Source organism: Mytilus trossulus, chromosome 3 (genome assembly GCF_036588685.1).
Source record: "Mytilus trossulus isolate FHL-02 chromosome 3, PNRI_Mtr1.1.1.hap1, whole genome shotgun sequence".
In the NCBI taxonomy this organism is placed as follows: domain Eukaryota; kingdom Metazoa; phylum Mollusca; class Bivalvia; order Mytilida; family Mytilidae; genus Mytilus; species Mytilus trossulus.
The window spans coordinates 49,208,756-49,452,548 of record NC_086375.1 but is presented as its reverse complement, the minus strand read 5'-3'; the positions used below and the strand labels follow the sequence as shown (position 1 = coordinate 49,452,548).

At 31.4% G+C, this 243,793-nt stretch overlaps 11 protein-coding genes across 29 annotated transcripts; 5 read left to right on the top strand and 6 right to left on the bottom strand.

Annotated features, from left to right (window-relative positions):
- Positions 1-269: 269 nt before the first annotated feature.
- LOC134711734 (cell division control protein 42 homolog) lies at positions 270-3,848 on the bottom strand. The gene is made up of 4 exons (XM_063572571.1): positions 3,613-3,848; positions 2,617-2,675; positions 1,285-1,482; positions 270-963 (listed from the first exon to the last, which is right to left on the bottom strand). Exons 1-4 carry the CDS (start codon positions 3,761-3,763, stop codon positions 763-765), a joined length of 609 nt encoding a protein of 202 aa, XP_063428641.1. The 5' UTR covers positions 3,764-3,848; the 3' UTR covers positions 270-762.
- Positions 3,849-10,705: 6,857 nt separating this feature from the next.
- On the bottom strand, positions 10,706-11,798 carry LOC134710850 (uncharacterized). The gene has a single exon (XM_063571255.1). The coding sequence runs from the start codon at positions 11,796-11,798 to the stop codon at positions 11,028-11,030; it is 771 nt and encodes a 256-aa protein (XP_063427325.1). The 3' UTR covers positions 10,706-11,027.
- A 12,997-nt stretch (positions 11,799-24,795) lies between these two features.
- Positions 24,796-37,670, top strand: LOC134711733 (uncharacterized). The gene is made up of 6 exons (XM_063572570.1): positions 24,796-24,974; positions 25,420-25,523; positions 27,636-27,716; positions 29,195-29,278; positions 30,377-30,460; positions 31,182-37,670. The coding sequence occupies exons 1-6, from the start codon at positions 24,832-24,834 to the stop codon at positions 35,501-35,503; spliced, it is 4,818 nt and encodes a 1,605-aa protein (XP_063428640.1). The 5' UTR covers positions 24,796-24,831; the 3' UTR covers positions 35,504-37,670.
- A 2,591-nt stretch (positions 37,671-40,261) lies between these two features.
- On the bottom strand, positions 40,262-96,195 carry LOC134711731 (protein PALS1-like). 6 transcript variants are annotated; one of them, XM_063572562.1, is made up of 17 exons: positions 96,081-96,195; positions 93,338-93,541; positions 72,493-72,602; positions 63,684-63,747; positions 56,463-57,386; positions 54,936-55,222; positions 53,937-54,083; positions 53,478-53,553; positions 52,478-52,563; positions 51,991-52,068; positions 50,556-50,570; positions 49,529-49,728; positions 45,903-46,033; positions 45,381-45,542; positions 44,882-45,084; positions 43,977-44,093; positions 40,262-43,443 (listed from the first exon to the last, which is right to left on the bottom strand). In XM_063572562.1, exons 2-17 carry the CDS (start codon positions 93,516-93,518, stop codon positions 43,249-43,251), a joined length of 2,976 nt encoding a protein of 991 aa, XP_063428632.1. In that variant the 5' UTR covers positions 93,519-93,541; positions 96,081-96,195; the 3' UTR covers positions 40,262-43,248. The 6 variants fall into 6 exon arrangements, with proteins under 6 accessions (XP_063428632.1, XP_063428633.1, XP_063428634.1 ...); XM_063572563.1 differs by having other exon boundaries at positions 96,074-96,094; XM_063572564.1 differs by lacking the exon at positions 50,556-50,570.
- Positions 96,132-102,290, top strand: LOC134711732 (leucine-rich repeat-containing protein 73-like). The gene is made up of 4 exons (XM_063572569.1): positions 96,132-96,657; positions 97,998-98,158; positions 98,715-98,938; positions 99,916-102,290. The coding sequence occupies exons 1-4, from the start codon at positions 96,389-96,391 to the stop codon at positions 100,456-100,458; spliced, it is 1,197 nt and encodes a 398-aa protein (XP_063428639.1). The 5' UTR covers positions 96,132-96,388; the 3' UTR covers positions 100,459-102,290.
- A 1,517-nt stretch (positions 102,291-103,807) lies between these two features.
- LOC134711730 (tryptophan--tRNA ligase, cytoplasmic-like) lies at positions 103,808-113,263 on the bottom strand. Its single transcript, XM_063572561.1, has 8 exons — positions 113,055-113,263; positions 111,201-111,309; positions 110,351-110,470; positions 109,547-109,729; positions 108,725-108,938; positions 107,703-107,876; positions 107,041-107,181; positions 103,808-104,485 (listed from the first exon to the last, which is right to left on the bottom strand). Exons 1-8 carry the CDS (start codon positions 113,185-113,187, stop codon positions 104,327-104,329), a joined length of 1,233 nt encoding a protein of 410 aa, XP_063428631.1. The 5' UTR covers positions 113,188-113,263; the 3' UTR covers positions 103,808-104,326.
- Positions 113,264-113,352: 89 nt separating this feature from the next.
- LOC134711728 (WD repeat-containing protein 25-like) lies at positions 113,353-121,875 on the top strand. 2 transcript variants are annotated; one of them, XM_063572560.1, is made up of 6 exons: positions 113,353-113,443; positions 114,869-115,817; positions 116,080-116,249; positions 118,117-118,254; positions 118,888-119,028; positions 121,640-121,875. In XM_063572560.1, the coding sequence occupies exons 2-6, from the start codon at positions 114,869-114,871 to the stop codon at positions 121,859-121,861; spliced, it is 1,620 nt and encodes a 539-aa protein (XP_063428630.1). In that variant the 5' UTR covers positions 113,353-113,443; the 3' UTR covers positions 121,862-121,875. The 2 variants fall into 2 exon arrangements, with proteins under 2 accessions (XP_063428630.1, XP_063428629.1); XM_063572559.1 differs by having other exon boundaries at positions 114,845-115,817.
- Positions 121,876-125,812: 3,937 nt separating this feature from the next.
- On the bottom strand, positions 125,813-145,004 carry LOC134711727 (atlastin-2-like). Its single transcript, XM_063572558.1, has 13 exons — positions 144,813-145,004; positions 142,758-142,969; positions 140,331-140,465; positions 139,390-139,494; positions 138,914-138,964; positions 136,912-136,974; positions 135,676-135,768; positions 132,708-132,846; positions 132,171-132,298; positions 131,421-131,477; positions 130,683-130,754; positions 129,517-129,948; positions 125,813-128,541 (listed from the first exon to the last, which is right to left on the bottom strand). Exons 1-13 carry the CDS (start codon positions 144,835-144,837, stop codon positions 128,446-128,448), a joined length of 1,608 nt encoding a protein of 535 aa, XP_063428628.1. The 5' UTR covers positions 144,838-145,004; the 3' UTR covers positions 125,813-128,445.
- Positions 145,005-145,226: 222 nt separating this feature from the next.
- LOC134711726 (uncharacterized) lies at positions 145,227-174,203 on the top strand. 3 transcript variants are annotated; one of them, XM_063572557.1, is made up of 23 exons: positions 145,227-145,331; positions 148,221-148,894; positions 149,362-149,587; positions 149,955-150,375; positions 150,814-151,071; positions 151,899-152,101; positions 153,155-153,257; positions 154,047-154,191; positions 154,610-154,716; positions 156,091-156,270; positions 156,699-157,157; positions 159,054-159,290; positions 159,821-161,207; positions 161,862-161,946; positions 162,320-162,369; positions 162,705-162,791; positions 163,590-163,693; positions 165,487-165,562; positions 166,282-166,370; positions 166,954-167,205; positions 167,749-167,892; positions 168,510-168,688; positions 170,212-174,203. In XM_063572557.1, the coding sequence occupies exons 2-23, from the start codon at positions 148,270-148,272 to the stop codon at positions 170,351-170,353; spliced, it is 5,559 nt and encodes a 1,852-aa protein (XP_063428627.1). In that variant the 5' UTR covers positions 145,227-145,331; positions 148,221-148,269; the 3' UTR covers positions 170,354-174,203. The 3 variants fall into 3 exon arrangements, with proteins under 3 accessions (XP_063428627.1, XP_063428625.1, XP_063428624.1); XM_063572555.1 differs by having other exon boundaries at positions 154,610-154,734; positions 156,091-156,255; XM_063572554.1 differs by having other exon boundaries at positions 154,610-154,734.
- A 4,286-nt stretch (positions 174,204-178,489) lies between these two features.
- LOC134711724 (uncharacterized) lies at positions 178,490-218,020 on the bottom strand. 11 transcript variants are annotated; one of them, XM_063572552.1, is made up of 17 exons: positions 215,720-215,826; positions 211,601-211,749; positions 205,488-205,528; positions 198,552-198,716; positions 196,714-196,859; positions 196,085-196,191; positions 195,322-195,461; positions 194,718-194,754; positions 193,775-193,840; positions 191,797-192,065; positions 191,225-191,332; positions 188,920-189,003; positions 187,614-187,762; positions 186,898-187,044; positions 184,706-186,559; positions 183,731-183,767; positions 178,490-181,767 (listed from the first exon to the last, which is right to left on the bottom strand). In XM_063572552.1, exons 2-17 carry the CDS (start codon positions 211,653-211,655, stop codon positions 181,744-181,746), a joined length of 3,429 nt encoding a protein of 1,142 aa, XP_063428622.1. In that variant the 5' UTR covers positions 211,656-211,749; positions 215,720-215,826; the 3' UTR covers positions 178,490-181,743. The 11 variants fall into 11 exon arrangements, with proteins under 11 accessions (XP_063428622.1, XP_063428615.1, XP_063428613.1 ...); XM_063572553.1 differs by lacking the exon at positions 183,731-183,767 and adding an exon at positions 183,926-183,959 and having other exon boundaries at positions 181,540-181,767; XM_063572545.1 differs by lacking the exons at positions 183,731-183,767; positions 215,720-215,826 and adding an exon at positions 217,852-218,020.
- A 10,721-nt stretch (positions 218,021-228,741) lies between these two features.
- LOC134709502 (uncharacterized) lies at positions 228,742-231,252 on the top strand. The gene is made up of 2 exons (XM_063569663.1): positions 228,742-229,150; positions 230,658-231,252. The coding sequence occupies exons 1-2, from the start codon at positions 229,061-229,063 to the stop codon at positions 230,991-230,993; spliced, it is 426 nt and encodes a 141-aa protein (XP_063425733.1). The 5' UTR covers positions 228,742-229,060; the 3' UTR covers positions 230,994-231,252.
- The last annotated feature ends 12,541 nt before the right edge of the window (positions 231,253-243,793 follow it).

The following is a 243,793-nucleotide window of genomic DNA, read 5'->3' as shown; positions in this document are numbered from 1 at the left end:
TTATGTTTTTGTGTATACTGGATATAATATTTAGAACTCAATTTATGACTAAAAAACCGTCCTCAATATAGATAAAATAATTGAAATTGGATTGCAAATACCCATCAACCAAATAATCATGAAAAATTTACGTTTTGCTCATTGATATACCTGACTAGGAGGGACAAGGGTTAATACATGTATTAGTTAACAGGTGTAGGTAACGTATGACAGGTAAATATACCTTTCAAATTTAGGCATTTTAACGACAAACAAAAAAAGTTTAGTCATGAAATTGAATTTTATATAAAAATAAATAACAAATTTTTAATATCAACATTCTATCACAGTCATAATATAAATGAGTAAGAAAACAGTGAGACATTTTTAGAGTGACCTCTGTGTCACACAATGAATATTCATTAACCACAAAATCGTCCTAATAATCTTATGACATTTACTGACTAAGTCCACTCATGCATTTGATGCACCCAAGATTATTATTCTACATAATGTAGTTATAGCACCAACGCCAATTTAATAGCAAATATAATAACAGTAGCAAATAGAGAACTGCTGGCTGTTCACATACATGTATAATAATTGCTGTAGTTTTATACAGCACTGTTCTTATATGATAAGCCACGGTAGCTTATCGCCTGAACACAACCAGTTCACCCAGAGGCAGTAACGTTGTAATGTCAAATTACGCTGCCATTCTACCAAATGGATTGGAAAGATAAATTTTGAAAGCTTGGGTAGCTTTCATGGCATAAAGTTCGTTCATATAATTTTACATGAACAACATTGAGGCTGTTTAGAACACTTTGACTCCATTCCCATTTGAGATGCCATTATAATATCACTCTTTAGTGCTTCTAACCCGTCGTCTGATAAAGATGAACACTCTACATAACTAGCAGCACCTATCCTATTGGCAAGGTCCATTCCTTGTTTTGATGAAATAAATGATGTCCTTACAACCTAAAACAGAGAAAAGCAATACCATTTTATAAATAGCCAATGGTCGAAAATGTTTCCTTTTCTGTAAAAAAAAGAAGATAAAAAGATATTAATAGAGAGCGCAACAACAAAAAATCCTTGACCCGAATTGTTGTTCTTTTGTTTTAATGTCCTTCAAAATATTTGTAAAGTGCTTTCGATTTCCAGATAACAGTTTTAATTCTTCCACTTTTCTTTGTATTTGTAAATATCTGTATCTACTATATTTCAAAGTTAATTCACTTGAGAGTTTCTGATGAGAAACTTAACCTAACTTTCCATTTTAATGGAAGAGTAACTTACCCCTCGTTCCATTTTGTCGTGTCTAACATCTACTTGTGTTCCTACAAGTATAAATGGCGTGTCTGGTATATAATGGCGTAGTTCTGGTACCCAGCAGTCCTGGACGTTCGTGAAGGAATCAGGATTAGCAACAGAGAAACAGACCAAGAACACATCGCTGTTGATATACGATAATACTCTTAACTTATCAAAGTCTTCCTGAAATGGAGAGATTATAATTTATTATGAATGCAAAAACATGAAAGACATAAAAATGTTTGAGAACTTGACATTTTTAGCTGTTAATATTTTGTTTCTGTCAACTTTATAAATTAAAGAGACACAATCCTGTTACATTTTTCACAGGTTATTAACTTCTCCTTAATAAATGCATATGTAGGCGTGAATGATGAATTACCACTTAGTATACAAGATTTTAATAACAAAACAGTAAATCCGGAAGGAATTATCGTAATCTCAAGGCAATTGTTATAAAATACAGGAGCACTGACTTTCCCTCATCCTTAATTATAATTAATAATTTTTTATTGTTTAGTTACCAAGAATTCTAATTCTTTCTGATTTACTAATATTGATGATGATCTATATTTGCGGGGAAAAAACTTTCTTCATTCTCGTTGGTGCAAGTACTAGTGCTAGTTGATTATTGTTTATCAAAGCATTTTCATAATCTTATATTGAACAACAGAATGAATAAGTATCTTTATGACTACATGATCCATAAGTTAACGGAGAAGTCATTTTGTTTCCGAATTCGGTGTTTATCTTTTACCTATATGGTAATAAAGAGTACAACAGAAAAAATGTCTCCTTCTCATCACTCCAGTCATGTGCGTGTTCTCTTTTATGATTTGAAATTTATAAAAGCATAAACCTACATAAAAATTCGTTAGTATAATTGATCTTCTATATGTAGGCTAGAAATAAATTCATATTAATAAAGTAAATCTACAGTACTCATCATAGTCACGTATGCTTTCCCGATGATTTGAATGTATAATGTTCCCAATAACAGAATTCTACTTGTTCAATTTTGTTTCAAAGACAAAGAGACATTTAAACTCATAATTCTAAGACAAATTTTATTGACAAAACCATGGCAAAAGAATAAACCTCGGGTGCTTAGGACGGGTATAAACTACGCGGCAGACCCCTCTTCGTATGTATCAACCATCAATCAGTACACATCCAAAGGATTTAGTGTAAAGACGTCTCAAACAGTAAAAAAAATATGACCTTGAGCAATACGGATCACTATTTCTATATCGAAATGTTGCATATTCAACAAGGGTAAAGAATTCAATTCTTACAAAATAACAAAATACAACTTACTTTTCCAGCCGTGTCAAACATACTAAGGTGGTAAGGCATACCATCAACTGATATTGTTGCTGAAAAGGAAACAAATTAATAGTTTATTTTGTGTCATTTAAAAACTTTGAAAACTTAAAACATTATTTAAATTCTGCTCTTTTCAAAAAGAGTAAATAATACATATGAACTCTCAACTAACGCAACAAGTAGTAGCCACACAGAGAGTAACAAATAATTTCACATCATGAAATCTTGATGAATTAATGCATTACTTAAGATTATTGTTTAAATAAATCCTATTATTGATAACATTCGTATCCCCCTACCCGATAAAAAAATAAATATAAAGTGTAAATAATGTCTGTATCCGTTGAAGCACCCTTTTCAGTTGACGCACTACAGAAGTCTGGATAAATATGTATGTGACAAATATATGTGTCTATGGGTCTGTTATAACATATGACCTCGGGTCCTTGTTAGTTATTTCTGTGTGGTGTTGTCTAATCTTTTTTTTTTACTAATTCATGCAAGTTGTCATTTTTTTTATATTCTAATTGCTGTGTTTTGTTTCCATTTCAATCACGCTGGTCAGAAGAGAAAAAAATATGAAAATTATCATAACATGCCTCAGAGTGCAATGTACTGTTCGCATGCCAAAAAAACTGAGAAGAAAAGTATGAACACGTGTAAAACGAAAACTGAATACAAAGACTTAGGGCAAATATGTTCTACATTTCATAGAACTATAATTGTTTGTTCAGATATCCAAACTTGTTTTTATAGCTTATTTTAAAATTGTAAACTAAAAAAGTACATACAATGAAGGAATTGTATATTTAAATATACAATTCCTTGATAAGAATAAAGATAAAATTTCATATTTTAAATACACCTTTATCCATAAATAATCTTACCCGCAATACATACTAAAACAATATTACATAAAATGGAGATAAAAAAAGAAGATAAAATTTTATTTTTTTACGTTAACCATTAATTTAATAATAATCTTACCAGCAAAATTATCGAATATTGTGGGTTTATATTCCTTTTGAAATGGTCTAGATGATAAACGAGATGCTAAACTACTCTTTCCAACTCCAGTATCACCAACAAGCACTAGTTTCAAACTTTGTTTATCTATAAATTCGTACTTTTTCTTCATCGTGTATTCCTTTAATGTTAACAATTTAGAGGATTAAGACTCACAACACAAACGTCTTCCCTTTCTAGTAAATTATGATTATATGTGTACGGAAATGATACACTCCTTTTATATACGAATGATTGACAGACAAGGTCGGTGTACTGAAGCGTGGCCAATAGGTGTAGGAACTCTTGTTTATTTGTCAATATCCTTTTATGATCGTTATGTCATTTAGTGTAAAATCGATCTTTAACACAAGATTATGAAACGTTTATGATTTGCAGGGTATTTACTATTGTGTAAAGACGCCTTTAAATTATTAAACTGACAAGATGTTAAATAAAATATCGAATATGTCACTGGAACGCACCTGTATACAGGTACATATTATTACCTTGTGAGTGGTGTTCCGCTAGGAACAAATAATAAATAATTAACTGTTTTATGTTTTTGAAGAATTCCTTTGATCAATAATTAAGTTAGCTGTCCTAGAATGAACTCTGACAAAAATTCACTAATTATAACTAAAAAAAAAAAGACAAATTTAATTAAATGAAAAAAATCTTTTAATTCTTCCCGTTCAAATTTACCTATGTTTGAATGTGACAAAGAGATAGGGCTTACACAAATGTGTAATATATCTTGTAACAGAGAAAAGGAGATACCATAATTACTCATCTCCCCCATTCTGTTTTCTTCAAATAAAGTGAGTCTCTGAGACCTAAGATATCAAACAACATCTTTCATTTAGGTACTTGTGTGTTTATGAGAGATTACAATAGAAAATTATCGCACTTTATTCTTTTAAATATCTGTTTTAAAGAAATTTTCGATAAATTAAGTTAAAGGCTAAGACAGAGGCCTATGATGTGCAAACATAGATTTATTTCGAATATCTCAAAAGATAGACTAAAAATTGGAGATAATATAAAGAAGTAAAATAGACGGTTCAAATGAAACAATAGGAGTGTCTTCGCAAAACTTTCCCGTGCATATACGGAAGGGAAAAAAAATATATGGTGCAAGTTTTGTTTATTTGACTACGACGACAGTCCCCAACTAGCACATACTCATCCGTAAATGCGAAAATAATGTACTGATTGTTTTAAGGTTTGAATCTTTCTTCCGTGTCATTGTCCTGGATTATTATCTAATCGATTATCGATTACTACAGTACAATGCCATGGCAGTGTCCACCAATATAACACTAAGAGAAAATGAATGATCTTTGACATAATTATATTTACCGTTTATAAGAACATCGCCTTAAAGGTGAATATACACACATTTCATAGCAGTTAATCACAATATTTATGGTATGGAACTAACCACATTTTTGAGATATGAATATTTCTGTCAAATATGTTTTTCTCGAGTATGCTTATTTCAAATAGATATTTAACAGAATTAAGTCAACTTGATTTCGGGGCCTTTTATAGCTGAATATGCGGTATGGGTTTTGCTCACTGTCGAAATCCTTACGGTGACCTGTAGCTATTTATTTATTTTTCATTTTGGTCTTTTGTGGAGAGTTGTCTCATTGGCAATCATACAACACCTTTTTTTGATTTTTAAATTGATTGGCATATGAAACTTAAACAAAATATAAATAAATTATATTTGACATTTAATTTTAATTTGCTCATTTCGTTTATGTGTCCTTTTTTCTTTTTTCCCCCAATTTTACATTTATTTCTTCGGTATATATATTATTAAAAATATACGCCAACGAGGCAACAACACGACACAGAACACCATAAAATACACCCAGTAAATATCAGTAAAAAAAACCGCGGCAGTTTTGTATCTATATGGTAATGTAGACAGAAACACAAATACTAACAAAACAATAATAAACGATTGCCGTTTTGTGATCTTTGGCCATAAAACATCAACGATCAATCCGTTATATAACGAACAAAATTAAATTAACGATGCATGGTAAAGCTATGGAAATCTAGTACATGCTTGTAAACCCAATACCACATGTTTTCGAAATGCTAAATTTCATATTTGTTGAAACATTTAAAAGACAGTCGTGATATTTTGCTATTTCACGATCCCAAATGCTACTCCCGCTAAGACCTTGCAGAATGCACTGTAATAAACACTGACAAGTTTCATATGAATTAGATTGTCCACTGATGTCAGTGTTCATGCAATACTAATCGGATAAAATTAGTCAATAAGTCATTTACTTACACACTCTAAGGGACCCAGCTAGTCAGGAAAAACCGTGAAATTTAAAAGAGCTATAGACTAGATTGCATGTTTAAGAGAGCATTTTAAACAAGTTGTCACAGAAAAAGATTTCGTTCAATGCAGTCACATGAGCATAGCACAAGACATCAGTCTGACATTTTCCTGAGACAAAACCAATAAGGTACAAAACGCAAACAGTTTGATCGTGCATCATATAGGTTATGTTCTTATCAATATATATTTTATAAGTCATTGAAGTATTCAGTTCGAACACCAACGATTTTAATTATTTAACTAAATAACCTTTATAGTTTAAAAAAATGTACTATTATTAAAACACTATCATACACTAGATACTCGTATGTAATGTCGTTTCCTTTTATAATTGAACTTAATTGTAATTTTAGGAGCATACAGTGCAAAGCAATAATGTTGATTAGATTTATATCATCATCTTCTTCCATAGTTGTTACATCACATTGTCATTTGTTTACAAACAACACCCATTGTTTACAAACAATACAAACTTAAATTATTTGTTCAACTTAATATAGAACTGAAGACAAAGTAAATGAAAGAGTTTACAAACAACACCCAGTATTACAAACAATACAAAAATAAATAACTTGTTAAACTTTATATAGAACTAATTTAAAGACAAAGAAAATTGACACTGAGGCTTGACAGACAATGTAATGGTTTTGTCCTTTTTTCATTTCAAAAACAAAAAAAGAGTGGATGTCTTTTGTGTTTGGTTGCTTTTTCACATTCTCTAATATAAAAAGGAAGATGCGGTATGACTGCCAATGAGGCAACTCTCCACAAGAGACCAAAATGACACAGAAATCAACAACTATAGGTCACCGTACGGCCTTCAACAATGAACAAAGCCCATACTGCATAGTCAGCTCTAAAAGGCTTCGAATTGACAAATTATAAAACAATTTAAACGAGAAAATTAACGGCCTGTAGTCTATAATGATATATAATTCATATAGAAAAACTACTTGCACCCCTCTTTTTATCTATTCCCTAACCAGATTCAGATTTAATAGTTTATATTCTAATTCGCCAACTCAAACGAATATAAATTATTTAATAAATAAAACAACACATAAATAGGATAAGTGTGCCTACAGCTGTAGCAGCCTTTAATATTACATTACATTCAATTTCATTCTCAAAACTAAAGTCCTTCACTTTAAATTCAGGCACACTACCATCAGTCCAATCATATAATAGCACAGTTATATACAGTAACAGTAACACAATCAAAAACTATCTACAAAAGAGGAAAAATTCATATTAATATAATGTACTAATGCATATACTCCTATTAACGATAACCATCTCATAAAAGGGGTGGGTGGGTGGGTAAACATAATAACGAATGCTGCTACGTCGTACTATAGGCAAACTTCGAATAACTTAATTTTCTCAAGCTACCCCCTTAAGTAATACTTAATCATGCTTTTCACGAAAATCATGAGGGCATATACCCGTAAAACCGGCAGTACGGGTATATGCCATCCAATCAAATAGAACGTAAACACACACCATGTGCTTGATATAAACACACACACGTGTTTATAGTAAACAATCACTTGACCGTTACAACGTCATGTGACTTAATACCTTTAATAAATATATTTATATTCTAATTCGCCAACTCAAACGAATATAAATTATTTAATAAATAAAACAACACATAAATAGGATAAGTGTGCCTACAGCTGTAGCAGCCTTTCGAAAGACAAAGAAAGCAAAAAATGCAAGTAGATGTGAGATGTGAACATAGAGTGATACATATACAATGTATAAAGTATATTTATGAAAATTATATTCCCAAACTTTTAGACACTGTCAGTTTTTCTTTTATATTTTCTCTTACATAGCCATCTTTGGCTTTATCTGAAGCCCATCTACCATGCTTCTTGAATAATCTATCCTGAATGCCAGCTGATGCAGCTGCAGTAGCTCCACCTGATCTCAAGCTATGTAATCCAAATTTGGACTTATCTAAACCGATAGATTCAAGAGCTGATAATATAATTTCTCTTACTCTAGTATATGATAAAGGTTTAAGACCTCTCAGTTTATAAGACTTAGATTTTTTACATAAATACATTGATCTAAATATATAATCTGAAGATGAAGCGTCAATATTAGATAATAATAAATATTTCTCCAACATACTAACAGGACATGTTTGTGTATCTGTTCTAGCAATTAAAACCTGTGTGCCTTCTCTATAATGATCAGTTTTGCTTTTCGTTATGAGCAAAGAGACATGTGAATCACTAAATTTTAAATCAGATCTTTTTAAATTTACCATTTCAGAAAACCTTAAGAACCCTGCATAGCTTATAAGACACATACAACAAATTCTAATTTCTATAAGATTGTTACATTCTTGACCATATTTAATAACAATTTTCTTTAAAATATCTGGTGTAATTGGTTCTTTTTTATTTACAATAGCATGTCCGATCTTTCTATGAGCTCCTTCTTTAACCGATATAAACAACTGTGAATAACACGGGTTTGGATAGCCTGCTAGTTTATGAGCCCAGCTTATGGAATAATATGCTTCTTCAACCTTAGCATACGAATTAAATGTCTTTGACAGGTGTATTAAGTACAATGAAACATAAAAATCTGAAGCTGGTAAAGGTATAACATTTAAATAGTTATTACACCACTTACAGAAATTGTTAAATGCATATGAATATTTTCTTTTGGTATTCTCGGCCTTCGAACGCAGACAGAACTCAGGTAGGCAATTAGATAAAGATGTCAAATCTTGGTCGACTGGCTTAGGCAAGGATTTCCATATTCCACACGAAAAAATATCTGAAAAACGTGCATATGAAATAGAAATATAATCTACTATACAACAAGCTTACAATATAATTAAATGACCTTGCCATATTTATTTTTCATACTGGCCATGTCAGTGAGACCTTGCCTATTAAATTTGGCCTTGTCATCAACAAACGACCTTGCCAATAAATTTGGCCTTGTCTTTACTATGCGACCTTGCTCAACAGCCTTGTCGTCAATTCTTACGTGAACTCAGCGTTCAATCTAATAGCTAAAACACTAGAAACGAATTCAGAAGATCCCAACAAGGACTTATTATTCATACCATAAATAAAAATGTTCTGATTTGGTTGAAATTCTAAAACATCAATTACATATGGTTGCAAATGCGAACCTCTTTTAAAAATCATTGTCCAAAATGACGAGGAAGGCCACTTTGGAACGATCAAAGTGCCTCTAGCTTTACATAAAATCAAATGTTTAATTGCTCTACAGACAACAGAAATTGGAGGAACAATCCAATTAACTTCATTGTTCCAATTTTGCGTGAACGCATCAACTGCTTCAACACCTGGATTCCAGAACTTAGAATTAAACCTGGGTAATTTTTTATTTAAATTACTCGCAAATCTGTCCACAGTATGCGGACCCCACATATCATCTATGAATTTAAAAAATTCTATGCTTGTTCCCCAGTCTTCTATATCAATCATTTTTGAAATATAAGTCAGCTTTAGTATTTTCAGATCTCGGGATCCAAACAACATCTAACGTAATATTCAATTCAGAACACAACTTAAAAATATTCATAGCTATCTCTTGTAAATGTACTTTTGAACTTCCTTTCTGAACAATGAAAACACAGTTATTGTTATCTGTATGCCATTTAACACATTTATTTCTTAAACGGTTTTTAAAAGACATCAATGCTAACAAAATAGCTTGAAGTTCTCTCCAAGTAGAACTCTGTATAGACTCTTGTAAAGTCCACATCTGATGAAAAATATTAGAGTCAATATCTATCGAGTAAGCACCAGCAGCTACATTACTTGCATCAGAGTATACAACCACGTGGGGAAAAGAATAACCTGCTAAATGTTTTCTGTTCAATCTTAGAATGTTATTCAGCCAAAATGTGAGCTCATTGAATACACAATCGGGACATTCCAATTTTAAATTTAAATCCCACTTTACTCTGCTTTCAATAGCCCAGTGTAAATAACGGGTCATTAAACTAGTTATGTTACCCATGACTGGACACATAGAAATTACCTTTCCAGTTACCTGAGCCAATTTACGTGCTGTGAAATAAGGAAAGTTATTCAAAACATCAACCAATGATGCGAGTGTATTTTCAATCCGTCTATCTGATATACTAATTGAAAAATCAGACGAATTCCAAACTAAACCTAACCACTCTAAACATTGGACTGGTTCAAAAATAGATTTTTCCCTGTAAATAAGAAACCCTGCTTCTAACAAGGACGTTTTTACAAAAGATGAACATTCGGAAGCTTCCTGTTTATTTTTACCCATTCCAAGTCCATCATCTAAGTAAAGCACAATATCTACGCCGTTTTCTCGCCAGTATTTTACGATTGGACGTAAACATTTAGTGAATAGATATGGAGCAGACGAAAGACCAAAGGCTAAAACTGTAAAACAGTAAAATTTATTGTTCCAGCAAAATCCTAAATATGTTTGTTGTTTAGTACATACGTCATAATGAAAATAACCAGACTTAAGATCAAACTTAAATAGATAGCAATCTTTTGTGAAATAGTTTAAAGCCACTTTCCAGTCTTCAAATTTAATTCTTTCTTTTTTAATAAAAACATTCAGTTCACTCAAATCCAAAATCAGACGTTTTTTGCCCGAACTTTGAACTGCAACACTAAGCGGAATTACAACAAAAGGTTGAAATGGAGTTTCAATAACACATCCGATATCAAGTAATTCTGAAATTGCTTCATTTACAAATTTAGAATGGACATTAGCAGATTTGTTATTCTTAAATGACATAGATGTAGGAGTCTGCAAACAAGGAATAACATACCCATTTTTGATAGTATTTATAACAAACTCATTAGCACCTATATGTTTCCAAAATTGTATATGCTTGCGTAAGCTATATTTCACCCCTTTTGCAACAGATGAAATATCAATATTATCAAAATATTTTGCATGTGACATAAACAGTTCAAACTGTCCGTAAAGATTACGTTCATCTAAAAAAGTAGTATAAAAATACTTATCATTAATTCTGTTGCCTTGTTGTCCCTGAGACACCTGGTTTTGTACTGAATAAGAGGGGGCACTGAGTTCGCCAGTGACCAAGCTGGTTGCAGTTGTAACAGATGTCCTGAGATGACGGTTCCCTCCGTCTGCCGGTCCGAAAGGGCGGCTGTTGGTAGTTGTTTTGTCTAGCGTTATGTTGATTAGGCATAGGTGCAGAAGGAGCAGAAGCAGTAGCTGTAGCGGTTCTATAAGGATGAGGTCTTTTCTTTTCCTTGATACTCCTGATGGCACGGGTTTCTGCAGAACGAATGCGCTTCTCGTCTTCTGAGTCGGAGGCAAGGTCGTCGCTTTCATATTCACGGACGGTTTTCCATCCTGCAGGAGATTTGTCTGCAATACGGATGAGTTTATTTCGCTTCTTAACCTTAAGGATAGCTCCAGATACCAACTTAAGACAAGCTGCATCTTCATCAGGAATACGCTTCTGGAGCTTAACGAGGTCGGCCATGATTTCACAATTAAAGTTGAATTGTATCTGGTTGCCCTCACCTTTGAGTTTAACTGAAACTTCCTGCTTGAGTTTGGTAGCAAAATTCTCGTTGCCAACTGCCAAATCTTTGTGTAGAGTAGCGATCTTCCCATCAAGATAGGTTTTAAACAGAGAGAAAGTATCCACCAAGTCGTTATTCCCAGTATTATGTGCAGAAATACCATCACGCAACGAATGTACACTAGTACCAGCTGGCAAAGATTCATGGTCGGAATCTAGAAGTTTCTCGGAGTCAGACATACCACAATATCGAATGCTGCTACGTCGTACTATAGGCAAACTTCGAATAACTTAATTTTCTCAAGCTACCCCCTTAAGTAATACTTAATCATGCTTTTCACGAAAATCATGAGGGCATATACCCGTAAAACCGGCAGTACGGGTATATGCCATCCAATCAAATAGAACGTAAACACACACCATGTGCTTGATATAAACACACACACGTGTTTATAGTAAACAATCACTTGACCGTTACAACGTCATGTGACTTAATACCTTTAATAAATATATTTATTAAAGTCTCACCACTTGTATAACATTATACATTCCAATATACATATAAAACATTGCGTATAACATGAAATATTGGATAACATATATAAAACAACCAGGATATAACCCCTCCATGCTTCCACACTTGCAGAACAGTGCTCTCCGAGAAGGAACATTCACCAAACAAGCTTGCAAAGATATAGATATCAGGATATTTGAATTAGATTTATGACTCTTTAAAAAAAACATCAGCCACCTCTGAAGTTAAATGGTTACTCAAAGCCTCCCTCACGTTTTGTTCTTACAGGCACTTGTCAAAGAAAAAAATATATTCCTATATGACCTATTCCTTTTTACCTATTTATGCAGGTATATAGGAACTTGCGTTCTGAGACAAGTGACTGTGTTAGGTCTGTGACATATTCTGTGAACATAAATGTTCGTTTTTTTTTTATCATAGGCCCTTGCTTCTAAAAGGTTGTCCTTCATACCTTAATATATAACACGCTTATAGGAAAAAAAAGTTCAGAAACATGTGCCTGTGGGTTTTATGGTAAAAAGGTACCCCCGATGCCAGTTTGTCATCAACATATGATCGAATGTTACACATATAACACGCGAGCATGATTGCGGTGTGCTTACGTATTTAGTTTGACGAGTATGATGGACAATATGAACTAATCAGGTTGAGTCTCCCATTGTTATATATGTAGCTATGGAAGAGACATAATACTTGAAGTATGGATCACTTAACTTCAACGGGAAGCACGCGCATACATGTGTATCCGGATGATAAAACAAATGAAAAAGTACGCACGTCTAGTCATGTTGAATCGACAGGAGCCCAGTACAAAACAGACTTTTACCGGAATCACATGTCCCCTTACTAATGTAAAACTTATATACACGAAGAAACAATAAAAAAATAAATTAATACACAATATTAAAAAGTATATAAAAAGCTAAAATTTATGACGTTTCCAAACATAAAAAAAAATTGAGGATATGTAACAGTTCCTGTGTGTCATACGATTTTATTTTTCATATAGTGGTTTTTAGTTATATCTAATGAGTTATTGATTTCATTTGGGAATATGTTGTTTTTTTTGTGTTTTTTTGTGTTTTTTTTTTTTTTTTTTTTATCTATGGTCGAATATTTGATAGTTTTACCATCTCAGCGACTTCTATATCTAAATCTATTGTATTACACTTTTGTTGTTGGATTGCTGTTGAGCTGGCGAATGGCCTACGTCTCCTTTAATTCAATAATTTATAAATGTATTATCTACAAATGATAATGAAGATAGATTCTGAGATTCTGAGACTCTTTGATATCTAGTAATAACCGCTCATAACGTTTAGATAATATTATTTTCTGCAGATTGATTTCAGCAATAAAAGAGTGAAGAAAGATAACAGAGGGACAGTCAAACTCATAGATAGAAAATAAAGCGACAACGTCATGGCTAAAAAATATAATATGAAAAACAGACAAATAATATAGTTCACAAGACACAACAAAAACGTAAAGACTATAAGCATCAATAAACAATAAAAAATGCCTCATAATGATAAAGAAACAAGTCGGCAAGAAGAGGAGCACAATTGATTCCCATTGGAATGCCGACAGTCTGTTGAAAAAAACGTCATCCAAACAACAACTAAGTTGTCAATCAAGAAATCAAGCATCTTGATAATGTCAGTTTCAGAGATATTTTTTTTAGAATCTGAGTGATTCTTTACAAAAGAGGATTTATCCCTCCCCAAGAAAAAATACTTGTATCTTCGTGCGCCATTCTTTTTACGAAACAAAGCAGTACCAACTCTTTCAATTTGTCTTTTAGTTTGGAATGGGGAATATTTGTGTGGGTATTGATAGACCCATTTAGTTTCTTAATTCTGATTTATATCAACGACCTCATAGCCTCAATTCATTCTGAAAGAATATCTACGTCTTCTTTCTCGCGTTTAGCACATTGCCTAGCATAATCCTCGACCGACTCCATCAGTATTCTGAAGTTGTATTCCCAATTGATGGATTTAGGCTCACGATATTTCGGACCTTTGGATAACACATTTCCCAGGGAAGTATTATTGAGAATGTTGAGGTTTCTGGTATTAACGTGGCCAGTCGAATTATATGCAGTGAATTGGGAACTATAGCCCAGTACGTGCAATCAGGAGGTTGACTTGAAGTCGTCAATATTGAGATCCTGCAAAACTAGTTTGATATTGAAAATTTTGGTTGCAATTGGTTTGGTATAGATATAAGAAATAACTTAGTATTGGTACAGACTGATCTTTAGAATAAGAAGTTATTTTCGAAGGAACCAATTCATGATGAAGGATATTGCCAAGTTGTCGCCATCGAGATCTTTGTTGGCAAAGGAAAGTTTAAGAAAAGATCTTTTCTCTTTTTCATCTTTTCGAATGCGAACTGGTTAGAAAAGTCTGTGACTCGCAATATCCGAAATTATACTGGCTGTAAGTTTATATTGGTTTAATGAGGGTTTGTAACAGTAGTTTCCAAACATAAATTAAACAGAGGTCCGCTCATAACGTATAGATTATCTAATTTTCTGGATCACACATTGATATTAAACGTTTGAAGAACCCGCGTCTCAGCTGAATCTATGTGCATCTTAACAATGACCACTTTTTGCTGTTTACAATTTTTTCTCTGCTATACATTTTGCCAAAATGCCTTAAATATGTAGTTTAGCTAAAACAGTATTTTATTCAAATAAATTGAACTGTGTCCGTCTCTCTTCAGGTAAAAGTTTTTGTTGAAGTTGAAGTCCAATCAACTAAAAACTTAGTAAAAATGTTTACATGTTCCCTATGATATGATCTTTATAATTTTTAATGCCAAATTAGAGTTTTTACCACCAATTTCACTGTTCACTGGACGTAGAAAATGATAGTTCGAGTGGGGCATCCATGTACTAGGGACACATTCTTATCTTATGAAACTAGGGTGGACCAATTATCTGTCTGTGATTATGTCACGCATTTATGATATATCCAAATATCATTTTACTGATAAAGATAAGTGTTTTATTCTTTAGTATCATGTCAACAAATATAGAAAGCGCAGAATCTGCACTAATCATTTTTTTAATGGCAATATCCGTAGTTTGTATAAAACATCGGAAATGTAAGAAAAAATCAGCTTAATCTCCGGAAACATCTGTTTATCTGAAACCACAAGAATGGGCTGAATATTTCCTCATTACGTCAAGTTTGACAGAGTATATACTAACAGAATTTAATAGCTTATAATGCCTTAACGAATGAAGAAGTTGTATTTTCAAAAAGGGAATTACTAAAACTTGGTCGATATAGTGGTAGTAACATACTTACATAATTTTGTTTTCTGTTACATGACCCTCACGGTACTTCATCCTCTTCACAAGACTCATTTATAGTATTTTGATCTCTGTTATTTCTTTTCAACGGCTTTTCAACATGATAACATTTCAGTCGGTATTACTATGGGAAGCAACTATACTCCCCCTCTAGTCGACTTGTTCTTTCAACACACGATACCTTCATACCATCGAAACGAAAATACGCTAGCATGCATCATACAGAGAAAAAGACATCATAATGGGAAAAGAAGGTGAACTGACTTACAGATTTTAAAAATACTCAGTATATGAGAAGGTTGCTGTTATAAAATGCTTTCAAAATATCAAAAGGAAAAATTATTGGGTCGCTGTTCGTTTTTCTCCATAACATCATTATAGAAAAAAAATCATTAATGGCTTTTTCAATTCAATTCAATATTTCAATTGAGCCTTATCTTTCAATTATTTACAATACAACATTACATTAATAGTGTAAAATTATATAGATATAAAAAGAGAGCTATCCTGTACAGAATGATGAGACTATAACATTAAAAATATTATAGAGAATTCTTCCATTATAAAACTTTAAGAACATCATTTACATTATATATCACATTTCTACGTCTATTTACAATAAAATAACAGGCTTTGGGACAGATACGAATCCGATATCAATATCTGTTAATAAAAACACTCAAGTCAATTAATGTTTATATTAAAAAGACATAGAGTCACAATTAAAATGTGTTGCTTCTTAAAAACAGATGTTCTTCTAAAATCGTAATACAAAGGACACGATAAAACAACACGGGCTACATCTTCTATAATATTCTTAAAACGACCACAGACTCATTCCTCTAAAATTAATTTTTCGAATCTCCTCGTTTCGATTCTTAATGGTGTTCCACAATATCTAAATTTGCCAATATAAGAACTCCTTTGTGAAAATGACATTGCAATTGTAATTTTTGTTTTTGTTTGACTGAAACTGTTCTTTAATGACCTTGACTGGCTATACAGCCATCGCAATTCAGTAAGGTAATATGGGTGTTTTTCGCCATCTTGGATTGTAATTAACAGAAAACCTAAGGTTCAGATTTTCAATCAATTTTGCAAAATTTGATGCAGGTATGCAGATAACTATTGTCAATTTTAATTTAAAAGAACACATTTATAAGATTTTAACTTATAAATATTAATAGTTTAACAAGCGTAGATAATTTTTTCTTGATTTTTTCTTGTTTTTAAATTGGCATTCAAAGGGGAGTTAACTCTGAAATTTCTGAAGGAATCTACATCTCATTTTGCTATTTTATATTATAGCCGGGAAAAAAACCTCGTACGGTGACCTTATTTTTTCTTTTGATAATCTCAAAGCAATTTCTTAATGCTATCTTCTTGCCTTCAATTTTACAGTTATATCGTTTAGTTTAGCTTCTAATCACATAGCAATGTTTATCCTGTATAATACAACTGGGTCATTCTCAAAAAATGTCCAAATTCAAAACCAGAAGATTTATAAAAATGATAAGCAAGTCTAAGATAAAAAATGACTTTAATTAGAACTCTAACTTCTGCAAAACATGAAAATACAACTTAACATCAACATGAACAATAACTTTTTTGTAAAAATATCATAAAACATACCCTTGCTGCTTGCAAGTGTCCATGGAGTTACCGATTAAGAAAGCACTGATATTTAAAATTGGTCAATTTCAGATTATGTGTAAAGTCAAAATAATAGCCTGAGTATCCAATATATGTGTTATCAAATTACGTCCACCTTATCCTAAGTTCCAAAGAAGTGAATTTTTCACTTTCATACACTAGGTAGAGGCATAGTAAAAAACAACTTTGTTATTTTTCTCTTAAATCTACTTTGCAGGATCAATTTCATTTGTTTAATATCCCATTGTGTAAATATTATTACTAATATCATTTGAGAATCTTCTTGAATAAGTTTATTTGCAATGAATTAAATATTTAAAAGTAAAAGAGGATGGTAACACAAAGGACAAAATATAACAACAATGACATAAATAGTATCATCAATGACATTTTCAGCTAAAAAAACGTTATTTATCAAAAGGAAAGAAAAAGTGTTATAAAGAAGGTATCTGTCAAAGAGGATTTTAACATAAACTTGGTTATTCTATGATTGTCAGAAATTTCTTAAGATTATTCACTTTAAAACATCATATCAGTAGGACCGGTAACTCCAAGGACGTACCAAAAATAGATGAAATACTTTTCTTGTAAAACGAAATTTGAAAAAAATGAAATATTAAGAATTTATAAATTTGCAATAAAGAAAATCAGTATGTCTTTTTGGTCCCTCATTTTATGCTTAATTTGACTAAATTAAGAATGCACAATACCAAGTCAAATGTTTAGTTTTCTGAGAGCACTTTCCCACAATTGATTGTCTACAAAATACTTTTGTCCTACAAGTCTTGGTTCAGGAATGACTCCTATGATCTTATCCATACCGTACCAACATTTATCTCGAACTGCGAGTGGCCAATAAAACGTACTCGTTCTTAAAGTCTTTCCTAATCTATGCATACACGTGACATATACTTCAGCTTCATCACAATCTATTACTTTGCCAGGATATGGCTTATTGTCATATTCAACGAGAACATAACGATCGACTAGGTATTGGGGTGTTACATCATTTGGATCAAAATTCTCAATAGTATCCTTTTCCTCCATTTCAATATCTTTCAAAGCTGCTACAAAATGATTTGGAACCCAGTTTTTCTCATTCATATCTGTTCTTGTTGATGTCCACATTACATAAGCTGTTTCAAGGCCTATGTTTTGTCTAGGTAGGATTAACCTATGAAGATCATTGCGAACATTTGGATTGCCTAGCATAGGATACACAGAAAATAATGGTCTGCACAAAATACTTGAAAGTGAAAACAGTTGCCAGATTCCCATATAAGACCTGTTCTTTGTAATTTTTATTACTTCCTTTTGGTATACCATTTCCACTTTTCGCAAAGATAGTCTTTCATTTGGAATATACTCATCTGAGTACATGGCATAAGTCTTTGACAAAGCGTTGTTTGTATATGAATTATCTGTACCCTGTTTAAGGTAATCTTGGTCTAGGTAGCAATCCTTGAAAATAGTCTGTTCAATAATCATTCTGACCCGAATCTCTTCTGCTCTTTTCTGGTCACCAAAGGCAAATACACTGCCTGTATAAGGTAGACAATTACCATCCGCTCCAATCCTAACAGGAGTCAATTCAAGTAATTCTTTCTGAGAAATATCCCTTGGAAATATTTGAAGAGAATCCTCATCAACACTGATGCCTGTATTCAAAATAGATGGAAAATAGTTGTAATCTATGTTGAACTGTTGTCTTTCTATCTCGTTCTGTATCTTGGTGCACATTTTGTGTACATCAGTAAAAGTTGTACAACTTGCCAAATTATTTAAAGTCTTTAAGAAGAATGCTTCTCTGGTACTAGAATCTGTATCTTTAGGGACATATCCATCAGGTTCTTGATGATCACAGGATTTTTTATATTTTGTTTTAGCTTCTTTATCTTCTTCACTCTTTTTCAAACCACTTTCTTCTGGAATTAGCCCTCTCAAATTGATGTCTTCTCTATCTTTTTCTTGGACATGTTTGTTATTTACTATTAATACTGCTTTTTTCCAATTATGTCCATATTCCGAACAACTCTCAACACATGTGCAGCTGACATCTCTGTACCAAATTTCCCCACATATTGACGTTCTTATCTGATGCAATTTGAATGTTCCAGGTACAGCTTTTAGATTCTGAGATGCTAGTAGATGTGTTTTTTCTGCAATATGTTCTTTTACAACTTCATACAGCATCACCAAGGATTCTTGCTCTTGAATACTCTCCACAAAAGACTTTGCACTTGTGATGTCCTTTCCACGTAAAACTAAATTGTTTGCTGTTCTCTTTAGTGTGCCACCAACACCATCAGGGACCCCTTTCCCATGTCCACTCTCATGAAAATTCCAAGTAGCCTGTAATCCTCGTTTTGACATTTCCTTTGATAACAGAAAAAAGTTACCTTTCTGACGGTACTGGCTGCATGGGCCATCACTGAAGAAATGTAGTGTGTCTACATTTTTGTTCTCATTTATAATTCTATCTAAAATCGGATCAAGAAATGCCCAGATAGCACTTGGATTGTGGTCTAGGCAATCCGAAACTCCGCAAAACGTTTGGGTTCTTCCTTTAGTGTAATACACACCTGTGTGCAAAGTGATTTGTTGCTTGGATGCACCGAAATGCATACTTTGAATTTCTGTTGAAAGCTTGCAAAGGAAGTTCTCAGCAAAATCAATGTGTATTAAAACTTCATTTTCTTTTAAGTTTTCTTTCATTTTCCTGTAGTGATTGAATTGGTTGGTGATATTGAAGGTGTGGACTTTGAATCTTTGCATTTCACTCGAAAATGTGTCTATCAAACAATCTATACTGTCAGTTACCTTTTCCTTAACTGTTAGTGTGACTTCTTTCTCTTGATTATTTATAAGTCTGGTTTCCTTCTTTGTTTTCCACTGAAACCATTCAGTATTTATAGTACTATCAGTTTCTGATTGAAGAATGACATCTTTGCATTCCATACATCTTCCGTACATGCAATCCATTTTGTTAATGTCACAGGCAAACATCTTAACGATCTCTTGTAGTCTTTTCGATGGGAGAGAGTTTAAACCGTGAAGAGAATTGACAAGAAATTGCATGTTTTCGTGGTATTTGCATGCGCATGTTTCTCTATCTGAATCCTTCGGTGGTTGAACCCAAAATGGGCGCATTCTGCAGAACGTTGGATAACTGATCTTTATATCTGTATTTTCAAGGATAAATCTTTCGTGAATAATCTCAATACTTTCGGTCATAACTCGTCTTTGCTTCTTTATTCCATTCTTTGTTACCGTATCCTTGATTCCTGGTGTGATTCTACTTATGTCATCTCTTTCATAGAATGAGCAGACTCTGTCTGTCAACCTTTTACTTAGCGAGCCTTTCTTTTGACGTTGTCTGCCTGCTGTAAATCTAAATTCATTAACTGCTTCTGTAATGATTTTGTATTTTCTCATTAGCTTGCCCCTTATAATCTGTGATAGTGCCTGCTTTCCTTTGTTCTTTGATCTGTACTTATTCATTAGTTCTGCATTTAATGTGTATTGGAACTGCAGTGCTTTCTTTGCTTGATTTTTCATTAATCTCCTTTTAGCTCTGGATCCTTCACCTTTTTCAGTAGACCAATGTCTTAGAAGTTTTCTGGCTTTTGACCTTGGAGTGTCTTGACCTGTTGGTGTATTCAAAGAGGATTTCCGTTTCAATCTTAACAGGCGCATCTGAATCCTATGTGCAAGTCGTTTTTGCTTTGCAATTTCCAACCTTAGCTGGTCATTGTCCCTGTAGCACTTTGCCATCAATCTTTTCTTCCTGCGTGTACTGTGATGTTCTGGAGGGATTTGTTCTAGAGCTGGTTGTGGTGAAGAAGGCGGTGTAAGAATGGTGTGATTACTTTTCTTTCTTTTTCTTTGTTTTGATTTTATTTTCCTCCATTCTTTTCTCTGCTTCCTTTGTTCTCGTGGTGTCATTTCAATGATGCGTTTGCGCTTTCCAACACCTATGTCACTTTGATATTTTGATTTACATCTTGCAAGGAATTCTGCTCTTCTGTTGGGGTCACTGTCTCTCTTTTCTCTATAACGACGTTGTTTTTCTGCGTTCGTCAACGGCATGATGCTCTGTAAAATAATTTAGATAGATAAGATGCAAAATAAATGATAATTTACAAAATGCATTATGAGAAAAACGTAAAATCATATCAAATTTCGAATTCAATAAACATACAAAAAGATTATTTTTTTAATCTGTTTTTTTCCCTGGTGTTACTATTCTTTTTGATGTTTGTGGTTGTATTATTCTCTACCGAACATGTATAGAAATGTGTTATTAATTATGAGTTTAGGTTACCTATTTACTCAATATACATTTCTTATTTATAAATGTACTTTTTTTCATTGTTGACGCTTTATTGTTGTTTATGTGTCCAGTGTGTTACCATTATTTTCCCTGGTGTTACTTTCTCACTGATTTTATAATAGTGCATACGTTTTGTATTGTTAACATATATCATGACTTACACTCGTCTGTTTTGGTTTTATATAAAATCGAAAAATGTTATAAAATTCTTTTATATCATCTTTTTCATAGGTTTAATTAAACATTTGTTCCTTCACATAACCGATTCTGTCCATTATGTTACTTATTTTTAGGTAACATAATGGACAGTAACACCAAGGATATATTTACGGGAAAACATTACCAATTGAAAAATTACTGCTCCCCAGTCACAAAATAAAATCTCATGTGCAACGTATTTTCATAAGCATTTCGCTTGTCTATCATTTTTAGTTTATGCTTATTTATAAGACAACCTTTTTTTAATAACATCATGGACCTAAAAAATACTTATGGTGAAGTCAATACAAACCTAAACACTGAATTTCTTTGTATTATACCAAATTGTCGTCTGCTTTTGTCACAAGATGTCTGCAAAGGAAGTTGTCTTCAGGGATCCATCATTAAAGAAGAGTTGTTGTAAGGTACATAACTCTTACACATTCTAAATTGTATTTGGTAACAACAAGGACATGGCAAATGGCACCTTTGATTTTTAATATTTTTTTCATTTTTTTGTAATTCTTATTGATATATATGTTCACATTTGTAATTAACAAAAACATTTGTGATGTAAAACTAGTAAAAACTATGCATTTTACTTCACAAGAAAGTTGAATTCATTACAGTAAGTGCTTTCAATGGCGAAATCACATGCAAAATAAGAGCAATCTGGAGGTATTGAAGAATATTTTTTTCCTTATAATCATACCCACAAACATTTCACTGCCGTTTCTGAATCTAATTTGCGTCACCATTCACAGTACAGTACATGAAACTTGTATATATTGTATATTTTTATTGGAGTCTTTCGTTCACAAGTATTTGGACAAAATTTGAGAATGACCCAACTACAAAATGTGTCATTTTGTCACAAGCTATAGCTTCAGAAAATGCATAGTGACCCATACTTTTTATTATATGATTGAATATATTACAATATAAATTACGTTTTGGCAAGGTATGAACACATTCTACCATTTCTAATTTATAAATACTCCCATACCACAGATTATATGTTGTTACCACCATAACCTGATACAGCTTTGTCTGACTGTAAATTGCATTGCCACTGTTCAACATATTTACTTAACATTTTAGACATGATAGTTTTGACAACTGAGGTACTATCAACATCTTTTGTAATGTTACAAAAATGTTCTGCATTGCACTTAGAAAATGTTTTCATTGCATAAACATTTCATATTTTTATACAGTCACTTGTGTTTTCTACTCATAATGTCTGCCCATACGAAATCTTTCTGTTTAACTGATAAGAATTCATATTGTTCAGACGGCAGCATAGTCGAATTAAACATTGCCATGGTTTTAGAAAGATATGTTTGCACTCCATATCCCCTGCCACTGCAGCATTTGGAGTATATTTACCAAGTCCAAGAAAAAAATCTGCATGCTCTTTAAATCTATGTATGGCATGAATCAAAGAAAAGTTTTTGCAACCCCAAATACCAGCACCATCTTCGACAATTGGAAGCACCAAGCTCTCATATAATTTAAAAAAAGACATTATGAGTAACACCACCTAAGATTTTGCACTTGGCTATAACACTGTGAAGACCAAATGTTCTATTTGCAGAAGCTACAACAGCTTTATCAGTTACATTATATAATAATTTACGTAAAACTAAACCTAAATAAGTATAAGTATAAGTAGTAAAATATTCAACCACATTTAAAATCAATATGCAACTTATTAATAGAAGGTGTTCTAAATTGCAAAATATTACACTTTTTGAAATTAATAGTCATACAACTATCGCCACACCATCTAATGCATTTAACAGGGTAATTATTTGTCAGCGTTTGATACGGGGTTTGCTAGGAGCCTATAACTGCATCATTTATAGCATGAAGTAAAATAAGAACTTTTTCATCTTTAATATCAAAGCGATATTCATATGATTTCAAGAACGAAACTAGGTAATTTATATAGAGTTTAAATAGAATAGGTGATAATGGACATCCTTGTTTAATACCACCGTTGGCGGCTGTTTAATCCTACTAAACACAAAACATTTGAGTAAATAGACTATAAAAGCACAAAAAAATCTGCAACACCGATCACATCTAACTATGTGACCATTTTTTTTAATTTCTAGTTATGGTATCATCGACCACCTTAAAATCAACTTGATATTGGGAAGGATTTGTAAAGAGGCACACTGAAAAAAAGGATTTATAAAGCTGTTTTCTGATATCCAATTTGTTTGTATCAGAAGATAATTGATTTATAGTGCTTATATTTTGACAAATCCATTCTGCTCGTCGACGAATATGTTATTCTCATCTACCCATTTCGTTTCAATTATTACAATATGAATAAACGGCTTTAAAACACTAGCTAAATAAAATGCCTCTGTAAGACAATTATATATATATAAGGGGTCGCTCGGATCTTTCATGTATTACAAGGTTTGATGGGAGACATATCAGAACGGGAGCAATTAAAGGAATTAAATTTTTGATATTTGTTATCCTTGATGTGCGACATATCAAATATATCAGAACGGCAGCCGATTGTTATATTAAATTGATACCTTTTTTCTGAATTAGAATACGCAAAGTTTAAAACAACTAGTACTTTTGTAAAAAATATAACCTAAGATCACATTTAAAGTATTAGTTCATATGAATAAACAAATCTTATATTGTAGATATAAAAAAAAGTAAAATCACAAAAATACTGAACTTAGAGGAAAATCAAATCGGAAAGTCCATAATCACATGGCAAAATCAAATAACAAATCGCATCAAAAACGAAATGTCATTTTCCTGACTTGGTACAGGCATTTTCAAGTGTAGAAAATAGTGGATTAAACCTGGTTTTATAGCGCTAACCCTCTCACTTTGATGCCGATAGTCTCGTCAAATTCCGTTGTATTTACATTGATGCGTTTACTAAACAGACACAATAAATAAAATAGTCAAGATATGGGTACATCAGTCATCATCTTATAACAATTTTAAAAGGAACAATTTTATATATATATGTGTATAAAAGTTGTGTAATATTGCGATCGGAACCAGTCTATATTATGCATGATCAAAAATTAACACTTTAACGTACCTGTAGGTTTCTCTAGACTTTTCGTTCCTACTGAATGAACCTAGTCTGGTTTCCGGTCAGTATTTATGTATTTCGTTAGAATATATACAGAAGGAACCAACAAGAAAATATCCGAATGTGCAAAGCAGACGATTGGCAATGGAATTTATTTCCATGCAAGAACTGATAGAAAAACTCTCTCCTCACGATAAAGCAGCCCTCATTCATGTCGTTGAAATCCACGATAAATATTGTGAACAATGCATAAAACACAAAGAGCTAAAACATGAGTGTTCTGATCAGTATGTATCACAAAATTCACATTATATAGTTCGTCCACTGAATAATTATGTTTTTTAATACCCTTCCTGCTCGCAAGATGCGTCAACGCAAAAAAAATAAAATAAGATAGACTTTCAAGACCTCATAATTATTTGGACTAGACATGATTTAATCATGCAGTGACTTATTTTATTTTTTTGCAATTTTCTGCTGTACAGTTTTATATATAGTGTGTGTGGCTTATAAATAGTCTTGGTATTGTCAGGCAGTCTTTAGCTAAGCTAAAAAGTTAAGCAATCTTACAGTAGTCATAATAATTGTGACTTTATTTGGAATAATCCTACAAAAGACAAATAATCTAAGTGCATGTTAAAACTATTAAATTTTGTTTTTCATAGTACTTTTTTGAACTTGCTCACAAGAAAAGGTCAGGGATATTTACTAAACAGATATTGTTTATTTCAGACATGAAGCTCAGTTAATTGATACTACCACAGAACATATAGAAACTGCATCTATCATATTAAACTGTCCAGACTATGCTTCTGACAAAACCACAGAAAATTATGGTTAGTATATAAAACTAAAAGAAATATTTTAATAATGTATAAGGGTATACATTAATGTATATGTTGAATTTATAATCTGACAAAAAAAAGTGTTGGAAACTGATAATATTAAATAAGTGAATTTTGTAAGTCCAAGGACCATATCTTTGCACAACATCAGACCAGAAAAAGCTTCGAACTTGGTCAGTAACTTGTCACGATAAAACTATATACCAATTTTCAAATCAATTATGTCATCAACTTCAAACAAGCATGACAAAAAAAAAGGAGAAAACTGATTATTTGAGTACTACTTTTGCTGTTAATTGCAGGATCAACAAAAATGAGGAAAAGAAATCAATAAAAATATTCCTCTTGATACTATCTTTTTGATTCTGTCCAAGTTTGGTAAAAGTCCAGAATAATTTATGAATCTAATAAATGTTTAAAAAACTTTAACTGCAGATTGCATACATGTATAATGTTAACTGGAAGAAAAACTATTTAAGTCCATTTATAATTAAAATACATATACACAGGTACTAAATTTTAACAAAGTTTCCTATTAGATACTAGCTTTTGATCATAAACAAACTTCTATCCAAGTTTGGTACAAATCCAAAATAGTATAAACAAGTTATATAAATTTTAAAAACTTTAACCACAGATTGAATGTGTTGTTTCCTGGCAGAAAATCTAAGTCCATTTAAAAATAAAATACGAAAAAATGGATTAATTTTTTACAAAATTTACATCTGGATTCTATCTTATGATCATATTAAAACAAGCTTCTGTACAAGTTTGGTAGAAATCCAGGGTACTTTAAGAAAGTTGATAAAATTTAAAAAAGACTTTTTTGTCTCATTGGCACTCACACCACATCTTCCTATATCTATTTAATGACAAAGTGAATGTTTTGTTTCCTGGCAGAAAATCTAAGTCCATTTAAAAGTAAAATACAGAAAAAAATGGATTTGTTTTCTTACAAAATTAACTTCTGGATACTATCTAATGATGATAAACAAGCTTCTGTCCAAGTTTGGTAGAAATCCAGGGTAGTTTAAGAAAGCTATTAAAGTTTCAAAAACTTTAACCACAGAGTGAATGTTTTGTTTCCTGGCAGAAAATCTAAGTCCATTTAAAAGTAAAATATGGAAAAACGGATTATTTTTTTTACAAAATTATAACTTCTGGATACTATCTTGTGATGATAAACAAGCTACTGTCTAAGTTTGGTAGAAATCTAGGTTAGTTTAAGAAAGTTATTAAATTTCAAAAACTTTAACCACAGAGTGAATGTGTTGTTTCCTGGCAGAAAAACTAAGTCTGTTTATAAGTAAAATATGGAATAAAAATGATTTTTTTTAACCAAATTTACTTTTGGATACTATCTTATGATCATGAACAAGCTTCTGTCAAAGTTTGGTAGAAATCAAGGGTAGTTTAAAAAAGTTAATAAAATTTCAAAAACTTTAACCATGGAGTGAATATTTGTGGAAGCCGCCACTGGGACTATGCAGGCTCGACAAAAATCATCAGACTGGAACAAAATTTTGAACTTATTACTTAATCTGTAACATGTCATTATAAACATATATACCAATTTTCAAATCAATTATGTCTTCAAACATGACAAAAAAAAAGTGGAAAACTGATTAATTGAGTAAATTTTGTTAGTCCAAGGGCCATCACTGTACACAAAATCATTAGAAAACAATACACTAAATTTTAAATCAATATCTTAAAGCATGACGAAAAAAAGTGTGGAAAACTGATTTGCCAGGCTAACAGATGGACAGACAGACGGACAGAGTTTAAACCTAAAGTACCCTTCAAAATTCGTCAGTAGGGGACCAATTAAACGGTTCAGCTAAAAATCAAGCTGACAAAAGATATTGCCTTTACCTGCACACTCAAGTCATTGTGATGTTAATCTATTTGACAAAATTTGTTTGAATTAAAAGTTGAATTTGAGGCTTAAGTTCACTTGAAATATCATACTTTGACAGCTAATTTGTTTAAAACATTTCCTATTACAGGTTATACAACACAGGGGGAAATTTGGTCTAAAAAAACTCTTTGCAATCACTTATACTACACAAAAGTATATGCATTACTAATGATTCTTTGCAGTTGAATGTAAAGACCAAGTTTCTTATAATGATAAATCACCAGAAAGCCAGGGATGGAGTGACACACCTCTTTGTATGGATGGTGAGTGAGACATATTGTTATATGCATTAATAAGTATGATAAATTCTGAAAAAAAACCCTACTGTTTTGATAGAAAATCAAATAAAGGGAGAAGGAACAAATTACTGTACTGTTTTCTGATTCAATATATTTTTGATTTTGTCTTTAACAGGAACAACAGTATTTACCGGTAGTTTACCACTTCCTTGTCCCATTGTTGAATAAAAATTCTTTTTCAAACGCAAATATCTCACAATATAATACACATGTTTACTATGGATTTATTATTATTAGTTGGACTTGGATACCATATTTCTGACATGGATTTCAAGGGTACAAAGAAACCACAATTTAAAGTGTTCAACTATGTACATGTACAAATGTTCCATATAAATATGTTGACCAAAGGAAAACCATGAAAACTGACATCCATGAAAATGGAAGTTTTCCGTAATCCACGAAAACAAATGAATACATATCCCACCTCCCACCCCTTTTGTTAAAAAAAATGTTGATTATATACAAGGAATTGCTTAAGCATGACTGGAGCAGGGCCCCTCTGAGGCAGTCAGTGGCCTGGCCTTTCCCCTTTTGAAAAAGTCTGGATCCTCTACTGATTTAGAAAATAAAGATCAAGATAACAAGCCAAATAAAAACCACACAGCAGCTAAATAACCAGTTTACAACTCTGGCAACCCTGTCAAATTTTGGTTAAGGTAACAATTCTTTTGCTAATCAAAACGATGATATTAAAGTTAAATACTGTGGATTCATTATTATTTGTTGGATACCAATTTTTGTGGATTTTCGTTAGTACAGGTAAACCACAAAAAAATGTTCAACGAATGACAAATTTTCTATAGACTTGTATGCTGACTTCAGCAAAACCACAAAATTAAATGTTTTCCTTTATCCACAAATATTGGTACCCACAAAATAAAATGAATCCACAGCAACTAGAAAACCTGAAAGGATGACAATATTTGAAAACCCTATAATCAATAATAATTAATACATGTACTGATTAATTATTATTGATTATAGGGTTTTCACTTTTCATGACACTTCCCTCAAGTTTGATTTTTAGAGTCCCATTCATCTGAACCTTGCATGAGCTAAGTTAAATAATTGTTTTCAGAAAAACAAACTCTGCGGCAGGGCACTTTAAGCTCTTCCTCTTTATCAATAAGTAATATTAAAATTGTTTAAGGATAACTCCTACATCAGAATCTGTACAGTTAAATGTTTATATACATGTTTGTAAATTATGCCAAACAAAACTGATTTAGCGTTTTTCATGCATTATTGTATTATTCAATTTTGAGGACTACTATATATATCTGCAGTACCTGGTAAGCAAAGCAATCAGAACCTACTTATTTAAAATCACAAATCCTCTAAAGTGGTACAGTTCATGTACTTAAGACCTGGGAAATTGTTTCTTGGTTGATTCTTTACTTTTCTTGTGAGTCATTTAACATTTAATTTACTATTTTCAGTTGATAATGAAGAACAAAGTGATGATTCATGTCTGCATGACAAAGTTACAGATTGTCCAGAGGTCACTCCAATTGTGCAAAATGGCAAGTTTATTTTAATATAATAGAGCTTGTACCGTTTTTTTTTAAATAAAGAAAAATACTACCCACAGTAGATAATTAAGTAAGTTGCAAGCAGTATGAATACATCATTAAAAGATTAAAGATCAAATGGAATAATATTGCAGTTGATGCAACTAATTCTTATCTACTGGACTTATAGAGCCTATAATTACATGCGGTAGGGGACATTGAAATAACTTGTGCCCCTTGAAAATAGTAATTTTAAGGAAAATTGCATTTTAGTGCTCTCAAGCCTACATTTTTTGTAGGATTGTAATTTGAAATTTCATTAAAGATTTAAAACAGCAATTTCAGGATAAATTTCAAAACCATCACTGATCAATTATTTTTACAAGTGTTTTTTTTTTCTCTTTTAAAATGTATATTGTATAGGAAATTGTATAACAAATCTCTCTTTATTACATTTCATATCAATATTTTATGAAAATTTATATATCAATAATGTAGTTAGAATATCTAACGACTAATGTTAATCCAGAAATTATGTCCCCTTTGCAATGAAATTTGTATTGATGATTGCATTGTGAGCACTCAATCTTACACTTCTCATTTGATTTTTATGAAAAATATATCAAAGGTTTATACTAGTATATTAGCAAGGTTTCCAAAGAGTCAAACAGTTAGTGCAATCAAATATTTTTACATCAGTATGCCCCTTGTAAATATAAATTATATGGAAACTTAACATTGTAAGCAATCATACCTACATTTCTTGTATTAAGAATCTTATTAAAAAGTTAAACAATCCAATACTATTTCTTCCCCATAATTGGCTTTGACAAATATAATATGTGCACTGTTGGGGGACATTCAATGCCATTGCAACACTGTTCTTCCATTTATTAACATTTTTAAAGGGCCCCATAATATCAAGAAGGGCTCCTTAAAAACACACACACTAAGTATAACACTGCCTCAGATTTTTTTCCTTTTCTTATTTTTACCTTAAGCATGGAGAGTTAAGTTTTAGTAGACATATTAATTAATGAACAAAAAACTTTTTCTTTATGTTTGTAATGTAAGAGTTTAATGATTTTTAATTTAGTTTTTAATTTTTAGAGGTCAGTGAGAAAGGACCTGTGGACAAAAAAATTGAAGCCGGAGGGTCGAAGACAACAAAATGTGCAATTCATCTCTTTAAAAGTGAGTAATATATTATCTTAAAGATATTGGATGCATAGCCAGGTTGAAACTATCTAAGGGACATGTAGACATTGTAGTAATTATATATATACCTAATAAAGTAATCCTATTACTCATAGTCTGTGCAAAAAAATGTGAAAATAAAATCACATTATTTTTTTATTTTTTTTTAAAGAAATTTATACTGAAGCAACAAGATCAGGCAAAAACCAACTGACATTTGCCAAACAGAAACTTCAGAACATGAAGCTTATGTATACAAGATATGAAGTATTCTGTCTACTAACTTCTGATATATAACACTATAAAAATTGCTGTCTCTGTTCCTGTTGCCACTGCCAAATTAGCATCTTTATTTCTGACGTGATGCATTATTCATTGCAGGCAACACAAAAATCTTCCTTTCCAAAAGTTAGCTTCTTGGAAGACTCAGAATAAATATTAAATTTAGGTACCTTCAACATAAAATGATTTTGAATATGTAAATGTATTAAAGCAACTTGAAATGATGACACAATGACTGAATGTCTTGTAAAATTTGAGAGAAATCACTTTTACTCATATTTTATTTGGGGAAAAAAATATCTATAAAATGGCAATAATTTGTCAAACTTGACAAATGAAATATTTTACTATAAAAAAGATTTGAAGATTAGTATTTGCAATTTCAGGAACTGTTATTAAACATCACCATGAATGGGTTTTCATGTTTTATTTTTAGAGTGGTTAAAACAGAATGGAATAAACCAGGATTTTGAGTACTTGGCTGTTGACAAAATTGCAGAACATGTAAGGCTTATGGGAACGACCAAAACATTAAACAGAAATCTATTGTATCCCCCTCGAACAATGCATTTTATAAGGTCCTCTGTAATGCAATATCTTAATTCTCAACCTTACAATAGAAGAATTTCTCAAGCATTCTTTAAAATGAGCACAGAAAACAGGAAAACAACAGAAAACACGAACATGTATGATCTGTCATTAAGGAATCCTATAACACAACCAGATTTAAGGAAGATATATACCAGTGGAATCTTTGGAAATGGTGAAAACTATACTCCAAAGTTGTTATTGTACAAAGTATGGTTTGAACTAACCCTACATTTCAGTAACTTTTTGAGGAAAAATGGAAGTAGGTTAAGAAGAGAAGAATTGAAGATAGCTACTGATGAAAAAGGAAGATTGTTTTGTACCTTTTGTTTAAATGAAATGGTTGATACTAGATGGATGGATGCTCCAAGGATTTATAGCATGCCTGGAAACCCTTTTTGTCCAATGAAAAGTATACTGCTATATATTAGCCATCTAAATCCTTATAATGACCTGCTGTTTCAGAAACCAGCAAAATTTTTCAAACACGATGCAGAATGGTATACTAGTTCACCCCTGAGTCAGCATACAATCAAGAAAATAATGAAAGTCATCTCCAAAAGTGCTGGTTTAAGCATCGACTATCCAAACATATGTGTCCGTGAGACAGCTTTTGTTATTTTGTATGAAGCAGGACTTTGGGATGATGATGAATATAAGAAATGTTGGGTAAGAGGAAAGGGTATTAATGTTGGCTCAAGGAAAGAGGAAATTTTCTTAAAATTACAACATTATATACATGGTGACAAGGGTGAAATAACACAACCAAGATCTACTGCTATAAACAAACAGGCAGAGGATGAAGCAGATAAAACAAAACCAGCAACTACAATAAATATGATTGACAATTCAAATATTCAAGTTGCTCATGATACACAGAAGAAACAGCAAAATGATATATCACTTGTTGTTCAACAAACTAAAAACCAAGAAAATACAGAGGAGCAAAAAACAGGTACCAGTCAGCAGACCGTTGATACAGCCACCAGACAGACTGACACAGAAATAAGTAAGATTCCTCAAGATGAGCAGAGTAAACAACAAAACAACAGAAACAGTAGTAACAGCAGTGATGGCATTATGGTGTTTGATTACATGAAGTCTATATCCAACTGTCAGACAAATATAAATCAAACAAGTACTCTGACTCAATCAAGCAAAGGCAGTCAACCAGCAAAAGTGACAAGCAACCTAAAACTTCCTAAACATGTTATAATCAGAGCACCCTATAATTCTGTTAAGATAGAAAATATCCAATCAGACAACAGTAATTTGCTTAACCCTGCTTATAAAAGGGAGCAAAATGATAGTGGGAATACAACAATGGCAAATAAAAAACCATTTATGCCAGTACTGAAAGTTCCCCCGACTAGCAACCAAGATAAAGTATTGCAACACCAACAAGTTTCAGCAGCTAGTAAACTTAGTCCAGGCTGTTCATACATGATTCCCCATACATCATGGTCAGATAACCAAGGACATGTAAATTATTTGTTTATGAATACAAATCAGTGTATGCCTAAAACAAATGTGGACCAGAAAGATAAATTACCACTCATCCAAGTAATAGACAAAAAAAATAAACAAGAGAGTAAATATGTCAACTGTAAAGAGAGTAAGGCAAATACAACAATGGAGAAAACTCACAGCATTCAAGCTACTAGGGAAGCAATTACTATACTGGCAAAGCCACAGGATTGTCTAAAAACACAAGAAATGATACAAAGAAAATCCCCAAGTAATGACAGTAGAACCTGTAAAGTTACACCTATTGTGAGACATAAACCAACAGAAAAACATACTATGAAAAGATCTGAACAAACTAGACAACAACATGCTAACATAGAACAGAAAAATACTTCTCAGCTTTTAGATGTAGCAGACATAGAAAGTCCAAACTCCTCCATTGAAAACCCTACCATGACAAGATCTGAACAAGCTAGACAACAATATGGTAATATAAAGCAGAAAAATATGAATCAATGTTTAGATGTTCCCGACATAGAAAGTCCAAACTCCACAACTGAAATAAATTCACAAAACCTAACAAAAACCAAACAGTTTGTCTTTGTAAACAAGAAGGGAGTAAAATGTGTGAAAACAATAGATACTTCTATGTTTAGAACAAGTACAGAAACAACCGCCACAAAAATAGTCCAGACACAAAATTTAGAAACCCCTGTAGTATCATTAAATCAGAAACCAGAACAAAAAAGAATAGGTGGAACTCCTGTTTATTTTGCAAATGAGAAAGATCCAAGGTCATTGTCTGATATTCTTCATAAAAACTTAACATCAGCAAAAATGGAATCTTGTAAAAATGGAAAAAGTGTCAACAAATCAATGACTATGCAGATGAAACCTAGTTCTGTTCAAATGATTCACATTGAGACTGTCCTTGAAAATCATAAAATTGAACATGGCAACATTTCTGAAGAAGACAAAACATCTCAAGAGAGAGCAGAACTAAACATGAATACCAATTCAGAAGAAAATATTGCTCCAATAATATCTTTTGATGAGAAAAGTAAATTATGGGTTGTTCAAAATATGAATGATTTCGTAAACCACAAAATGCCTTCTAAATCAGATACAGATAACATTGGAAGGAAAGAAATGCCAACTAAACATGAAAATCGAGAAAAAAGTAAAATTAGTAGCGAAAACTGCATAGAGACCGACATTCATTATGCCAAGGAGAGTCCAAAGCCTGATTATAAAATAAAAGCAAGTAATCTTGAACATATACAGACTTTAATCAAGGAAAAGGTACAAAATCTCAACAAAAGGAGACATCTAGAGACCTTAATCCAGGAAAAGGTACACAAGCTCAAGAAAAGGAAACATCTAGAGACCTTAATCCAGGAAAAGGTACACAATCTTAAGAAAAGGAAACAGAGCACTCAAGTACATGTTAAGGAAAAGTTGAACAGTTCCCTGAATGTCATTTCTGGTGCACAGAAAGTGGAAGTAAAAGAAAAATTAGAAAAATGTGCATTTGATAAAGTTACAAAAGGAAAGAACTTATTAGATAGGCGAAAAGTTATAATGGAAAACAGTTGTAACTTTTTAATTACTGATGTAAAATCTATAGATACTTTTAATACTGATGACACTAACTGGAGAGCAGAGGAAAACAATACTGATGAAAACAATAACTCTGAAATAATATCAGAAAACATAATACATGAAGAAGTAGAAAAAATACCAGAGAAAGTGGTTAATAACACAGATCTGAAGGTAAAATCAGAGTCTAATTTTGATGAGTTTTTGCCAAAGTTTCAACAGCAATTTTCACAAAGGAAGGATAAAATAGCAAAGATACTAAAAAAGATTCAAGCGGATTCAAAAAGATTAGAAATTCTGAAGACATTGACAAAGAGATCAAATACCATGGATGTGAATTTAGAATCTGAATCGAACATGGAACATTATGGTCAAAATATTCAATCTACTGAGATCAGTACTGAAAGATTAACAGAGGAGGATAAAAACAAATTGCCACATGAATTTGTTGAAAAACCTAGCCATACAGGTCATTTAATGAAACCTAAAAAATTTGTGTTCAAAAAGAGGAAACAATGTAATGAGAAAGGATCAAATAAAACTATTGTACAACAAAATACTGAAACAGAAGAAACTCAAAATGATTTATCAGAAACAGAAAAAGAACATTTTTCACCATTGAAATTAGCTTTCAGAAAAAAAGAGGGAAACGAATATGAGATTATTAAGTATCAAAATTCCAATAACGTTTTTTATTCACCCTCATTTAGCAAGGATTCTCCTGATAATAGAAATATACTCCAAAAGAAAGAAAGGAATAAAAGTTATGGAGAGAAGCTAGCTGAATACAAGAAAAGAAAATCCTTACATGATGAAAAAGATGAAAGGGACATTGAAAACATGGAATTTTACATTGAGCAGAACAATGAAAAAGAGATTGACTGCACTTCTGTCCCGTTACCATTCAAGAAAAGAATCAGGATGAATCAATCTTATCAGACTCAACAGCATAACAGTGAGGAAGAAGACCAGCACTTGAACTACAGTTTGACAGAAAAGGAGACTTTTTCTGATTCTGACTGGAGTCTTAGTGATGAACCAAGTCTGCTGAAATGTGTAAATACAGCTACATTTAACTTTGCAGATATAGAAAATGATGTTTAATCACTTTCTATTTATCTATATACCTACAAGTATATCTGGCAATACAATTCATATATTTTGCTAAGAAAAGATGATAAATTATTATTAATGATTTCAAAACATCCATAGAAATCATGACTATTACTAGATATCCTACAGTTTGTTTTTTCTTGAGTGTTTGATGTAGTAAAACAGATGAATAGGGAACTTGTATTGTTAGAAACTTAGCTATGATATACACTAAGGTAAATTATTGACTTTTTTGAAAGCTTTAAACATAAAAAAAGTTGGAAACCCCTTGATAATTCACAAATACCTAGCCTTATCCTTAAAGCTTGCCTTAAACATATTGCTTAAACATTCAAATAAATCAATTACATTCTGACTTATGTAATGTAATGTCATTAAAGAGTTATAATTAATTAAAGACATTACTAGTTACATAGTGTGTTAGTGACCTAATACATGTATACGGGGTCAGTAAATTCCATTTGGGTCGAGGGCGAACACCATATGGAATTTACTGACCCTATATATAATATATTAGGTCACTATCACACTATGTAACAAATTTATCTCACTGACTAACTTTATATGTTGAATTTAGACTTAGAGTTGTCTCTTTGCAATCATACCACCTCTTCTTATTTTATATTATTAAAGTGTTCAAATGTTCAATTTTAAGAACCTACTTACATTGGTCTGCACAAAAAAGCTAATGTCAACAATTACAATATGATATCAACAACTTTGATATAACAATATTAAACAAAACTTTCAAAACATTTAAATGAATAGTGCCAAGGTAGTAATTCCACTACTAACCGTGTATTAAAATAACCCCTGCCTCCCTACTAACCTAATATAGAATATACAGGATCTCCACACAGATGCTCTTAACCAATCATATTCCTAGAAATATATAGGAAGTGAGATAAATATGTTTCATTTTCTCTTAAAAACTCATCAACCAGTATAGAATTACCATAAATTATCTCCCTTTAGTGACATTATTTTTAAGCATTCTTGTTTATATTGAGTGACTAGTTTTCTTTTATTGTTGTTAACTAATGTTATGCTTTAAGTTATTCCTAATGTTATTGAGGTGAATGTAATTGAAGCTTTTTTGTTATTATGATTAAATTGTTTTCTATTTTTACATTTCTTTCGTATCCAATGTTGTGTTGAACTGTGGTGAACTTGCCTTTTTTGTAGTGCATATTGCAATCTTATTCTCATAAAAACTTTTTTTTATCTTTGAACTGTGAAATTGTAAACAAATGTGAATTAACATGTGTAAGACAATGGGTCACATATCATGACATTTATCTGTTTCAACCTTTTACCTCAAGGTCAAAATTATTGCTTTTTGGGGACATTTTTTTCTGTCAATGCAGTTTAAAATTTATCACTGGGTGTTGTGCCCCTCCACCTCATGTTAAATGGGGTTAATCATCTTTCAAAATTGGTTCAGATTCCCATTTCTATACCATATGAAGTCCTCATTTATTGTCTTATGTAGATCCTTATATTTTACTAATACTGGACATTTTGTCCACTAGAAAAGTGCCCCATCCTTCCATATCATTCACTATTAAATATCTTGAAAACTGTTCATATCATATAATGACGTATTCCTGAATCATATATACTGGTATATTTTATTGCTAGGAACAAAACCTTTTTAGTTCAACTTATATTTTGTCCCTTTGAGGTATGCAATGTCCCAAAACAATGATAGGCAACAGACACCAAGTCATGAAAAAAACTATCATGACCATTTTGGCTAGGTGGGCTTTATAGTTAGATGAAAATTCACAACTTCAGTAAGATGAAAATTCACAACTTCAGTAATAACTCTTTTTCAAAATAAATTTAAAATTTATCAGACATTCTTCTAAACTGAATGATTGACAAATTTTCCTTACAGTATTAGTCATTGTATGGCATAGAAAATATCCTCAAAATAAATTAGTGTGTGGTTATTAGAGGCGTTGTAAAACATAAAATGTTACAGTTGTTTTAAAAGCAAGGATTGGATTTATATAAACAGAGTTGTTGTATAGATCTTGCATTCAGGGAATCAATGGTTACAGTTTTATACATGTATAAACAGACAGTTTTACTTGTTACATTGTTGTAGACAGTTATATATTGTTTGCTCTTGTTTATTAAAACTTAAAATGTTTGTCATTTTCTTGTTATGTCATATGTACTGCCATACTGGTACTTGATTTAATTCAATAATTAAAAATTTGTAAGGGTTCCGCGGAACCCAGTGTCTCGCCTACTTTTGCTGTAAATCGCAGGCTCAACAAAACTGAGGAAAAAAGTCAATAAAAATATTCCTCTTGATACTATCTTATGATTGTGAGAAGCTAATCTGTCCAATTTTGGTAAAAATCTATGATAGTTTAATGAATATAATAAATGTTTTGAAAACTTTAACTGCAGACTGTATGTAAGGTAAACTGGAAGAAAATTAAAGTCCATTTAAAAGAAAAATACAGAAAAAATGGAGTTCTGTTTTTACAAAATTTACTTCTGGATACTATCTAATGATCATAAATAAGCTTCTGTCAAAGATTGGTACAAACCCAGGATAGTTTAAGAAAGTTATTAAAATTCTAAAAACTTTAACCACAGAGTGAATGTAATGTTACCCAGCAGAAAAACTAAGTCCATTTATAAGTAAAATACGGAAAAATGAATTCATTTTTTTACAAAATTTACTTCTGGATACTATCTTATGATCATAAACAAGCTTCTGTCAAAGTTTGATACAAACCCAGGATAGTTTAAGGAAGTTATTAAAATTCTAAAAACTTTAACCACAGAGTAAATGTTATGTTTCCCCGTAGAAAAAACTAAGTCCATTTATAAGTGAAAAACGGAAAAATGCATTTATTTTTTTACAAAATTTACTTCTGGATACTATCTTATGATCATAAACAAACTTCTGTCAAAGTTTGGTACAAACCCAGGATAGTTTGAGAAAGTTATTAAAATTTCAAAAACTTTAACCACAGAGTGAATGTTATGTTTCCCCGCAGAAAAACTAAGTCCATTTATAAGTAAAATACGGAAAAAATGGAATTTTATTTTTACAAAATTTACTTCTGGATACTATCTAATGATCATAAAGAAGCTTCTGTCCAAGTTTGGTAGAAATACAGTATAGTTTAAGAAAGTTATTAAAATTTAAAAAACTTTAACCACAGAGTGAATATTTGTGGACGCCGCCGACGCCGACGGAATGTAGGATCGCTTAGTCTCGCTTTTTCGACTAAAGTCGAAGGCTCGACAAAAATGAAATTTGGAGACTTACCAAACGAGTTCATGAGACACAAAGAAGCAATTTACTGCTGGAGAACACAATACACCAAGAACAAATGCAGAGTAATCCGTCTGTGTCAGTCAATTCACAGTCATATCATGTTTTGTGGAGTTTCTTTTTTACCAGCATATTCCATAGACAAAGGTCTAGTAAAAGCTTAACTCCATACATCTGAAAGAACTTGGTTAGACAATATTTTCTTCTTACTTTTCTTGGTTTCTTTGATAGGGAAATTTTAACATTTGGTCTGCAACTTCATAATGTTGAGTTTGAAATAGGTGGCAATTTTTATTAAAGGTTGAATTTGTTAACAAGTGTTGAAATGTCTTGCTTGTTTTACTTATCATTGGTTTTCCTACAAGTATCACATACACTTAACATTATGAATGTTCTATGATAATGAGGTCATGGTCCGATGAACCAGGCAAGACGGACACCTTACAACCAAATAATATTGACATATTGCTGATATATGTAGTATCTGAAAACTGACAGAATTTTAAATTGTATCATTGACCAATTAACCATGAAAATGAAGTCATGGTCAGATAATAAAAGAGAGATGAAAGATACCAGAGGGACATCCAAACTCAAAAGTTGAATATAACAGGACAACATCATGAATAAAAAAAAGAAAAAGACCAGGAGACAAACAATAGTACACAAAACACAGCATAGAAAACTAAACCTAAGCAACATGAAACCGCATCAAAACTGGGGTTGATCTGAGGTGCTATGGAAGGGTTAGCAGATCCTGCACCTTGTGTAGCAACTGTGGTGGTAATAAGTCTTACATTCATTGAAAGGGTATGGGTTTGTTGTTACGACATTAAGAACAAATCCATGAAACAGAGGTTCCAAAACTGTCAACCAACTTAGGATGGTGTCAGTAAACAATAATACCTGCCAGACATTGAAAAATAAACATTTACCAATTAACCATGAAAATGAGATCAAGGTCAGATGAACCATGCCAGGCAGACATGTATAGCTAACAATTCTTCCATACAACAAATATAGTTTACCTATTGCTAAAAGTTTAAGAAAAATTTGTAAGGGTTCTGCAGAACCCAGTGTCTTGATTACTTTTGCTGTTAATCACAGGCTCAACAATAATGATACTATCTTTTGATTATAAGAAGCTTCTGTCAAAGTTTGGTAAATACCATGAATAGTTTATGAATCTAATGAATGCGGACTATTTAATATTAACTGGAAGAAAAACTAAGTCCATTTATATGAATATGAAGCCATTCTGTTCAATAGTTTCTAAAGACATCATTTCTTGGTGGAATGGTATAAAAAAAAAACAGGTGTATGCACACAAGGTGACTGCAATATAACACCACCTTGGGAGGGGATTAAAAAAGGTTCTCCAAATTCAGCAAGCCAGACCAAATGGCCGGACACTGAATTCCTCAATGCAAGAATAAAACAATAAATATATTTCTGGATTTATTTTACTTGTAATTAGATAATGTGATATATACAGAATAATGTATAATGTATATAAAGATATAGCATGTAGCACCTTTTTATATCGCACATGATTTTCCTTTTAATTATCCAATCTTATAACGGTAAAGAATGTTTCGAAATGTACTGTCTTCACAAGTTGTATATATATAGTAAAATTTTGTTAACAATTCTGCCTTAGCATATAAATAATCTGTCAATCTTATTTTTGCCATACAACCTTTCTACAGAATAATTTACAACCATATTTATGTAAACAAAGTAAGCAGCATTTTATGAGCTTTGTAATAGTTCTACGAAACACATTTATATGTTAATCATTGCTACTTGGATAAGAAGAAATTATTTATAGAGAGCAACTGTTATGTACAAAAAATTTAAAATTTGTATTGCACATAAAATATTTATAACCTGATTCTACAAATTTCTAAAATGCTAAAAATATATTCACAGCAATATAAAAATTAATATGTTTGTATAATATCAGAAATGAGCCAAGTCCTATCACAGGTTTCTAAATTACTGTAATAAAATAGACCTTCTCACACATTAGTGTGACAAAAACTAAACCTCAAAAACTTTCTATGATACTAAATACACATAAAATGTATGATGAAGACATTACCATGATACAAATATAACTAACATAGAAAATAACAAACTGAAATATCAGGCTCACAACCTCTTAATGGAATGTCACCAAAGGTGAAGTCTTCATATACAATACAATATTTTTAACAATTTATTTTACATTTTTATCACATGATTCAGTGCTAAAAAAATGAAAATTCAAGATTTTTATTAACATCATTAATTTTAAGGTGTCCTTTTTTGTATTTTGATAACATATTGTCCAAATTACTGTTTTCTTTGTTTTATTGTCCTGGTCACAATGATTCAATACTATATATTTTCCCTCACAGAATAACTCATAACTGAGCCTTTATTCCACATATAAAATATTCTAATTGTGGTAAGTCATCATTAATCTAAGAGTTAAACTATTTTGTTAGTGACAAAAGTCTATAAAAACAACACCGTTCAAAAAATACAAATTTATTTTTCCTCCAACATGTGTTAAAATTGTTCATCATTCTTTTTTGGAAGATCTCAATTACTATGTAAAGGCAACAACACCTTGTCAGTCAATCAATCATTACTAAATATTTTTATAATTATCAGATAAATTGTCGGAAATAAATTCATTTTGGCAAAAGAAACAACATTATGGAGCATTTTTTTTAAGCCCATTAATAAAATCAAGAGTATTTTGACCAAGGGTTTTTATAGGTATCTATCTGGTACTGTTTAAGGGACACTAGCTGTCAAATTCATGGTCACCAATTTGACTCAAATTCTCATATTTGATTTATAACAATGTAAAACATTTATTCAAACTACCAAAAGTCTAAAATAAACTGTTTATAGAGCATGGGGTAGATAATATGTAGGTTAGTTTTGTGTGTATTTTAGTCTAGATGCCATCTAATTAACTATCGATTTGACCTCAGATGACCATTTAAACGATGTAAACATAAATAAAGATATGAATAGACTAAACCAACATGTGCAATTGGATTTTTAACTGTCTGTTTGAGTTTATTTTATAGATTAAAAATATATATTTCTCATTGTTTTTAACCATATATAAGAATAATTTTAAATGGATCGAACTAGTAATCAAATGATTTACCATAGTTTCACTTTCATTATTGACATTCTTTTTCTTCAAATAACCAGTACACGTACAATGCATGCATTGTCAATCTCTAGCTAGGGGTTAAATTGAAGTTCACATGAATACGGCTTTAATGAGGTCGACTGATTCACTTGCAAGTGAATTAGTAATTATCAATGTTTCTTCGCTTAATTTGACAAAATTGAACCATTTTGGCTGCTTATATTGAATTTTTATTTCACTATATCACTTCATTATTGATTGAACAAAAAAAATCTTACTTTAGTTTTTTTATATAACTCGTAGCTAGTGCCCCTTTAAAACAACATTTTTTTTTTTATCTCTTCAATTTATTAACATATCAAGTCGTTAACAGTTTATCTAACTATTTGTTCGATAGCATTTGTGAAATGAATCAATTTTTAAATAATTTGCTATGTACAATTTTTTCCAAATATGAATGTTCACTGTCTATAGTTATATATAATGCTGATGATTTTTATATACAATGTTATAATTTTTCTGACTAGATGACATAACCAGAGCTATATCTTTATATTCTTTAATACAAATAAATAATTTCTATTCAAAGTGATTTTAAAAATTACTAATCAAAAATATTTTTCAGATCTTAATAATGATTAGGTACAGTTTTTGTTGACAAAAAAAAAATAGTTCCTAGTCTGACGATTAAAAACTATAAGGTGTGAATTTCAATATGATATAATATTGATTTTGGTAGTAGCTGTCTTATTCAAATCACTAACCCAGTGTATTTTCTCCCCATAAAATTGAAATCAAAAATGTTGTAAAGACTCGCTTATTTCGTATAATATAGTTGTAAGCTGAAAGCATGAATATTATAACTGCATAATATTTCTGGTTATCTTTTGACTTTTTGTCTTTATTTTGGCAAGGTCTTTTCAGAACAAATGATTCACTTGTGTATAAATCTCAGTTTTCTCATGATTACAATTGGCAGTTTTTTCTTTAATGTTATAAATAAACAATTAAAGAAAAAAATCTCATTTTGTACATATGTTATCCAGATTGTGCTTTCGACTTTTGTAATGTGTTCAATGGTGGTATAACTTTCTTATTAAATCACTCCAAATTGTTAAAATATACTGGCTAAAAAAAATATAATGGCACATCTAAATACTACAAATATGATATTGTTATGTGTCAATGGAATCTAACAGAAAAACATGAAATAATGCAGGACAAATACATGTTTGACCTATGAATAAAATGATGATAATATATGCATATGATTCATTGTAATACAAGGCGACTCCCAACCCAAGATGATGGAACCCATTGGGGCTCAACTTCCAATCTATTTATCTCGTTAACAAGTTCTGTGTATGCAAGTTCCATATCAGAGTTCACTAATATATAATCAAAATAATGGCCATATTTGTCTTCCATTTCCCTGGCACGTTCTATGCTGTCCTGTAACTCCTCATCCTACAATTCAAACAAAGTATTTGATTTTTTTGTTATCCTAATATACATATATTTTTATAATCAATGAGTTTAAGTGATTTTTTAAATGAATTTGTATTCACTGGGAATTTTACATATAGGATTTGCTTTTATATTCTATAACGTCCTACATGAAAAATGTTTAAAAGAATTTTAATACATTTTGTATTTATTGGGTTTCTAGCCTGTACAGTAAGGTTTTTAACAGTCTATATTTATTCCTTATCAAGATGGAGATAATATTGATACAAAATTTTAAATGCAGTTATAAATGTCTTCATATGAGTACATCATAAAACAAGCCTCTAAGATAGTTTATATTAAAATAAGATTCTCCCTCAAAAGTTGTGTATTTATTGGTTGTAGCTGAAAACTTTACTATACATATTCGATCAAAATATGAATGATTAGAGTTTAAAGTTTGTTGTTGTTGTAGCCTTTTCACACAGTAAACCAGTAAACACAGACAACTCAGTATCAATATCATAAAACTAAACTTAAAATTTGTTTCTTACCTTAACTTTTATACCATTTGTTAAATGTTGTTGAATTTGTCTTAACTTTTCCATGTTTGGAGGATACACAAAAACAATATATGGCTTCAAATCAGACTCCTTCAGCAATCTCAAAGACTGAAAAAAAATCAAAAACATTGTGTTACAGTATTTGTTTTGTCTAAATCAATTTATCATGAAGAAGAAAATTTAAATTCATTTTTAACGAATTAATCTACTTTTAAAGTGTAAGGAAAAAGAATGAATTGTAACCAAAAACACAATAAGAAGCTGTAACCCTCGTTCCTTCAGTTTTGCAAACTCAAATGTGACTGAAATTGTGTCAATTGTGTGATATTACATTATTTTCTTGGATAAAAGCCAATCTCATTCAATAATTTTATTCTAAAAATTCCTTTTTACTCAGTATATGATAGCATGGAAAAGTATTAACAATTTTAAACATATTAAATAATCCTTGATAACTGATTGTTTGAAAACTCCATAACAACTAGGAAATCTCTATGAAGTAAAAAACAGCTAAAGGGAGGTAATCCTTAACAAGATTCCAATATGAACATAAATAAAAAATAATAATGTCCCTCAAAAACTATGTAAAAGTATTAAACAAAACAACTACTGAACTCAGCAAGATTTTGAAAATATTCTCCATTTTTACCTTCACAACTATATACAGATTTTCCTCAGAGCTTAGCTACAATGCATATTAAGTAAAATTGATTAAAACATCATTAATTAATAATTCTTTTTATTATACTATATTCACATTGTGAAATCAACATAAAATAATGAGAAAAAGATATTATTTCAAGTGATAGTAAATACATGAACAGCTAAACGCTGAAATCATTCATAACAATATTCCAATAAAAAAATGTTTTTAACAAACAATAAAATTAGCATACCTCTGGATGTAAATTCAACACACATATTTTGCCTTGATTGATCACTTGTCTGACAGAATTTAGACTTGTTCCATATAAGTTTTTCTCAAATTCTCCATGTTCAATGAATTTGTTATTTTCAATGTCTGATTTAAATTCCACTGCTGTAACAAAATGGTAATCTCGGTCTGGCACTTCATTTTCTTTTCTTTGTCGACTTGTATCTGTTAAACAAATGTAAATTACATGTTGTAGTTAGTTATGCATTTCATTGAACACAAATAAAGATTCTTGCACAAATATTTTATTCATTTAAACATGGTGAGGTATGATTAAATTTATTACAGTATTTAAGAAAACATATTTAACTGCTATATTTGATAACAATTTAAACTTATTTTTCCACTTAAAACATTCATCATATATCATACTGTACTAAATGTGCGTAGATTTCTCACAATGTAATACATTAAATGTCTTTACAAAAACTTTATAGGAGTTTTTAAAATCAATCACTTACGTGGAATAGCTGCTGCAAACCTATCAAAATCAGATTCCATTAAACGCTGCCGTAATTCATGACGACCAACATGAGCTGGACCAATCAAAACTACTGGCCTTTTACGATTTGGCTGAGGATAATATAATGATACTTCTTCATATGTTAGCACTTCCTCTGTTTCTGTAATATATAAAATATCTGTGCATTCTATTTTACAAGACATATATAAGATTTTTATATGACCAGTAGTTCCAGAATTTAAAATTGTAAAAGTACTTTCTTTCAAAAAATAACATGAAATTAAATATTAAGTTGTTTTTATTATAAAGATTGAATGCTAAATCTTCATTATTTTTAAACAGAAATGATTTCTGTGTCTTTAATCCTATGGACACATTGTAAATCTTCTTTTGTAACGATAATAAAAATAACTTTTTATTTACAAATAATACAAATTAATATAAAAAAACAAAAAACAAGACAAGTAAGTGTATCAACATTAACATCTACTACAAACGTAAAAAATATTAATATAACTACCTTCCATTCCATCTTTATACATTTGTTTCTTCTTTTTATTCCGTCTTTCTCTTTTGCCACAAGAACATGATTTTCCCTTCTTCGTATTATCCTTACCATCATTATTCAATGTTCTTTTGTATGCTTCTCGTCTGCAGGGAAAAAAATAAATAATATATATCATGGGTGATACTTGTATATATAGATTAGACCATTAGTTTTCTTGTTTAAATGGTTTTATACTAGTCATTTTTGGGGTCCTTTTTAGCTTGTTGTTCGGTGTGAGCCAAGGCTCCATGTTGAAGACCGTACTTTGACCTATAATCAAAATGATTTGTTTATAAATTGTGACTTGGATGAAGAGTTGTCTCATTTGCACTCATACCACATCTTCTTATATCTCTTACAATATGATTGTGATAAGCAAAATATGACATAAGGTTTATATATCAATCATTTATTACAAGTATATAATAACTTTCAAGCTGAAAGTGGAGTCTTCAATTGAGAATGGTTAAGATATAAAATACCCACATGACATTCTAAAATGTATAATATTTCACGTGATATAGCACTACAAATTAATTCAATTAATCAGCTACTATCTATTTCTTACAAAGTTTTTTTTTATAATTGTATATTATTATGACATTATTTCTATTTGGGTGTATTCCTCTTCGATGTCCAACTTTAACAGAAATAAACCAAAAAAGGCAAACTGTACTTTTCATTTCTGTTGAAGGAGACTTGGTGTGTTTTGAAATAAAATCAAATCACATTTGAGTGTATCTGTTTCTCAACATAACTTTATAAAATTTCAAAAATATTTCTAAAATTGTTGATTTCATTATAACTGCTGCTTGAAATCTAAAGTATAGCCAAACTCATCAAATATATGAATCCTAATGTGGGAAAAAACTTCTGATTTGTTTAAATAGCACCAATATAAATACATTTAAAATATGCATTCTCCAATGTTCCAGATCATAATGATTTCTGTCCTTCAATACCTAGTCTTTAATAAAAGATGTATTTGAGTGTTTAAATGAATAATTATTATCAAAATTCTCACTGGGGAAAAGTATTTAACATAGTTATAATATTTTTTTTTATAATAGTAGTTTCATGCAATTTAAAAAAAACAAAACTATTATCATGATAATTGTCATTTATTTTTTAATTTCAAATCAATTCTTTAAGTGTCAATCAAAATTTCTAATTTAATAAAAATTAGACATAGCAAATTAAAAAAGTTTCAAATTTTATAGATAATTAGACCAATCATCTAAAATTTACTAGAGAGATTTTCTAATTAAAGGCATAAAAGCCTAATTAAATGATTAATTGCTCTGTACACACAAAAAGATGTTTACAAACCCAAGCCTCATTAAAGCATAGGTACACAAAAAATTATTGAGAAAAATGAAGCCAGTTTTCTCAAAATGTAAATGAAAGAAAAGTGTTTTCATTAAAAGTAAAATTATCCTTTGAAAATTTGTGTTGTTTATTTAAAATCTTATGTCTTCAAAAAGAACATCATTGTCCAACCACAAATGTTGTTTTTCCAATATAGACCAATAGAATAAAAGATAAACCATCTAATCTGTGCAAATATTTTTTTATCAACCAATAGAAATTATTGCAATATTTTATCTTCAAAATATCAGCATATAAATACAAATCTTATCTTCAGTCTGTACTTCAAAGTTAATGATGGGTTACTACACCAATTTACCAGCAACATTCAAAGCTTATCTTGACTCATTGCCTGAAGGACTTAAGATGACCTTGTACATCAAAGAGGTACCCAAGGGTTATTCAGTCATGTTGCTGTACTCACCTGATACATCAGATGTTAAAAGCAACCAACTCTGCAGCATTAAGACAGAACCTAACACTGCTGAGAACCTGTTTATGACTGACTCCAAACCTGTTACACCTGCTAAGAGGGTACCAGATTCTACATCTACTCTACCTTCCAGTACCAAAGGCAAACTTAGATCCATCAAAACAGTGCCAAACCTTCATTTGAAGTCACAAACTCTGCCAACCAAAAGGCCAGCAAGTACGCCAGTAAAGACAGTCACCAAATCTAAGAGAACAACAGTTCAGCAACGTTCTGTTTCAACTTACAATCTACCAAAGCCAGTCACCAATTCCTAAGCAGTACTTCAACATGAACAACACTTATAAACAACTAGTGCATTCTGAGAACTGGTCTTGTCGTGCCTTCAAAACACCTCTAGGTTGGTACCGTTTCCTTCAAAATCAACTAACTGGTCATAGAACAGCTGTCCACACTGCATCTAACACTGCATCAACAGACAAAACAGTCTATCTGAGTCAAGACAGAGCCATGCCTTCCATCATCAGTTATGTCACAAGATACCCAGAAATCAATGATCCAATGACGCATCAACAGAAAGAGTGCTTAGTGTCGGCCATTACTGAGAGGATCTACCATGACATGTCTTTATCAGAACTATAAACTTTTAAATATTGGTTTTGAACTGTTGACAATCTCTTAAGAACATTATAGATTGATTTGAATTGTATTTATTATCATTATGTATTTAGTGCTTCTATGTAATGTTACTTTGGGAAAGTAGATTATAGTGTCAATAGTCAAATGTTTTGTAAAATGTATGAAAATAATAGTGCTTCTATATAAAGAATTTAAAACAATTACTTGTGTCCATATTATTTCCTGTGTTTCATATTGTCCTGACACTGTTGACAACTATTTTAGTATTGAAGTATTATAATTTCACTTTTAAGTAAATTTGTCTACAATCAGATAAACTACTACTGTAATTAAAACGGTTTTCCTGTACATCATTTAGGTAGAGTGAAATTTTTCAAAGAAACAACATCACATGGACAATACTAGCAATGAAACCAATCTAATTTAGCAACTGTAAAAAAGTGCAAACACTGAAATGTCTTATCACAAAAACTTACGATCTAATTTAGCTTTAGCGACCGTAAATAAGTGCAAACACTGAAATGACTTACCAAAAAACTTAACATTGAAAAATGAACTATGAAAATAAGGTCAAATTCAGATGAAACCTGCCAAACTGAGAAGTGCACATAACAATTTTTCCATATATTTGACTTACTGCTATACAATCTGAAAAGGGACCTACTTATGAAACATCAGGTTCTTTTCGCTTTGAAATAAGTAGATGAATAATATCCTTGAAAGAACTCGAATAGCAGAGTGCAAATCCAGAAAAGTATAGTTTGCTTTTATATCAGGATTGAGACACAAATGTTTTGTTGAACATCTTAAAGATAAAAGTTTTCTTTCACACCAATACCTTTCATCATCTTGATAACTTAATACATTGTACATCAAATACTTTTAATATAAAAACTGATAAAACATGGTTCCCTCTAAAACCACAACACACACATTTTGAATATAAAAAAAAAGATGTGGTATGATTGCCAATGAGATATCTCTCCACAAGAAACCAAAATGACACAGAAATGAACAACTATATGTCGCTGTAAGGCCTTCAACAATGAGCAAAGCCAATACTGCATAGCCAGCTATAAAAGGCCCCAAATGAAAACATAAAACAATGCAAATGAGAAAACTAATGACATAATTTATGTAATGTATAACATTGAATACTAACTGTTCTAAAAAATTGCCACTAGGAATGAGACCAGCTAATTCATGTTCATCTTCTCCCTCTCTGTAAGCTTGCCACCAGTTCAAATCTTCACGGTTGATCACACGTAGTATATCACCCTTCATGAAAGATATTCCTAATTCTCTACACGGAATATAAATATCTTCTTCTGGATCATAGTTAAAGAGGGCCTTTACATTTACCTAAAATCATAGAAAAATATAATTTACAGATGATGATTAGGAAGTCATATTCATTATTCAAAGGGTGTATATATTCCTGTAGATGTTTATTTTGGATTACTGATTTTGTAAGTGTTTTCTCATAATGTTAAGCTTAAATTTCATTGAATTCAGTCACAGCTCATGTCAACATGCATACTCAAACAGAATTCAGACTGTCTTACAGGACTGTTACACTTAAAAATTGACTTGACAGTGATCTTGAATATTTTTCTTTTTTTCTTTGAATTTTTTAATCAAGAAATAATATTGTAATTATATGACTAAATTAAAAGTTAGTGTTAACATCTACGATGTAATTGAATGCCTATGTTCTAAATCATTTTATTCCCTTTTCTTCTTCAGAATACGGGAGTAGACTCCTAGGTAGGAGTGTAAAACTTCCTTAAATATTATTTTCAAATATTCTGATCTAGGCTAGACTATGCATACAGTTTTGTATTAATCTAGTTCTTACTTCAATTTCTTTCAAAAGTTAAATGATTCATAATTTTAAACTTTTAGCGAAGAATGAGTTTGTTGCATGCATGCAATTATTGTTAAAGTATCATTAGGGACATAAATATTCTGAAGTAAACACTCATTCAAAATTAAAGTAAAACTAGTAAACTTATTTGTATTAATACATAAATGCTGGTGAAATTGAAAACTGCAAAATCAAGATTTATTATCTATTTAATAATGGAAAAAAAGGTCATAAATAGTTAGTGACAACATTCAGAAAATTAGCAACACCTAAATTAAGTAGCTAACAGATTAAAAGAATAGACAAATCAATCCATACTTACAAGGCCAAAATATGACTGAAATATTATAGGTATTCTATTTGTTTATATAATTTAAATAATGTAATGCCTCGTTCACATGGACATTCAATTCGAATTGTATTTGAATCGAATGCAAGTCGAATTTGCTAATTGCGTTCACACACTCTTCTTTTTTAATTTGAATTGAATTCAAATTGGCTAATTTGTATTATCCAATTCGCATTAGAAATACGCTTTTGTCAATACGAATCAAAAGTTAACGTAGTTTGGACAGTAAAGCGAATTTGTCGCGCATTGTCATTCGTATTAGAATTGACCTTAGGACGTCAAACGTTTTGAATGCGAATTAAACTAATTCGAATTAGTAAATGTGAATCAAATTCGAATTACGTGTGAACTCAGCATAAATAACCAACTGCTCAGCAGTATTACATACATAACATACAGTTTGTGAAGCTTATTAACAAAAGAGTAGGTCCGGTAAGGAACGATTTTGGCCTCAAATTTCAGTTTCATCTGACGAAAGATTTTGACCACTTTTTAAACACTTAAGAGTCTATTTCATTTGATTCAATTATTTTTTGTGAAAGATTTTAACTCATTTAATCATAAAAAACGATCCGATTCAAGCTAAAATATGAAAAATCTACCAAATATGCGAAAAAATGTCACTTTTCAGATGGTTTTTGTCAAAAATGAAAGTGGCCGCATCCGTGTTCATTTTCAATCTTTATATATGTTATGTATTATCATCAAATACAACTTCCATTTTAATATTTTGGATGAACACGAATGCGGCCACTTTCGTTTTACACGGAAACCGTCTAAAATTTAACTAAAATGCTTGAAGTTGGATGATTTCAGTAATTTAGCATGACTTAATGGTGCTAGTACTCAATATATGTGCATTGTATTGCCAAAAACAGCCAATATTTATGTAGCAGAACCATTCTACTATCCAATAAATAATTAAAAGTTTACATTTTAACAATTTTGTAAAACTGCTATATTTTGGGACCAAAAAGGGCTATTACCGGACCTACTCCTTTCATACAAAAATTTATAATGCAAACTTTTTGATCATGCATATGGTACAAACTTCATATTCTTGCAAAAATATTCTCTCATATATTAAAGACGATATGCTTCAAGGAACACTAACAAAACTTAGTTTTTGATAGCTGATAGTTTCATAAGCCTGTATTTATCATAAAAACTTTTCGATTAAACATAAGCAGTGTATCAAAAGTTCTTCATTATAAGTTAAAGTCAATAAATAATAAAACGTTTGTAGTCTTATTTTTGAGGTCTTGTAATTATTTATTGTTAAAGGAAAACTTATCACACCTTATGCTTTATGAACTAAATACAATCATTCATTAATTATTTAACCGGATCATTCATATTGTTGTCCTTTGATAGATAACATTAAATACAGTGGGTATATAATACTTACGACTTCATCACTGCTTAGTTTAGGTTTGAAGTCTCCACTGGGTATAATCATAAAGGTAACTGTTCCTGACATATTTGCCTGAAAATTAAAATACTCATAAGCAATTTTAAAGTTAAATAGTGAAAAACCTCCAACCAGAAATTTTATAACCCTATACAAGGCAAAAATTTACTTAATGGAGTACAACAGAAATTTCCTTAATTGTTGAACATAATATTTTGATTAACAATTGATAAATTCTGCAATTATTTATATTTGAAGATACTGAATTCTAATTTGTATGGACCTTCATAACCAGGAACACTTCTCCCTATTTCTCAACTGTTTACTTACCGTTTATTGGAAGTTAGATATTTTTAAGCCTGGTAAAAGTTGAAATTATACAGTATTTAACTGTATCAAGTTTCTTTGTATCAAAACATGACCAAGTTTACCTCTCCTTCATTCTGGATCACATATCTACAAAGTCACATGTTCATAACCTTACCAGCATTTCTGATACATCATTGATATTCTTGCCCTTCATGTCTATACCATTCACTTCTAAAATCTCATCCCCTTCATGTAATAAGCCTACAAAGTAAATATAGTATATTAGGTATATATCTAAATTTTCTTTATCATAAATAACTGAACATTTTTATATTTGATTGTTGCTTGCTAAATATTGTAATATATAGTCTGTTGATATTCATGTATTATTTTCATTTTGTTTAGTTTCTTTTGTTACATCTTCTGACATCACACTCAAACTTCTCTTGAACTGAATTTTAATGTGTGTATTGTTATGCGTTTACTTTTTTACATTGGTTAGAGGTATAGGGGGAGGGTTGTGATCTCATAAAAAAGTTTAACCCCGCCACATTTTTGCACAAGTCCCAAGTCAGGAGCCTCTGGCCTTTGTTAGTCTTGTATCATTTTTAACTTTAGTTTCTTGTGTATAATTTGGAGTTTAGTGTGGCGTTCATTAAAACTGAACTAATATATATATTTATTTAGGGGTCAGCTGAAGCACACCTCTGTGTGCAGGAATTTCTCGATACTGGTGAGCTTCTGATGTTGTCAGTTGCATGGTCGGGTTGTTGTCTCTTTGACACATCCCCTATTTCCATTCTCAATTTTAGATCAAGTTGAATTAGGTTTGTAACAATGATCTTGCATGTAGACATTTAGATTTTATTCATACCCTCTGGGTACAGATTAGTGGACAACAATAACAACAATTATCATTACCAGTAATATCCATCAAGACATTCAAAAGTTCTGATCATGATATCACTTCTTCCTACATACACCCTTTTCGCAGGGTTCAAATAAATGGTTTTCAAGATTTCATGAATTTTATTGTAAAGCAACACTCAGACACATATTTGTGTAATGTGAAGAGCATGAATGATTTGTTTCACACTCATATCCAGGATGACAATGAGTAAAAAAAAAAGCTTATTTCTAACCCATGTATTGAAATATATTCTACTTATACCTACCACTTTTTTCAGCAGTTCCACCTTTAACAATTCTACCAATAACCACAGCATCACCTTCATTTCTAACTGTAGCTCCCTAAAATAAATCAAATTATATTATATTTCAGTACTTTTTAAGATGGAATCAAAACTCCAATAGTTAGTTAACTTTTCCATTTTATTGTCATTGCTATTACAACATCAAAAGTCAATCAAGGAAAGTCAATATCTTTATCAAATTCAAAATTTGAGTATTTGTTTTTTTCATTTGAAACTTCAAACATCTTACAGTTAAGCTCAATTTAATTGATAAAGAGAGCATGGTACAACAGAAATTCAAGTATGTGCCAGCAGAGATAAAATATAGCAAGTAAATGACACTCCAGTATGTTAAATGAGTACTGTAGTTAAAATGTACTAGTCATGGTAAGAAAAATAATTGAATAACTTTTTGTCAATATTCCATATATATATAATTACCAGAGGTTCGTTTGTCTTTTCAAGGTGTATAATTCTAATTGTATCTTCTCCATAATTTGAAATGGGATCTTCACTGTAATCTTCATCTCCAAGATTTGAAGGTTTTGACTGGTGGTCTGCAACTCCATCATGTGCTCGTAACAAGTTCTGAAAAATTAAAAATAAGATCTTTAATGCCACAATATGATACTAAATTTCACATAAAGCTGTTCTTCATACTTTTTATTCTATCCTTTTTAATTGGTATTAAACTAGTTACAATAGGTGTGATTTAATTTGCAAAGCAGAGGAAAATTTGTTGAAGGAGAGTCATATATGGTTTTTGTGAACATCCATTAGATATTTACAGTTGGATGGTATAGGTAATATATGAATCATCAGCCAATAATTGAGAATATCAATGATAAAAAGTGTGACTGATGGAACCATGCACTAGTGGTCCCAGTAATGGATATAGTGACAGATGGGTAGATGGACATTTAAGGTAAAGAGATGTTTCCCATCCATTACCTGTAGAGGTATATTGCTCTTAAACTGGTCATGGTTGGTCTTCAATTTAAACTACAATTGAGAGTTGTTTTTTCTTCCCCTTATTTTTTTTTTTAGATTGCCTTTACTTTTAAATAAGCTAGTACTTAGTACTGCTCATACAAATAATTTTATGAAATTAACTATATATGGTTCCATGAGTATTAGATAGCTTTGATGCTTCTGAAACAACCTTGCAAAATGTATCTTGGCATGTATTCCGAGTACAACATACATTAAGTATCAAATGTATCAGTTATGTAGATATGTAGACTCATTATGGAAGGCCTTACAATGACCTATAGTTGTTAATTTATGTGCAATTTGGTCTCTTGTACAGAATTGTCTCATTGGCATTCATACCACATCTTCTTATTCTTACATATAAAAATGTTTACAAGTGACTTTGTATTATCAAAATATACAAATTGCCTAAAGATGTTGACATATGATGTTTGGTTGACAACTTACTTTAAAACCTGGCATGGAGAGCAGATCTGTTAGATCACTTGCATAAGGTGAAGGTGTATGTTGTAGCACGGTCATTACTTCATTGGACGTCTGTAATGCATTGCTGCCATCTGGTGAGTACACAGCTGAGCGTGAAGTCACTTGAATTATCTTGTTGTGTACTTGGACAGCTTTTCTGAATTGGTTATTATTAAACAATTGTTGGATAATTGATATCTGGCTTTTATCATCAGTTGAGTTGAGCTGAGTCTTGATGTGCTGTAGAGAGGAGAATAAGTCGTCGAGTCCTAGAAAGAAAAATCACATACATTCAATTTTTAAATGTACAGATGCTGTCTAATTAATCATAAAAAAAAAGAAGTGTTTCCATTTTGTGTTCTTCCTTATATTATCTTAAAAATGTTTATTCTCATTCGCTTTTCATCCCAATGTTTGTAAGAACTGACTTTTTATACATTATGTAATTACAATATGATTAATCAGTCACATTTTCCATTAACATGATAATAAGTAAATAACATAAGCCAAAACTAACAAAAACTTCTCCATGTAGTATCATATTTCATTTCATGTAGGCCAAAGGTTCATTGTATTTTACTGAAACTGGCACAGGGAAGTAATATTTATGAGTCCATTATCTTTAAGTGGATAGTTCTTGCCAATAATAGAGGTGACAAGTTTTGTTAAATTCTGTCAAAAAAGTGTTTTAGAATTCTCCCATATATGACATGATTTTCTTATAGACTTTATTATGAATGTGCTTTTAGAATTTCTCAAAACAAGATGATATTTCAAAATTTCTACTTAACCAGGATGTCATATAAAACTAATTTGGAGAGAAGTGCAAACTGGTTTCTAATTAAGCTATCACATATTGAAGAAACTTGAAATCAATAATTTACTTCAGAACAAATTTCTTATGTGTGCATGTGGAACCTTGAAACAAGATCTAGAAAACACACAAGAAAGAAGGGAAAACCGTCAACTTCATTCTTAACGGACAGCTATAGTATATGTAATTGTGTGGTCTAATAAAAACTTCTTACTTCATTTAAAATGTCATGTATGTGATTTTTTCAAATCTTGTGAATGGAATGAATGATAACCTGTACATGTGATTTTTTCAAATCTTGTGAATGGAATGAATGATAACCTGTACATGTACAACATGATGTCGGTAAACCACATTTACATGAAGTCAAGCATGAATCAATATTCAGGATACATTTTGTACATCCTATCAAATTCTATTCATAATGATAGTGGTCTAAAAGAGAATGCATATATGTTTGTCCACTGTTTCAATCTAAATATGCAGTCCACTCCAGCAGCAACCAACATGGCTAATTATCATGATTATGCCACTATAATATAGAATCTCATTTGTTAGATAAAAATTCTGAACTTAAGAAATTGTATCAGTTGCCCCACTGAAATGTTTAGATGGTGAAAGACCTTTTTTACATTTCATGAAGATGTACTGGTGTGATCTCTAACCATACATGCCATATGATATATTTTACATACCAACATTTTTCTTCATATATCTCTCTTTTTCGAAAGGTCCATGAACACTACTAAAACCATCATCTAAATTATCCAAATCATCCACACTATTGTCATAAGCAGTGTTGATAAACCCTTGTGGTTCTATTTGTTTCCTTTCTTTTAAGGCTTGTAATTTTTTAGATCCTCTCAATGAAGTGCGTAGAAATTCATCTTCTCTTGCCAGTCTATTTTCTTCTTCTCTGCGTTTACGTAAATCGTCTTGATGTTTATGTAATCTTTCTAACTGATCTTTATTTATAGAATGATTTTGACGTCCATTTGACATGATGACAGATGCTGATTTCAATGTTGAATCTGTCATATTTTTGTCCTCATTTTGATGAAAGCTTTTTGATGGAGTAGTTGGTGGTGTTTTTAAGGATTCTGTGGAGTTTTGATAAGATGGAGGGTATTTGGGCGGAATTTTCACAGAAGCAATGAAATTGTCTGGACAGTCAATTGCCATTTCCCGATGCGTGCTATCCTCCTGTTCAAACGAGTCTTGCATTGAATCACTAAAACTTTCATTTGCATTAAATACACTGTTTTGAATCGCCTCTAAAATCGGCGAATCCTGATCAGAATTTTGATTACTTGCATTTTTCTTTCGTTTTTCTGTTTTGGGTTTTTTAGTTGCTTCCATTTCCATGCTTCCTAATTCTGTCATTTCAATATATCCATTAGTAACATTAGGCGTATGGGTTTGTACAGATACAGTTGTTTGATTCACAGGATTTAATTCTACACAATTTTCTGAATTGATTGATGAATTTTCACTTATATCAGAAGCTAATTTTGTCATATCAACCGGTTGCACTTTATGAAGTAGTGACAGCTTTTCCAATCTTTGTTGTGCTTCATCTTCTACTGCTATCACATAAGCTTCTTTTACTTTGGAACGATCTAAAAATAGAAATATATATATTGTTTATATTCTCACATTGATTTTTTTAGGAATATAATTTCATCATAGTCCTGATAAAAGTAAAACAAATTTGTCAGTTTGACAGTTACAATTCTAGCTACTGTACATGTGGCTTACTCCTTTTTGTAAGTACATGTACATATATTCATGGATAGAACCTAGAAGGAACATCTATTTTTGTAGATGTATGATTTTATGGTATAGCAGTCTTTGCATACAAGTCTATAGATATTTTTTACTTCGTTGACCTTACACTTAAGCTAATATACCCATGCACAAGATCAACAGATATTGTTATCCAAAAAATAATAATGTATTCACAGTATTTAGCTTTTACACGATTTTCCTCTTCCAGTTGATTTTTTTTTATTAAGTTAAGGTCATTGTCAATTATGATATAACATGTGACAAGAAATTAAATTTTCATGTAACACTATTCATAATAAATAAGAACATAAGATGGATGACTATAAAACAATTATTGTATGGAGAAATCCAACACTGTAATAAAATTCCCATAATTGACACAGTTTAAAACCACCATAAAGAGATACTTATTTCGTAGGTAATGTCATTATGAACATTTGCTGGGGGCATTTTCTCATCGAAACAATCACTGCCACAAGTTTACTGTTATATGTTTAATACATACAATCATATCTAGTCATTTGTATCTGTTTTTATTTTCTTCATTGTACCTACTAAAACAGGTCTACGGTTAGTCACTTCTCCGTAAATAATTGTATCCACTGACCTGTTAATAACCCTATTTAAACGCACCTTTTTTACTCACATATATTTCAATAGTATATATAATATAATTGACTTAATGGTATTTAGTTTAATATTTAGTTTCACATGACATTATTCCATGTTTGTAAGCACTATTCTAGATTATTTATATACCCTTGTGATCCTTTATAAAATATAAATATCATGCATGTAACTTTTTCCTCGATGTGTTCCTGTCATATAACACCTGTATATGTGTAACAATATAAACATATTTACCTAACCTTGTCATACAAAAACAGGTAATATCATATATGTTTAGGTACATTTAATTACCATTTCTAACATATTGAATATCTATGTCCAATAATAATCAAAATATCCAATTGTTATATCAGTTGTACAGAAACAGGGGGAAAAGACAAAATGCAGAATGGAAATAAAATTGAGAATGGAAATGGTGAATGTGTCAAAGAGACAACAACCTGACCATAGAACACACAACAAGAGAAGGTCACCAACTATGGTCTTCAATGCAGCGAGAAACAAGGAATTTCTGATTCTAAATACAAAGATCTTGTATCACTAATATGCTGTACTATTTGTTTACCTTTAAAGTAGTTATTACAAGAATTAGATGACTGTACCTCTGTTTTATCAACAATCAACAACAACTTCTTTCCCATATTTATATTTCAATTTCATGATCCCTACCATAATTGAACTGACCTCATACTCAAATCCTACCAGTGAAATTATAAATTTCAAAATGTAACTTTTTTAATCTCGGATCTTACAACAATATGAGGAAACATTAAATGACAATGTCACATTTTAGTATTTATGACCTTAAATGTGAATGTCTGAATCATACCACTATGGAAAAAAGGTCAAGTAAAAGAATGTAAAGTTTGTTGGTTGCCTTGGAGATAAAATTATTGAAGAAACAATTTGATTAAATGTGACATGATAAATCTGACATTGACAAAACACACATTACATAATGACTCAGTTCAACACTCACCCCTCTTTCCTGTTAATGCCACATACATGATAAAAAATCTACTAAATTTCCCAACACAATATATTCCGACAAGTTAACCTCCTACTTTCTAATGCAATTACGATTATCAGGTAACAATTAAGATAGGTTATCATGTTATTTTCACATGTATTATGATATTATAAGTTGTTGTATACCATGTATACATTCATCTATGTAAAAAATTGTTTATTTTCATAAGTGACATACCACATTTGACTTTAACAAGTTTGATAAGATTTTTATAGGTATTTTTTTTACAAAATAACAATGGATAAACAAAGAAGATAAATTACTTGTAACTCTTAAAACTACAAATTTCACTTTCATATAATAACCTGCTAATGAAACTTACATAAATGATAGCAAAGATGGAGATTTTTTTTTACGATTATAAATAATTGATAAGCTGATCATTTCATTTCTTCAATTAGTTAATTATGTCATACCTTTTCGAAGAAAATTTAATACTGGATTCGAAACCAACCCCAACAGTTACACTTCAATATACTCTAAATTCTTTAAACATGTGCTGTCCAATGTTATTATGATTTTTTTCCTTGTTTACAAAAAGATAATATATTTTGCATCAGCCTATTGAGTATTGTTTCAAAGGTCAGGATTGTTCTGATAGTGATCCTACGTATGGCATACACACAATGCTTCACCTTATCTGACTGTTACATCTTAAAAACATTTAAATACCACTACAGTTTGGTGATTTACAGTTTTATAGTAATAATCTAAGCTAAAGTATAAAAATATCTAGACATTTAAACACAAAAATTATCTAGTTGAATATGACTCACTCAGAATCATTATCATCAAAATTTCAAAATGATAAAGATTTTGGAAAATGACTCAAAGTAAAACATGTGATTTAGGAAAGATTTTTTTGTATTCTTAGCTGATTCCATTTAACAACCAGATGAGAGAGACTATACTTTATAATCAATGGGTGATTTGTTTGATCTCTGTTCTTCTTTGGTCAATAGAAGTTCAAATGTCTTGATTTCCTGTGATTTTATCATAATGTAATGTTTAAATAAAAAAGTGATCATGCCTAATGATGTCATATGTATTAAAAAAACAAAACAAGGAAAAAGAATGGTAGTTTGCATTCATATTGTCAAGTTCTCAATTAAAGAAACAAAATCCAATACCTTTGAATATTCAAAATGCTTGGCTAGTCACAAGTTTTAAATTAGAAAATCTTGACAGGAAAACATCCTACCAGACTGGATTCAGTGGTAGAATCTAGATATAATATATTCTTACTAATAACTTATCCTGAAATAATTCATTTTTTGTGTACCAACACAAAGTATCAGAATTACACAATATTTCATCTGTGACAAGGGCATAAAAGGTTCATTATTTGATGTATAAAAGAAATTTTAAATGCAGCAACTCACAGATGATTTGAGGTTGAAAGAACTGAAAAAAAAATATTCATCAATGCTAGTATAACTTGTAAAAATCAATAAGATTTGTAATTTATCATATTAAGTAATACTCCTTGGACTGACAACTTACAGAGAACACAACTCAATAAAAAACACTTTCTTTCAAAGATGAACAAGTCTTATAAACTCTATTTACATGTTCATTGAAATTCTATCAATTATAAAGGGCTTGCCGCCTGCTGATTTCTCAAGTATGGTAATCAGCTGGTCAATGGCAACAACAATTGTTTTCAGTTCTCAAACTTTAAAATCCCTTGAACATGTTGGAGTTCAATGATGATACTTGTATTATTCACTATTAAATACCAGGTGTGTCTTGTACAAGGAAGAAATTGGTACTCTATAATTTACTGTAAAAAACATAGTTCAACTTAGCTATCTCGGTGCACTTGTACAAAACATGGATTCCACCCTGCAACTATAACACCCCTTGGAGTTAAAGGACAAAATTTGGCAAGGCTATTCTACTACTGGATTGACCAATACACAGTATGAAGCATCCAAAGTTGCAACAAAGCAAACCCTGAAAATATGTTTAACAGTGTTTAAGGCTCTCAAACTTTAAACCCTTTGGAGTTCAGGCCTTCAGGAATGATTGTTTTTTTTAGAATAGTTATGTTAGTCATCACAGATTCCCCTATCAGAACAAATATGTAAATTTTGATGACCATCATGCTATTTCACAATTAGGGTTATTCCATTTTAACTTAGCATATACCCACAAGGGCTGGAACTTGAACCTATCAACAGACTAGATTATTCCCAAGCTCTAAGGAGTTTTAAAGTTTGAGAATACATACCCTCACATGGGTGACAAGCTTTGATTTTTACCTTAACATAATTACACTGCACTGTTTTCTTCATCAAATATGATATACTAGTTTTAGTTTTAGTAAGGGTGAATAATTTTGTCAAGTTTAATTCATCAATGTGAAGGACAGACAAACCACTTTCAATAGCCTTTAATTCCATTGATCAATTAGTGTGACCCTAATAAATTGGCTTTAAAAGAAATTAACTTTCTATCCTACATGTATATCACCTATTTATCAAAATGTTCAGCTTAAAATAGTACTTAGAATTTGTGATGAAAATAAAGGTTTAAAGTATTGATATATCAGTCTGTCAGTGGTAAATACCAGAAATACTGGCATTAACATACATTGTACAAATCAAAATATACTTTTGAGTGGACATTACTATAATTACTTATAACTCCCTAATGGTCAATTATTGTTAGTAATGAATTTATGAAAGTGTTAAAGTCAATATACATGTAAGTCAATTTAAATGTTCTCTTTTCCATCCTTTATTCTAAATTCTACATACTCAGTGATTTATGATTACTAAATATTTAAGTTAAAGATAAAACTGTTTAATCCCAGTAAAGTGTACTTATCATTGTACTTTTATTTTGCACTGCCTTACTGGTTTGGTTTTTGCCTTCATATCTATATTGTATATAGAATTTTTATTTAAATATTTAGTTTTCATTTTTGGTGCTTGAATGTCAAAGTGATATGTCCTGTATGTAGATCAAAAAGTAAATTATACATGTACATGTATTATTTAAAAAATAATTCCTTCGTGTCATGCTCTATGCTCATTTTAACATGGGTAGGCATTATATTTGTCGATATTTTACACTGAGCGTTAGTGAGGTGTAAAATGTGGTCAAATATAATGCCTACCCATGTTAAAATGAGCATAGAGCATGACACGAAGGAATTATTTCGATTCTAATAGGACAAATACAGTATTTTTATAGGTCGAAGCGTACGAAAAAACCATAAAAATGTTTGGCTTTTCCTGTTTTCCTCCCCGAGGAGTCTGTGCATTACATTTCATATTTGATAAGTTTAAAAACTACGAGCAGGGTAAATATATGTTGTTTTATAAAAATATATAATAAAAGTTTATGTTTGCTGCTTAAATGTATAGATTTACAAGGATAACGATGGAAATAACGTTAATATACACAGAAAGTTTGTGCGCATGTGTCAAACATATTTTTTATGCTCATTAGAACACGGCTTTGTTTACAAAGCGTAATAAGGACGTCATATTAGAATGAGTATTAACCATACAATGTATTTCACAAAAGCCAAAAGAGAAGAGGTCTTTCAAACTTTCAATTTCCTTCATTTCGAACATTTCTTGCAATAGACATTAGACAATAGACAGGAAATATTTTATTGTAACAATGTATATGGGGTTTTCAAATATACCTTTTATTACCTTTTCACCTGTTATGTCAACATTAATTGGAAGCTGTTGTTTGAGTAATCTACTTTTCACACCATGCATACATGTTAGTTTTTTCATTGAAATTGTTTCACATTTGTCATTTCATTAGTTTTATAGCTGACTAATAACCATCATTATGCGTATGGACTTTACTTAATGTTTAAGGCTGAACGGTGACCTAGAGTTGTTAATTTCTGTGTCATTTGTTTTCTTGAAGAGGTGTCTCGTTGGCAGTCATACCACATCTTCTTTTCTATATGTGTTTTACTTGATGTGGGCATGTAATAGATTGTAAGCTTTTAAGGCACCTGCAGATCTATAGAAATTAAGATTTTAACAAGTTGTTGTGCTAAGCATTACCCAACTAGTGTATTACTGTCATACTCATGTAAATAGTCAGGAGCCTGCAGTTTAGTGGTGTCATTGAGGGCGGTCTGTCATATTTGGTTTTTGTAAAAAAAAATCTTATGCCATTATTTTTTTTGCATTGTTATACATTTTTTCCTGGCTGGGTCTTAAAAGCCCAATACATGTATATGATATGGGTTTTTTTCATTGTTTGAAACCCCATAGTAGCTTTCATTGTTTACATCCTTCTCATTTGAACTCTGGTGGATAGTTAAGATAGTTTTCTAAATTGAAACTATACCACATCTCCTTTTTTTTTTTAAATTGGAAATAAATTTTTCAATAAAATAGGCTTGTGTTTATTATGGGGAACTTATAAATAAATGTCATCATTTATGCATAAAATTATGGTGAAAATCAACAGAAATATGTTACCATACCATTCAAATTGTTGAGATCTTTCTTTCTTTTTACTCGCAGTGAAATAGACCTTGACTTGATACACTGAAAAAATAATTTAGAATATAAAACATATTGAATATATATAGAACACAACCTACATGTACAATTAAAATGTATCAATGCTGCTTGCACATTGTATCTGATAAAATGATGAGAGAATTAATACAAGTTATGATTTTATTAAATGAAACCTTTACAATAATAGAGCTTGGAAGTATTTTATATTTATCAGGAGAATTTCCAAAAGATGAATAGTGCTAAGCTGATTTACCAAAATTACAATTCATTTACTTAACAAAAGAATAAGAAGAAATAAAAGATGTTTTTTCATGTTCTTCAGCAGAAATTTCTCCATTTTCTATTTATATATATATATATATATGTGCCATTCTAAATAAAATTAAAGTTTAATTTTTAAGCACTATGATAATACATGTACATGTAGATTACTCAATTGAGGGATTGTTATTAATTTGTTGAACTATATCCATCAAGTTGTCCCTAACTTGTTGAACATTATTATGACTTATATGAGGTTAAGAATAATTAAAACCTCTAATGTGAGACTTTTTGTGTGTGGAAAACATAATTTTTCCCATTGATACATTTTCAAGAACATTGTCATTGTCATAAATTTGAGAATGCACAATGCTTCCATGTTGCTTCTGTATGTCACAGAATAATAATACATACAAGGAAGGGGGGGGGGGGGGGGGGTTCTGATTCTTGATCTGCTTACTGTTTTGTCAGATTCCTGTATCCCACTTCCACTATGTAAGTAAGCAATTCTCATTTTTTTGTAATTTCCCTTGTCCCCCTAGACTTCATTTCCCGTTTTCAAGGCACGATTACAAAAAAATCAGTAATCCCGTGTCAGGCGTAGACCCCAATGAGACCTAAATCTGAATTTGAACTACAATGTATTCAAATTTACATCATACAAAATTTACTTTTCCTTTGCAGTGCGAGACATTCTCTATTGTGACATCAAAATTTAACAGAACCTTATATAACAAGGTACTATTGTACAATAAGGGCCATTTTGGTCCCCCGATAAATTTCATAATTAGGTATATAGAAACTTTAAAATTAAAAAAGAAAAAAAAAAGTGATGTCCAGAAATTGTTGCCAAATATCAATATAACGCCAGGTAGTTTCATATTCGAGAAACCTTTTTTCCGATGTGTGTTTGACATTTAACATGAACTCTCTTTGGGTCTCTTCCAATAAATATACAATATCTCAAGTCTTACATTTGTGTAGTGATTTTCCTCATTGGCGTTAATTGTATTGAAAGCTACAGCTATCTAATATGTTCTTATTTTTTGCAGCATCATTTATAGGCTGGTAAATTATTTCTGTGTATGACAGCACTGTTCTCAACCTCTATTAACTAATATATAATATATACATTAATACAATGTACATGTCACCTTTATTTCAAGGCAAAATTAACGTATGTCTACAGTTGCAGGCTTACCACTTTAATTTTACACAGCAATGATTTATAAAAAGCAGTCAATGTGCAGATGTATCAACATACGTTCAACCTGAATATCAAAGCATACTGCTCAAAACAACTAGACAATAGGATGATTAACTTTGTGTGCGGAAGTCAACTTCACAGGTGCGACAATAACAGAAGTACGATACCAATTTCAAAGAGAAGTCAGTTCGTTAGTTACTATCATAAACGGTCGGATTTTAAGGAAGATATCTTACCAGAATGTTAAACAAGATTATTATCCGATAGCATTTAACGAAAATTACCTTTTTTAATCACCCAAAGTTATGTGAATTATTTAAGATGGCCGCTCGTAATCTGGGTCACAATTTAGATCGCTTACGGCAATGAAAATGTAAACAAACATCATTGTTTCAAATATAAAGAGTCACAAAAAATGTTAACCAAAATAAATAAATAAAGTAAATATGTATTATAAGTCGCTGACCGCTATCTTGTCTGAATATTCCATTTGTTATTTTTGGGGAATTTTATCTTTTTTTTTATTTGGATTATCTCCCTTATGTCAAGTTTTTCTCAAGCTAAAGATTTGTATTTCTATAACAAATGATCACAAATGATATCTCAAATTGATTAAAAGAACAGAGTTTTTTGTCCAACTTTTGTCCTGTTTTTGCACCTATTAATGTGACTTTCATGTGTCAGTTTGCCAAAAATAGCCAATTCTGCATCACACTTAGACCCCAATAAAAAAAAATGGCAGGACAAGAGTTGTGAGTAAAATAAAGGCAGGATGACACTTTGCACAAAAAAAGGCAGGACTGAATAGAGTGAAAAATAACTAGAGGCTCTAAAGAGCCTGTGTCGCTCACCTTGGTATATGTGAATTAAACAAAGGAAGCAGACAGTTCATGACAAAATTGTGTTTAGGTGATTGTGATTGTGATGTGTACATCTTACTTTACTGAACATTCTTGCTGCTTACAATTATCTCTATCTATAATGAACTTGTCCGTGTAGTTTCGGTGGAAAATGTTAGTAAAAATTTACAAATTTTATGAAAATTGTTAAAAATTGATTATAAAGGACAATGACTTCTTAGGGGGTCAATTGACCATTTTGGTCATTTTGACTTATTTTTTTAGTCTTAAATTGCTGTACATTATTGCTGTTTACAGTTTATCTCTATCTATAATAATATTCGAGATAATAACCCAAAACAGCAAAATTTCCTTAAAATTACCAATTTAGGGGCAGCAACCTAACAACAAATTGTCCGATTCATCTAAAAAAAATTAAGGGCAGATAGATCTTGACCAGATTAACAATTTTAACCCTGTCAGATTTGCTCTAAATGCTTTGGTTTTTGAGTTATAAGCCAAAAACTGCATTTTACTCTTATGTTCTATTTTTAGCTGTAGCGGCCATCTTGGTTGGTTTGCCCGGTCACAAAACACAATTTTAAACTAGATAGCCTAATAATGATTCTGGCTATGTTTGGTAAAATTTGGCCCAGTAGTTTCAAAGGAGAAGATTTTTGTAAAAGTTAACTAAGATTTACAAAAATGGTTAAAAATTGACTATAAAGAGCAATAACTCCTAAAGGGGTCAACCGACCATTTTGGTCCTGTTGACTTATTTGTAAATCTTACTTTGCTGAACATTTTAGCTGTTTACAGTTTATCTCTATCCATAATAATATTCAAGATAATATCCAAAAACAGCAAAATTTCCTTAAAATTACCAATTCAGGGGCAGCAACCCAACAACGGGTTGTCCCATTCATCGTAAAATTTCAGGGCAGATAGATCTTGACCAGATAAACAATTTTACCCCCATGTCAGATTTGCTCTAAATGCTTTGGTTTTTGAGTAATAACCAAAAACTGCATTTAACCTCCATGTTCTATTTTTAGCCGTGGTGGCCATCTTGGTTGGTTGGCCGGGTCAAAAAACACAAATTTTAAACAAGATACATCAATGATGATTGTGGCCAAGTTTGGATTAATTTGGCTTGGTAGTTTCGGGTGCAATCAACAGTTTTTTTCTATGACGTCATGTTTTGAGGGACCATGCATGTGTGACCCTTACTGGTGGGCTGATTAATAAAGATACTTGTATAAAACTAGATATTACTGGAATCAGAATGTTCTCTAGTTTATAATGAAATAAAAATAATGTGTACTTTTAATATATTATAAAAATTTCATCCAATGAACATGGGGGGGAAAAAGGTGTAATTTTAACATAAAAAACTTGAAATCAGGACAAGTGCACACCCATGAAGACATGATCCATGCACATTTTTCATAATCAAAACTGTATGAATTTTGTAGGTTTTTACCTGACCTTTCAAAAAGATCTTGTTTCAGGGTACGGTTTCCTGCTCCGAAAAGAGCTACAGTGGCTGCAAATAAGTTTTCAATTTTCACTGCTAAAAAAACAGACTGTTTACAGTGTTGTCTCCCCTCGAAACATGTTTTTTTAATATAATTTTTAAAATTATTTCAATCATTCAACCTGTTTTAATTGAAAGCTAATAAACTAATTTTTACAATCAAATACAAAAAACATGATACTTTTTCACCAAGTAAGTAAATAAACAGGGGTATTCCTCCATGGTTATTTGTAGACGGGGAATAACCCCTAGTTTTTAGTACGAAACTGTTTATAGCACCCTTAAGGCAAAACTTTGTATGCGCCAAATTAAAATTTCTCAGCTTTTCTGAATCTGTACACTATACCGATTAAAATGATGTCTTACTTTAAGGATTGGGACCACAAATAGTGAAACTACAGCTCTTTTTTTATGTCGCATAGTAATGGCATTTTGGCCAGTGGCAAACAGTTTAACTGGCAAATTCCAAACATTTCCTCTATCCCTTTTTCATCAGTTTTACAAAGAAAATAAATCATAAAACAGGGTTTCTTTTGAATAAATAGAATAAAAACTATGAAATAAGCATGAATAAAGGTACTTAAAGCATATTTTGTACCTAGTATTATATGAACTAAGATAAGGCTGAGTTGAGAAAAATATTGAAATGGTGTTTTTCTTAGGAATGGCACTTGTACCTTTTTGACTATAAAAAGTACCAAATATACAATATAATGAATAAAAATGTATGTTACTCTGATCAGTAGTAAAGGTCAAAGTAGAAAAAATCTACACTTTTCATGTACAACTTTTAGTTTCAAATATATGAGAGATTGAATAAAAATATCATGACGTCGCAAAAAGACAAAAAACTTCAATATTCGCACAGAGTCTGGTTTTCTTATTTCTGGTTGCTATGTACAAATCTGTAATATTTGCATTAAATGTACCAAACTGATGCTTTTAAATTAATGTATACATGTCATATAATATTTTTCAAAATAATTTTACTACATTTGCTATCACATTTCTTTGCTAAAATATCATTATATTATATGTTTGTCCCTTTAAGGGTGCAATCAACAGTTTTTTTCTATGACGTCATGTTTTGAGGGACCATGCATGTGTGACCCTTACTGGTGGGCTGATTAATAAAGATACTTGTATGAAACTTGATATCACTGGAATCAGAATGTTCTCTAGTTTATAATGAAATAAAAATAATGTGTACTTTTAATATATTATAAAAATTTCATCCAATGAACATGGGGGGGAAAAAGGTGTAATTTTAACATTAAAAACTTGAAATCAGGACAAGTGCACACCCATGAAGACATGATCCATGCACATTTTTCATAATCAAAACTGTATGAATTTTGTAGGTTTTTACCTGACCTTTCAAAAAGATCTTGTTTCAGGGTAAGGTTTCCTGCTCCGAAAAGAGCTACAGTGGCTGCAAATAAGTTTTCAATTTTCACTGCTAAAAAAACAGACTGTTTACAGTGTTGTCTCCCCTCGAAACATGTTTATTTAATATAATTTTTAAAATTATTTCAATCATTCAACCTGTTTTAATTGAAAGCTAATTAACTAATTTTTACAATCAAATACAAAAAACATGATACTTTTTCACCAAGTAAGTAAATAAACAGGGGTATTCCTCCATGGTTATTTTTAGAAGGGGAATAACCCCTAGTTTTTAGTACGAAACTGTTTATAGCACCCTTCAGAGGAGAAGATTTTTGTAAAAGATCATGGAGATTTACGAAAAATGGTTAATAATTGACTAAAAAGGGCAATAACTCCTAAAGGGGTCAACTGACCATTTTTGTCATGTGACTTATTTGTAAATCTTACTTTGCTGAACATTATTGCTGTTTACAGTTTATATCCATCTATAATAATATTCAAGATTATAACCAAAAACAATAAAATTTCCTAAAATTTACCAATTAAGGGGCAGCAACCCAAAAATGGGTTGTCTGATTCATCTGAAAATTTCAGGGCAGATAGATCTTCACCTGATAAACAATTTTACCCTGTCAGATTTGCTTTAAATGCTTTGGTTTTTGAGTTATAAGCCAAAAAATGCATTTTACATCTATGTTCTATATTTAGCCATGGTGGCCATGTTTTTTGATGAAATAGGAATGAAAACACAAACTTTATTCTAGATACCCTAGGAATCAATCAGATGAAGTTTGGTTTGAATTGGTTTAGTAGTTTCAGAGGAGAAGATTTTTGTAAAAGTTAACGATGACAGATGCAGGACGACGACGATGGACGCAGGACGACGACGACTCCGGACGCCAAGTGATGAGAAAAGCTCACTTGGCCTTTTAGGCCAGGTGAGCTTAAAAACCAGCACACCTAGACAGTAAGTATTCTAATAACTATGTTTCAAAAAAAATATATATTTATGGCATACAATGCGACAAAGCTACAATTATTTTGACATTTTTTGTATCTTTTCACATAGATCACCACTTTGAATGATATACACTGTTAAAAAAGCCCATCACAACAGGTTGTTTCTATCCATTCATGGGAAGCTTATTTTACACCATCACAATGGAAATTTATGTATCAACAATTTACATAAAGTTCATTAAGAAAATCTGTATTTGAAATTTGATGAATTTAAAACAAATTTCAGACAGACAGACAGACAGACAGACAGACAGACAGACTTTTCTTAAGTTTTACTGTGGGTATTGTTTTTTGTTGTTGTTTTTTTACATTGACTAGAGGTATAGGGAGTGGGTTGAGATCTCAAATAAACTGTTATCACAGAGATATGTCTTGCGTTTTTGTAATTTCAATAATGTAAATGTTAAAATTAAAATAGCAAGATGCATGCACTTAATTGCAAATATTCAAAGTCAATGAATCATGTCTAAAGGTACATGGCTAAAAAATGACAATGCTAATATAACTGCATACTAAATACCATTGACTTTTCATAATTAGTTCCCTTTTAACAACCCTAACCATAAACTAATGCATGTAAAATAAGCAAATATTTCAAAGTCAATAAACCATAACTGAGCGGGTGGGGTCAAACAATCTCATGGAAATGACATTAGTCAATGCTTATGGACTGCATACCAATTATCATTGACCTACCACTAGTGGTTTCGCCCATAAACCGACCTAATCACAAACTAACTAATGAAAACTAAGCAAAAATTTCAAAGTCAATAGACCATGACAAAAGGGGTGGGGCCAAATAATCTCCATGGAAATGACATATGCTAATGCTTATGCAACTGCATCCCAATTATTATTGAACTACCACTGGTGGTTCCTTATAAAGTGACCTATTAATCACAAACTATGATACATGAAAAATAATTAAGATTTCAAAGTCAATAGACCATAACTGAGGGGGCAGGGCCAAATAATCTCCATGGTAATGAGATGTGCCAATACTAATACAACTGCATACCAAATATCTTTGACCTACCAATAGTGGCTCACCATAAACTAGACCTAATCACAAACTTATACATTGTTGACACCGGAAACAGCATACCTATGTCTTGCTTTTTAGACTCAGTTAAGGGAGACAAAACAGGTTTACCCAACCCCCCATATTATTTATGTATGTGTCTGTCCCAAGTCAGGAGCCTTTAATTCAGTGGTGTTGTCATTTGTTAATGTGTTACATATTTTTTTTCCGTTAATATTTTATATAAATAAGGCAGATAGTTTTCTTGTTTCAATTGGTTTACATTGTCACTTCGGGGCCTTTTATAACTGAATAAGCGGTATGGGCTTTGTTCATTGTTGAAGGCATTACGGTTACCAATAGTTGTTAATTTCTGTGTAATTTTGGTCTCTTGTGGAGAGTTGTCTCATTGGCTATACCACATCTTCTTTTTTAAATTAACCCAGCCACATTTTTGCGCCTGTCCCAAGTCAGGAGACGCTGGTCTTAGTTTAAGTCTTGTATGATTTTTAATTTTAGTTTCATGTATATAATTTCAGAGTTAAGGGGGCAGTTGAAGGACTCCTCTGGCTGCAGGAGTTTCTCATTGTATTGAGGACCCATTGGTGGCCTTCAGCGGTTTTCTGCTCTGCGGTCAGGTTGTTGTCTCTTTGACATATTCCCCATTTTCATTCTGAATTTTTTTAAAGGTGTGAAATTTGTATGTTATACAATACATTCAATCTTTCAAATTATTACTTAACGTTAGTTCAGATTGGCCTCTTAATGAAGAGGCTCAGATTCTTTTGGCTCTAATGAGTTATAAAATAATGGGCACACTTCTTGCAGAAGGAAGAGTCTGATTGTCAGAATCCAGACTGAATTAAGAAACAACATATGTAATTCAAGACCCAATCAATAAATATATTACTATAGATCACATATGTTGAATTAGCACTGAAAGTCAAAATTGAAAAATTTATTATTACCGGTACACATTCCTTTTGATTACTCTGCAATACACAATCAGTTCGATTCACATTATTTCCAATGTAAGATGTTTAAGGATATAGTCATATATCCTTTCTTAGACTTTTCAAAAATTCATAGCAGGAATTTCATTGGCTGATGTTATAATTACCTGTACAAAAGTAGAAGGAAGGAACAGATGATCTGTATTCTACTTTGATTGATTACTTATTTACTAAATTGCCAGGTAGATAAGTTATTTTGGAATAGGTGCTAACTGGGTATGCAAATCTGCTGCCTGCTAAATATATCTTATGTAAGAGTACTTCTGACAGTTTTCTTCAATATTTCGATTTGTTTAGCTGATATTATAATCACCTAACTGCAGTCGAATTTATTCTTCATTATTTCCAGACAAAACTGATAACCACTGGTAATCAAGTCAGTTTAAGATTGATTTCCCCCTCAAATTTTTAATTAAATCTTCAAAAATAAATCAGCTGATCATTTTCTAATCATCTACCTGCAATAACAGTATGAATTATACCTTGTGAATGTGATTGATGATATCCAGGTGAGAACAATTGGTCAAGTTCTTCCCATTAATGCTCATGATTTCATCTCCGATCTCCAGCTCCGAACTGTTAGCAGGGGACCCTGGGGAAATAAAAACAATATTTATTTTTGTGTGACAGGTAATTTGTTACACCTGATGCAAGTTCTAATAGACATATCAATCAAAATAACTGTACTCAGATGCATTCTATCAATATACTTCCTGCTGGCAGAATCATTGGAAATTTATTATTTTCTGAACAGAATTGTTTGTCCAACCCTCATCATTATTATTTTGTGCACTTAGGTAAGCAGGAGATGTCAGCCTGTACTGCTTCAGAGTTTAATGCATGCATTTATCATTGAAAATTTCCAATAGTTGGCAATAATGTGAAATTCATTAATGTGATTCCTGTACTTGATGAAATAGATTATTACAAGCAAAAATACTTGTAAGAATCAATGCCCAACCTTTATACATGTTCACATTTATAAAAACAAATAAAAAACTCCTGTAAAGTTATAAAAGACTATGAATATAAATTTGAATGGTTGTTTATAATAAATATGAAATGTATGAAAATTGAAATGCAAAGGGATATTCCTCTATTTGGTAAATATTAACCCTACATGCATTTTGTAGAATTCCTGTAAAATGAGGAATTTTCAAAAATGCTTATGAGAATCCGGCTTTTTAAAAATACATATTGATTAATTTTTCGGACATTTTACAAAATGCCTTATATTACAACATTGAATGAAATGATCACAAAAACTGAGCGATGGTAAGTAATGAACAAAGTCATTCTTATATGATCATAATTGCAACAGCACACACCATAAGAGAATTAACAAGTAAAATTAAATTCTTATATTATTATTGTAAATTCCAACAAGCACTGAATTCACCAATAATTTGTTATTTCATGAAATGATTGACTGTTACAAAATTTGTCCTGATTATTTTGTAAAGACAACATTTAGGACTTAGTGACTACACCAGCACTACAATTACATTTTGTGAAACCCTGACAATCACATATTCTGCCAGCACTTTTCTTTAAAAAAGCCTTTATGCTTGAAAAAAAAGTAGATTTGCAAACAGCACTCAGATAAAGGAGTAGGTCCAGTCAGACCTCTTTTTGGTCCCAAAATATATCAGTTTTACAAAATTATTAAAATGTAAACTTTGAGTTATTTATTGGACAGAAGAGTGTTTCTGCTACATAAATATGGACTGTTTTTGACAATACAATGAACATATACCGGGTAGTAGCACCATGGTCATGCTAAATTACTAAAATTCTCACAATTCTAGCATTTTAGTTAAACAACTGTAAATATTAGACGGTTTCCGTGTAAAACGAAAGTGGCCTCATTTGTGTTCATCCTTAATATTGAAATGCAAGTTTTATTTGATGATAATACATAACTTATATAAAGTTTGTGGATGAACACGGATTGAATCGGATCGTTTTAGATGACTAAATCAGCTCAAATCTTTCACAAAAACTAATTGAATCAAACGATATTGACACTTAAGTGTTTAAAAGGTTGTCAAAATCTTTCGTCAGATGAACCTGAAATTTGAGGCCAAAATCGGTCCTTACCAGACCTAATCCTTTCTACTTCTATTTCCTGTGTTCCAAAAAGATTCAAAGTAACATTAGCATGATTAGGTTAATTAACTTACATCTTTTGGCCAAAAAGATAGTTCAAGAGGGTGAACCAGATCTTCTTAAGATTGTAAACATAAGAGTAAGATTTACCTAAGGCCCAATAATAAAGATAAAGATAATCTGACCTATTGCAATGATGATCAATACCAAACCTGGCCTTATATGGATAGTCATTCAATCTTTACTTAATTTCAGAGTACATGTATCAGAACTCAATGTTTCTGTATTGCATTGTTGTTTTTCCAATTTTTGAAATCAATTTAAGTTCTTTAAAAAAAAATATCATAAAATCAAACCAAATGCAAAATAGCATGATACCAAGAGCAACAAAATCGAGATTTCTCATAAAAATTTTGCAGAGATTTTCAATCAGCATTTTATATAAATTAAACTAGAGGCTCTTAAGAGCCAGTGTTGCTCACCTTAGTCTATGTGAATATTTAACAAAGGAAGCATATGGATTCATGACAAAATTGTGTTTTGGTGATGGTGATGTGTTTGTGCATCTTACTTTACTGAACATTCTTGCTGTTAACAATTATCTCTATCTATAATAAACTTGGCCCAGTAGTTTCAGTGGGAAATGTTAGTTAAAATTTGCAAATTTAATGAACATTGTTAAAAATTGCCTATAAAGGACAAAAACTCCTTAGGGGTAAATTGACCAATTCCGTCATGTTGACTTATTTGTAAATCTTACTTTGCTGAACATCATTGCTGGTTACAGTTTATCTCTATTTATAATAATATTCAAGAAAAAAAAACAAATTTTTTTTTTGGACGCAAAGTGATGGGAAATAAAAACTGGTTGGGGGAAAATAGATTCATCAAATTGGATTTATAACTAGAGGCTCCAAAGAGCCTGTGTCGCTCACCTTGGTCTATGAATATTAAACAAAGGAAGCAGATGGATTCATGACAAAATTGTGTTTTGGTGATGGTGATGTGTTTGTAAATCTTACTTTACTAGTCTTGCTGCTTACATTTATCTCTATCTATAATGAACTTGGCCCAGTAGTTTCAGTGGAAAATGTTAATAAAAATTTACAAATTTTATGAAAATTGTTAAAAATTGACTATAAAGGACAATAACTCCTTAGGGGGTCAATTGACCATTTCGGTCATGTTGACTTATTTGTAAATCTTACTTTGCTGAACATAATTGCTGTTTACAGTTTATCTCTATCTATAATAAAATTTAAGATAATAACCAAAAACAGCAAAATTTCCTTAAAATTACCGATTCAGGGGCAGCAACCCAACAATGGGTTGTCAGATTCATCTGAAAATTATAGGGCAGATAGATCTTGATCTGATTAATAATTTTACCCCGTGTTGGATTTGCTCTAAATGCTTTGGTTTTTGAGTTATAAGTCAAAAACTGCATTTTACCCAAATGTTCTATTTTTAGCTGTGGCGGCCATCTTGATTTGATAGTCCGGTCACCGGACACATTTTTAAAACTAGATACCCCAAAGATGATTATTGCCAAGTCTGGATTAATTTGGCCCAGTAGTTTCAGAGGAGAAGATTTTTGTAAAAGATAACTAAGATTTACGAAAAATGGTTAAAAATTGACTATAAAGGGCAATAACTCCTAAACGGGTCAACTGACCATTTCGGTCATGTTGACTTATTTGTAAATCCTACTTTGCTAAACATTATTGCTGTTTACAGTTTATCTCTATCTATTATAATATTCAAGATAATAACCAAAAACTGCAAAATTTCCACAAAATTACCAATTCAGGGGCAGCAACCCAACAACGGGTTGACCGATTCATCTGAAAATTTCAGGGCAGATAGATCTTGACCTGATTAACATTTTTACCCCATGTCAGATTTCCTCTAAATGCTTTGGTTTTTGAGTTATAAGCCAAAAACTGCATTTTACCCCTATGTTCTATTTTTAGCCGTGGCGGCCATCTTGGTTGGTTGACCGGGTCAAGCCACACATTTTTTAAACTAGATACCCCAATGATGATTGTGGCCAAGTTTGGTTCAATTTGGCCCAGTAGTTTCAGAGGAGAAGATTTTTGTAAAAGTTAACAACGACGACGGACGACGCCGGACGCAAAGTGATGGGAAAAGCTCACTTGGCCCTTCGGGCCAGGTGAGCTAAAAATGGTTTAAGATTGACTATAAAGGGCAATAACTCCTAAAGGGGTCAACTGACCATTTTGGTCATGTTGACTTATTTGTAGATCTTACTTTGCTGAACATTATTGCTGTTTACAATTTATCTCTTATCTATAATAATATTCAAGATAACCAAAAACAGCAAAATTTCCTCAAAATTACCAATTCAGGGGCAGCAACCCAACAACCGATTGACCGATTCATCTGAAAATTTCAGGGCAGATAGTTCTTGACCTGATAAACATTTTTATCCCATGTCAGATTTCCTCAAAATGCTTTGGTTTTTGAGTTATAAGCCAAAAACTGCATTTTACCCCTATGTTCTATTTTTAGCGGTGGCGGCCATCTTGGTTGGTTGACCAGGTCACGCCACACATTTTTTAAACTAGATACCCCAAAGATGATTGTGGCCAAGTTTGGATTAATTTGGCCAAGTAGTTTCAGAGGAGAAGATTTTTGTAAAAGATTACTTTAATTTAGGAAAAATGGTTAAAAATTGACTATAAAGGGCAATAACTCCTAAACGGGTCAACTGACCATTTTGGTCATGTTTGACTTATTTGTAGATCTTACTTTGCTGAACATAATAGCTGTTTACAGTTTATCTCTATCTATAATAATATTCAAGATAATAACCAAAAACAGCAAAATTTCCTCAAAATTACCAATTCAGGGGCAGCAACCCAACAACCGATTGACCGATTCATCTGAAAATTTTAGGGCAGATAGATCTTGACCTGATAAACATTTTTATCCCATGTCAGATTTCCTCAAAATGCTTTGGATTTTGAGTTATAAGCCAAAAACTGCATTTTACCCCTTTGTTCTATTTTTAGCTGTGGCGGCCATCTTGGTTGGTTGACCAGGTCACGCCACACATTTTTTAAACTAGATACCCCAAAGATGATTGTGGCCAAGTTTGGATTAATTTGGCCAAGTAGTTTCAGAGGAGAAGATTTTTGTAAAAGATTACTTTAATTAACGAAAAATGGTTAAAAATTGACTATAAAGGGCAATAACTCCTAAACGGGTCAACTGACCATTTTGGTCATGTTGACTTATTTGTAGATCTTACTTTGCTGAACATTATTGCTGTTTACAGTTTATCTCTAACTATAATAATATTCAAGATAATAACCAAAAACAGCAAAATTTCTTCAAAATTACCAATTCAGGGGCAGCAACCCAACAACCGATTGACCGATTCATCTGAAAATTTCAGGGCAGATAGATCTTGACCTGTTAAACATTTTTACCCCATGTCAGATTTCCTCAAAATGCTTTGGTTTTTGAGTTATAAGCCAAAAACTGCATTTTACCCCTATGTTCTTTTTTTAGCCGTGGCGGCCATCTTGGTTGGTTGACCGGGTCACGCCACACATTTTTTAAACTAGATACCCCAATGATGATTGTGGCCAAGTTTGGTTTGATTTGGCCCAGTAGTTTCAGAGGAGAAGATTTTTGTAAAAGTTAACGACGACGGACGACGACGACGGACGCCAAGTGATGAGAAAAGCTCACTTGCCCCTTCGGGCCAGGTGAGCTAAAAAAGCTATGATAAGCTGATCAATGTGAGTTTAAATAACAAAAAAAAGTTTTATAGAATGTCAGCTTAAATTCATTGATGCTTATGTAGAAACTGCTAAGGTGAGCATCAAACATTCCAACCCACGGAACCCCCCCTCTGGATCCGCACCTGAGCATGTAGATGAAACAACAAATTTATTATTATTTTTTCAGACAGAAATTTATGAGCTGAATAAAATGCCTCTTACATATATTTTTACCAACAACATATTTTAAATTAACACTGAATTATTGAAGATTTCCCTTAAACCTTATTCAAGGGGAGATAACCAAACTGCTTTTAAAGCTTGAAAATGAAAAACCATTTACTGGTAGTTTTATAACCTTTTTTTTTACTTTTTACATCATTAAAAGGGATAAAAAAAAAATATTCCTTCAAAAAGTAGTTATATCTTTACAAGTTATCATATTTAGTTTTTGCTTTATTAAAACAAAAGCATGAATTTCCAAATGTCAACCAGTATATATTATAAAGAAGAATATAATATGTTATTTGTTATGTTACCATTCCAACATTTTTTTATTATGGTTTAACTTTCTTTCAAAAAAATTTAATAAAATTTACAAAATTTCTAATTTTTATTCATTTGATAAAAATAAAATAACACTTGAATCTCTCTATCTTAATTGGTTTGGATGTTAGAAAGCCACTTGCATATAGATTTATGCTAAGATCCTCAATAAAAAGCACATCATCAAAGATTTCTTTAGATACCTTTGTCACCCAACTGTATAATCTGTCACTTCATCTAACAAGGTCGTTCTTTTACAGCTAAATAGACAATAAAAAGAAAATCCAGCTGCCAGTTGGTTTGTCAATAATTTTGCAAAGACTTTCCAGCAATTTACACAATCTAATCAAAATCCTTATTGCTAAATGTAACCATGTTGCCACAAGTCCGACCTGATTACCAGACTTCACCTTCAACTCTCTCTCTCTCTGATAGTTTATAATGTTAAATGGTTATTGGGAATTTAGGAAGAATTTTTCATTTCAGTAAATTGAATTGTCTGTGATCGAAATCTTAAAACCAAATCTTTTTACTCAGTGAATCGAATGCATGTCAAATTGCCTTGATGCTGAGAGCTTTGCATTGAAAAAACAGCTTGTGAAATTCATCTTAACAAATCTATGTTTACTCAAAAAGGATAACAAAAATGCTACCAGATACAGGAGCTAACTGCATGAAAAAAATAAAATAACACTTGAACCAAACAACTTCAATGCTCAATAGGTATACCAACAAATCTCTATAAAACACCTGATCATATTTTGTTTTATTTTGAACCAAATATGATCATATGATCATATGGGTGCAATGTGAATTTTGAAATCAACCAAAGGGCATTTACAGCTTGATTTTTTTATAAACACTTGCCTATAATTGATGAGGGCCATGCGTTGATCTCTAGATGTCATTTTTGGTTTTGATTGTCATTGGGTTGCTGTCTTATTGTTTGATATCTCACATCTTTGTTAATCATACAAATTATAATTGTAATTTTAAAAAGAAAGCTTTGATGCAGTTTGTTACTGATAAAAGACTTGTTACCTGTCCCTGGTTTTACTATTTTAAACCATCTACAGGTTTTTAATTTACACAAGGGAGACAGATTGAATTGCATTAATTTTGTTCAATTTTGAAGTATATGTTGTCAATTATAATAATTTTATTTATTTTGAATAAAATTTCTTTCTTACTAGTAACTTTGGTCATAACTCACCATGGACATAGCACTTCTACATCCTTTCAGGTTTTTTTTCACTGGTAAACTATTTATAACCTTTTTATATGACCATCTATAGAATGAAAGATGGCATACAATGATAACCAACTGATTAATCACTTGATAAAGTATTATTTATATTTATGGTAGTTTATATTTCTGTTTTGGTATTCTGTTATATAACAATTAAATGGAATAACCAATTTTTTCTGCTTTGATCAGTATTGTTAATTTTTGTTTTAATTTTGACCAACATTGAAATAAGACTGATTTAATCAATATGGGAGTACAATGTACTTACAAAACATCTTTGAAACAAGCATCTGTTTTATTGATTCAAAAACTCATGCCTGATTAAGGAATCTTTCCAAAATTATTAATCATTGGCCATTTTTTTTTAATTTCCTGAAAACTTTGTGCTATTTCAGGCTTATCACACAGTCTATGACATGAAGAGTAAGTCTATTAAACTTTCCTCCTTTTCAGTACTTTTAGACTGTGAGAATTGTTTGATAAAATGAAAGTTTAACAAACTTTAAACATTATAAATAAACAGGAAGATACCAAAAGGGAAAATTAAAAAAATCATATGTCAAAGAGAGACATATAAAAGCATTGTATAAATTGAAGAAAAAAAACCACACCTTTCTTGGAAGCAGGATAATGATAAGCTGTTAAACAATGCAGGATGTTGGATAAAGATGTTGAAGTAGAACATAACTCAAACTAGAGGCTCAAAGAGCCTGTGTTACTCATTTGCATCTTCAACAATATCCACTTTTTGATAAAAATCATCATTAAAGGCCAATAACTCCATAATTGGTAAACTAACTATTACAATCACTTGACATATTTGTAGATCTTGTCCTGCTGATCTATTGCATTTTTGAAGTTTCTGTTTCTGAATTGTAGTTTTCAAGATAATCGGTAAAAAGGGATTGAAAAAAGGTGGCCATAACTCCTATAAGTAGTCATCTGATGGTTTCGGCCATGTTGCATTATTTGGAGATCTTGCCTGGCTGATTAGTCTTGCTATTTAAAGTTTCCAGAGGCAGATTTAGGGAGCCCCCCCCCCTTTTTTTGAGAAAAAGAATGGTTGCTTTTATAGGGATTCACTGAAGTGTGAAGCAATCCGGGCCCCTCTTAGGCAGCTAGTGGGCCCCCACTTATGAAAAATTTCTGGATCCGCCACTGGTTTCCATCTATCCATCAACAATTAAGATAATAAAAAAACCTGCAAAACATTGTAAATATTAAAAAGGGCAATAATTCCAATAAGAATGTGACTGACAGTTTTGATGTAATTGTCTGAATTGTAGATCATGTTAAGTTGATCATTTTGGATTATAAGTTTCTCTCTATCTATTATTGTTTTCATGATAAAAGGCAAAAATAAAAATAAAAATTAAATTCATCATTTAAAGACAACAACTTTTATAAGAAGTCATATATTTGGCACTCATTGACATAACACATTTTGTTATATCTCTCTCTCTATATATTTATAATATATGACTGTTTTGATGTAATGAAACAGAAGGAAAATTTCAACTTTGACAGTCTTTTTGGCTCCTGTCAGATTTTCTCTATCTATAATAGGCTAAAAGATTATAGGAAAAAAATACATTTTACCCCTATGTTCTATGTTTTTAGCCATGTCAGTCATGATGGTTGGCAATTGAGATCATCTAACACCAATTGAAATCTAGATTCCCCAAGGATGATTTAGATTCCTATATTGGCCCAGTAGTTTGAATAAAGGGCTGCGCTTAGGCGCATGATACGCCCGTTGCTCTTTTAACTTGTCTTTTATGCTTTAAATGAATTTATATGATCAACTAGGAATAGTGTGAGCCCTGTCAAATACACCCCCCCCCCCCCAAATAATTAAAAATGCACAAAAAAATTGGCACTATTAAGGCTACCTCAAGTTTAACTAAGTTTGTTTTCTTAATTTTTCATCGAAAGTGTTAGTTATTGTCCCAAAATTGAAAAAATCCCCCCTTTTTTAAGCATAAAAAATTCATAACAGGGAAACGTAAACTCTGAAATTTACAAAAATTGAAAGGGAGCTTACATTAATAGATATAAACAATTCACCAAAGTTTCATGGACATTGGTGAAAGCCTTTTTGAGTTATTGTCCGAAGTGTTAAAAATCACCCTTTTTATGAATAAAGCCCCATGAATCCAAAACTTAAAATCTGAAATTTATAAAAATTGAAAGGGAGCTTACATCAAAAGATATAAACAATTCACCAAAGTTTCATGGACATTGGTGAAAGCCTTTTTGAGAAATTGTCCGAAGTGTTAAAAATCCCCCTATATTTATGAATAAAGCCCCATAAATCCAAAACTTAAAATCTGAAATTAAAAAAAACGAAAGGGAGCTTACATCAATAGATATAAACAATTCACCAAAGTTTCATGGACATTGGTGAAAGCCTTTTTGAGTTATTGTCCGAAGTGTTGAAAATTCCCCCTTTTTTTATGAATAAAGCCCCATAAATCCAAAACTTAAAATCTAAAATTAAAAAAAAACGAAAGGGAGCTTAGGTCAATAGGAATTTGGTGAAGGCGTTTTTGAGTTATTGTCCGAAGTGTGGATGACGGACGGACAACGGTATACGTTCCGGGCGTATAAAAAAGAGAAGATTTAAAAAGAGCTTAGGGACGACAATAGACCAAAAATGATGAGAAAAGCTCACTTGACAATTCTGTCAGATGAGATAAAATAAAATAGTGCAAATAGACCATGCAGGCAACTGTTTAAAAAAGTATTAATTTGGTTGGCAGCCTGTCGTAATGAAAGCGTAGGCGAGAAACTCTTCTTATTGCATCCTTTTAGCAATTTAAATTTGTATGAAATAAAATGGATATTAAATCAAAAACAAGTAAACAGTTTTATATTAATTTCTTATGGCACAGGGTCAGATTCTCCAAGGTATATATCTGCAAAGCAATTCAACATCAGTCAATCATTTTCCATAAATCATTCACTACATGAAATCTGCACTCAATTATTAACTTTCAAGAAAATTAATAATTTAGCATTTGCATTAATTTGCTTGAAATCCCCATTGTTTGTTTTTGAGTTATTATTGATGAGGATCAACATCAACACAGGATGAGTGATAGTGATTACTATATATACTGTGCCAACGCCCAACAACACATTGGTCTGAAATCCTGAAATTTTCTCTGTAACCTACTCTAAAGGAATTGTGTTGATTATTGCAATTATCAGTGGCGGATCTAGAAATTTTCAAAAGTTGGGGCCCACTGGCTTCCTAAGAGGGACCCGCCTGTGTCATGTTTCAGTGATTCTCTATATAATCAAACAATTTTTTTCTCAATAGGGGGCTCCCCCTAAATCCTTCTCTGATTATAGTCCTCCTTAAAACTCAGTGGGGGATCCAGAAATTTTCATTGGGGCCCACTGACTGCCTGAAACAGGGCCTGTTCCACTCATGCTTCAATAATTCCTTATATAATAATAAAAAAAAACATACAAAAGGGGAGGGCACCCTTGTATTCTGCTTACACTATGTACATGAGCAATTCTCATTCTTTTGTTATTTCCCATGTCTCGCTAGACCTAATTTCCTGTTTTTCACTGCACGATAATTTGACTTTCAATCCCGTGTCACACTTAGACCCCAATGAGACCCACCAGACACATTACATCAATATATGAATCCATATGCATGTCTTAAATTTAAAAAGAGTAACAGTGAGATATCTTAACCTAGATGGACATTTTCAATATTTAGATATGATATTATCTCTTCATGAAATTGAAAAAAACAAACTCTTTTCAGTGAGGAGGAGATTATGATAGTTTTTTTTTATCATGATTGTTTTAAGGCCAATACAACATTTATAATCTGCATGTTTTGAAAAATGAAAAAACTTTTTTTTTCAGATATTTTTTTACTTTCAATAGTATAAATTCTCTGATCATAAAAAAGTTCTTGTTGTGGTTTATGTAATAAAAATTCTAAATTTGATTAAATTTTTAAATTAAAAAAGATGACAAGGTAAAGAAAAATGACAATAATATGTGACAATGGATTTTCATGGTTAATTTTCAATTGTGAAAAAAAAAAAAATTAATTGAAACTTTTTGTACAATTTGTAAAGAAACTACAGTGGCATGGTTCAGGATAATTTGTGTATGTAAATGTTCAATGCCTGAATAAGCTTACCATTAACACTAACATTGCTATTTTACCTCATGTGAGATTTGACCTTATAAGACAGTTAAAGCTGTTTAAGGTTGTTTTGATTTTATGGGGTCATACTTATCACATTTTTTGGCTTTCCAAACTTAGCTATTGAAGAATCATGCTTTATGCACACAAATATTGGTATCATAAGAATTTTTTTTAACTTAATTATCTGGATACAAAAATGCAGATGAGTAACTAAAGAAATAATTTTGAAATACTAGTAGCACTTTTTCTTTTTGGTTGAAAATGCTTTTTCTAAAAGCTGAAAAACAAAAATGACAAAACAATCAAAACTACTAGAAAAAGTGTGTCTCTATTTGTTATTAAACAAAAATTAATGACTTGGAAAAGCAAATGCAGATAGAATATTAAACTCAATAAACCTTTTGCTAATGGAACCTCATCCAGCTACCACTATCCCTAAGTTGTATTTTAAGACTTTGATAATTTAATATTTTTTTGTCAATTTTTGATTGATGCTGTGTAACAGCTTTTATAATTTCATAATAAACAACTGCCAATACAATTTACATGGAAATTCAAGCACATGCAATTTTATTCCTTTTTTTCAAAAACATTTTTCGAAAAAATTAATGAGAAATTATTTTCAAAAGCTTTTAAACTCTACAAGAATTATATAATTTGAGTAGATAAAGATCAAACATCTAACTGTTGTAAATAAGAATTCCCTTAAGCCACTTAATTTTCTCGGCTAAATTCTCAACATTGTCAATAATGGACAGAGTACGTCTTTTAATGAACTCACCGTATAACTTCATTTCATCATCTATGGTTTGTACAAGTAAAATAACATAGCCAGTTAATTCCATCATAATAGAGAATGTGTCCCATCAGTATTCTATAAGAGTCTTTACATTTTGTCATCATAATCCAAAATGACTTTGTTAATAAAACTAAACTCGTCTAGAATATCTCAGTCTAGAATATCTCACGGTGATCCCAAATGGCAAATAAGAGCTGTCCTAATGAATCAACAATAGGATAATAGAAACAAATCGCTGATAAATATCAAATCACATGTTTTTTCTTATATTTCTTTCATCATAAACTGATTGATACTGAGCAGAAAGGGGAAAATAAATCAATTCGTCTGATTGATAGATCTGTCAGTCACAATGAGAAGTAATGCCAACTATAATGGGCCATTGGATTAGGCCAAACTTCTCATGCGGAAAATATAGCTAAGCCATAATAAAGCTAATAAAGAGTCACAATATATCAGAATTTACCCATTCTTCTGCAAGTGTTGCATCGTCCTACACTAGAAATATCTGATATTTCTTTTTGTCTGTGGGACAGTCATTTATAAGATATTTTCAAAAATTATTTATGAAAGTGATGAATTGGAATTTCTAGTAATAATTTCCAAAATTAATATTGCTCTTCATAAAATAGTTCCAACAATCATTGATTGAAAAAAGTATTTCAGAACAGAGCCATTAAGAAGTAACTATGACATAAAATGAAAGCTGATCAATGCAATTTGGTCCTAGCTGTATACACTTTTTCACTTTATTTCCAGCAAGTAGTAATTTAATTAAGGCAAATATTTTTGTAGAGTATAGGCACATTTGGGATTTTATTCATAAACAAATTTTATTTTGCCATTTTTCTGAATTTACCATGTGGAATTAGTATTAATTACACTATTTGGTATTTGGTGGTGTCAACTTGTTTATGAAATGTGAATAAAAATATCTGTCCAAAGGGCACCTTCTCCACTCACAGCATTTCAAAGTTCAATTAAGAATGGAATCTTGGTCAAAATCCCAATTTGGTATGAATATATCAAATATTTTTTAATAATGAACATGTGTATAAAAGTTTAAAGTGGATGTAACTACAAACTACTTTAAACCAAAACTTTAACTTACCCTACACACAAATTTTAACCTGATAAGGGACAAACAGACTTAAGGAAAAGTGTTGACATAGACCAGAAAACTGATGTCCCTCTACTGTTGTAGACAGGGCATAACAAAAATAAAAATAATGGATCAAATTTACTGTGAGGTTTTCAAATTATTAAATACAAGAATGTGTCCAAAGTACACAGATGCCCCACTCGCAGTATCAATTTCCATGTTCAAATGACCATGAAATTGGGGTCAAATTTTTAATTTGGCATTTTAATTAGAAAGATCATATCATAGGGAACATGTGTACTTAGTTTTAAGTTGATTGCACTCCAACTTCATCAAAACTACCTTGACCAAAAACTTTAACCTGAACTTAGCACTATCATTTTCTGTGGACCCTGAAATTGGGGTCAAAACTTTAATTTGGCACTAAGATTAGAAAGATCATATCATGGTGAACATGTGAACTAAGTTTAAAGTTAATTGGACTTCAACTTTCTCATAGACTACCTTGGCCAAAAACTTTAACCTGAATCTGGATGAACGGACACACAGGCGGACGAACTGACTTACCAACCAGAAAACATAATGCCCCATCTACTTTCATAGGTGGGGCATCAAAATCTGCACACCATAAAAGTAACAATAAACATTCCTTATTGAATTGATGAAATGATTATCTCAAACTATAAATTTACATTGTATGATCATTATGGTTCAAAACTAATTAGCCATTTTATTGTAGGATAAAGTTGCATGGTTCTAAGTGCAATTGAAAATCTGTAATTCTATTGAGTAACTTAGAACTCAACCAGATCCACACAAATTAGAACTTAATGTTGCAATTAATGAATCCCTAGTATCACAAATAATTAACTGAAGACTTTGTAGTACTGTAGCTACACGAGACACTGGTCAATTGACAGAGAGAAATGGATGTTGGTAGATAAAATTCTATGGTAAAAAAAAAAGTCAAGAGGGTATTTTTTGTTTTTTTAATTTTTTATATATATATAAATGGAATATATAAAATAAATGTGTGTCAGAAATCTACAGCATTTATAAGACATTTACATTTTAATATAGGGGTTTTCTTCATAAAGTAAAGAAAAAAATGACATTTCTTTTTTTGTGCATTCATTTGGTATCATATGTAAATAAATTCAAGCAACCAAGCACAGACTCAGCAAGTTCAGTTGAGTAATACCCATAGCTATGGACTTTGGCATGAATATGAATAAAAATAAAATTGAGAATAAAAATGAGAAAATATATCAAAGAAACAACAACCTGACCAAAGAGCAGATAGCAGCTGAAGGTAACCAATTAATGGGTCTTCAATGCAGCAAGAAAATCCACCAGCTGGCCCCTATTACATAAAACTACTCTTTTAGTGAAAATGGATGTCCTATTAAACTCCAAAAAAATAAAAGTATATAAAGGCCCAGATTAAAGCATGTATATACATACCTACCAAATAGTACAGTCAATCTAGCAAATATTGAATCTAACCTTGAAGTAATTGCAACAGATGATTTTAAAGTTTCAATCTTTAGCATTATACCCCTAACATACACAGAAAAAAGTCCCAAAAAAATTAACTTGAGGAAAATAAAAAAATAATGATTTTAAAATTCCTATGGAGTGTTGCATTGCAATGGGAAATAACTCTGCAAAAAGAGGCAGAAATATTAATAACAAGAGGCTCTCAAGAGCCTGAATCGCTCACCTTGATTTTTTTGGTTAAATCTCTCATCAATGATTATTTTGGCTTTTCAATTTATTTAAATGTTCTTTGAATCGTCCTATTTGCTTCAAAAGTCAAAAAAATAATCATTTTCTCCTATGTTCTATTTTAGCCAAAGGAGCTATGTTTCTTGACATACAAGGAAATAAAATCTGAAATTTAAACTAGATACTCTGAAACTCATTTAGCCTAAGTTTGGCTGAAATTGATACAGCAGTTTCAAAGGAGAAGATTTTTTTAAAGTAAGTCAACATGATGAACAAATTGTGAAAAAAGTCTTTAAAGGGCAATAACTCCTTAAGGGGTCAATTGACAATTTTGGTCAAATTGACTTATTTGTAGATCTTACTTTGTTTAACATTTTTGCTAATAATAGTTTATCTGTATCTATAATAATATTCAAGATAATAACCAAAAACTGCAAAATTTCTTTAAAATCATCAATTCAGAGGCATTATATTATACCTGAAAAAACAGTTACCCAATTCGGCTGAAAATTTCAGGACAGGTAGACCTTGACCTAATAAATACTTTAACTTCTTGTCTTATTTGCTCTAAATGCTGGAGTTTTTGGGATATAAGCCAAAAACTGCATTTTACCCTGTGTTCTATTTTGGCCATGACGGCCATGTTTTTTGACGAAATAGAAAATAAAACACAAACTTTATTTTATACACCCTACTGATCATTTAGTTGAAGTTTGGTTGAAATTGGTTGAGGAGTTTTAGAGGAGAAGATTTTTTAAAGTTAGCAAATATGATGAACAAATTTGTGAAAAATTGTCATTAAAGGACAATAACCCCTTAAGGGTTCAATTGACAATTTTGGTCATATAAACTTATTTGTAGATCCTACTTTGCTGATCATTTTTGCTGTTTACAGTTTATCTTTATCTATAATAATATTCAAGATAATGACCAAAAACTGCAAAACTTAAAATTACCAATTAAGTGGCAGCAACCCAACAATGGGTTGTTTGATTCATCTGAAAATTTCAGGGCTGATAGATCATGACCTAATGAACATATTTACCCCGATGTCAGATTTGCTCTAAATGCTTTCGTTTTTGAGATATAAGCCAAAAACTGCATTTGACCCCTATGTTCTATTTTTAGCAATGGCAACCATGTTTGTTGATAGATCAAAACTTCGGATACAATTTATAAACTAGACACCCTAAGGAACATTCAGTTAAAGTTTGGAAGTATTTGGCCTAGTAGTTTCAGAGGAGAAGATTCTTGAAATAGTTTACAACGACAGACGACGACGACGGACACCAAGTGATGGCATAAGCTCACTGGGCCCTTTGGGCCAGGTGAGCTAAAACTTGATACAAAATTATTACTGTACAGCTTCTATTCAACAGAATGTATTGATATTTGATATTTAAGCAGTCTTTATAGTATAACAAACAAATCTAAAGGGGTTTTCATATCTTTAAAAAAGCTACAACCTAGATTTCATAATTTATTAGTTGTTCATTTAATAAATTTTTCTGATTGTCAAGGAAAAAAATCTCAAATTGTATAAAACTAATCAAGCATATATTCTTCTTTTTGTGGTTTAAAGTTTCTTTAAACAATGTAGATGCTGAACAAATACAATTTACAATCTATATAAACAATTCCAAATATTCACATTATTGTTTCCAAATGGTCACAAAGCCAAAAATTTGCAATTCTTAAATGAAAAATGTGCAAAAAAAATAAATATACCCACAACACTTCAGTTTTTTTTACATTTGATGAGCAGACGATTATATAATATTGTTAAATTTGTACTTATAACCCCTTCAAAGTATCATATTTTACATGACAATAGAGAAAATCAACAAAAAAATGACAAAAAAGACTATTTTTTGCAAAGTTATCTCCCTTTCCAATGTTAATTTCCATAAGAAAATAAAAATGCTGCTTTTGAGTTTTCCTCAAGTTGGATTTTATGGGACTTTTTTCTGTGTATATTTGGGGCTTAATGCTATAGATACGAACTAAAACATTTTCTGTTGCAATTAGTTTGAGGTTCAAACTTAGTTTGACTGGACTAAAAGCCTAGATTAAAGCTTCAAAAGATGGCCAACTTTCTAGTCTCTGAATGCTGACTTACTCACTTACATGTGCCTGCATATTTTGAAAATTACTTCAAAGACAAGCCCCTTAAATAACAGTGTTAGAAATGAAATTATTTTACACTAGAAGGATTATCTATGTAAATTTCTCAGCTCTTAGTGATCCTTTATATAAATGAAGTGATTGACAAAAACTTAAATATATTCAGTTGATCTGAGAAATACCAAGGACATTTGTTTGTTTGTTCTAATCATGAATACCGCTGAAATATTTCAAATAGATTTTAAGCAAAGTCAATGAACAAATCACATATTTATAAATTTGTGTTAATGAAATGGAATGGATAGAGTAGAGAATCTACTTGGTAGCTGTTACAAAAATACTTTTGAAAGGTCAGATTAGTTATGTTTTATCCATCTGGAAGAAATGATCACACGTTTCTTATATAAAACAGTATTGGCAGTATGTCTTGTCTAACCAGAATATAAAATAACGAAAGTAATTATATCAATAAGAATAGGAACTGCAGAAAACCTGTAACATCGCTATCAATTAAGATAATAAGCAAGTAAATAGCCAATTATATTGAATATTGTATGGCCAATATTAGTCAAGCTTTCCACAGCAAAACTTGAAAGACAATATTGATAAAATAGTTCCTGATTCTTAACAAATGTTTCAATGGAATTAAAGTGCATAATCTGAAAATTGCTGCACTAAAGGAATATCATATTCAAGTATGGAATAAATTTAGACATTAGAATTTATGAACCATGTTAAATCTTCCAGACATAAGAAAACACACAGAATAATGCTGTTAACTGTCTCCTAATGCCCAGTCTTTTCAGCAGCTCAATTACATAATAGGGATCAAAAAGATATATAAGTTACATCACAGCAATAATATGAACCACTGAATTATATAACTGTCATGTTTTTTTAATATTCATCTCTTGCATCCACTTAACCAATGAGTGCATAAAGGTAAACAGCAATGTTCAGTGCACAATAATTACATTAGATGTATGTTTCATTATAATACTTTATTTTGATTGGCTGAAAGCACATCACATGTTATTCCATAGGCAATTGCATCTCTCAATAAAACTTTTCGTTAATGATAACACGTGGTCCCACTATAAAGTGCACAGGTGAATAAAATAAAAACATTATAAAATTCGTTTTTCATGATCATAGCTAAAAAATGTAATTATAAGTATTGAAGTATTGAAATCTTCTTTTTGTAACTTTATAGGGTTGTAAAAGCGTTGACCGTGCTTCATACAAAATGTACTTCGGTCAACGCTTTAACACCCCAATAAATTTACAAAAAGAAGCATTCAATTCTTAATTGAATTGCAGTGGCTGATACAGTATGTGATGAAAATATCTAGCATACATAATTAAAATTATATATATATATTGATAATAATCTTTTCATTATTTATATATATTTTCGAAATAAACATTTATATAGTTGGAAATTTTTTGTTCTTAATAAAGTATAAATGATACATAGTTTTGTTTCTTTAATTGTTTCCCTATATATATCATGATGGATCTTACAGAGATCAAAAGCAAAACAAATCTGCCTTTTTATCAAACTGAAACCATTTATAATAAATATGTTGAATAAATGCATACAACCCTAAAGTTGTATTAAGTAGATGATTTTGTTGGTAAAAGAGACCTAATTGTCAATCACACTATTGTAATGAAAAAGCTGATCAGGTGTTATATTTGAGGAAAATCAGTTCAATCACAATTCAAATATATGTAGTCTGCAAAACAAACAATTTTCATGGGGAATATCTATTTCATAAAAGCCTTCCAGACAGTAATAAATCATGAATTAATAGATATAAAGAATTTAATATTAATCATTGAGAACTTCTTAAACTGTTGCCATCAATGCAACTGCAAGTCGTTTGTCGTTTAATTGATTTTTATGTTTCACCAAATGTATCTTTCCAAGTAGATAAAACAATTTTGTCAATTTGTATTTTGTGAAAAAAAATGTATCAAAATAATTTAATAAGTCATTTTCATGCTTGAAAGGAGCACTGGCTTCATGTATATAATGGTAATCATTAATGGTGGACTAAGCAAATGAGAATGTTTTAAAAACATTAGTCACTATCAGTAAAATTCAAATTCAAGCATTTTGACCATTTTCGAAAGGTATTAAATTTGGATCCTAGTTATCATTAAAATCTTTGATGATATAGCATTGATATTTTATCGCTACAAACTTTTATTTATGCAGTACCACACAATTAAGTAAAATTTGGACGCCATAACCTTCTGAATTATTATTGGATTGACATCAATTTAAGTTTAACTTGTTGGTTCATATATCAGACCATACCAGTGAAATATCTTTGATACATTTCTGAAAAAAATCACACTAATGGTTATTTACTTTTTTCCATTTTTTTTGGCTTTGAATGATAGTTATTTCGTTGGCAATCCTATAACGTTTTTCCTTCTCTTCGTGATTTATTAAAAAAAAATGCCATAAAAATGTAGGGTAAATGTCAATAAGACAGAAACCTATATAGACAGAAGACCAAAATAGATTTAGAGGTCAACATTAAAAACACCATGCAAGTGTGGACATTCAAACCAGAAATATCAGCTAATAGTCCAGTCAAACTAAGGTTTAACCTCAAACTAATTGCAACAGAAAATGTTTTAGTTATAATATTTAGCATAAAGCCCCAAATATACACAGAAAAAAGTCCCTTTTGTTTAAATCTTACTTGAAGAAAACTCAAAATCAGCATTTCGAAAATAACTCCGCAATTATTCTTAAGATTCTTTACCTTGAAATGTTGAAAAATTTAATAAATGTTCCACTGATGAATTACAAAATCTAGGCTGAAGCTTGATAAAAGATATGAAAACACCTTTAGAGTTGTTTGTTATACTCTAAAGAGTGCTGAAATATCAAGAATCAATACATTTTGCCAAACAGAAGCGGTAACGTTATAATTTTGTATCAATAATTATTGATATTTCTGCCTTTTTGCAGAATTATCTCCCATTCCAATGCAAATCTACGTAGGAATTTTAAAATCATGATATTTTAGTCTTCCTCAAGTTATATTTCTTGGACTTTTTCTGTATATATTTGGAGTATAGAGTTATAGATTAAAACTTAAAAATCTTCTGTAACAATTACTTTAGGGTTAGGGTAAAATTGATTCTACAAAAGATTGACTGGACAACTGCATAACCATGATAACATCTACAATGTACTTTAATTGATTCTCTCTGGCACATCATAATTGCTTATATTGAAATTTGTTTTTGAATGACATTATTATATCAAATTTTACATCTTGTAATGGAACTAATAATAATTTTCATGTGCATGCTTGGTACATGTATATGCCAACTTTATGAAAGAGCAAGTGATAATTTATGAGGGAATGAGATGATAAGTGGTAAAACCTCTGTAAATAACTAGCTTGAACAACAATAATGTAGGAGCCAGGGACAATTGCACTCCCCCATTTTCAACATTGAAGCAGTGATAGTGTGGGGGATTATTTCCCCTTTCATCAGTGTGGTGCTAGTGTGTGGGCAGGGGACAGGGGGCAAAATTATATTTTCCTGCAAAATTGTTATCTACCACAATTTTCATTTATTTTTTTACACCAATAGATTAAGTACATATATATCTATATACAATATATTTTGAGTAGTATCTCATACTTATTCATCATGTTTAAGTATCTAGTCTATATACTTGAGCAACACAGATGTACTTACCTTCAGCAATATCCTCAATCCTGGGGCAAAACCCTTCATCCACTCCTCCCATGATGGAGAACCCATATCTTTTGTCATTGTCACCCAGATGTAATGTCTCATCTATGACTTCTATAACAGATAATGTGCTATTATCATTGCTGCTCTTGGTTTCTGTTGTGTCATCTGATGATGATTCCATGTTAACAACTCATTTCTACTAAGCTACATAACAGAAACAATGGTTAGTTTTTAAAACATTGTACAATTCAATATTACAGGTACAATGTATCTGCATTATTCTACAATCTACCAAGAATTTACTATCTATAAGCCTGTTTGTAAGGAGATGTGGTATGAGTGCCAATGAGACAACTCTTTTGTAGTGGTGGCCTTGGTCTGGTTTCTCACTCAGCGACTCTTTGGTCAGATTATTGTCCCATTAACATGTTTCATGTTTCCATTCTCTATAATTAAGAAATGGTATGATATACTTTCTGTTTTTTCAGAATGTTAGGTACTGCTTTAACATACTCTCACATGTGCACATGCTGAAATGTCTTACCTGCTTTACTGACCATTGATTTTATGTTGAAAGTTTTAAAAATAAAGGTTTTACTTCAAGTACCACATACAACCAACATATTTAAAATTTCATGACATTGACTTTAAGGTCTATTAAATCCTGTCCGACAGACAAGTACACCTTACAATTCTACCATACACTAAATATAGTTGACCTTTTGCTTTTGGTAATTGAAAAACAGTCTCAAATAAAAAAAAACTTAACATTAAACAGTGAACCTTGAAAATAAGGTCAAGGTCAGATGATACCTACATGTACTAGACAGACATGTACACCTTACAATCATTCTATACAATGAGGTCAGACAATCTATTGCATTTGCATGATATAGTACTTGAAAAATAGATCAGAACACAAAAACAAAAATTTACTAAAGAACCATGAAAATGAGGTCAAAGGTCAGATGAAACTTGCCTTACTTTTTCTGTACCCTTTACAATCATTATATACACTACATACTGTTGGCCTACTGCTAATAGTACATGAAAAATAGATTGAGAGCAAAAAAACTTACATTGACCAATTGAACATGAAACTTACATGCTAACCTACTGCTTATAGAATCTTAGAAGTAGCCCTAATCACATCACTTTAGTCTCAATCTCTGATCCATTTAATGAGGTCATTGTCACATGAACTCTGTCTGACAGAAATGTAATTGTTGCAAAGAATGATGACTTCAAAATCCATATATCAAATATAGGTATCTTACTTCTCATAGAATCATATTCAAAACAGTGTAGCTGTGTTCATTGATTGACGACCTTAAATTATCGCATTGACTAGGACAGATTAGGTGAACGTGTGTTTGTAACGACAACTGCTCACTACTTACTTATTATAGAATTTAAACTGAAAAGAATCAAAACATTGTGTTATTCCTGATTAGTTTTTCTAATTACTTTGTTTAGGTGTTGAGAACCGTTTGTGACCCCTCAGTTTAAGTGTCTTTAACATGTACATAGTGAGCAGCGATCATTACAGTCAAACGTTCATGTAATCTTCCCCAGTCAATGGGAAAATTTAAGGTCGTCAATCAATGGCCACAGCTACACTGTTTTGAATATGATTCTATAAAGTTACAAACTGACATGACTAAAAATCTCTTAAAGGAAACTTGTCAAAATAATAATATGGAGATGATGATTGACAGCATTTTAATGTCCAGTGACAAACTCAAATCAATTTCAGGATGCAAAGATGTTAATAATTAAATATATAATATATAGTAAAATTTAAAAAAAATGTTTTGCACTTGACTGATAGTCTGGGGAGTATTTTAAAGGTATCAAGGTCACAATATAGGTGTTAGTCTGAAGGAAGACAATTCAATATACCTGGACACACTATTCTGAGTCTTAAAGTTGACCAGTGACAGTCTATGCTGAGGGTAAAGTGTTATTTTTGTCCAAACTTTTCTGTCTTTATATTTTATGTGTTTTCATGTTTTGACGTTTTATTTCTTATTTTCTCGTGTTTGGTCCAATGTGTGTGCTTCATGTTTCCCCTTATCTATTTTCAGGATTTCGTTTTTGTACACCTGGTTTCTCGTGCTTGTCCCGCATTTGATTAAAAAAAAAACAGGGACTAAATTTTAAGTTAGTCCATAGATTGTTTTAAAATATGTGTTCCTGGGATATCAATTGCTATCAAATTAATATGAATATTTTTTTCTCTTTCAAATCAGATGCAACTAGTGGACTTCAACTCTTTTTTTCTTTTATATTAAGATTTTGTTTCTTGTGCTTTGTTTTTCATAATTTTTATTTTAGGTGCAACGTCTATGATTTTTATTTCATGTGTTTCCGTGTTCAGATCCCCCCCTTTATCACCCTCTATGCTCTTTCTCCTAATCATATGTAGCACTCACTTGTGCACTAAGCAGTAAAGATGAGAACACAAAAGTTCTCTCTTCTGTTAATCAGGATTTCGAAAAATTAATTGGACTTTTGGTTTGTTCTTTTCTATAATAACTCAATACTATAGGCAGGCTATCTGTGGCTCAGTTCAACCTCTTAAACTCTTTATTATTTTATGACTAATTTTTTTTTAAAGGAATGAAATTAGCCTGTCTATTTCACTATTTTTAAAAAGGTTGTCAAGTTCACCTTTATACAATTATTTAATGACCAATCTCTTAAACCTGGTAACATTCAACATATTTTACAAACTATTTACTTAAATGTGTATCTTTTAGATGTGAAATTGGACTTCACAGTGTTACAGCCTCGTCATAGTGTATTTCATATCCACCGCCTCGACTTGCTGGTATCAAGTGGTCTTATCGAACCAGTTTTATGATTACTACCAATCAGATTGTTAGAAAGTCAACACTGCGAATCTCTTTTGTTTACCTGAGTGACACAGATGGGGCGACACAGATGAACGGGCACCTGTCAAAACAATTACTACCTAATTACTTCAAGTTCATATGTTAAATTTGCAGATTGTGGACGTATTACAATTAATATCTGAGTGTAAAAACTATGTCAAATACAATTCTCTTAACAGAACAAACTTTAAATGAGGAACATTTCCAAGATGCATGTGAAGATATTCAAAATGATGAGGTGAAAATTTTATCAATTCGAGACTGTAAACTGACATTTGCAAAGCTAAAAAACATCTTGAAGCTGGTTGAATCTTCGAAATCTTTGTTACAGCTATGCCTGTGTATTGGAATTATAACAGATCAACGTAGAATCGACTTGTTATGTAGAACCATAAAAGCCAATCGATCACTTCATGCATTATTGTAAGAAAGAAATTAATTATTTATCTATCACATTTTCTTACTCGATCTATATTAATGTATATATATGAGGGGGGGACAGGGGTAAGGGAGAAAGGAGAAAGGGGGTAGGAGAAAAAGTTGGAGAAAAAAATAAAATATATCCTTCTTTTTCCGGTAAATTAAAAAAAATAAAATAAGGAGAAGAGGGGTAGGAGAAAGGAGAAGAGGAGTAGGAGAAAGGAGAAGAGGGGTGGGAGAAGGGAGAAGGGTACCCCCTGTCCTCCCCCTCATATACACCTTCACATTATATTGTTTTCATTATTTAACGTTTTAATGGTTATATTTTCATATAACTTTTAAAGTGGGTTGTTGATAGGAAAAAAACAAGAAAATTATAAATTACTAAAATAGCAAAATAAGGAGAAAAAATATAGTTATAAATTTATTTAATATAAGTATAAAGGCATAGTAAATTTTAAGTAGGGTCTGCTTTCACTCCTGCTTAACATGCTTAAATTTAGAGTTTGCTTTTTATAATTTTTGAAATAAGAAGCTTTTATTTTGGTTATAATTGCTATACTAACATCAAAATATATTCAGGAGTCCTTAAATCTGTTCTTAGCACAGAAGAAATTGAACAGTGATTCATTCTTATGACAATGTAATTTTAAAATTATATATTGTTACATTTAAAAAGTAAAATCACAAAAATACTGAACTCAGAGGAAAATCAATTTGGAAAGTCCATAATCACATGGCAAAATCAAAAAACAAAAGGCATCAATGTCATTGTTTTGAAATCAATTACATTTAAATTCAATGTAATTGTAACAATAATGTGTACATTGTAATTATATATATTACATTTAAAATTCTATGTAATTGTAATGAATTCAATGTAAATGTAATGTATCCAATGTAATTGTAATGTATTCAATGTTATTGTAATGTATTCAATGTAGTTGTAATGTAATCAATTTAAAATCAATAGGCATGTACCTGATTTCAGGTCATTCAAAAGTGTTTTGATCCAAGTTACATAAACATATTAAAATACTTAAAATATTTTAATCAAAAGAAGATTTACAAACTCTTTGGTTGGTGAACATTTTACCAAAATATTCCTACTGACCACCTACATGTATATACATGAACATACACATTCTTGCATAATAGTTTATAGTATCTTATTTTTGATTAAATGCCTAAATAGACCAAAACTATAATGGAAGGAACATAATAAATACATGTATCTCATCTGTGTAATTATGGATTATAAAATACTCAATGTACATGTAAATATTGATTTATAAATTATTGGAAGTTGATGAACCTGGTTAATTTTTCATGTTTCCATTTAGTATTCATGGAAACAGTATTGGGGATGCAGGAATGAAGAAATTAGCCAAAACACTGCTTCATCACCCAACCATTGTTTCATTAGATGTTGGGGATTGTGACCTTAGTGATGATTCTATAGAAACCATTTGTAACCTTTTACCTCCTCATGGCAAAAAGTCTGGTATGTTTTGTCCATGATACTTACTCATTTTAAGAGAAATTGGCTTTACATGTACATGTTTGTACTATAAATAAAAAGATGTGGTATTAGTGCCAATGAGAAAACTATCCATCCAAGTTACAATATAAAAAGTTAACAATTATAGAGGTCAAAGTATTGCCTTCAACATGGAAACCTTGGTTCACACCAATCAGCAAGCTATATTAGTCTACTTTTGTTATTGGGTTACTGTCTCATTTTATAATAGCAATCTGCAAAATACATGTAATTTTTTTTAATACTTTCTTATGTTATTACATATATTCAAGGAAAACAAATACAGTACTGTACATGTGGATTCATTTATTTTCGTGGATTAAGAAATACTTGCATGTTCGTGGATATTTAATTTCGTGGTTTTGCTGAAATCTGCTTACAAGCCTATAGAAAATTTTGCTATTCGTTGAACATTTAATTTCTCGGTTTACCTGTTGCCATGAAATCCCACGAAAATTGATATCAAACGAATGATAATGAGTCTACAGTATAACTTTGCTGGTCTTTTTTGTTTTTATAGGTTTAATTGACCTTACAATGAGTTCTAATCCAAAAATAACAGAGCAAGGGTGGATCAAACTGAGTGTTTCCATGGCAGCCAGTAGTTGTTTACAGGAGCTATATTTAGATTATAACATGATAGGTGACTTAGCAGCATCTTCTATGTTGGTTGGTTTAGCATCTCATAGTCAACTCCAGGTTCTTGATTTGGAAGGAACTTGTATCACTGATAGGTTTGCTGAGGTTTGTAGTACCATTTCATGTAACACTAATCTAGCTAGCTGAACTATCTGATATCTGATGTTAAAGCATGCTTTCAAAACTTATGGAAAAATCATGAATCTTGGAGAGAAGCTTTGTTTTGATCACATACAAGCATGCATCCTAAGAGCAAAATTCAAAAAAAAGTAATGTCTTATTTTTCTTCTATTTTCTGCATTTTATTGATAAATGGACAAATCATAGTTGTTTTTCCCAAAATTTTGAATGTCTGGTTTAAAATTTTTTAGGTCCTCAATAACTTTAAATTTCACTAAATTTTATTAAACTTGGACAGAATTTTCCTTATGATTACAATAAAGCATCTGGCTCATTTATTTTTTTTCATAATTTTTCTGTATTATTAGACAATGGACTTGTTTTTGCTCATTCATCAATATAGAATTAAAAACTTCAACAACCATTTTTTTTTACTTTCATGGAATGTTAAAATAACTTTTACAGAAGCTTCTTCATACTCAAAAGAAACAAAATGTATTACCCTGAGCTAAATTTGTAATTGGGTCATTTTAGTTTGTTGTTAAATTTGTATTCTACTAATATGTGAATCTTTTTGTGCAAGTCAATGTTACACTTTTACACTGACAGCAGCATAACCCTTTGCAAATTTGTATTTGGTAATCATTCACATTCTTTAAAAAAGTCCTGAACCTTTAAATTCTTTAAATGGAAATGTAATATTCTTGTTATTTCAGCCTTGAATTGAAAAAAGGATACAATAAACGTAAATTAAACTGCTCTTTGTTAGGCTTCTTCATTTAAATGGAACTAGAAAACAATTTTTAAATTAATTATCAAGGGTATGTGAGCAGATCTAACTTTGACTTGTAATATAGATCAAATTGCATTTGAAAATTTTAATTTATAACAAAAAAGGTCAAATGCATGTACATTATTTATCTTGAAATATTTACACATTTGTGTTTATTTTCTTTTTACAGTTACTTTTGTATCTGATTGAAAACTACCCAACAAAGCTACAGAAGATTAATTTAGAGGAAAATAATATCAAATATAGACTTTTAAAGTCTATCAAGTCAAACTTACTAGATGGTGAAACAGAATCTGAAATGTCAGAAAAATTTGATGATGCAAGTTCAGTGAAATCATCACCAAGTCATTATTACGAAACAAGTGATGCTGAACTAGAAGAAACTACTGATTCAACAACAGAAACCGAGGTCCAAACAATTGAAATCAAAACAACTCCTGTATTGACCTCTAAAAAGACTAGTCCTAAAAAGAAAGGGAAGAGGAAACCAAAACTTGATGAGAAAACTAAAAGTAGTGACTCTTTATGGGATGGAGATGAACTTATCGAAATAACAGAACCACCATTAATCAGTGCAATACCAACATTTAAAAATTTTGTAGGTGTAAATCTAGGTCAAAAGGTCAGTGTGTCATCAGGTCGAGGGACTTTACCAGAACAAGACCATTCTGATGAAGAACTCACGGAAGTTAAACTAGATTCACTTTGTTGAACATGGTTAAACGAAAGCTATTACGGTATATCTGTCTCATAATATAAAGACCTCTCTAAAAATATGTAAACTTTTATATACACTATGTACAACACTACTGCAAACTATATTTATTAGTTTTATTTTAAGTGCTATCTTATTTATATACTTTTTAAAATTTGCCTGCAAAACTTATTATGAGAAGAAGCCACTTACAAAGACTGGTCTTTAGCTAGTCTATCAAGACATTGGAATTGTCATCTTATGAAAACTAACTTTTGATGATCAAAATGTGTCAGCATTTATTCATCTTTATAATAGTCTCTACTTAAATTAAAACATTCAGATGATGAGCAGTGAAATCTAATAATTGAGTTTTCTTTGTTGACTAGCACTTGTTGTTCAAGAATGGGAATAAATTAGGCACTAATACATTTGTTATTTCACTAGTCATAAATGTTAGTAATGCTGATGTAGATGATCAGTGTATATTAGAACAATTGCCCAACTATGAGGATATATCTTTGGTGAGTCAGGTGATGCCCTTTTTTGTCAGCTAAAGATTGTAATAAACAATTAATTTCCCCATATTAAAGAGACAATGGTAGTCTTTTTAACATAATTTGTCCTTGTCTCCCATGCCTATCAATTTTGCTAATTACAATTATCAAAATAATACCCGTTTTTTTATAATGACTTTAAACTCACTGATGACAAGTGCTCAGTATATAAGATAACTTGTTTGACCAGTGGAACATATTTCACAGACAAGGAACTTATTTCACTAGGTGAGGAACAAATCTCATAAATCCAGAACTTATTGCACCAGGTAAGGAACAAATCTCACAAACATGGAACTTACTTCACTAGTTAAGGAACAAATTTCACCAACCCAGAACTTATTTCACCAGGTAAAGTGGGGAACTTATTTCATAGAGATGGAACAAATAATATAGAAATTGTCTGTGTAAAAAGTTCTCCCAGAACAAATTTCCCACTGGAACTTTTTCTTACATGAACAAATTTTGGCCCACACATTTAACATGTGTCTCATCCTAGCAATGAAGACATCTCAGTTTCGCTAGGGCTAAGGAAAATAATTTATTTTGCCTGGAGTATAATGCAGAGTGCACAAAGTCTTTAACATTAAAAATAAGGGGCGCACATATCGACCAATCAGAATTAGCCATACTCTTAATTCTGAAGACCATGTTATGTTCGTAAAATGGCTGCACCCATAAAATCTAATGGTTTTTTGTAACCTTAACCTGCACACAATAAATGATGTATGGTAGCATTAAGATGGAACATTAGTGAAGTGCATTTATTTTCCAATACATTGTAATGGAATACCCAGTCACACAAGTAGAATTACCATCCTTTACAATATATGGAAAAAGGTGAATGGTATAGAAATAGTGACTATGGTATTATACCATTTCCATTCAAATACCTATGCATCATGTACCGTATCACAACCCTCATTAAGCTGATGAAGAAATCACTTCTAGCTTTATCAATACCTTTCATGTATTTGATACATTTATAAGACTAAAATGATGAAAATTAGGATCATGGTTGTATGTGTTGATTAATAGAATGTCATGGTACCTAATCAAGTCATTCAGATTTCTTAATTAATTTCCTATAAGGTTCAAATTATATTACCACAGAACTTCCCTATATATGTTTTTCGTTAATAAATGTGAATTTCAACTGATATTAATTCAAATAATAAATGTAAATTTTCCAGATCTGCAATATGTTTCATAACGAAATTACAAGTCATATTATTAGTGTTTCTCTTCTGAATTATTAACTGCATAATGCATCTCGTTAGATATATGTGATATTTATTCTCTTTTATATGTTGTTTAAATGTTACTTATGTTATTCTACTAATGTTTTAAAGTAAATTGTTGAAAAAATATGTTCTGTGTTTGAATTTATTTTGATGGAATTATATAAATGCAGTCTGGTTTACGGGGTGTTTCCTACTATTCCAAAAGGAACAGAAAAAAAATCATATTTGTGTTTTCTTCCTAAGGTTTGCATTACGTATGTAGTTATTCCATTTACAGGTAAATGAAACAAAAATATAAGTCATCATGACCTACTTTTGGTCAAATACATATCCAAGTCAGTTTTTTTTCAATATGCATATGCATAAAAGTTGAAGAATTGTTTTTCCCTAGTGTGTAAAGAATAAACATGAATTTATAACCAGCATGGCAATACATAGTCTCCTCCTGGTTAAATATTCATTGTACTGGAACAAAATGCTGCTTAAATTTAATATTCAATACTTCCTTTAGCAAACTAAGAGGCTACAAAGAGCCTGTGTTGCTCCCCTAGGTTTATGTTTATCTCCAGCAATGATTACTCTCCATCGTTGTGGACTAGAATAGAAAAATGACCAATATCTCTTCCCTTATTGATCTAGTCTTGCTGAAAATGAGGTCATGGTCAGATAAAACCTGCCAGATGGACATGTATTCCTTACAATTGTTCAATACACCAAATATAGTAGACCTACTGCATACAGTATTAGAAAAACCGACTAAAACACAAAAAACTTAAATTTAACCACGGAACCATGAAAATGAGGTCAAGGTCAGATGACACCTGCTTGTTGAGCATGTACACCTTATAATCATACCATACACCAAATATATGAGACCTTTTGCTTATAGTATCTGAGATATGAACTTCTTAACTACTAAAACTTAACCTTGTTCACTGATCCATGAAATGAGGTCAAGGTCAAGTGAAAACTGTCTGACAGGCATGAGGACCTTGCAAGTCTACGCACATATCAAATATGGTTATCCTTTTATTCATAATAAGAGAGAAATTAAGAATACAAAAAAATCTGATTTTGTTTTTAAGTAGTCATTGAACCATGAAAATGAGGTCATGGACATTGGACATATGGCAGATGGAAACTTCATAACATGAGACACCATTATACAAAGTTTTCTGCCTTCTGAAATAATAAGCATTTTTAAAAGATGTTAGATTATGCTGTTGCCGTTGCTGCCTCCATAGCCACCACCGTTGGCGGATCACTATCCATTTGTCAAGCTTCCTGCAACAAAAGTTGCAGGCTAGACAAAAATTGACAAAGAGATATACAATTATACAATTACACATTCATGAAAAAATAAGATGTGGTAAGATTGCCAATGACACATGTCTCAACAGGAGACCATGCATATATTGTTCATAACAATCCGTTTGATTGATACATGCTTATCAACAGTGGCAAATGTTACATGCATTTCAATGTCAATACAAAAGACTGGTGTGCATTAAATTACAAAATTTATTAATTTTGAATTGAAATTCTGTCAGAACAAAATGAGAACAATGAAGATTATTCATAGGTTTATTTTCATACAATTCCATTGCCATTTTTAAATATTTCTAAAAAGCAAAATAATCATGAAATACCAAAAATCAATTATTACTTTAACCATCATGTCCATTTGTGAACCTTGTTTGTGATGGTTGAGTTGGTAAGAGGTATCAGAATATTATCTTTAAAGGGCATGTCAATTATATTATTCATAAAACAATGATTTCCATGACATTAATCTAAGGATTTAAACCTTACTGTTTAAACAAATCGTTCCAGTAAAAGCTATATTACACGCACATTTTTTTTTAAATACAGCTGCCGTGTTGGTTTAACAGAAACTTGGAAAGCAGAATATAATTAATTTTAATTTACAAAGCCTTCTGATTTTCATTAAGACACATATTTGTTTGGTTGGTTTTGAAAATTGAGGAATGAAATTTTGACATCATTCAAGCATACAATATCGTACTTCATTTTAATATTGTGAAGTTCTTTCAATAAATAAATAGACATAAATTACACATATGGTCAATAATCAAATTTTAATTTTCTAGGTGTCATAAACTGTTTAACAATGTCATCTGTCAGCTGGGACCTTCTTTGTCTATGTTCACCTACTATTTTCTGTAATATTTCTATCAGTTCTTTCTTTAAGTAACCAGTTAAAAGTTCTCCACTTGTGTAGGTCTGCAAAAAATACATTATTTAATTATAAGTGGTAACCAGATGCTCCGCAGGGCGTAGCTTTATACGACCGCAGAGGTTGAACCCTGAACGGTTGAGGCAAGTATGGACACAACATTCAAGCTGGATTCCGCTCTAAATTTGGATTGTGATTAAATAGTTGACACAGCATAGGTTTCTGACACAGAATGAATGTATTCAAATGAACTTAAAATTTTTGTTTTCTCTTAGAGCAATTCACTATGCTGTTGAATATTAATCCTCTCAAAAAAATGTTTGAAGAAATTTTCTTTTTATTTATGAAATTTCAAATGAGAAAAATTGAACCCAATTTTTTAATCACATCCCCCTTTCCCTTATTCCAAAACTAATTTCAATTAAAATATTCTAATGGAGTTTGCAACAATTACTACTCATTTAAATACATCATAAAATATTAAGATGTAAAAAAACTGCTTGTTATCACTGAATGGTAAAGATTATTTAAATTTATCAGTTGGTAGTAAAAAGTGAATATACATTGTATATTGTATATAACAAAGATTTAAGTTGATTCTGGACAAAGAAAGATAACTCCAATTAAAAAAATTCTTGCAGATATTTCTTGCTTACTATACTGGACAAAGAAAGATAACTCTTAATTAAAAAAAATTTGCTATTTCACAATATTGTGAAATTAGATATTTCTTGCCATTGCACAATACTGTGAAAAGACTTGCTATTGCACAATACTTAATATAATAATTTTAGATCCTGATTTGGACCAACTTGAAAACTGGGCTCATAATCAAAAATCTAAGTACATGTTTAGATTCAGCATATCAAAGAGGCCCAAGAATTTAATTTTTGTTAAAATCAAACTTAGTTTAATTTTGGACCCTTTGCACTTTAATTTAGACCAATTTTAAAACTGGACCAAAAATTAAGAATCTACATACACAGTTAGATTTGGCATATCAAAGAACCCCAGTTATTCAATTTTTGATGAAATCAAACAATGTTTAATTTTGGACCTGGATTTGGGCCAACTTGAAAACTGGGCCAATAATCAAAAATCTAAGTACATTTTTAGATTCAGCATATCAAAGAACCCCAAGGTTTTAATTTTTGTTAAAATCAAACTAAGTTTAATTTTGGACCCTTTGGACCTTAATGTAGACCAATTTGAAAACGGGACCAAAAATTAAGAATCTACATACACAGTTAGATTCGGCATATTAAAGAACCCCAATTATTCAATTTTGATGAAATCAAACAAAGTTTAATTTTGGACCCTTTGGGCCCCTTTTTCCTTAACTGTTGGGACCAAAACTCCCAAAATCAATACCAACCTTCCTTTAATAGTCATAAACCTTGTGTTTAAATTTCATAGATTTCTATTTACTTATACTAACGCTATGGTGCGAAAACCAAGAAAAATGCTTATTTGGGTCCCTTTTTGGCCCCCAATTCCTAAACTGTTGGGACCGAAACTCCCAAAATCAATATCAACCTTCCTTTTGTGGTCATAAACATTGTGTTTAAATTTTATTGATTTCTATTTACTTTAACTAAAGTTATTGTGCCAAAACCAAGAATAATGCTTATTTGGGCCCTTTTTTGGCCCCTAATTCCTAAACTGTTCAAACCAAAACCCAAAAATCAATCCCAACCTTCCTTTTGTGGTCATAAACCTTGTGTTAAAATTTCATAGATTTCTATTCACTTTTACTAAAGTTAGAGTGCGAAAACTAAAAGTATTCGGACGACGACGACGACGACGCAGACGACGACGCCAACGTGATAGCAATATACGACGAAAATTTCTTCAAAATTTGCGGTCGTATAAAAAAAGTAATTCAAATGTACATTTTAATCTTTAGACATACAGTGTAGGATGGAAAATTTCACACTTGCAGCAGTAACTGGGTTCAATCTGTCATGGTGCATATTGAAATAAAGAAAGTTATCCACTTGTTAGGGAAATATATCCATACTCAGAATTAGAGAATGTTTGTAAATGTTTTGTTTTAATTGGTGTTCTTGTGAATTGGTTTTATACAGCTCAGTTCTTTCTGACTGATTTTAACTGTGTTCTTTAATTCATGATATATTTTAGTGTCTTGTTTAACAGAATCAATTTAGCAATGTATTTTTTTTTTAATGAAAACAGATTTTTAGTTAATCAACCACTAAGCAGTGACAATCCAACTAGCAGATAAACTCTTATTAAATACATATCCAAATCAGACAAGTGGAATAGAAACGCACAAGACAATTACAACAAGATACAGACACAGGGATAGATGCCCTATATTTGTATTGTCCCTCAAAACACTTCAGGCAGGGGAAAATTACCTTACAAAATAACTATTCTGAAATAAATCAAATCAGAATACTTATAATTAATATTTAGAGGATACAATGCTGAAATAGTAAACTTATATCAAGCTTTATGGCCTTCATCAAGGGGAAAAACTGAATACAGTTTAAAAGTCCCAGTTTATACAATTGATTGGGAAATGCAATATTTTCTTTTTAAAATTGGTATTACCAGAAATAGTGAATCTATTACTTACTTTCCTAATTTCCTCTAGTCTTTTGTCATCTTCCAAGAAAAATGTTAAGTACTGGTATGATACATCCACATCACAGTTCCCTCCCTTCTCCTTGTGTTCTTCTGTTGTAGTGCCACCACCAGAGAATGCATATTTATTTACCTGTAAAAGGTTTTGGTACATATGTATAATCATTTGACTAAAAGTTAGGCTATCATAGAGTGATGCAAGTTGTAATAAAAGACTATGATGTGAATAACTGTTTAACAATGTAAAATGAAGAAGTAAAAACTCATCTTCTGGTACTTGTTGCAAGTTTTCATGTTATCTTTTTATTGATATCCTTATAATATATCACATTAAAGTCACAATACTACATAATTCCTACTGTCCTTGTTATTGCAAGATATCTGTGTGTTTATCTTTTTTCTTCCATCCAAATCATTTAATTTCTATAATTTACAAACTTGTGACCTAAAGTTGTTAATGTCTGTGTCATTTTGGTCTTTTGTGGATAGTTGTCTCATTGGCAATCATACCACATCTTCTTTTTTTTATTTGGTTTGATAAATTAGGCCATAATTTTAAATAAAATATCTACCCTTGAGTTAAGTAGAATGCTGAAGCTGTAGAAATATGAAGGATTACGATACCTTGATGGATAGGGAATCCATATTAGTTACCTTGGTCTTTATTTGCTTGTCAGTATCTGTTAAGAAAATAGATGAATTGGGGTCACTTGCACTCATTTTAGTTTGTGCTCCTTGTAAGGCTGGGAAGAAAGTAGAATGCATTAAAGCTGGCTTTGAATAACCCAATCTTGGTGCTACATCTCTGGTCATTCTGAAGTATGGATCCTAAAAAATAAATACTTTTTATTATTATATTAATATTTTTAACAAATTAACAAATATTTGATTTAACCATTTTTGAAATTTTAGATGTCAAAAAATCTTACCACTGAAGTTGGTAGTAAGTTTACTGAATTGTTTATGACTTACATTAAACTATATTGGTAAGATGTTGTACAAAATTGATATAGTTTTAAAGGATGCAAATGTTCGATTCATTTAAAATGTATAATGAGATGTTGTTACTTGTTCAGCAGTTCTTGGATCTTAAGCAAACTCTGCTATAAACCATTTTTATAACTGAGATCTATATGAAAGTTACTGTATAGTTTGATCACCAGCTATTTTGGTATTTGTTGGAAGAATGCTGTTTCCATTTATCCATTATCTTTTTTCATTTGTGTATGGATTCCTTTTTTCACAGAAAATTTTTTCTGCATCCAGCATTTTTTCATTATCTTTCATCATCCACAGTGATCCATGGAGGGGGGTGCCAGGGGTTTATTTTTGGACAATGCATTTTAATGGGGACATGTAGTTGGAACCACACCCCCTCCCCACCCAACCCCATGGTCCTGGGTTGAGAACCCCCTTTTTTAAATGGATGGATCCGCCCCTGATCCACATATTCAACCCTTTAAGTTTTTGATAATCATTGTAACATGTACATTTTGTACTACATTTTTAATGTCTGCCAGTTTTAATTATAATAAAAAAAGATTTCCCATACAAAGCAAAAACAACTTTGATATCTCCTTACAGAACTCATGTTTAAACAAGGGGAGATAACAACAATGTGTAACCAAAATAAAGTAGTAATTTATTGTATATACATGTATCATATAATTTTTTACCTGATCAATTGCACAAGGGATGAGACATGGGATATTAGTTTTGTTGTTGAATATCTGTGGAAATGATGAACTAAAGCTAGGTGCTGCTTGTATGGAAGGAAAACTGATCTTTCCTATACATGTGCTGTCATCAAAACCAAAAATTCCCTTCACTTGATTATATGTCACTAGTTTCTGTGTTCTTAACATATTTTTGTAAAAAGCAGGACTTTGTCTGAAAAAAAAGGAAAATTAAAATTTAAATCTGAAATAAAACTTTCCCAAAACAAATTGTGCTTTAAATCTATTTTTTAACAGAATAGCAGGTGTACAACAACTATAAGTCCTTTAGAAGAAACTGTATATGCTTAAACCAATTCTGTACAGCCATTCACATTGTCTTTGCAATTAAGATTAACAAAGAAAGGCACAGATGAAACAAACAATTAAAGAAGACAGAAGTGATCCCTATGTGTTGCTGCTGCATCTCTGTCTGGCTACACAACAAAATATAATGTAACCATGATCTCTGACGCAGATAACTTCGCACAAGAGCAAACTGCCACTTAGAAAATGAAACCTTTCAGCTTTCGGTAGTTAACTAACTTTGTAATAATCGAGATGAAATGATTTGGATGTCAGTGAGAATAACATTGTAATGTTTCACAAACAGTGTTACTATTTTGCCTTTAATTGCTAGCATCAACGGCGGATAGTTGTCTCATTGAAAATCATACACATCTCCTTATTCTTATAATATATTGATAAACTACTTTAATAAAGCAGTAACCTCCTTATATATTTAAGTTATAATTTAACCATCCTTATTTAACATATACTTACGCTATATATTCTAAATCACTAAATATAAAGGTTTTTTCAACATCAAAACCTAAGGCAATTATATCTTTTGCATTTTCAAAGGAAAGTCTGCTACATTCTTCTAAAGTCAGATCCTTCCATAAAAACTTTTCATCATCTGTCAGCTGAATAACTAATGGAACATCAAATGCTTCTTGAAGCCATCTAAAATGAATTTATAATTCAGTAACTTTGCAGACAAATATTTTAAGACATTTTAATTGGATATTGCTACTTCTCCATCCACTTCCTTGGTCTTTTTTAGACTAAATGTAAATTTCTTGCGAAATGGGTCATCTGGCTGTGCAGGATGTATAAATTTCTACACAATCTCAGTCAGAATATGGACAATAATCTGATGTCTCAGGTCAAGAAAAACGCCACACTCTCTGCACATTAAGAACCCTGGCAGGAATATGACAGTTGGTTTCCATTTGTTTGAGCTTCTGATTTTTTCATTTGTTAAGAAACATTTTCGTTTTGAATTTTTCTTAGAGTTCATAATTATTGTTATTTTACTTTTTAGGTGTAAAATAATGTGTTTGAGAAGGAAGATCAGTCCCCAATTTTACTTTTGTACTTAAAGCATGTTGGTTTGTAAAGAAGCAGGGAATCTTGATATGCAAATGAACATTATAGCATAATGAATAAATGTTAAACCTATTTTCTTAAAAAAAAAGCTCGCACATCGACTTTTCTACAGTGTAAATATGATAATATTTTACAAGAATAATAACATTTATGTTTTATTCCAAACTTTTCTTTCTTTTATGATTAGATTCTTACTTTGTAAAGATAAATGGTATTAAATGGCCAAGATGCATTGCTTCAGATGACGGTCCGCGACCTGTATACAGGAAAAATGGTTTCTTCTGTTCAGCCAAATTTAATATCTGGTGCATATCTCTGAAATATAATTTAGTTTTTTATTTTTCCATAAATAATCTGTAGAATTATATATTTCAAATAGTCTATAGAAAAAGGTTGTTACTCATGCTATGTACAGATATTGAAGATATGAAGTACATTTAACGACTATTCCTTCCTTTTGACTTCACTTCAATAGTTGACATATAAACATCAGTCTTTTCTTGTGTTGTCTGCATTTTAATAATGCTACATGTAATGAATTATGATTAGTTTTTACTGGTCAAGATTTTATGAAATTGACATTTATAAAAAACTTTGAAAAACAATAAGTACAACATGAAGTACAGCTTAAATACAAACATATAATTTAGTGGAATAATTACAAAACTAATATCAAAATATAATATTTGTTTATTTTGAACATTCTATACAAAGTCTGACTAAATGTCTACAGTTGCAGTTCCAGGAATTTTCATAAGTGGGGGGCCGCTGACTGCCTAAGAGGATTCCCTATTCCCTAGTGATTCCCTATATAACCAACCAAAATTTTCCCAGAAAAAGGGGGGCCGGGCCCCCTGCCCCCCTAAATCCACCTCTGGTCTATATTTTGTTCTTAATTGTTTGTGTGTTTTCCTTTTTGGACAATTTGGCTGCTGTATTGATGTCATGTCAAATAATATACATGTACAATGTACCGTATTTAAAAGACCCATTAAACATTTTTTCTTGATTGTACATGTAGGTGATATATATAATAATATCCTACCTTTGAGAGAAAAACACTCCTCTTTTAAGAAAGTGATGAGCTGGTTTTCCAGTAACAGTTTCGATTCTTTTAATGAGTTCCTCATCAACCTTTGAACTCCCAAATCTTTCTAAAAATTTAAATTGTATATTCATTTTGCAATCAAATCAAATTAACTTCCTGATACTTTAGGGAGCTACCATTTGATTTTTAAGGGGGGGGGGGGGGGGGGGGGGGGCTAGGATGTCCTGGGTTTTTTTGTTTGCAAGTGTCTCATCCTGTCCTGCCTATTTTTTTCAAATTTCATCCTAGTATGGGCTTTTCTCATTGTGGCATGCCATACAGTGACCTATACATAGAGTTGTTAATATCTGTGTCATTTAAGTCTCTTGTGCATGTTGTGGACACTGTTGTCTCATTGACAATCATTATACCATATCTTCTTTTTTATACTTAGCATGTTATAATTTCCCAAAATGACTATTTTTCCCTTATAAAATATGCACTTTCTGTTGGACGATAAGAAAAAAGAATAATTTTGAAGAATCACATTAATTATTTTACAAAAATAACACTAACTATACTGTGAAAGTACTTTTATTCGTGGGGTACTAATTTTCGTGGTTTTCGTGGATGACTTTATCCACGAATTTAAGTGTCCAACGAAATAAAACAAGCATTGTCCAAATCAAGACATGGAAAGATCCCCATCGGTAGGTTTGACCACTGATATGATCTAGAGAATATATTGAATAACGCCAAATCTGAGAATACTTTAATAGCAGTCACAGAACTACAACCGCATGCAGGAGTATACCCATTTTATATTAAATGACTTAAACTGTACAACTTTTTGATCGATGAAAGTCAGATTTCCGGTAATGATATGCTAGTATGCTAGTATGATAAAGTGTTCATTTTATATTCTCATAGTTCTCGTACATATAGAAAATAAAAACTTCATGCTGGGCTTGATTTTTATAAGAATTATTAGACAATTCAAGATACGTTTATAGCATTTGTTTATGTTAATATTTTCAATAGGTGACATGTTTATGGCCTAATTGACACCTTTGATGGTTTTTAATCTGTTGATCACTTTATCATGGGTTAATAAGTGTTATTACTACGATTAACACAGCCAATGTTTACTTTGCTATTTCCTTCAATCCAGACTATTTGAAACCTTCGTTTTTAAAGGCTTTAATTTTTCAATTTTTTTTCTTCGAAAAATGAAATCCACGAATTTAAAAACCCACGAACTTGTAAATATTGCTCAATCCACGAAAATTGATACCCACGAATTAAAGTACTTTCACAGTATTTTTTTGAGACTTCCCATGAATCATGATAAAGATATTGTAACAAATGACAGTAAAAATTAAATCAATTTGACCCTTTCTGTAGCTGAAAATGAATGTTTAGTGCCTGATGTTAAAGGGCATTGATACCCTCAATTATTTGTATCAATATAAATAATGATTTGATAAATGGGAAGGACACAAAGAAGACAAGTCCAAATGATTATATAACATCTTGAAAGGCTTTTATACATTCTTGCTTTCACGTCTTACATTGAAGCTGTAAGGTGTGACAGCGTCAAAGCAATAAAAAAACATGGATTTCAAGCGGTCGTTAATATTTGGACTAGAAGGAGAAAAAAACAAACTATTTTGTTAGGTTTTATTTAAATAATTATAAGTATTTTCAATTAAAAGTGAATAAATTCTTGACATGCATCTTCTTGGACCATGATGTCACTTATACTTTGGATGAATTACATACAAACACTGCCAAAAATTTATGGACAGTAATCAACTATTTACACTACTAATAACATATTATAAAGTTAACAGATGTGCATATATGACCTACTAATCAGTTTATCATAATCTACTCCTTTGTCTGAAGAACTCGCCACTTCCCATGGATTGACAACATCCTCTTCCAAATTTTTGGTTGTCATATTTTCTACTTTTTTCTCTATATCCTTTGTATCTTCAGTCATTTTCACAAGTCAAATTTCCATAGGTATGTGTTTACATTAGTTCCACGTGTAGTCCGTCATACCGGTGTTACGACGATTTTCATTGGTTTACAGTCACAAAATGCATGTGAGCAAAATTCTGATTAGTTCAACATTACTTCCGGGTTATGATTGCATCATCAACAGTACAAATTTCAATTTATTGCATCAAGTACCAATTACCAACTTGGCAACAAAGAATATTAATATTTGAACTCTGAAATAAGTATTTCACGAGGTAGTGTTTCATTTCCAGAGATTGATAAACATAAATTAAAAATGATAAAATAAATAAATAAATAGAAGAAATATGAATATTATAATTGACCATTAACCGGTTCCACTAAATACATGCATGGTTAGATTCAGCATATTGAAGAACCCCTTATATTTAATTTTTGTTGAAATCAAACAAAGTTTAATTTTGGACCCCAATTTAGACCAACTTGAAAACTGGGTCCATAATCAAAAAACTAAATACATGCATATCAAAGAAACACAAGAATTTCAATTTTTGTTAAAATCAAACTAAGTTTAATTTTGAACCCCTTGGACCTAAATGAAGACCAATTTGAAAACGGGACCAAAAATTAAGAATCTAAATACACGGTTAGATTTGGTATATCAAAGAACCCCAATAGTTTAATTTTTGATGAAATCAAACAATGTTAAATTTTGGACCCTTTTGGACCCTAATTCGTTGGGACTAAAATTCCCAAATTCAATCCAAACCTTCCTTTTGTGGTCATAAACCTTGTGTTAAAATTTCATAGATTTCTGTTTACTTATACTTAAGTTATTGTGCTAAAACCAAGAAAAATGCTTTTTGGGCCCTTTTTGGCCCCTAATTCCTAAACTGTTGGGATCAAAACACCCCAAAACAATCTCAACCTTCCTTTTATGTTCATAAACCTTGTGTTTAAATTTCATTGATTTCTATTTACTGTTACTAAAGTTATAGTGCGAAAACCAAATTTCTTCGGGCGACAAGGACACAGACGGCAACGACGCCAACATCATACCAATATACGACCAAAATTTTTCAATTTTTGTGGTTGTATAAAAAGGGACCCATCCCAGTGGCATATCTGTATATATGACCCTCCCCCATGAGTAACCCCTTGTCTGGGGACAGTCCCTTATATTGTTTTTTTTTTAATTTCAGGGAAAGGGGGGGGGGGAGCAACCTGATATGTACCATTTAATTGACAACAAACAATTGTAGCAATATTAGCTGAACTTAATTATAGGAATTTTTATGAAAAAGTAACTTTTAGCATTTAGCTTGAATATATTATTGGATTGTATATTTAACATGTTAAAACTTTTTTAACATCAATCAATAAATTCTAGACACAAATGCATATATTCATGTAAACAAGCTAAATTTCCACAGAAAAAAAAACATTTAAAATCACAAAAAACAAAAGTAGGTTTTGTTTGGTCATAGTTATTAAAGTCTATAGATTAGCTATTATTTTGCTCAATAAAAGTGTTAAAAATAATACAAAAATATCTTTTTGTGGTTTAAATATCCATTCTTCCATTTCACTGGAACATCTTGTTCATATTATTTTGATAAACATTTCTTTTAAGAAATGCAGAAAATATTCAATTTTTTATTATTTTCTAATTTCAGACAGTATCATTATACATTTTGTAGATGGAAGCATTAAAAACTTACGATGATGATAGTGACAATAGTTCCTCTGATGATAACAAAGATAATTTCCAAACTACAAATTGTGGGATAAGAATAAAAGATGATGCCCCACCCATTATAAAAGATTTGTCTAAGGTACATGTACCAAAAAAACTCAAACATGATTTCTTTAACATACAAGAATCAGATAGTGATGAGGAATCTGAAACAAAATCTAAGATCAGAAAGAAGGGAAATATAGAAATTACTGTGAGTAGTGGTGAAACTATAACTGTGCCAGACGGTCGTTTCTGGGAACCATTACCTACAGAAGTCAAACAGTCAAATGATTTAGATGTAAATCAGTCTGTTGAAAATGCATGTTCTAGGGAAAAAGATTTTAGGTATAATTATGATCAGATGTACACAGGTGATAGCAGTAAAAGACATGAAAGTAAAAAGTTGATTAAAAGTGATTCAAACAAATTTGATTGGAACAACTCTGAAAATTCAAATGCATCTTATGCAGCTAATAAGGTAAAATATTTCTCTAAACGGAATGAATTAGTACAAAAATCAAATGACGATGATAAAAATTGTAAAATTAATTGTGTTAACTCTTATAAACCATCTATAAAATTATTTGATATTCATGGAAAAATAAAACCATGGTTACAAAGACAAAACATTATTTGTAAAATTCCCAGGGAATGTGAAAAATCTTGGAAAGCTCATTCTGGTTCTGTAAGCACTGTAAAATGGAATGTAAAACAATTTAGCCATTTATTGCTGTCTGCTTCTATGGATACCACAGTGAAAATATGGAATGTTTGGAACAGACAGGAACCTTGTGTTCGCTTATTAAACTTACACAGTAAAGGTGTTCAAGATGGTGATTGGAATAGTTCTGGAACACATATCTTAACCTGCAGTTATGACAAGTCAGCTGTTGTAACAGATATTGAAACGGGTATGTTTTCTTCTCACTGTTGAAGTCTGTACGGTAGCCTTTAATTGCTTACTTGCAATTCATCTGAACTTTGATTGATACTATCCACTGAATAGTTGTCTCATTTACAATCATACCATGTCTCCTTACTAAGGCTTACTTTTATATTTACACATGAACAATAAAAGCAAGTTTAAGTTCTTTCACCATATCACTTGCAAATCACATGACATTCAATTTATTAAGAAAATCTATATAAGTTGTTGTATTGTTCTTTTGACAGGTGTATCTACTGTGAAATGTAAGCATAGGAATTTTGTAACATGTGGAAAGTTTCATCCAGTCAATGAAAATATTTTCATCACTGGTTCACTCGATGAAATAACAGCATGGGATACCAGACAAGGTGATGAACCAATCCACAGATATTGCTACAAAGACAAAATAGGACAGGTATATAAGAAAATATATAAAGGAAAACATGTAGTTTTTTTTCCGATCATTTATGCAGTTAGAAAACTTATATTTTGTTTTTGTGTATAGGCCCCTTTTTAGCTCATCTGACCTGAAAGACCAAATTTGACCAAACTTGGCCACAATCATCACTAGATTATGTAGTTCAAAAAATGTGTCCCTTGACCTGGCCAGCCAACCAAGATGGCTGACATGGCTAAAAACAGAACACAAGGGTAAAATGCAGTGTTTGGCTTATACATGTACATGTATCTCTGAAACTAAAGCATTTAGAGACCATAAGACATGGGGTAAACATGTCTATATGCCCTTAATAAATGTTCAGATGTAGCCAACAACCCATTGTTTGGTTGTTGCCACTGAATTGGTAATTTTAAGAAAAGTTTTGCAGTTTTGGGTTATTATCTTGAAAATGATTATAGATAAAGATGAACTGTAAACAGCAATAATGTTAAAAAAGATCTACAAATAAGTCAACATGCAAAATTGACAGTTATTGCCCTTAATAGTCAATTTTTAACGTTTTTTTTTGTAATTTTTTTAATGTACCAAAATCTTTTACTCTGAAACCACTGTGACAAATTTATCCAAACTAGGCCATTATCATCAATAGGGTAACTAGTTTAAGTGGGGTCTGATGACCCCACCTTCCAACCAACATGGTGGACATGGCTAAAATAGAACATATGTGTAAAATGTAGTTTTTTGTTTACATAGATCTATGAAACTGAAGAATTGAGAGCAAATATTTCATCTGATTTGGATTTATCTGCCCTGAAATTTTCAGATGATGTTGGGTTGCTGCCCTTGAGTTAGTAATTTTATGAAAATTTTGTATTTTTTTGTTATAAGCTTTAATATCTTTATAGTATCTAATACTATTAATTATGATTTTAACCTTATTTTACATGCTTTTTAAAGCATCAGCAAATACAGGTGAGCAATGCAGGCTCTTGAGAGCCTTTAGTTTTGTTTAGTTGCTCCCAAAAATTGTATGTATTGTACCCCGAGAGCGCATATCTACTGTACAAATTCATATCGTCACCACCGGGATTCGAACCCCGGTCAGTCAGTGCATTTACCCACTAAGCCAAAGAATCGATTCCCTAGCTCAGTTGATTAAGACTGACTTTATATGTTCTACCTGTTCAGAGGGGAAGCAACCCCGTTTCACTTTCCCCACCACAAGAGTCATCATATCTTAATATATGACTCTTAACAACACAAACCCTAGCTAAACTCCAGATAACCATCGTGGATTTTTAAGTCGGGCGCCAAATGTAACCAGAGATCACGTATCTACTGTACAAATTCATATCGCCACCACCGGGATTCGTACCCTGGTCGTCTGCTTGACAGTCAGTGCATTAACCCACTGAGCCAAAGAATTTATTCCCTAGCTCAGTTGATTAAGACTGGCTTTATATGTTCTACCTGTACAGAGGGGAAGCAACCCCGCTACAGTATTCTAATTCTGACACTTTTGGCCTCAAGTGCATGTAATGGGAGTTCTCTATACAAACTAAAACTTGTGTATCATACTTTTATATCTAAACAAAAAAACAAAGGATACAAACTTTTAATTTGATATTTTCCAATTGTATTGAACAAGGGTATTTCAAAGATTTACTTCATGTAGATTTTTTTTTAAAACTTATAAAGATAACTTCTACATTTTATAGAAAATTGAATATGTTCATGAGACAATGTTCTAAAAATCAATTTGAAAGTACCCATCTATCATAGGCAGATCACTATAATTTAGCATTTGATTACCTTACAAAAGTATACTTGAAAATAGCATAAAGGAAAATAGTTTATTGTATTAATTTTTTTTAAATTTCAGATACAAGATGTAACCTTCAGTCAAGATGGTAGTGAATTTTTTTCAACAGGGGATCTTGTTAGTCGTGATTCGTCTGACAGAAATATCATGGCTTGGGATTTCGATAATGCTGTAGTTAAATCAAACCAGATATATCAGGTTAGAAAGTTGATTGCTCTCAAAATAACAGTAAAGTTCAAAGTGAAAGTACCAGTGAACAGAAAAAAATCAAATAGTAGGGACCATTTAATGGCTTTATTTAAACCTACTCCATAATTTCATTTGTTCTAATGGTCTCAGAGAAGATTGTTTTTGAATGTTTGCACCACATTGCCAAATATGATGCACAAGAGATAGAAGTACTGTAGTTATAGATTATCATTGATCATGTCAACGAGATTGATTTTCTCGCTTGAGCCGTTACGGTAAAAGCGAGAACAGCAATGGAGTTGTGATGACCAATGATAATCTGGTTATCGCTATTTTACGATGTCAATTTCATGTCAATTTTCTAAGCAACGCCACATGCCTCCTTAGTTTCTAGCGATAATTTTTCATCTCAAGCCAGTAGCATGATATGAAAAAATAGATCAAAAATAGATCAAAGGAAAAATGCACAAAATAGCGATAATCAACATTATTGCATGATTTGCAATTATATTTTTCTTAATTTAATGAAATTGAATATATAATGTTGCTTTTTAGTTTGCCACTTATATATGTGTATATGTTAATAAATGGATATGATTATATAAAAGCTTTTAACTTTTTATTTGTATTTTGTTGTTGTAGGAAAGATACAGTTGTACATGTCTAAAGTTGCATCCAACAGAATCCAACTTTCTAGCTCAGTCACATGGAAATTATATAGCATTATTCTCTGCATCTAAACCATACAAGATGTGTAAAAGTCTAAGATACGAAGGGCACAAAGTAATAACACATAAGTATAATTATCTAAAAAAAGATGTATGATTGCCAATGCATGAGATAACTTTCCACCAGGGACCAAATGGCTAAGACGTTAGCAGATATAGTCATATGGCCTTCAATAATCATGAGCAAATACAAATTACATGTACTGCATTGATTGCTTAATTTTTTTTATGCTTGTTATTCATTTGGAAATTTCTTTTGTTAGCAGATGGTAAAAGATTATAAATAAAAATAACAATTCATCATTTTAAATATAACATGATAAAATTTGATAGCAACAGTTTTATTCATTTATTCATTCATTCATTATTAATATATAAGTATAAAGAGTTACAGTCTTTAAAATGTGTACATTATATAAGAAAATTCACAAATGAAAAATGCAAATACTTAAAGTTGAGGTTTTTATACGACTGCAAAATTTGAAAAAAATTTCGTCCTATATTGTTATCACGTTGGCGTCGTTGTCAGCGGCGGCGTCGTCGTCGTCCGAATACTTTTAGTTTTCGCACTCTAACTTTAGTAAAAGTGAATAGAAATCTATGAAATTTTAACACAAGGTTTATGACCACAAAAGAAAGGTTGGTAATGATTTTGGGAGTTTTGGTCCCAACATTTTAGGAATTAGGGGCCAAAAAGGGCCCAAATAAGCCTTTTCTTGGTTTTCGCACAATAACTTTAGAATAAGTTAATAGAAATCAATGAAATTTAAACACAATGTTGATGACCACAAAAGGAAGGTTGGTATTGATTTTGGGAGTTAAGGTCCCAACAGTTTAGGAATTAGGGGCCAAAAAGGGACCCAAAAAAGCATTTTTCTTGGTTTTCGCACCATAACGTTAGTATAAGTAAATAGAAATCTATGAAATTTTAACACAAGGTTTATGACCATAAAAGGAAGGTTGGTATTGATTTTCGGAGTTTTGGTCCCAACAGTTTAGGAATAAGGGGCCCAAAGGGTCCAAAATTAAACTTTGTTTGATTTCATCAAAATTGAATTATTGGGGTTCTTTGATATGCCGAATCTAACTGTGTATGTAGATTCTTAACTTTTGGTCCCGTTTTCAAATTGGTCTACATTAAGGTCCAAAGGGTCCAAAATTAAACTTAGTTTGATTTTGACAAAAAATGAATCGGTTGGGTTCTTTGATATGCTGAATCTAAAAATGTACTTAGATTCTTGATTATTGGCCCAGTTTTCAAGTTGGTCCAAATCGGGGTCCAAAATTAAACTTTGTTTGATTTCATCAAAAATTGAATAAATGGGGTTCTTTGATATGCCAAATCTAACTGTGTATGTAGATTCTTCATTTTTGGTCTTGTTTTCAATTGGTCTACATTAAAGTCCAAAGGGTCCAAAATTAAACTTAGTTTGATTTTAACAAAAATTGAAATCTTGGGGTTCTTTGATATGCTGAATCCAAACATGTACTTAAATTTTTGATTATGGGCCCAGTTTTCAAGTTGGTCCAAATCAGGATCTAAAATTTTTATATTAAGTATTGTGCAATAACAAGTCTTTTCAATTGCACAGTATTACGCAATGGCAAGAAATATCTAATTACACAATATTGTAAAATAGCAATTTTTTTTTCATTAGAGTTATCTTTCTTTGTCCAGAATAGTAAGCAAGAAATATCTAATTGCACAATATTGTGCAATTGCAAGATTTTTTTTTATTGGAGTTATCTTTCTTTGTCCAGAATCAACTGAAATCTTTGTTATATACAATCTACAATGTATATATTCACTTTTTACTACCAACTGATAAATTAAAATAATCTTTACCATTCAGTGATAACAAGCAGTTTTTTTACATCTTAATATTTTATGATGTATTTAAATGAGTAGTTATTGTTGCAAACTCCATTAGAAATTTTAATTGAGATTAGTTTTGGAATAAGGGAAAGGGGGATGTGATTAAAAAAATTGGGTTCAATTTTCTCATATGAAATTTCATAAATAAAAAGAAAATTTCTTCAAACATTTTTTTGAGAGGATTAATATTCAACAGCATAGTGAATTGCTGTAAGAGAAAACAAAAATTTTAAGTTCATTAGAACACATTCATTCTGTGTCAGAAACCTATGCTGTGTCAACTATTTAATCACAATCCAAATGTAGAGCTGAATCCAGCTTGAATGTTGTGTCCATACTTGCCCCAACCGTTCAGGGTTCAACCTCTGCGGTCGTATAAAGCTACGCCCTGCGGTGCATCTGGTTTTAAACCTACTAAACATTAGCTGTTTACTTTGAGATAGTCCAAAGGGTCAATATACATGTAGCATTTAAATTTAAGTTAAAGTAATTGTCATAAAAATGAATGCCAAAATATTTATGTCATACAAGATTCCTTGAATCAAAGAAGTTGTCATTTTAGCATCATAATTTCATGCAACCTAAATCCTTAAGACCTTACTTTGACCTATAATGGTTTACTTTTATAAATTGTGACTTGGATGAAGAGTTGGCTTTTTTGCACTCATACCACATCCTCTAATATTTAGAACCATGAATTTGATGAAAATCTGAAATAACATGATCATACTTTAGAAGCATGAAAATTAATTGGTTTTTTTTGTGAGTTATGTTTGTCTTTGTCTTTCAGCTTGGAGGATACAAAGTAGGATTTGACGTATCACCAGATGGAAGATATATCATTAGTGGAGATTCTAAGGGGAAATTATACTGTTACAATTACAGAAGTGGACATTTAATCCAGACTTTACATACTCAATTAGATGTTAATCTTAATGTAGCCTTTCATCCATTATTACCATCTACTTTGGCTTGTTGTGGATGGAATGGCTTTATAGAATTATGGCATTAAAATATGTGTAATTATTGGCTTCTTCCTTTTTAAATTCAAAGCCAAATGTTATTATAAATATGAAAAATAGAGAAATTTGTAGCCTACATAATATGCTTATTACTACCGGTACACACTCTGAAGAGGCTGTTTTGCTAACTTAGATCTTTGCAAAATTTATAAGTTTTTAACTATGAATTCCAATGGAAAAATCAACTTGAGATACTATGACACCATAGCAAATCCAAACAATAACTGGTCAAAGGCTCAACCAATCTTTTTCAAATTATATATGTTGTTTATCTTGGTAAAATTGAAGGCATAATTGATATTGCTAATTTTCACATTTCCCATTTAAGAGTTATGAACCATGACTGATTGAAAATGTTGTTTTTCCTGCAATTACATTACAACAATTCAACCCATCTTTTTTTCTCCAAATTTTAAGATATTGTTTCTGATATCAAAATTGAGGTCAAGTTCGATTTTCACTTTTTCTCTGTACAGTTCAGGAGTTAATATTAATGTTATGTGATGTTGCTCAGCCAATCCTTTCAGACTTGAATATGTTGATTTTCATTACAAAATGATAGTAATTCAATTTTTACCATTTTAACTTTTGCAGTCAGGGGTTTGGTCTTTGATCAATTATAAAATTTTAATTTTATATGCTGTTTCTGTGCAACTGTTTGAGAATGGTTAAACCAATTTTTTTCAAATTTAAATATTTGTTTCTCTTGACAAAATCTTCCTCAAATTCAAGTTTGGATGTTTTTCACTTTGCTGCTCAGGAACTAAGCTCCTTGATTGATTATAAAATGTCCCTTTATGTTGTTTCCATGCAATAATTTGAGAACCATTAGATTAATTTAAAGTTGAATCCAATGACAAAATAAGGTCATGTGAATTTTTTACAATTCATCATTATGCTCTCAGGAGTTATAATCCTTAAAGGCTTTATCAATAACACTTTAAGTACCTTTGCTTCACTTTGATGGCTGCCTGTTCAGATACTGAGTGGCTTTGATATGAGTGCCCTTGTTTTTTTTAATTCTAGGATAAAAACACAAATATTTCATTACGTCTGCTAAGTTCAGTTTACTCTGCCTAGCCAGGCTGTTTGTATAACGATCAATTAGACCTTTCTTATAAGGCACCCATTCTGTCATGGAAATTAACCACATCAATTAAAATCTTGGTATATATGGTTCAGATCATTGTCTTGTAAAGAGATCTCAGTTGCTAAGCATTATGTTACTCTCATTTACACCATGGGTCTATTTCATATGTTTATGTGCTGTCAACTGACACAATAAAGAGAAAGCAACTGCTTTGTATGATTTTTCCCTTTTTATTCTTTCTGAGGAGAATGCACCAAACCATAACAAAACAAAACCTGTGACAAAAAAGACAAAAGACAAATTTAATTTACTTTTTATTATTTTCCTTTCAAATGTAACATGCAAATATACATATAATTAAAATATGAAAAAAACTGGTCATTACAAATTAATTTGGGTAGGTATAAAGAACCCTGTCAATAATTTAACCTCATTTACATATACAATTAAATGACCTATTTTCTGCACAACATATAAATCTATGTATATTAAATGTTTAAAAATGTTTCATGTCTCATTACTCCTAACCTTATTGACAAGGATCTTAGCATCTATCATCTACACAAACCACTTCACTCATATGATACAATACCACACATAGATTTGGGTAGTTTTGTTATGCTTAACATCAGCTTATTACTGATCAGGCGTATTTTTTTCTCCAAAATCCAAGCAATCAAGGGACAAACTTACAATTTACCAATTGCTGAGGCCATTTTGAATTTTCAATCTGTAAAAAAGTAGCATTACTTTGTTTAACCACAAATTGACCTATTAGTCAAGAATTTCTTTTGATGCTGATGTTTGTTTTTAATTTTGACACAATGATAGAATTTTCATTTACCACAAATCAGAAATAGTAAAATTTCTTTGCTTCAGACTGATGTTTATCCACCTAACGATATTTGATAACTTTGGATTATTTTTTGCTGCAGCAAAATGTAATATGGCTCTGATTATACAATGAAAAATACACAAGTTGACAAAATAATATCATGACTTATTAATTCAGTCAGAGAAGTTTTTTTCTCTGATACTTGAAAAGACCATTTTACACAGAGCAATCAATATAAAAAAAAAGATGTGGTATGATTGCCAATGAGACAACTATCCAAAAGGGACCAAATGATACAAAAATTAACAACTATAGGTCACTGTACAGCCAGTGAGCCTTCAACAAGTTCACATAACCAAAAACAGTGGATCACTATGAAATTCCACAAATGTATAGAAAGTGTTGTTAAGCAAAAGCAAAAAAAAATTATACCTAAAAATAAATATAAATAGTCCCTCGAACAACTTGCCCTATACTTTATATACTTGCATTTCAGAGTATTTTATATTTTCTCTTTTTATCACTTATGACATCTATAGTTTTTCATACAAAATAATTCGCCATAATTAATAATAAAATAGCGTAGTAATACAAAATTTCTTGAACAATCTCTTTACAAGCAAACAATATTACCAGCTGAAAACATCTAACTTATATTTATTTTCAAAATTTGACAGTTGAAATTTTTTTGGAGATTATTTTTTTTTAATGTCCTATTTTGAATATTACATACATGAACATTCTAAAATCTATGGATATATGACAATTAAATGTAAAATATCAATGTTTTCATTGTATAAGTTATCCAACTGGCCATGTTAGAATGATAAATAATGAGAAACAGGGAATGTGTCAGAGACAATTATCTGATCAAAGAGCAGAAAACAGCTCTTTAATTTTTTATACTTTCTGCTTCACAATATTTAGTTTCAAATACGTCTAATTAAAAATTTATTTTCCAAATGTGCATACGATGTTTAATATTATGATATGGATAGAGTGAACAGGCAAGGCCCCAAAACATAAGAAAAGACAGGAGAATAAAAGAGAACTAAAATATCAAGAAAAGAGAAAAATAGATAAAATATAGAAAGGAAAGATAATAAAAGAGCTACAATAGAAAGAAAAGAGAAAAAAGTCCATATCCAACCCCTAATATTATGTAATTTTGCTTTATATGTGAACAGGTTGGCAGTTGTATTAAAATGATGTGCAATACTTTTAGGAATAAATCCTCAACATAGAAATAAATGAAAGCTATTCCATGCATATCTATGGAATGCTATGAATTTTGCAACAAATCACTGAAAGAGGATACAAATTTGCAATAAACTTTTAACACCTTGATTGCAAAAAGTGTGGAGGGACAGAAAACTCTGCTTCTTGGAAGCATTTTTGGAGTTTACATATATTTCTAAATTTTATGTGAATGATATCTAATAACTATGGATGATCCCATTGAATGAGTTTAAAAATTTAAATATATTACATCAAATTAATGTTCAACTGATAGATGAAAATACATGTAGAGTAGCTTAAAAGTTTGATACCGATACTTTTTCTCCCAACTAAAAAAAATACCAATCAAAATCTCGATGTCAGAGCAAGAATAGTTGGACAAAAATATGCAAATAATGTTTCCCTTCATATTTACTGATAAAATTGATTTGTTCCATAAATATAACTTTCCAGTCTTGAACACTGTTTAGAGACAACACTTTACATATTAGTAATTGAAGATCCAACTTGTAATTTACAATAATATGCACCTCATAAATAATATTATATACAGTGAGCAAATAAACAGTCGTGGTTGTTATATATCTACCTGAGAAAATAAAGAAATGTGAGATTTTATTTCCACCAAATGTATTTACACAACATATCACTGGTGTTTTTCACAGTAAAACCACATGGTTACTGATGGAAAAGAAGGCATGATCATTATCTGCCTTTAAGTACCTGATTATAATAGGTAGGTTACTAATATATTTATTCCATCCATGCAACTTAATACTCAATGCATGTTTATCTTTTTCAATTGTAATGCCCATAGAAAAGCAACTGCTAGGATACAAACACATAAATTCTATCTTATTTTTTATTAATGTGTATTTTTTTAATTAAGAAAGTACACACATAAAGTCTTGCCTGCTTTACTGATCATGTCTGAATTTTACATAGTAAAAATTGTTGGCTTTTTCACAAAAAATATTAGACCAAAAATTGATTGCAAGTTACTGTGGAATCATTTATTTTCGTGGGTAGCAATTTTCATGGATTAAGAAAAACTTCATATTCGTGGATATTTAATTACGTGGTTTTGCTGAAGTCTGCATACAAACCTATAGAAAAATTGTCATTCGTTGAATATTTAATTTCGTGGTTTGACTGTGCCCATGAAATCCACGAAAATTGGTATCTAACGAATAATAATGAATCCACAGTATACTGAAATGGTCAGATTTTTTGAGAAATTAATCCTTTGGTTTTACTTCGGTACCACAGAAACTTAACATTTATCATCTACAGAGAAAAAGTCCAGATCAGCTAAACACAGCCAAATACAGTTGACCTTTGCTTATAGTTTGAGAAAAAGATGCTACATGTTTAAAAATGATTATCTTACAATTAATCTACAAATGCTGAATTATATATGGTTATTCACACAAATTATAGCACCAAGTCATGAAGCTCTAAGGTGAGAGTTTATATATAAGCACTTTATATGATATTGCTGGAGACCCATATCAATTTAATATATGTTATTAAAAAGAAAACATAACATCATAGAAAAGGCTTGGAATAACATATACAAAGAAGCTAAATTAATTGTTATAACGAGAAATGTGTGAATGTCTTCACATAAAACCAAATGCAAGTACCTGCTCTGTGATTTTTGGTTCTCAAAACATTCTAATATATTATGTCTGAACTTCCAGTTATTATCTAATAAATAAAATGTGTAAAACCCTTCAAACTTCACTTTGTTTTCACATTTCATATTTACAAAAGGTTCAAAGAAAGAAATTTTGGAAAACATAAAATTGTTCTACCTACAAACTGATATTTCAAGTTGGTGAAAGGAAAAACAATATATTTATTTTTGGCCATCGAAATAATGCATTTTCAATTTCATTCTGTCTTAGTGATACTAGTCTTGTTGAATAAGTACTAACCAATATAAAGTTACTGTTATCAAATAATTCAAAACAACTTTTCTTTCATCAATCTGTTCTTTCCATTTTCATAAAAAAAAAGGAGAATGATATGAAAATGAACATATTAACTATTTTAAGTGATTTTTCTTATACTAAATAAATTACAAAAATCAATATTTACAATTTAAATACACAAAAGTCTGTATTTCAAGGAAACAAAATGACAATGAATAGTAGATTTACAAAAATAAAATTTGAATTAAATCACATATTACAACCCTATAAATAGGCTGTGTTAAACATATATAACAAATAATTAAGCTAGGTGAGGTTATTAAGAAAAAAAAAAGAAGCGTCAGAATGCTTTTAAAATTCAACCCATAATATATACATGTTATATCTTTTTTGTTCTTTAAGGTAGCACAATACAAAGATTTTATAACTCCAACTCCCAAGTTTTAAAATGCTGTAACTTTCTTAATAATGCTTGAAAATTTATAAAAGTGGTAGTTTTGGATAGCTAACAGATTACTCTTTCAAATTAATGCAATGTTAGTATTATGCAACAATTATGTAACCAATTATAATGTTAACTGTGTCTAAAATATTTTTCACCAAATTTCCACTTTCAAATGAAATTAGCTTCTGCATAGGTATCCCTAGAGGGTTGATTTTATTATATGTTGTTACTATGGTCATTATCTACAAAAGGGTGTCTCAGATTTTCGATAGAATGTATAGAACAAATTTTACACCTAATTAAACATAATCTTCTTTTATGTGGTTAGGATGTTTACACTAACTAGAGATTTATGAGCGAATGAAATACCATAGAGACAATCTGAGACACCCTTTTGAAGCCCATGATGTGTTGATTAAGATTTCGTTGAAATTTTCTGTACAGTTAAAGAGATGACAGAGCTAAATTCATTCAAGTGAACTTAGCCAGATTTTGCAACTAATTATATAATAATTGATTACATAATGATTGCATAATAAAAAGATTGCATTAATTTAAAAGATTAATCTTTTATCTATATATATATTCCTCTTTTATTATTTTCTATGCATTCATAAGAAAGTTACAGCATTTCAAAGGTTAGTGATTGGAAGTTAAAAAAATCTTTGTATTGTGCTACCTTAAGCAATCCCAATAACTTTTAATTAAAAAGTTCTAAATTAATTTCCTTAAGTTTAGTTTTTATTTGAAAAACAACTTTCAAAACTAGAAAATATCCTCACAAATAGACAAAACTTATCATTCAACATTTCAAAAGATTCCACCATCATATACAAATTCTGATAATGGTAGCTGAATTGAATGATACTTTGTGAAAATATCTCTGAATCAAACTGATAAAATTATACACCTGAGAGTATTCTGACTAACTTAGTACTATTAATTTAATCAACTGGTATCGTTATAAAACCATTCACCATCTATTACATCTGTATAAAGTATTGTATAAAACAAGTCTATAAAAAATTTCAGTCACTTTTAGGTCTTGAATTCTGTCGTACTGCTTGTTTCGCTGTCTGTTTAACACCATGCTGTACTGCTTGTGTATAAATTTGCATTAACGCCTGAAATGAAAAAAAAATATGAGATCATTCATATGTATTTTCAACTGTATTAAGATTTTTTTCACAATCATTTCAGTCATAGCATAAAATATGCTTTATGTTGTGATGTTACACAATTGTTTTAGGTAAGGATGAAGGTTAGTACATAATAAACATTTAAACCCCCTGAATTTGTTTGCACCTGTCCTAAGTCAGGAATCTGATGTTCAGTAGTTAACGTTTGTATATGTGGTTCATAAGTGTTTCTCGTTCTTCATTTTTTAGAATCGATTAAACTGTTGTTTTTCCTGTTTGAATGATTTTACAATTGTCATTTTTTGGGCCCTATATAGCTTGTTATTGGTGCGAGTCAAGGCTCAGTGTTTTGAAGACTGTACTTTGACCTATAATGGTTTACTTTTACAAATTATGACTTGGATTGAGAATTGTCTCTTTGGCACTTTTACCATATCTTATATCTATTTCATCGAAATGAGGTTAATGCATGATTGATTTACATTACACAAAACAGTTCTATCTCATGGAGTAGAATAATGCAACACCAATTCTAATAGTCTAATAAGAATGTTTATTTAGTTTTTTTTTAAAGAAAACTTAACAGCTATACAATTTAAAAATTTAAGTCAGTAAAGCATACACAGAGCCTCATACTCATTCTCTCATAGCTAAAATGCAAGGGTACTTGTGCAACAGCATATCAAATATCAATGGTGTCGTTATGAACCTGATAAGTTGTTTATTGTAAATAGGGTCATAAATGACATAAAGAAGTCTTTTAGAAACATAAAGAAAGAAATTCAATATCTTCAAACTCACTAGTTAATAATATATATTCTAATTTGATAAGATTTTAAACATTTTTTGGTCTCAAATTCAAGGTGACAGTTCTTTGGCCTAAGTTATCAACCTTAGTGTTATGTTACATGTTTAAAGAATTTTACAACAAAAATGTACAGTAGTAACAAAACAATCTACCTTGTCCCAAATAACATTGGCAACTTGGTCAATATGTTGTCCTATTGATGCATGATCTCCGCTGTATCTACAATATATCCATGTTATCAACAGAATCAAGAAAATTCCAAGGGCCCAGTTCATCAGGCTGGCAAATGATTCCATTCCTATAATTCCAAAAAATCCTGACAGAAAATATGCAATTGCCATCACAGAGAACAACACAGCTGGTGTCCGTGCAGAACTGAAAATATTTTTTCCTTCATTATGACTTTTAAAACTATCATTGGCCTCTTCAATGTCTTTCTGTAATTGTTCTTTATATATTGAACTGAATTCCTGCCCACCCATTTTCTTGGTGGCGTCAAACAAATCCATGGCAATTGTAAGGCATCTAATATGTTCACGTTCTAGCTGCTCTGCATGTAAGTAAGGTTTATCACCACCACATATCTGAAACAATGTAGGCCATAATCAGAAAAAATTACATTTTACAGAAATTAATGAGTTGCATTATCTGGACAGTGCAAACAATAAAACATGTATGTCTAAATCTTAAGCTGGTTAAATCAGTTATAGGAATAAGATTTTAAAATATACCTTCATTAAGTTTATGTAATTGTTTTGTACAGAAAACTTTTTTCATGTAAAATATGAATGAAAATATAGAAATGACCAAAAATGTCTGATAAATTCTAATCTTTATAAAAAATCCAACTCAACCTAAGCACACTGATACAACATACAGGAAATGATTTCCTGGCAGATCTCAAAATCTTTTCCACCAGTACAACTCAATATTGTTGAAGTTCAAAGCAAAATATCAAATTGATCCTTACACAGATGCTGAGGAAAACATAACAAAAGACAGGCAGTCAAGATCATTGTAGTGTACCACCCACTCTGTGATTGGGTATATATACATTTCTACATTTTATCATTTGTTCTACTAAACTGTAATTCATTAAAAGAAATAAGTGCTGATAAAATCCAAACAATTGTAATTGCATATGCGTAGTTTAGAAGGCAGTTTGGTGTTTGTTGGCAATCCCAGGTAAGATAGAATACACCTGACTTGAGTACACTATAAGTTTTTATTTTTTATTTGTAAATCTGATTTTCACTAAAATTCTTTTTTGATAGTAGCAATTTTGTTTTCATTGGAGTTGAATCATTATTCTTCCTACCTTTTCCATTTCTTTGGTATACCGACTCTTTGAACTTGAAACAGCTGCTAGATTATTGGCCTCTGCTGTTGCCTAAGAAAGAAATAGTACATATGAAAATAGTTTTAAATATTTGGAAGATATATAAATGTTATTTTTAACATCCAGCAAGCAATCAACAACAATCAGGACATGTTATGTGATATGAACACAGGTGTATAAGACCAACAATCTGTTCCAGAATTTTAGTTTTCTAGTCCATACCATTACATTCAAGGAGAAAACAATCAGAAAATTTTATTCTGAAATCGAGCGGACAGTGTTTTTGTCATACTAAATGTTGGCCAGATAAATTGTAAATGATATATGATTTTTGATTGGTTGGTTGTTGTTTAACCCACTTTCAGCACTTTTGTGTTATTTCATGGTGCCAGGAGGTTAGTTTGTATTAATAGAGAAGGCCCAAGTGCCTTGAGAGAAGCATCAATCTTCTATAGGAACAGCACCTGACACAAGCAGAATTTAAACTCATAACCTCAAGTGTTGACAGTCTAGTGACACAGTAGTTCCAATCGCTTTTAAGACTACTTTGCAATTCTCAGAATAAAATGTTTGGTATATGTAGACAATAACCCATTCTGTGTTTTAGTGTTTAAATTTTTTCCATATTCCCACATGCTGTATTAATCATTTACTTTGTAAAGCTTTCCCAAAAAGGACATGAATCCACGACTTTACATAACCATAGTGTATACTTACCAGCAACATAGATTTGGGCTCAGGTAATTCTTCTCCTTGATAAATTTTGATATAAGCCTGAAAAGAAATTAAGAGAATAAAATAAGTGGCCACTGTCCGAGATAAAAACCAGCTTATGCCCCTATTCCTTTAACGTTCACAATTTTACATTCATATTTGTACTTTTTCTATACTTAAAAGACTTTAGACCAACTACAACTAATAATTGACCATTCAGAATCAATGATTGATTGAGTGTTGTTGTTTAATGCCACTTTTAGCAATATTGGCTACATCATGACAGCCACTTGTACTGGTGGAGGAAGCTTGAAAGCCTGGAGAAAACCACCAACCTTCAGCAGAAAAACTGACAATTTTCAACAACAAAGTGGAACACACCCGCTGCATGCAGAGTTTGAACTCATAACCTCAGTGGTGACAGACTTGTGATTGCTATAGATAAACTGTTTAAACCATTTAACCATTGAGGTCCTCAAGAATTAATTTGATTGATTGATTTTAGGTGTTTTGTCACCACTTTTAAGCACCACATTTGGGCTATTTCATGGCGGCAAGTATTTATTGGTGAAGGAATCCGGAGTGCCTGGAGAAAACCACTGACCTTAGTCCTAGTCAATTAAGATTGGAGTCGAATGCACCCACATGAGCCGGGTTCAAACCCACAACCTCAGCATTGACTGGCATAGTGATTACTATAGTAACTACTAAGACCACTAGGCCATCGAGTCCCCATCTAGAATTGAAGATTACCTTGAAATATTCTACAAGTTCTCTACAGGTAATCTTTTGTCCATTCATTTCTTTTATTTTCAAGTTATCTTCATCCAACAGCAATGGCACTAATATCTGAAGTTTGTCTTTAAAATCAGGTTCAATATCTATAATGAAAGAGAAATTAAGAAAACTATGTTCAATTAAACAGAATGCTCAACTTATATAAATATGTATAAACATAAATCAATGAAAACAGTTTTATGCTTTCTAATAATCTGTGTGATTTCAAAGCAAAGATTTTCTTTGCATTTCTTGTAAAAATACTTATTTTTTTTCATTTTAAATAGTTTTGGACCAATAAATATTGAGCACATGCAAGTACCAACTTGACCATAACACAGCCTCAAATCATAAGCAACATTTATTTATGGATTAATTTGAAAAGTTTCATAAAAAACCTCATTTAATCAATTTATGAATAATAACATCAACAACATAATCTCTAATAAAAAAAGAAAAGTAAAGAAATAGTTTTTTTTTCATTTTCCCCATTAATCTGTTCTATTGTCTTACCTTTCAGCCTTCCATCAAATTTAGGATTTGTGGCAACTTTAAGACCAGGATGTGGCATTAAGAAACAACCAATATTTTCAAAACAAGATTTGATGTGTGATCTCAATTGTTGTAACTCGTTATGTTGCTTATCTGAAATCTAAAAAAAAAAGATATCTGAATTGTCAAGAAGTTTTAGGCTATTAAATGATGTAAGTTATCAAATAATTTACAGTGTTAGCTTATCATAGTTTAATCAAATTCTAAATCTCTGTATATACAAATTAAAGTTTCCATGAGACTTTCCCTGCTTGTAAATAATATACAGTTAGTTCAGCAATTTTTCTATTTATACAGGGATATACAGCATAGTGCCATAAATAAGCAGGGTTCTCACTAAGGCAAGTCCATGAGTCCTGGACTCATCAAAATCTGTCTGGACTCACCATTTTCAAAACTGGTGAGTCCACAGATGCATCAAAATTGAAATATTTTGTATAAACTGAACACAGTTAAACACAAATATCATCATTTTATAGCATAAGTTTAAAAGTGATCTGAATTTAATGTCATTTCATTGCTCTGTTAGGCCATGGAGACTAAAATATTACATTATAATGCAATAAAATATTTTCTTCTTGCTGCTGGACTCATCATGGCCAAAAATGACGAGTCCCTGGACTCGTCTTCAAAAATCCTTAGCGAGAACCCTGAATAAGTCAACTTTTTTAATGGTGGTTGGTGATGATTTTCGTTGTCCGACTTTTAAGAACGTCATTATCGATGTTGTGTAACGTAAAATCAATAACATGTGTTCAAAGGGGAATTACTCGAACTAAACTTTTTAAATACGGATTTTTAAACCGGAATCGTAGCGAAGTTTAGCCATTGTTGATATCAACAAAAATGGCGAAGCACAGGAAAGAATTGTCAGAAGACATCAAAAAGGCTATCATAAGTTTAATTGAAAGTGGTCATCGAGCAAGCAGTGTTGCGAAAAGCTTAGGAAAAGCTTAATCCACAATTTCCAGGCTTTTGAAGCGTTGGCGGGTGCGTGGTAATACCGAAAATGTTCCTTGAAGCGGAAGGAGAAAAACTGTCACCAAACGGGCAGAAAACACTCTGTCACGGATTGTGAAAACGTCTCGCCGTTCAACCCTTAAGGATATCACCCAGGAATTTAACACTCGCACACCTGCTAAAGTGTCTAGACGAACTGTTCAACGAAAATTGCATGAACTAGGGTACACCAGACGATCTGTTCGGAAGAAAATTGGCATCAGGGTTGTTAATCAAAAGAAAAGAGTGGTTTATTGCAGGAGTAAACTCCATTGGACTGTGCACAATCAGTGGAAAAAAGTTATATTTACAGATGAGATGATGATGGTGATCAAACCTGACGAAACACTTAAAGTTTGGAGGAAGTCAAATGAAATTTGGATGCCTGAATGTCTGGGATATGTTGCACAGGGGCCGTCCACCAATCTTAAAATTATGGTCTGGGGATGTATAACATACAGTGCTCTAGCTAGAAAACAAAAGGGGCAGGGTGCCAGTGGAGGGCAGGGCACTTTTTGTGATAAGAAAAGGCACTGCTAATTTTTTTGTCTTCGTTTCTGTGTGTATCATGAGTTAACGATTTTTTTTTTTTTTTACTGTACCCAAGCTAAACACACTCGACCCAAGCTAAACACACTGGCAGGCACCTTCATCAAAAGTATGACAAAAAGATACATTGTCCTAATTAAATTACATAGTTATTAACACCTTTGAAGTCTTTATCATTGTAATTGATTGTAATGACATGATTAACCTGGGGGCAATCACACAGGTGTCATATATGTAATTAACTTTGAGAACAGAAATCGATAGAACACAATTTTACCTAAACGGCACAAGAGAATTTTGGAAAAAGACGTCAGGGCAGACGGGCGCGGCGCCCTTCTATTTTGGGCTAGCGAGACCACTGACATATTATGGAGTTGGTACTTTAGCTATGATAAATGGTAATATGAACTCTGTCAAGTATATAGAAACACTGGACGATAATTTATGGCAAGTTGTAACCAAACATTTTGGCAATGAACCGTATCTTTTTAAGGATGATAATGCACCCTGTCATCGGTCAAGGGTTGTAGAAGAATGGAAAAGGCAAAACCAGATACCGCAACTAACCTGGCCTGCACAATCACCAGACTTGAGCCCAATCGAAAATGTATGGCTTCTGATGAAGAATAACATAAAAAATAGACTTTATCTGGTTCGTAACGTTGAAGACCTTAAGTCTGAATTACTGCGTGCCTGGTTAGAAGTGCCATTATTTTATATTCAGGGACTTTATTCAAGCCTACCACATCGTTGCAGACAAGTTCTTGTTCAGAAGGGTGGCATAACAAAATATTAAAAGTATAAAACTTGTTGCAGACAAGTTCTTGTTCAGAAGGGTGGCATAACAAAATATTAAAAGTATAAAACTTGTTTTGTGAGGTTAGTTTTTATTCAAAGTTCATTCAACATTTTTGTTATTTTTGGCATCCATTAAAAAAGTTGACTCATTTATGGCACTATGCTGTAACTCTAGAATGGTGAAAGTGACAGTCACACCACCCAAATTTGAGCATGATAGGTTCATAGTGGTATTGAGCATTATATATAATTTTTATAACATCTGGTTGAGGCAAACATGGCTAATAACTTATAAAAATTAAAATCTGTATTGGAAATTAGAAACTGTACCAATACTATATTAAATAAATGTATACAATAACATTAAACAAACTTCTTTTGCTTACATCTTTTTTCAACCTTTAGTTGAATTTGAACAAGAAACTGGGACTGTAAGCTTTGGAAAATGATAGAAGTTGCATTGAAAGACTTCTTGGACCTCATTGACAAGTACTTTGAAGTCTTTTATTGCTCATCATTTTAATCTGCCTAAAGAAGCTCTAAATCATGTAAAATTGGTTTTAGAATTAATTCCATTACTCACTTGCAATCTTCTTTCGAGTATTTTTCTTCCTCCAGCAGCCCCATAATCTGCTTCATAAGGAAAACTCCAGTCCCTCACCAAAAATTCTAAACACTGAAAATACAAAAAAAAATCAAAACATACAATAAACTATTTTGACATAAGCATTTAGCAAAGTATCTTTATATTAACTTTAAGAACAAGTGTATTTTGTTGCGGAAAAAGCATAGTTATTTAATTTCAATTCAATAATAAAAGTGAGTTTATTGTTATCATTTTAATAAAAAAAAACAAGAGTTTATATTAAGCGTTATAAAATTCTGGAGAGTAGTAAAACCTATTATTTAATATTGTCTGATCCATTTGTCATTTTGAACAAAAAATGTTTAACGGGTACACAAAAACCTATTTCTCTTCCAGTAAATTTTCTGGTTTAATCAATTTCAATTTTGAAATCTTCACTACAAATATATTGCTCGATTGATTGTTTGTCCAGTGGCAAATATTTCATGCATATTCAGGACGAGAACAAGTTCACATTAAATACAATAGGTAGGTTGATATAATAGAGGCCATCTGGGATGATAGTCGGGAAAATGTGGACTTCCACTGGAAAATGAGGCTATATTTGATAGGGACAGCAATTTTGCCTTGCAACAGGCGACCTACAGACCCCTCAAAGAGTTGTTGCAAGGGTTCTTAACGTGCAAAGAACATGGCACTCTCTTTACAGAAGGCCTCGGATTTGACGTCCCCTTCTGACTGGACATGACTGCGAACTTAATACATCCCACACAGCCAAACAGAGGCCCCACTTTGGCAAGCATTTTACTGCCAGTCGGGAGAAGACCAAGTGACCATATTTCTATTCCCCAGTCACCCTTGTGGTCACTACAAATATAAGTACATCTTAGCATTACAGTTTTGAAAATATGTGTCAGGACAGTAGACTGCCAGTTACATCAGACATATTCAACCAACTTTGCAACATATTGTAAAATATGCAATCAAAAGTGATGCTTTGTAGGTATCCCTTACTGATATCACTCTCCTTTCAGTAAAACAAGAGATTATATCTATATGTGGGATAAGAAATACAAACCACCGTCATTAGAGAATTATAGATTATAGATTGTTTTTCAAATAAGGAGGAGTTTATCTGCTACAATCTCACCGACATAAGATGTTGACGAGGAACATCTTAAAGCTTAGATATTTCTTAAAGAGGGATTATTATGTAAAATATTTAGAACATACCTGAAATGGTTTTGATATATTGTCGTTTGCTTCTAGAGCAAGTCTTCCATACTCTGTAAACAGCTGTCAATACAAATAAGATTGATATATTTTAAAATAATGTTTCTAAGAAAATGTAGCAACAATTCAAAAGAACCATATTAAAAGCTAAAACCTCTGCCTCAATGTTTGACTGAAAATGACAAAGCCAAGCATAAATGTTAGAGATGATGATTAAATTTTTCAAGAACAGCAAATAGTTAATATTAGTCAAACACCTTAAGAATAAATGTGTTGTAGTGCTTACTTTAGCCCCACTCTTGTTTTGAGGTATCAAAAACAGAAAGTAGTTACCTGACAGATTGGAAAAGCACACTCATAATACACATGTTACAACACATCAATGTTAAGCTGCTGATCAAATATGAAGCCATTCAGTCAAGTTAAAGGAATGATGGTTAAATATTTGATCCAAATTTTAAAAGTTCATTAGACATTGTTAGACATATTAAAAGTTTTTAAAGTATCTAAAAAATACTGACACATTACAACTCGTCATTATCAAGATTCTGATAAACAGTGTGTCAGAAAAAAAAGATCATACATTTACTTACTGAAAAACAAGCATTTTGAAGGTATTGCATTGCAATACATATAGTCCCCTCTCAGCTACAAATGAATTGCACTGGAACAAAATGCTAACTTAATCTAAAACTTGTCATGCTCAATATCTTCAAGCATGAAGAAAAGGGTGTGGAAACTGATGATCTAAGTCCAAGGACCATAACTCTGCATCAAATCATCAGACCGAAACAAAATTTTAAATTGATCTGTTACTGATCATGATAAAACTATATACTGATTATCAAATCAATACCTTCAAGCATAAAGAAAAAAGGTCCATCAATCTGAATTGCCAGACTGACGAATGGAGACAGAGTGCAAACCTAAAGTCCCCTACAACTCCATCTATAGAGGACTAATGAGGAAATGGGGTATGGTTTTCAAATAGACAATTATCCACTATAAAAATAGAAGAGAACATCTAGAGGTCGCCTGAAATTTAACTTCCTTAGTCTGATGAATGATATTTGACCTAAATTTTAACACTGAATCAATAATCGTGAAGAAGATTTAAGAGGTTGACAACAGTTCAAGTGCAAGAAGTATTCATAGCTACATCTGCATTGTGTTATGTTTTAAAGCAGGAAACCACTAAACAAATTAGTTTGCCTTACCTTATAAATGATGGATAACAAACCTTAAAATGTATCACTATTATCATGATTTTCAAAAAGGATTATTCACTTAATGATTATTTTTTACTTTTATATCTCCACCAATAAGATTAAACTCCTTGCCAAATACTTCATTCAATAAACAAAATATATTTGAAGGATCCTACAAATTTTCAGTGTCTGTGACTGATATTTATGAAACATTCAATGGATCTAGACAAATTCTTACAGCTTCAAAGTTTAGATATATATGTAAAATTGCAAAGGTCCTTTAATCTAATAAAACAACAAAAACGCATAAAATTATAATTTTTATAACCAATAAATAATTTTTACAAGACTTTTGAATAAATAGAACATAAATAAAATACCTTATTACCAGTATTCATCATCACAGATAACCTTACACAGCCTATGAGGTCTCATGCTTCATAGTTCTATTAGAAATAGATTGTTTTTTCTCGTTTCATATACAGCTCATATAAATATTTTTTTAAGTTTCATCAAAAATCATCAAAAGACAATCTTTATCAGTCTCCATACCTTGAATATCTGAAGAATTAAGTGTCACTATTGCAGATTTTATTCTCAGTTTAATGATTCATAACTTGTCCAAAACTGCATATTGTGACATGTGGTATAAGCTATTGCCTATTCCTGAAAACTCTATTAAAGTTCACCTATGGATGTCTCTTTGAGTCTAATTGTCTTGTGTGGTTACTGTCTCATTGGCATATACTTCACATTTCATTTTATCATGAAAGAAATTGATTTTATAATCTTACCTGTAAATGTTGCAAATCATCTTCCTGTATATTCTGTGTTATATTGTAAACCTAAAATAATTGAAATAAAACATTACATTATTGAAGGTCACTAAGAAACTAAGATATACACTCAGATTTAAACTGATACAGTCAATGAAGGATAAAATGTAGGTCACAGTGCCATAACTATTGAAAGGAATCCACAAGATACATCAATATACCAAGTTCATTTCTATAAAAGATCTGAACTTAACAATAAGGCTTAATATAAGTAATGATATTAAAAAAACTGTCTGTATACTGTGTATGTAAATAAATGGACCTCATTTTTACAGTAGTTTATCTCAAGTTAACCAAAAATGTAGATCACTTTGTGTACAAATAAACTGAACACATATATTGTGTGAAAATAATCCATTTTTAAAGGGAAACAAATTAACTGAACAGATAAGTGATTAAATGTAGTATAAACCTTGAAAAGTTCGAAAACAAACCTGTACAGAACTAATCATGGTACTAAGGGCAAACACGGTGGCACAATCTCTAACTGTAGACTCACTGTCAAACGCTCCTTGGGTGTCCATGAGTAATACAACAATCTAAATAAAAATGCATGATGGTTAGTTAAGGGGTTTGAATCACAGTTTGGTGATTTGTTTAACTATAAAATGTTTAGATAAGTAATTTTTGTAATTATATCTTTAATATATACAATTTTCTTAACAACACACTTTTATAACTAACTTTTCAAATTTTCAAAAAATCCATGAATAAAGGGTTTATATACTGATATATAACAAATTTATTAGTTTGTTTTCATCATTTTCCTTTTATTTTTCCATTTTTTTTGGTTTGTGGAAATATTCTATTTAGGTAAATTTATGTGGATAATTGTGGTTTACCCAAGCCTGCATACAAGCCTTTATCAAATGTGTACTACTTTTTTACTGTCTCATTGTTAAAATATACCCATGAAATCACAGAAATTGGTTTCCCACAAATAGAAATGAATCCCCAGTATGATATGTGCAATACTAGCTCAAAATTTCCTATACAACCTTAAACATTCATCCTGGTTGTGGTGGCAATGAAAAGTTTTGGATCAGTTGGGGGAATGATAATTATTTATTTGTAAAAGGATAAAAACGAAGTCAGCGCTGAAAAAATCAACTACTATAAATAACCTGCAGTTATTGCTGTAGACTATAATGTATACATTGAAGACCTGTTGGTGACCTTCTGCTGTTGTTTTTTTCTATGGTCAGGTTGTTGTCTCTTTGACACATTCCCTATTTCCATTCTCAATTTTATGTCTGCATTAAAATAATTTTGAAAACATTGTTATTGAAAATAATAAAGTTTAACATCCCATCTGTATGAGCTTGTCACATTTAAAGTGTTAGACATCATACAATCCATCAAACTAAATTTTTACCTCTTCTCCAGAAGATGTTTTACATACAAAGGGTTCACTCCATAATAATATTCCTGTTGTTTCTCTCTCTGAGCCTCCTCTCCAAGAAAATCCCTCTAAAGGTGATTCATCATCTCCAAGCCAATCAGGATCACCCTGAAATTATTTAATATGATATATAGTAATATATAGAGACAAGGTCCAGTCTATAGATTTTTGTAGATGAATTCAGAGATAAATAATTTAAAAAACTGTGTCCAACATCTTGAAGAAAAACAATATCAATGCCATAATTTCTTAAATGTAGTCTTCATGACAAAAAAGATAAAGGAAATAATTTGTATTCAGATTAACTTTTATATTTTGCAATGAAAATGATAACTTAAGCCAATTGATACAATTTTGCTTGATCTTTGGGCTTTGATTCATAGAAACTCTGTTTCATAAAAACTAAAATTTTGATATACAGTGTTGAAAATGTACTATAAAGGGGACTTTAATGTGCACATATCATTTGTATATAATCATAGAGGGCCTCAGAGAAGATAAGTGTTGTAGCTAACTGTTAAAGTCAGTTAAATCCTATTTGATTAAGAACTATTATTATTATTATTATAGATTTCTAAAAAAATTACAGAAATTGCAAAAGTTAACGGAAACAGAAGAAAGGAGCATGGATGGACACGATTTCATCAGTTTGTTCCACCACATGGGTGTCTGATAGTTCAAAGCAGGAGAAGGCTGACTAATAAAATTCCTTCACCAGTTGTTTTAATAATAACTTATAAATGCAGACCTTACACTTTAATTGTAAGCCTTCAGCCTTTTAATCTATAAAAATATAATAGAAGTCCAGATACCACTAGAAATATAACACAAAAGGATATTTTCATGACTGAGGTTTTAAATTTCTTGGAATCTTACCACTTTCACTGTTCCCATTTGCTTGTTAAAGGAAGTAATGCTATTCAAATTGCAAACACAGTAATTTTTACGTTTAAATTATCAAACAATATATATATAGACAGCCATTGTCAGAAATCCTTCTTTTATATAATATAAAATAAGGATTTCTGACAAGACAATGGCCATCTATTCAATCTATCTATCAAGCGTACAATGAATCGGCTATCCTTCCCTTATAGCAGTCTCACTACTGGTAAGTGCACTTCTTTTTTCATTGTTATTGGTCCTTCATGACAAATATTTGTGTTACAATATTTTCAAAGCTTTAAATATTTTTGTGCTTTTTTTTTTACTTTTCCACTTCCCATGTTTTGTAGGTTGGATTGTTGTTGTTGTTGTTGGTCTTTTGTATGATTAATATCTCTCAGGATATGAAATTATCATTGTCAATTGATAAAAGCCTTATTTCTCTCAGTTGAGGAATTATAAAATTCAGTACATGTCTCAAAATTACCAAAAAATAATTCCAGCTGAAACAATATTTAATAAAGGGCTGCGCTTTAGTGCATGATAAGCCCGTTGCTCTTGTAACTTGTCTTTTATGCTTTAAGGTGGTACCCAACACTTCAACTAAAATTAATTTGGCTTGTTTAATTTTTTTTAAATTTTGACAAAGTATTTACTTTGACCCTTTGACAAAAATATAAAATTTTTAGAAAATTTGAACAAACCATTTTATCAGAAAAATTACACTGGTTATATAGCAGTTTGACAAACACTTATTTTGATCATTGAGAAGCTTAACATTGCCTTAACAACACAAGGTAATTAAAACGTTTAGCTGATTTTACAGAGTTATCTCCCTGTTGTGTTAGGTACCACCTTAAATGAATTTATATGATCAACTAGAAATAGTTTGAGCCCTGTCAAATACATCCCCCCAATAATAAATAAAAATGCACAAAAAAATGGCACTATTAAGGTCAATAGATATAAACAATTTATCAAAGTTGCATAAAATTTTGTGAAAGTGTTAGTTATTGTCCCAAAATTGGAAAATCCCCCCTTTTTTAAGCATAAAAATTCATAACACGGAAATGTAAAATCTGAAATTTATAAAAATTAAAAGGGAGCTTACATCAATAGATATAAACAATTCACCAAAGTTTCATGGACATTGGTGAAAGCCTTTTTGAGTTATTGTCCGAAGTGTTAAAAATCCCCCTTTTTTTATGAATAAAGCCCCATAAATCCAAAACTTAAAATCTGAAATTTATAAAAATTGAAAGGGAGCTTACATCAATATATATAAACAATTCACCAAAGTTTCATGGACATTGATGAAAGCCGTTTTGAGTTATTGTCCGAAGTGTTAAAAATCCCCCCTTTTTTATGAATAAAGCCCCATAAATCCAAAACTTAAAATCTGAAATTAAAAAAATACGAATCAATCAACTGCATGGTATGGGGCACTACCATAACATTAACATTTTACTTATCACTGTTCCAATTATGAACAGAACTTTGGGTACCAATTCTTACTTTTGCATTCAGGTATCTAAGAAAGAAGTCTAGGAGAAATGATTTTCCTTTTCTAAATGCCCCAGCCACAGAAACTACAGCAACTTTCTTGTCCTGTATCTCAGGATTTAACAATACTCTCTCTAAAGCTTCCTCATTTAGCTTAAAGGTGTGTTCTCCTGCTTCTACAATCTGTATAGGATAACCTTTTAAACGCTCACCTTGAGCAGACACTGGAAAGAAAAAAAAGAAATGTTAATATAAACGTGTTAAACAATTTTTAAAATATACATTTACATATGTAGCAATAGCTAAACTTCAGACTGAAAATAATTTACTTTTATCTATTTCAATAAAGTTTTTTAGATTATTGGCTTTATATTTCAGGTACAGGACCAATTACAAAAACTTTTACTTAAAATTAACTTTATGCACTGTACTGCACAGGCATTAAAGGAGTTTCACCAGTTTAATTTTTGTTTTTATATGTCTTCCACCAACAGTTGTGACTATCACAGGTTTTGACACTACGTGTACCTAAGCTTACATTCCTGTATTAGCAAGCACATTTTGACCCTCCTTTCAAAGGTATCTATTGTCATTTAATTCCTTGTTCCAGTTTAATGGTCATCCTGATTCTTTTATGATAGGGTATAATATAATAAAGTTTTTTTTTTTCACATCAAGTAATCTTTTTTAAGACTGAGTTACACTGGGTAACTCAAGGTAAACTGCAATTGGTTGTTATTGTAATATAATACAGGATTCGAAATAAGTGCTATCCCGCTTGCTCGAGGCAAGTAAAATCTGCAGCGGGCAAGTGAATCCCATCACAAAGTTGTCCGCCGGGCAAGTTGAAATTTTGTGTTTGTGTTTCATTCTATCATGTCAATTAATATAATAATATATGCAATAGGTCTTAACCATTTATTGTTAATGAATTTGTGCCAATAAAATATTTGTATAACTATGTCTGAAGTAATTTTCTACGATGTACAGTGTGTATTATTGTATTACTATTTTCGTCATTTTTATTTATTTCATATGCGCATGCCAGGAAAATCATAAACATCGTAGTTTATTCCGAATAATTCTATTGGTCAATTCCTAAGCGTAAGCCAATGCGCGCCGGCGTTTTAAAATGTTCAGTCGCACCTGCTCAGTGATTTCCGCTACTAATCGTGAAAGGAAGTCAATACAACGATCCAATCAGAACGCGTTTTGCAAACGACTTTTGAGTTGATTTTAAAAATGAAAGTAGAAAGAAAATGGAACATTTTTTAGTAAATTTTGTCCCCCCTTTAAAAAAACCTTAAAGAATCCAAAGTCAACAGGGTTGAGCAACAAAAAAAATATGAAGAGGGAAATAGAAAACGCAAATTTTTAACAAAATGGCTGGATGAATTTAAATGGCTGAAATTTTTTTGTCACTTTTTTTTGTAAAAGTAAAAGTTTTTGTTTAAAAAAGGGTGTATGGAAACTTGAAATCATCTGCCAGGAGAGGTCTAGAATGCAGGATTTGGCACCATTTACCCCAGAGCTTCTGGAGGCCTTAAGCAGATTTAAGTGATTTAGTATGACTTCAAAAGTTCAACTGGTACCGGTTCTGAGGTCAATCAGAACAGAAATCCAAACAACATTATGGTGTGTAGGAATCAAAACAAATTATTATATTGTTAATAATGACCACCAGGCACCACTCAGCACCAGGCAAATATGATCCTTGCCAGTAGGAGCAAATGGTCAAACATCAAAGTCTCCCACCAAAGGAATAGTGAACTGCAAAACTTCACACATAATTTCATAGGAACCTGGGACCAGTGGGGTGAGAAAGTAAACATCAACCAGTTGATGTCTGATTTTTTTTCTTCTGTATATAAAGAAGAAGAAGAAGGTTAAAGAGTTATCGAAACTGTAAATAATTATTCAATTATGAAAGTGAAGATTGAATTCAAGAACAAGAACGAACTGATTATTCATTCAAGAGTGATAAAAAACAACATTTCATTTACTAGAATGCGCAAAAAACTAGGTGAAAGTGGAAACAAATGATCTATAGTACAATAGATCTTTTACCTGGTGCCAAAATTTCATGATCCATCTGGCTACTTCTTCAGAAGTTTGTTGGCAGTTCAAAACCGTGAACTTCAAAGGTGAAAGTAGAGAATATTAGAAATTCGGAAGCTTCCGTTTGCTGTCTCAATGTACATCGAAGGTAAAACTCAGAGGTATTCCAAAAAGATTTCCGGCTATCTCGCGCACTTTCTGACGTCACGCACTATTTCTAACCCTTATTACCATCCGGCTAATTTAGAATATTCAAACGCGGCTTGATCCTTCTACGTTCGGTTAATGATATTTGAATTAAATTGAATTAACTGTTATAATTTAATCACTTGAAGCATATTTGTGACAATTCATCGTCATAAATGAAATAAAGTTTTGCTCTTTTTAGATAAAATAGTCCCCCTCCTTCCGCAAATAAATATATGCAATTAGGCACCGAGTAAATACGTACAGTTACTTGGAATACTGTGTGTAAAACAATTTTCAACAATGCCTTATTACATATCTGACAATTAAGATACCTAAAAGGTGAAGTATGTCAGAGCATGAATGTATTAACTTGAAGTTTGTTGCAATGTTAGCATAGATGCATTGGGTTTACACAAATAGATTTGATTAGAAACCAAGCAACACCATCAAAATGAAACCCACAACATGTGTCAGTTGAAATTATAAATACACAACTATTGGACACAAACGGTGTTATATACTTCAATTTCTGGTTAAGACAATCAACAGAGCATTGCATTACGTGCATGATACTACTGAAAGTAATGACACTTAACACATACATGATGTGATACATTGAAGTGTTTTCAGATTGAAAATGTTGAATAGGAATACACCTGTACATTTTTGTTTGCAGTTAAGCTACTTTTTAACATGATTGTCACACCTCTACAATTATTTTGAACCAACTGTATCAACTTATGTTAAAATGAACATACTGTCAATAGGAATGCTACTGTATGACAATATAAACTTAATCGGTGCTTGGTGGAATATATAGCAATTCTTTTATCTTAATTTAGATCTACACATTCATGTGTTTAGATTTAATTCCATATTTTTAGGCAACTCATTATTTGAGTCCAATAGATAGCGTATTAGCCTTAGATCAATGTAGATTTGTTATTGCATTTTAGCCCTAGATCAATGTAGATTTGTTATATAGGGTTGTTCCCTTAAATAGTAAATGCTTGGTCAGCCATAAGCAGCTTAGCTAAGAAAGTACATCTTAAGCTCAGTAGCTCAACGCTCTGCCTTGTAACAGAGAGATTCCAGCTCTGGGAATAAAACAATGATATTGTAATATGAATAATGCACTCCCATTACAGATATATGTTATGATGATTTCAACTGAAGTATGCTGTGACAATGCTGTTCCCTAGGTGTAATATTATGTTTTGTCATTTATAAATCTTATGTCTTTATGGTTTATCTCTAGCAAATTTGAAATCAAATTAAACATATTTAATTATAATATGTAGGAAGAAAAACACTGCACTATGGTGTAAAGAAAAGGATGAAACACAAGAATCCACCAATGAATTCACAAAAAAACAAAATAAAAATCATAAGATTGAGCATTGCTTACAAATTGCTTACTGATATCAAGTGGTAAACTTGGGTGCTACAGAATGTTAAGCATTTCCTGTTTCACAAGCCCTACCTGTGGTAAGAGTTGGCAAGACAAATAAGCAAGGGTTTGAGCTTTTTAATCAATCCTTTGATTTATTCAAAAAAAACTGTGAAAAAAACATGGTACATGTTTAAAAAAAACAACTAGCAATCTAGTTCGGCTTCTTCAGTCATGTCAGTGTTTTACATGTTTTAGGAAAATGTAAGATTTTTTTTGTATCTACAGTGATAAATGAAAATAACTTGAGGTTTAGATGTGTCTGTTTGAAAATGTATTCAAAGTATAATAGTGATAATACATGGACTAGAAAAAATATCATATTCTTCTGTTTAACTAATTTCTAGATCATTTGTATTGAATTATCCTGCGATTTTGTGCCAATGCAATACCTTGCCAACCCTGCTTGCAAGACCTCTTAAATTTTTTTTGTCAAATTACTTTTCTACTGGTCTGGGCCATGAGTCTTACATGTCTACTTGTGAAAACCGATGTCCTAATTCAATTAAAAGTTGTTGTTTATTGACGAAACAAGCAGGCTACAAATAGAAGAGAGGGAATCAAATGGTTTACAGGCGCGCCTGTCATGATGCAGTAATTATGTTTTTATCATTTCATATTTCTATCTTGAAAATAAACACATATTTTGTATTTGGCCATAAAAATATATAGATGTATGTCTGTTTATGGTTGCATAGTTTAAAAAAGGGTGGGTAGGTGGCTATTTCCATTTTAATTTTTGTGACATGATTTTGAGTTAAGTGGTCTATCTGAGTTAAGTGGTCTATCTTGGTATTGTCCATGGGCAAAGTTTATCCTTATTTGTTAAGATTGATTACTTTCCTTGTTTATTGGGCTCTTTGGGGGGGGGGGGGGGTTTAGTTTAGTTTAGTTTTTCACTTTACAACAGAAATAATACACCTAAGGGTCAGGGATTGAAGTAGGGTCTGTCAGGTAACTTAAAACAGACATATATACTTTTTTTTTATTAATACCAGAAGTCGTGTTCGTTCTGCGTTACTTACATTTGTACCAAAAATAGTCCTGGCACTATCAGGGCACAGTGTCACTAAGATATCCTTGCGAAATATGTGGAGGAGTAATACTAAGGCCAAAAAAAAATATGTCTGTTTACGGTTACCTGACCAACCCTATTTTGAGCATTGCAGTTGAGCCATTTTATTTCCATCATAAAGTGAAAAATAAACTGAACTCGTGTTAAAAGTGAAGATAGTGTTACCTTATTAATCCCAATGTTCATAATCATGAAAATGATAGCTGTCTTAAGGAAATTCGCGACTCATGTAATGAAATATTCTTTTTGTCACCATTTTTTTCCAACCAATAACAAAGGGAAATAATTCAATCATTAAAAATACGGGTAAACTCTGCCCATGGACAACTCCGTTCACAACATGATGGACTGCACAATTCAAAATCATGGCGCAACAAATAAAATGGAAATGCCTACCTACATACCCTGTTTATTTTGATGATGTAACCTTTAACAGACATATTTTTTTGGGGGCCTAAATCATGTGCTAAGTTTCAAAATAAGTTAGTGAAAGCATTTTTTTGGCAAATTTATAGTTTTGACTTCATCCATTCTGATGGTCGCATATACTGTTTTCTGTCTCTGCTTATGTGTCACTAGTAAACTTACTTTGCAACCATCAAATCACCTATGATGTTGTCTGAGCTTAAAGTTTAATACAGTTATCTCCTTAATGGGAAATGATTTCCTGGAAGCTTCACATTCATATTTTAATCTTTTGTAGGTCTGAACAATGTAGCTACAGGAATGTTAACAGATGGTAGAACATAGCAATGACAGATGAGAAGCAGTCCCCATACACCACATCCTCTGTCACTATGTCATCCAATTTTCTACAGACTTCTGGTGGCATGTCAGACCACAGAAACATATCATCACCAGTGTCAAATTCATATATGCCTGGCACAGGATACACTTTCGGTGACCTAGGAATTGGATCACATGGTTCTCCAAAATCAGGACATGAAGACATGGATGGCAAAGAAGATTCCAAATTGGACTTGTATCCTGATGTTAAAGGGTTAAATCTTGCAATCACCTTGCCATTTCAAGATTCAGACCACTCTTCTACAAATACACCGTCACAATTTTCACAAATTTTATCCTTCAGACAGTCAGTACCAACAGGTGATGCTATGTTAAGTGCCATAAACTCATATGAAAATGACATTTTACCAGAATCTTTAGATGTGAATCTGGCTGGACCATTACCACAACTTGATGATGGTATTCTGTCAAACATGGGTGCCCCTGGAGATTTGTTTGATGGTGAAGGTAATGTGAATGACCCATACTCTATGGATGATTATTCTCCACAGACGTCACATGACTTTGGTGGCTTCAGTAGTGATGGTTATGGTGGTATTGATTCTGATCATGGTCTTTCAAACCAAGCAGGTAAAGATAACATGTCACAAATTATTCAAAATTGCCAGCAACTACAAGTACTGTGGATTCATTTATTTTTGTGGGTACCAATTTTCATGCTTTTAAGAAAACTTGCATATATGTGGATATTTATGTCTGTGGTTTAAGCAATGTCTGCATACTTTCCCTTAGAAAAGTTGTAAAATGTTGGAACATTCAAATTTGTGGTTCCATAAATATTGTACCCAAGAAAATGGGTATGCAACAATTATTAATGAATCCACATACATGTACAGCATATAGATAAATTGGTGAAAATGATGCAGCATATGAATTTAAATTGAAATATTTAGGTTTCCTTAGTTTATTTATTTTGGCAGTTAAATATTCTTAGATACTTATAAGTTTACATATTTGTAAGATGTAACAGTGAAAGACATGTAGAAACTTGATGCTTAACTTTTTAAAAGTTTTTAAAAATAATATGTTCATTTTAGATCCCACTGAAGGTTTAGAAGGATTGAAACAGCAGAAGAAACCTAAATCACACAAACCTGCCAAAGGACAAACTTCACCAGCAAGACTGGGGAGTTTACAGTGTCCAACTTGCAGCAAAACTTTTACAAATTCTAGTGCCTTGGCCAAACACAGATTAACACATAGTGATGAAAGGAAATATGTTTGTAATCTTTGCCAGAAAGCCTTTAAAAGACAGGATCATTTGTAAGTTACAATACAACTCAACTTTAGTTTAGCAAGAATTTATAAAAAAAAATATATACATATCAGCATCCTGTATCCAGGTAAAAAGTTAGCCTTTCAAAATAAAGAATACTAGATTCAATTTCTTCTGAGTAAGATGTTAACAGTGATTCACATGGTAATTAATAATTTTTATAAAACTAAAAAATTACGAATTTACACTAGAACTCAGTCTGTCTGATTCTTTAGTCATCTTCTTCTTAAACATCTTTGCTGTCTTCTGTCTACCCCTTGTAAATGGCTTAGACGTCTTCAGAAGGTAACCAAATTGATGTCTATATGATCTGATATATACATGTAGAAATAATCAGTATTTATTCTTTGTTAGGAATGGTCATTTGATGACTCACAGAGAAAAGAAACCTTATGAATGTACTGTAGATAATTGTACGAAGAGTTACTGTGATGCAAGGTCACTGCGACGTCACCTAGAAAATCACCACAACCAGACTCCCGAACAGATACATGGAGCCATTGCATTGGTAGCTTCCAATGCTGCTGCTGTTATTGCTGCTGCTGCGGCTACAAACTCTGCTCAGAATAAGGCAGCCCAGGTCAATGTTTCCACTACTGGAAACACTGTTCCCATTATGGCTAGTTCTATAGTATCCAATGAGAGCTCTCAGGGCAGTGACATCAAACCATTATCATTCAGCAGTGGTGATTCAACACCAGTTACTAGTCCTGTCTATGGTGATCAGCCATTATTTCCTATAGTTCAATCTCCAGCAGGCAGCATGGAAAACCAGGTACTATACTCATTTTTATAAATTCTGTAAATTTTAAAATTTAGGAGTTATCTATCTTTATAAATTTATGCCTTTTAGTCTTGTATTGAGACTTGAAAAAAACTTCTGCAAAACATTGTCAGGACAACTAAGTACATTGCAAGTAAACTTTTGATGAAAAGGATTTTTATTGACTTCCCTGTAAGAAAATCTGAATGCCAGCAGGGTTATTAGTGAATGTTGCATGTTTATAAGTTGGGGGTCACTGTAGATAGAAAACTATTTGAATAATTAAAAAAAATAAGGACACCCTCTACCTTGGATGAGTGGAACCGTAGATTAGTTGATTACTTTTGTCCAGTCTATTCTACTAAACTGGGTTTAAATGTTCTAGCACTATTTTAACATGTTATGAATATTTGTATAATTTTATTTATGCATCAACTTGTTCTTTTCCAGATAATTACAAAACAGACAGCTACTGCTAAAGTGCGGACTTTATCAGAAGAAGAATCAGTAGGACAAAAAGTACAAATGTTACTGGACCAGGCTGCTGCTGCTTCACAGACCAACACGGATGAGACCATCACACTTCACAGTGCTCAGGGCAATCAGACAGTTACTATATCGGCTGACAATTTACCACAAACCATAGCCATTGAGTCAAGTAATGTGTTAATGAAACACATGCAACCAGGAAGACAGTGGCAAGACCAGGTAAATATTTATGAATCATATTAAACCTGTATTTCCCTTATTGCAGATTGTGACAAGTAATCATTATGAAACAGTGGTTATATGCTTCTATGTGTTTAACATGTAAATGATTAGAATTATGCCCTAAAACAATTTGATTTTGCACACAAAAATGTCAATATGTTGGGTGCAAGAGGTGAATATTCTATGAATTGTAATAGTTATTAACAGAATTAGTTTATGATTATTCTAATATATATTCACTTATCAGTTATGGAAAAACTTCAGAAACCTGCTTTTACTGTTTTATGACTTCTATTTTCCTAAGGGGAAATCAATGACAGAGTTACGTTCATCTTTCTTCAGGAATATCCTTTACTGATCTGTACTATGGATGTTATTTGACTTCGTAATTTGGCATTTCAGATATAAACATACTCAGCTTAATTGCATAATTTTGTCTGACAATTAGACTATGCAAATAACCAGAATTAACTTATATAACTCGGAACACTTTAGTTCCTTTAAAACAAATGCCTGTACTTTCCCTAGTAATATGTATTGGTCCCTTTTGTCCTTTCTAAATCACACTTACTGAAAATAAGATTCAGCTTTGCTACTATAAATTCTTGATCTGTAATAACACCCTTCTCTTAAAAATCTAATAATTATTATATTTTAGAAATGTATTAAGACATTTTAGAAATGTATTAAGACACATCATATGCTATTCACTATCAAAACTTTTGTCTTTGTCTTGGTTAATATTTCATATTACATCTAAGATCATTTATAAACTATTGTTGACCATAGTAAAAATTAATTCTTTCATATATATTTTATTTCAGAATGTTAAAATAAACAGCGTTCAAAGTGCCCATTCAAGCTCTCCAAGAAGTGGAGAACCTTCACCAGGCTATTTGCAGCAAGTTAGTCCAATTAGTCCTGTCCCTAATACACAGTTGACACCTTCAAGTCCAGTGACGCAGCCACATCCTCAACAAAGATCATGGAATACAACTGTTTCCCCTGCAAATGTGGATAAAAATGGGTATGGTCTTAAGTAGTTGTTTATAGATATTATTTTTCTATTTATTCCCTCACACAACAGGAAGGGTTATATAGGTTGACTGCTGTCCAGGAAGCTTACTGTCCTTAATCTATTTCTGTAACATTTTTCAAGACAGGTACTATTCATACCACCTTTATTTATTGAAATAAGCTTCATTTGTTGATGCAACACTGTAACACGTTTTCCTATTCCTTCAATATTCTTCTTCCTGTATGTTAACATGTAGTGTATATCCTTGTTATAATGTCATGCATATATTTGAAAGTTTCATCGCACTAAATCAACAATATTGAGCATGGTGCAATTATTGAGAAATGATTCAGAACTTCTTGTACATCTTGTATAACATGTTTACAAAGCACCTTTACAAAAACTACCTGTGTATTTATTCAATACCTTTGATTTCCTGAAATAAAAAAAGGTCAAAATAAAGGTCTATTTGATAAACTATATCAATTGTAACATATGGGAAAAATCAATACAGCCACCATTCATAGAAAGTAAAAGATATATCGTAAGTTTTTCAGATAAGCTAGTAATGATTTTTTAGTTAGCAGGTAGTTTTGTAATGTTTTATCCATGCTAATTAGTACACATTAAGTACCTTGCATATGTCACTGAAATTAATCCTAGGTTGACATAGAAATTGTGTTTTGTTTGTTGTTTAGATGAGATTTCCTTCATAAAAGTAAATAAAAGTCTGAGATTAGTCAATTTCAAATTTGTCATTAGAAAAAAAAAGAAATTAAAAACAGATCATCAAGTATAATGTTTTTTATTTCAGGGAGAAAGTTACATGCAATGGCTGTTTTCACAAATTTAGATTTATTTGTCAATTCTTGGGTTAAAAATTGGTTTATTGTACTGGAAATTGAAGAAAATATCCATTTTTAGAGAATTTGATATTTAGGACCTTTTTCAATCATTCTTTTAAATGTAATACAGACAAAAATTTCTACACAAAAACAAATGATGGCCCGATTTCTTCTGTGATAAATGTTTAATTCTTCAATTTATTGCTTTTCTTTACAGAGAGGAAGTTAAACCAGCAGAATGCACAATATGTGAAAGAACATTTAAAAATGTACAAGCTTTAAATGGTCATATGCGATGTCATGGAGGATATTTCAAAAAAGTATAAATGCATAATGTTTAAATTCATTTGTGAATAACCATTTTACTCAAAAACATAGGTTATCTCATTTTTATGCCCCACCTACGATAGTAGAGGGGCATTATGTTTTCTGGTCTGTGCGTCTGTTCGTCTGTTTGTTCATTCGTCTGTCCGTCTGTCCCGCTTCAGGTTAAAGTTTTTGGATAAGGTAGTTTTTGATGAAGTTGAAGTCCAATCAACTTGAAACTTAGTACACATGTTCCTTATGATATGATCTTTCTAATTTTAAAGCCAAACTAAACTTTTGACCCCAATTTCACGGTCCACTGAACATAGAAAATAAAAGTGCATGTTTCAGGTTAAAGTTTGGTCAAGGTAGTTTTTGATGAAGTTGAAGTCCAATCAACTTGAAACTTAGTACATATGTTCCCTATGATATTATCTTTCTAATTTTAATGCCTAATTATATTTTTTATCCAATTTCATGGTCCATTGAACATGGAAAATGATAGTGCGAGTGGGGCATCCGTGTACTTTGGACACATTCTTGTTTCAATTAAGTAATCTATTTGAGACTATATATTAACCTAATTGGATCTTCCTTTCACCAACTTAGCAAATGGTGAAATTCAATTGCGTTATTTTAAAGGAAATTTTATTAGCAACTCATTGAAGGACCTTTAGACTTCAATTGTTTTTATTTTAGTTGAATTTTGAACAAGCAAATAAGGTGTTGCATTAAAGCTCTATGATTATTTTTATTAATATATGTAAAGCTTATTCAAAACATTTCCTGATTTTATTTCATAGGAACCAAAGGAAGATAAAAAGACCAAAAAGAATTCCAAGGAGATGGCACCTCCCAAATCAGTGGCACCCAAGGGAAATAAATTGATAGCCAGTATGCCTCACCCTTCACCATTAGACAAAGTAGGATCACCACAGTCAGGACAAGGTTATTATCACATATTTGTATATAAAACATTAAAGAATGAACTTTAGGCAATCAGTGAACCTTTGAGGACCTGTAGAAATCATCAATTTCATACTATAAAAGCGTAATTTAGATTAATACAGCAGAGTTCAACCAAAAGAAAATTTGATTTGCTAAATCATTTGAATATGTAAGGCCATTGGACAGGAATATTAATTGGCTATGATTTTACAACCAAATCTAAAAAATGTTTATACAATAGATATGAATAACTTCCACAATACAGACAAACCCATGAGCACTTGTATCAAATTAGTTTTGCTTTATAGTATCATACCATTAGACCACTGGTCATCATTTCGGTAAATTAAAATAATGAGGTTTGGATATATTGAATATTCATATTATTTAACAATAACTTGAATGATAACTTTTTCAGGTTCTGCTTATGGAAGCCAGTTACAGTCCCCTGTATCAGGAGATTCACCAGTAGGGATGGACGGGTCAGCTATGGTCCTACAACAGTTTGGATTGGATCAGTTACAGGTTGGAGAACAATTCTGGGTAGTCATCATATTTACATTCATTGACATCATCTAACACTAAGGCCAAAAGTAAAATTTGTACTGCTTGATGTTGCCTACCTGTCCACATTAAAAGCTGCCTACCCCCCAAAAAAATGTCAAATCATTTCAGAGATTTGGTTTGCTCCAAACTTTGTTTTCTTGTCTAAAACATGTAACTTATGTTTTTGGCCAAAATAAAATCCCTACCTACCATACAAGGCACGAATAGGCAACATCTAACAAGAAAGTTTTAATATAGGCCTGATATAATAACACATTACTTATTCATCTGTTTTCATTCACTTGTCATTTTCAATACTTAAATATAACTACGTGGAAATTTATTGATTCCTGAGTAATAATGCTTATCTCTTAAAGCTGTAGAGCTATTTTGCTTTCATTATTTGTATATTAATTGCCAAATTAGGTTTTCAGATGGCCTAAGCACAATTGTTTTAACTTTCTTTGATTTAAAGATAATTTAAGACGTGGTTGGTATTTGACTAAGTATCCAATAATACTTCATTAACTTTTCAAGATCCCCTCTGAAATGACTCAGAATTTTTGTTTAAATTATCCTTTCTGCCTACAGTAACAATTTGTGGAAATCTGATCTTCAAGCTAGGTACCTTAACAGAGTAATTCTTCAGTTGATTATTTCTAAGAATGTTATCTATCTCCCCATTTGGCAAAGACCACTACATTACAAACGGGTAATACTTTAAAATGCTCATTTCAGATTATCAATAATTTGATGCAAAAAATAAACTCTTATTTAAGTCTCTTGACTCGACAGAAAGAATAAAGCAAGACATAGGTGTGGGGTCTCTGGAGGCAGTGGCATGAGATTACGTCAGTTAGAGCTAAACCACTAGGGATAGATCAATGATATTGCCTTCTCCTTTGAATCTTTCCCTGAGTATACTTGTCAAGTTTGTCGTACAGTCAGATTAAGATGAAACACTCAAGTCATTGATTTGGGAAACACTGATTTCCATGACAGTTTGAGACTTTCTGTTTTGGATTTCTGTAATTTTGTTATTTTACTTTTTTACATGGAGCTTATATGGCCACGTTCCCTCATCATGGGTCATTAAACTTTAAAACTTTTGCTTTATAGTTAACATATTTAAGTGGCATTTGGTATGCAGTTGTATAAGGTTATTTTTTCTCTCACCTTCTTTTGTGGTTCCTTAATTTGGATGATTTTGATAGTGTTCATGTTGAAGATTGCTATTTCAATATCAACATGCATTATTCTATCAAAATTACATAAGGTGCATATCACTGTGTCAACATCCTATTGTATTTTGGTATTTATGGATTTATTTAATTCATTTCTATATATATTTAGCAACAGATTCAGATACATCAGCAACAGATGCAAGGGGAACAACTCCAGCAGCAACTTCAGCAACAATTAAAGGGACTTCAGATGGAACAGACTAATGTAGAGGTCAAGATACAGCAACTTAAAGATCAACTGCAACAACAGAATCAACAGCTTACACAGAAACAGGTCAGACAGCAAATGGTAATCAGATACTGAACAAAATAAATAATCTTTTTCATGCTGTTCACAAATGTAACATTTTTTTAGATGCAACCTTTGAATTGAAAAAAAAAAATCCTGAATATAATTGTTGGCATGATGCAATGTAAAATATTGGTTTACACATAAACTTAAGTTCATACTGTGTTTAATACTAAAAGGAGATGCTATTACATTAACACTTTTTATGTTAAGGTTTTTAGAAAAAAATCCTACTCAGAAAATAATTCTAGGTTTAGAAACTAGTTTTTTCTCACCTATTTTAAGCCGTTGAATTGGTCAAACGAGGAATATACCAAAAATAATAGATGTAAATCGTGTAAACTAGAGATCAATAAACAAAACAATAAAGTATATGTGAAAACATGTAGGTTTACAGTAGTATGATAATTGACAATTTATTTTAAAAGGAACAGACCATGCAACAGGAACTACAACTTCAGTCGGCCCTTCAACAACAGATACAACAGCTACAACTACAGAACACCCAACAGCTCAAGCAACAGGAGGCACAGAATATTCTTCTGGGATTAACCCAGGAAAGCCACAATATGAAACAAGAACACCTTTTACAGGATCAGAAAATGGCACTTCCACAGGATACAGACATGTCAATTCTCGCTAATCTACAACACCCTACAGGGTCACAATTATTACAAGCCTTTCAACATAACCTTGCTGCTAAACAGGAAGCTGATAGGCAGTTATATGATATACAAGCTATTTTAAAACAGGAAGCAGAAAATCAGGTTAATACTCAACAAAATAGAAAACAGCCAATCAGTAAAGAAGATATGGAAAAACATCTGATACAAAGACTGTTCTTACAAGGTGGCAATCCTTCCACAGAGGTAGCTGTCTCTTTACAGGTACTACACTTCTTTAACTCTTTCCTCCATGGAATTATATTTTTACATACTTGAATCGCATAGGACTTTTTCTTCAAAAAAAAAAATCATCTGAGTTAAAGAACTACTGATGGAAGTCCACAACACTTTAAATACAATATAGTTGTGTTTATTTTTATGAAAAATAAGCAAATCATTCAATATAGGTGGTATGGGTGTCTTTCGCCTTCTTGGATTGTAAAAAACAGAGAATCTAAGGTCCATATTTTATATCAAGTTAGCAAAATTTGATGCAGGAATACAGATTTTTAATGTGAATTTTCATTTCAAAGAACCAATTTATAAGAATATAACTTATAAACATTAATATTTTTACAAGTGTAGATTATTTTTTTTTAATTTTTTTTAATATTTTCAAATTGGCAATTTAAGGGGAGGTAACTCTAAAACAGTGCATTTTCTGAAGGATTCTACATGAAATTTTCCTATTTTGTCTTTTAGCCGGAAAAAACGTACGGTGACCCTATCTTTTCTTTTGATATTCTCAAAGCATTGTCTGAAAGCAATCTTTTCCTAATTTATTTTACAATTCTATCATTTTGTTTAGTTTCTATTCACAAAATGTTGTTTTTTCCTGTATAATCCATACAAAATTTGTCATTTTGTCACAACCTGTATCTTGAGAAAATGCACGGTGACCTATCATTTTTAAAATATTTTTGAACATGTATCAATAGATACTACATTCATTGACATTTTGACAAAGTATGAACAAATTCTATCATTTTTATTTTAGACTCTTATACCACCTTAAAGTTATTATTTGGTGTAAAATTTTAATTAAACAAAAATGTTGCGAAATAATGTTACAAAATGTATCGTCTTAACTACACTACAATAATAACAAACACGAAGCAATGCATTTAGCCGTGCAGACTAACAGAGCCGGCGTTAAATGTATATTTTATATTATAAATCATGACATATATGAAATACAAATACATTCTAAATGAGGTACACAGAAAGAATAAACGTCTGAAACAAGTTTACTCTGAATCAATAAGAGCCTATATCTCTATGTATGTATATATATCCGTCTTTAACGTAACCTCGCCGCCCAGGAAAAACCATCAGAAAACTTTATTAAAGAAAATTGATATGGAAACCTGTGTTCGGAGCAAGTGCAAGGCACGCCTCGGGACATTGATGCCAAACTACATCACAAGAAAAAACAGCAAATTAATATACAATATCAAATATTATGAAACATTGAAGTTAAGTGTTGAACGTCTGCGGCTAGAATGATTTTCAAACCCAAAAAAATTTAAAACCCGCTTTCACCTCATTAACATAAGAATACTTATTGACACAATCCAAATGATTGGTCCATGTATCCACGTGTACAACTACACATAACAAAAACCCGCCAAAAAATATATACCGTTCTTATAAAACGTTCCTTTTAGACAACATTTTCCCGCTATACTCCGGAACGCGGGAAAATACATTTCTTTGGCACCTTATCTAGATGACATCATTAGTATGCTTCTGATGTCAAATGTAAACACTGAGTTTTCCAGAATTTAAGATATCGTCTTATGTTAAATTTGGACAGGTAAATAAAGTATTTTACACTGAATATCATCCAATCAGAACCCTTCAAACAAAATATTTGCATGAGAATTAAAATATTCTACTTGCTAGTTCATGGATGTATACTAAAAATAAATTCAGACCCTGTTTACATCTGCTGTCTATTTTGTTTAGGTTAAAGAAACCAATATTTTCTAAATACTGGTACTACAAATACTTCAATCTTCAGGAAACATGAGACTTTGTGTAAATTTTGTTGTGATGAATCATTGTTTATTGTGCTGAAATCAGATGCTTGATCTTTATTATTGGCTATTTTATCAGCAGCAAATTGAGCAACAGAAAGCCAGTCTTCCTCCCACATCTCAGCCACAGCATGTAAATAGTATACTGTTGGAAAAGATGAAACAGAAACAACAGCAAGAGAGACAGCAGCAACAGATGTTAAAGACAATACAACAACAGCCATATAACCCTGGACAGTTACCTACTCTGATACATCATCATCCTCAGGTGAAAGAAGAAACCAAAATAGATACTGCTTCCGTCCCTACTTCTCAGGTGAGTTACCTGTCCTTACAACTGCTTCCGTCCCTACTTCTCAGGTGAGTTTTGATACTGCTTCCATCCCTATTTCTCAGGTGAGTTTCCTGTACTTACACTTCAAAGGTACAAAAATGAGAATGGAAATGGGGAATATTTCAAAGAGAAAACAAACCAATCAAAGAGCAGATAACAGCTAATGTTTCCTTCATCACAGTTTTCCCCTTCACACTTGTGCTATGCCGTGGCTGAAGTTCTATCTAGAGGTCTCTTGATTAGGTCACTGCATACATTGATCACTTGAAAAAATGGGGAATTTGTGTATGGAAAGAAAAAATTTAGATAGCAGAATATTCAAGACGATTTTGATAATATCTTGATTTTCTTTTACAAGAAAGTTCACATACTCTTTGTTTTCTACATAACTTAGACGTTTAATTATATAAATCATATTGATCTTTTTTTTAAATTTGAAGTTTCATATGACTTGAAGGTATTAACACTGGAGTAATAATGGATGTTTTACTATTTATCTTTACATTTTTCAGGTACCCAGGCCATTGCATTTACAAAGACAGGTGTCTTTTGAAGAATTGCAAAATCAGGCACAACACAGTATTGAACTAACAAGTCCTCAACAAATAACTCATCAACAACTTCAGCAATTACTTCAACAAAGGAATGACACTCTTAATAGTCCGCATTCTATAAACAATTTATCTGATTCTCATGGCATGCAACATATGGACTTATCTCCACCACCTTCCTTAACTCCAACATCAATTCAATCAAATCTACAGACAGCTATAGCTCAGATACCTCTGTTTGCATTGAAAACACCGACGGAAATGGGAAGCATGGGACATTTCAACCAACTACCACAGTCAAAGATTGTCACAACTTCTGCTGAAAGTCCTGACTTGTCACTTATCTTGGAAACAATCGACAATGATCAAAAGACTTCATTGTCAAATGCTAAAACTTTACCTCAACATTCACAGCTAAATCAAGATAATTTATGGACAGCCCTACCTAACATGCCTAAAACTTATCATGGACATTTGACTGATGCAAGAAAATCAACTGTGAATTATTCTCAGATATATAATGATAAGGTGCCATATTTAGATTCTGCTTTACATAAAATGGGAACTGATCCCCCATTGTATAAACCTGAGGCCAGGAAACTTGAGAAGGCAGCTGAACAAAACCCTTTTGCATTCCCTATTGGGAATGGGGCTCAAAATGACTTTGCACATCCTGACACTATAAAAAATCCTAAACACCACAGACATAAACCTATCGCTAATCAGCATACAGAGTTGAAGCGTAGGCTGTCTGTGGGTAGTGAATGTGATCTGAATTCTAGTGTTTTACCAGGAATGATCAATAATAATAATAAGGGCTATAGTGCTAATAAATTCCCTTCAAATAGTGCTCAGAATATGTTATCTGTCAAACCAAGGATGAGAAGTAAATCGGGTGACGATTTTAAATATTTTAGATCTAAAAGTGAAGATCATACATTCATGAGACCGAGAAGTCAAACGGAGGAATGTTTATGGAAATACAAACAAAAATCTGAGGATTCATGGGATCAGGCTTTGTCGAAGTCAGATGGTGCTGGACTGTTTAGAAATCCTAATTCACTCACAACTCCTGTTCATTTACGAATGAAACGTAAGCATCGCCCAGCACCGTTATTCATTCCTAGACATGGGTCACTACATGGTGGATTCCAGAGTAGATTACGTTCTCCAAGAGTCTTAACAGCTAGTGAACACAAGGGTAATACACCGCCTCCTTACACTCCACCACCAATGTTGAGTCCGATACGTAGTGGTTCGGGATTGTTCTGGACTATACAGAAACCACCAATGACACCCATGACAGCTCCTCTTACTCCAAGGACTAGCATTCTAAGCATGTCCAGAAGTAAGTTAAATTTTATATTCAATTTTATGGAACTTCTATTTTTAATACAACAAAGTACTTCAATCCATATTTATTAAATATGATATTAAAAATGATTGTGTTTAATATGATTGTCTTGAATATGCTTGAAACATTTGCCACTGTATATTCCGCAACAAGCAGTCAAATAAATAAATCCTGCGAGTAATGTTATACCAGTACATCATGTACATAGAAATAACTTGCATCTCATGAAATATGATTTCAAATTAAATTTGACTATGTACAATGTTTTTCTGATTGTGCAGATTAAAGAAGAAAATGTTTTAACAGCATGAACAGTAAATGGTATTCTGGTTATACATATACATTCAACATTTACCAAATAACATGATAAAGTCACTTTATATTGTTAACTTTTACTCTAACAAAGCATTTACGAAGTACAAGAAAATTTCATTGTCGCCTTCAATTGATAATATTGCAGCCCAATTTTCTGTCAGTTTTTCACATTTTACTTATAATATAACATAATAAGTTCATCCATGAAACCTTTACCTAACTAGTACCATTCTGTAGCATGGGATTAAAGGTCTTTTATGACAATATAACAAGAATGTTTAGTTAATATATATACAGAAGCCTATAATCAGAAATACTTTTTTTTTAAAATAGATAGCAGTATTGGAAGTGCTCAACCAGATGTTTCCAAGCAAGAGCTACCAGATGATGAAGAACCACCAGAAACTGATATTCTACCGTAAGTTAGAAAATAAAAGATGAATATGAATAGTTGTAATGAGTGCCAATGAGACAACTCTTCATCCAAGTCACAATGTATAAAAAGTTAACAATTATAGGTAAAAGTATACCCGTCAACACAGAACCTTTGCTCACACCAAGGAAGGTTAACTACATAAAAAGATTTCATGAAATAAGTTATAACATTAAAAAAATACTTGCATATAAACATGTATAAACAAAATATTTTTGTCCTTATTTTCATTTTCTGTATATTGTGCAATTTTTAGATAATTAAGGTTTAAGAACAGAACAAATTATTCTCAGTCATGATTGTATATGAGCATATTTTTTATCTGTTATTATGCACAGACATTCTATGTTTTTTGTAGACATGTAAATATTGGATCTCAGTACCAAGCAGAGATTCCACCATTTAACAGTAAGTTTATATTCAGCCTGTCTGACATTTGTCAAATGCAACAGAAGCTATCAATTCACTCAAAAATGAAAGTTTTCATCTCTTTATCTTCAAGTCAATAAATTAGAAAATTTTCTGATATCAAACTGTTGTTCTTGTACTTTAATTTAAATAAGGTGGAATATTTTGAGAGATAAAATGAAAAAAAAATGTAAATTAGCAGATTGTTAAACATCAAATGAGTAGGGAAAAGCCTATAGGACTATGACACAGAGACACTGATATGATTTTAAACTAAGCTTTTTACAATAAATTGATCTATACATGAAATGATCAAATTTGCCATTTATATACAGGTCGTAAAAAAGAGGCATTACATTGTGTATCCAAAGAAGATTTGGTGTTTGATCCTGAAAAAATTAAGGACTGTTCTGATAATGAAGGTAAGTCGGGTAGAAGGATTTATTTAGCAAATTGAATCAGCTTTAAAATTAACTCCAAATTCTTCATATAATGTGGATTCAGTTATTGTCGTGGGTATTAATTTTTTGTGGATAGAGGAAAACTTGCATTTTCTTTGGAATTTGATTTTGTGGTTTTGACAATCTTTGCATACAGAGCCTATAGAAAAATTTGTAATTCATAGAACATTTGAATTTGTGGTTCACCACAAGACCATAGAAAATTGGTATCCCATGAATAATAATGAATCCACAGTAGTAAAATCAATATGATCAAAATACTCCTATTGTTTGATAATGTCAGTCTTGGATAATGATAGCATAGTAAAGTGCAAAGTTATCACAGGCATTCTATTAAAAGAGAGGCAGAGGATACCAAAGGGATATTCAAAAGTTTAAAATAAACTGACAACGAAATGACAAAAAAGAAGAGACTAAAAGACAAAACACATATATATACAAAACACAACATAGAAAACTAAAGACTGAGCAAATACAAACCCAACCAAAAATCGGGGCAGATCTCAGGTTCTCTGGAAGGTTAAGTAGACCTTGCTCCATATACGTCACCTGTCATATTGCTGATATATCTACAAGTCTCGTGAAAAGTTTAATTCAGTAAGTCATGTAAGTCTATGAGAAAAAAACATCATTGAGTCTTGTACTGCAGACTTCTTAAATTAGCTAATGATGTTCCAATGTTATGTATTTTAAAGAATTAACACCAGCTTAATTCCAATAGGTTTTGTGAAGAGTTTAAAATGTTGGTTTGTTTTTCAGTGCAATATTTTCAAGAGTTTGCCAATAGTGCAGCAATTAGGGGTAATGGTTGTAATACAGAATATGCTCTCCATTTACTTCACTTGGCAAAGGGCAATATACAGGTATATATAGTTAGAGTTTTGTCTTCAATGTAATATTAGTCAGTCAAAATTCAAGGAAAAGACACTATGCTTGAAGCATCAAGAGGTTAATAATAGAAGACTTAATAGTTCTACAACTTACAGAAATTACTTGAAAAAATGTCTGGTTATTATACCATGTGCTGTCTAAGACTGGTAAAAAAAACTTCAATGAAAACCATATTTTTCATCAAATGTAGTCAAATCATATGCATCTTCTCCTCCTTTTCACAGTCAATTATAATGATAATGATGTAGATCAGTTAAAATGAAAATTCAAATTCAACAATAAACAGTTGAAAGCAATTATTCAACATTTCCTATATTAAAAGCATGCCAAAAGAAGAAGGTCAGGTAAGGGCTGATTTTGGCCTCAAATTTCAAGTTCTGACGAAAGATTTTAGACACTTTTTAAACACTAAAATGTCTATTCCAATTGATTCCATTGGTTTCAGTGAAAGATTTTAACTGTTTTAGTCATTAAAAAACGCTTTGATTCAAGCTTCAATATGAGAGATCTATCAAATATGCCAAAAACGTTACTTTTTAGATGGTTTTTGTCAAAAAAGAAAATGGCCGCATCCGTGTTTATCCTCAATTTTTATACACCTGTCATTTAGACGGGACGTATTATGGTATACTGTTGTCTGTCCGTCTGTCCGTCTGTCTGTCCGTCTGTCTGTCCGTCCGCTGTCCACACTTCGGACAATAACTCAAAAACACTTTCACCAATTTCCATGAAACTTTGGTGAATTGTTTATATCTATTGACTTAAGCTCCCTTTCGTTTTTTTTTTTAATTTCAGATTTTAAGTTTGGATTTATGAGGCTTTATTCATAAAAAAGGGGGGATTTTCAACACTTAGGACAATAACTCAAAAAGGCTTTCACCAATGTCCATGAAACTTTGGTGAATTGTTTATATATCTATTGATGTAAGCTCCCTTTCAATTTTTATAAATTTCAGATTTAAAGTTTTTGATTTATGGGGCTTTATTCATAAAAAAAAGGGGGATTTTTAACACTTCGGACAATAACTCAAAAAGGCTTTCACCAATGCCCATGAAACTTTGGTGAATTGTTTATATCTATTGATGTAAGCTCCCTTTCAATTTTTTTCAATTTCTGATTTTAAGTTTTTGATTTATGGGGCTTTATTCATAAAAAAAGGGGGATTTTTAACACTTCGGACAATAACTCAAAAAGGCTTTCACCAATGTCCATGAAGCTTTGGTGAATTGTTTATATCTATTTATGTAAGCTCCCTTTCAATTTTTATAAATTTCAGATTTTACATTTCTGTGTTATGAATTTTTATGCTTAAAAAAGGGGGAATTTTCCAATTTTGGGACAATACATTTAAAGCATTAAAGACAAGTTAAAAGAGCAACGGGCGTATCATGCGCTAAAGTGCAGCCCTTTATTATATATATTATGTATCATCATCAAATACAACTTACATTTCAATATTATGAATGAACACGAATGCGGCCACTTTCATTTAAGACGGAAACTGTCTAAAATTTAGCTAAAAGGCCAAAATTGTGAAGATTTCAGTAATTTAGCATGACTTAATGATGCTAGTATCCAATATATGTGCACTGTATTGTCAAAAACAGCCCATATTTATGTAGCAGAAGCATTCTACTTTCGAATAAATAGCTTAAAGATTACATTTTCACAATTTTGTAAAACTGCTATATTTTGGGGCCAAAAAGAGGTCTTACTGAACCTACTCCTTTCTTAATTTACAATGTATGTTTTCTTTTCCTGTAGAATGCCATGCTGATGTTAATGGAAACTATTAAAGAATTACCTGCTCACCATACATTACTATCTTTTACATATCAAGGTACGAACATATTTCAGATTCAATGTATATTTAGAAAAATAATTCTTAGTAGTTTTTATGTTTTGCATGTTTTTACATGATACAATTTACTGTCTTAATATTGCCTACAGCCATATTGTGGTCACCTGACCTTGACCTCTTTTGAATGCTTCAGTGATCAGGTTAGGTTTCAGGATTGTATCTTAATCATTGTAACTATTCATGATATCTCAACGCTTTTTGTATGTACCAACAGTAACGACATCTGTTATGTAGTTTTGGCATTAATATCATGCTGGATTTGTCAAGTTATCTTTTCAGTGGTAGGTTTGATTCTCAGGATTAAACTTGGTAACATTATAATTTATAATTTCTGTGCTGAGTTTCTAGAATAAGGCCTTTCATAGGTAGCAATGCATGACAGGTCAACACTATTTGTGATTTATTTTTAAAGGATACATGTATGTCTGACATGTAATGTGGCATCTGCCTCCTTTTTATGTGGTCAGGTTTTCTTGATAAGATCTGTTTGTCAGCAATGTCTGACATATAACACGTGGTCTTGACCTAATTTTTATGTTCCATTTGTCTGATTTCATATGAAGTCTGTGTATCGAGATTGAATATGCACTTGTAGATGAAGTTGATGAACAAGTCCATTTGAACTTGACATGATCATACCAGTATAGATATTTTAATGATAGTAAGTAAAAATCCATTTCACTATATTTGTATTACAGAAAATGATGTTTGGACCACAGAGGAAGCTGAAAAATACCTTAGTGCTTTATTAAAATGTGATAAAGACTTCTTCTCTGTTTCCAAAGAAGTAAGTATTTTTGATTTGTTATCAACAAAAGTTGTTTGATTTTTTGGCTCAATCAGTACACAAATTGTCAACAATATCAGTTACTGGAGGAAGGCAATCTGGTTAACTTCAATTACAGTTATAATGCCCCAGCTACGATAGTAGAGGGGCATTACATTTTCTGGTCTTTCGTCCGTCTGTCCTGCTTCAGGTTAAAGTTTTGGTCAAGTTAGTTTTTGATGAAGTTGAAGTTTAATCAACTTGAAACTTAGTACACATGTTCCCAATGGTATGATCTTTCTAATTTTAATGACAAATTCTATTTATTACCAAATTTCAAGGTCCTTTGAACATGGAAAAGGATAGTGCAAGTGGGGCATCCTTGTACTTTGGACACATTCTTGTTTTTGCTATGTTTTAATTATTGTAAAATATTACCATGTATGTAGAAATATAGGTCAGAAAAGGAACTAAAAAACAAACCGTTTTCATTTTTTTTTTAAATCGTAAAATCATGATATCAGTTACAAGTTATTTGATTAAAAAGTATAAGAACATCAGTTCTCATAATTGGAATTTTGTAAAGTAAATTTTTACTTTGTAGATTGGAAGTAAATCTGTGAAAGAATGTATTCAGTTTTATTATTTATGGAAAAAAGTGTGTCCAGATGAACATAAACGTCTGCGCATTATGCGTAATAAACGAGAACGTGAAAGATTATATAACTTACGATCCCAGCAGCAACAACAGCAGCCGGCCACACTTCCAGAGCAGCCAGAGAATGAGATGGAGATTAATGATTATGATGAAGACTCTAGTAGTTCTACTGACATGGAGGATAATTCTGACATTATGGTATATAATTATCACCATTGAATAATACTAAAAGCTTCTACTTCCATGATAACTTCATGAAACAATTGACTGGCCTAAGTGCATCAACCTATTAATCAAAATAAAATGGATACAAAAAAAAATACCATTTTGAAAATAGGACATAAATGTTGAAACATATATTGTAAGCATGAAATTGTGATAGATAAAATAGATAGGTTTTACTGGTTTAGAAGTTTCTAAATGCAATTCAGACAAGTAATGACAAAAAATTTAATTTTAAAAGCATTTGAATTCATCTAAAACCTATTTATAATGCAATATTCAATTCCAAGCGCATTGTTTAAATATAAATTTTTTTTTGAAGGATTATAGGTTTTCATTTGTTAGTCACCCATAGAGTGTGAAATTTTACTTTTTATAATTAGTTTTCAAATAATGCATTTTTTCAAAGTTTCGAAGATGTGTTGGATTTCTTATTTTAATTTTTTTTTATAGTTATTTAACCAAATAAATTTTGGAATGTGAAATTTCAAGATTAATATGGTTTCTTTTATTTTGCAGTTAAATAATAAAGAGGACGATGCTTCATCTGTAAAATCTTCCTCATCTGTAAAATCTGTAAAAACTGTAATTACACCGACCCCAGCTTCCCGAGCTATATCACCTGCTCCTATGTTTACCTGTGATTACCCAGAATGCAATGCTGTAAGTTTAATTATTTACCTTAAAGACATGTAGCCATAATTATGTAATAAATATGATACTTAGCAAAGAACAGTTACAGTAAAAAAGAAATACTTGTTGATAACTTGCTTTATAAAAAATCTGAATTTTTAAATTCTTTTATACAAATTAAATTTGTTTTGATATTTAAAGCAATAGTATTTGTATGATAATGCTGAAACAGTTCAAGTTCCATACATAAACTGGTGATGTTAAAATAATAATGTTCTTTGAAGTCAAAAACAATATTACTGCAATGATTTGGGCTGACTATAGTGCCATCTAAAATTAATAAGAGCAATCATTCTGTCTAAAGTAGGTCATTGGAACAAAATTATAAGATTGATTATATCAATTTCTCGTGGTGCAAAAAAGTTAGTTAAGTGTTGTCCTTCAGAATGTTAGTATCTTTTAAACATCTTCTTCATCAGTGAATATGCAAGTATTTGATAATGGCTGTTCCAGAAAAAAAATATATGGTGGACTTGATGCACTTGAACTAATTTTTTATGGTTGGCAGCAGGTCACAAAGTTCTAATTGTGTTGTTTATGTATGTATGTTTATGTATTTTTAAGTAAATTCAATTGTTATGTTTTAGGCGTTTAATTCTAAGCAAGCATTAAATGGTCATATTCGAGTACATGGGGGAGGTTCAAAGAGCAATTCTCCAGCTAGAGAATACAGGCCTCCAGCAGCAAGACTTCCTAAGCCACAAGGATCACCTGCAAGTTCAGAGGATCTAAATGGAGAGGGCTTCCCATGTAAACTTTGTGGCAGGTTGGTAGTACATTTAACTATGTTTAGGGCCCAGATCAGAACCATGTTACAATGAATTCTACTAACCTCAGACAGTGATTTTTTATGAGAAAAAATGCATGTCTCAAAACATGCAATATTGAAATTTAAAAATCATATATTACATTATAAATTTCATAAACATTTAAATACTAGCTTGCTCTTCTGAAGTGATGTCATCGATCTGTATTTACTTTTCATTAATGCGGGGTTCACACATTGCCGATTATTGCTCCCGTTTGAGATCAGACAGCAATACGATATGAAAAGTGAAAAAGTCGGATTGGTATCCTCAATTATCTGGAATGTCCTATCATTGTCTGAACGCATTTGTTTTAGTTCGTAACAGATTCCTACGGATCGGGAAGGGTCCGAATAGTTCGGCATCCCGACAGTTAGGTGCGTCCTGTAACATTCGGGGCAACTCAGCCGATTTTGTCTAATCGGATTACAATCGTGGCTATGTCGTAACAGATTCTGCTGTATCGGATCGAATTCCGAACAATGTCTTGTGTATTCTGGACGGTGTCCTGTGGAACGGGAATGATCCGGAGTAATTTTTCATAGCTGTTTTTCTGCCGATTGAGTCCAGATTGCATCCAGATCTTGTCGATTGCGAACAGTTTTTTGCCGAAACTGTTCCGAAACAGTCCCGTTATTAATACGAAATTCGTCAACGATGCCCACGTCAGTGTCCCGACAATTACAGAATACAATACGATTGAGACCAGACAAAGCCGTTTGCAATGCGATAGAGCGGACCGTGATGGGATTATGTTCCGACAGTACCTGATCATCCCGAATATGCCGACAGTTTTCGAACAAATAACTTCCGTCAGCGTCGGTTCACAGTCTGGTCACTGTCTGATCTCAGTCGGATTACATTCGGTAGAGTCGGGACGCAGTCGTGACAGACTCGGTCGAATTTTACCTGGCGAAAAATACAAATCGGATTAGAAGCGGATTCAGAACGGGATTATCGGGACTTATTCGCTTAGAAACGGTTGAATATCGGTGCTTCCTGAACACTATCTGATTGTTGTCGTGATCAAATTTGTTTTTTTACAAATTTTAATTTATGTTTGAATTTCCATCCACGATTCACAGGATCTTGATCAAACTTTTAATAAATTTTAATCAGGAATGGTCCTGTCAAGAACGGTAGTAAAAATCGTGAATGTGTGACCCCAGCTTAACACATAAGGAAAACTTAAGATTGCAAAAGATAAAATGCCATTGATATTTGTAAAAAGGACGTTCATTTATTTGTGACAGAAATTTCATCCTAAGTATTAAACCAATAGAAAGAATTAGTCATATATAAAGGGACACATAGAAGGAAGATTCAGTTTTATATTGATCTTATAAAAAGTTAAATATTAGGAATTTTAATTTGGAATACAGGTGAAATAGGTCACAGTGACGAGTGCAAAAAATACTTTATTGGTTATGTTAACAATATTTATACCAGACAAAGTGGAGATTCAGTTTTCATTTCTTTTTAGGGTATTTGCAAAAGTACGTAGTAGAAGTGCTCATATGAAGAGTCATAGAATGAATGAATCAGATAAAAAACCAGTGAACAAGAAACCAGTGCCAGTACCAATGTTAGACAATATCATGCCTAAAATGTCACCTAACGGGTGACGATTGGTGCTTAATTATATTCTGTATTAGGGCTTTCTTAGAAGGCAGAAATATATTTGTATTTATAAGGCAGCTTATTAGTCGTGACTTCTAAAGAAGAAAGAATCTGTGATGTTGTAAATAAAATTTTGATCGTTTTAATGTAATGTTTGAGGGAGTCCATTCAGCAATCTTCCAGATCTCACTTTTGCATCAAATACCTCCTAATTACATAAAAATTTCTTTATGGTCATAATAGCCAGATACCTGTTCACATTCTAACTTAATTCATTTGACCTGTTTTACATAAAGTACTGAAGTTAAGGTGTTTTATGAATGACTGTTACCTCTTCTTGTTATGTTTGTTGATTTTAGCAAGATATGTTATTGCTTTTTTCTTCTTTTTTTTTTTAATCAAAAATTTTATTTTTTCCCTATTTTAAGATGAACTATAAAAGTGCTTACTTTCAGTTGTTCAGTGTTGTAGATTATTTTAAAATATTTAATAAGTTCTTACTGTACTCAAACTTAAATGACTAAAAGATTTAAGGAATGTACAAATAATCTATTCAGCTACTCATTCAGGCAGCTATGGTACTTATTGACAATTTAAGAGACCTTAAATAAAAGATTCATTCCAAGATAAGATGGTAGTTTTTACCATTGTTTACCTTTTCAGGCCAATCCATGATATAATGTTGCCTGACATGCATAAGGATGTATTAACATGGATTTACTGGCATGTGTTACTTAATTATTCTTAATGACCAGCCACAGAAAACTTAAAACAATTCTTTTTTCTATGTTGTATGCAAAAAATTAAGTTAGCATGTATTTGAATTTGGATTAGATTTAATCTAACACAATAGACAACAATTGTTATCTTTACTTTGAAAAAAAATATCAAATAGAGTCAAAGTTTATCGAGATATTTCAACTGTTTGTTAGACGTATGATGTTTTATTGAAATGGTATCAGGACTAGAGAAAATTCAGTTTCTCTTCTTTATTCTTTTAATGGTGCAAATCTTAATGTTCTGAATGGACTAGTTATGACTGAATCTAGATGAGACGTCCTTTGTTTTGTTTTAAGATTTATATTTTACCCTATTATTATACAATGTGCAATCATTTGTTATAAATGTGTAAAAATTGTTACTTCTATGTAAATTACTATCAGACAGTGCTCAAATACTGGTCTTAAAACTATATCATTGTTCATACTAAGATATGTAGATTATATATTATTACTTATATTGTAAATATTGTTGTAAATTCTCATTATTTTTTTTTTGCTTGTGATATAATGGCTTAGTATTAATTGTGATTCATGAACAAAATTTTATAAATGGTTTTCATTTTATGTAGTCAAAATTTTATATTAATGTAAAAAACCCAATTTTGTTATTGAAGAAAATAATCATATTTTATAATGAAGAATTATTGCTGTTAAGTGTATTTACATCGAGATTGTTTAGACATTTTTATCATCTACTTCTGTTATACTTACATTATATTAACAAAATGTACAGACATTGAAGCTTTGAACACAGATTAACTATCATATTTCACAAGACAATCAGATGTCAACAAGTTATATAATCCAAAACAAAATCTGTTGATTCTTTTACTCCTCTGTTATTTTTGAAATCTTCAAACTATAAGCATTTTTAGGTGGAAGATCTGCAGTTCTTCAAAAATCTGTTCTCAAATAATCTAATATTCTTGTTTTGGCAGTCAAATTCAATTGCATTAGTGTCCTTATATTGCAGTAAATATAAAGAATTTAATTGAAAAATGAACATTGAATTACTAATGCAACGTTGCTTGATCAATTTGAAGATAATTCTTATTCTTCTTGATAACAAAATGTTAGTTTCATTGTTAATAAGATATTTTGACATGCCATGGTTTCCATATACAAAGAACATGTTTTTTGGAATACAGCCATCTTGGTCATTGATAAATCAATTAAGCACAATATATATGAACTTTTTGGAGACATGCATATCAATTTGCTCTGAACGATACACTCAGGATTTCAACCCTTGACCAATGTAAAACTAATTGCCAGTCATGTGATTTAGAAGGCTAAAATAATATAAATAACTGTTACCTTATATCAAGTGTGATTTTAAAATTTTGATTTAAGTAGGAGGATTTAGTCCCTTTCCAAAAAAAGATGAAACATTTAGTTTTTGATTTGCTCATTTGCTGCTCTGTTCCAGTTTTAAATTACAATTTGTGTTGTTAAATGAAAATCCAGTCAAAAAAAATCTGTTAAGACTAAATTTAAAGGGAACTTTGACTATGTTAAGATTTATAAAAAAAATCTCCCTTCAGTTTCAGAAAAGTTTGCAGCAGACAAGAACAGGATAAAGCCTTGAATGTCATCTTTCCGTAAGAACTTTACAGGGGTATAAGGCCTCTATACCTAGATTATTTTTTTGTAATTCCCTATAGGGATATTATGTCAGAATTTTCTTAATCATGCAAATATTTCTCTTTTGACAAGATAATTATGAAGAAAATTATGTTTAAATTAAATGTTAACTTTATTCTCTTGTCAGAATAAGTAATCATGAAAAAGATATTTACACTAATTTGATTTTATTTTGTGGATGATAGAATATTTATGGAGAATTAATATAGCTATGGTGGTCTTGTACTGTTGTGTATGCTCATTTCTGTACAGAAATATAAAATGTACTAAATCGTGAATGACATTATGGGTCGTTTTCAAAATACCGGTTAAAAGGTTGTTACAATATATTGCAAAAATCTCATTGTAAAATATCCATGTATCGTCCTATTATTTTATGTCAAATTCTCATTGAAGGATATTAGGTTGTGTAACCCCAATTATTTGTTTCACGTTTTTTGTGTCGAGGTGCTGTTTTGTTAAGGCTATACTGTCTCGAGAAAGGTTTTTCTATCAGCGTAATGAAATCATTGTCACAACAAATGAGTACGATACTATTATATTCCTTACGACAATATACATTAGAATGTGTTCAGTAGTTGAAATGTATATTTCAAAATCTGGGAAAGTGGATTACAAAAAGTTATATTAGAATCAGAATTTTTCACATTCACATATGCATTATTTATTATTAAGAAAAAAATCTAGAGCTTCACAGCTTCAACAGGTTTGATTTATTTTTAAAATTGATATTATATTGGGTAGAAGAAGAAATATTACCTAGTTAACAAAGCAGGGTGTTAAATAAGTGATAAAATTGAGAGGTATAGCCATAACAAAAACATATTTTTTTGTCATGATAATTTGTATATTTACAATATACATTTTAATAGAAATAAAACCAATGATGAATACACACTTTTATAGATATTGAGAAAAAAAAATCTTTTTATATCAGAATCTTCATAATATGAGCATAATTTGAATGGGGCATTATAATTTACAGTTTGTACGGAATGGTGCTTTCTGGGAATTTTTAGGGACAAGTTCCATTGATGCACATTTTCAGATAATTGACAAAGTTTCTATTTATACTTAACCACACATAAAAATGACAAGATGTGGTATCATTACCAATGAGACAAATATTTGAACGTTAATATTTTAAAAATGTATTTACTTGAAATGAAATCAATGGGTAGAGGTTGAAGTAGTGATGCCTGTCAAATCTGAGGTTGTGAAAGTGAACCTAGTTTGTATTGAGGTGTTTAACACAGATAAATTGAAAAATATAGCCAGTTTTCTAACCTTAGGCCTTTGTTGTCCCTGTTTGCACCTGCTTCCTCCAAAAATAAAAACTGATAAAGCCAGTGTCGCTGATGGTGGCGTTCAACGCCAACTGATTGAAATCTCAATGTATGTTTTCCTAAAACAATTCAGAATTAGATTTAAATACAGTCGACTCTCGTTATCTCGAAGTCGGCCGGACCGCAGAAATATTTCGAGATACACATAGTTCGACTCAAACGAAAACTGGAAGTTTGACTGAACAAGGGACACAACTCTTGCTTAGCATGGTAAAGCTAAAATAAATCCGGGTGAATATGGGAAGGGGATCGATATTCTGGTATCAGATCGATGTATTTGTATGTCATGGTCTTTCGTTATTATAATAACATTGTTTTACTTATTCAATTGTTTCAGTTACAATTGTTTCCTATGGCTTTTACCCGAGAGAGTAATTTCCAATCGATAGTTTCGTAATTCAGGTCGTTTAAAGTTGACAAAATTGTTTATTCTTGGATACAAAAGACTTTAGAAAATTTAGATTCCTCTTCATTTTGTTTTATCTCACTCTTTCTTTTAATAAAAGAAAATACAACAAGATTAAAGACGCCGATTGAGTAGTTTTTAGGTGATCATCAGCGGAAGTCATAATCCTTACTTTATATACACCCAAGCTCATTAGTGTAAATCACAATTAATTGTTTTGTAAACATTTTAAACACTTTTTCATGAACATAAACAATGTATCACTAATTATTTATAAAAATTCTATAAAAGATAATCTTAGGTAAACACTCGTGGAAATAACATGTCATAAATCAATACAGTGGTCAGTGACTGGAAATTTAATTACACGTGTATTGTCAGATTAACTCTTCAATCCATTTAAATGCCGGAGGTCATGTTTTGACATATGTGTTTTAGTTCGAGATAAATAATGAATTTTGAATGCTTTTGTTAACCTTGGGATCGTAAATTTAGTTCGACTCAACCGAAATTTCGACACATCCAATTTCGACTTATCAGGAGTCGAATTACATACATTTATATGGAACAAAGTTCGGGACCACGTGAAAACTTCGACTCATCCGAAATTTCGAGTCAACCGAGTTCGAGACAACGAGAGTTAACTGTACTAAGATTTTTAATACTTAATTATTTAACTGTGAAAAAGACAATAAAATTATATTAAGCACAGGTATAGAATGTAATGTACAGTTGTGCACGTCATTTCATCATTGTTTCAAAATTAAACAAACATTGTCATTGTCATTTATATATATGCCTACAAAAGAGTGTTTATTTCATAGTCTGTTTCATTATTGTCATTTCACTATTGGAACCAAATTAAAGACATATTTTTACTGAATAAATGCTCAGATGAGCAAATATAATGAAGTTTTGTTATTTTTAAACAAGTTAAGAGAAATACTGGAGTTCAGTGTCTGTTGATGATTTACACTTTGTAAAATATTTAAATAAGCCATTTAAAGTGAGAGGAGAAATGTCATAGGGACATAAACACTCATAAGTGGACAATAAGCTAACAACACCATAGCTTAAAAAGAAAGACAGACATACAATCCAAGTCAGGAGCCTCTGGCTTTTGTTAGTCTTGTATTATTTTTAATTTAAGTTTCTTGTGTACAATTTGGAGTTGAGTATGGTGTTCATTATCACTGAACTAGTAATATATTTGTTTAAGGGACCAGCTGAAGCTTCGTTGTTGTGAATATAAGCTGCATTTATCCTTGAATAATTATCATTAGATTCACACCGTGAAGCCCCCTTTAAACAGGAAGCTATGCAATTATCTGTGTTATTCACATTTCTTTAACACATTCCCAATTTCCATTCTCAATTATAAACAATAGTACACAAAACATAACATAGAAAAACTTAAGACTAGCAAAAAGAACCCCACAAAATACTGGGGGTTTACTTTCTAGATTCAAACCAAAACAGTTTTACTATAATTTATTTCTACAAAATGGAAAATTTAAACAAATGTAATTTGCAAACTTGTGATTTCTTCCTCTTGAGAGCAATTTCAAAATAGAAAGCAAAAAATGTCTTGATCAATGCAAGATAATTGAAAAATTCAAATGAAGTATTGTAGAATTTCCCAAATGCTGGACATCCATACTAATAAATAATGCAGATCCTTGGTTACTATTCTTAACTAATGTTGGGTCTACATTATGAATACTGTGTATAGAAAAATTACACTTTGACTGATTTTAGGTCACCGCTAACAATCCTCTACAACAGGGGCATAAAAATCAGTTACTTTGTAAAGTGAAATACTCACTTTTTATGAAAAAAAGATACTCACATCATCTACATGTTTCCCAGTGAGGTTCACTTACCTTGAACTCATTCCATGGATCCGGGATCAAGATTAAAGTTATATGGTCAAGTTGGTATCTCAGATACTGTAAGCAATGGTTCATCTATTATATTTGGTGTATACAATGATTGTAATGTGTACATGTAAGACTGGAAGGTTTCATTTGACCTTGACCTCAAATTCATGGTGCATTGGACAATGTTAGTTTTAGTGGTTTGGTCAATTACTATACTATACTCAATAAGGCCACTATATTTGGAGTATTAAATAATTGTAAGGTGTATGTGTGTCTGACAGGTTTCATCTGACCTTGGCCTCATTTTCATGGATCATTGAACAATGATTAGTGTTGTGGTTTTGGTCTATTTATGAGATATTTTATAAGGCATGCCTTAAAACCAGGTTCAACCCACCACTTTTATTCCCCTTTAAAAGTGTCCTGTACCAAGTCAGGAAGATGGTCATTGTTATAATATTGTTCGTTTCTCTTTGTGTTGCATTTTAACGTTGAGTCGTTTGTGTTTTCTCTTATTTTTGAGATATTGAGATAAGACGTGGCACGGTACTTGTCTATCCCAAATTCATGTATTTGGTTTTCATGTTACATTTGTTATTCTCGTGGTGTTTTGTCTGATGATTAGTCTGTTTCTGTGTGTGTTACGTTTCGGTGTTGTGTCGTTGTTCTCCTCTTATATTTAATGCGTTTCGCTCGGTTTTGGTTTGTTACCCCGATTTTGTTTTTTGTCCATGGATTTATGAGTTTTGAACAGCGGTATACTACTTTTGCCTTTATTAAGCAATTGGTCGATTATATTTTTAGGTGTGTATGTCTGCCTGACAGTGTTCATTTGAAATTGATGATGATCAATCTAAATTACTGTGAAAGTACTTTAATTCGTGGGTATCAATTTTCGTGGTTTTAGCAATATTTACCTGTTCGTGGGTTTTTAATTCGTGGATTGTCCTTTTCTTTAAAAAATATAATTGAAAAATTATAGAAACGAAAGTGACAAATAGTTTGGATTGAAGGAAATTGCAAAGTAAACATTGGCGGTGTAAACCGTTGTTAAAACACTAACTTATCTAAGATAAAGTGATCAACAGATAAAAGACCATCAAAGGTGTTAATTAGGCCATAAAGATGTCACCTTGAGAAAACAGAGACATAACAAATACTATAAACGTATCTTGATTTGTCAAATAATTCTTATCAAAATCAAGCCCAGCATGAAATTATTATTTCCCATAGTGTACGAGAACAATGAGGATATAAAATGAACACTTTATCAAAAATATTTTTATGAGGATTAAAAGATCATATCAGTAGTCAAAACACCGATGAGGATCTTTCCATGTCTTGATGTTGACATTGGTTGTTTTATTTCGTTGGACACTTAAATTCGTGGATAGAGTCACCCACGAAAACCACGAAAATTGGTACCCCACGAATAAAAGTACTTTCACAGTACATGGTTTAATGGTCAATTAAAAGCTTTATAATTTTGTCAGTTTATCAGATATTGTAAGCAATAGGTCATCTATATTTGGTGTATAGAATGAATCATGATTGCAAGGTTTACATGTTTGCTTGAAGGGTACACTTAACCATGACACAATTTTCATGGCTCATTGGTCAATGTATAATTTTGTTTCTTTCTCTGGTACTTTTATGACCACTGTATTTGGTGTGTACTGTGTAGAATGATTGTAAGCTGTGTATGTCAGTCTGAGTGATACATAATGTACTTGTAGTAGTAAAACCTTCATATTTTAGCCAAGGCTCCATGTTGAAGGCTATATTTTGACCTATAATGGTTGACTTTTACAAATTGTGATGGAGAGTTGTCTGATAAACACTTGGTATCAATTTGATAGCTGTGCTCTCAGTAATCTAGTTTGTTTTCATAATGTTGTTAAATGGTCAATTTACCAAGTCATTAATTTTTTTTCATTGTAAGTTTTGAACCAACAACACTTTCATTTACTAAATTATCCACATTGAGTTTGACAAAGAAACATCAAACAAGATGAGCATGTTTTACAAGAAACAACCACAAGAAACTGATTTTAGGGGAATACACAACACAACACAACAACAATATCGTTTCAGTGTTTTTATCAATTCATTTGTTTACATATATATTGAAATATTTTGAAAATATCTTACATAATTTGTATATTTTGTAAAATATAAATACAAATCTAATTATAATTCGATGATTATGTTAAAAATTTGATGACATAGCATTCTAAAAATAGATATGGAAGACAAGAATGTATAAATATAAAAATATCAATACAGCACTGTATGTAGAAATGATCAGTTATTTCTTCCTTCATGTGACTTTGGTTAAAACTTGAATGACCTGATCCAATGATATATGTACATATCTATTTCACAATGATAATTCTGTTAGAAAATGTATAAATACATAAATGTAAAACAGTGCCATGTATATTTCTTAATGAAAGATTTTTAGACAGCATATTTACTGAAGAATATAATTCAATGTTCAATAATTACTTAATCAGATTTTGTAAATAATGAGAATCTAGATATCAGATCTATAATATCTAACTTAAAATTCCAAAATGATGGAAATTTTAGAGTGGATCATGATTACCTGTACACTTATTCAAGTCACATTACAAATTGTATAAAAAAAATATCAAAATTTTTACGGTTGAATAAGTAGGCCATACAGATAATACAATGGTTGTAAAAGTGTGCACTGGCTGAAATAATTCTTCTGAAAACTTATAAAGACCCTGTCCCCTACAAAGTAGAATCAAACTACAGTTCACACATCACAACAAAAACCCATACAAATATTGTTTGATTTGGCACTTAAAAGATTTGGGCAAGAAGTCATTATTTGGGGTTTTAATTGCCTCAAATTGAACTTTTAATTGTTGTTCAATACCTTGATTTTAAAATATTTTGAACTTCAGATTACCGGTTTGCTGTCTATAGATGCACAGAATCCACTGAGTCTTAGAATAGACTAAATTTCAATATAGCAAACAATAACATCTAAGCTATACTTTAATTTTGTTTCCTCTAACAGATTATTCATTAAAATTAGTGGTTGTTCTTCTATTACTCTACAGTAAATCTTATATTCTATGTCACTGAGATTTGGGACATTTAAGGTGGTACCCAACACTTTCACTAAAATTAATTTGGCTCGTTTAATTTTCATAAAATTTTGTCAAAGTATTTACTTTGACCCTTGAACAAAAATATAAAAATTTCAAAAATTTTGAACCAACCGTTTTGTCAGAAAAATTACACTGGTCATATAGCAGTTTGACAAATACCAATTTTGATCATTGAGAAGCTTTATGTTCCCTTTACAACACAACATAATTAAAACGTTTAGCTGATTTTAGAGAGTTATCTCCCTGTAGTGTTAGGTACCACCTTAAAAGAGATTTTTGGGAATAAGAATGAAAGAACCTACATGAATAAATGTATGATTTTAGGAATCAAATTTATATTAAAACAAAATTCCAATATGGACAGATGATGATAAACAAATACTGGTAAACAATGATAAATATTGCACTATAAAAATGTTTACAATTTGGTGTCTTAACTAACAGGGGTGACGACTATTGAAGTCTGTTCTAAATGCATAGTTAATATTATAAATGCTTTTTCTTACAGACAAAAATGAATCGATGATTAAATATATAGCATAAATTGTACATGGTTCAATTAACTTAAGGTGCTGATATCTCTTTTTCTAATAATACACAACAAAATATATATATGTCAACAAAATCTTAAAATCAATTAGACATGGTGCATTCAGTCTTTACCAGCCAAATTCATAAACATACAATATTGTTGTGTTAAATAAAGATTTTTCGTTAATTTTTTCAAGACTTTTTAAATGCCATAACTATATATAAATATATATTGATTTTCAAATTTTTGGTAGAGGTTGTACAATTTATGTCTGTTTGAAGACATGTTAGCTATATTTCATTTGTTCCAAGATTTGTTCATATAAACATTTCAATTTACATGTTAGTTTTTTCTCTCTTATATAACACATTAATGGAACAAATGTGAACTCCTTAACAGCATGTGAAATTGGAATTACATGCAACAGGCTTATCATGCTTTTTGAAAGCAAAATGATGGAATAACGAAAGGTAAAAATGTGCAAGGAGAGGAAAGGTTCTGACACAACTTTAATAATGGTAAACAAATACAGGGCTTATTTCGGCAAAAATAGATACACGACAGCATATCATCAGCCCCAAAGATCTTAATCGTTACACTTCAGTATTTAAAGACAACTTTGCATAAGATTTCGAAAGAAAAACAAGCAGTTTGTTTGCATCTTTATAGAAACCATTTCCTCTCCTTAGGTTGATTTTGAAAACCTATGCAAATCAACTCTATCTAAGAGGTCACCGATTTTCTTTTCATAACCAAATAAAATATTTTAAAGAATTTCTTAATGTTTAATTAATTGAAATAAAGATTTCAAGAATCTTGTTTTATCCATACAGAGGACATAATTATTTTACTTTATTGTACTTTTTGTAAGTCTTTAAACTTAAAATTTGTCAGCTTGTCAGCTGAAATGGTTTTATAGCAAGCAATTTATATCAACTAGACTTCCCACTGAAAGTTTATTATAATAATGGTGACCTGATGAGAGATGAATGCAGTTGCCCCATGCAAATCATGTTTATAAATGACAATTATGTGTTATGTTTGGGAAGGCCAAAACTATGTACATGTATTATAACAAGAAACAAATGTAAAGACTTAATTTCATGTTAGAACTCATTAAGAATGTAAAACTTTGTCTGAATATTTAAACATAAACAGTTCAAGTACAAAAATATTGAATTTTGTGTTCTATGGGTGAATCAGAACAAAATAATGATAGATTATCGTATTCTTCCCCAATCAAATATCTTGACCAGTCAGGTAAGTGAGAATAATTTCTTGTACATGAGGGTTTAGATGCTGTTTACAGAATACAGAAAAATGATCTGAAATTGATTTAAACTTAAAAGGAAAAGAGACATTTAAAAAGGTGTTGGTGTTAGAGGTATTCAGTCATAATCCCGCTGTCTTGTTCTTCCCAAACACACAGATATCCTATCATGCATGATGTAAATGTATTAGTACAAGCTTCAGACAGCACTGCAAGGTTCTTCAACGAAATAATTGTAAGGAGGTGGATTTCTGTTTGCCGAGGCTGTACGTGGAAAGGTGGATAGAAATTCTTCATGGTATATAGTGTTACTATCTTCTGCAATATCAATGTCTATCACATTATCAAATCCTCCCATCCACAAGTCATTGGTTGATGCCGAAAGATCTTTAAACTTGTATTTGCCTGTCTTCCTATAAATATAAATGAATATACTTCATAAAAGACTGCATACATATAATTTTTTCAAAGAACATATTCAAATTAAACATATTATCAAGCATCTATTGTTCTAAATCTGCCCAAATAATCATGAATTCATTAGTGCAAATAAATTAATCATAATAAAATTCTCTCAATATTTGTAAACACACTAAGAGTACAGGTGTTGAAGATTATTAACTTGTTACAAACAAACAGGAACAGTTTGTGAAGGATGTAGGTATTGCAAGCAAATTAATTTCAAATAACTATTTTCTAATTTCATATGACAGTCAAAGAAATTTCAATATTCTACAGCAAAACACAAAACTATAAAACTAGCACAAAATCTTCTATTCATTTTTCAGAACTCAAGTCAATTGGTAATTTGACAATTGTCCCCTGATGACTAATATTATAATATATATTCTGAGTGCAGTATATTATGTATCCTTTCAAAAAATTAATCCATTATCAAGATCACCCTTCATCTTGTAGTTCAAGCAAATAGCTACAAATACTTAAAGATGACAAAAACAGAAAAACATGTAAAACACATAATGTTGCTGAAAGCTGTAAAATTCTGTCTTTGTCTGCACTGATAAAGCAATGAATCAATGCAATTTTCTGAAAGAAATTCCTATGCAAACCATCTGCTTTATGCATTTCAGTAGCAACTGTTTTAGAAATAAAAGACGAATGTGTCTGAGGATATAAATGCCCTTGCTCAACCTTTGGAATTTTCCAAGTTAAAATAAAAAAGCATTACTCGAAAAAACATATATGACTCACAACCCAATTTCAAAGTCTGTCTGCTTATTGTGTTTTTTAGCATTTTGTACGAGTTTCACAAAATTTGAATGAGGCAAACTTAAGTGGGAGTGTGTAAATGAAAATTGGACAGACTGACTGAAAGATAGATGGAAGAACAGATTTACAGCAATCAAGGGTGAAACTTAAAATCTCAATAGCCTTAAACTAATAGGGTGATGGAATGCACCATTATTTTACCCACAATCACCTAACTCCCTTTCAACTAATATTGTTAATCTTTGTTTTCTATTTGAGTAGAACATTTATTTTTCAAAGGAAGAAATATGTTTGTAAACATGGTATATGTAATTTGATCTTATTTCTTTTAACAATGTATTTTATGGATGGAGAATAGTTTGTTTCAATATCACAGCAATATCAACCTGAGATACCAATTAAATCTAACAGTTAAAGCTCTGCTCATAGGTTTATATTGGTTGAGGGTTGAAATAGAGGTTGATATTGAAAAAGCCATATTATATACATTAAACTATAATTGAGTATGGAAACGTGAATATAAACCTAAAATAAGGCTTTTTCATCTGTAATGACACTTCACAGATAAGGGGACTGATTAAGCCCTTGCAACCCCAACTGATATCCATATCATCAGGTATGAGTGTATTGTGTATGGCTCATACTGACAATTGGCATTGATTGTATTACACTCATATTTTATGTGTATTTACTTCTAAGTATACAATAATATGTATTAGATTGTGCAACAGAATGTTAAGGAGAGTGAAATAAAGTGAATTATAAATACATGCAAAGTGAGAATGCTAATTGAAGGACGATATATCAAAAACTGCAACCATGATTTACTGAAATATGAGAATCCTTTACACAAATCTGTTGGCAATGCTGACCTCAAATGCAGTAAGCAATGGCGTAATAATCAAGTCATGCTTTACAATGGTGACCACAGAGGGTTGTGTAAAAATATCAGTTTAACACTTATTTCTAAATTAGTCATGTTTAAAAGTTTTTCTTTATAAACTTATATAGAATAGTATTTTAAACCAATTAAAAAAATTAGTAAAACAGGAAAGAAAACTACTTGGATACATTCTAAATATACTCTGATATAACTAACATAGCTAAGCTAAAGACCTAAGCTCCGGAGAAAAAGGCTATACATACAAATTCAAAATTTCCTGAGTCCTCTGCATTCCCCGGTCTTCAAAAATAAAATAAACGTAAGCCAATTTGTAAAATAAAGTAAAATAAATGTAACAAAACAGGTTAGTAATTGTGTTGTGTGGATTCTGAAATGATTAATCAGGAATCAGAACAAAAATCCTGAACCAAAGAACTGAAAATAGAATCATGCTGTACCTAGATCATATCCATTTCTTTTGATATTGACGACCTAAAACAAAATCATATCTTCATAGAACTGTATTGGTCTCATCTTTATTTAAAATTTATCTTCTTGAAGTAATAGTTACCTTGTAATTCGTTTGCATAAGAATTCAAAGTATCTGGACTACAATTGGCCATGCATGTATTTAAAAAGAGCTATTTTTATCATGTGATGCAATCATTATTTTTTAGCAAACATCTGTCAGCTTTGGAAAAACTATTCATCATGCTGTTTCTTTGGAAACTTTTTCTTTACATTGATCTTTATAAGTTTTTTCCAAACATTGAACAACACATTTTTTTTTAAACTTAAGTATATAACTCATTCTTTTGAAAGTTATTAATATTAAACCGCCATTTAGAATATGGTCCAGATACCAGTGCATGTGATACAGAACAATCACACCCAAACTTTGTGAACAAAGATGACTGTATATTTTGTAACATTTATTTAAAATAAATATTTATTTAAATCAATTTTCACTGAATAAATTAAAACTTTTTTATTAAATGAGTTAAATTTATCCTATTCTATCAACAACAAAAGCTATTTAACTATCATTCATGCTAACAGACTAAAACTTTAGTTTAAACTGTGAACAAGAAAAATATTCACTTTAATCCTACCATTCTTTATTAAATATTGTAGACAAGACATGCAAGCAGATTTAAGACTGGACATAAAGTTGTGGAAGCATTGCCATTTTACCTCATGCCACATTTTGATGTAATAAAATCTAAATTGTATCATACCTTTTCCTCCCAAAGAAACTTTTGATTGAATCCTTGAAGTGACTCTTCTTTTTTAACTTGGACACATCTTCAGTTGACCGGGATATATTTTCAGTGGAAGATTTTTCTCCTTTCTTTTTTAATGGCGAGTAAACCGGGATTTTTGTTTCTTTAACACTTCCTGTTTTTGATGATTTACTGTCTGTAGGACTAAGTGGAGGTGTTGGAATTTTGGATTTATAATTTGAATCAAACACAGGAACACTAAATCGTCCATTAACTTGTGGCAATTTTCTAGCTGTTCCTTCACGACTTCTCAATTGAGAAACAGAGAAAGTTGCCTCCTTAGGAGGTGCAATGTTAAATGCATCCATTTGTCTTGCTTTAAGTGACAATGGTTTAGTCATTCTCTTGTCTGTATCTCCTGAAAAAATACTTAACTGATTTTTATCTGATTCAGAATTAATTGTTTCTGGTTTTCTAAATTCTTCTGGAGGCTTTTGACCTTGAACAAAAGAATGTCTTCTTTCACTTCCACTGTCAATGTCATCACTTTTGACTTCAATAGGAGTAGTGCTAGCCACAGTTTTTCTCCTTTCAGGTTTCATAGGAACTAAATTTTCAGGTCTCATTTTTCTGTCTCTTTTTGTACTTTTTTCTTCATTTGACAATTTTTCACTTTCTTCACCTCTCCCACTAAAATTCTGATCATGTGTTGAACTACCACTAATGGTAAGATCAAGAGACAAAGATTCTGTTAGTGACTGTTCTTCGTGATCAGAATCCATTTCATAATGTTTTGTTCGTGATTGAGAAACACTTTGTTCACTTTCAATTGTCACTGGTTCTGGTGATGATGTATCTGAATTTTCTAATACTTCTTGTAGTCTTGATACATTCTGGTTTTCTGGCACTGGTTTCCTGTCCCGATAATCATCATCATATTCATAATCATCTTCATCCTCCTCTTCCTCCTCGTCATCGTCTCCAAATATCCCATAATCCTCTACTTGTTCTGTATTTTTTGGAGGAAGTTCTGGCGGTTTATTGTTAATGTCTATGTTTTCCTCTACAGAACTTGATGCTAGAGGTCTAAATGGAGGATCATTTGCATATGGATGGTTTTCTTCATAGTTATCTTGTCTCTGTTTATCTAAATCTGCTTTTTGTCGTTCAGCTAACAATTTCTGAAGAGACATATGTAAATCATTCCTTGCTCTACCTTCTCCAGGCTGCCCACGTGGTGAATTCAGTTGACTCTGACGATAAAGTTTTTCTTGATGGCTTTCCTTCCTTTCATAAATTTCTGGAGAAAATTCATTACGTCCTCTTTGATAAGAGTCTTCCTGGTTAAAATTTCCTGAATTTGTGAAACTTTTTGCAAACATTTCCCGTCTTTCAATATCTGCATGTGAAAAATCAATGGAGGATGCTGGCCGCATCTGTCGTCTGCTAGGTTGTTTCTTCCTAGGAACAGCTTGATCATCAAAACTGTCACGACTTGATAATCCACCCATAGGTAAATGAGGGGTTAGAGGTCTTAGATAGTTTGAATTTGGTAGTGGTAGACTTTTCTGACTTTCTGGTCTCTTACGTATCTTAATCTTACGTGCTGGCTTATCTTGACTTCTTTCAGGACTTTTTGTTGGAATTTTTGTTAAACTTGAATACATTTTCTGTCCATTTTGATATGGCATGTATGCAGGCACATGACGGACATTATTAAAGTAATCATGGTACTCTGGTCCACTTAGATCAGGATGACTACCAAATGCATGAACATTAGGCCTCATCGGATTCAATGCAGGTCCATTATGAAAATGTTCACCGGTCTGTTCCCTTTCTCTTCTATCTCTTAGCACCTGAAGAACATACCTGTTGAATAGATAGTTAATGAACTTCACTTTCTATAATTTTAAAAGGTAAGACTAACATATCATAGCAGACTAAAAACCATAGTGAATGGCTTGAAATTACAGATTATAATCAGTATTTAATTGTATAGATGTGAGGCTCATATCTTAACTTAAAAACATATGTTTACAGAAGGAGTTGATTACCGAACACATTTACCTCCTCCCCCATTCCACAAACATTTGCCATTCTATATGCCAGTTTAACACTTTGTGCAAGATGACCTATAAATGTACATGAATCTTGATGAAGAATTAAACTTAAAAATTTTCCTTTTTCCTGACTGTTTATTCATTTACCTCCTAGTAGTAGCAGGGGATGCTGCATGTCTACCCATATCTTCACCATTGGAATGGATCCCACTATCTCTAGCACTTGACACTCGGTTAGCTTCACAGCTACTACCACTGGACTGTGATCTGACGGAGTTCCCGCTATCTCTGGACCTAACAATAGTATTTAATACATTATAGTTATTGTTGCCATACTTTTTTTACTTTTGATCTGAAGCAGAACCAGAACACTTTTATTTGAAGCTATGCAGAGAGCAAGAACAATCTTTCAATCTTTCCTGACAATTTTCCTCTGAAAAAAATATGATAGCAGAAACATACTTTACAACAAGTTTGATTATCAAAATATATACAGCAAATCTTTAAGTAGGTTTAATATTGGAAATGGATTACATGTATATAAATATAGATATATATACTGCAAATTCCGAAACTAAGGTGATGCTTTTGTTAACAACGAAAATGTAAAGAAAAGAACACTCTTATAATTACATCTTTGTTTTATCATATGTTCTTCTTTGTTACAGGTCTCAATAATAAATCTTGAATTATGTAACTTTCTGCTGTCAACGATAATAATTTCAATAATCACACATTTTAAATTCAGAATTTACAGCAATAGTAAATGCTATGTAGTAAAGAGGGATAGAGATGTCCGAAGACAGATATAATAGAAGGTTATAAAATAATTCAGGAAGGTATACTTGTAAGACACCACCTACCGAGATATTGGAGGTTTACCAATGTTAAGAAACTGCATGGCACCTTCAAGGTCATCATTCATTGTATTTAGGAAATTCTTTAACCTTGATAATGATGATTCTAAATAATATCTGTCTGGGTGATCTGAACTGGTAAACTTTAACATATTCTGAAAAACAAAGTATAATTGCTCATCCTCTAGTTATAAAATAATCTTTTTCTCTCTAGAAATATTTTCAAAACAGGGTTTAAATGGACTACTATGTCAGTCATATAAATTCACTGAATTTTATCAAATAATGTCAACTAAGAATAAAAAAGTTCCTGCAAAATTAGCTCTCTTTTTAGAAATATTCAGAAAATAACTAGACAAATCATAAAGCAGGACTGTTGAAGTATTTATTTAAACTCTTAATAAATTTTGGATGTTTTTTTCTTAAAAAAGATTGACTTTAAAGAGGTAAAACCATAGAGGAATTCAAACTGATCTGATCAAATCTTTATTAGGCTTCAGAATTTAGGTATCTGTTGTAATGGGGCTAGTCACAATAGAAGAATAAAACCAACCTTTATAAACAGTGAGTATTTGGGTATCTGTTGTAATGGAGCTAGTCACAATAGGAGAATAAAACCAACCTTTATAAGCAGTGAGTATTTGGGTATCTGTTGTAATGGGGCTAGTCACAATAGGAGAATAAAACCAACCTTTATGAGCAGTGAGTATTTGGGTATCTGTTGTAATGGGGCTAGTCACAATAGGAGAATAAAACCAACCTTTATAAGCAGTGAGTATTTGGGTATCTGTTGTAATGGGGCTAGTCACAATAGGAGAATAAAACCAACCTTTATAAGCAGTGAGTATTTGGGTATCTGTTGTAATGGGGCTAGTCACAATAGGAGAATTAAACCAACCTTTATAAGCAGTGAGTATTTGGGTATCTGTTGTAATGGGGCTAGTCACAATAGGAGAATTAAACCAACCTTTATAAGCAGTGAGTATTTGGGTATCTGTTGTAATGGGGCTAGTCACAATAGGAGAATAAAACCAACCTTTATAAGCAGTGAGTATTTGGGTATCTGTTGTAATGGGGCTAGTCACAATAGGAGAATAAAACAAACCTTTATAAGCAGTGAGTATTTGGGTATCTGTTGTAATGGAGCTAGTCACAATAGGAGAATAAAACAAACCTTTATAAGCAGTGAGTATTTGGGTATCTGTTGTAATCGGGCTAGTCACAATAGGAGAATAAAACCAACCTTTATAAGCAGTGAGTATTTGGGTATCTGTTGTAATGGTGCTAGTCTCAATAGGAGAATTAAACCAACCTTTATAAGCAGTGAGTATTTGGGTATCTGTTGTAATGGTGCTAATAACAATGGTACTATACTGGATGAGGCTAAACATGAACTCTGAAAATATAAATATTCAATTACAGTACAAATTTAATTTCCCTTCAAAATAAAAGCTGAATAGTAATCTCATATATGATATAAATCAGTCAATATATAATTAATACTACAGTGCAGTACTCAAAACAAAGTAAATTCTAACAATTAATTTAAGTTACAACTTTAGAATTACCCTCAAAGATATCTGTATCTAAGGAGGTATACACAATTAGTTTTAAAAAGGTATCACAGTTCGCAACAATATTATCAGATTATTACATGGCATTTTTCATATCGCATGTATTATTAGCCCTAGGTTCAATATCAGCCCAAGAGCCGCATGGCTCGAGGGCTGATATTGACCGAGGGCTGATAATACATGCGATATGAAAAATGACATGTTATGATCTTTTTATCATATGCTTCAACAATAGAGAAAAATCACAGATTCATATATTGATCATTTTACGTGGTTCCCAAATAGAAGTTCAAAGAGTGAAAAGTTCACGGACGTCGGACTCCAAATTTAGTACATTCAATATGAAATCTTTCTATCAGATGCCTCAACAGAAAAATAAAACATTTTTATTATTTTACAAAATATACTTTCCAGTATCCAAATAACTTTGTAAGTTTTTTAGAGAAAATGTAGCATTGAGGTATATTTTCCGGAATTTGCCGAGCATCACCGGAATGCCATGCGATAACGTTACGGAAAGGCATGTGATAACACTCGAAGCATGTGATAACAGTCGAAGCATGTGATAAACTTTTCATATCAGCCCGCTAAGCACCAATTCGAAAAATATGGAATTTACGTTGATTTAATGATATTATCATACAGTAAAAATCATATGTTATTTAGTCTAAGTATATGATAAGGTTTATTATCAAAGAATATATATTTGATTATCTCCCCTTGACATGGATACTATTCTTTATGCATACTAAGTATATTAAGTAGTGATCAACACCTGTGTAAAGATTCATCTCTATCAAAAGTAATACCATTACTTGGCAAAGGTTAATTTCATTTTGTAACCATGAGAAAAGAATCTAAAAAGGTTGAATGCAACTACACTTACAATATCATTAAATATGACCATCAGCTACAATGTGTTTTATACTTAAAGTAGCATATTAATCTATTGCAATAAAAAATCAATATATCTAATAAAATCTGTAGATTTTTAACTAAGTCCTTATATTTGTATAAAGTAACATTCCTTAATAGTGGAAATTAGTTTCAAGGTTGATTAAGCTACAATTAAAAATTGCTCGCCGGTCCCTCTCTGTGATAACAATTTGATAACAATGGTTCATTTGCCAATCAATCTATCATCAAGAGAAGATAATTCATCCAAATTTGTTCATAGTCTTTTTCAAAAATGATGAACGGTTCTTTATATTGGTATGTAATCATTTTAAACGTTTCAAATTTATGAAATTAAATTCGTACATCAATGTTTTTGATACACCAATAACAAAAACTGAAATATATTGAATTGATACATTTTGTAATTATTCAAAATTATATCAGAAACGTAAACTTAATTATAAAATAATGAACCTGTTAAGGGGAGAGAATACTCGCATAACTTTTTCGAATTGGCACATAATACAACGGAATGTCACTCTTGCATACAAATAGCACATCAATAGAATTAATTAACTGCGCAATCGTTCTCCACCTTTAATGATGATTCTAAATTATAATTATAACCAAAAGTTGTTAATCTATAGATAGTGAAGACTAATGAAAGCTAACCCACTGTAAACAGATTTCTTTGCAATTTTTTTTAATTTCGTCAGGAAAATGCTCGAGTCACTGGACTTTCAAAGCTCAAAATCAACGTTGTTACACAATATTTGAATAAAGTAGTTAAAGATTATTCGCTTCTCAAAGTGAAAGACGCAATAAAAATCCTATGCTTGCACCATCCTACCGAAATACGGATTTAATTAAGTCCTGAACATTTCGACATTTCTTCGTATATTTATATAAAAACCGGTTCAACCAAATCACAAGTACGTGTTAAGATCCGACTAAATACCTATTTCCCGATATGGTCAGGTAAAATTGCTACTTAAAGTGCAATGTATCTTGATAAACAGATTACCGAAAAAAAATAACTTTATTTTTTGTTTGTGTTTTCAATGTTTTTATTTTATAATAACTGTGAATGGGACAAGGAGATTTTTTAAATAGATATAGAAAATTAAACTCTATTTGATGGATTACCCTCATGATATCCCTGAATCTTGCTGACTGAGCAAACCATAGATTCATACTGTTGATAACTGATGGGAATTCTGTAATGTAATCTTTATACAAAGCTAAACCATCTATCTGTAAATATAAAATTAACAATATTAATTATCAAATGGTTATCTCCCCTTTATAGAATTTGGAAATTAGAATATGCTACTTATTCATAACATCTGATGTTTCAGTTAGGAAGTAAGCAAGAGTTCATAATAATTTGACAAAATCTTTCACAAGACTATATAAAGTGAATGCACCAGGTTGATTGATTCTGCAAATGATTCATCAATCCTTACCATAATAGTGACGAGTTAATGTACAATGTACAGAGATGCTTTGCTGTTACATAAAAACTAAGTCACATACTTTCACTGTAATAAAATTTGTAGTTGTAATATTTTAGTCCATTTGAAGATTCATTAAACCATACATTTAAATTAAATGTATAATTTTCTTATTTTAATTGGTGTCTACTTATAAAGCCAGAAAACACCCACTACCCAAAAGATTGAATAGTAATATGTATTTGTTGATATTTTTTTTCTTACATTTTGTGGATCTGTTAATCGTACATATAAATCTCCCATAATTCCACTGTACTTCCATTTTAACAATCGTTCTTCCATTTTCCTGAGCATTATACAATGTTGTTCGTAAATATGTGGAATGACTGGAGGAAACATTTCTGATAATTCTCTAGAACTCATTAATTCTTCTTGTCGTAAAGTGTTCATGTAGCCATCTATAATTGTCCATAAGTGTGAACAGTAACTTTTTTCAGCATCCACCATTTCTTGTGCTATCTTCTCTCTTTGTACTGAAACAATAAATACTATGGTTTTCATTTATGAAGCATGATTTTTTTTTCATAATTATCAAGCAGTCAACTGTCTGTGATTCTTACACCACTTTGATTGGAAAATAAAATTTAGAACTTGGCAAAATTAAAGCACATATTTTTTGTCTCAAATAGAACTAATAATTTATGCATTAAAAGAAAAACTTTAGGGTTGCCAGTACATTTTTTTTATTTATTGTTATAAAATCTGTAATGGTGAGCTCAGATTGTGCAGAACTGATAAAGACAGCAAATCACCAATTACAAATAAAAAAAAAAGCTTATTCATTAAAATATAGCTATGCAACTTATGTTTGAATTCAATCTTCATTCAGCTATAGCTTCACATTTTAAAAATAAATTATTGACATGACATTCAAATATTGTTTAAAATAAACATTGACCTTCTTAGTAAAATCAAATTTCAATTCAATAAAACCACTTAATTTGCCTCATCAAAAGACATTAATTGAATATTATCCCATAAATATACATACATCAAAGTAAGACACAGTGTACATTATCTATACAGTATTGGAAAACAATAACCTCTTAACAATGGCATTTATATCAAACTTGATGCAAATGAGCTAACATTAACCAAATTGACCGACTATTTTTGTGACGTTTCTCTGTAAATTTCTACTGTATACTCGAATTTTGTAGCTCATTAAAATTACAAAGTTATTTCACTATTATAACTTCTGTTCATATGTTAATGGTAGGGTATTGCACATGTAAAATTAATGAAACTTGCATTCTTAGTTTGCAGTATTGGCTTTGGATCAAATTTTATTAGGGTTTATCATTCTTTGATCACAAAAACACACATTTATTGCATAAGAAACATGAAAAATTGGTGAAAACAATTACTGGAAAACTTCCACTAAGTGTTCTCATACTTAGAGAGATGTAATGGTATCAAATGATAAACTGCAATGCAATGAGAGGGAAGTTAGTACATATCTTGAAGCCATTTACAATGGTGTGTTATAAATCTAGCCCTATGGCATAGGCAAATGTATAAACAGAAAACACAGTTAGTGCTTGGAGTGCTTGGAAATGCTTAGTTTTAATTTTTAAATTAAACCATAAATTATACCATTTTCTTAAAAGATAACTATTGATATTGATGACTCTCAGTTAATACAGCAATTCATTATCTATTTATAAAGATTCATGGATGTCATTTGGTAATATAACAAATAGTTCTGCTGTATTGTATTTTAAGGTTAAGAAAAGAACCCCAAATGCAAATTAATTTACTTGTAACATCAATGTCAATAATCATAACTGAGACTTGTGTCATGGAAAAAACTGTAAATAACTAGAAGATAAACTCAAAAATAAAACCATTCGAGCCAATACAACCTTTAATTATAAGTTATATGATGTTATGCATAAAACATATATTTTGTATTTCTGATTTCAATGGGAAATGGAAATTTTTAAAAGCAGTTGTCATCCTTGCCTGGAAACATTTCATAACTAGCAGTTGGAGTTATCTGATTTATATCATGATATTGGGGTTAGTTTGAAATGATAGCTTCCAATAATTTAGGAGGGGGTCTTCAGCAATATGATCTTCATTGTAAAGGATGACAAATGCAGGATATCATGGTACAAATGCAAATTGAAGCATTATGCATACAAACTAAACCATATATGATATACATGCTGAGTATTACCTTCTTCCATAAGCTGTTCATGTGGTGGGATTTTCTGTGGTGCAAATGGGTGTGTCTCCTGATAATCTGTGACAATCAAGGTGAAAACTAAACAGGTGTTAATTAGCAAACACAACATTAAAAGCATGCATTGGAATGTAAGCATAACAACATGATGGCTATTATGGTAATATAGTGATGATGATGATGATGATGATCCATGTTGTGATGAAAAGGACAAGCAGCATTAAGATCTGATTGATTGATTGATTATTGGTGTTTTAACACCACTTTGAAGCACCACATTTTGGAAATTTTTTTGCGGTCAGTTTTTATAGGTGAAGGAAGTAAGAACCCTAGTCAATTAAGATTGGTGTCGAGTGCACCCACACAAGTGTGGTTCGAACTCACAACCTCAGTGTTGACTGGCTAGTGACTTAGACCACTTGGCCACTGAGGCCCCTCACTCAGATCTGTATCGAGCCCCAACGTAATTATCTGCAATAGTTACATTTAAAATGAAGAAACCACATGGTTGTTTGATATTTACTCCTTACATCTGTAAAGGACAAACAGAAATAGAACATGGGAAAGTTTTACTTTTTTTATTGACCTGTATTTGGGTCAAATATGATCCTTAATGCCACTTGTCCTTTTTAAATTATAATCTGTGCATTTTAACCATTAACTTAAAATAAAGAAACTGATATGAACATTTAAACACTAAACAAGCCAACAAATGTGTAGAGTAAAATATTTACATTTCAATTATAGAGGTTTAAAATTCCTAATCAAAATATGTAGATATTGAGATTAAAATTCCATTAGTTAAATCCGCCAGATTTCATTTTTGTTTATTCGAAAATATTTTTGAAAACAAAATCAAATAAGTAATAATCATAGATAAATATAGTTTATAACTTTTACATAGGTGGATATTTTTTCTTATTTCTTTACAACTTACAGCTTGATTCTTTCACTGCAACAGGAAATGGAGGCATCTGAAATTGTAATGCCATGATGGTATCAAATTCTTGTAATTAAGTATGTGATGTCTTAATCACTGTAAATTTTCACCTTCAGCAACTTTTTTGAAAATACTTTAGAAATTTGATTAAAACTTACCTCAGTAAATCCATTGACATACAAGTGGTAAAACTAACAATTTAAAAAAAAAAAAATATTGCTGATTTTGTTTTATTTTTTCACTTTTCATTATTTAATTTAAAATCATCTTAATGTGATACAGTGAAACCTGTCTATTTAAAACAAAACTTTCTAAGTTTTTTTTAGACGACAGGTGTTCTGTTTATACAGGGTAAAAATATATTGATGTTGGTACACAAGGTAAGATTATGATTTACTGCATTGAAAATCATAAATTGCATTTTTTAAATAAAATTTATACAAATATGCAAAATAAATCCATAAAAAGTGTGTGCACTAGAAGTGATATACAATTCATTGCTAAAAGAAATACAATAAATCAAGAAACTGTAAAATTTGAAATTCCACATTAAAATCTGAAAAAGTCGTAATGTTAATCTGGGTTATCTACCCTGACCTACCTTTGACATTCTGACAGCTTCTTCCTCATCACTGGTAGATACTGACATGTCTAAATGTAAACATTTCTCATGTAGAGCCTGGGACAAATTCAAACTCTTACATGCCAAAGCTGTTATTGACTGGTTATCTTCTTCAACATCTGTATAAATATAGCATAAGGAGTGCATAAACAGAATTGCAAATTTTATTGATTTGAGGTTTAGACTTCAAATTTTTGTGACAGATACTGGGTTCTTTAGTTAGTTTTTGTTGCTGTATTTTTTCTCGGGATAAAATATTTTTGATAAAGAGTAAGAAAACTGATGAACTATATGGTAAAATATAATGAGCTGTCAATTTTTATGCAAGTATTAGACTTGTGGCAATGAATAATGTTCAACATACATTCTGAGTTTATCCTTTTTTCCCCTTGTTAAAAGGCATAATACAATTTAAAAATTCTATATAAATTTGTGGTCACAGATAGTTTTTAAATTTTTGTTGGGGTTCTCATTTGAATTGTTTTACATTTTCATTTTAGGGCCTTGTATAGCTGACTATGCAGTATGGGCTTTGCCCATTGTTGAAGATTGTATGGTGACCTAAAGTTGTTAACTTCTGTGTCATTTACTTTCTTGTGAAAAGTTGTTTCATTTGAAATCATATCACATCTTCTTTTTTTACATGGAAAATATAATTGAAGTAATATATGTATGTATATATGTTATATTGTATATCAAAATTATTTGTCCTATTTGTATAATACAACACATCTCTACTTACTTTTCTGTTGCTGTTGTTGTAAGCTTGCTAGATATGGATGAACCATGGGTGATACATCTTTTGTTGGACTAGGAGACCTCTTATTACGACTTGGTGCAGGGGATGACCTAGAAGACAAAATAGTACCACCATTATAAAAATACAAAAACGTTTGTCAAATTAATATAATCTGATGACGATTATTTCCATACTGGATTCTGGGAAAAAACAAGCCCAAACAAAATGTTTTTTGTCCTTTTTCTATTGGTACATTTTACATAAAGGATCCTGTTAATATCAAAACTTCCTGTCTGAATAAGGGAGCAGTAGTCCAGCATAACATATATTGTCTAAACATCAAGGTCAATTCAAATCAGAATAAAATAAGAGAAAATCTCATTTACTAATTTTCCTGATGCAAGTTAAAAAAAATTATTCAGGACTAGTCTTTTAAAAAAATTTGGAGCAGTATGGACATAAGAAATAAAATCTCCCTGAGTTGTTCTCCTATGTATTAGCTTTATCTTTTCATCTGTAATGTTCTATTCATAGTATCAGCAGCCATGTTGGCCGGTCAGCAGGGACACTCAATAGTTTTTGTTCTAGAAATGAATGATGATTCAGGCCAGGTTGATTTATTTGTGCTCTACCTGTTTTTATCAGAAATTCCAAGTCTTTCAAGTTCCTCCTTTATAAAGTTTTTATTTTTCCACTCCATACTGTTTACTTTTTCTTCTAAATTCTTCTGGGTGTCACTCACTTCATTCAGCTGAGATGAAAAAGATTTGATGTCTTCCTGCAATGAAGAAGGAGAAAGAGGTAAAGAAATATCTTAAAATACTTTTTTTATACTTATGTTTAATTTAACAAAAATACATGTACATTTAGATTACTGTTCAATTTATAAGTTTATTTTGGCAAATGGGAACAATTCATGTGGACAACTAGATGTTGACCTAATCTACATGCTTTACAGATCTACATATAGAAGTACCAGTCTATGACATAGGCACAGGATCAAAGGTAAAAGTCTTCTTTGGCTTTCAAAAGTTTACTTATTCCAAACTGAATGCGCCTTTAAAAAAAATTAACAAAGGAATAAATTAAAAACTGAGATTTTTTTCATATTAAGTATTGAGATAGTTATGCTGTACATGTACCTTGAATGTCAATCAGATTTGAAGTTGATATAAATAAGAGTACATACTTTCCATATAATTTTAATCTTTTAAACCAATGATGTTTCATGATCAGTTAGCTACGAAAAACTGTGACTTAAAAAAAATAATTTCAGCATGTTTTTCTAATTTACTGATTAACATAGCTCAGGAAACCATTATGCTTTTGTTTGAGAGTAAATGGTCTATCTAAAACTATGATTTGAATATACAAATGGGCATTTCACTTTTACTTATCAATTAAATTAATATATTCATCAAGACTTTAGGGTTCCTTAAGTTAATCTCTCATTTCTTAACAAACAAATATAAATTTTAAAAAAAATGGATCATACATATTAAACCCGATTATGAGGTCATTATGAATTAATTGGTTTCTTTTCATAGCTTGCTTATCCTTTTACACTTAAAGAAAATCCTTCAACTGCTAAGTTTTCTAATCACTCAGTAAAATTTGTCATTCAAAAGACTTTTCACCCTTGAAAAGATTGTTTTCATCCTTTGGTTGATCAATATAAAGGTTCATAAATAGTTCACAAAATTATCAATAAATCAAAATTCCTTTCTAGACCATCAATATTTTATTAAAGCAATCATTTATAAAATGGTTTCATTTGACTTATTTCTAGAGATAAGAGTGTAAACAGTCCTATCCCTTTACTCAAGAAAAGGAATATGAGGCAAAGTGAAAATTAAGAAATTAATTATTTAACAAATGTTTTAATATTTATAAGATTTAAAAATGTGCGTCTCTTTATCTCTATAAATTCCTAGATGCATCATAGAAAGGTACAACATATAATGTGAAGTACCAAGATAGCGGTAGCCAGGAACCCGAAACCCCCTGGCTACGGGTAAGATCAAGGAAAGTGCATGTGTATGAAGTTTAATATGGAAGCATTATATCAATTTATTAAAGTGCTAAAAACACCGCACATCTAGAGAAATCGTTTAACTTTTCTATTTTACTTTTGTCCACTTATCCCATGTTTAGTGAAATATTTCATTCATTATTAAAGGGTTCTGTTCATAGGGTATTCTGAACGACAGCTTTCAAATGAAAAGGCAAGATTTTTTAGGTATACAGATGGTTGATGGAATGGCTGGATATAAGCCCACACCTTCAAAGTTGCATTAGAATGGACATAACTGTATTGTATTTCAAAAGTAAACAGCATCAATGTAAACAAAATAAATGATTGCAATTGCTTTCCCCTTTATCATCTTAAACCTACAATCTTTTCATAATCTTTCTTCTGATTCTGGTAATTATCTAAATAAAATACACTTAAGCCACTTAGAAAACTTACTCTTAACAGATTGACAGCACCGGTTAAATCTTTCACCTCCAGTTCATGTTGGTCTCGTTCACTGGTCATTTGTTGTTGAAGTTTCTGATCCCCGAACTGTATCTTAGCAAGCTCCTCCATGGCGCTGGAGAACCCATGCTTCATTTCTTGTACCATTTCTTGGACCTATAATACACAATAAATTAAGACTTGAATGGATACTATATCTCTGTATGTTCTTGCATGGAAATCTTAACCTATGCATTATTTTAAGAAACTGAAAGGGAAAGGGGAGATAACCTGTATCTTTGCACTGTTCTCAATATAACAAGAGAGACATAGTTTCATTGACTGCACTAATTCTGGAACCTGATATGTATCGGAGAAGAATATTGCATTTAAAAACAAACCATTGCACTGGTTTGGTACGTCTAACGCATCTGCAATATTAACATAGTGTTACAGTCTGCTTGTTAGCAACTAGTCCGATGCCCCAGACTAGTTAATATCAATTCGGACTAGTAAAAATTTTCAAAATTTAAATATTGGTATACGGGAGAAATTTGGATATTAGTTTTGGGACTAGTAGATGAACTTTTTTTGGCACAGACTGGTGTTAAAGCCTAACTGTAGTGGAGAGTTAGTTTGTACATCTGTCTTGTTTTGTATCTACATAAAAGTTAGGCCAAATATGATCTAGAAGGAGAAATACTGCAAAGAAGGGAATATTCTTTTAAATAAAATTGAATTTAGTTATTCAAACAAAATAATAAAAAAAACTTGGAATACAAGTTAACCCTGCATGTTTATATAGATTTACTTTCTCAGTGCTGGTATAGGATTGACACTCTTCCCCCTTTTTTCCTTCTACTGCAATATTAATGAACCTTTTCAGTTGCATTTGATTTCTAAATATTAATTTCAAACCTGTTTGAAATCTACTGAAAAGTGAATAATATATTTTACTTTGTCAATTTTATTCAGTGTTGAAACCACAACTGTTGTAAAAGAGTGCAAACACACCAAACTTGGAATGAACGGCGGTACAATCATTTAAGATCAATATGTTGACCAATCCTTCTTATAATAGTATTGTTGGGTTGCTCTCCCACTGACACACATTGATACAATTTAGTTATCGTTTTATTCATATAATAAAGTTTAATAGCATGAGGTACAAATACATAAACTTCTGATCAATAGAACATAAATTTCAAGGTCTTATAATTCTAGCATGTAAATTAAAATTTTGTAATAAGGTCACATTTACTTTCCAACATTAAAGAGGACAACAGTGTCAGAATTTAAATTTCCTCCCAATTAGTGACATTACCAAACTACTCATGTATTGGGTGATAGATGACTACTTATGATATATCTCAAGTATAATAGTCTATGCCTCTCTAACCAGCATGTCAAATTCTCATTTAAATTAGCTGGTCTTATGTGGTAAAATTAGCTGGTCTAAGGTGATTAAATCGCTTCAGGTCTATTGAACTAAGAAATTTCAAATTCCTTACATTAAAAAGAAGATTTAGCATAATTTATGATAACATTAATCAATATACAGTTGCTTTAACCATCTAGTTACTTGGTATATTTTTTATAAAAACTGTTACATGTATAAGTCAATCACATTGAAATAGCTGTAATCCTGGTTTGGTATTAGGAAAATATATTTCTTAACTGAACCAAGCAACAAAAGCCTATAGTTTTATTATACAATCTCCTGGTATTTGGTAATGTGCCACATATAAATCCATCATAATTATAGCGATGCAGTCTATGAACTGAATAGTCAAGCAATTGGGTTAACATGGACATGTAAGATATTTAGACAGATTTTTTTTCTGATCCATAATTTTTTGGGGAAATTCATCATAATACTGGAGATCAAATTTGATAGCTGAATGATGAACATCTAATGCAATAAAAATACTTCCATATTTGGAATGAAAAAGTGAAAAGAGATTTTTAAAATGGAAGCCCATATTAAAACCCAACCAAGGAGCAAAGGTATTGGATTGTCTAGAGTCTAGACAATGCTTCACAAATATTTAAAAATTAAGACTTTTAAATGAAACATATACATCCATTGTGTTTGAAATTTTTTATTGTGCTTTAATGGATCACTTATATATTTTGTTAACTTAAGAAGAGTAATTTTATGACCTTGAGCTTATATAATCAAATGCAAAATTATGAAGAAGTTATATTTAATTACCGGGTGCAGTGTTTCTTTTAGTGACAGAACGTCTTCACATATTTTTTAGGTATAGACTTCAAATAAGTAGACTATAGAACTAGACTATAGAACATTTTTCAGGGAGAAACATTATATAAGTTCAAAGAATTACCAAATCTGTCTCAATTTGAATAAAGATAGCCTTGCACTAGATGACCATAACTTATAATGGAAACAATATACCAACGCCTACAGACAAAGTGACAGATAATTTTATAATTGTTGTGTTAGGTTTTAAAATAACTATGCAGTGTGACTAATATATGATTAAATACGGGACTTATCAAGGTTATAAAGCCGAATTAGGAAGAAAAGTATTATCCCAGAGTGTGACTATTGTACAAGTTATGTTCTCTTATTACTTCTTGATTAACTTTAATAACCCCTTTATTATTGGTAGATTATCAAATTCATTATATTATTCATGACCTAATCTTAAATCAGTCAAATATTTTACTAGTATTTATAATGTAGTATTTAGTATCATTAATACTTTACTTGATTGACATTTGAATTTAATATTTGTATTAAAAAAAAATTCTGCAATCTTGAGGTGATTCTGACAATGCAACTTGTTCAACTGTATAATCAAAATGTTAATAAACATCGATCTTAAAAAAGTCCTTACACAAAATATAATAACCTCTCATTTATTTTTTATTTTTTGTTTTGTTTTATAGTGATTTTGGCTTGCTGTTTATCTAGGTTGTACACTACATCAAAACTCCTTTAGTTCATTTAAGTTCCACAATTTTTCTCAGAGAAAGATAGAAAACAGGTAGTTTTCCTAGAGTACCAAGAAGAAATCAGCATTCAATAACTGACTATATGTAATTCTACCAAAAAAACAGAAGAACAAATCTAAGGAATACCCTCACTACTTCGAGTTCTTTCAAACTGATGAAACACAGTTCAACCCTTTAGTTGTAATAGACTGTAGTAATCTACACAGAAAGTAATTCAAAGGAAAATGATAAAGCTTCTATTTTAAAGGAAGGAGGTATCCAGGTTATGTTTTCCTTTAAACTCAATAATTTATCTTTTTCATTTTTAATCTAATACATTATGCTGCCTATAATTCTTTTTTTAATAAAGAATTATATTTTGAATTGAGTTTTGATTGGTGCAGGTATAGGAAAATTCCAAAGTCACATATATATGTTTTACATTGTCTTATTGGGGCCTTTTATAGCTGACTAAACAGTATGGGATTTGCTCATTGTAGAAGGCCCTACAGTAACCTATAGTTGTTAATGTCTGTGTCATTTTGGTCTTTTGTGGATAATTGTCTCACTGGCAATCATACCACATCTTCTTTTTCATATTTGGTATTTTTCAAGCCAAATCACATTCTCTTCAAAAGCTAATTTTAATAACAATATCCCAAACCCAATTATTCAATACTACCAAGGCTTACATTATGGATCAATTAAAAAAAAGGTAAAAAACTAGTCCAAATGTTCTCAATTAATAACAGGACATAAACATTATGTAAACTACATTGTAATCATAAAAAGAAAAAAATATCAACACCAGGTGGTTCCAGTTTAAAATTGAAACTGATTGATTTATGTTGATTTTGATGATAAAACCTAACCACAGAAATATTCAGCGAAACCACAGAACATTTTTTCATTAGACAACGGAGAAAATTTTATGCATATCAACAAAATAAAACGATAAATAGTAAATATGAGTTTACCTGCCATTTTTCTGTATGAGTCAACCTTGCCGACAATTGTCAAATATGTAAATCTCAAAAAATCTTTAATATTGTATGTTATTGATTATATAAGTATTATTTTACTTTTCTTCATTACTGCACAATACCACCCCCACAATTTCGTGAACTACATGTAACAGCTGCATCAAACAAAACAAGGCATGTTTGACCTACAATGCATTTGAATAATTTCACATTGTCAATATTTCATTACAGTTCAAACTCTTTTTAAAAGACAGATCAAGGTTTATATACACACTGGATGTAGCTGTTCCAGTATAATCCTATGTTTACTTGCAGGTACTATGATGCTCAATACATTTGTAACTGTTTTTATTATAAAAGTCATCATGAAACAACCGTTTGTATATATTTAGGAGATAACTGTATTGTATTTTGAGCTCCGACGGCATCAATTGGGGATTTGATGGTCGCAAATTAAGTTAACTGGCAACGCGTAAGCATTCTAATGAAACTGACAGAAAACAACGTTAAAACATGTATTTAAAATCTGTCATATGCCGTCTGCGCTTGTGCGTACGTCACATAGCATCAATTGTCCATTGATGCCATGTAAATAAGTGACATTATCCAATCAAAATGAACGTTACAAACATTGTTGCATTAGAATTATGCTTTTTAGGTGATTTTATACTTCGTTGTATTTGGAAGTCACAGTATGAAGAAGTTTTTTTTTGTGGAGGGAACTGGTTGCAGATCTTAGAACAGCAAAAAAGATTTGAAAAAACACCTCATTGACTCAAAACAGTGGCAAGGAAAACCTGCCAATTGATTTATTAGATTTTTTATGCATTTGTATGGTTTTCATGATAAAAAGATAGTTGTTCTTTTTTTACTATGTAACTGGAATAGATCTGATAAGTTTGGGTCAAGTATTATGATGTTGATTATTAAGACTGATCAAATACATGCATACAATTGAAGCTGTGGTATATAGAAGTTTACCATGAGCTAATGATGGTGCTACAGGCACATAGAACACCAATAAATACCACCCAAAATGTACCTACCCTTTATTAATGATTTTTTTTTAATTTTAATGCTGCTGTCTTAGCAATGAAAGCTAACTTCAGTGGCAAATATTTCATATATTTTCACAATGATTATAATAATGTTATATTGGAAGAAGGATGAGTTTTCTTACATTTTCTGTACAAACTCCTTTACTTCCCATTATAAATTCTAGATTTTATTTACAGTAATTCATTTGCAGTAAATGTTTAACACCATTTTCAACACTATTGACTATACCATGGCAGTCAGTATTATTTTTGGTGTAGGAAGCCAAATTATCTTCAGTCCTGAGAGAACCAACAACATTTGACAAAAAAAACCTGGCTATCAAGCTAGATCAGACTTCAAGCTAATGTTAACTACAAAAATGTACTTGTAACTGCCATGTCTTTGCTGCAGATTGTAATTGATTAAGGATATTATTATATTAATTATGATGTAGGCTGAAATCCATCTTACAACCTCACTTATAAATTAGAGAAAAGTTTTTGCCATGTTACAATCTAAAGAAGAAACATAAAAGACAAGCTTGTTCATGTCAAACATAATTTCCCATATTAATATACATTATTAATGTCTTTATTGTCACCAAACATAAAGACAATTGTAACACTTTAATATCTTAGTAACTGTTTTTATTTCCCAGATACGACAGGAAATCAAGTTCCTGTTGTGGTCAAGTAAAAATGACCACAACATTCTGTCAAACACAGGTTTTTGAGAGCTGTGAGAGAACCTTTCTATTTGTGTGATGTATAAATATCAAATCATATCCACTTGAAATAGGTAGATGACCCATTGAGGACACTGCACAAAATGTAACCTTGCAACAGTTCTTTAAGGGGGTGATAAGGTGTTCTGTTGCTCCTATTGAAGATAAAGTATACAGGGCAACCAATTTCATCCTGTGTAAAATCATATTGATTTCATGGAAAATTCATACTATATTTCGAAGGCGACACATTTCAATGCTATTGAACTGATCAGTACCACTTACTTGCTCAAATCAAATATATATTGACCTAATTAGTAGATAAAAACAAGAATGTGTCCATAGTACACGGATGCCCCACCAGCACTAATTTTCTATGTTCAGTGGACCATGAAATTGGGTCATAAATCTTATTTGGCATTAAAATTAGAAAGATCATATCATAAGGAACATGTGTACTAAGTTTCAAGTTGATTGGACTTCAACTTCAACAAAATAAAAACTTTAACCTGAAGGGGGATGAACAGACGAACGGACGAACAGACGGACAAACAAACAGACAGACGGACTAACTACTGTCGTAGGTGGGGCATAAGGGGAATAAAAATCTAAAATGTATTGGTGAGAAAGCATGCACAAATATCTACATTTATAATATCAAATTGATATACAATATTCGTACCAATAAGTGAAATATAAAATTTCATTTGATGAGCATTTCAAACAGAAAGAAAAAGCAATGCCTGTTTTGTAGCATTTGTGTTTTCCTACAATTTCGAGTATTGTTTTCACTGATCAATTAATCATTGAGCTTAAACAAAACTGTTTTCCATCCCAATAAATGAATTTGTTTGTTTTTTGGAATAATTTCAACAAGACTGAAAACTTAAGCCGCATTAAGGAGCCCAAATTGAAGAGTGATGAATATTACTGTTCACTTGCAACAGAAGCAGGATACTTGGTAGCTGCGGTATCGTAGCTCTTTAGGTCCTTTTGTTATTTTTTGACTATTTGCGGATAAAGGTCTAGTATAATGTTTATCACTTTGAGTTATCTATACACCTGTATTTGTATAGTAGAATGGTTGATTGCAGGATTTATAGATATAACATGGTAGACCATGGTAATGGACTTAAAATAAACTGAGAATAAACATGATAAACTGTGATAAACAATTTACCAAAAGTTTTACATGGGAAATTATTATAAGATATAGCAAAAATCATCTCAATAAAAACTTACCAAAGCCAGCTGTTCTGCAAGTTCTCCCTGGTCCATATTGGCTAAAAAATAAAGATAAACCTCAATATCATATATTCAGTATACACTTGTAACTGGCAATTATAGCTGACAACTTGACATTTTTATTGCTGCATGGCTAATTTCTGTGATATAAATTTAACAATCAGTATAAAATGCAAGAATAAAGGTCAAAGACAAATGGATAAAATAATCAAAAATCATATACAAGATCAAGTACAAGATATCTGATTTATAGAATGAAAGTGTCCTAGTTTACTGGTTATGACATTTTTTTCATCTGATAGTCTATTTCACTTCCTATGTGTAATATTTCATATCATAAGTACTGGTACATTTTTGCAGTGGCGTTTATTGCTGTACAAGATTTATAACTACTTCTACTTCATATTGTTATATTTAACCCAATACACACTTTTTATACAGTATATGTCAAGAGCTTGGGTGAAGAAATAAATTTTAAATGCTAATTGCTTGTTTTCTGATAACTTTGATGGTATGATTAGAGTCTTAGAGACATATTTAGAAAAAAAACATCTTAGACCATCTTTTCTAGATTTGTAAATTCCAAATATAGTACAAGTTTTATCAAAATTGAAGTAGAGAACAATTTTTACCTGTGTAAGCAAAATTTTAGGATGTCTTCGCAGATTTACAAAAACAATTCAATTCAAAAGCTGTATGTGTGATGCAGTACAAACTTAATGAGGTGAAAAGCAAATTTTACAAGTCATGAAATATAAACACTACACTTATAGTCCTGGACATATATAGCACTGAAAATGGATTTAATTTTTATTCATTTCACTTCGACATTTTATCAAATTCTATCAATAAATAAACACATTATACACATGCATATGAATATATATATATATATACTCACTATTTTGGCAGAAATAATATCCCTTGAATTTCAATCTTTATCAAGAAGTATAACATGACATTTTTATTTTTTAAGGATTTAAATTCCACTATGATTTAATATCTACTTTGTGTCACAGTTTATCTTACATTTTATCTATATCAATGTTTACACATATAAATTCCAAACATTTGTTCCATTGATCTGTTTATTCTAATTTTTTGTTCCACAGACTAAAGTTGAAATCACCATTAGAAATGCATGATAAACTAAATCTTTGTCATTCAAGTGGATTAGAAAACTGAGATTACTCATATGTTGTAAACAGTTGTGTACGTGTGTTTGGAATGTGACGTGTGTTAAGATGTACATATGAATGGATTTTAAATGCGGTGTAATCAATTTTCATGCAAATTCAATATAGAAAAGCAAATATTAATACTGAATTCATTTATTGTTTGTTTAAAGTTTCAAAAAGCTGGCAAATTTTAAATAGCGTTTGTCTTTTGTCAAAAGGAGACACAATTTGAAATGTCAATATCTAAAGAACAAAAAACCTCCCAATATATAACAATATCTTACTCTATATATAATGACTTCTTTCAAAATTGAATGTTCAAATTTCCAGTTCTTTAACATCTGTCATTTGAAATATTTGTGCAGATCCAATATAAATTCTGATAAAAACTGTTTTATGTATTGAATTATAATTTTAAAGGGTACCTACCTTCATGTGAAACACAAGGCTCAGAATGATTTTAGAAAGTGTTATATATACTGATAGATTGACAGACTTTCACAGCTTTTTACATCTCCCCTTTAATAACTTTCATAAATTTTTAATGGATAATATAAACCAGAATGAAAAGAAGAATCTTGTTAACATAAGTTTAAATCAATATTCGAGTTTGATACCTATTGTGTTATGTAAACAAATTTCCTGGTTAGAATATGCATGTAAAGTATTTAATAAATAAAACAATTGCTCTCCATAATATTGCTCATAAAATACTTTAAAACTATCATATATTTCATATTATTCAACAAAAAACAGTTCAAGTGACATCTTCAATGTTTTTATGTCATACAACTTGACCTGAGGTTCCAATCAATAAAATCATTTATTTGTCATAGCGAAAGTCCTATTTTTATCAATTTCAAATTTATATTTTATGTTTTATCATCAAATTCAAACTTTAGTGATGCAGATGTTTTAATAACTGTTTGTTCAGAAAATAGGGCAAGATTATAATTGATATGAATAATGCAAATGGTTGCAGGCCCGTAGCCAGGAATTTCCAAGGGGGGTTATTTGGACTCACAATCTCGAATTGAACAGTCACAATTTGAACAGAACGCTGACAGTGCTTATTTGTTTTCAAGGGGGAGTTTGTCTGAACCGCCTGGCTACAGGTATGGGTCTCATATCCCAATAATAAAAACATGCATTCTGATAACAGATACATAAAACTTTGTACAGTTTTTTTCTGAAATTGCAATGATCATTATCAATCTCACATTAATATGCACAAAATCATTTTATACACTGCAAAATCTACTCTCAAGCAAAGTAATGGTAACTAGCCTATATCTATCAACCCTAAAGAGATATGAGATTAGTTTATCTATGGTTTTTCTAACTGCTTAAGGTTACGCTTTTTTGACAGCACAGTATGAAAAGTATATTGAAGTATAACTAATCTTCCATTTATTCCTTTTCTTCACTTTCATCTTTACAAAAATGATCTAAATGAGTAATGATAAATGATAACAAGACAGGTCCCTACAACATTATTGAACATATCATGTGTATGTGCGATCGTCTATCTGACTTAAGAGCGAAGCTTTGGGAGGACTTAATAAGCATTAATCCGATTGTGTTCAGTGTGTATCTAGACAATCTAACGTCATCCACATTCACAGCAACACTTTTGTCATGTTATACGGAATATGATCTGGATAATGATAACAGTATTTATTTTTCAAAAACTTGTATTACACATGTTCAACGGATGTGCAGCGTTTTTTATAACATTTAACTTACCTTCAGAAATATTATCATTTACTTTAAAGTGACATTCAACTGATGTAATATTATCATTTACTTTAAAGTGACATTTAAATCATTCAATCACTCTGATGACCAATATGTAAATATTATTATTGTACAAAACTGTTTAATACATGCAAAATCTTCGATAAGAAGGAAATAAAGTTAATATATACTCGACTGACTGATACCCCATCAACAACTTACAAATAAGATCACTCAAACTGTCTTCATCTGAAAGATCCATCCTATCACTGAATATTTGCCAAGTCCTGATTTTTATAACACTTCAACCATCATCAAAGACAGAAAATATTATTTGTATCCGACAAATATTCGGTCAAATAGATGTTTTGATGCAATGTAAATTATGCTAATTCTCAAATCCTAAAAAAGCAGGAAGAATATGTGTAAAGTCCCTGTTCTGTTGTAATACATCATACTACTACATACTATAAGGGATGACTGTGTATTATTAACAGATGAAACTTTTGACTTAATCGTTATTGGCTGACCTAATTTAGCTAATTTCTATTGTAACATTCAACAGATGACTATACATGTCCTTTGGATTTCTCCTAATTAAACCAGATTAAAATACCACATCGAAAAAATTTCTAAACAGTATTTTATATTTTAATCCTTATTTTGAAACAAGTTTTTATGTGTAAACTTTATACCATAATTACTCATACATTTGGCAAAGACAAGTTAATGCAAATTTGGAAGATTTTTTGCATTCTTCTCTACCTTTAGGCCAAAGGATTTACTGGATTTAGAATAGATGATATATGGTGCTTAAAAAAGATAAGACAATTATCTTATAAAATACCAGATCAAAGGACTAACAACTTTGCTTTTACTTCTTTCTGAAAAAAAGGCTTAACTCGCAAATTAGTCCAAAGATTTTATCTATCTTTTGTAGATCAAAATTGTGACTGGTGCTGTACAAAATTATAAGCTTTCAGTTTGGTATCTTTTTTTTGGTACTCCTAATGACAATTACATGTTAATATATATACATATACACTTAAGATGCAAATGCAAAATATTAATTTTCTTAAATAGACACTTTTGTGAGAGAATTTCTTTACTATAAGCATAAAATAAAGTGAAAAAGAAGAAAAACTTACATGTGTTTTAGAAACTTTTAAACATGTGAATCCCAGACATACACTTAACACTTGATACTGCTGATATAAACGTCTGGTGATTTAACAAAATTATTCATGCATTTCCTTCAAAAATACCAGTACGAAAAAAAAACACTGCAATTTACAAAATGTAACTTCTAATGGAAATGTCATTGAAATAAGTCAATCAATTAGACTAACTTATATGACCTTGTAAAAGGATAACTTTATTGCCCGAGGCAAAGAGGATCACCTAAAAAAATATTCAATTTATTAGTCCTAAGTAGATCACAGCTTAAGATGTTAGATATTGACACAATTCAATTTTTGTTTGATTATCTTGTATCAATAACCAATTTATTGTCCAAGTTTATCACTTTAGGTCATTGAAAAAGATTAGCAATTTGTACATCTTTAGTGTATAAAGATCATAAAAAATTATGGTCCCTAAACAATAATGCATGTTCAAAAATACCAGTTACAAATAAAATTGTTTCTCACAGTTTTTACATGCAGACAGAAAGTTACATGTTAAAGAATGTTCACCAATTATTATTTTAAATCATCGTTTGTTTTTGTCATTTCTACAAAGATCTAATTTTCACATCTGTTAATATAATGTAATTACGTAAGACGTGCAGTTATGTAATATTTAACTTTGGAAGAGCCATGACTAATAACATTCAACTGCAATAAAACAGTTTCAATTTCAGTAAGATGTGCCAAGGCCCATGTAAATACATAATATTTTGACACTAACCATCTTGCATCAATTTTGTTATTTAAAAAACATGATTTAATGCTATCTTACATTTATCAACAATTATTTTATCAATTCAATTGATATGAAAACCTTTTCTAACTGTTCCATCATATGTTTACTTGGCGAATGGCCATTTATATTAGAATCTGTTTGAATCCTTTCCTAAAATAAGATGTTTTCCTCAAAATGTTTAAAGTTGAAAATGCTTCTTTTCATAACTTTATTGCGTTTAAAAGTGCTGACGAAAGCACATTTTGAATTCAGTGCTTCATTTCAAAAATGTATGCACCATCAAAGCTTTTGCAACTTTATAAGTTATAAAAAGAAGCATTCAATTCTTGACACCATGCACCTACTGCTGTGATAGGTTTTTGCCCATAGGAGTCTACTCTTTCAGCAGAAACAAAATTAAAGGGTCAATTACTCAATCATAATGTAAAACATAGGCGGATCCAGGCCCCCCCCCCCTTTTTATGGGAAAAATTTGGTTGATTATATAGGGAATCATTGAAGCATGACTGGAGCGGGCCCCCTCTTAGGAAAAGTTCTGGATCCGCCACTGTAAATTATAGGTGTTGCAAGAAGAGAGCATTTTTATACCTCTTGTTTCTTCTTTTTACCTGCAAAACCTATAATATACATGATGATACAAATCTAATTCAATAGTGATTTATTTTTCATTTTGTCCTAACGAAAAAAGATGCAGAAGATATATTGTACCAATGTGACGTACAATGTGACTGAAAAGTCATTAACCAAGAGAAACTGAGACACCTATATAAATATCACTGTTTTGTCTGATGAAATTGGCAAAGGGAAGCAACTTGCATTTGAAGTATAATTGGCAAATATTCTTTAGCCTTATGAATATATGTTTACACTTCAATCTGACATTCCATGTGTTTAGGTAAGTCTTTGTAGATATATAAACTTAAACAAGATGATGATGATGTGCCTGAAATGCATGGATGAAATGCCTGAAGGAAACAGTAAGAACATTTTCAATAACAATAGATGAGCCGAATTTAATTCTTTTATCCTTATCCTAATTATCCCAAGTAGAAGCAAATGCAATAAAGAAATCAGTGCTAGGAAGAGATTTGATAATATTTTGTAAGGATTATAATTTATATGTATAATGTAATACATACAATGTATATTATATATAAGAAATTGCTGTTCAATTTCCAATCTAGTTACAGACATTTCTGAAAGAAAACAATTAAATCAAGCCTTTGTTGAATAGGAATAAAATGTTTCAAGTTTTCATAAGACTTCAATTACCTGTACTTTTCATGGAACAAAAACTAGTATCTGCCAATTGGAAACTTTCATCCATATCTTCAAACTCTACCTGGCAACCAAAATCTTCTGTGTCAGGGTTGCTGTTTGCCCCAGTCTGACATTTACAATTTCTCTTTACATCTGGAGCTCTGAAAATACACCATATTTCTGTAGAACCACTTCTTTCGTGAATCCCCTTAACACCCATTGCTGTGGTTGTGACAGTCAGTTAAATTCAAATGTAGAAGTTTTTTTCTATAATCAAACTAGCACACGATCTTTTGTAATTCGGTGGTTGGTTAAACCAAGTCATATTTTAATGATATTGTTTTATTATTTTCCAACAGATGCTTGCTATGGCTGTCATCTTTTTATGCTATATATGTTTAGTCTTTTCTTGACATTACACAAGTTCTTCTTTTAATCTTATTAACACCATAATTTTCAAATTTTCCAATAATATGAATATCTATCCCATTGAAATATTTATAAATTGTAATATCACATTTCCTCAATAGAAAACCAGATATATATTTCATGTATTGCAAGGTGTATAATGTCTTCCAGTTTCTTAAGTTTCTTATGATTTCTAATAATATAGCATATTAGATCATCTTTGGAACAAAGCCAGGGTGTGAGAGTATTTATTGGCTTTCTCTTGCTTTATACAAACAATCTTGCCAATCTGGAGAACTTCTCCCAGATTTTATTATCATTAAATAACTAAATAACTGCACATGATTACAGCTATTTTTCATATTTCTTTTCATTATATCTTTGTGATAGTGTAAAAGACCAGTTTCTTACAAAAAACTGCAACAACTTTTTTGTTTTAAAGATATTCCTAGTAATTTCAAATTTTTGCAAACTTAAAATTCTTGATTTTTTTCATTGGAGGCTATCTTTTATTTATGTGTAGGTCTAACACCCTCCCAATTCACACATACATATTGATATTTGACATACAACAAAAAATGATGATAAACAATAATGATTAAAGTCTAACTTCTAATATCATATTGCAAAGACATTCACCACTCTAGAACCATTTCAGAAACAGTATGTTTATCATGTGCCCTCCCAACAAGTTTGACTTTTGTATATCGTACTATTTAGAGTAAGAGTTTCCCACAAAAGTTTGATAGCAATTTCCTATTTCAGAATCTGATTAAAAAAATTATTTAGGGAGATATCCTTTGGAAATTGATAATAAACTCTATAATAATTACTGGGGAAAAAATAATAAATGGAAAACAAAAAAAACTTCCTGCAAACTTCATAAACTCATGTTATAAGTATTCTTTTTATACCAAAAATGTAAAATCAATAATTGATGGTTGTGATTTGTCATTTTTGTGGGATAACCAATAATTTATAAATGATCAAATCACCAAGTCATGTATACAGAAAACTCGAAATTTGAATGTTTTAAGCATTAAAACGGCCAAAACCTTTATAACTTGTGTACATGCACATGTAGATTTAAAACAAGAAAATCATAAATTGCCTATTTTAACTGTTAGAAGGCAAAATATTGCAAGTGAAAATGGCAATGTTTTCTATGTTACTCTAGAGACATTGGAGATGAATTCCATATTTGAAATTTTCTGTATGTAAGGATGGCTGTTACATTATTGCCAAGTATAAAATATAGAAACCAACCAAAATCACTTCAAACAAGAATGTGTCCTCAGTACACGAATGCCCCACTCGCACTTTCATTTTCTATGTTCAGTGGACCGTGACATTGGGATAAAAACTCTAATTTGGCATTAAAATTAGAAAGATCATATCATAGGGAACATGTGTACTTAGTTTTAAGTTGATTGGACTTCAACTTCATCAAAAACTACCTTGACCAAAAACTTTAACCTGAAGCGGGACAGACGAACAGACGCACAGACCAGAAAACATAATGCCCCTCTACTATCGTAGGTGGGGCATAAAAATCTATATTTGTGTAAATTTATAAGGTAAATAATATGCACGGAGTTACATTTTGAATATAGGATCACCTGGATAACCATGCATGTGTATATTGTTTTCTTTCATTGTTTAACGTCACTGTAACTTCTGAAATTGGCTTGGTCTTACTTTTTTATGTCTGTACAAATGTATTAATATATATTGCGTGTATCTCTATTATACGGTTTTATTTACCAATGCATATATTTTGTTTGTTGAGAAATAAATATAAATGTTTAATTGATCTTTACTGATTGTTTACTTATTTACATCCTGGACTATTCATCAAATTCAATCGATTGAATTTTTTGTAATGGTATTTTTTTAGTTTTAATTGGTCAAACTGATTATTAAGTAGCTTACAAGCTATAAAGGTATATTGGCTCAATTGATCAGTTCCTATACAATTTTTGTACATTGTACATTATTTATTAGAAGATTAGAAGAAATAACAATGACATACTTGACAAAAGTTTTTTTCACTATATTATTACATCTTTAATTTCACGAATTTGGTCTCATTCTTTATTTCTATATTCCTAAACTTATTTATACCATACTATTATATATCTATGTACAAACAAAATGACACAAAAAAGTTTCGGAAATTTTAAAAGACTAAACTTTATCAAAATTAGACTTTACATGAAATTCTATTTTTTTGTACAAAAATACATGTAGTTAAATGTTCTTGTAAAAGTCTAATTTTGGATAATCATATCATTGGAATTCTTGCACTTTCCAGTAAATGTTGTATTCCACCATACTAATATTACATTCTTAGGTGACAATAAAAACAGATTGATAGAGCTGGTCAACCGTTAAACAAAATTTATTAAAAAGAACACTCTAGATTGGTGTCTATATTGTATATTTATAGTTTTATAACTAAATTTCTTCATAGTGAATAAATATCATTTATATATTTATCAAACTGAGCCGAAAGGACTAATGGCAAATTTACCATAGGCAAATTGAATTTTAGGAGAAATTACTAGATTACCCCTTTTCAAAAAAACAAATCCATATAATTTTAGCATGTTTAAAATAGAGGGACGAAAGATACCAGAGGGACAGTGAAACTCATATATCGTAATAAACTGACAACGCCAAGGCCAAAAATAAAAAGACAAACAAACAAATAGTAGTACAGAAGACACAACATAGAAAAAATAAAGACTAAGCGACACTAACCCCACCCAAAAATTGAGGCAAAAATGTATTATTTCTTCCTTAATTTTAAATCCTTTATTGTAACATAATGATAGGTAATTTTGCATTTATACATACCAAGTATTAAAAAAAAAAAAATAGCCTTGCCAGACGTCATAATTATTTGGAGGTCTAATACATGTACATACCAGGTGGGTCTCATTGGGGTCTAAGCGTGACGCAGGATTGCTGATTTTTCGTAAGCATGAAATGTGAGAGTCAAATTATTGTGTCGTGAAAATGGGAAATGAGGTCTTGCGGGACCCGTGAAATGACAAAAAAATGAGAATTGCTTAAGTACATAGTGTAAGCGGGATACGGGAATCTGACAAAACAGTAAGCGGGATCCGGGATCAGAACCCCCAAATGAGACCCCCTACCAGGCCCTCAAAATTTTGTCATGCAAGTTAAAATGTTCACATGGAAAAAAAATTGACTCCCATCTTTATCTGAACTTAGTAGCAGATCCAGGGGGGGGTCTTATGGTTAGAACCCCCTTCTGTTTGGACAATTAATGCATTTGAACAGGAGCATTTAGTTGGACCATTCTTCTTTACTCAGGGTTGGAACCCCCTTTTAAAAATGGCTTGATCCGCCACTTCCCACTTTTTATAATTTTTGAGGTTACCAGAAAAGTTACCCCCCCTCCCCCTCTTTTGTTGTAACCAGAAAAATAACCACCAATGACAACAATCTATAACGTCCTACCAAGCTATGAAGGGATAAAATGTAGGATAACCGAAACGGCAAAATGCTCATTATTCTGTGGCCTATCTTTGAACTACATTGAAGTACATGTAATAGTTTTCACAACATTGTCATTTTTGTCCGAGACAATAATATGATATTGATAACATAAACAAAACCATGTGGTTTACCAGACCAACAAAGTATAAATTATAACTTATTTTATCGTATAATTTGAAATCTCAAATTTCTTACCATTTATAAAGCAAGTGGTAAACTTTTTGGAGAATATGAAAACTTTAAAACTTCTTTATTCTCGAATGACACGAGAGTTGTTGACACTATAGTTCATTTCCGATAACTAATGTAAACATTTTTCAACCACGTGATTTAAAACTGTTATAATAAAGTGTTGCTTTTCTTTCGAATTTTGGTTTCCCGTTGATTACATTAATAGCTATTTAACTCAGGCACTTGTCTCTGGCAAAAAACCATAATAACAAAAATAACACAATACTGTTAAGGTAGATAGAGTGTCTTCCTCCATCTTGGATTTGGAAATTCAAGAAATCAAAGTCTATATCTTTAATAAAATGTGCAAATTTTTAGAGTAGTAGATAATTCATGTTTAAGAACTTTCATTTCAATATAGAAAAGGGACATGTTTTATCATACTGATGGTTGTATTTTTACAAAAAAACAGAAAACTTTTAATTGACTACATTTTTTCCAACTTTTCCACTTAAGGGGAGGTAACTCAAATTCAAGAGCAGATAATTCAGATTAAGGTAATTTTACAATAGAATGTGTTAGGAATTTACCTATTTAATAACGTAGCAAGAAAACGGATCCGGTGACCCCACTTTTTCTTTTTCTTAACTGAAAGCATTCTATTAAAGCTATCTTTTCATATGTTATCTCAAAAAAATTTCCATGTATAATCTATACAAAATCTGTTAATTTTGAACAGCTTGTAGCATGGAAATAAGCCCGGTGACCCATTCTTTTTATTATTATTTAAAAAAAGCATTATATAAACTACATTTTGGCAAACTATTAAAAAATACTATGGATTATAATTTAGACACCCCATCATCTACCTTAAAAAATTACTTGGCACAAAAATAACTGAGGAGAAAAGAGAATAATGGCGGGTGCAAACGTGTGCCGGGGATACATAAATAAATGTATCAGTCCCAGTATGGGTACAGTATATCTAACAATATGTATGTTCTGGTCCAAGTGACAAGAGCAATAAGAATTAAACTACAAAAATGTACTATTAAATGAGAATTTATAGAAAACCGGAGTTATTTCCAAAATCATTGAAATACAAAATGCCTTTCCAAAAAAATACCAAGAATTAAACGATTAAGAAAGTCTCTATCAATAATCTCTCTTATAGTTTGAAAGTTTTGTCTTTGTATCATGACACACAGACATTGACAATACCTGAGATTACTCGGAGGATTTTAGCATTTAAATACGGCGGGATGACCAATTTTTCAAAAAGAAATGCAGGATAACAATTTGTGTAAAAAAGTCAGGATCAACTAATAAAAAAAAGCAGGACCGAATAGAGTGAAAAATAAAAAGGCAAGACAGAGATTACAACAACAAATATGTAGGATTTTTTTTCCATCCTAGTCCCCCTCGCCATTAAAAATCAAACAGTAGCTCCCGCTTACTCTGGATTTCTTTACAGTTTGCCTACGATATCATAAGACGTAGAATATATGAGCTTTCTGTGTTCAGTAATTTTTATTCAAGCTAGTTTTTGAGTATAAGGTTGTGACGATAGAAGCCGGAGGTCTGGATAAAAGTGTTGGCAGGCAAATGAGGCAACTGAAGTGTTAGTGGTCTCCACGTGTATGGAAGCTGGAGCATCTTATTAAAAAAAAAATTGGCAATGGGATTTTTCAAATGTAAAGGGACAGCAATATACTTTCATGATTTAATTCTTAATGGGTCACTATGACCCAAACATTGACCTTGGCACCCCTTAAACTTATCGGCTGTTGTCGTGTCCGCTATTGGTATACGACAGAAAACATGAACTTGACTTCTCAGTATATTATTTGTTTAACACGCATGTAAGTTTGAATTATGGCTCGACATATGAGCCTGATGAGTTAGTGTGTAAATTTGTAAACCAATTTACGAGTTTGCTTTATATATTACTGCATGGTATATGTCTGCATCTTATACAAGTTTACAGAACATTAAATGATTGGCCTACCTTAGCATTCGGATCAAACTTTCTACAAGACAAAAGTACCATATAGGACATACATGTGATGCCGCTTTATGAATTAGATAGATTACAGCGTATAGAATAAATTCGAATTTAAACAATGATACAAATGTTAAATATTCACAATACTCACATGTATGCAGTTATTGAAATCCACGGTTTGTCAAAATGTGAAATAACTTTGTTAAAAAACAGGTATAGAAACTATAAATGAATTTAAATCAGTTATCTAAATTCAACCGGAATTTACAAATGAAAAGACATTTTAATTTTCATTTTTCAATTGAATAAATCCTGTATAAAAGTTTGATGTAAACACATCCGTATATGTATATATGTATAATAGCATTTACCTATTAAAATACCATTTAAAGGGAGTGAATATTAATTATTTGACATTTGCAAAATAGAATGTAAACATGGTCTCTCCCTTTTATATCAGCGTGTATTGGTTATGCTTAAAGCTCTTTAGTAAATACGACAGATATAGTTTTGTACAGAAGGGTATGACATCAGTATTTGACGTACCCCGAGTCATCCTCCGATTGAGTTGTACAGTCAGAGGTCAATAACACAGGAACTCGGTTTTAATAGCGGATACATTTAGATATTTTTTAATCATTATATAATATAACATCTCCATGCCTTATATATCATGTGCTGTAGTACGCCGCTAGATTAAAACTGGCGAGGAAAGGTAACACACGGCCACTGAAAGCTTTATTATTGTAGAGCCCAGGTGGTCATGTGGTGTAGCGGGACGACTGCAGTGCAGGCTATTTAGTGTCACGATATCACAGTAGCATGGGTTCAATCCCAGCGAAGGAAGAGCAAAAAAATTGCGAAAGCAAATTTACAGATCTAACATTGTTGGGTTGATATTTATATATATATTAAACATTTCGACAAAATATGAAGTTTTTTTAGCTCGTTCGCTGCGCTCAGTCTGCTAAAAAAAGTTTGAACTTCGCGGCTCATTATCAATGTTTAAAAAAATGAATCCACAGGCTGACATGTCTCGTCTTTTTTTTACCAACCATTAGTTTTATGTTGATTGTCATAACAAAAGCTTTACTACAACTATCATAAACTTAACGTTATCAATGAAAAAGAGGTCAAGGTCAGATAAATCAAACAAACTGGAAATACATGTACACCTTATAACCATTCCTTACACCAAATATGCTTTAGATATGGTTGACATATTGAACATCTAAGAAACAAACATAAACAGGAAAACTTAACATTGATCATTAGAGCTATGAAAATCAGGTCAAGGTCAGATGAACCCTTATAGACATACATGTATACCTTACAATTATTACATGATTTAAATATAGTTGACCAATGCACATAGTATCTAAGAAACAAACTAAAACAAAAAAACCTTTAAGATTGGCAAATGAACTATGAAAATGAGGTCATGTCCCAATGATAATTGCCAGACTGACATATACACCTTACAATTATTCCATACACCAAATATAGTAGACCTATTGCTTATAGTATCTTAGATATGGACTACGAAAACTTAATTGAGACTCATCCATAAACATGAGGTCCAGTTCAAACGAAAACTGTCTGACAGGCATGTGGACCTTGCAAGGTACGCGCATACCAAATATAGTTACCCCTGTATACCCCTACTCATAATAAGAGAGAAATTAAGAAAATATACTAACAATCTTAACTTTTTTCAAGTAGTCACTGAACCATGAAAATGAGGTCAAGGATAATGGACTAATGAGAAACGGAAATTAATAACATAAGGCACATATTTATACAAAGAATGAAATATCAAGATCTTCTGCCTTCGGAAATATGAAGTTTTTAAGAAGTGTGTTATTGCTGCGTGACCGCCACCAAATCACCATCCCGATGTCAGGCTTTCTTCGACACAAGTCGCAGGCACAACAAAACAATAATATGTACATACCAGGTCATATCATTTGATATGATATACAAGTTCATGTTAGTCTGGAGATATTTTGTGCATTTTGACCTAGGTTTTAGTTCCTATATGAAGATAGATTGTGGCATTAAATTGACATCTATAAAATATTGCCAAGTATCGATTTGTGTCTCTAGAAATTTTCTCTTTTATTCGTATTTTACTTCTGTCACTGACTAAGGTAGTTGAATTCACAAAAGTTTAACTCGACAACACCACCAGATAATGAATTTAGGGGTAAAAGTTGAAAACTTGCAAACGCATCAGTGGAGCATATGTTTTTTTTGGACGACTGAATTAAGTCCAAGTATATTTAAGAGTACTAGTCCACCAAAAAAAATGGGCATATGCGAGTCATGTATGGGAAGCCTACAAACCTAAAAATATAAAATTATGTTAAGGTTCTTACATCTAGTGTATGTTTTTTATTTGGACCCTAACCATGTGAAATGTAATTCTATAGAATGTACCGTAAACTCACTTTCAGGGAGACAACTCTACTAATACCTTTAGAATCTATTGTAAAATGTAGGCCAAGTATCTGTTCTAGGAAGGCAATAAATGATCACGAATTAAAAAAAACCGATTCCTTTTATCTTCACCCATATTGCAATCGATTGGCAAACTTGCACATTTAGTGGGTATTTGATGAAGTGTATCACAATATTAGGATTTTGCATGATTGTTCTATGGCCTAAGTTATTAAGACTTTCGTCTTTTACTTGTCTCTTTTCGAAGCCATCTTTTTTTTTTAGAGCTTTTTAACTTGATATTATGACCACTTGCTCACCTCTGCAGACATTAATAAAGGTTTAATTAAAATGTTATTATTTGGTTGTTTAGTGGCTGCATGTTTCGTTGACATTGACCATTTTTTCTTTAAAATTTTCACATGAACCAGAAAATAACCATAAAGAATGATAAATGGTTATGTTCTAAAAGTGTTTCATGCACTATGCCTTATTCATTGGTTTAGATATATGACAGTTGAAGCTTTCCATAAATGTTAATATAAAATAAAACCATATGTTGATTGATGAATATATTGATACAAAGATGTTGGATTAAATTCAGATTTCAGTTAACATTGTACAGTAAACTTAAGTTTGAATACAATAGATGTGTCTGTTTTATATATACAATAGTTATAACATGCACAATACATATTTGTTAAGCATATAAACATAATAACAATTATACAAAGGTACTTAAAAATATCTGTAAACGGAAGTTTATATGCACATATAATCACACCGAAATAATGGCCCTATATTCCATTGTCTGAAGGATTTTACACACGTTAAAGATTTGTCATATATAACGTGTATGTATAAAAGCATATACAACATTTGATTAGTCAGCGTTTCTCCGTTATTTAAACTTCTTGGCTATTTTTCCACCTTTGTCCCTCACTTTAAATCCAATCACGCCTCCTATTGCTAATCCAGCTAAGAATGATAGTGTCGCTATCCAAAATAATGCCTTTCCTTTGGCTTCCACTTCAAGGCCATGCTTCCCAAATTCAATATCCAAGTCAGCCATTTCTGTATACAAGATGAATCTAATATATATGTAGATCGATATGTTTACAAACACAACAAACGGAAACAATTCTATAGATCATTACACATACATGTATGAGGATCAAATGGGGTAGTCAAAAAGAAATAAGAAAACCAACTCTTTATAAGTTCCAAAAATATTACTATGTACATAAGTCTATTTCTTTTTGAATAAATCTTTTTTTCTGCAAATATATATCCCCGCACACACTCCAATGCCGAATGTTATCGTTACAATCCAGAATAGTGCACGACCCTTCACCTGCATTTCAATGCCTCTCTTTCCAACTTCAAAATCAAAAGCGGGAACATTTCTTCCATGGGGATGCATTTTAGATACACCAGTGCGAGTTCAAATAACAGTGATCACATACGATACATGGGATACTGTTATCTGATTTCATTGGTAGGACGAAGTTTGAACTGACATAAGTGCAGTGCAAGGTACAAACATTATCTAGTACACTAGCTTCCAAGTCAATGTAAATGACTTATGAAAAATAAATTACAGCAAATTTTCAATAATATGTTTTTTATAACGTTGGAAACTGTATAATACTAGTACTTCCATGGTAAAACACACAACAAAGTCAAATAACAAATATACCATACTCCGAGGAAAATTCAAAATGGAAAGTCAATAATGAGATAGTAAAATCAAAAGCTTAAAACGCATCAAACAAAAGAATAACAACTCTCATTCATGACTTGGTACAAAGAACTGTAAACATTAACTTACTAAAAAACAGTAGTTTTTAAAATTCAATTATTTAAATTCATTTGCTTTCATGATTACAAAAAGTTTCATAGTAGTCAATAAATTAGTTAAAGACGCTGTAAGATTAGTAGATGGTGGTGGTGGTGGTGGTGGTGGTGTGTGTGTGTGTGTGTGTGTGTGTGTGTGTGTGTGTGTGTGTGTGTGTGTGTGTGTGTGTGTGTGTGTGTGTGTGTGTGTGTGTGTGTGTGTGTGTTGGTGTGTGTGTGTGTGTGTGAGGGGGAGGGAGGGTCGTTCATTTCAGTATTTTTTTTAATTTTTAAGTCATTTTTCTCAATAATATTCTTTATACATTTTGTCTATTGCTCTCTTTTCTTTAAATTTTAGCACCTTATTATTCTTCGTTCTTTTTTTATCATATGAACTCTATTCATATAGTTCCCTCATTATTCTCTTTAATGTAAACCCCTATCCACACCCTCGTATATCTTTTGAACCTCTAGACCGAAGGAGCCTCTCGTATGTTATTGCTTACTTCCCCTTAGCTGAAACATGTCGGATACGCCGGGTAGAGTATCTGGTAAAAGTGCGCTTATTTTCGGCGGTATAACATTCATTCTTGGTGTGATTGTGGGCTATAAATTAAAAGGACTAAGGATACGATATTTGAAAAGTAAAGAAGAGCGACTTTTAAGTAAATTACAAAAGAATAGAGAGTGTATTGTTTTGGCAACAAGTTCGTAATGACAGACAAAGAGAGAGAACTCTTATCAGGAATAGTGTGGCAAAACTGACTCGGGAGACTGTATTGAGGAACTTATGTGGAAAACTGATATGAATTATATAAAAGTGAAGGAATAAATAATTGTGACTGGCTAATATGCTTCAATATATAACAACAATGAAATTTAAATGTATTGCACTTTGTATAGGTGACTGCAGTGTTGCATCAGATTTCCAGATATTGATATATTGTATAGTTAAATATAATGACTTTCCTACATTGAACAAAGAATTATAAACGTTGTCTCATCTTCGTGAGTTATTCATTGTTAATAGAACCATGTACTATAACCACATTATTTAATCAATGTATGATTATTCTTAGAACCTGTTATGTTTAACTAGTCTTGGAACATGAACAAAATATTTGCTACTGGACGTTAATTTAAATTAATGCTGAATGATTTGAGTTTAATTGTTAACATATTTTTTTCAAATAAAAAAAGTATGTAATAGTACGTTCTTTAATATAAAAAAAACAGTAGATATGGAATATACTTTTATGAGACAGTAACCGAAGGTAAAAAGACCATCATGACAATGATAAGACATCCAAACATCAAATACATTCTTCCTTTAGGTTCCTGACCTGGGAAATACAAATGCTCATGTGGTGGGTTTGCTTATTTTAAAAGATCTAAATCTCAAATGGTGGATTACCAATAGTTACTTTCAAGGTCATACTAAAAATTTGGCAGAGAAAAAGCACTACTTTGAACTATGAAATTCTTTTTTGATGGAATGTATTGGTTAAAACTTCAGTGGCGAATATTTCATGGTCAATCAAAACTAATTTAAAAAGGTTGAAGGTCGTACTGTGACCCAAAATTGTTGATTCCTGTGTCATTTTGTCTCTTGTATAGTGAGTTGTCCCATAAGCAATCATACCACATCATCTTATTTTTAGCAATTTAAGGTCTTGGAATTTGTCCTGCAATGAGGAAATTGCATATCTTGGCAGGTGAAGTAAGTTTACCTTCCAGAGGGCATTGTTCAGTCCCGTGAAAGCTTAACAGGAGTTCTTTAATGCCAACAAAATTACAACTCGACACCGAATTTGTAGTTGCTACGAACACCACGATTCGTGCCACTATTCGAGTAAGATAAGCTTACCCTTCGGAGCACCTGAGATAAACCCCATTGTCAGTTGTTATGTTTATGTTGCTTCCGTATTTAGTTTTTCTATATGGTGTTTTGGGGAATTTGTCTTTCATTTAGTTTTTGTCATGGTTGTCAGTTATTACTCGACTTGTGAGTTGTAAAATGTTCCCTTGGTATCTTCCGCCTTTTTTTTACCATGTGCCGCTGAATATGTCTAGATCGAACCATCACACCAGTGTAATAAAGTGTGCATTGAATGTGGAATAATAAAAAAAAAACGAGTTGCAAACATCTGCAAATAATTAATGTCGATATATTTTAAGTCTATCTGAAATCCAACTTTTATCTCCAAATTGGTAGGTATTCTTTGACTTGCTATTCCTGATGTCATTATCGTCAGGATGAATTGATGCTCATAGTGAAGCTATTCGACCAAGGCTTATCCAAAACATCGTTACTTTTCGAATATTATGATATAGTGATAGTTACAGCAACATGTTTGCGAGCTCTAAATCAACAGCGGTGTAATAGCACAAAATGAGAACAAACTGTAAACAGCAGCTGAAAAGGACATGACTCAGCACGCAGCGTGACAAAACACAAAACACAAAATGCTGTACTAAGAGTGCTCGCTTTTACTGCAAAAAAGAAGTCATCAGATATCAGATTTGAAACTGTATGCGATACATGCGTTTCGTCTACGTCTGCAACTGCATCAGTGATGCTCGAATAAAAATGATTAAAGAACGAAGTTCGAAAGCTCAGAGAATAAAAAATCTCGACAGGTTTTTCAGGAATAATAAGTGTATTCCTCAAAGAGATCTCGAAAAGAGAGAAATATATCAAATGCGAATATGCGACCTTTTCCTGGAAGGATTTTAGTTTCCAAAAAATGCAAAGAGAAAAAAATTCTAAACAATCAGTATATATGATGTTGGAGAAAAAAAAGTTCTGAGGATGTGAAATCTGAAAAATTTCCCTCAGCTGGCCCCTAAACAAATATATACTAGTTCAGTGAAAATGAACGCCATACTAATTTCCAAATTGTACACAAGAAACCAAAATTAAAATAATACAAGACTAACAAAGGCCAGAGGCTCCTGACTTGGGACAGGCGCAAAAATGCGGCGGGGTTAAACATGTTTGTGAGATCTCAACCCTCCCCCTATACCTCTAGCCAATGTAGAAAAGTAAACGCATAACAACACGCACATTAAAATTCAGTTCAAGAGAAGTCTTAGTCTGATGTCAGAAGATGTAACCAAAGAAAATAAACAAAATGACAATAATACATAAATAAGAACAGACTACTAGCAGTTAACTGAAATGCCAGCTCCAGACCGTCAATAAAACTGACTGAAAGATTATGATTTCATCATATGAACATCAGACACAATCCTTCCCGTTAGGGGTTTAGTATCATACCATCATAACATATATGAGAAGAACATAACCCGTGTCATGCCAACAACTGTTTTTTTAATAAATTGGTTTAGTTCCGATGCAAATACCTTATAAGTGAATCAATATTAACGCCAAAATATGCAATCTTTTTAATGACCTGACAACAGTATCGTAACTATATCCCTTCTTAATAAGTCTATTCAAATGTTTTGTTAGTTTCTGAGGTAAATACTGACACCTTTGTGCTTTATAAAGAATATTTCCATAAAAAATGGATGTGAAATACCTGAACGTATAAGAAGTCTGCATGTTGAGCTATATTTACGAATGATGTTCTTATACCGATGATAAAATTTAGTAGATGTTTTGACTAGACTAGTTTGTGATATCGAAAACCCTGGTGTAATAATTTTTCAGTTATACATAAATTTCTCTCGTTAAAATCTAAAAAATTGTTACATACACGAGCGAATCGTACAAGTTGAGATATATAAACACCGTAAGAAGGTGACAAGGGAACGTCACCATCTAAAAATGTATAATTAACGATAGGAAATGAAAAATCATCTCTTTTATCATAAGTTTTAGTATTCAGCTTTCCGTTAGTGATATAGATATCAAGATCGAGCAAAGGGCAGTGGTCATTGTTAGTATTAGCTTTATTTAAAGTAAGTTCAACAGGATAAATTTCTTTAATATACATACTGAAGCCGTCATTATTGAGAGCCAAAATATCATCCAAATATCTAAAAGTATTATTAAATTTGTTTATCAGATGTTGTTTCGATGGGTCTTTGCTTATTTTTGTTATAAATTGTAACTCATAACAATACAAAAACAGGTCCGCAATAAGTGGGTATAGTAAACGGAATGGGATTTCATTCTCAAGGTAAAATATCATCGTAACATTAAAAAACATTTAAAGTCTTTATAGGAATTTGCAGGAAACTGCACTGAATTTTTTAAATGCCTTTATAATATAATATACGTCTTTGAAAAAAGGCAATGGTAATTTTGAACAGGACAAAATAACCAAAGGGCGTAAATGATAAAAGGTTAGGATGAAAAATTTGTGAAATATTAATAGATGGAAACGAATTCCGGTGCAATATGTTAAATAATTCCAGCTCTTTACCAATTTAAGTCTAGAAACGTTATGAATGGACTACTAGTATCACAGAACTACAATCAACACCAGAGGTAGGATTTAACTAAAGAATTCATTGTCCATGTATCACGGTTCTTTTGTGACACATGTATGATTGATTTGCTTATCTCCACATCGCTACATCTTCCAATCTCCGTACCCCAGAAGTTTGATTTAAACGAAAGGCTACGAGTATGTTCTACAGATATATCCAACCTTTTGGTATTACTAGTACTATATATAGAGACACTTCTGTGGCATCTACCTGCCTTTCACATTTTAAAGGACGAGCTGTTCTTTCTATGTTTATTTTAAGATTTATTGAGAACCCACTTTCTATAATATTTTTTTTTGTATCACACGAAGAAATCATTATAAAAAATTTGTCTTCTCATTTTTCTTTAATCGTTTTATTTTAAAGAGCTACACATGCTGTAGATACTCTGAATGTTCAGAAATGTGACATAATATATAAAAAATTGAGATGTGACATGATTGCCAATGAGACAACTATCCACCAAAGTTCAAGTAAAGTGGATGTAAGCAACTAAAGTCAACCGTACGGTCTTCAACAATGAGAAAAACAAATACTGTATAGCCGGGTTTAAAAGGCCCGATATGAAAAATATAAAACAAAGAAAACAAACGGCCTAAATGATCACAAAAAAATATGTACGAAAAACAAATATGAAAGACACGATACAACGACAACTCTGAACTACAGGTTCCTGATTTGGGACAGGCATTTACAGATTGGTACGGGATTAAAAACGTTTAAAGGCGCCAACCCTACTTAACCTAGGACAGTGGTGTACTAGTTCCACATATGATTTAAAGCCCAACAAAATTCAGTTGAAAAGGATTTCACTCATCTTATGGATGCAAAGCAGAAAACATCTATCAAAAACAGAACGAACGTGGAAGGGTATTCAAAGACTCACAGATTATGACGCTAGTTCAAATAACAATGTGTTTGATAAGATTTTGTGGAAGTATAGTACAGTACAGAGAGTGGAAAAGCCAAAACTGTCATATAAATCAAAAGGACCATCAAAATTACATTATGTATCTAAAGCATCCAAATGATTATACTTTTCACTCCAAAAGTAGTTAACGCAACTTTTTTTCATATGTTTCATTACAATGATAGTTGTTATACGTTATTTAGAAGTAGTTAACGAACTTAGTTAAAAGCACTGAAGATAAACAGTAAAACACTTACATTTCTATAAATTTCCTGTTGCAAATTCTATGATTTTTTTTTTTTTAAATAAGGATTTTCTTGTCCTATGAATAGATAACAGTAGTCGTATTCGGCACAACTTTTTGGAATTTTGGGGCATTAATGCTCTTCAACCATGTACTGGTTTGGCTTTATAGCAGTTTTGATGTGAGCGTATTGTGGGAAAGATTCAAAGGATATTAGAAAACGACTTTTTCTATATTAACAATAATTCAAAATATGTGGGGCCAAAAGTTCACAATACGTTTCAATAAGAAAATTACAATTTTGCATCATAATGTCTTCAATAGAAGCATCACCGCTGTTGAAATGTGACAGTGTAGAAGTGGTATTGGCCTAATAATTTACCGTATTCATTTCTCAGTGACAAAAATATATTGAATTAAGATTTTTTTGAAAATCGGGTATACAAATAAAAATAAAAAAAACTCATATTGTGTACTCAAAAGTCAGGTGTATCCTATCTAACATGGGTTTGCCAACGATCACCAAACTGCCTTTTAAACTATGCATAATGTAATTACAATTGTTCGGATTTTATCAGCACTTATTTCTTTTAATGAATTACAGTATGTATATTTAGATCTAACATGAACAATGTTATCGCATCTGAATCAATTGATTATAAGATCAATTTAATAATAATGGGGGAAGGGGGTGAACAAAATATGTAATTTGTTCTGGATTAATAACAGTTGAGAGCATTGGTGGTATTAATGGTATAGTTTATAGTAAAATATAAACACATAAAATGTTTTAAATTGTTTCCACTAGAATTTGATATACACGTTAACCCAAAGACCACAGTTTATAAGAAAACACATTAGTTCAAAACTCTGAGGTTCAAAAAATGCTACGATTAGTTTAAAAGGGTCTCTATTGATTTAATAGGACAAGACACTTGATGTTAATAAGCTGCTATAAACATCTGTTGATTAGGTTTTGATCGATCTAGAATTACTTATACTCCATTCATTTTTATCAATTTCAGACAATTCTTGGTAATTTGATAGAAAATGTAATATATTTTTCTTTACGGTCATTCTCAAATTACCCTTCATTAACCCCAAACGCACTTGTAATTCAATTTTGTTATCTATTCCAAAAGCATTACTACCAAGTTGTTTAAATCTTGTATCAAACCCTTCATATACATATAATTCATTAGAGTATGATATATAGTAGAAAATTTTGATGAGGATAGAGCAGTATAAATAGCATCAGCAGTGTGAGAGTTACAGCGTTTGGCTGCGGGCAGTACCATTTTCTTTCATTATATTGCATGTAACTAATAGTTTCGATGCGTGCTACCAGATGCAGTGCTCGCGTATGTACATACATGATGGATAGATAATTGAATTTGTATCGGCTTTTTATTGTTTTTTGTTGGAAGGGTTGATTTCAGGTCAATTTTGGAATTTTTTTCTGGTAACGAAATGGATAAATCAACAACAGAGTCACAGAAGGAAAAAAGAGCACCTGGAGTTGCTGAATCAGGTCAACTAATAAGAAAAACATCAATACGGGTAAGTTTGATAACTAGAATATATATTTTTTATGTGCATGTGTGCACAACTTATTGCTTAAACTGATGTTTCTTTCAATAACGAGTATCACTAATATGAAGTTAAATGCTAAAATTCGTCGAAAGCTATATTCTTTTACTTGAACTGTTTTATTCGCATGTACAAAACATTTCCGTGTTCATACTGATTATATTTACATTTGTTTAGCGCTCAGTGGGCAGGTTTAGTTGTCGGTTTCGTTTTGTATCAGACGTTTCAGTTTTGCATTGCTGTCTTCAGTCATAAACGCTTGCAAGATGTAAATGACCAAACGCATTTCAGTATGAAACTCTACTTTGTATCTGCTAAAATCATTCAAAATGTTACATACAAGTGGGTTTAGTTTAAACATAATTGTATCTATGGATTGGACACAAGTAAACCATCCTTGTGAGGTGCGCTCCGAATTACAAAATAGAAACAATACAATATTGATATGAGCATGCAATATTCAAAATATACAATACGAGTCTGGCTATTGAAAACAAATGAACCAATAATAACGAAAAACAAGATAATGATGATGATGATGTGAATTAACAGCAAATACATTCACTATTCGGTATCTTATGACAAGAAGTCTTTCAGACTTTAAAATTGATTCGAATACATGTTTAAATATCTGTACGTTTTGTACATACGCGAGGTTAGGATAACCAGATGTTAATAACTTACATTTTATACAAGGTCATCAGGGAACCATCTTAGATTGTTCATTATAATTTCTCTCTTGTGTGTATAAAAATAACAAAATGGTGTACAGTCTCAATGCTGCAGCATCAAAGAAAAGATAGGTCAACAATTATATCGACTCTGAACAAGCCATGATTCAAATCATAATATTTTCCTAGATGTCAATACATAGAGTGCTTTGTTACATTTTTTTTTTTATAGTATCTAGCCTTTTTAATTGGATTAAAAATTTGAGATAGAATCTGCCTTTCGAAGGGAAAATTGGTATGCTTCCTTAGTCTAATAGTTGATGGTATTATAGATTGTGTAGTAATGGATAGTCTACAAAAAGAAACAATAATATCATTGCCATTTCGCAAGAGATATACACTTGTGGGCCTGAACACTGAATGGAACAAGATTATATAGACAATTCTGAGATTTTTGACATATATAGAATGTTATTAAAAATCGTCTATCGACTAATGTTTTACACCAACCTCTTTATACAGGCTTTCAGTTCTTGTAAATATAGACAAAACAACCCTGCAATAACGTTGTTCTTTCAATTTCTAGCTGCAAACTTTCAAGTTTATAAGCATATCATATATACCAATATGTTAGTTTGTAAATAAGATATTATTGTAAAGTTTGCCAGTTTTCCTCTTTTATTGGAACACATTTTAGCAACTTAGTAATGTAATATTATTGTTTACTTATTCTGACATCTTATTTTAAAAATATATAAGTAAATTCAAAACACTTTTAACATGTACATTATACATATCTTTTTCAGAGGAGAGTATCTAAAGATGACATGTCGGAAAATAAACCATATGGGAACAAAGCAGAAGAATACGACAAAATATGTGAAAAAGTAATGGCCGATACTGGTGTGCAGAAGACACTTGAAGCTTTACAAGAAAAATGGCGAATGATAATGTTTATGCATGATGATTGTATGGACTTACGAACCCAGAAAACAGAGCAGGGTGTGATAGGAAGAAGAGCTCGAATAAAAAGGGAACTAATAGCTTTAGTAATAACATACGTCATAATAACTTTACCGATATTGATAACTTTGTATTTGGCATTTTTGTTTGTAATTTGGTTTGTCACTACAGCAAGCTGAGTCCCATGTGTTAAGCTGTCGACGTCTTTTATGATGTGGATGTAATACTAGGCAAACTTTCTTCGGTTTGATCTATTGTGTTAGCATGTATGTGTGTGTCGTGACTCGTGAGTATATGTTCCAATTGGTGCTTTTCATGAAAGAATGTTTTGCACGAAAAAGCTCTGGATATGATCGTAAGTAGACAATTGATATGTGTTTTATAATCATGATAATAGTGTATACATGCATATGATTGAGTAAAATTATTCGAAATTCATTTTGTGTGATGGATTTGCCGATTATTGATTGTTTGTGTAGTGGCAAATATTTCAGGTCAAAAACAAATGAACAAACATACAATAGGGAGGTTCTGTAATAAAAGCCGTCCAGAATGAAGGTAGGGGCAATTGGGACTGTCACTAGAAAATGAAGGTTTATGCATGTAAAGGTACAGACCATTTGCCTTGCAACAGGTAACATACAGACCCCCCAAAGTGCCACTTTCTTTACATGAGGCATCGGAATTAACGTCCCCATTCTGACCAGATGTGACTGCGTACTTATCCATACCGAACATCAATACAAACACCACACTTTAGAGGTTGAACTACCGGTCGGAAGAAGTGACAATTTTTCACCCTTGGGTGATAAGTTAGTTTGATTACAGCAGTTTATAAGTATTGGATAAATCGATAAATTGCATCGTTATAAAATTTGTACGAACAGCATATATATCAGAAATTTATTCACAGGTTGTCGTTCTTTTCATAACTTATAATAACTGAGCACATATTTATGATAGTGAATACTCCAAGTTGAAACTATGATTCATCAGAAACACTAGCATTGATGAAGTCTTGTTATGAAATCCTGTCTGAATCCTGCTTCAAACTTGACAGGTGATCGAAAAAAAATATCGATAATTTCACTAGCAAATTATCGGAGTATAATGTATATAACAAAAACAACAAAAATACCGAGCTCCGAGGTAAATTTCATTAAAGTTCCTAAGCAAATGACAAAAGCAAAAGCCCAAACACTTCAAACGAATTGATAGAAATGTCATATTTCTGACTTGGTTCACGCACTTTCAAGTTGTGTAGAAAATTGAGGGTTAAAGCTTGCTAAACCTTCCCTTGTATGACTGGTGCATCTAGTTGCTTTGTTCTATCGAAAACAATGTTATTGAATTTTGAAGTGTGATGTTCCAACAGATGATCGGTGTTCTGATTTGTACTATCTGTGCAGCTATGCTTGCCGACCTGCATTTCACGGTACTAATATTGCGCTCTGCCTTTTTGAGTATGCTGTTTCGGTAGTTTGGTCGGCTTTAGGGAAAAGTAGATTTTGGCTTTGATATAGAATTTTGAATATGAAAATGTACCCAGTGTCTGAGCAGAAAGTTGGTGAACCAGAGGTCTTGTCCTTTTCCCGAATAAAAGTCCATCGGTAGACCCCAAAACTATGTTGATAATTATTCCGTATCAACTTAAAAAATAATACACGATGCTACTGAACTAGAGATTATAGATACTGGTGTTTGTTTATCATGTCGTGTTATACTATTCTTTTATTTGTCATTGTACATGTAAATTTTTACTGTTGCTGTTTAGTCAACTTTTGGTAATACCAATTTAACGTGGCTCGGTACTTATACATCCCGTTATTTTGTTATTGTGCTATGATATTTTTTTTCTTTAATTTTTTTCTTTGGTTTTTGATTATTTGCTTTGTTTGACATGCATATTTGATTGTTTTTATAGTGATTAAGATCATAACACAATGATAACTGATGAAACCTGATTTTTTAAAAACATTTTTACCATTTATGTCTATTTTTTCAAACATCGTTGTCAATATAATGGATTTTTTTGCGACTGTCATACAAGTGAGATATTTAGCTAGCTAAAAATGCAGGTTCAATCCACTTTTTTCTACATTAGAAAATGCTTGTTCCAAGTTTGTTTTCAATTCTTTTGATGTGTTTGGGCTTTTGGATATTTCCTCGGAGCTCGATTTTTTTGTTATTTTACTTTTCCAAAAGTTGTCATGTTAACCAACATTTATATAACCAAATGTCTAAATATGAAAAATAATACTCTCCCAAAGTAATATGATAGTTTAATTTTAGCACCTTAAATTAAATATCAAACGATTAAAAATTATTATTATACCTTACATTTTATAGTAACTATTTGATTGGCTAACACATAATCACGTGTCATCACATATAATTTGCAATTCCAAGTACATGGTGAACTTCAATTATCGGAAGAACAAATGAGAGGAGTTGATTCAACATATGGAGAATAATGCCGTTGAGATTCCATGTATGATAAAGCCCCCGTGAAATAACCCTTTCTCGGGTTGACAATTTTGGATATTCACCTCCTCAGCGGGCCATAATTTATATTGTACCATACTTTTACCCTTTTGCAGGCGAATATCTCTCAAAAAACTATGTCTTTGATTTTTGGCACTTTAAGAACCCTTGCAACAACTTTTTAAGGGTCCTGAGGTGGCCTGTTGCAAGACACAGTTTCTGTACTTATTCAATATACCCTCGTTTTCCAGTAGCAGTATAAATTTCCCCGACCATTTTACCGGATTGCCTCTACATTTTCAATCTATGAGTTTGACTGTCCCTCTGGTATATTTCGTACCTCTTTTACAAGAAATAACTATTGTATTTATTTTTAACAAGTTCTCGCCCTGAACCAATCTAATTAAAATATTGATATACTGCCCTGAACATGCATGAAATGTTTGCCACTGGACGTTAAGCAACCAACAATCAATCAATCAATCTTTGAATTTTTTAGATAATAAGGCTTTTCTACTTCAGAAATAAATAACCTTAGCTGTAGTTTGCAAAACGTTTAAGATTTATTGGTTTTGAATGCTCTTCAACTTCGTACTTTATAAGGCCTTTTTTTCGACAAAACGCGCATCTTGCAAAATATGAAATTTCAATCCTGGTATTCATGATGATTCATTTACAACCAGTGGGTCGATGCTATTATTGGTGGAGTTTTATTTTCGATCTATGCGTTTGAATGTCCTTCTGGTATCTTTCTTCCATCTTTTAATTCCCCGAGGGTATGACCCCTTAGTAGTTTGCACTTCTGTGTTGACATGGACTATCATAAATATGGTCAGAATGATAAATTAACTCTTGACTAAACTTTAAATTTTTAAAATACTAAGGCTTTTAACCGCAGGAATTCATTACATTAGTTGTATCTGGCAAAACATTTTGAAATTTATGGTCCTCAATACTCCGCAACTTCGTTCTCCATTTGTCCTTTTTAATATGTTTTGATTTCCAGCATCACTAATAAGTCTTTTGTAGGAGAAACGCGTGTCTAGCGAAATATTTTAAATTTCAATACTGATATTTATGATAAAAGAGGGACGAAAGATACCAAAGGGACAGTCAAACTCGTAAATCTAAAACAAACTGACAACGCCATGGCTGAAAGTGAAAAAGACAAACAGAAAAACAATAGTACACATGACACAACATAGAAAACTAAAGAATAAACAACACGAACCCCACCAAAACTAGGGGTGATCTCAGGTGCTCCGGAAGGGTAAGCAGATCCTGCTCTACATGCGGCACCCGTCGTGTTGCTTATGTGATTACAAATCTGGTAGATAGTCTAATTCGGTAGGTCAAATTCATGAAAGGGAAGGGGATTGTAGTTACGACGTAAGGAACATATCCGATATCATTTGTGAAACGGTTATTCCATAACAGTCAACCAACTCGTGATGGCGTCCGTAAAATTTACGAAGGGATGATTTAAACTTCATCATTTGGAACTCTTGGTTTAATAGCTTCCTTGTAAGCAGTTACCCTCTATCAATAAAATCATGATAGGAAATGCAAGCACGGGAATATCGTATCAATTGGGAGATATATACCCCGTATGCAGGTGCTGCTGGAATGTTGCTACTTAGAAATGGAAAGTTCACAATTGAAAAGCTGAAATCATCTCTTTTGTCGTAAAGTTTTGTCTTCAACCGACCCTTATGGTCAATTTCTAGATGTTATGATAAGTTTATTTGCAATCACTGGGTCGATGCCACTTCTGGTGAAGTTTTAATTCCCCGAGGATATCATCATCCCTGTAGTCAGCACTTATGTGTTGATATGCATTATCATTGATATGGTCAGAATTATAAATTAACTGTTTACAAAACTTTTATTTTTTAAATACTAAGGCTTTCCTACTTCAGGAATAGATTACTTCAGCCGTATTTGGCAAAACGTTTAGCAATTTATGGTCCTCAATGCTCCCCAACTTCGTACTTTATTTGATCTTATTAACATATTTTGATTCAAGTGTCAATGGTGAATCTTTTGTTTTTTGACGAAACGCGCGTTTGACGATTTATATAAAATTTCAATCCGGATGGAATATGTCAAAGACAACAACCCGACTAAAAGCCGAGCAGAAAACAGTTGAAGGCCATCAATGGGTTTTCAACGCAGCGAGAAAATACTGCACAGTCTGCAACCAAGATGTTTAGTATCATCCCATCACAAAATTTATGAGAAGAACATAGCCCGTATCATTTGTGACGGTTTCCACGCGGCTTTTTTACCCAGTGTGTCCAACAATTAGAGTATACATGAAAACGCCTTGTTTTGTAATCTGGATACATCTACAACTAATAAATAAATGTCATTGTCATTTGGTTGAATCAAAACGAAACTATAATTCGCTGACGGTCATTGATGAAATCTTTATTTATTGGGAACAGGCTGATATTACAGGAGTATTGATCATTATTGAAACACCTGCTTGTGGTTTATATATTTAAGTACCAAGGATTCTATGATACCACGTTGATTATATTTCTAGTACTTCCGTCTGGATCCATATCCAAAAGTTGTCATTAGTTTATTAAGAGCAAGCAAAAAAGTCAATTGTGTCATTGTTGATTAATATTACACGCTTGATAATTAGAATACGTAATATTGAAATTGAAATTATGTCAAGATAATCGCAAAAAAAATTAAATTCTTTGTGTTCATGAACTTCAGCGTGATGCACATATATTCCTCTAAAAGTTTTCAAGTGCGTTATATTTTCATTGCACTAAATAATACATGAAATGTACTAGCAAAATGTAAAGATGACAAGAGGCTCTCAAGAGCCTGAATCCCTTTCTGTTATTTTTTGCTTTAATCTTTTATCAACAATTATTTTTGGTTTCAACAAACATTAGTGAGGGGCTCTAAATGCCATTAAAATGTTCGTTGTATCTGCCATATTTCGAAATCAAATAAAATGCATTTTATCCCTATGATTCTATTTTAATCATAGTGGCTATGTTTCTTGACGTACAATGAAATAAAATACAAAATTTATGCTAGATTAGCTGAAACTCATTCAGCCCAAGTTAGGCTGGAATTGATAAGGCAGTTTTTAAAGTAAGCAAAAAGTAAAATCACTAAAATACTGAACTAAGAGGAAAATCAATTCGCAAAGTCCATAATCACATGGCAAAATCAAATAACAAAACGCATCAAAAACGAATGAACAAGACCTGTCATATTCCTGACTTGGTACAGGCATTTTCAAATGTAGAAAATGGTGGAATCATTAAACCTGGGTTTATAGCGCTAACCCTCTCACTTTGATGATAGTCTCATCAAATTCCGTTATATTTACAATGATGCGTTAACTAGACACAATAAATAAAATAGTCAAAATATGGGTACAGCAGTCATCATCGTGTAACAAATTTAAAAGTAACAATTTAACAGAACACATTCATTGATTTGCGTGTCTGACGTCAGAAAATTTTATACGTCACATATATATTTGTCGTTCAATGTACATGTATACAAACAATTATTTTTTTTTCACATAGGCAATGTTAGCATACAGGAATAGAAAATCATACTATATAAACAAATATGAAAACAAAATCTCTAAAGGGAAATAACTCCCAAAGCGGTCAATTAACAATTTTGGTCATTTTTTTTGTATTCTCGTCTTTCGTTTTTGCCAATTTGCTTTGTCTATATGCTCTTTTATTTATCTTTGTTGACGTATTTCCTTTTTTGTTTATAATGATCAAGATTATAACACAATGTTTTACTGCTGTACGCTTATTTGATTTCTTTACCTATCAAGTCTGTTTGTTTTGTTCACACATCGTTGTTAGTATAAAGCAATTTAGTGTGATTTGTCATGCAAGTGAGAGGATTAGCTAGCCATAAAACCAGGTTTCATTCAACTACTTCTACATAAGAAAATGCATGTACTAAGGCAGGAATATTGAAAGTCGTTATTCATACGTTTGATGTGTTTGAGCTTTGAACATTGCCATTTGCTTAGTGATTTTCCGCTAAGAACATTTCTCAGAGCTCGATATTTTTGTTAGGTTTCTTTTGGACAAGTAAATAGTCTATACATTACACATATATTGTATGTGTAGCTCCATATTGGAGGAGTGACCTGGACCATCCCCCAATTTCCATATTCTGCCTTATAGTGTACTATACTTTCTCGCCTTTGTTAGATAACTGTTTATAGATGTAATACACTGTCAAATACATATCTAGATATTTCATTGGTATGAAATATCAACAAGCATGTCACTATCTAATTCTTTAGCAAACTGTTTTGCAGTTGGTGCGTTCAAGGTTATGTGATTGACAAGGAAATGTTATTAAAACAAATCATTATCAATTCTGTTCTTAAGAAGTGGTTATATACAATTGTAATTAATATTATTGTCTTGTAAACGACTTTTTAAAAATGAACTTTAATTTGCACTTGACATATCATACAGGAATGTGTCTTTCGTCGTACTTGTGATATGAAGCACTTTATTGGTCTCTGACTTATTTGTTGAACTCTTTGATACGCATGCTAAGAATCATAAAGTTTAAAAATAACGTAAACAAACGTATCAGCGAGACACAAGGGAACGTGTCATAAAACATTTTGTTTGACAAATTTTCTGATCAACACCCTTGGTGTAAAAAAAATCAATTCGAACTTTTTTGTTCAATTTACATACAAAGTTGCCAATTTGTTTTCTTATTTATATTTGAGCCATTTAAAACTCTTCAGTCCAATGATATGACCAACAAAGTCGAATGTTAGCCAATGTTACCTAAAACATAATTATAAAACCTTTTTAATACATTCCATTCTTTTTTGTTTGTTAACATTTTTTGTGTATTGAAGGAAGTTTCAAGAATAACGTGTACCAGGGTCAATGATTTCAAGAAACCCAACAAAAACAAACTATCCTCCTTGATTTCCCCCTTATAAGATGATAAGATAAACATGATCTTTCACGCTTGCGTGTCTAATTACGAAAACCATTTAAAGTACAGTGTGATAATTTGACATAATTTATAGTGCAAAATCACTGTGTCTAAACCACACCGGCAAAATTTGTTCGGACTCGATGGTATCTAACATCCGGCACAATGACGGAACACTAATAGACAGAAGAAAGCTAGGTTTCTCCTTATTTTCTTTTTTTTTTATGATATCGAAGAATATAAATACATATACAACTATTTTCTATTGTGATATGCAATATTTTCTACAACCGTTCTATATTAACAGAGAAATAAGTAAAAATGCACGTCAAAATAACGAATTGAGTGAACCTTGCCTCGAAATTGATTAATTTCTCGTTAAATTGTTCACATTGTACGGAAAGAAAGGTATGGGAAGATAGATATTGACACGGAGATTGCAAATTTAGTTATTATGAGCATCTCAATAATTGTAACTCTGTGTATGGAACGAAAGAAATGGGTCATGTCAAAATGGAACTGCCCGGTTTCGTCAATGTATACAACCCGGTTTCGTCATAGATTTCAAAATGCATAACCCGGTTTGGTCAAAAAAAAAAAATCATAATCGCATTACATTCTAATTGATTATTTAACTTCAGCGTTCAAAAGGAGTTTTGTGGGTCGTTCGAAAACAAGTTCGTTCACCGGACAGCGGCTTATTATTTATATGAGTCTCAGATTCAAATAAATAATAAGCAAATTCCTACTCTTATAGAACACAAATGTTTTAATTTTACTTTGCATTCCGAAATTTTTTAACAGCATATTGAGATTAAAGCTCTCTAAATATGCGTTTTCTATATGAGTTATGGGAAAGTATGTTGAACATGTTAAACTTGAAATTAAAGTTTACAGTCTTAAAAATCGAAACACACAATTGATATGTGATTTTCTCGCACAAAAGAATGGACACCTTTATAAGTAATCTAATCATTCTATGTATTTAATCTTTTCTACCATCGTTAAAAATAAATCTTCTTAAGGATAAACGTTGATAATAAGACAAATGTATATGCATGCATAGTCGGCATAGAAAATAAATGTAGGATTACAACTACCATGCATTAAAATAAAATTTATTTATCACTAATTGTAACTATACTGCTATGTACAAATTAGTTTAATAGTCTCAGGTCATCGATAAAATTCTATAATAATTATTTTGTTAACATTATTTTGACGTTGGTCAATATATTTTGACAATATATACGGACAGACGGATTCAGTTTATTTCAAAGTGGGCGTATTTCGAACAACTTTTACATACCGCCGAGCGTAGCGAGTCGAACAATATTTTGATTATTTTTTGCTTTACAAAATCGTTAAATACAGGAATCCATATAGTTTTGGCAACCAAAGGTGGGGTCGGGGCGTGCAACCTATACGTCATCTAGATTCGCCACTTATCTTATAAAGTGTATACCGAATTAAAATATTGTAAGAAATGAGAAAACAGGGACACCCGGGAAATCGGATTATGTAAGTTAGATTATGTTTATTATAATAAATGCCGAATATCAAGTTCTTTTTATCGATTTCTATACATTTTTCTCAAATATATATAAAAGTTATATAGGAAAATGATAAGGCAGACAAATATACAAATAAATCGACTTGGCCGATATCCTAATAAAACTTATTGACCTTTAATTACGATTTTTTTTCATTTCTTTGCGTTTTTACACGCCCGTGCCAATTTTGACAGGACGTATTATTGTATACACCCGTCTGTCCGTCCGTCCTTCCATCCGTCCGTTCCTCCATCTATCAGTCATTCGGTCCGTCCGTCCGTCCGTCCGTCCGTCCGTCCGTCCGTCCGTCCGTCCGTCCGTCTAGCTATCCGTCTATCTTTCTGTCCAGCGTAAACATGTCGCACCGTAACTTGAGAACAGCTTATCTAGTATTCATGAAACTTAACAAAGTTATTTCTTTAAATGGTCAAACGATTTTTAAATCTTTTAGTGAAAATCAAATAAAATCTTTTTGAGTTACAGAACTTTGCAAGTAAAACAGGAGTGTGGTTTTTTTATAATTTTTTAACATGTCGCGCCATATCTCAAAATGATTTATCATTATTGCATCAAACTTTACACACTTCTTAGTAATATAAATCTTAACTTCTGCATACTTTAAGGTGATGTGTTAAATTTTGTTTTTTAAGCGTTAATTAGGTTTTCTTTGTAAAAAAAAAAAGAGGGGTCACATACTGCGATGTATCTCAAAACCTATATAAAAAAATATCATAATGTTAATGTTAAAAAAATAATTAGATATCAGTGTTTGCTATTGAGTATTTATATTCCATTTAAAATTAGTTTGAAGATCAGTGAAATAACGGATACGACTTTCATTAGGAAAATGTGTAGTACTATAATTACCTATGTAAATAAATGTAAACACGCCAAGTTTGCTTTAAAATACATATATATTTAAATTCTTTCGAAAGACAATGTTCAGATCCGTGTTAACGTTGCTTTTAATAAATTGTTGGTTTTAAAAAAAATTATAAAAAACCGGGTGATATATATAGACGAAACCGGGTGTTGTGTAGTAAACAACAATGACGAAACCGGTGTATTTTAATTTGACATGACCCATTTCTTTCGTTCCATACACATAAATACAAGTATTGAGATGTTCATAATGACTAGTTTTGCAATCTCTGTGTCAGTATCTATCTTCCCGTACCTTTCATTCCGTACAATGTGAACAATTTAACGAGAAATTAAACAATTTCGAGGCAAGGTTCACTCAATTCGTCATTTTGACATGCATTTTGAATTATTTCTCCGTTAATATAGAACGCTGGTAGAAAATATTGCATCTCATAATAGAAAATAGTTGTATATGTATATATATTCTTCGATATCATAAAAAAAATAAGAAAATAAGGAGAAACCTATCTTTCTTCTGTCTATTGTTGTTCCGTCATTGTGCCGGATGTTAGATACCATCGAGTCCGATCAAATTCTGCCGGTGTGGTTTAGACACAGTGAAAATGTATAGTACAGAAGTCGAATGTTTTTTGAAATCAATCACTGAGTGATAATAAGATTCAATATTGTGTTCAAGTCTCATTACATACATCAAACAATTACAACACGATATACAGCAAACTTGCATAAAACAAGCAAAATACATGTTGATTTATGTACCATTCTTAAAAGAAATACTATATAAAATACATATTTGCTTTAATCTATATCGATTTGAATATGTAAACGTGAAATTCATAATATACAAGACTTATTTTGAATGTTAAAATGTTTTTAAACGTGTTACTTGATGCATATTATAATTGCAGCTTCGTAATATAGTTGAGTATTATCTTGAAATCAGTTTTTTGCATATTAAGCAAGATATATTATTCTTTACTCCATATGGAAATAACGATACTGATGGAAAATTGTTAAATAAACTCATGATAGATACCAGACTTAAAGTGTACGGCAGACACGTAGTTTTGTCTACATGTGACTCATCAGTGAGGCCAAATTAAAACAAGTTGAAAGGCTATTTAAAGTACGAAGTTGAAGAGGATTTAATGAGAGCCTCGAATTCTGAAAGATTGGGCAAATAGAGCTTATGTAATATATTCTTGGTAGTTTTTGAAAAATTGAAAACCTTGTAAACATTTTATTTTATACAACCAACGCAGTAGTGCTGACTACTGGGCTGGTGATACACTCGGGAAAGAAACACCTATCAGTAGTTGCACATTATTAAGACTTACACAGTGAATAAAGGGATGCGTCTACCTTCTGTCATAACTTTCATCTGGGTGGAGATTTTAGGAAACTCCGGATTTTGTTGCCATCAAAAAGACAAGAGAGGCGAAATATATCAACTGGACATTCAAGCTCACCATTCGAAAACAAGCTGACAACGCCTTGGCAAAAAAGAAAAAAAAATACAAACAAAAGTATACATAGAAAATTTAGTACTGAGCAACACGAATCTAATAAAAATCAGTGTGATCTCCGGAGTTTCAGAAGGGCGGACACATCCTTGTCTTCATGTGGCAACATCCGTATTGCTCGGGTAAGTACAAACCCGTTGATAAGTTTAATTTGATTTCACAAAAGGTCGAAAAGAAGAAGCTCAAACACATTAAACAAAAGAATAACAACTGTAATTTCCCTGACCTGGTACAGACATTTTCTTATGTAGAAAATGGTGGATTTAACCTGGTGGTATAGCTAGCTTAACCTCTCACTAGCATGACAGTAGCATAAAATTCTGTCATATTAACAACATGTGTGAACAAAACAAACATACATTATAAGTAATAATGTAAAATAAATAAAGGCACAGCAGTCAACATTGTGCTATAATACTAATCACTTTAAAACAAACAAGTTTATTAACAAAAAGAAATATTGACAACCACATTAGCAAAAACGAAAGATAAGAATGCAAAAATTGCCCATAGCACAGTAACACAATGACGGGATAGGTAAGTACCGATCCACGCCAATGGATATTACAAAAAATAGATTGACGATCAGCAAAAGTGATATTCACAAAGACAAATAAAGAATACCATAACACGTTCTTAAGATAAAAACACCGTCAGCTCGTACCTAGAATCTATACCACAAGCCATCGTGTATTATTTGTGAAGATGATACGAAATATCTATCAGCAAGATCTTGTTAATACCTTCCGACGAACTTTTCTTTAGAAAAAGGACGAGGCGTTCTTGACATGCCTCTGGTTCATCAACTTTCTGTTCAGACACTGGTGACGTTTTACAAATCTGAGTTGCAGCTGCAAGCTCTTGAATACCGAATATGCTAATTTGGAAATGTATATCCAATATGCAGGTGAAATTGGTACATTGCTACTAAGGTGAGGGAAATTCCAAAATACCAATCGTCTCGCTTGTCATAGATTTTGGTCCTGAGATGACCTCGTTTGTCAAACTCGAGGTATCAGTCTAAAATAGAGGCGAAGGAAGCCGTGTCTGTTGTTTCTTTAATTTCTAATTCTGGAGTTATATTCATTGCACCCAATCAGTAAAAGTTTGGATTGTTAATGGAACGAACGTTAACATCATCAAGATATTTGAATGTGAAATTATTTGATAATGAGTGGATATTTCTACAGTTTTCTATTCTATTGAAATGAAAAGCATATGTATACAAAGAAATGAAGATGATGTTCGGGAATAAACATATAACGTTTTAAATTTTGTAAACGATACTGATAAGAAATATAAATATTAAAATTGAGAATGGAAGTGGGGAATGTGTCAAAGAGACAATAACCCGACCGTAGAAAAAAAACAACAGCAGAAGGTCACCAACAGGTCTTCAATGTAGCGTGAAATTCCCGCACCGGAGGCGTCCTTCAGCTGGCCCCTAAACAAATATATACTAGTTCAGTGATTATACTTATTAAACACGAATAAGATCGATAAAATCGCAAAGAATGCATACAATTCGACACAACTTATAGCCCCCGACATTATAAGTCT

What these genes read in the sequence shown, in the direction of transcription:
- LOC134711732 (XM_063572569.1), top strand. Translation starts at nt 96,389, where the DNA reads ATGTCAAATACAATTCTCTTAACAGAACAAACTTTAAATGAGGAACAT. An exon ending in CGATCACTTCATGCATTATT is followed by an intron (nt 96,658 to 97,997) that starts GTAAGAAAGAAA and finishes GTTTCCATTTAG; the next exon opens with TATTCATGGAAACAGTATTG. An exon ending in TCACTGATAGGTTTGCTGAG is followed by an intron (nt 98,939 to 99,915) that starts GTTTGTAGTACC and finishes TTCTTTTTACAG; the next exon opens with TTACTTTTGTATCTGATTGA.
- LOC134711730 (XM_063572561.1), bottom strand. Translation starts at nt 113,187, where the DNA reads ATGACTGAAGATACAAAGGATATAGAGAAAAAAGTAGAAAATATGACA. An exon ending in ATACCATTTATCTTTACAAA is followed by an intron (nt 109,730 to 110,350) that starts GTAAGAATCTAA and finishes AATTCATTTTAG; the next exon opens with ATGGCTTCAAGAAGCATTTG. An exon ending in GACTAGAGGAAATTAGGAAA is followed by an intron (nt 104,486 to 107,040) that starts GTAAGTAATAGA and finishes TATTTTTTGCAG; the next exon opens with ACCTACACAAGTGGAGAACT.
- LOC134711727 (XM_063572558.1), bottom strand. Translation starts at nt 144,837, where the DNA reads ATGGATCATGAAATTTTGGCACCAG. An exon ending in CCATGATTAGTTCTGTACAG is followed by an intron (nt 138,965 to 139,389) that starts GTTTGTTTTCGA and finishes CAATTATTTTAG; the next exon opens with GTTTACAATATAACACAGAA. An exon ending in AACTTGTAGAATATTTCAAG is followed by an intron (nt 131,478 to 132,170) that starts GTAATCTTCAAT and finishes ATTTCTTTTCAG; the next exon opens with GCTTATATCAAAATTTATCA.
- LOC134710850 (XM_063571255.1), bottom strand. Translation starts at nt 11,798, where the DNA reads ATGTCTGACTCCGAGAAACTTCTAGATTCCGACCATGAATCTTTGCCA.
- LOC134711724 (XM_063572545.1), bottom strand. Translation starts at nt 211,655, where the DNA reads ATGGATGAAAGTTTCCAATTGGCAGATACTAGTTTTTGTTCCATGAAA. An exon ending in AAGCTGTCAGAATGTCAAAG is followed by an intron (nt 194,755 to 195,321) that starts GTAGGTCAGGGT and finishes TTACAATTTCAG; the next exon opens with ATGCCTCCATTTCCTGTTGC. An exon ending in TCCCCTGCTACTACTAGGAG is followed by an intron (nt 186,560 to 186,897) that starts GTAAATGAATAA and finishes TCTATTCAACAG; the next exon opens with GTATGTTCTTCAGGTGCTAA.
- LOC134711726 (XM_063572554.1), top strand. Translation starts at nt 148,270, where the DNA reads ATGACAGATGAGAAGCAGTCCCCATACACCACATCCTCTGTCACTATG. An exon ending in ACTATCTTTTACATATCAAG is followed by an intron (nt 165,563 to 166,281) that starts GTACGAACATAT and finishes TTTGTATTACAG; the next exon opens with AAAATGATGTTTGGACCACA. An exon ending in CCATGTAAACTTTGTGGCAG is followed by an intron (nt 168,689 to 170,211) that starts GTTGGTAGTACA and finishes ATTTCTTTTTAG; the next exon opens with GGTATTTGCAAAAGTACGTA.
- LOC134709502 (XM_063569663.1), top strand. Translation starts at nt 229,061, where the DNA reads ATGGATAAATCAACAACAGAGTCACAGAAGGAAAAAAGAGCACCTGGA. An exon ending in TAAGAAAAACATCAATACGG is followed by an intron (nt 229,151 to 230,657) that starts GTAAGTTTGATA and finishes TATCTTTTTCAG; the next exon opens with AGGAGAGTATCTAAAGATGA.
- LOC134711734 (XM_063572571.1), bottom strand. Translation starts at nt 3,763, where the DNA reads ATGAAGAAAAAGTACGAATTTATAGATAAACAAAGTTTGAAACTAGTG. An exon ending in AATATTCGATAATTTTGCTG is followed by an intron (nt 2,676 to 3,612) that starts GTAAGATTATTA and finishes TTTCCTTTTCAG; the next exon opens with CAACAATATCAGTTGATGGT. An exon ending in TGTTTGACACGGCTGGAAAA is followed by an intron (nt 1,483 to 2,616) that starts GTAAGTTGTATT and finishes TCTCCATTTCAG; the next exon opens with GAAGACTTTGATAAGTTAAG.
- LOC134711728 (XM_063572560.1), top strand. Translation starts at nt 114,869, where the DNA reads ATGGAAGCATTAAAAACTTACGATGATGATAGTGACAATAGTTCCTCT. An exon ending in TGTAACAGATATTGAAACGG is followed by an intron (nt 115,818 to 116,079) that starts GTATGTTTTCTT and finishes TTCTTTTGACAG; the next exon opens with GTGTATCTACTGTGAAATGT. An exon ending in TAAGATACGAAGGGCACAAA is followed by an intron (nt 119,029 to 121,639) that starts GTAATAACACAT and finishes TTTGTCTTTCAG; the next exon opens with CTTGGAGGATACAAAGTAGG.
- LOC134711731 (XM_063572562.1), bottom strand. Translation starts at nt 93,518, where the DNA reads ATGGAATCATCATCAGATGACACAACAGAAACCAAGAGCAGCAATGAT. An exon ending in AGATCTCAACAATTTGAATG is followed by an intron (nt 57,387 to 63,683) that starts GTATGGTAACAT and finishes TTCTATTTTTAG; the next exon opens with ATCGTTCCAAAGTAAAAGAA. An exon ending in TGTTGAATTTACATCCAGAG is followed by an intron (nt 44,094 to 44,881) that starts GTATGCTAATTT and finishes ATTTTTTTTCAG; the next exon opens with TCTTTGAGATTGCTGAAGGA.
- LOC134711733 (XM_063572570.1), top strand. Translation starts at nt 24,832, where the DNA reads ATGGAATTTATTTCCATGCAAGAACTGATAGAAAAACTCTCTCCTCAC. An exon ending in CAAAACCACAGAAAATTATG is followed by an intron (nt 25,524 to 27,635) that starts GTTAGTATATAA and finishes GATTCTTTGCAG; the next exon opens with TTGAATGTAAAGACCAAGTT. An exon ending in CACACCTCTTTGTATGGATG is followed by an intron (nt 27,717 to 29,194) that starts GTGAGTGAGACA and finishes TACTATTTTCAG; the next exon opens with TTGATAATGAAGAACAAAGT.